General features: G+C 44.8%; 1 protein-coding gene and 1 pseudogene across 8 annotated transcripts; one reads left to right on the plus strand and one right to left on the minus strand.

Annotated features, from left to right (window-relative positions):
• Positions 1-52,844: 52,844 nt before the first annotated feature.
• HTR1E (5-hydroxytryptamine receptor 1E) lies at positions 52,845-201,061 on the plus strand. Of its 8 annotated transcripts, XM_033935660.1 has the most exons (3): positions 79,515-79,990; positions 80,550-80,566; positions 199,501-201,061. In XM_033935660.1, the coding sequence occupies exon 3, from the start codon at positions 199,701-199,703 to the stop codon at positions 200,796-200,798; it is 1,098 nt and encodes a 365-aa protein (XP_033791551.1). In that variant the 5' UTR covers positions 79,515-79,990; positions 80,550-80,566; positions 199,501-199,700; the 3' UTR covers positions 200,799-201,061. The 8 variants fall into 8 exon arrangements, with proteins under 8 accessions (XP_033791552.1, XP_033791556.1, XP_033791551.1 ...); XM_033935661.1 differs by lacking the exons at positions 79,515-79,990; positions 80,550-80,566 and adding an exon at positions 52,845-53,034; XM_033935665.1 differs by lacking the exons at positions 79,515-79,990; positions 80,550-80,566 and adding an exon at positions 78,616-78,664.
• On the minus strand, positions 183,528-196,113 carry LOC117356732 (annotated as a pseudogene).
• Positions 201,062-274,182: the final 73,121 nt, after the last annotated feature.

Here is a 274,182-nt window from a genome sequence, read left to right on the forward strand (position 1 = left end):
GAACGGGTTACAAGCCAACATTCACAGTATGTTACACTGGACAGTACGTTTGGTTAATACAGTACAATACCATACAGTACAATACCACCGAAAGGGTGGTTGATCATTGGAACGAGCTTCCACTGCAGGTGATTGAGGCCAACAGCGTGCCAGACTTTAAGAATAAATGGGATGCCTATGTGGGATCCCTATGGTGGTCGAGTTAGGGAATTGAGTCATTAGGTAGGGTCTCTGGGAGAATAGACTTAGGGAGGTGGGTCAGTAGAGTAGGATCCCTACGAAGATCAAGTTAGGGAATTGGGTCATTAGGTGGGGTCTCTAGGAGAATAGACTTAGGGGGGGGTCAGTAGAGTAGGATCCTACGAAGATCAAGTTAGGGAATTGGGTCATTAGGTGGGGTCTCTAGGAGAATAGACTTAGGGGGGGTCAGTAGAGTAGGATCCCTACGAAGATCAAGTTAGGGAATTGGGTCATTAGGTGGGGTCTCTAGGAGAATAGACTTGGGGGGGTCAGTAGAGTAGGATCCCTACGAAGATCAAGTTAGGGAATTGGGTCATTAGGTGGGGTCTCTAAGAGAATAGACTTGGGGGGGGTCAGTAGAGTAGGATCCCTACGAAGATCAAGTTAGGGAATTGGGTCATTAGGTGGGGTCTCTAGGAGAATAGACTTAGGGGGGGTCAGTAGAGTAGGATCCCTACGAAGATCAAGTTAGGGAATTGGGTCATTAGGTGGGGTCTCTAGGAGAATAGACTTAGGGGGGTGGGTCAGTAGAGTAGGATCCCTACGAAGATCAAGTTAGGGAATTGGGTCATTAGGTGGGGCCTCTAGGAGAATAGACTTGGGGGGGTGGGTTAGTAGAGTAGGATCCCTACAAAGGTCAAGTTAAGGAATTGGGTCATTAGGTGGGGCCTCTAGGAGAATAGACTTGGGGGGGGTCAGTAGAGTAGGATCCCTACAAAGGTCAAGTTAAGGAATTGGGTCATTAGGTGGGGTCTCTAGGAGAGTAGACTTAGGGGGGGTGGGTCAGTAGAGTAGGATCCCTACGAAGATCAAGTTAAGGAATTGGGTCATTAGGTGGGGTCTCTAGGACAGTAGACTTAGGGGGTGGGTCAGTAGAGTACATCCCTACGAAGATCAAGTTAGGGAATAGGGTCATTAGGTGGGGCCTCTAGGAGAATAGACTTAGGGGGGGTGGGTCAGTAGAGTAGGATCCCTACGAAGATCAAGTTAAGGAATTGGGTCATTAGGTGGGGTCTCTAGGAGAGTAGACTTAGGGGGGTGGGTCAGTAGAGTGGGAAGACTTGATGGGCTATAGCCCTTTTCTGCCGTCATTTTTCTATGTTTCTAATAGCATAATGACAAGGCTGGACAGTTTGGGAGGGGGGCATTCATAGGATATTCCTGGGGAGGTAATACAATAGATTGGACCAGAGGGTCACCAACTAGTGGTTGTTGGTGGGAGAGAGTTGAGGGGATTGTTTGCGGTAGGACCTTTAGATTATTGTAATGCCATCTATCTTGGCGTCACAAAGAACTGCCTTCTGAGACGACAATTGATTCAGAATACCGCTGCGAAGCTTTTGTTCCTCTTCTATGGAATGTTTATAGATTTTCACCTGCAAGAGGCTACTCATCGGTTTAAACTTTCTCTCCCTTCTAAGAAAGGAATTCAAGGAGTTAAGAAGTTTAGCAATTCTCTGGCGTTCAAATTTCCCCAATTATGGAATGAATTTTGAAGTGTTCCCAGCTCCTTCCAATCTTTCTGTAAATCTCTAAAAACTTTTTTATTTGCTAAACATTTTGAAAACTAATTCTTTTGTTCTTTAGCTTATTTTTTAACTTAATGTTGAAGACCTGGTATACAAAGTTAAGTTTTAGTTTAGTTTAGTTGAAGAGAAAGATCTTCACAGCTCTTTAGATGGTCAATAATGAGTTCTGTGATCTAATTTGTGTGTGTGGGGGGGGGGGAGCATTAAGGCCCAAATTCTGCAACCCTCACCGTTGTCTGCAGCCACCTGGTCGCGTGTCAATCAGACGAAGGCGCCGGGTACAGAATCGTGCCTCTGGTAAAGGTAGGCACCGGCAACACTTTCAGTGTGTCACCAGCATTTCAGATTTCCTCAGCACGTCACTTATTGGACCCCTGATGAAGATTATACGAAACACGGACCGTGTTGGGTCCCTTGCCTGGTAAAAGGTTTTTAATCTAATGTTTTATTTGTTATAAATAAAGTCTGCCTGCATCGTGTACAAAGTCTGCAGTTTTTTGTTTTGCTTGCTCTGAATTTTGTCACCGTGTCATTCTCTAATCCAGATTTCCGGTGCCTACCTTTACCAGAGGCACGATTCTGTACCCGGCGCCTTCGTCTGATTGACACGCGACCAGGTGGCTGCAGACAACGGTGAGGGATGGGAACGGTGACAAAATTCATCATCGTTCCCATCCCTGCGGATAACCGCAGGAAATAATCCCATGTCATTTTCTAGTGTCTATTTCAACCTCAGTCCTTCTACACCAGCATTCTTCAGAGCAAAGCTTGAGGGTCAGTGGTTGTGGCCATTCATACTCTGATTCTTATGTGAGCCAAGGATAATGAAGCCATTGTGACATCACTGATGTGATTGGCTCTTAGGCACTGGTGGAATGAGGCATTATGACATCACAATATCTGCTCTGGATACCAGAGACTGTCATTCTGTAGTGTCTGTTTCAACCTCAGTCCTTCTACACCAGCATTCTTCAACGCAAAGCTTGAGGGTCAGTGGTTGTGGCCATTTATACTCTGATTCTTCCCTCTCTCTTTAAAGAATGACATGAAGATGGTTTCCCGCGGTGAACGGTGATGAATTTTGTCACCGTGTCATTCTCTAATGTGGATCGCATCTCCTTAGGTGCTTTAGGCTGCTTAATGCCACTTCTGGCATTCGCCATGCCCACAGTGGCATTAAGCGATCTAAGGCACCTACGGAGGCGTGATTCCAGCGCCGAAATTATAGGTGCCGGTAGGTACCTTGAAATTCAGTTTAAAACATTGTTTAAAAGACTTTTTTTTTTTTAAACCGAGCATGGGCGCCTACTGTTGCCCAAAAAAAAATTGGCACCAGGTAGAGAATCCAGGCCTCCATCCTTAGGCGCACTGCCGTTTAAGCCAGGGTTTTCATTCCGCTCCCAAACTCCACCCTGAATCCACCCCTAACTAGGGCTATCAGATGTCTGGATTTACCCGGACATGTCCAGGTGTCGGGACAGCTTTTCAAAACTTGTGCACTTTGTCTGGGTTTCGAAAAGCTTCCAGCTCGGGACCGCGTCGGAAGGACACGAGCGGATGCAACGCAGGGATGTCGCAGGCATGTGTGCGGCATCGTCGCGTCATGCCTGTGCATGCCCAGACGTCCTCCCGATGCGGCTCCGAGCACAAGAACTGGTTGAGGGGGTGGGGGCGAGGCTGGGGTCGAACTGGGCGGGCCTAACCAAGCCCAATTGTTCTCGATGCTTACCGATCTAGGCTCCTACTGGCAAATTAATTTTTAAAATGGTTTTAGATCGGTTCTTGAGGGTGCTTTCAATTATCAGTGCTGATTAAACCAATTAAAAAATTAAGTTAGGTGCCTAGATCAGCTAGGCGCATTGATGGAGGCGCCTAACTTGAGAAGCCATTTATAGAATCGGGACCTGAGTGTCCACAGCTGGGCAAAAGGCTAATCTTGGCCTATCTGATGGGGGTGGGGTGGGGAATAGCGTTCCTTGTCAGGTCAAAAGCGCGCCGGGACAAAGGCGCGCCCAGACAATTGAGCGCAGCGCGCGCCGCCGCACCGCTCTAATTTACTGTTTTTAGGGCTCCGACGGGGGGGGCGTGGGGGGGAACCCCCCACTTTACTTAATAGACATCGCGCCGTGTTGTGGGGGCTTTGTGGGGGGGTGGGGGGGGTTGTAACCCCCCATATTTACTGAAAACTTCACTTTTTCCCTGTTTTTAGGGAAAAAGTTAAGTTTACAGTAAAATGTGGAGGGTTACAACCCCCTAAACCCCCCATAACGCCGGCGCGATGTCTATTAAGTAAACTGGGGGGGGGTTCCTCAACAAAACCCTCCGTCGGAGCCCCTAAAACTGTAATTTAGAGTGGTGCGGCGGCGTGCGCTGCGCTCAATTGTCGGCGCGCGCTTTTGTCTTTCGCGCCATTGTCTATGAACCTAAGCAAAGAAGTGCCGTCAAATGCAGTTCTTCTCATTATGTTAAACCTACAGTAATGCAGATAAAATGTACTGGAAATAGCTTTTCCCCAGATGTACTTATCAAAATGTAGTCTAGAGATACAAGAGAAAACTGAAAACCATAAGGACATTTAAACTGGGTCAGCTACAAACATTTGTAAAGTTCAAATAGTTCCACTAAGGGCTATAAATCTAAATTGCAGTGAAAGTTTCTGGTTTTATCTGGAGCCTCACACCGAACCTAGACAAATTCGGTAGCACGGGCCAGAAAACTCTGACACCTTGGATAACTGAGTTATACATTAATGTATTGCAAAGGAGCTTATGCAATAAAGGTTCCAATGCGCATACGTTTGCTGGCCCTAAAAATAGCATTACAATGCAGCAAGACCGTAATTGGCAAGTTAAGACAGCTCCACATCACAGTAATAAGACAGGTAATAAGGGCACATTATTTGGATTTAATCACTTGCCATTCAAAAGCTTATGGTGAGTTATATCTTGAGTATAATAGGCATTTCCCTTACTTAGGGGATCTGATCGAGACTTTCAAAATACTGAAAGGTTTCGACAAAATGGAGCAGGGGAAGCAGTTATTTACAATGTCCAATGTGACACGGACAAGAGGACATAGACTGAAGCTGAAGGGGGACAGGTCCAGGACGAATATCAGGAAGTTCTGTTTCACGCAGCGAGTGGTGGACACCTGGAATGCTCTCCCAGAGGAAGTAATTGTAGAATCCACCGTTCTAGGATTTAAGGGTAAACTAGATGCACATCTCCTTAAGAGTGGCATAGTGTGATACGGGTAAGAGTAAATTAGATGCACATCTCCCTAAGAGTGGCATAGAGTGATACGGGTAAGGGTAAATTAGATGCACATCTCCCTAAGAGTGGCATAGAGTGATACGGGTAAGGGTAAATTAGATGCACATCTCCCTAAGAGTGGCATAGCGTGATACAGGTAAGGGTAAATTAGATGCACATCTCCCTAAGAGTGGCATAGCGTGATACGGGTAAGAATAAATTAGATGCACATCTCCCTAAGAGTGGCATAGAGTGATACGGGTAAGGGTAAATTAGATGCCCATCTCCCTAGGAGTGGCATAGAGTGATACGGGTAAGGGTAAATTAGATGCCCATCTCCCTAGGAGTGGCATAGAGTGATACGGGTAAGGGTAAACTAGATGCACATCTCCCTAAGAGTGGCATAGCGTGATACGGGAAGGGTAAATTAGATGCACATCTCCCTTGAGAAGCATACAGTGATATGGGGACTAAAACTAGGCCAGGGTACACCTGGCGGGGCCTCCACATGTGCGGATCACCGCACTTGATGGACCCAGGGTCTGATCCGGAGATGGCAATTCTTATGTTCTTAAATTTACTCACCGAGAGGGTTACCAGATTTTCCCAAAGGAAAATTCTGACACATGGCCACGCCCCCAGGACCGCCCAGTTCCACACACACCCCCGCCCGCCGCCAGCATCTGCGCATGCGCAGACGCGACACCATGATGTCACCGCGTTGCGTCCGTGCATGCGTGGATGCCCTTCTCGATGCGATTTTGTCAGGAAGCTTTTCAAAACCCGGACAAAATGCCGGGTTTTGAAAAGCCATTCCGGACCCTCCTGGACATGTCCTCAAAAGGAAGACATGTCCGGTGAAATCTGGACGTCTGGCAACCCTACTCACAGAGGTTGCAAAATTGCACACTAACCTTTGCTCACTAACTCCTCTCCTTTACAAAGCCACGCTAGTGTTGTTAGCGCCGTCCGCTGCGGTAACAGCTCGGACGCTCATAGAATTCCTATGAGCATCCAAGCTGTTACCGCCGTGGCCAGCGTTACCTTCTTTTATTGCAATAAAAACAGGTCTGCATATGAGGAAAGACTATAGAGCAGGGGTAGGGCACTCCGGTCCTCGAGAGCCGTATTCCAGTCGGGTTTTCAGGATTTCCCCAATGAACATGCATTGAAAGCAGTGCATGCAAATAGATCTCATGCGCATTCATTGGGGAAATCCTGAAAACCCGACTGGAATACGGCTCTCGAGGACCGGAGTTCCCTACCCCTGTTATAGCGGTTAGGCTTTTCAGCTTAGAGAGGATATGGTTGACGAGGGTGTGTGACTGAGGTCTACAAAATCCTGAGTGGGTGGATGTGAACTGATTGTTTACTCTTTCAAAAAGTACACAGATGAGGGGACACTCCTTGAAGTTACATGGTAATACTTTTGAAATGAATGGGAGAAAATAGTTTCTTACTTAGTGCCCCTTTAATCATGCTGCATTAGTAGTGCAAGCTGGTGTGGTAAATGCTCCAAAGCTCATAGAATTCCTAAGAGCGTCGGAGCCCTTACCTCGTCGGCCCACACTAAAAACCTCTAGCGCAGCTTGATAAAAGCGGGGTGGAGGGGGTTCATGAATAGTTAAGCTCTGGAGCCTGCTGCTGGAGGATGCGGTAACAGCAGTTAGCATATCTGGGTTTTGGGGGGTTTTTTTTAAGGGTTTGGACAAGTTCCTGGAGGAAAAGTCCATAAACTCTATTAAGGACTATCTGGACTACTGCAACTCTCTTTATAATGGAATTACCCAAAAAGAATTGCGACGTCTTCAGCTAATTCAGAACACGGCAATAAAACTTATATACAAATTAGGGAAATACGATCATGTCACACCCATTGGCTTCCCATCTCACATCGCATTTCCTACAAAACCATCTTGTTGGTTTTTAAAATTAAACTTTCCCATCAACCTTCTTTTCTCGATAAGTTCCCTTGCGTCCCTCACGAACTCTCAGATCAGCTGACCAGAACTTACTCTTCATTCCTTCTATAAAGGAATTTTTCTATACTAGGAAAACAAACTTTTCAGTGGTAGCCCCAACCCTATGGAATGCTTTACCATCTCATCTCCGTCATGAAAAATCTATTGATAAATTTAAGACTAATCTAAAAACATTTTTATTTCAAGACGCATTCAATCGTTCTTGAATTTTTCTTCTTAAATCCACCAACCGCTTTCAAGAAGCGATCCCACCCCTAATGTTTTATCCCTTCTCTTTCCATTTCCTTTCTACCCCCTTTTTTTTTTTTTACCCCTTCTTATCTTTATTAATGTAACTTTATCCCACTCCTCCCTTCCAATCATCACTCTCACGTCCGTCTTGTTGATGTCTTCAATGTCCACCTCCCTTTCTCTCTATAAACATCACTTTTAAGTACTACTTTTATCTCTATTTTAGTATTTTATTGTAAACCGGCCAGAAACTTGTTCGATAGTCGGTATATTAAAAATCAATAAACTTGAAACTTGAAGGAGGACATGGGGAATGTCAATAGAATCTGCTACAGTTTGAGATTCTACCAGGCACTTGTGATCTGGATTGACCGCAACTGGAAGCAGGATCCTGGGCTAGATGGACCATCAACTTGACCTGCTTTTGTTCTTATTTTTCAGCAAATTGTTTGCAAAATACCATGCAATTTGTGAACATCCTGGTTTGGATGTCCCTTTTTCGTCTTGAAAAAACTGGGGGTGGCATTTGGATAAAATATCAACTTATCCAGCTAGAAGTCTACTAACTGGCTAAGTTAGGACAGCAGTGGCTAGTGAACCAAGCACCAATCTGAATAATGGACGGTGCCCAGTTAACTTCTGGGTTGGCAGACATAGCCAGTATTGAATATCTGGGATTAGTCACCGACTGCTTGCTGCAACAGGCTGAATACTGTAAATTAATCAAAGATGGGTAATGAACGTCAAATTGGAGGGAATGTAATCTCTATGAAGATAAGAACATAAGAATTGCCATATTGGTCCATCAAGCCCAGTATCCTGTTTACAACAGTGGCCAACCCAGGTCCCAAGTACCTGGCAGAAACCCAAAGAGCAGCAACATTCCAGAGCTGAGATTGTGATGTCATAAAGCCTCATTCCATCAATGCCTAAGAGCCAAACTCATCCGTGATGTCACAATGGCTTGATTATCCTATACTTGGCTCACATAAGAACATAGGACCATAAGTGTTTCCATACTAGGACTGATAGAAGGTCCATCAAGCCCAGTATCCTGTTTCCAATAGTGGCCAACAAAGGTCCCAAGTACCTGGCAGAAACCCAAAGAGCAGCAACATTCCAGAGCTGAGATTGTGATGTCATAATGCCTCATTCCACAAATGCCTAAGAGCCAACCTCATCAGTGATGTCACAATGGTTTGATTGTCTTATACTTGGCTCACATAACAATATAAGACCATGTGTTGCCATACTGAAATAGACTGAAGGTCCATCAAGCCCAGTATCCTGCTTCCAACAGTGGTCCTAGGAATAAGCAATGGATTTTCCCAAGACATCTTAATAATGGTCTATGAACTTCTCTTTTAGGAAATTATCTGAGTCTTTTTTAAACCCCGCTAAGGTAATTGATTTCACCACATTCTCTGGCAACGAATTCCAGAGTTTAATTACACATTATGCGGAAAAAATATTTTCTCCGGTCTGTTTTAAATCTACTACTTAGTAGCGTCATCGCCGTGCCCCCTTGTCCTAGTATTTTTGGAAAGAAACATAGAGGAAGATAATAACAGAACATTAAGAAATGCAGAGATTTGAAAACATTTTATTGGATCACATTAATGATCATTGTAATATAAGGGGGATGGGAGTTGATATACTGCCCTTTCTGTGGTTACAATCAAAGTGGTTTACCTATTTTATACAAGTGTTTATTTTGTACCTGGGACAATGGAGGGTTACGGTAAGTAAACACCAAAAAGTCCAACAGGACAGAGAACCCACAGCTATAAAACAGCACAAAAGGAAGTGGGAACGGACAATGAACACTCCACTGAGGATCACTGATGTAAAACCAATTTGTTTATTTCAGAAAAGGACACAAGCAGAAGCTGTGGACCCGACACAGCACTGTGTTTCGGTGTCTGAGGAACGCCTGCATCAGGGGTCACTGTGGTGTATATTACATTACATTAGTGACTTCTATTCCGCCTGTACCTTGCAGTTCTAAGCGGATTACAGTAGAAGATAGCTGGACATTTCCAGGAAGTTACAATTTAGGGGTCGGTTACATAGTAGAGGCAATGGTGAGAGATAGAAGGAAGGGTGGAGAATTGAGGTTTACTTGTAGGGAAGATGCAGTTTAGGGTAGGTTAATTGATAGAGTCATTGAGGAGATATTAGTAGAGGGGTAGGAGGTCAGCTGGAAATTTGCAAGTAGGAGGGAGGATGCGAGGGAGGATGTGAAGGGGGGGGTAAGAAGGCTGTATAGATTTTTTGAATAGCAGAGTTTTGATTTCTTTTCGAAATGATTTAAAGTCACTTGTAGTTGTCTGCAGGTTAGAGATGGAGGGGTCCAGCTTCGCTGCTTGCGTCGCTAGGAGGCCGTCGTACATCTTCTTGCGCTGTGTTCCCTTGAGTGGTGGGTAGGAGAAAGGGGTCTGGGTTCTTCTTAGTCTGGATGTGCGGTTATGGTTTAGACGGTTGTTTAGGTAGGTGGATGCAGTTCTGTTCATTGCTTTGAATAGTAGACAGTAAAATATTCACAGATGACAGGTCTGGGATAAAACAAAGCAGCTTTTCAGTGATTTTGCTTACTCTGGCATGTTAGTAGGACCGAGCTTTGTTTTATCCCAGACCCCAGTGACCCCTGATGCAGGCATTCCTCAGACGCCGAAACACAGTGCTGTGTCGGGTCCACAGCTTCTGCTTGTGTCCTTTTCTGAAATAAACAAGTTGGGTTTACATCAGTGATCTTCAGTGGAGTGTTCATTGTCCGTTCCTACTTCCTTTTGTACTGGGTTACAGCGGGAATTGAACCCAGTTTCCATGCCACTGAACTAACCATTAGGCTTCTGGATCTACCACTTGAATTGTATGTGCATACAAAGAAACTCTTCTCATTATTTCTACTGAAGGGAATCACAATATTAGTTCTCCAATGGTATTAGTTATGATGCTGGGCCTTTCTCACATTCATTTATTTTAAGTCTAAGAAAATCAGTGGGTCTGGAAAGAGATTTAACAAAGCAGGTGCTGAATCTACATGCCAAAATGTAGGATCTTTTTTTTTTTTTTTTTTTTTTTGTAGCAAAGCCATCTATGCCAATGTCTGTTCCTGGGATATCTTTCCTGCCATCCCTTCTGGCAGCTTTCAAGTTTCCTGTGGTATTGTGTAATATTTTAGAATTCATGATAACCAGGACTTCTTAAAGGGGAGAAGTTTTTTTTTTTTTTTTTTTTTAAGTAACACAATATCACCTAATGAGCAACTATAATTTAAGCAATTACAGCTCTGAAAATAGAAGAAAAATGCTCTCTATTATTAATTTCCCAGAATTACAGTATCTATTTAAGCAGAAATACAGCAGTCACATAGGAGTAAGTTTTAAAAGCCGTTTGTGTGCATGTAACAGGCTTCTGGATGGAAGTGGTTTGTAAAAAACATTGCTGAGAATTTATATATTTACACATATTACGAATTTACAGGTACAAAGTCACCCATTCTTTTCTTGTAATTTCAGAGAGAGCCAGGCCAGCATGAGCAGTGTGAGCCTGAGTAATTGCTCGTGTTGGCGAAGATTTAAAGAGATGTGGGAGTGAGTGAACATGGCGTGGGGGCGGGAGAAGTACTGGCACCCTCACCAAGACGGCCCCCATTGGTGCTTCTTAATAGTGATGTGATGACATCACTAGGGTGGGGGTCTGTTGGATATACCAAATGGTTGGATTAGTGCAGGTCGAATAATCGATTGGGAGGGGCTTTAGGTATCTGGTTAATCAGAGTCTTAGGCCCCTCCCAGTGCATCCCAGAATGCACTGGGAAGGAGGCCTAAGACCCCTGTTGGCTCAGGTGCCTAAGGACTCTCCTGAGGGAGGGGCCTTAGGCATCTGAGCCAATCAGGGCCTTAAGTTGCTCCCCGGTGCACTCCAGAATGCACTGGGAAAGGGAAGACTTGCCATTTTCCAGTGGTGGGCCTGCCACCCAGAGGGTGTATGTCTCTCTCCAGCCGGACCTTCTGTTTACAAGGTACCGTGGGGGGGGGGGAGGGGAGTTGGGAGTGGTTGCCTCCCCTTTAGGGTGATCACCGGGTGGGTGGGGGGTCAGTGGGTAGAGGGGTAGTCGCCAGATGGGTGAGGGGGGTTAGAGCGGGAGGTGTTCTGGCAGGAGGGAGTTGGCATCCCTTCTGCCTATCGCGGTTGGGTGGGGGAGGGTGCTTGGGGGGAGGTTTCAGCAGGAAGAATTTGGAACTCCTCCTGCCGGCGGATACTTCGGGGGAGGGGGGAACTTCACGGGGTGTGGAGGTCGGGGTTCCCTGCCACTGTGGTTGCCACTGAGCTGATCACGGTAGGGAGATTCCGTTATGACAGACATGATTCTATAAAGGACAGACACAATTCTATACAGGACGCCCATGTGCAATTCTCAAAAGCCACTTAGGCAGCTGCTGAGACCGGGTGTCCTATACTGAATTCAGCCCTGAGAGTTCATTCAATTCGCTATTTAATAAAATTGACGCTTGTTCTCAGGCTTCCTTTTATTTGGGATGACCATCCAGCTGGCCCTACTCTCTTTGACTGACTGCTTATTGGATAATGGGTCATATTGCACAACCATTTTATGGGACAAGCCAATTCCCACTCTGGCAAGTTTTAAATATTTGGGGGTGATTATTGACTCATATCTAACTTCTGATGAACAGACCTGCTGTTAATAAATAAGCAAATAAAATTGATGGCTCAGAAATACCAAAGACAAAAAGGACAATTTAATTTCATTATGAATTTATGGTGCATGTAACTGATGCGAAAAACAAAAGAAAGCTGCAGACTGATATGTACAAGATGCAGGCTATGTTTATTGTACCAAAAATATAATGCAGTTAATAATACCAGCTTATTACAAACCAAGAGACCCGACACGGAGAGAGAGAGACTCAGAGACAGGCGGGAGCCAGAAGGCCTTGAGCATGCGCAGATGCTCAAGGCCTAGTCGGAGGAGAGGCACAATCTTCGGGCACTGGCACCGGCACCTCCTGTGACTTGGTGCTGCGTGCCGGTGCCACATTGGGGGGTAAGCTTGCAGTTTGGGCAGGCGGGGGATGCTAGTTCACGCGGGGAGGGGGGCGGGTGTTTGCGAGGGGGGACGATGCCGGTTCGTGGTGGGGAGGAAGCGTTTGCGGGTGGGGGGGGTGCGATGCCAGTTAGCAGGCGGGGGGACTTGTAAATCGAGTCAAAGCTTGCTTTGCGAGTCACGATTTGCAAAACACTCGCAAACCGGTGCACTCGTAAACCGAGGTTTGACTGTATAGTCATGACAAATATGGACAAGACGTATTTCGAAGCTAGTAGTACAAAGATCGAGTTATGGTGAATAGAGAATACCTGAGATATACTAGGTAACTATACATGCTATAGTAAAAATAAACATCCGAGATTCACTAAGGGGCTCGTAATCAAAACGGAAATACGTCTAAAAACCGGCCTAAATCGGCACTTGGATGATCTGTAAGACAAGTCGTCCAAGTGTCGATAATCGAACTGGGTTTTAGACGTATCTCAAAACGACTTACGCCCTTTCAGTGCTGCTGTACGCCCAGAGCTAAAAGGGGCGTTTTAAGAGGAGTGGTGAGGGCGGGATCTGGGCGGGACGTGGGCCGGCCTAGACTTAGTCGTACTGAAATTATAACCGAAAGTGTAACAACACTGCCTAGTCGGAATTGTGCGTTCTGACTTAGGCCATGTAAAACCAGGTCTAAGTGCCCAGAAGGTCTCCAAAGTGAGCAGATAACCACTGTAGACACAAAGTTCAGACCCCCACACACTCCCTCAGTGATCACTGACCCCCCCCCCACCTTCATATAAAATGGAATAAAAAAATTTTTATATCTGCCTCCAGAACATCAGCAGCTGGCATAGGAAAGCCTAGTAGAGCAGCACAGAGGTAGCTTAAGTAGACTGGGGGGGTGGGCTAGTGACCCATAGAGAGGAGGACCCAGGCCCATAACCTACTCTAATCACTGCATTCATGGTGAAACATGTGCACCCCCCAAAACCCCCAAACCCTACTGTACTGCCATATAGATGCCACCTGCAGCCATAACTCCATTGGTTGCCGATAGAGTCGAGAATTCTGTTCAAATTTTCTTGTATTAGTTATAAATCATTTTCGGGTTTGTTACCATGTTATCTTGGGTCTCATTTTTCTTTGAGTCACGCCAAAAAGACCACACGTAGAGTGCACTTGTTTTCATATCCCTCTATAAAATCCTGTCATTATACAAAAGTAAAGTTATTATTATTATTATTATAAGAAGTTCCTTGAGAGAACCCTCTCATTTCAAGCCGCTAAATTGAATGTAAGGCTTGGAAAAATGATGTTAGAGGTCTCTTCCTATCTTGATTTTAGAAAATTGTTAAAGATTCAACTCTTTGATAGGCTGGTATCTTAATGCATTCTGCTTCATTTTTTTCAATCAAGTTCCTTATATTCAACTTGATGTATTTGATCTGTTCTATGTATTACTTATTTCCCTGCCATGCCGGTATTTTCGGCATTATATTGTAAATGTTTTCTGTCTTTATCTGTTTTTAAGTCCATTATTCTAATTTGTATTTTATCTGTATCCCATGTATTAGCTCACCTTGTTGTGAATGGCCTAGAACTTTTTCGGCATGGCGATCTATAAGAGTAAAATTATTATTATTATTATAAGGGCTATTGGGGTTGTAGGCAGGTGGATCTAGTAGGTTTTGGGATTATTTGGGGGACTCACCATGACCTATAAGGGAGTTGTGATGAGATGCTTATATGGCACCCTTTTTGTGAAGTTCACGGCAGTGCCCTGTAAGGTGCCCCACTACTGTGTTGGCATGTCTGGGTGTCCAGTCCATCACTTTGCTGACCCCTCCCACGTCCAAAAGGTCTTGTTCTAGGTGTTTTTGACTTGGACGATTTTTTGGACGAGAATGGGGTATAAAGATAGATGACTTAGCGGTCTGGCCAATGAAATGGCTGGACGTATAATTAGACAATTTTCAAAAAAACCAAAATATTTTGGACATATTTTTCGAGAATGGACTTTAGACACTGCCGATTTAGGGCTAGCGACTTAGGTCCAGAACGGACTTAGACAAATCTTTTGATTATGCCCCTCCACATGTCTTAGATACAATTCATTTTTTAATTTTTTATTATGAGCTTGCTAAAACTCATAATCAACGCCAATCTACACTTCCCCCCTCCCCATTCACGGTTCCTGCACTCGCGGTTTCGTATAATCGCAATTTTTTCTGGGGAGGAGGAAAATTTTTAAAAAAACAGTCTTCAAGTACAAAAAATCCATCTTTTTTTCCTCCCTGCCACCTTCCCGGCCTTACCTGGTGGTCTATAGGGCTTTCGGGGCAGGAGCGATCTTCCTACGCTCCTGCCCCGTGCAGATCGCCATGAAGAAATGGCTGCTGGGAGTTCCCGGAGTCTCTCGAGACTACGTTGGGAACTCCCTACAACCATTTCCTGATGGCGATCTGCACGGGGCAGGAGTGTAGGAAGATCGCTCCTGCCCCGAAAGCCCTCTAGACCACCAGGTAAGGCCGGGAAGGTAGCAGGGAAGTGGGGGTGGATTAGAGCCGGATAATCGCGGTGTTTCGGCATTCACAGTCCGGCTCTGCCCATATCCCCCGCGAATGACGAGGGAGAAGTGTACTAATTAAGTTAGGTACATAGTAGCATAGTAAATGATGGCAGATAAAGACCCAAATGGTCCATCCAGTCTGCCCAACTGTACACGCTCCATAATAATTTAATTTAAAATGTCCTTTTTCTTAGATATTTCTGGGCCAGAAACCCAGAGCTGTGCTTAGGTTCTATCTACTGGAGTCTCCATCAGATCTCACTCTAGCTCATCTAAACCATCTCAGCCTATCCTCAACCGAATGGCCACATACGGGACACAGACCGTGCAAGTCTGCCCAGTACTGGCCTTAGTTTTTCAATATTTACTATTATTTGCTGATTCTTGATCAGCTGAGTTCATCCCATGCTTTTTTGAACTCTGCCACCGTTTTCCTCTCCACCACCTCTCTCGGGAGCGCATTCCAGGCATTCACCACCCTCTCCGTAAAGAAGAATTTCCTTACATGCTCTTGAGTCTCCCACCCCTCAGCCTCAAATTATGCCATCTGGTTTTACCATTTTCCTTTTGCTGGAAAAGATTTTGTTCTACGTTAATACCTTTCAAGTATTTGAATGGGTGAATCATATCTCCCCTGTCCCTCCTTTCCTCTAGGGCAGGAGTGTCAAAGTCACTCCTCGAGGGCTGCAATCCAGTCGGTTTTTCAGGATTTCCCCAATGAATATGCATGAGATCTATTAGCATACAATGAAAGCAGTGCATGCAAATAGATCTCATGCGTGTTCATTGGGGAAATTCTGAAAACCCAACTGGATTGCGGCCCTCGAGGAGGGACTTTGACACCCCTGCTCTAGGGTATATATCAGGGGTGGGCAACTCCGGTCTTCGAGAGCCGGAATCCAGTCGGGTTTTCAGGATTTCCCCAATGAATATGCATGAGATCTATTTGCATGCACTGCTTTCAATGCATATTCATTGGGGAAATCCTGAAAACCCGACTGGATTCCGGTTCTCGAGGACAGGAGTTGCCCACCCCTGGTATACATAGTCAGGGCTTCCAGTCTCTCCTCATATGTCTTTATAAATGCCTATTTATTCAGGTGCCTATCGTTAGGCACCCCAAAGAATTTTCCCCTAATTGTCTTATGCGATTTAATTTAATAATTTCTACCCTTTTGCCCAACGCTGATGTCTGGTTTGGTGGTCTGCAGCATCTCAGACCATCCCTGGAACCCTTTTAAAAAATTTGCATTATGTCAGATACCCTCCAAACTCTACACCAGGGGTCCCCAAAGTCCCTCCTTGAAGGCCGAATCCAGTCGGGTTTTCAGGATTTCCCCAATGCATATGCATTGAAAGCAGTATAAATGTATAGATGCAGCCTTGTTATCGTCACTATTAACACCGTGTATAGCCTCGAATATTATTCTTTATGAACTTAATATCATTATGTGGGCTGGATTTTAGATACATTTTTAGGCAAGTTTTAATATGGTCTAATCTGCTAGTTTGCCTGTCTCATTACAACTCAGACATTTTTAGATGTTTTTATAATTATTTATTTATTTTTCATCAGATATTTTTATGGACCTTTTAAAAGTTATGGAAATAAAATATCATATCTTTATATATTTAGGAATATGGTGCTTATACGTTTTATTATGAATTTTTTTCAAGATTAATTCTCAGACAGGTATAAACATTTGTAACACAAATTGTTAATTCTTTATGTATTATGTTTTATGTTTTGTCATTTGTTGTTAATGTGGCCTTATATTTCTTTTAATAATAATAATAATAACAGTTTATATACTGCAATACCGTGAAGTTCTATGCGGTTTACAAAAGATTAGAGAAGATACAGAATAATTGGACTTGAGAGCGGAAAGAGTGAGTGAGTAAGGGGGAGAACAGGTCAGTTGTTTAGGTATTTCAGGAACAGGTATGTTTTTAGACGCTTCCTAAATTCTTCGTAAGTAGTGGGCGAGAGCAATTGCTCTAAGTCTTTACCCCATAGGGCCGCCCGGTGTGAGAGAAGGTGCTCGTGGTGTTTTTTCAGTTTGCAACCTCTAACTGGAGGGGAAACGAAGTTTGAATGTGTGCTTCTCTTGCGTTTGTTGGTAGAGAAGCAGAAAGGAAATTTGATCACGTTACTCCACTCTTCAAAGATGCACATTGGCTTCCTATTTGCCAGCGTATACAGTTTAAAGTTCTACTACTTATTTTTAAAAACTTGATTTTCAACGAACCTCAGTGCATTTCTAAAATGCTAATTCCCTATAGTTCCGCACGCGCACTTAGATCATCTTCCCAAAACTTATTAGTTATTCCATCTTTAAAAATTATAGGCACTCGTAGATTAGATATGTTTTCGGTCGTGGGCCCCCAATGGTGGAATTCATTGCCCCAATACATAAAAATTGAAAAAGACATTCCCTCTTTTAAGAAATCTCTGAAAACATTTCTTTTTAAACAGATTTTTAATACATAAATTTTTTAAATATAATAATTTTTCGTTTCAAGAATTTACTTCCTCCTCAATGTTTTACCCTTAAATGTGTTTCTTATTATAAGATATGTAACTTTAACCTCTCTTCCCTTCCAATTGTTGTTGGTCTTGTCTAATATCTAGCGTTTATATATTTATTGTATGTTTTTTATCTTAACTAATTGTATTTTTATGTACATCGCTTTGTATAAAGATATAGCGATTCATCAAATATTTAATAAACCTTGAAACCTTGAAAGGTCTGATATGTATTTGGGGGCTAGTCCATATAGTACTTTGAAACAGAGGCAGGCGAATTTAAACTTTACGCTGCTTCCATTGGCAGCCAGTGTAACTGCCGGTAGTAGGGTGTTACATGATCGAATTTCATTAGCCCAAAGATAAGTCTGACCGCTGCATTTTGCATTATTTGAAGACGTTGCATGTTCTTTTGGGAGATTGCTAAGTAGGCGATGTTGCAGTAGTCAAGCGGGATTGCACTAGGATTCTGAATACTGACGTATCGAAATATGATTTGACGGATCTAAGTTTCCAGAGAGTGAAGAAACCCTTTTTGATTAAGGAGTCTACTTGGTCTTTCATGGTCAGGCATCGATCTAGAGTTACCTAGAGTTTGATACCTTTTTATTGCAGTTTGTTTCAATACCTTATCCACCATGGTAGGTCTCTTTTGGTTAATATTTCCCCCCCCCCTTTTTTATCTATATGTCATCATTTCACTTATACAGCTGCAGTCCTAAATAAGACATTAGTAAACTGCACATTTATTTTCTTGGTCACCTTAATGATGTTTTCATCTCTAATTTTCACTCTTTTATATGATGTTTTGCATGTTCTTACTTCGCCCTCACAGGTTTGTAAAACTAACATCACCGGACATTGTACTTCATATATTTTACCCATATAGTTTTGTAGAACCAATATCACCGTATAGTTTTACTAAAGTACAGGGATAATGGTCATCATATTTATCTTGTAACACATTATCACTTGATCACCATGTCACATGATTACGTTCTTGTATGACACGAACACACTATTAAATTATCATCAGGCTACACCATTTCGATCTGTCATGTAGCAGTTTTAAGCATCAATTATATTATCTTAGGATTAATATTTATATTTATCAGGACCCCTGAGGAAGGCGTGTTATCCGAAACACGGACCGTGTCGGGTCCCTTGGTTGGTAATAAGGTTGTATAATTACTGCATTCCATTATCGGTATAATAAACAATGCATCCAGTGCATATTATCCAGACCAGGTGATTTGCTAGTTTGTCCTATTATGGTTCATCTTCCAGATTCAATTTATTTCAGTTCCTTTGAATCATCGCTATTAAATACCAGTTCAGGCATGGGCCTTACACCTTGAAGTCTGAAGCAGAGAATTAATTTAATTTCTCTGCTATGGTCTTGTCCTCCCTAAGTGTTTCTTTTACCCGTCATTCATCTTACGATCCAGCTAATTCCCTCACAGGCTTCTTACGTCAAATATAAAGATTTTATGATTAGTTTTGGCTCCTGTGGCAAGCTTCTTTTAAAATTATCTCTTTGCCCGACATATCAATATTTCTTCATTTGGATACATTTTACATATTTTGGGGAAAAAAATTTCTTCTGGTTATAGTAGTCTCTCACACATCATCAACAGTCATCTGGCCTTCCTTCTGTCTTTCTTAATGCGTGGTCTGGACTTTCAAGATGGAATGTCAAAACAGCATCCATATTTCCTGTAAAATTTTATTCATCGCAGCTGTATCTTTTTGATTTTTTTTATAACAATTTTTTATATTTTCTCAAAGTTTTCTTTTTTGAAAGTTAAATGCAATTACAGTAGATTTACTTCATGTCCCCATCATCATTATGTCTTGCACCGAATTCTACAGTCCACTAAGGACTACAGTATTTCCCAAAAATCTCAGGAGCCGGGCCGTTCATAGGATGCTACCTATGTGGTGTTACCCAATTGGTCCTTCTGAATATATCTTGGGTTGATTAGGCCCTGTGGAAGACAGAACCTGAAACCCCCAATGTACTCTTTACTTACCTAGGTTTCTCATAAGAGTTCTGAGTGCCTTATTCTCTGCTGACTTCTGCTTCTTGACTTCTGTTTGTTCCTTGATGCCTTCTTTGCCTGCCATTTGGATATGGCTCTGTACTAGGTTCTTCTGCCTCCTTTACTGTCTGGGTCATAGACTGTAAAGTCCACCTGGTATTGTCCTAGGTTCCAACTGATGAAGTTGCCATCTAAGCTCACGCCAGCCTATTCATCCATCCTGTTTGCAGAATATCTACCACAAAGTCTGGCCAGTAACATCCTCGTGTTCTATATTAGTGGAGTTCCCATCGATGCCCTCCCCAGCCCAATCCTACACCAAATCGCCACGCATGGGACACAGACTGTGCAGTCCAGTACCGGCCTTAACTCTCTAATTTACATTCTTTGTTTTCTAATTAGAGATCCTTTAGGTTTATCCCACACTTTTTTGAATTCCATCACCGTTTTCCTCTCTGCCACCTCCCTCAGGAGGGCATTTGAGGCATCTACCACATCCATGTTTCAAGTCTTGGTATCTTTAAACTACTGGAGGGCTTGTTTTGAAGGAAGAGGAGGCTGTTACAGGTGAAGGTGGATTTCCTAAGGCTCAAGAGTTTCCTTGTAGAGTGGACCTGGCCTTGACATCCTCTTCTTGTTTCTTAAACCAGGATACTCCATAATTGCATCTAGAAACTTTATGCCCCTTGCAAGTCTTGCTGTGACATTTCCCCAGTCATTATTTGGTAACTAAAATACTGATTATTATCCTTTTGCTAAATTTGTTAGCTTCCCTGATTTCTGTTAGCATTTCATCATCTCATTTTTCAGTCTGACCAAGCATGTAATCTGTTAAGATACAACTTGACAAATATTCTATTCTGTGCATGACGACTGCAGAAGAAATTATCTGATATGAACTCAGAATTATATGAACTTGAATAAATTAACCAATGGCACAGCCCCTATACAATTAACCTGTAGATGGCCAGTAATATTGTTTATCAGAAGAGTTTCTACCATTTTGCCCAGCGTTGGCATCACACTCTCTGGTTTATAATTTTCTGAATCATCCATTGAACCCCTTTTTAAAAAATGGACATTATGTTGGCCATGCCCTAGTCAACAAGCACTATAGTTTATTTCAATGAGAGCTTAGGGGTCATTTTGTTGTTGTTGTTGTTGTTGTTAGGTACCATCGACTCGTTCTCGAGTCCTAGCGACTTGATGAATTGCGGATCTAAAAAGAAATCGGTTTTGAACTAGTTCAGTAAGATCCTCCAGTGTCATCCCCTTGGTTGCGTTCAACGTGTCCAACCATCTGATTGCAGGCCGCCCTCTTCGCCTGGTTCCTGAGATCTTTCCAAACATGATGTCCTTCTCCAGTGATCTCTCTCTTCTGATGGTGTGACCAAAATAAGACAGCCGTAACTTCATCATTTGGGTTTAGAGTGACGTAGCCGGTTTGATCTCTTCCGGAATCGATTTGTTAGTTCTTCTGGCTCGCCTAAAATCCTTCTCCAGCACCAAAGCTGGGTCATTTTACTAAACTCAGTTGTTGAGTGCTAATATGTAGCCAGTACAGCTAAGATGGCCTAATGTCAATGTTTATCTGGCATTTTGTTATGGGGAGGGGTGTCAGGGGCAGAGAATGGGCTTTCCTTTACTAATTGGTTAAGAATTAGATAATGCAGCAGCACTTAGGGCCAGGTGCTATAAACAGCGCCTAAAGTTAGGTATCTCTTAGGCACCTAATTTACCCCTACTTTTACGAAGCCGCGTTAGTCTTTTTTATCGCCAGCCACGGCGGTATTAACTCTAACGCTTATAGAATTCCTATGAGTGTTGGAGCTAATACCACCATGGTCGGCAATAAAAAGCCTAAGGTGGCTTTGTAAAAAGCAGGGAGGGGGGGGTTAATTGGCAAAATACCCTTAATAGCCTCAATAATTGAAAAAAAAAAAAAAAAAATGTTTCATGGTGCTTAGTGGTGCCCAATGCCTAAGTGGGCATTTTTATGGGCAAAGCGTGATTTAGGCATCGCTAAGCGCAATTCTCCAAAAAACTTTAAAGGAGTCTGAAACAGTAGGCCTTTAGAAACCCTCGCCTACATTTTCGGCACCTACGTTTTTACGTGGGCACCACTAAGTGTGACTCTGCAAACAGCGCCGAAGCATGATTGACACGCGGTAGCACCATTTTTCTAGGCACGATTTAGGCGCTGTGCACAGAATCCGGGCATTATCACCTACAATATAGATCAAGTTTCAAGTTTATTAAAAAGCTTTTTAAACCGCTTACTCAAATTTCTAAGCGGTGTACAGTGTAAAAATACATAAAGACGTATTAAAACATAAAAACATATATAAACAGGGGAAAAACTGGATAAAATCCATGGAACATATTAAAACAACTTTGAATAGACAACGGTAGGTAAGTGGGGAGAAACTACAATCAATAAAAAGAAAAGTGCAACATAAAAGGAAAGTACAGTAGGGAAAAACAACATTTGATTGATTATAATTCTTAACATCGGATAATAACTGTAAATGAAGGGAGGCCTACTGCTGGACAGGGGGAGCAGGAAGAGGTGCTGATGGACAGGGGGAGAAATGAAGGGAGGCCTACTGCTGGCAGGGGGAGCAGGAAGAGGTGCTGATGGACGGGGGGGGGGGAAATGAAGGGAGGCCTACTGCTGGACAGAGGGAGCAGGAAGAGGTGATGATGGACGGGGGGAAAAGGAATGGAGGCCTATTGATGGACATGGGGAGCAGGAAGAGGTGATGATAGACAAGGGGGAAAAATGAAGGGAGGCTTACTGCTGGACAGGGGGAGCAGGAAGAGGTGCTGATGGACAGGGGGGAGGTAAAACAAAGGGAGAAGGGCTTCTGCTGGATAAGGGGAGCAGTGAAGGGGTGGTGGTGGACACAGGGGAGGTAAAAATAAGGGAGAAGGGCTGCTGCTGGATAAGGGGAGCAGTGAAGGGGTGGTGGTGGACACAGGGGAGGTAAAAATAAGGGAGAATGGACAGGAAAAAGCGACTAAGGAGACAGAGAGAGAAAGAAATAAAGACAGACACACATATATTCTAGCACCCGTTAATGTAACGGGCTATAAAGCTAGTTATAAAATATTGTCCTTAACAGGACAGTTATTATCCGACTGCATCCTGGAACAGAAATGTTTTTAATTTTACTTTAAACTGTTTTAAATCAAGTTCACTGCGGATATAATTCGGCAGTGAGTTCCAGAGAGTAGGAGCAGTAACTGCAAAGTTGTTTGGAGCGCAAAGTGTTAATCAGTTTTAGAGAGGGTGTACCGAGGAGATTTTGAGATGCTGAACGGAGGCTTTTTACTGTGTTGTAAGGAATTAGGAGTCTATTTATGAAGTCTGGTTGATTATTTAGTTTTGTAGTGAATGTTAAAAGAAGAATTTTGTAACTGATTCTGTGTTCAACTGGTAACCAGTGTGCATTAATCAGAAGCGGTGAAACATGATCAGATTTCCGTGCACCACAAATGATCTTTATAGCTGTGTTTTGAACGGTAAGTGCTCCTGTGATCATTTTAAAAAAATAGCCAAGTGCTGACGGCAGCCTTAGCACACAGCCACTAATGAAACAGAGAGAAAATCAGGTACAAATGGCCTTAGTGCCCAGGAATGACCCACGTCAGAGTGCACTAAGGCCATTTGGTATCGCAGTTTAGTAAAAGGACCCCTTAGAGATTGCAGTTTCATTTTTTTTAAATTCTTTCAGCAGTGGCGTAGTAAGGGGAGGGAGGGGGGGGGGGGGCGGTCCCGGGCACCATCTTTCCCAGGGTGCCAGCACCCCTCTTTCCTCTCCACCTCCCCACTCCTCCCCCCCTGCGGTGCACGCGCTCCTTCCGTTCCCCCGTACCTTTTTAACTTCAGTGCGAGCTGCCACCCACTTGCTGCCCGCGTTGGCTATGGCGCTCTCTCCGACGTCACTTCCAGGACCCGCGCCTAGGAGGTGGTGTCCGAGAGAATGCCAAAGCCGACGTGGGCAGTCAGTGGGTGGCTGCTCGTGCCAAAGTTAAAAAGGTCCGGGGAAGGGGGGGGCGTGGTAGGGGGGAGGGGAGGGGCGCCACCAAACCTGGACGCCGCTCACCCTCGTTACGCCACTGTCTTTCAGAACTCTGGGGTAAACCCTTGAGCTTTCTCTATTCCATTTTCCTAGTTCACAGAGATTTTCTTCGGTTCCTCTGAATCAATGCCCCTCGGAGAACATTTCTGACATAAGTGCATCTCAGATATTTTCCAAGGTAAAGACTGAAGCAAAGAATTTAATTAATTTTCCTCTTACGGCTTCTGTCTTCTCTCAATACTCTTTTTGTGTCTGAAAGTCATCTAATATTATATTTACTTTGATTTGTAATATATTGAATGCCACACACCTATGAATGACCAGTTTGGTGATGAGTCAAAAGCGAGCTGGACAATTGCGCGCCGACAAAGCCGCTCAGACAGATGCACGCAGGACGTCAGCGTGCCAGATTAAAACTTAACTTTAAAGCACTCTGAGGGTGTGTGTGGGGGGAACCCCCCACTTTACTTAGAAGTGTTGCTCCTGCTGTTGGGGGGGGGGACACCTCCCCCACTTAGAGAGGAAACTGTAATTTTTCCCTAAAAAAGAGGGGAAAATTGCACTTTCCTCTTTAATGGAGGGGTTCCCCCCAACCCCCCCTCAACGGCAGCGGCAACACTTCTAAGTAAAGTGGGGGGGGTCCCCCCAACCCCCCCTTGGAGTGCTTTAAAGTTAAGTTTTAATCTGGGTGCCCTGAGGTCCTGCGCGGCTTTGTCGTCGTGCGGTTGTCCCGCACGCTTTGGTCAATATACCGACCAGCTCAGTGAAAGCTAGGACTGGGATCTAATACCATGAACCAGTGGCGGACCTTGCATATGTGACACCCGGGGCCCATCATTTTTAACATTCCCCTCCTCTATTTGAAAAACATGATTTTTTTTTTAGTAATAATTCACACATCCTATTAAAATTAATCCAATAAAAGGATCGCCATACTTTCCATGTTCTATTTATAAACGTTTATCAGCACCGTTACAGCACAGTCTGGATTTGGATGGTTTGAACTTGGATGTTTCTGTGGTTGAATTGCGAGCAAAGTTAGGTGTCCTGAGACGTCTAAGTAGATGATTTTTGGGGGGGAAAAAAAATTGATATCTACAGTTTTGAAAACGACTGTTTCTCTGCTTTTGAGTTTAGACTTCTTGCAAGAAACGTCCAAAGTCAAACAAGACGTTCTATCGGAAATGCCTCTCATAGTCAGGGCCAGATTTTCCTATAGGCTAACTAGGCTTCAGCCTCAAGATCAAGAGGGGCCTACATTCAAATTGTTAGCAAAATTAAAATTATACTATTCTAAAAACAGTGAACACTAAAACACTGAACTGAAAATAAGGAGAAATTCTACGCTTCGGGATCGGAAATGGCTCCGGCCGCAACGGGGCGCCGACTCGGCTTCTCGCCCTGGGAGGAGGATTGGGGAGGGAAAGACGTCAGTCCAGAAACAGCTGGGCAAAGTCCAGCCCCGCAGGGAGAGAGGCAAAACATGGATCCGTCAGGACAGGACGGCCCAGACTGGCATCGGGGTGGGAGGTGGGGTGGGGGGGTTTCAGTGGAAGGGGGATGGGAGGCAGGCAGGCTGGCATCGGAGGGGTGGTGGGGGGGTTTAATGGAAGGCAGGCAGGCAGAATGGCATGGGGGTGTTCAATGGGGGATGGGAGGCAGGCGGGCATCGGAGAGGGGGGTGAGGTGAGGAAGGACGCATTGGGAGCACTATGGACATAGGAAGGGGCAATGTTCTGTGTTATGTTTGATTAGTTATTGTTACAAGTACTATATATGGTGCTGAGAATAAATGTCCAAATAAGTGTTCCCGACTTTTTTTTATTTATTATCCGTGTCACATTTTTTATAAAGGTTAGTACCAGTAACAACATGTTTCATTTAACATATTGATATATATCACAGTAATGATGTATTTTATTATCTCTCATGTAATTTACAAACTTAAAAATGGGAGGTGAAAGGGCCTCAGAAGTGGAATAGCCTAGGGCCTCTTTTCATCTAAATCTGGCCCTACTCATAGTTGATAGAATGCCATAAAGTATGTTACACGGGTTGCTTGATGCACCTAGCTGTGCAACATGCATCTGCCATTGACATGGCATAAGAGGGCACGCCAATGCCAACTTATACTACTATTCTATAAAAAGAATCTTGATGCCAATATGCTGTTCTAGAATTGGCACTAACTCTCAAATATGATAAAGTGTACCTAAAGTTATGTGCCTCGATCAGTACACCTAGCTGAATAGGTACCATCTCTGTGGGTGCCTGAGCACCCCTAATATTTTTCGTACTTCACATGACCGTAGATACACTACTACTACTACTATAGCAGTGTACCAAGAGGGTGAGGTGTACCAAGGAGGGGGATGCACCAAGTGGGGGGGCGGTCTGCCCCAGGTGCAGCTCATCAGGGCTGCTCCAGTTCAGAGTCTGGTCTCTCCATGCTGCAGATGGCAAGCTTTGGGCTGCCAGCGGTGTTAATGAGCTGAGCACGCTGCCTCTGCTTCTGCGAGGACAGGAAAATGAAGCAGAAGGAAAGCTTCTGGGTCAGTCGGAGGCAGCGGGTTCAGCTCATTAATGCTGCCTGAAGCTTACAAATTAAAGCATAACACTCAATGGCTAATAGTCCTTCAATGTTTTTTTATCCAGCCTCAATATTCACGAGTCAAAATTAAAGTAGAACAGGACCTGGATATATTTCACATTCATCGTTGTTTTTAACTGTTTTCAAAGGACGCCTCAGCCCCACCACTCCACCGCTGTATTTATCTCACAACTGCGGGAAGAATTATGTGGTGCCTCATCATTGGCTGTCCATTCGAGTGCTTATTAGTGCCTTTCCTTAATTCAATAAATATTTAAATATTATGAAACAAATATTGTAAAGTGAATAAATATAAAGTGCAAAAGTACTTAGCGCAATTCCAGCCAAAACCTGGGAGTATGACCCGACATGTTTCGCACAAAAAAGTGCTTTATCAAGGGTCTCCCGAGGTCGCTGCCATCATCCGACTCCACTAAAGATTTGTGAGAAAGCTTACAAATGGCAGAGAGAGAGGTACAAGAAATGTTCCACCTGGTTTGAGGGAGGGAGGGAGAAAGGAGAAAGCCGCCAAATTGGGAGGAAGGAAGGAAGAAAGACAGACCACCAGGGAAGGGAAGAGAGAGGAGAAAGAGATGCCAGACCATGGGGAAGGGAGGGAAGGGAAGGGAAACAGAGAAGAAGAGAGAGATGGAAGGGAAGGAGATAAGATGACATACCATGAGGTGGGAGCTGAAACAGCAAAGGGAAGGGTGAGGAGAAAGAGATGCCAGATCACGGGAGGGAGGGAAGGAATGTAGAGGAGAGATATGCCAGAGCATGGAGAAGGGAGGAAGAAGGGAGGGAGTGCTGGAAGGAGACAGGGATGACAGACCACGGGGTAGCGGCAGAGAAGAAAAGGGTGAGAGATATATGCTAGACCATGAGGAGAGGGGAGGAATGGAGAGGAAATAGATGCTAGTGCATGGGGGTAGGAGGAGACATGGAAGGGAAAAAGATAGACAGATGCAACCATGGGGGAAGGGGAGGGAAAGAGATGTAAATGCCAGACCATAATTTGGGGTGAGAGAGAGAAAGAGAGATGGGGAAGACTGAGATACCAGACCTGGGGAGGAGGAAAGGAGAGGGGAGAGATGCCAGACCTTTTTTTTTTGGGGGGGGGGAAAGAAGAAGGGACAAAGATGCCAGACCAAGGGGTAGGGTGGGTTGGGGTGAGGAAAAAAAGGAGAGGGGAGGAGAGACCTGAGAGGAATGGGGGAAGACAGAGAAAGGAGAGAGAAAAATGGACTGGGGTGAAGCTGGAATGAATCATGTAAAAAGGAGAGAGGGGGCATAGGCTGTATGGAAGGGGGAGAGGGTAGACAGTTTATGAAAGGGACAAAGAAAGAGGGCAAATGTCATATGGAAGGAGGGAAAAGGGCAGGCAGTGGATGAAAGGGGCAATGAAAAAGGGTTGATGCTGAATGGAAGGAAAAAAGTGAAGAGAAAATGAGGAAAGCAGAAACCAGAGACAACAAAGGTAGAATTTTTTTCCTTTTATGCGAGCCCAAGACCTAGTGTCGAAGGGCATAATGTAATACGGGGCTGGTGAGCCTCCGTGTTAGGGATCGGTGGGGCGGTCGGGGGGCGGTCGAGTCGGCGTCGTGGCTGATTGGCCTGCAAAAGGCTAAAAAGCCGAATTTGAATTTCATTGGTGGGCTGGGGCGTGCACGGGGGAGCCGAGGGGATAAAAGGGGAGGGCTTGGAGGACCTTAACTGTTCGGGTCCTCCAACGCGGTTTTTCTCCAAGGCGGTTTCTGGTGCGCTGTGGGGCTTCCGTGCCTGTTGTCGGCGGCGGCATGGCGGCGAGGGCTGGTTCGGACGTGGCGGAGATTTCTTTCCGTGCGGGGGATTCCTTGCTGGAGGACTCTGAAGACCAGGTGGGTGCTGGGAGCGCAGCGGGGCGGGGCAGGCCGCCCCGCAGATCGAAGCGGGATGCTCTATCGGCCATGGCCATCGCTGCCTCTGTGGGCCGCGTGGCGGGGCGGAGTCTTGAGCCGGGGGTGTCCTCGGACGGGGTTGTGCCGCGGAAGGCTGCAGGCAAGTCCAAACACGGAGGGCGGGGCAAGTCGGGCGGGAGGCAGTCTGTCCGGCCAGAAAGCAGCAGCTCTGGGGCGTCTGGTCTGCTGCCGGGGGTGGGGAGTGTGGAGCCTGTTGTACTGCCGGCTTCCAGTGACCTGACTGAGCCGGTAGTGCTTCCGCTTCCCATTTCTGGTGGTGATGGTGCGGTGGGGCGGGTGTTTCCACCTTTTGGGGAGGGGTTTGCTCGTGCTGAGGAGAGAGTATCTCGTGAGTCTCCCCAGCCTTCCACCGGCTGGGGTGCCGGCTCCTGGGGTACCGGTCCTGGGGGGCCTTCTGGTGTGCATTATGGGGCTTTCCCGTGGGGGCCTGGGCAGCAAGGGTGGTGGTCTGGGCAACAGGGTTGGGGTCCCGGCATGTTTCCCCCTTACTGGGGAGGGGGTTTTGTTCCTGGGTGGTCGGGCGGGCCCCTGCCGAGTGGGGCCGGGGGTGCTGGTTGGGGGGCGCCTGGGGGTGGTTTCCCGGGCTCTGTTCCTGGCTGTGGTTTTTCTTCGCAGAGTCCATTGGTCGTTCCGGAGACTCGGTGGAGTGCCGCTGGCGGTGTTCCTGGTCCAGTGTCCGTCAGCGTTGGGACGGCATCTGATCGACGGCGCAGCGAGGGAGCTCCGGTTACTTCGGCGGCGGTGACGGTGGCTGTTGGCGGTGGCGCTGCTGGTCCCTCGGAGGATGTGGTGGTTGCTGACCGTGGCGGCACTGTGGTGGAGCGCCCATCGGGGTCCTCGGCGGAGGTTGTTTCCAGCGGCATCTCCGTTCCTGTGACAGATTCTTCTACAGCGGGTAAGGTGGCGCCTGCTTTGGTTGCTGGGGGTAAATCTGGTGGTAAAAGGGGTAGAGGGAAACGGCGGCGCAGGCGAGATTCGTCTTCCTCTAGTCAGTCCTCCTCTTCGTCCTCCTCTTCGTCCTCGGCCTCCTCCTCTTCGGCTCTCGGGCCTGGGGGGGTGGCTGTTCCTGCAGAGGGTGGCTCCGTTGCTCCGCAGGGTGACGGTCGGGGTGTGCCCGCTTTGGTGGCCCTGACTGAACTTTGGGAGCGGGTGCCGCGGACTTTGAGGCGTAAGATTCGGCGGCGTTCCTGTATCGATGTTTTTCGTCTTATGGAGGGTAGGGTGCATCGGCGGAACCGTAAGAAGTCGAAGCGGGAGGCGGGTTCCTCCAAGCCTTTTCCAGTCGGGAGGTCCATCCTTAATTGGATCCGTTCTTTTATGCGGCTGGCTAGCGTTTGGGGGCGTGCGCATCCTAGTGATTATGGACTGTTACTCGCTTATGCCGATTCTGTGCTTGACGCGTATCAGCGTTTTGGGGGCTGGACGTGGTTGAACTACGATGAGGCGTTTAGAGATAAAATGGAGGAGAATTCTCATATGTCCTGGGGAACGCAAGATGTTAACCTATGGCTGACTCATATGTCCTCCAAGTCTGGAGCGGTCCCTGGGAGCGGGGGACGCGTTCCAGTGGGTGTTTCAGGTGGCGGGCGGCCCTTTCGGTCCGGGACGGGGGTGGGGTCTGGAGGGGGAGCGGGCAGTGACGTTTGTTGGAAGTTCAACAGATCGAGTTGCTCATTCACGGATTGTAGATTTCGGCACGCCTGCTCCCAGTGCGGGCAGCCTCACCCCTTGCTTAAATGCCCCAAGAAACCGACTTCGGGGCCTGGGAGCGTTGGCAAGTAGCAGTGCCGTTCCCACGCCGGTTTCGGTTCATGCGATGAGTCCCTGGCTGCGTCTTTACTGGCCGGAGCGCGTTGGTACCTTATTGGAGCGTGGGTTCTCAGTTGGCTTTGAGATCCCTTTTCGGGGCATAGTGTCGGAGGCGCGGTCGCGCAATGCATCGTCGGTTACTCAGTTGCGTTCGGTAGTGCGTCGTAAATTGGGGGAGGAATTGCGTTTAGGGCGGATTGCTGGTCCTTTCCGTGAGCGGCCGTTTCCGGTCATGATGGTTTCTCCGCTGGCGGTTGTTCCTAAGAAGGACCAGGGCAAGTTCCGCCTTATTCACAATTTATCTCGTCCTGCTGGGTGTTCTGTTAATGATGGTATTCCGCGTGACCTGTGCTCGGTTCGGTATTCTTCTGTGGATTGTGCCGTTCGTCTTATCCTTAGGGCTGGCCGTGGGTCCCTGTTGGCGAAGGTGGATATTCAATCCGCTTTCCGGTTATTGCCCGTTAATCCTCAGTCTTACCATTTGTTGGGGTTTCGTTTCGAGGGTGCATACTTTTATGATCGTTGTCTGCCCATGGGGTGTTCTATCTCGTGTGCCTACTTCGAGATGTTCAGCACGTTTCTTCATTGGGTGGTGGTGCAGCGTGCCGGGTTGGATGCTGTGGTGCACTATCTCGATGATTTTTTGTTTATCGGCCCTCGGGATACGGACGAATGCGGGCGACTAAAGAGGGTTTTCGAGGCTATGGCCGCTGAATTTGGGATACCTTTGGCGATTGACAAGTCTGAGGGTCCAGCTACGTCCCTGGTCTTTCTGGGGATCGAGTTGGATTCTGAGGCTATGGTGACTCGTTTGCCGGTGGGTAAGGTGCGGCAGTTGCTCGATCTCATTGAGAGCGTCTTATCTGCCCGTAAGTCTACTTTGCATGTGGTGCAGTCGCTTATTGGATCCCTTAACTTTGCTTGTCGGGTGTTGCCAATGGGTCGCGTTTTTTCCCGTCGGCTGTCTGCGTCCACTGCTGGAGTACGGGATAAGCGGCATTTTTTGCGGCTGTCGGCTGGGGTCCGGGCGGACCTCCGCATGTGGGCTTGTTTTTTACGGGACTTTAATGGCTGCTTGCCTATGCAGGCTCCGGAGGTGGCTAACGGGGATTTGGAGTTGTTTTCTGACGCGGCGGGTGGGGTCGGTTTTGGCCTTTACTGTCAGGGTGCTTGGTGTGCTGAGCGGTGGCCTCAGGATTGGGTAGATAGGGGTATTACGCGTAACATCACACTTTTGGAATTGTTTCCCTTCATTGTGGCATGCGAACTGTGGCCTGACAAACTAAGGGATAGGCGTGTTCTCTTTTGGTGTGATAACCTCGGGGTTGTGGAGGTTGTTAACAGGCAGACGGCTCATTGCCTGTCAGTTGCTGTGCTGGTCCGGGCTTTGGTTCTGCGCTGTTTGCGTCTTAATGTCTTTATTAGGGCTCGGCATGTGCCCGGCTTGCAGAATGGCATTGCTGACGCTCTTTCCCGTTTCCATTTTTCACAGTTTCGTCGACTCGCGCCGGAGGCTCACGTGGATGGCTTGGCGATGCCGGAGCATTTGTGGAGCCTGGTCGAGAAGGAGTGTGGGAAATGCTCCGTCTGTCGGTAGCACCTGCGACTTGGTCGCATTACTCATCTGGCTTTCGCGTGGTCTCTACCTTTTTGTTCAGTCGGGGCTGGGTCCCAGGGCATGTGGCCGAGTCCTTTCTTGAGGATTTCGTGCTGGATTCAGGAAGAGCTGGTGTCTCCCAAAGGGTAGTACGGGGGCGGTTGGCGGGGTTTGCCTTTTTCTGTCGGGCGTTGGGTTGGAAGTGTCCTTCCTCGGGTTTCGTGGTTCAGCGTTTGCTTCGTGCACTGGGTAGGGTTGTTCTTCCCAGGCCTGATTCGCGCTTGCCGATTCAGCATGGCTTACTCGTCCGGCTTTTGTTGGTCTTACCTGATCTGGCCCATTCGTCGTACGAGACGTCCCTTTTTCGGGCGGCCTTTTCGGTGGCCTTTTTTGGGGCGTTGCGTGTGGGGGAGTTGTTGGTGAGTGCAGCTGATAGGGCTAGGGGGCGTGGGCTGTTGGTGCACCATGTGCGGCTGGGTGTGGGCGAGGTGCATATCTGTGTGGCTAGTTCCAAGACGGATCAGGCCGGCCGTGGGCGGTGGTTGGTTCTTCATCGGGTGGTGGGTTGTGTCTCTTGTCCGGTGCGTTGCCTGAGCGATTTTTTGTCGGCGCGTGTTGCGGTTTCCCCTGTATTGTTTGTTCATGCGAATGGGTCCCCTCTTTCCAGATACCAGTTCCTGGCAGTGCTTCGTTTGGCCTTGGTGCGCTGTGGTGAGGAGCCCAGTCGATATGGCACTCATTCGTTTCGGATCGGTGCTGCCACCAGTGCTCGTGCCGCTGGTATGTCGGAAGAGGGCATCCGTCGGTTGGGTAGATGGGTGTCCGGGGCCTTCCGCTGTTACATTAGACCGTCGGACGCGGTTTCGGGACATGGGGGGAGTTCGGGGGGTCGGTAGTGGTATTGCGGGGTATGTGGGGGGTTTTTCGTTTCTGTCTGTGGCACTTATGTTTTTTCAGGTGCTGGTCGGTGCAAGTCGGTGTGGATAATCGGCCATTCTTTTGTGCATTGGGCTGGAGAGCGGTCTCGGTTGCGTCCTGGAGGTCGTCACCTGGGACTTGGCCATCTGGGTGTTCGAGTATCCTGGTGGGGTCAGCGCGGCATGAGATGGTATCAGCTCTTGCCGTTCTTGGCTTCTTTGCGGGATTCCCCTCGTCGTCCGGACGTGCTCATCATTCATCTGGGGGGCAATGATGTCGATTCTTTGTCGGCTCGGCAGTTAGTTAACGTTATTAAGGACGACTTGCGGGTTCTTTTTGCTTGGTTTCCGGGCACGCGTGTGCTGTGGTCTGACGTTATTCCGAGGCTGCGGTGTCTTTCGTCTCGCTGGTGGACTAGGGGGTTGGCTAAGTTTAACCGCCAGGTTGGGAAGTGGGTGGAGTCACAGGGTGGTACGCAGTTGTTGCATGGGTGGGTTGATGTTGGTTGTGGTGGGCTTTACCACACGGATAGGGTCCATTTGTCTGACATTGGGTGTGATTTGCTCTTGGACGATTTTGCTGTGGGTTGTGAGCGCGTTTTGGGCTTGGGTTAGCCGCCGCTCTGTTGTTGGGGGGGGGGGCCTGTGGGATCTCAGGCCTGTGGCGGATCCCCGAGCTACTCGGTCATTGGGGCTCATCGGGTGATGAGCGGTGGGCCGGCGGGGTGCCGTGCCTGGTGGGTCAGGTGACCCGAGAAAAAGGGGCATGAGGGACATGCCACCCCTCAGACCCTTGTTGAAGTGGCAGGGTCGAGGACACTGAACACTTTGTTTTGGGTAGCTCGGGGGGAGCTCTTGGATTTATATTAATTGTAGTGGTAAAATATGTAAACAAGTTGTTTTGTATCAATAAACTGAGCTGCGGCTAATTACCCAAAAAATAGAGTTGTTGTGTCTTATTGAATAGTTTGGATGGGTACCTTTAGTAGGTTGTGCTATGGGAAAAGGAACTAAGGAGCTCATCCAGATCCAGTTATTAATGCGAGCCCAAGACCTAGTGTCGAAGGGCATAATGTAATACGGGGCTGGTGAGCCTCCGTGTTAGGGATCGGTGGGGCGGTCGGGGGGCGGTCGAGTCGGCGTCGTGGCTGATTGGCCTGCAAAAGGCTAAAAAGCCGAATTTGAATTTCATTGGTGGGCTGGGGCGTGCACGGGGGAGCCGAGGGGATAAAAGGGGAGGGCTTGGAGGACCTTAACTGTTCGGGTCCTCCAACGCGGTTTTTTCCCTCCCACCCTCCCTTTGTTTTGCTTGGTTTTAGGGAGAAGCTCGGGGCGGATCCCCGAGCTACTCGGTCATTGGGGCTCATCGGGTGATGAGCGGTGGGCCGGCGGGGTGCCGTGCCTGGTGGGTCAGGTGACCCGAGAAAAAGGGGCATGAGGGACATGCCACCCCTCAGACCCTTGTTGAAGTGGCAGGGTCGAGGGCACTGAACACTTTGTTTTGGGTAGCTCGGGGGGAGCTCTTGGATTTATATTAATTGTAGTGGTAAAATATGTAAACAAGTTGTTTTGTATCAATAAACTGAGCTGCGGCTAATTACCCAAAAAATAGAGTTGTTGTGTCTTATTGAATAGTTTGGATGGGTACCTTTAGTAGGTTGTGCTATGGGAAAAGGAACTAAGGAGCTCATCCAGATCCAGTTATTACTTTTGTTGCTTTAGGATAAAGTAGTATTGTAGCTGTGTTGATAAACATTTATAAGTGATCACTAAATTTTTTAAATAAATGAATAAGTAGAAAATAGAAATAAAGTAGCCTTTTTATTAGTCTAATTTTAATATATTTTTGACTAGCTTTCAGAAACCAAAACCCCCTTCTATAGGTCAAGACAGGTTACCATAACTGCAGTATACTGTACTGACCTGAAGAAGGTGGTTTTGGCATCTGAAACCTAATTGAAAAATGTACTAGTCCAATAAAGCAGTGATTATTTGTCTTTTTTGCAAATTTACATCTGCTATCTTTACATTTAACCATTATTAGGGGGCATGCATCACTGTTTCTGTGGTATTGGTGGTTCAGTTTAAATTTTGTCTATATATTTCTGTGTTCTGCGTGAATGAAAAAGACATGGGGCTCCTTTTATCAAGGCGCGCTACGGGGGTTAGCGCGTTGGACATTTCATCACGCGCTAACCCCTGCGGCAAGCCAAAAAACTAACGCCTCGTCAATGGAAGCGTTAGCGACTAGCGTGGCAGGCGGTTTAATGCACGGTATTCCGCTCATTAAACCCCTACCGCACCTTGATAAAAGGACCCCATGGTTTTCTGTTAGCATTGACTGTGCAGGATCAATATGTACTAAGCTGACTTGTTTAGTTTTACAATGGGTGGATTGATGTTATATTGCTCACTGCAGTGTTTAAGATGCTGCTTTTTCCTAGTTACACCCTTGTGTAACTCATGGATTATTGCTAAAAATAATTTTTTCATTTAAAGGAAGGGGTTGTTAAAAAAATGATTGGCCCCAAGTGTCAAATATGCTAGGTACGCCACTGATAGTCTTATTGAATTTGAAAAAAGAAATGCATAGTTAATGTTCAGACAAGAAGAATAGATACAAATCCTCTTATTTTGATTTTTCTGGATTATAATTGGAATTTGAAACCTTTGAGAATATGTATCTCTTCTCATATTTTACACAGTACAGAGGAAATGCATTTCTGTTTTCTATTTTTCAAGTGTTCTGCATAGAAAGTTTGTCTTTACGGGGTTCAAGTTTTGTCTGCATATTTGTATTTTTAATTTTTAGTTACTTATTCTGTATTTGTTGAGAATCTGTTTTGGTAGCATGGCAGCTTATACTATTTTTCCCATAGGAGGTAATGGTATATTGATATTCTAGATCTCAGTATAATAATTATTGAAATGCTTCCTCTTCATAGACAGGGCTGCTGTTTGAGCTCCTTCAGTTCTTAAATAGCATGACAAGCTTGATTTAAAGGTTCCAAGTGTGGTTTTGCAGGGTAATGTGGCCATTAGCATAAGACTTTGCTGCTTCTCAGTGCACTGGATTTTTGGGGTATCATCCCACTTTGCGATGAGCTTTCCACACCTTCAAGTTCGGTTCATAGACATAATCGCGGAAGACAAAGGCGCGCGCCGACAACTGAGCGCAAGACGGAGGCGCGCGCTGAAGAAAATGACTGTTTTTAGGGGCTCCGACGGGGGGGTTTTGTTGGGGAGCCCCCCCACTTTACTTAATACAGATCGCAGCGGCGTTGTGGGGGATTTGGGGGGTTGTAACCCCCCACATTTTACTGGAAACTTAACTTTTTCCCTAAAAACAGGGAAAAAGTGAAGTTTTCAGTAAAATGTGGGGGGTTACAACTCCCCAAACCCCCCACAAAGCGGCGCTCTGTATTAAGTAAAGTGGGGGGGTTCCCTCCCACGTCCCTCCCGTCGGAGCCCCTAAAAACAGTAATTTTCTTCGGTGCGCGCCTCCACGCTGCGCTCAATTGTCTGCGCGCACCTTTGTCCCGGTGCACTTTTGACCTGACACCTCAAGTTCAACAAAATGTAAGACTATTTCTTTTATGGTGGTGGCTGGGGGAGGGAGGATATTGGGCACCCCCCATAAAATTGAAAAGTTGACTCCTAGCCGATATAGGTTAAATCAGCAGGCACGCAACACCTCTTAATTGGCACTAAACGGAGCTAATTGAAAGTTAGATGTCTAAGGCCAGGATTCACTAACCTGCCCAATCGGGCCCGATTTGGGCCCGATCCGGGCAGGTCCGACAAATTCAGGAAACTCCAACATTGCAGATGAGGGCGATCGGAGGAACGCCTCCATCTGCAGGCACGGATCAGGCTATAGCAATCCCCGCGCATGCGCAGACCAACTATAGATGGTCTGAGCATTCGCGGGACCTCCGGGCCGTCGGAGTTCTTTTTTTTTTTTCTTCTTCTATTTTTTTACAAGTGCTGGACCTCGATCGAGGAACTTTTGGGAGCCCTTGGTTTTAACCCGCTTAAGCCCGCGGGTTAAAACCACGGGCTTGCCGTGAGGGGAAGGGTGGGAGAGTTGGGGCAGGCAGACAGGGTGTTCGGTATAGGGCGGCCACATAGGTTGCGGGGTAAGGATCGAGCTGTGGCTTCCCCATGCCCGGCAGAAGGATATAGGCAAGCGGGGGCTGCAGCCAGGGGCCTGGCCAGCCCATACAGTTACAGGGGATCATGTAGCCTGGATTGCCTGGAGACTGGTGCGAATGGGTATTCCCGTGGCTCCCGGCAGCCGCGGCCGTGTTCAGGGCAGGCAGGCAGGCACGTTCGGGGGCTGCAGGAGGCATTCGGGGCAGCAGGAGATCGGGGCTGACAGGGCAGAGAGCAGGGCTGCAGAAGGCAGGGCAGTCGCAGAGGTCCTCAGAAGTTGCTTTTTTTTGATCGGCCAGCCCAGTCAGTTTTGCATGGTTTTGTTTAGTGAATCGCGTCCCTGCCTACTTTGCATGTCGTTGCCCTCATTTGCATGTGCGGACCGGAAGATGGTCGGAAGACGGGTAAGTGAATTGGGCCGGGGTCGCAAACCGATCGGTACACGATCAGTTTGCTTTGTGAATCTAGGCCTAACTCGGTAGGCATAATTCTATAGCAGGTGCCTTTTTTTGCGTTAGGAACTGCTGGACATTTGACTTAGTTGCACTCATTTACGCCATGAAAACCCTAGCATAGTAAGGGTACCATGTTGTTGGAAGCACCAGCCCCCCTCCTCCTCTCCCCCCCACTTCTTCCCGTTCCTCCCCTCCACGCGCGCTCCCCCTTCCCTTACCCCACACCCCTAGTTGAAGTTGGTGTTCGTGGCGGTCGACAACATTCTCTTCACGACCCCCGTCAGCTCTCCCACTGATGTCACTTCTGGGGGAGCTGGCAGGGTTGCGAGGAGCATGTTGACCGCCGTGAACAACTTCAATTAGAGGTACGGTGGAAGGGAAGGGGGGATGCACACAGCAAGTGGTATCGAGGAAGGAGCGGGGGGGGAGGGCATGCGCAGCAGGTGGGATTGGGGATGGAGTGGGGGGAGGCAGAGGTGGCAAAAGAGGAAGCGTGGCCCCATCCCATTACTCCTTTTCTAGTGTCCCCATTTAGCGATGGTTGAGACTCTGCTCCGCCCCTCCCCACGCCCTAAGAGCTACCAATGCCGCCTCCATAGAATCCAAGCCCTAGTCAAAGTGATGAATGAAAGGCCTGGCCAAGGAACTGATCTTTCCACTCCTCTTGTCTCTCTTTCGTTTTGTTCCATCCTATTGGTTGGGTCCTTTCTTTCTCAATTTAGTATGTTTTCCACGACTGTTCCATTTGAGATTTTGTTTATTTTCATCCAATCCGTTTTTTTTGAAACTCTACGTACCATCCATCAAGGACCCCTGAGGAAGAAGTGTTTTTCGAAACACGGGCCATGTCGAGTCCAATACACTTGAGAACAAGGACCAGTTTTTGGATACAATTGGTTTATTTATGTTATATATGTTTATGACTTTGATTGAATAAATTCCCGCACCTTGTACATTTTTCTGCAGTTTGGTTTTGGTTTTTTTTTTCTCTTATATCATATGACTAATACACAAACATCTTTACTCTGGAATTCATGACCCTCAGAACCCTGATGATTTTTTATTTGTTTTAGAGACATCAAAATGTTTTACTATAACATATATTTATTTTTGAAAAAAGGCACACTTGAAAGCTATGATTGCAGTGGAAAATAACTTGGAACAGATGGACTGAATAATAATCAAAGATTTTAATGCCAATGAAATTTGTAAGAGCTAATAATTTTTGGCAGAAGAAAAAACACTTTCTAGCTATGAAAACAAATTACAGTGAGTTTAACAAATTTAATGATATGCACGGTTAGTCACAGAATAGTAAGATATCCCTGAACTATGGAGATCTAAAGCAAAGGATTGCCTATCATACACTTATAATTTTTTATAGATTTAGATCATCAAACCAAGATAAGTGTTAGGTTCGGCCATCTTCAATGCCTTTGGAAGTGATGCTGTAAAGGGGGCTAAGAGAGAAAATGTGCCTGTTTAGGCACGCCAGAGGAAAAGAGATGCAACGAAAGGGGATTTTACAAAATACAGTAAAGCTTTGGTTTGCGAGTATAATTCGTTCCGGAAGCCCTCGTATATCAACGCGAATTTCCCCGTAGGAAATAATGGAAACTCAAGACGATTCGTTCCACAACCCCAAACTTGAATATAAACTACTGTATGTAATGTATGCTGTGAGCGCTTGAGCGATGGGTGAATTGGGCGTGACGCTTCTATTACGTTCGGCCGTGCTCGGCATAAAATGCGCGTATGTATTGTGTGCTTGAACGGTGGGTGAATTGGGTGTGACGCTTCTATGACGTCCAGTTTTTATTATACTCGGCTGCGCTTGGCGAAAGATGTGTGCGCTTTAACTGTGGGTTCCGAAGACGTGGCACGCGTGTACGTGCTCGTACTGCAAGACAACACTCGTTTGTCAAGTTAAAATTGAATAAAGTGTTTTGCTCATCTTGCAAAACACTCGCAAACCAAGTCACTCGTTATCCAAGGTTTGACTGTAAGGTTTTGGGGTTTTTAAAATAAAAAAAAATTTTAATTCATTTTTAAACTTTCAACAAGTGATTTATAATACAATCATATATGCTCTATTATTACTTTTTAATCACACATGTCCTACACTTGGCTCACATAAGAACATAAGACTTGCCATACTGGGACAGACCGAAGGTCCATCAAGCCCAGTATCCCGTTTCCAACAGTGGCCAACCCAGGTCCCAAGGACCTGGCAGAAACCCAAAGAGTAGCAACATCCCAGAGCTGAGATTGTGATGTCATAAAGCCTCATTCCACCAATGCCTAAGAGGCAAACTCATCAGTGATGTCACAATGGCTTGATTTTCCTATACTTGGCTTGCACAAGGACATAAGAATTGCCATATTGGTCCATCAAGCCCAGTATCCTGTTTGCAACTGTGGTCAATTCAGATCCCAAGTATCTAGCTAGATCCCATGATTCTCTTGAGCAAACAACTAACAAAATAATTGCTGTATAGTTGTTTTCACAATGAGCTTTTCAGGATAAAATCATAGCCCAGACAGAGCAACACTGATAGAATAATGTTAGGGTAATAGTGGTTTGAAACTGTGGCACTTCATAAAAAGGGACAGAATGAAAGTACTGTACAAAGAATGTATGCTCTGAGGAGCAATACACAAGTGGTTATTTCGGCTTGAAAGCTTTTTCGAAATGAGATACCATTAGTGTATCATACAGAATGACTAATTTTTAAGTTTATTGCAGCAAACCTGTCAAGCCATTATGCGCAGCTGAATGGCAGTGTTCAAAGGAACGCTCAATTCATTGTGCTTACGGAAAATAACTGCTGTACGCCCTCAGCAGAAGAGTTCGGTGCTAGTTGTATGAATAAGCAGAGAATTCACAAGTGTCAAAAAAAGAAAAGGTGCTCATACTTTTAGAGACTGCGGCGTACAGGGATTTTAGGGAAGCATTTGGGGGCGTGGCCGTGGGAGCCGACTTTTCGGAATTAGTGGGTGTGCTGAAGTTGGTCCTGGGCTACCCCCTTGCAGTCAGGTTTTCAGGATATCCTAATCCAGCTGAATCCACAAACAGACTATTGATTCCAGATTCTCCTTAAAGAAGTCTTTGGCCAGTCTTTCAGAATTTGCTTTCTATTAAGAACATAAGAATAGACTTACTGGGTTAGAACAATGGTCCATCAAGTCCAGTAGCCCGTTCTCACGGTGGCCAAAATCCAAAGGGTAGCAACATTCCAGCATCTCAAAGAATAGCAAGATTCCGGAACCCCAATGAGAGCAACGTTCCAGAGCTAAGATTGTGATGTCATAATGCCTCAGAGCCAACCTCATCAGTGATGTCACAATGGCTTAATTGTCCTATACTTGGCTCACGTAAGAACATAAGAATAGCCATACTGGGTCATACCAGTGGTCCATCAAGCCCAGTAGCCCGGTCTCACGGTGGCCAATCCAGGTCCCTGGTACCTGGCCAAAACCCAAGGACTAGCAATATTCCATGCTACCAGTACAGGGCAAGCAGTGGCTTCCCTCGTGTCTTTCTCAATAACAGACTATGGACTTTTCCTCCAGGAACTTGTCCAAACCTTTCTTAAAACCAGCTACGTTATTCGCTCTTACCACATCCTCGGGCAACGCGTTCAAGAGCTCACCTGTTCTCTGAGTGAAAAAGCATTCTTGTTTAAAGATGCCTTTGAGCTCTAACTGTCCTTGTAAGAACGATCCTCTTTTTATTTTTCATTCAATACTAAATTTTTATTATTTTTCTTTTCGAAATAATTTACGTCTCCCCTCCCTATTATGATTCTCCTTCCCTGTTCTTTCCTATCAGTTATGTAGTTCTACCTTATTTCCTTTTTGTTCCAGTTTTGTTTTGTAATTCTGTTTGTTTTGTTACTAATTTGCTGGTTTTACTCTGTTTTTAGCCTTGTTATTACCATTTTATGTTCTACCCTTTTAATATATTATACATCGCCAAGAAGTTTGATTTGGCAGTATAACAAATTTTTAATAAACTTGGAAAATTGGATGAATGAGATTTGCATATAATGGAGGCAGTATATGCAAATTTAGAATTAAGTTATATAGGTTTCAGTGGTGTACCATGTGTGACCAGTGCCCATTGCTCATTCCCTAGCATGCAACACAAAGGCCTCAAACTTCTGTTTCTTGATTTTCCAGCTTCTATTCCCACCATGGAGTCATGGCCACCTCTCAACCCTCCCCCCCTGCACACCTTGGCATAAATACGAGTCACTACAATTTGGGAATAGAGCTTTTTAAAAATGTTATACATATACCCTGTAGCACCATGGCTCTTTCAGCAGCACTAGTTAAACTCTGAAATTCAGTTAGCTTAGCAGGGTTTAAAAAAAAAAAGATTGTCTAACTTCCTAAAAGAAAAGTCCTTCAGCCATTATTAAGATGGACTTGGGGAAATCCACTGCTTATTCCTAAGACAAGCAGCATAAAATCAGTTTTATTCTTTGGGGTCTTGTCAGGTACTTGTGACCTGGGTTGGCAACAGTTGGAGACAGGATATTGGGCTTGATGGACCGCGGTCTGTCCCAGTATGGCAGCTCTTATGTTCTTAGGTTATGTAAATCAATTTAATGCATTTTCATTATTGATATCCTGAAAAGCTGACTGGCAAAGGGAAACCCAATGGCTCTTCTCTCTCCCCAGACATATTCATTCAATATTGGGGGTGCTGAAGAACCCACAGTACCCCCAGAGCTTATCCCTCGTTCTGCTGCATCATTAACAACACTTAGGGGCAGGGCAGGATTAATTTGTCGAGGGCCCCTAGGCACACAAGTACACTGGACCCCCTGCCCCGCCCCATCCCACCATGCGCCCAGGCGGAAACAGGAAGCTGCGTCACAGGGAAGCTTTGGGCAAGCAGCACCGCTTGCACAATTACAGTTCCCGATGCCTTTCTTACCCGTGTTGCTTGCTTGTCTTACTTTCCGTCGATGGGGGGGAGGGAGCGCATTGCCGATCGATGCTGGAGGGGCCCATCGCCGTTTGGAAAAAACAATGTTGATGCCCACCTTCATCGAGCCCCCCTGACCATTTCGGGCACTAGGCACGTGCCTACTTGGCCTATTGGTTAATCCTGCCCTGCTCAGGGCTCCTTTTACTAAGGCGCACTAATCGATTTAGCGGGCAGGAAAGGTTAGCGCATGCTAAATGCTAACACACCCATTATATTCTATGGGCGTATTAGCATTGAGCGTACAAAATCAGTTAGCACGCCTTAGTAAAAGGAAACCTTAATTTGGATGCCCAATTCCACGGTTCCTTGAAAACTGGATTGCCAGTCTACTTTGGGGGATGTTTCTGCAGGAATATATTCCCTTTTGTTGATCCTCCTTCGATCAAGAGATCAGCAAATGACTGTATTCCCCATGAGTTTTGTCCCTGTCGCTGTTCCTGCCCAATTCCTGTAAGCTCTGCCTTAACCGCTCAAGTCTTGAACATTTATGATTTTAAAGGGTTTGAGACTTGTGCAGATGAGGACGGAGCTTAGGCATTGGTGGAATGAGGCATTATGACATCACAATCTGAGCTCGAGAATGTTGCTACATTATCTCTCCCTTCCTCTCCTCCACCTCAATTCTTCCTCTTTCCTTTCTCTCCCCCACATGTGCAGCATCTTTCCTTCCCTCACACCCATCCCCTTGTGTAGTATCTTTGTATCCCTCCCCCCTCCCATCCCCCTGCGCAACAGAACCCTTGCAGCTATATCCCTCCCATCCCTTCTGCAGCAGAACCATTGCAGCTTCTATCCCTCCCTCCTTCCCATCTCTTGTGCGGCAGAACCAATGCAACCTCTGTCTCTCCCTCTCCTTGTGCAGCAGAACCCTTGCAGCCTATATCCCTCCCCTTGTGCAGCAGAACCCTTGCAGCTTCTATCCCTCCCTCCTTCCCATCCCTTGTGCAGCAGAACTGAGTGCCGTGTATAGGAAGTGATGTCAGAGGGAGAGCCGCCAGGATCACGAGGAGCACATTGAAGTTGTTACTTGCGGTGGTTAACAACTAGAGGTATGGGGGAAAGGAAGGGAAAGAGTGTGTGGGGGTGGAGATGATAGCGGAAGAGGGGCGCCTCCATCCCTGGCGCCTCTTACCCTTGCTATGCCACTGCCAGCACCTCCATCTTGAAGACCCAGGAGCACAATGCCAGGAGTCCTTAGAGGAATATGACATGAGGAAGTTAAGAAAAAGAGAGGTTTGGGGGGGAGGCTGAATAAAACCATAGAGGAACAGGACCGTAAGGAGGCTTCTTTTTCAAACAGCTTGAGAAGGATTAGGGTTGCCAGATGATCCAATTGGAAAATCCAGACCCCCTAGACCTGCCCCCAGGCCCACCCAGTTCCACTCATCCCTGCCCTGTAACACCCTAATCCCGCCCCCAGTCCAGTGGCGTACCTAGGGTATGTGGCACCCGGGGCCCATCATTTTTTGACACCCCCCCCATGTAAAAAAATATTTTTTGTAATAACCATGAAACGGAATAAATGGTCATAATAGAAACAGGCAATGAAAATTTTCTTTTATTGAACCTCATATGTAACCATTATTCCAAACATACCATAAAATAACATAAATTATGTCTGAATTGTCATGACATCAGAAGTACATATGGAGTAGTTGCAGGTGATGCTTGGGACAGTTCTGATTGTGTTAGTTCAGTTTTATGTGTTTTTTGAATAGAAGGGTTTTTATTTCTTTTTTGAAGGTTTTGTAGTCTGTGGTCGAGGTCAATAGGTTGCAGAGTTGGGGGTCGAGTGTTGCCGCTCGAATGACGTTTTTGGTTGGAGGGTGTTTGAATGGTGCTTGAGTTCTCCTATGTCTCGTTGATGTAGATTGAATTATTTAGCTGAAAAAATTAGTTACTTTCCCCCCCCCCATTCCACACACATTAATTCTCTTCCATTTTTGTTCCCATTATAAAAAAACACTGATAAGTTCCCAGAAAAAAATACATTAAAATAAGAAGTGAAAACAAAGGTCCCTACAGATGAGAACATAACATAAGAATAGCCTAACTGGGTCAGACCAATGTTCCATCATGCCCAGTAGCCCATTCTCACAATGGCCAATCCAGGTCACTAGTACCTGGCCAAAACCCAAAGAGTAGCAACATTCCATGCTACCGATCCAGGGCAAGCAGACACTTCCCCCATATCTTAATAACAGACTTTTCCTCCAGGAATTTGTCCAAACCTTTCTTAAAACCAGCAACGCTATCTGCTTTTACCATAACTTCTGGCCACTTCATTTTTAAGCTTTGATCTTTCCTTCCAAACAGAGAGCTTACTGGATGTCAAATACAGAAAGAACAAGGTAACTTCACACGGACTTAGCTGTGCAGGAAATGTGAATCTCCTCATACACCCACCATATGGTGCAAAAATGTGCAAAGGTCTGGGTTTTTCTTTCGATCACTACATAGCCTAATGCCACACAAGCAGTGCTGTTACAAACATATTCTGAAGGTCAATGCTAAGGTTAACAAAGTTTCCTTCCTTCAACCACAAGGAGATACTGACAAACCACTGGAAGCGATCCCAAAACAACTACCCAGGCACAACATCCAAAGACCCACTCAGTGTGTGAACCAGTTGAGTGGAGTGGACTAACTGGGGGGTGGAAATGGACCCAGAGTTTGTTCAGCAGAATTTCCCAGACCATCTCTTCCTCTCAACACATTGACACGCTGCCACCACCACTAGGAACACCTCACCGGGTAGGCCAGCAATGCTTATAAACTTTATAAAACACATTATTATATTTTCTTATAAAGCACATATTTTAACTGAACTCTGACATCCTCAGTCTTGCCATTCACAAAAATGGGAAGAAAAGTTCCCATTACCCCCGGCCTATACAATATTTTTCTTCTGCAGATCCTTCAAAAGTCTGACCAAATCCTCGTTTCACTTGCATTATGAAGTACTGAGGATGCCATCTCTCCCCAATTCCAGGTCCTAAAGTCTAAGGCAGTAGCGCAAACTAGTGCTGCCCGATTCAGGAAAAAAAAATTTTGATTCGATTCAGCCTATTGAATAGGTTTTTAAATTCGATTCGATTTTCCTGCCCAATTGGGTGTTTTTTTCAAACATCCTGGTGGGTTTATTTTATAGCTTTTTCACCCCCTTTGGCTTCTCCTAACCACACTAGCGCTATGGTGTAAACCAGTGGTTCCCAACCCTGTCCTGGAGGACCACCAGGCCAATCAGGTTTTCAGGATAGCCCTAATGAATATGCATGGAGCAGATTTGCATGCCTCTTACTTCCATTATATGCAAATCTCTCTCATGCATATTCATTAGGGCTAGCCTGAAAACCCGATTGGCCTGGTGGTCCTCCAGGACAAGGTTGGGAACCAGTGGTGTAAACAAAATAAAGAAACAAAAAGGACTTTTCCTTTCTCTGTTAAATCCTAGCTCACGTTTGCGGTCTAACACCAGCTCTGGCAGGATACACTTTTCAAATCTGACATATTGTAATCACAAAACAGAAAATAAAATTATTTTTTCTACCTTTTGTTGTCTGGTCAATATTCAAATCTTGTTGGTCCCAGGCTCTGGTTGTCTTGCTTGCCATGGTCTCCTTCTTTCTCCATGCTAACCATCAATTTGCCATCTCTGTCCTCCACTTCTGTTTACCTTCCCTCCCCCGGAGGTCTGGCATCTTTCCTTTTTTTCATCTCCATCCACAGATTCACCTTTTCTCAACTACCCTTTCATCCAAGATCTCTCCCTCCTTCCCCACTACCCCAGGGTCTACCATTTCTCCCTTTCTCTTCCCAGCTATCCTCCTATCCAGTATCTCTATCCCCCTTCCACACCATCCCTTGTGTCCAACTTCTCTCCCTTTCTGTTCCTTTCCTCCCTAAATCCCATTACCCACTCCTCTGTTTTTAGACCCATTATTTCTTCCCACAAAGTCCAGCATAAGCACATATCTTTGAACCCCCTTCCCTCCGTGTACTTCTACACCAGGACCCCGTCCCCGGAGGTCTGTCCCCCCCCCAAAGAACTGCACCTCCCCCCCGAAGGTCTGTCCCCCCTGAAGGCCTCCACCCACCTGAAGGCCTGCACCCCCCCGAAGGACTGTCCCCCCCCTGAAGGCCTGCACTCACCCTGAAGGCCTTCACCCCACCCCTGAAGGCCTACACCCCACCCCTGAAGGCCTGCATCCCCCTGAAGGTCTGTCCCCCCTGAAGGCCTGTCCACCCCTGAACCCCTGAAGGCCTGCACCCCCCCGAAGGCCTGTACCTCCCCCCTACACCCGAAGGACTGTCCCCCCTCCCCCTCCCCTTCCCCTCGGGAAGGCCTGCGTGTTCCCCTCTGGCCTCCCTTTACCGATCCTCTTCAAAGCAACCTGAAGAAAGGATCGCGGGTACTTCAGCGATCCTTGCAGGTTGCCATAGGCCTCCCGAGTTGTCCCTCTGACGTCAGAGGAGGGGCGGGACCGCGGTCAGAGGGAGAACTCGGGAGGCCTATGGCAACCTGTAAGGATCGCTGAAGTACCCGCGATCCTTTCTGCAGGTTGCTTTGAAGAGGAATCGCAAAGGGAGGCGAAAGCCTTGGGGTCGGGCCATGAGAAGGGAAGTTCCCGTGCCATGACTCCAAGGCCCAGAGCACCCCCTCATGGCTTGCACCCGGGGCAAATCTCCCCCCCCACCCGCCCCCCCTTGGTACGCCACTGCAGAGAAGAGCAATAAAAATGGTTAAAGGACTGGGGGAGTTGCCGTACGAGAAGCTAGAGAAATGGGCCTCTTCTCCCTTGAAAAGAGAAGACCGAGAGGGGACATGATCGAAGCATTCAAGATATTGAAGGGAATTGATGTAGTAGAGAAAGAGAGATTGTTCACCCTCTCCAAGGTGAAGAGAACGAGAGGGCACTCGCTAAAGTTGAAAGGGAAAAGATTCCGTACAAATGTAAGGAAGTTCTTATTCAACCAGAGAGTGGTGGAAAACTGGAACGCTCTTCTGGAGGCTGTTATAGGGGAAAACACCCTAAGTTCCTACTGGAAGAGAACATATACAAGTAAGGCTAGATTCAAATAGGGCCCAGCGTGAGCGGACTGCTGGGCATGATGGACCACTGGTCTGACCCAGCAGCGGCAAATCTTATGTTTTTATGACCATAGTAGAAAGAAGACCTATAAAATGAAAACAGCAAATATAAAAAGACTTCATCAAAATACCTGTTTATATATATATATATGATTTCTCCCATTGCTTATTTATAAGAAAAATGCTTTGTACACAGGGTTCCAGATGAGAAGATACATCGATCCTATCCTAGTACTTTACTTAACACAGGGTGCTCTATCACAGACCTGGTCCAGTTGCTCCTTGAGAAGGACCCTTAGCTCTGAGAATCTTTTTAAAGTCCTTAAGTTTCTGGTCATATTCTAATCTAATCTTCCATTTGTGAGTTGCACATACCTATCCAGGCTCAAGGTAACAGATCAAAGAGGAAGGGGAGAGTAGTAGGGGAAGGGGGCATGGAGAAACAAGAGAGGGGACATAGAAGAAGGGGGTGCTATACAGGAATTGAGACAGTTAGTTGTCAAAGAGGTGAGTCTTCAGGTTTTTCCTGAATATAGTGTAGTTTGTCTCTTTCCTGATAACTTCAGGTAGGTCATTCCAGGTTTTTACACCCAGATAAGTTAGCATAGAGTGGAAAATTGGCTTGTAGTGGAGGTATTTTATAGATGGCAGGTTCAGTTGGATTCTATTAAGGATTCATTTTGATGTCGACCAAACATTAGAGAATAATTGGATGGGGGGTGGGGGGGCTGCTGAGCTTCCGTATAGAATCTGGTGTAGGATACATGACAATTTGAAAATTATTCGGGATGATATTGGGAGCCAGTGAAGCTGCCTGATGAAGGCTGTGATTGAGTCAAATTCCTTTACATTGTAGATTAGTCTAACGGATGTGTTCTGAATGAGTGGTGTTGTACATTAGTTATACTACTTGAGAACCCGCCAGGAAAATATTCATCTTTTTTGTTGTTATATCTGTCAGCAGATGGAAACAGATGGTTCTCCTTAGGTAGCATGAACCTGGCCAAGAACCAGGATGCCAGCCAGAAGGAAGGTAGGTTTTGTTGCCCAAGGGAGCTTTAAGGCTGCATCTGTTGCACTTCACAAAAGAACCAGAGATTGTACAGGGGGAAAGCAGGCACATACATTTTGGTTGGAGTAACAGACAAGGATTCAAGCCAGTTGTGTGCAACGTCGGTCCTTGAGGGCCGCAATCCGGTCGGGTTTTCAGGATTTCCCCAATGAATTTGCAGATTTATTTGCATTCGCTGCTTTATATTGTGGTACGCTGCCTATGCCTGCTAGGGGTGTTTCTAGTCAAGAGCCCTGATGTTACCATTTCCTCTGGTTATGAATCCCCTGATGCCATTTCTCCTTTGCCCTCTAGAGGGAGTCAGAGAGCGCCTGTGCAGAATGCCCATCCCCCTCTCAGGCCCAAGCTTGCTGATAAGAAATTCTTTCCACCTGAGGGTTGGGGGCGGGGCTGCAAACTGGCTATCCAGAGAGGAAAGCTCCTGGGGAATCAGTTAAAAGGTGGGGAGGCACAGGACAGAGAGGGGAGGTCAGGGCTGAGAGATTCTGATAGCGGTTCTCCACTTGAATGCATGGAACTGACGGAGGCGGGTGAAGTATCTTCTCTGAGGGAAAATGAAGAACCACAGGCCATGGAAATAGACCTGGATTCACCTGCTGCTCCAGTTAGTGGGAACCAACCGATGGAAGTTGGCTTCTGTGAAGATAAGCTACTGGTTGGTGAATTGTGAGTAACTGGGAACCTTTTGTTTGAATGAAAGAATTCCATAAGTATATTATGCCCTGTAGGAGCTTCAGAAACCAAAAAGCTCCAGAAGATTTGAAAGACTCTTTTTTGTTTGCTGAGTTGTTTTTTTTTGTTGTTGTTTCTCTGATATGAGAAAGGACTATTTCCAGCCTAGGTAGTGGGGTTCGCCTCACGTATTATTGTGGTGGGATAGTGGGCCTATTTGGCAGTATAATATCACGTGAAGCGCACTACCTCCCCAGCTTTGCAGCAGCTGGGTAAGTCACAGCGGTGCTCTGACTAGTGCTGTGGGAGTCAATTTAAGACTGTTTGTATTTTGTTTTTGGGACTAAAAGATAAGCATGGACTAAAGCCAGTTGCCTGAATTGATAAGGACTGAAACCGCTGAACATTTATACTTTGGGACTGTTTGCTGTTTTGGTGGTTTTCTTTTTGGTTGCTTATTGCTTTGGGAGCTCATTGCTAATCCTAGCAAGATCCTGACCAGGTTTTTGTTTTCTCCCAATGAAAAATAAATTCTGTTTTTATTTAAATCTCTACCCTGGACTGGTGTGACAGTGTTTTTCTTCCAACATTATTTCCCTTGTGTAGCCCATCGCGGCTCATAAGAGCACAACTTTCATGTCCCAGCCGCTCAGGGCCCATTGTCCTGAGCCGGTTGGTGACATATTTGGTATCAGTTTTGGGATTTTTATTTTACTGCCTTTGTGTTGGAGACTAAATGGAAGAAGAAACTTAGCCAGGCTTTGGAACTGTGAAATACAGAATTGGACTAATAAGTTGATTTTTGCTTGTGATTTTTTTTTTTTGTGAATGAAAATTGTTACAACCGGAACTGAGAGTGGTGCAGCAGGAGTAAAGACCTGGGAAGAAGCTGTATCGGGGTTCGTGTTTGCCATAAGCTGGGGAAGCAGAAATCGGAAGCAGAACCAGAGGGAGCCCAGCAGTGTTCCGGAAAGCCATCCCAAGTTATTAATCCCAAAGGCTCAGACTCATCAGTTTGTCCGGTAAGGGTACCCTAGGGACAGCTGGTTGAGGATACTGGGATTAATAGCCTTGCTGGGGAGGCGGGAGCTGGGGGGCTAGCGCTCTGGGGAGTGGGAACTAAGAGAAAAAAAAAAAAAAAGGTTCCGCACTTGGGTTCTGTTTTCTGTGCTTACTTTTCAGGGGCAACATGGATCTGCAGCAGTTATTCACGCTCTTGGCTTCTGAACGTCAGAAACAGACGGAAGACTTAAAGGTCGTTTTGCAGGCCAACCAGGACCTCTGGCGAGCGAGCCAAGTGGAGACCGGTCGGCGGCATGAGGAGTTGGTGCATGCCATGGGAGAGCAGAGCAGGACATTTGCCCAGTTACTCCAAGGCACAACTGCTGGTGGACAGAGGACTGTGTCGCCCGCGGGAACAGGAGACCCGGTAGGAGTGAACTCTTTTGCTAACATGCAGTTGTGTAAGATGGGGCCTACAGATGCACCTGATGACTTCTTGTTGGCGTTTGAAAGGATGGCAGTGGCTGCAGGCTGGCCAGAACAGCAATGGGCCACGAGGCTGATACCATGCCTGGCTGGTACAGCGTTGGCCGCCTATCAGACTCTCAGCCCTGAACTAGCTAGCAATTACCGTGCCATAAAAAACCATATCCTTGATTATTTAGGTTATACACGAGAACATTATAGACAGGAATTTAGGAGTACCCAACTAAAGGATAAGGAAAGGCCTAAAGCACTCCTACATAGATTGAGGAAGTTGGCTGAGCGGTGGTTACAACCCTGTCTGACGGATCCTCAGGCTATGTTGGCTGAGATTTTACAAGAGCAATTTTTAGAAGCTCTACCAAAAAACCTCAGAGCCTGGATTCAAAGGCAGGGGAGTCGGCCGCTGGGCCAAGTCATGGAGCTAGCAGAGGCTTATATAGATTCCTCCACTTCCCTTGGGTCTGAAGGGGGTACACATGGTAATACCTTTATCAGGAAGGGAACGTTTACTACAACTGGTGCCCACAGTAAGGCCCAGGAAGAGTACCAGAAGCCTGGGAGGAAAGCGCAGGACACTGGAACTCCCAACAAGATGAATATAACCTGTTTCAGGTGTGGGAAAACGGGTCATATCCAAAAACAATGTAGGGTCAAATTGACACTTACGACCTCACGGGGCGGAGCAGAAGTACAGTCAAGGCCCTATGAGGTACAGGTCCAAATAAATGGGCAGAAAGTTAAGGCGCTACTGGATACAGGGGCAGAACAGTCCATCATGTCCCGTTCCTGCTGGGAAAAGGTTAGGAAAAGGGGTCCCTTCAGGAAAATCTCAGAAAAGGTAGCAGTAATCTGTGTCCATGGAGAGAAACACACTTATCCCAGCTATCTCATCCCGGTTGGGTATAAGGAAGAGGTGAAGACCCTGAGGGTGGCGGTTATTCCAGGTGCCCCTGTCGCTCTCATCCTAGGAAGAGATTGGACAGGCCTTGGGGAAGGTATCCAGGAAAGGAGCTCTTTGGCATCTCCAAGGGAAAGCGGGGAAGATAGGTGTACCCTGATGACCCAGGACAGTTCTAATGAACGGCCCAAGAGGGATAGGTCCTATAGATATTATCCTCAACAAGGAGGGAGGGCTCGTTTCCGATGGTACCCCACGATTAGGTGGGCTCCCTTATCGGAGCATGCCCAAGCACCCACACAGGCATATGATAAGGCGGCTGGGTGTGATATCTATGCAGCTCAGGATGTGGTAGTGGAGGCCAAAGATAGAGCACTAGTCCCTACAGATATCCAGGTATCCCCGCCACCGGGATCTTACCTAAGAGTGGCCGCTCGATCAGGACTATCTTTACGGCATTCTTTGGACGTAGGGGCAGGGGTTATTGACCCTGATTTCCGGGGTAATGTGTCTGTGTTGTTAATAAACCATGGGGGGGCAGATTACCCGGTTAAAAGGGGTGACCGCATCGCGCAGCTAATTTGTGAGCGAATCTGGCACCCTAAAGTGGAAAAGTGGAGGTACTTACGCCCTACCCGCAGGGGAATGAAGGGTTTCGGTTCCTCTAATACTCCCTTAAGCGGAGAGGTGGTTGGGTTAAATCCGGCCATGACCCAGGAGGATCAGGATTCCCTGACAGTGATTGAAAGAGCTGTAGAACAGCAATTTATTAAACTGCAGCGGGAATTTACTCAAGGACAGGAAGACCAGAGACAACATTGGGAACAAACAGTTCAGCATATGGAGGGGAATCTAGGCAATAAATTGCAGGAAACTCTGGCACAAAAAGATCAGTTGCTTAGGACAACCCTAGAGGAGAATCTTCAGCAGTGCCAAAAAGATTTGCAAGCCCTAAAGACTAACACCCAAGATATTAGGGATCAAATGCAACATGTGGAGAAACATCGAGACCTTACTGTCCTTGTTCAGGATATTGCTTGTGCTGTTAGTCAAGTGAAGGATGAAATTAAAAAGGTGCAGACCCAAGTAGAACAGATAGGAAGTAGGGACCTTAAGAAAATGGGTGAGCTTATTTCCAGTTTTGGACCTAGGGTAGATTCATTAGAGGAGAGCTTCCTTCTGCTCACCGATCCGGAGGAAATAGCCCGGGCCTATGAGGTTCAGCAGAGGGAAGGTTGCTATACCCATGATCCAAGTCCTTCTGGTTGGAAGAAGGGTAACAAGAACAGAAAGAGCTAATGCCACCCCTAGCAGTCATTTAAGGGGGGAGGGTATGTGGTACGCTGCCTATGCCTGCTAGGGGTGTTTCTAGTCAAGAGCCCTGATGTTACCATTTCCTCTGGTTATGAATCCCCTGATGCCATTTCTCCTTTGCCCTCTAGAGGGAGTCAGAGAGCGCCTGTGCAGAATGCCCATCCCCCTCTCAGGCCCAAGCTTGCTGATAAGAAATTCTTTCCACCTGAGGGTTGGGGGCGGGGCTGCAAACTGGCTATCCAGAGAGGAAAGCTCCTGGGGAATCAGTTAAAAGGTGGGGAGGCACAGGACAGAGAGGGGAGGTCAGGGCTGAGAGATTCTGATAGCGGTTCTCCACTTGAATGCATGGAACTGACGGAGGCGGGTGAAGTATCTTCTCTGAGGGAAAATGAAGAACCACAGGCCATGGAAATAGACCTGGATTCACCTGCTGCTCCAGTTAGTGGGAACCAACCGATGGAAGTTGGCTTCTGTGAAGATAAGCTACTGGTTGGTGAATTGTGAGTAACTGGGAACCTTTTGTTTGAATGAAAGAATTCCATAAGTATATTATGCCCTGTAGGAGCTTCAGAAACCAAAAAGCTCCAGAAGATTTGAAAGACTCTTTTTTGTTTGCTGAGTTTTTTTTTTTTGTTGTTGTTTCTCTGATATGAGAAAGGACTATTTCCAGCCTAGGTAGTGGGGTTCGCCTCACGTATTATTGTGGTGGGATAGTGGGCCTATTTGGCAGTATAATATCACGTGAAGCGCACTACCTCCCCAGCTTTGCAGCAGCTGGGTAAGTCACAGCGGTGCTCTGACTAGTGCTGTGGGAGTCAATTTAAGACTGTTTGTATTTTGTTTTTGGGACTAAAAGATAAGCATGGACTAAAGCCAGTTGCCTGAATTGATAAGGACTGAAACCGCTGAACATTTATACTTTGGGACTGTTTGCTGTTTTGGTGGTTTTCTTTTTGGTTGCTTATTGCTTTGGGAGCTCATTGCTAATCCTAGCAAGATCCTGACCAGGTTTTTGTTTTCTCCCAATGAAAAATAAATTCTGTTTTTATTTAAATCTCTACCCTGGACTGGTGTGACAGTGTTTTTCTTCCAACATTATTTCCCTTGTGTAGCCCATCGCGGCTCACAAGAGCACAACTTTCATGTCCCAGCCGCTCAGGGCCCATTGTCCTGAGCCGGTTGGTGACAATATTCATTGGGGAAATCCTGAAAACCCAATCTGGCATGTCCCTGATTTAATTGATCTAGCATGCATGTAGATTAGGAGAGGGAAATATATATACCGTGTTTCCCCCAAAATAAGACTGTCATATTAATTTGGGGTCTTATTTTCGAGGATGTCTTATTTTTTTCATGTACAATGATCATCTCTCCTTTCCTCTCCTCCACCCCAATTCTTCCTCTTTCCTTTCTCTCCCCACATGGGCAGCATCTTTCCTCCCCTCCCACCCATCCTCTTGTGCCTTCCCTTTGCAGCATCTTTCTATCCCTCTCTCCCTCCCTCCCATCCCTCGTGCAACAGAACCCTTGCCCAGCTTCTATCCCTCCCTTCCGTGCAGCTGCACAGCCAAACTCCCGCTGACCATCTCATCCTTCCATCTCTCCCTCCCATCCAAACCCCGCGAGACCTGCATACCTCCATCGAATAAATAAATAATTAAACTCTTCCAATTTGCGATTTTTGAGACCTATATTCTAGACGGATATCTATGCTGTTCATCTGCAGTTGATATAAATCTCATGGGGATGTGTTAGACGCGTGATGTGGACAGCATTAGGGCAGGTGGTTAAAGCTACAGCCTCAGCACCCTGAGGTTGTGGGTTCAAACCCACGCTGTTCCTTATGACCCTGGGCAAGTCACTTAATCCCCCTCAAGTTCCCAGGTACATTAGATAGGGAAAAATGCTTCAATACCTGAATAAATTCATATAAACCGTTCTGAGCTCCCCTGAGAGAACAGTATAGAAAAATGAATAAGTATTTGTTAAAAAATCATACCTGTAGTATGGAACATATCTTTCACAAAGTGTAATACTGGGAATACAATCTGAACATCATCTTAATAAATATGAAATTTATGACCTAATGGTTTTAAAACCAGGCCCAATGAACTATTCAACAGAATAGATGAGAGCGGGGAGCACGCAGTCGGGTTTCCCAGCACCAGAAATGTTATTTCAGTTCATTGCGGCATAGCTGTGATTTTTCAGAAAGCCAAGACAGTATGCTACCCGTAATCCCTATCAATTCTAATTTATAAGTAGGTCAAGATCAGCTAAATCAGGGGTGTCCAACCTTTTGGCTTCCCTGGGCCGCATTGGCCGAAAAATTTTTATCTGGGGGCCACGCAAACGCTGCCGCAAAACAGGAGGGGGCCGGCAAGACTGTAAACACCAGGGGGCAGCAGAGGAAAAAACACTGCATCGCCCTCGACCAGGGCCGCACAAAATACTTCACGGGCTGCAGGTTGGATACCCCTGAGCTAAATCACAAGCAGCCAATCAATCTAGCTGCATTAATTCAGAGAATGTCTTTGACGAGCGATAGTTTACGATATGATACAAGTGCTAGTAAGTAGGTTTCCATACGGAACATTTTACGAAAGCTTCATTGCAGGTGCTCTATCGAGTCGAATCTGTCCAGATAACTTTGAAGTTCAGATGTTACAAACGCTTCAGAGGCTTGAGCCAAGAAAGGAATGGTAGCTAGCTAGCTGTAATTTGAACAGATTTCTGCTAATTTTGCTTTGATCCTTTAAAATGGGAGCCAGTAAAATAGTACTGAATCCTTATGGAAAATAACCTGGTGGAAAGTACGAAACGGAAAAGTTCTAAAAACCAAGGGACTGTTTTATTGTCCACTGATACTCAAATTTTGGAGGTCAATTTGGAATCAAATAAATAAATTATTGGATAATCCAGTAGCTTTAAGATATGACACGGTTTTATTTGGGACAATGATGAGAGCTAAAAGTCAAATTTCAGCTCATAATAATAAACTTTTACTTATAATGACAGGGGTTGCTATACAATTGATTTTAAGGAATTGGAAAACCTGGGATAGACTAAATTATAACTTTTAGTGGGAGTCTTTATGCTATATTTTTTAAATGGAGCAAATGTTGGCTGTACAGCAGGGAAATTATAGGAAATTTTCAAAGGTTTGGAATCCATTGATAACTTATTGTAAAGATTGATCTTATTTTGTTCATTTTATTATACACATCCAGGGTGGGTGGATGGGGTGGGGATATACAAGGTTATTTTAAATGAGTTAAATTATTGATATTCCTAAAGTATTAATGTTTATGGATTATTAATTATAGGGGTGGGAGGGTTAAAATGTTTTGTTAGAAATATTTGTTAGTGGAAAGTGCTTTTATTGTATTATTATATGTGTGTTTATTTGCTAATGCACTATGATTGTTTTTAAAATTAATAAAGTTTATATAAAAAAAATAAATAAAAACCAAGGCTATGAGCATGGTGATAAAAATTTTCACATATTTTGCCTGCATTTTGCATTCTTTCTTCAAGTTAGAAAAACACTACTACAAGGGGCTGCTGAAAAGTTCTCAGCTCAGCCAACAAAGGGCTAGATTCATTAACCCATTTTTCCTAGGCGATCCGTGGCCGATCCTAGCAGGCCCGACGATTTCACAAAAGGGAAAAATTCAAATGAGGGCGATCGGAGGAACTTTTTAAAATCTTTTTTGTAGCCCAGTGAGCCCGTGGTTTTAACCTGCTTTAAACCTGCGGGTTAAAACCACGGACTCGCAGTGCGGGGAAGGGCAGGAGAGATTCGGGGCGGGCAGGCAGGCAGGAGAAATCGGGGCAGAGCAGGATGACGATTTGGGGCAGAGCAGGCAGGAGAGATGAGGAAGGGTAGGGCGGTGATTCGGGGCAGAGCAGGCAGAGAAATTGGGGCAGAACAGGACGGCGATTTGGGGCAGAGCAGGCAGGAGAGATGGGGAAGGGTAGGGCGGTGATTTGGGGCAGAGCAAGCAGGAGAAATCGGGGCAGAGCAGGAAGGCGATTTGGGGCAGAGCAGGCAGGAGAGATGGGGAAGGATAGGGCGGTGATTCAGGGCAGAGCAGGCAGGAGAAATTGGGGCAGAGCAGGACGGCGATTTGGGGCAGAGCAGGCAGGAGAGATGGGGAAGGGTAGGGCGGTGATTCGGGGCAGAACAGGCAGGAGAAATCGGGGCAGAGCAGGACGGTGATTTGGAGCAGAGCAGGCAGGAGAGATGGGGAAGGGTGGGGCGGTGATTCGGGGCAGAGCAGGCAGGAGAAATCGGGGCAGAGCAGGAAGGCGATTTAGGGCAGAGCAGGCAGGAGAGATGGAGAAGGATAGGGCGGTGATTTGGGGCAGAGCAGGCAGGAGAAATTGGGGCAGAGCAGGACGGTGATTTGGGGCAGAGCAGGCAGGAGTGATGGGGAAGGATAGGGCGGTGATTCAGGGCAGAGCAGGCAGGAGAGATCCGGGGAAGAGCATTGGGGCGGCAGGCAGGAGAGATTTGGAGCAGCAGAGAGCAGGGCTTCAATGGAGCTGGAGAGTCACTTCTTGGGTTGATCATCCAGCCCAGTTGGTTTCAAAAATTTGGTTGGTGAATCGGGTCCCTGTCCACTTTGCATGCGTTTCCCCTCATTTGCATGCACGGATTGGAAGCGGATCGCAGGAGAGGTTAGTGAATGGGGCCGGAGGGAAATCTGGCCGCAAAGGGGTCTAGCCCCAAAGTTGGGGCAGTCTGCATGTTCCATATTTTTCCACCGGAATGAAAAAAAGTGGAAAATCACTGGGCTAAGGGGTCCTTTTACTAAAGCGCACTAATCGATTTAGCACACGCTAAATGCTATGGAGCCCATAGAATATAACGCTAACCTTTAGCACACGCTAAATCGGTTAGCGCGCTTTAAGGCCCTCTTCTATCAAACTGCGCTAGCTGTTTTTAGCGCAGAGAGCCGCGCTGAATGGCCCGCCCTACTCCCGACACTCACAGGAACTCTGTGAGCGTCGGGAATAGCGTGGCTCCCTGCGCTAAAAACTGCTAGCGCAGTTTGATAGAAGAGGGCCTTGGTAAAAGGGCCCCTAAATGTATTGCCCCACATTTGTGGGTTGGGCTGAGAACTTTTCAGCGGCCCCTCGTATATCACGAGCGAAATAAGCATGGGAAAATCCGAAAGGAAAGCACAGCTACATCATCCCAATTTTGAGCTAGTACCTAGTTTTGTTTTATGCAAATTTAAAAGTATGCACATACCTTTACAATTAGATGCCCTAATAGAATTTTTCTCTAAGCTGTGTACTTGCTAAGATGATTTATGAATTACATCCCAGTGCCATAAGCTATCTAGCAAAGCAGATGGCAGGGTATAATTATTTTGTTTGTTCTAATTATTGACTGGATTAAGTTATTTAAATGTAGGAAAAAAAGCAAAAGAAGCCAGCACTGCTGTGTATATAAGAACATAAGAGCTGCCATACTGGTTCATCAAGCCCAGTGTCCTATTTTCAATAGTGACCAACCCAGGTCACAAGTACTTGGCAAGACCCCAAATAGTAAAGCACATATTAGGCTGCTTATCCTAATTCCCCCAATCCATATTAATAATGGCTTTCTCTTTTTAGCAAGTTTTCCAAATCTTTTTAAACCCTGCTCAGCTAACTGCTTTCACCACATTCTCTGGCAACAATTTCCAGAGTTTACTTACACGCTGCGAGAAGAAATATTTCTCCTGTTTGTTTAAAATCTACTACTTAATAGCTTCATTACATGTTCCCTAGTCCGGGTATTTTTTTTTTGTGTGTGGGGGGGGGGGGGGGCAGGGGGAAGAGTAAATACAGCAATTCCCCTCTACCCGCGCCACTCCACTCTGTATTTCATAAACCTCTACCGTATCCCTTCTGAGCCGTCTTCAGGCTGAAGAGCCCTAGTCGCTCTTAGACAGAAAGATGAAATCCACATCCTCCAGGGTAGCATTTTTGAAAATGTGTCCCATTCCATGCGCAGGATCTAAAAGGCAGCCAGAGCTCTGAAGTAGAGAATGACACGGTGACAAAATTCATCATCGTTCCCGTCCCCGCGGGAAATAATCCCTTGTCATTTTCTAGTGTCTATTTCAACCTCAGTCCTTCTACACCAGCATTCTTCAAAGCAAAGCTTGAGGGTAAGTGGCTGGGCCCATTCATACTCTGATTCTTATGTGAGCCAAGGATAATGAAGCCATTGTGACATCGCTGATGTGATTGGCTCTTAGGCACTGGTGGAATGAGGCATTATGACATCACAATATCTGCTCTGGATACCAGAGACTGTCATTCTGTAGTGTCTGTTTCAACCTCAGTCCTTCTACACCAGCATTCTTCAAAGCAAAGCTTGCGGGTCAGTGGTTGTGGCCATTCATTCTCTGATTCTTATGGGAGCCAAGGATAATGAAGCCATTGTGACATCACTGATGTGATTGGCTCTTACGCACTGGTGGAATGAGGCATTATGACACCACAATATCTGCTCTGGATACCAGAGACTGTCATTATGTAGTGTCTGTTTCAACCTCAGTCCTTCTACACCAGCATTCTTCAAAGCAAAGCTTGTGGGTCAGTGGTTGTGGCCATTCATACTCTGATTCTTCCCTCTCTCCTTAAAGAATGACATGAAGATGGTTTCCCGCGGTTATCAACGAGGATGGGAACGGTGATGAATTTTGTCACCGTGTCATTCTCTACTCTGAAGTCTCGATGCATGGTTGAGACGATGGTGCAGGAATGAGGGATATACAATGGCATAGTAAGGGGGGGAGGGGAGGCACGGTGTTGCTCAGGGTGCCAGAACCCTTCCTCCCCCAACCACGCACACACCCCTTCCCTTCCTCTGCACCTTTTTAACTTCAGCGTGAGCAGCCACCAACTTACTGCCCGCGTCAGCTTCGGCGCTCTTCTCTGATGTCACTTCTGCTTGCGTCAAGGTTAAAAAGGTACGGGGGAAGGGGGCGTGTGTGCAGGCAGGTAGGGGCAGGGAGAGGGCACTGCTCTTCCTAGCTATGCCACTGGGGATCCCGTGGCCTGACAAAGGCACACAGGACAACTGCGCCCCGTCAATCGCGCGGAGCATCCTGATCACTAATTATGCACACAACTAACGCTGTTCTATAAACCGCGCGTGCAAATTTTCACACCAAACAAATATTTGATCACGCAGGTTTATAGAGTTAGGGGTATCTGGATAGTGTCTCCGAATATCCTTACCTCTGCAGAATGGGGATAATAATTGACTTGAGATAATACCAACCTGAAATCCACAAATTAAATAAGGCAGTAATAATTATCTCATATTTTTGCCAGGGCTTTTGAGGTTTTGGCTAATCAGCTCATTATTCTCAATCTGGCTGTACATTAGCACATTCCTATAGTGAAGAGTGATAATATATCATGCCAAGGTACCCAATTAGCTCAGCTTAAGACAGTGTTTTCCCAATCGAATCCTAAAAACGCACCTACCTGGTCTAGATTTCAGCTACAATTAACATGCATGAGATATATTTTCCTCCATTTGAAACTTAGGGGGGAATTCTGTATAGGACCTGCCTAAGAAACGGCTGAGAATCACACACCGGCATCTTATATAGAATCGCGTCTGCCCTGAGGGACAGAGACCTAACCCCGCTTAACCACCCCGATTCTCTAACTGGCGTCCATGTCTCAGGCGTCGGGTAGAGAATCGCATTGCTGCTGAGCTGATCGCGGCAAGGGAATCTCTGCGATCAGCTAAGCGACAGCGACCCCCCCCCCCCCGACATTGTCCATGTCAGGAGAGATGCAAAATTCCTCCTGCCACCCCCCCAACCCCTACCTGACACTGTACATGGCAGGAGGGGTGTCCAATTCCTCCTACCGCCACTCCCAAAACCCCCAAGAAGTCCCCTAGCAGGAAGGATGCCTACTCCCTCCTGCTGGAACCACCGAAACAACCCCTCCAACCATGATAGGCATGATAGGCCCCCCCCGAACCCATGACCTCCCCAATCTATAACCCCCCCAGTACCCCAACCATCCCCCAACCCCCCCAATACCTTTTGTAGTACGGCGGGCCGGAGGGATGCCTACTCCCTCCGGACGCCAAGCCTGCCTCTTCACAGTGATGGGCCTTCCCCTTCCTGGTTTGCACCAGGAAGGGGCCTAAGACCTGGGCCAACCGGAGTCTTAGGCCTCCTTTGCAGTGCATTCTGGGTTGCACTGGGAGTGGCCTAAGACTCCGATTGGCCAGACACCAAAGGGGCATCCCTCCAGCCTATTGCAGTTGGAGGGGGGGGGTTGTTTTTTTGGATTCCAGCAGGAGGAATTGGGCATCCCTCCTGACGTGGACATTGTCAAGGAGGGGGGGGGGGGGTTCGGGCGGCATCCCTTCTGCTGGCCGACTTGCGGTAGTTTGGGGGATCCGTACTGTGGTTGCTCAGCTGATCGTGGGAGCAATCAGCTCAGCGGTCATGTCTATTTGAAATGTAGACCAGTATTTTAATGGCCTACATTTCCGATGTCTGTCGTGGCTCTAGGGAGACACCTAATGCTGCTTAAGCTCGCTCAGTGCTACTTCCAGGCGAAACCACGCCCAGTCCCAGCCTTGGGTGATCTTAGGTGTTCCTACACCTCTCCCTGGATCCGCGAGAACACCTAAAGTGTAGGCCACCTGCCTCAGGTAGGTTTTTTCCTACAAACGTTCATTCTGATTGGCTGGTTAGACAGCAGTAGGACACCTATCACTGCCTAAAATCGGGACACCATTTATAGAATTTGGCCCTTAGTGTATGCAAATCTGTCTCAACACACATTCAGTGTGGCAGTTCCAAAAACCATCTGCAGGTGCTCTTTTGACTATCAGCCTAGATATGCATCGTATATGAACTATGAAAAGTGTACGAAATATACGGAAGCCTTCACACAAAATATGAGCAATTGTAGGATCAGTAATTATGCTCCTTGAGTTTCTTCTGGGCTAACTAGCCTTTTGAATTGTTAGCCCCAAGTGAATACTGAAACTTCCCCCCCTCCCCTTCCCCCCATATAAGAATATAAGAACTGCCATCTCCAGATCAGACCTTCGGTCCATCGAGTCCGGCGATCCGCACACGCGGAGGCCCAGCCAGGTGTACACCTGGCGTAATTTTAGGCACCCATATCTCTCTATGCCTCTCGTAAGGAGATGTGCATCTCGTTTGCTTTTAAATCCTAGAACGGTGGATTCCGCAATAACCACCTCCATACCATTCTGGTTTCATGCCTCGGCCAACTGCAGCCCCATACAAGAAGCTAGACTCCTTTGGAAGAAACATAGAAACATAGAAAGATGAGGGCAGAAAAGGGCCAAGGCCCATCAAGTCTGCCCACTATAGACCCTCCCCTTAAGATTAGCTAGTGTTTTGCCCTGACCCTCTTAGGGATCCCACATGGGCGTCCCATTTATTCTTAAAATCTGGCACGCTGCTGGCCTCGATCACCTGCACTGGAAGCCCGTTCCACCGATCAATCACTCGCTCCGTGAAGAAATACTTCCTGGTGTCGCCGTGAAATTTTCCGCCCCTGAGTTTGAGCGGGTGCCCTCTTGTGGTTGAGGGGCCTCTAAGAAGGAAGATGTCATCTTCCACTTCTATACGCCCCAATAATCTTCCATCCCTCGTATCCGCATCAGAACATGATTTCCTATTGACCAACTGTTCCACCCCGTCCCTAGACATCCATAAATGATGATACTAATCCCAAGAATGGCACTCAGCCCAAGAAAACCCTCAAAAGAAGACTCTGCCTCGGATTAACCTCTCAGGATCAGTAAGAAAAGGAAGTTTTTTTTACCCTCCCCCCCCTACTGCTTTCACATCTGGACAAATTGGGCTGCACTAAAATCAGGTCTACCTTGGCAGCTTTAACTTAGCCGGACAGCACTTAAAATCGACATAGCCAGCTAAGTTTGAGCCAGCCAAAGACAGTCATCGGAAAGGGCTCGGCATTAAATATCAACGTTCAGCACTGACCACAGGAGTTAGTGGTCTCAAAATTGGCCCCCGTGTTAATATCCTGAAAAGCTGACTGCTTGGGTGTGTCCCGAGGCAGGTGCTGAGAACCCCTGGTCAAAGGTATGGTCAACCTTTCAATATTTTTTAGTAGATCAGAAAGGGTGCTGGCACCTCAGCCCAACTGGTAAAACACGGCGCTCCTTTTACAAAACTGCGATAGCGTTTTTAGAGCACGCAGAATTTTAGCCCGCACTAAACCCACGCTACGCAGCTAGAACTGACATAAGGACATAAGAACTGCCTTCTCCGGATCAGACCCATGGTCCATCGAGTCCGGCGATCCGCACACGCGGAGGCCCAGTCAGGTATACACCTGATGTAGTTTTAGTCACCCATATCCCTCTATGCCTCTCGTAAGGAGATGTGCATCTAATTTGCCTTTGAATCCCAGCACAGTGGATTCCTTAATAACCTCCTTTGGGAGAGCATTCCAGGCGTCTACCACTCGCTGCGTGAAGCAGAACTTCCGGACATTTGTCCTAGACTTGTCCCCCCTTAGCTTCAAACCATGTCCTCTTGTCCGTGTCGCGTTGGACAATGTAAATAATTTATTTTCCTGCTCTATTTTATCGATGCCTTTCAGCATTTTGAACGTCTCGATCATGTCCCCTCGTAGCCTCCTCTTCTCAAGGGAGAACAGTCCCAGTTTCTTGAGTCGTTCCTCATATTCCAAGTTCTCCATACCTCTTATTAGCTTCGTTGCTCGTCTCTGCACCCTCTCCAGCAGTTTTATATCCTTCTTTAGGTTGGGAGACCAATGTTGGACACAGTATTCCAAGTGTGGTCTGACCATTGCTCTATAAAGCGGCATTATGACTTTCTCCGATCTACTCATGATTCCTTTCTTTATCATGCCTAACATTCTGTTTGCTTTCTTTGCCGCTGCCGCGCATTGTGCCGACAGCTTCAGGGTCCTATCTATCAGTACACCCAGGTCCTTTTCTTGTTCGCTCTTACCCAGAGTTGCACCTGACATTCTATACTAGTGTTCCTTATTCTTACTACCTAAACGCATTACTTTGCATTTCTCCACGTTGAACTTCATCTGCCATTGCTCTGCCCATTTCTCTAACTGATACAAGTCGCTCTGGAGTTCCTCGCTATCCTCCTGCGATCTGGTTGCCCGGCATAGCTTTGTGTCGTCTGCAAACTTAATGATCTCACTGGATATTCCGTCTTCCAGGTCATTGATGTAAATATTAAATAGGATCGGCCCAAGCACTGAGCCCTGGGGCACACCACTAGTCACTTTCTCCCAGTCTGAGAACTTCCCATTTATGCCCACTCTCTGCTTTCTGCTTTCCAACCATTTGCCTATCCACCTTTGTATATCTCCCTCTATTCCATGGCTTTGTAGTTTCCTGAGAAGTCTTTCATGTGGAACCTTGTCGAATGCTTTCTGGAAGTCCAAATATATTATGTCCACCGGCATTCCACTATCAATTTGCTTGTTCACGGTCTCAAAAAATTGAAGTAAATTCGTTAAACATGATTTCCCTTTCCTGAACCCATGTTGACTGGGTTTCATCAAGTCGTGTGTATCTAGGTGCCGGACTATGCTATCCTTGATCAGTGCTTCAACCATCTTTCCAGGGACAGACGTAAGGCTCACAGGCTGGCGTCAGCGTCTGGCGCGCGGGGCAATATAGCGGGCGCTAAAACCGCTAGCGCTAAACGCAGCTTTAAAAACACGCCAGAAATCACAGTCTTAATCTGAGCCCCAATAATCTTGGAGCCTTGTCAAAGGAGCCCATGGTCTATTGTAACTTTATATAAATATACAGTAGCTGCCCAGCGGAATGCTTTTCCATCCTGCACAGCTGCTACTGCTGGGCATTCCACAAACTGATGCCCATGTCTCTAACTTTTGTGTCGCATGTTTAGTTATAGACCAGGCTGAACATATATTATGCTGCGCTCCTAGAATTAAGCAGAGACAGTACAAAACCTGAAACGGATTTACAGTAGATACGCTACAGCAGGGGGTCTCCAAAGTCCCTCCTTGAGGGCCGAATCCACTGGGGTTTTCAGGATTTCCCCAATGAATATGCATGAGATCTATGTGCATACACTTATTTCAATGCATATTCATTGGGGAAATCCTGAAAACCCGACTGGATTCGGCCCTCAAGGAGGGATTTTGGAGACCCCTGTGCTACAGCCTTTTGCATACTTGCAGATTCTAAATCCCCCCCCCCCAAAAAAAAAAGAATTTAACAAATTGCAGGGGAAAAAACCCCACATTTCCTTCAACACTCCCATATACCCCCAAGAAATTCAGGGTGCCCACAAAAACACTCCTTGATTTTAAATGGTTACAAAATCAAAACTTACTGGAATATGTTTATCAATAAGATGACAGCAAATACACGTCCCAAAAAGCACGCTTAGCAAGATCTTAAGCAATCGCTTGCACCTTTCACCCTTATAAGCTGCAATTGGTGCAGAAGTTACAACCTTCAGACATTGCAACGCGACAAAATGTATTTATTTAAAATGATTTATAACCCGCCGATCCACAAATCTAGGTGAGAAATAAAGTAAGGTACAGAATAGGCTACAAACGGACACTAATCAGCAAGCCAAGCACAATATAAAAACAGAGGAAATCAAGCATTCTCAGGGCTCGAACCGAAAAATACAAACGCATGTTAGTTTGGCGCAAAGATAAAATAAGGGTATTCCAAAGCATCGGGCCCTGGACAGAAAGCATCGACTTGCGGTTCCTTGTAAGTCGCACCACAGCTAATGACGGAAATTGATTTTTTGGGAAACATAAATTTGATCACGTGACGCATTAAACATGACCCTAATGCATTAAACAAATAGGTCATCAAATTAAAAAAAAAAAAAAAAAAATTTAAGCATTCCCTAAAATCTCTTTTTTTTTTTTTAAATCTTTATTCATTTTATTTCTTTCAACAAGTGTACAATATTATTACAAATGATTCACATAACTCACTTGACATTCTTAAACAACGTTATTATACATATTTTAATTCCCCCCCACCCACCTCCCATCCCTCCCCATATCCACAAAATAATCTATCCAAACATATACATTCCTAGACATCTCTCTTCTACATTACAATTAATCTTACATTAACCTATCCCTTGACCTCTTTATAGAAAAGAGATTTTAACTAGATTAAAATCTCTTTTCTATAAAGAGGTCAATATCACATAGTCTGTTCAATAAAACTAAATCTATACAAACTATAAAAATATCTTCATCTTATTCATTTTATACCTTCCTCAAGTGATCCCATCCTTTGTGTTCTTACCTCAAATGTTCCCCTTTTTTATAAATTGTAGTCCCTCCCATCATCCATTTGTACCAGTTTGTATCAGTTTGTAATAGAACAAAAATGATATGGATGTATTGTCTTATTTTATTTTGTCCACCCTGTTTTCTTTTATATAATGGATACATGTTATACGCATTGAATTATATGACATTATCAAACACTATTAAACTTGAAACTTTTAGAGTTCAATTGAAGTGGGCCTGTGTTGTTTTTTAAAAATTTTACATGGTATTTTTACTCCTCTCCTTCCTCGATCCTGGAATGCTTATAGATTTTCTTTTGCAAGATCAACAATTCAAATGATCTCTTCCTTCCAAAAAAGGGATTAAGGGACTTAAGTTTGTCAGTCCCTCTTTGATTTTTAAGCTCTCTCAACTGTGGAATGACCTTCCACTTCTTTTAAGGAGTTCCGGCTCTCTTCGACCTTTTCGCAAATCCTTAAAAACGAATTTGTTTGCTAAACACTTTGAAAATAAACTTTACCGAACTTAGTCTTATTCTTTTCTGGGTTTTTATTCGATAATTTAACTATTGTAAACCGAGTCGAGCTTTCCTTGATGACTCAGTATATAAAGTCAAGCATTAGATTAGAACTTCTAAACAAATTTTGTCGGAAGACTGTAACTCACGCGAAGGACGGCGCCACCGCAACAGAGATCGAACGCTTGACGGACAGTTGAACTGAAGCACTTTAAATATCAAAGAACTTTAAACTCGACCTGCATGACAATTGGCAGCCCAAGGAGCTCACAAAGGGCTCCTTTTAATAAGCTGCATTAGCGTTTTTAGAGCATGCATTTTAACACGTGCTAAACCCACGCTACGCGGATAGAACTAACGCCAGCTCAATGCTGGCGTTAGCGTCTAGCGTGCAGGGCAATTTAGCGCATGCTATTCCGCGAGTTAATGCCCCACCTGGAATACTGTGTGCAATTCTGGAGGCCGCATTATCGCAAGGATGTGCTGAGACTGGAGTCGGTTCAGAGAATGGCCACCCGGATGGTCTCGGGACTGAAGGATCTCCCGTACGAAGAACGGTTAGACAAATTACAGCTATACTCGCTCGAGGAGCGCAGAGAGAGGGGGGACATGATCGAGACGTTCAAGTATCTCACGGGCCGCATCGAGGCGGAGGAAGATATCTTCTTTTTCAAGGGTCCCACGACAACAAGAGGGCATCCGTGGAAAATCAGGGGTGGGAAACTACGAGGTGACACCAGGAAATTATTTTTCACTGAAAGGGTGGTTGATCGCTGGAATAGTCTTCCACTGGAGGTGACTGAAGCCAGCAGCGTGCCTGATTTTAAGGCCAAATGGGATCGACACATGGGGTCTATTCACAAGGCAAAGGTAGGGGAGGGTCATTAGGGTGGGCAGACTGGATGGGCCGTGGCCCTTATCTGCCGTCTATTTCTATGTTTCTATGTTTCTAATGCAGCTTAGTAAAAGGAGCCCAGAGTATTGGTGTGATGTGATCGAATTTGGGAGCATGAACAATAAGACGTTTTGTGCTCGTTGCAATGCCCGCAAAACACACTTGGGCAAGCCCAAATAAATGGAGTTACAATAATCAAGCATAGGGATTATCAACAACGCGATGACCGAGCAAAACCTATTCCCAGAGAGATACTCACGCAGCCTCCGTACTAAACGCAGCTTTAAAAACACGCCAGAAATCACAGTCTTAATCTGAGCCTTAAAAGACAAAGTGGAATCTAACACAACTCCCAGATACCTAAACTGCCCTTGTACCGGTCCGGGACAACCTCGCCTGCAAGAGAGATCTCAACTGGACAAGATACCAATTTCTTACCACGACCGATATATAACACCTCAGTCTTAGAGACGTTCAGTTTGAATTGATTTTGAGCCACCTGACGTTTTCCTTTGGGGGTACGTGAAAGACAGAGTGTACGCACCTCCACTACCCGCAACTATGGATGATCTGCAGGAACGCATCAATGAAGCTATAAATGCGATCACACCCGAGATGCTTTGGAGAGTCTGGTCTGAGCTCGATGATCATATCGATGTTTGCCGAGTAACAGGTAGGGGCGCACATCGAGTGTATGATACCATATGAAACTTTATGAGTTGATGAAACTGTAGCCTCAAAGGTGAAAGAATATTCCAATAAATTTTGGTTTTGGAACCATTTAAACTCAAGGAGTGTTTTGTGGGCACCCTGTATAGTAATAGCACTGATCATCACAAATCCTTTTTTATGAAACTGGAAAGAAGCACAGAACAATATTCTGTAATTATAGGTATCTAGTCACTGGTGTCTCCAAGTCATTAGAAATATAATGTTGGAAATCTAAAGGTCAATTCAATATTTGGCACGTAACTGTGGTTTCTAATGAACGGAATATCAATGTGCTGGAAATAAATAGCAAAAAGAATCTTCTCATTTTGGCTGGTTTTGGGGAAGAATATTTTGGCTTATTTTAGATTTCTCTTGCAGATCTGCCAGAGTGTAATTGCCTCCGAAGAGCTAAAAACCTGAGAGTATTTAAATAACAGCTTGCGAGTAAGGGCACAATTCTTCCCTTAAATCCTGGCTCTAAAAAAGAAGAACAAAGGGCTTCTGGGAGGTGTAGTCCCAGGAGTCAGGAAGTCAGATGGGGTCAATTAGGGGCTAATGTGTTAGGCGCTAATGTGCACCCAATGCAACAAATATCGGTCTAACGTGGGACACACCAAACCAGAAACATCGTTAGACCGCTTCCAATCTAACTTAAAAACTTTCTTATTTAGAGACGCGTTCGACCGATAATCTCTCCACTTCTGCAACAACGATCATCACACAACAGAATTCTCTCTACCTAATGGACTTACCCTCATCGTCTCGCTTTCCTATCCAATATTGTATTTCTCCCCACTAACCTATGGTCTGACAATGTATGTCTGTCTTTGAAATGTAAATGTAAAGCCCAGATTTTATATTATTTACCTACTAGTCTTTAAGCCCATTACAATAACGGGTGCTAGAATAGATGTGTCTGTCTGTCTGTCTTTCTTTCTGTCTCTCTCTCTCTTCTTGGCTGCTGTCTTTCTTTCTGTCTCTCTCTCTCTCTCTCTGTCTCCTTGGTCGCTGACTGTCTGTCTTTTTGTCTCTCTCTCCTTGGCCACTGTCTATGTGTCTGTCTGTCTGTCTTTCTGTCTCTTTCTCTCCTTGGCCACTGTCTGTGTGTCTTTCTGTCTCTTTCTCTCTCTCTCTCCTTGGCCGCTGTCTGTCTTTCTGTCTCTTTCTCTCTCTTTGGCCGCTGTCTTTCTGTCTCTTTCTCTCCTTGGCCGCTGTCTGTGTGTCTTTCTGTCTCTTTCTCTCTCTCTCTCCTTGGCCGCTGTCTGTCTTTCTGTCTCTTTCTCTCTCTTTGGCCGCTGTCTGTCTTTCTGTCTCTTTCTCTCCTTGGCCGCTGTCTGTGTGTCTTTCTGTCTCTTTCTCTCTCTCTCGGCTGCTGTCTCTCTGTCTTTCTCTCTCCCCCCTTGGCCACTGTCTGTGTGTCTTTCTGTCTCTTTCTTTCTCTCCTTGGCCGCTATCTGTGTCTGTCTGTCTTTCTGTCTTTTTCCCTCCCCCCTTGTGGCAGCGCCACCAGTCTCCAGCACAAATAAACAAATGCTCATCCTTGACCCGCCCAACGAACAAATTCAAAGGTAAGGGGTGTTGGTTCACTGCCGGGCGGGCAGAGAGCGCGGGTCCTGCGAGCTGCAACGGTGCTCTGACCCAGAGGGGAGAGTGGAGGCAGAGGAGAAGGCCGTGTGACCAAGGAGCAGCAGTGGTTGTGGCCTTTCCTCCCCTAGCTCCATAGCTTGATCGCTGCCGCCTCCTTCTCTCCACGAGGTCAGCCCCGAACTTGCGCATGCGCTGCATCCTTTAACATTCTGCCGGCATGGAGCTACAGACGCACGGAGCCATGAAAATTGAAGTGCGCATGCGCACTAAGGGATTATAGCGGATGTCCGCCGCTTAGAAATATGATACGTGGGTTAACAAATTTTAATAAACTTGATTTATTTTTTTTTGTGGGGGTGCATTTTAGGGGTAGATGATGGGCATGGACATTATCACAATGGCAACTGGTCAGGGGGGACAGGCAGGCCTTCAGGGGTGGGATAGGCCTTCAAGGGGGGAGGACAGGCAGGCCTTTAGGAGGGACAGGCGGGCCTTCAAAGGTGGGATGCAGACCTTTAAGGGGGGGACAAGCATTCAAGGGGGAAACAGGCCTTCAGGGATGGTGGCACAGGCCTTTAGGGGTGGGGTGCAGGCCTTCAGGGGGGACAGACCTTCAAGGGGGGACAGACCTTCAGGGGAAGGGGGCCCTGGTATAGAAGTACATGGAGGGAGAGAAGGGGGGTTCAAAGAGATGTGCATATACTGGACTTTGGGGAGGAAGAATGGGTCTGAAAATAGAGGAGAGGGAGAGAGATGATGGACAATGGGATTTAGGTAGGGAAGGAACAAAAAGGGAGAGAAGTTGGACGCAAGGGATGTTGTGGAGGGAGGGATAGAGATACTGGATAGGAGGGTAGTTGAGAAAAGAAAGGGAAAGATGGTAGACCCTGGGGTGGTGGGGAAGGAAGGAGAGATGCTGGATGAAAGGATAGTTAAGAAAAGGTGGATCTGTGAAGGGAGACGAAAAAAAGGAAAGATGCCAGACCTCCTGGGGAGGGAAGAGAAGGAAGGGGATGACAGAGATGGAAGATGGATGGTTAGCAGGGAGAAAGAAGAAAGAAGGAGACCCTGGCAAGCAAGTTATCAGAAGTCAACCAGAGCCTGAGACCAACAAAATTTGAATAATGACCAGACAACAAAAGGTAGAAAAACTAATTTTATTTTCTGTTTTGTGATTACAATATGTCAGATTTGAAACGTGTATCCTGCCAGAGCTGGTGTTAGACCGCAAACGTGAGCTAGGATTTCACAGAGAGAGGAAAAGTCTTTTTTATTCGTTTGTTTTGTTTACACCACAGCGCCAATGTGGTTAGGAGAAGGCAAAGGGGGTGAAGAGGCTGTAAAATAAACCCACCAGTATGTTTGAAAAAAAACTCCACCCAATTGGGCAGGAAAATCGAATCGAATCAAAAAACCAATTCAATAGGCTGAATCGAATTGAATCAAAATTTTTTTTCCTGAATCGGGCACCACTAATGAGCACAGAGGATCTAGAATTGAAGAACTAAGGCCAGTACTGGGCAGATTACATCTAAGTGTTCATTTGTCTTCCTTTAGTGACACCTAGGGCTTCTTTTATCAAGCTGAGTTAGCAGGGTTAACGGGCGTGACTTTTCATCACGCGTTATCCCCCACGCTGGCCTAAAAACTACCGCCTGCTCAAGAGGAGGCGGTAGCAGCTAGCGCAGCCAGCGGTTTAGCGTGCGGTATTACGCACGTTAAACCGCCAACGAGCCTTTGTAAAAGGAGCCCTTAGTCCTTCTTGACCATAATGTGTTTTATGAATCAACGTCCCAATAGTACAAGTGAAGCAACGAAATCAATATATAACTCCAATATAAAAATCAAATCTTCTATTGAGGTCATCCGATGTGCTTTCCACTTTTTTTGAAATTCAGTTTTAGTCCACGGAAATACGTGCCCAGCTTAGGTAACGATTTGAAGTTTTAAGTCGCGACTTAGCATTCGTCATTGACCCAGTTTTAAATATTTTATTATACTTCATTATTTTCATATCGCTTAACTTCTCATAACTTTTTTCAAATCAGTTCACTGAAAACAGGCACTTATCTGTGTGCTCGGTTTTTCTCTACGTCGGCTGGGGACGATCCTCACCCGAAAGGCATGAACGTGCCACTCCTTTTGTCTTCTAAATCCATCAAACTACAACCTAATAACACACAAATATCCAGCTCTGTAGGAAACAAGCTCTTAATTATTATTTTAGTGTACTTGACCTGCTTAATGATAGTTCACTGACATGTTCTTAATGTTGATGACCTAACTATTAACAAAGTAAGGCCTTGCAGCAGATAAATAGCTCCCGTTAACGTTTTGGTGGAATGTTTACAGCCATTATCAACGCTCTCATATGTTCTAGAAGCACACATAGACACGCCCTCACGAATAATTATTACATTGCATGTACCTGTGATGTACACTCCTCCCTCCGTATTCGCGGTGGTTAGGGGCGGAGCTTGACCGCGAATACGGAAAAACCGCGAATGACTTTTTATATGTTATTCGCGGGGTTTTTTTTTGTTACAGCCATCCTTTAATATACACTTCCTCCTCCCTATTCGCGGTTTCGATGTTCGCAGTTTCGATTATCCGTGGTTTTGCTTTTTTTTTTTAATTTAAATTTTTATTTCAAATTTTCATAATATACAACAGACATTGAACATCAACCTTCAGTCACATCAATAGTATAAGCAACAACTTCTAAAAATGTTCAAAAAAGAAATGCACATATACCATACAATTTTCACCCCAGGACCCCCCCCCCAATCCCCCCTCATCTCATATATCCCCAACTCCATACCCCCAGCAAACCCCCCCCCCCCAAAAAAAAAAAAAAACCCTCTCACCATCCAATGAGCCAACCAGACGAATAATCTAAGGAACCCCTACAGAGTGTCCAATAAATCTCTTATTTTGATCCAGGTCACAGATCAGGTCAGGAACTTATGACGAGGAGTAGCCACTGCCATCTCCATCCTCCCAAGGGACAAAAGTCGAGTGGTCCAGTCAGGGATAGAGGGAGCCACTTTAGTTTTCCAGTGATTAGCTATGAGACATTTAGCAGCTGCTAGACCCCCAACAAAGTAGTTTAGTCTGCCAAAGATGTTCCCTTTCATTATAGAGACCCAAAAGGCACGACTGAGGAGTCACGCCCACCGGATCTCCAAGCAAGGTGGACAAGGTACATGCCACTGCCCTCCAAAAGGGACCAATAACCACACAGCCCCACCAAATGTGTAAAAAGGATCCCACGTGCTCCCCACATCGCCAACATTGATCAGGCACGCCTGGAAACATTTTGAGCAACCGTTCAGGGGTATCGTACCACCTAGTAAGTACTTTGTAAGCATTCTCCTGAACCCAAGCACTATCCGCGTTTTTTCCCCCAGGCCCCTCCCCTGAGAATTGCTCGTTGGCATCGAAAAAAACCCGGCCCCGGGACTTGGAGGGAGGCGATCAGAGGCGGCGGGGGGGGGGGGGGGGCGATCGGGGGAGCGATTGGAGGTGGTGTGGAGGTGATTGGAGCACGGACCTTACCTGGTGGTCTAGCGGTGACATGGGGCAGGAGCGATCTTCCTACACTCCTGCCCTGTGCAGAGCCGTGCTGAGTTCCTGTAGTATCTCGTGAGACCACGGGAACTCACAACATGGCTCTGCATGGGGCAGGAGTATTGGAAGCAGTGGTGTACCAAGGGGGGGGGGGGGCGATCCACCCCGGGTGCAGCCTTAGAGGGGGTGCACAGCCGGACAGGTCCGGAAAATTCCTGGGCTGCGACGGCACTCAGCAGCATCGGCGCCCCCCCCCTCCACGACGGCACTGAGCAGCATCGGCACCCCCACCTGCCCCACGACAGCACTCAAGTTCGGCCTCCTTCTCCCGGCATCAGCAGAACTTCAGATCAGCAACAGGTGCTCAGTCAAAAGCTTCCCCTGACTCAGCTTCCTGTTTCCGCCCAGGCAGTTCAGTCAGGGGAACCTTTTGACTGAGCACCTGTTGCCGATCTGAAGTTCTGCTGATGCCAGGAGAAGGAGGCCGAACTTGAATCCTGTAGTGGGACAGGGGGGGCGCCGATGCCGCTGGGTGCTGTCACGGAAGGGGGGGCGCCGATGCCGCTGAGTGTCATCACAGAGAGGGGGGCGCAGATGCCATTGAGTGCCGTCGCAGCCCAGGAATTTTCCAGACCTGTCTGGCTGTGCACCCCCCCTAAGGCTGCACCCAGGGTGGACCGCCTCCCCCTTGGTACGCCACTGGTAGGAAGATCGCTCCTACCCCCGTGTCACTGCTAGACCACCAGGTAAGATCTGGGGTGGGTCAGAGCTGGCTAAAAGTTATTCGTGATTTTTCCCTATTCACGGGCCGGCTCTGCCCCTAACCTCCGCGAATAAGGAGGGAGAAGTGTATTAAAATCGCAAATAATAGCAGCGATTATGAAAGCTGGGAAGCAGCGATTTTCAGGGTGAAAGCTTGTAAGCGCCAAACTTTTTATCGGCACAGTACTTTACTCATGATGTAATTTGGGGGGGGGGAATCAGCATGCGAAAAATTGGGAATAAGCGAAACCGCGAGTGCTGAAACCGCGAATATGGAGGGAGAAGTGTAATGCTTTCCTTGCTGGAGAGCAGGAGGAGTTGTATCCTGAAGGTATTGATTTGGGGGGGGGGGGGAAAGCCTGGAATTCACCACTTATTTTCAGACTTTAGCACAGCAGGGGCATTCTGCTCGATCCTCCTGCCCTCCAAGCAGCCTGTACGGAAGAGGAAGGGAGGTGGAAAGCCTGGAACAGAGCAAAGTACAGCCACTGCTCCCTTATCCAGCTTCTCTTCTCCTGATGACACTAAACTGTTCAAAGTTGTTTAAAACGCATGAGGATTGGGAAAAACTGCAGGAAGACCTTAGGAAATTAGAAGACTGGGCGTCCAAATGGCGAATGAAATTTTATGTGGACAAATGCAAAGTGATTCACATTGGGAAGAATAATCCAAATCATTGTTACCGGACACTAAGGTTCACCCTGGGGGGGTCAGCGCTCAAGAAAAAGATCTAGGTGTCATCGTAGATCAGGGATCTCAAAGTCCCTCCTTGAGGGCCACAATCCAGTCGGGTTTTCAGGATTTCCCCAATGAATATGCATTGAAAGCAGTGCATGCACATTGATCTCATGCATATTCATTGGGGAAATCCTGAAAACCTGACTGGATTGCGGCCCTCGAGGAGGGACTTTGAGACCCCTGTCGTAGATAGTATGCTGAAACCTTCCGCTCAATGTGCAGTGGCGGCCAAAAAAGCAAACAAGATGCTAGGAATTATTAGAAAAAGGATAGTTAACAAGACTAAGAATATTATAATGCCTCTGTATCGCTCAATGGTGCGGCCTCACCTGGAGTATTGCATTCAATTCTGGTCTCCTTATCTCAAGAAAGATATAGTGGCACTAGGAAAGGTTCAAAGAAGAACGACCAAGATGATAAAGGGGCTGGAACTCCTCCCGTATGAGGGAAGGCTAAAAACATTAGGGCTCTTCAGCTTGGAAAAGAGACGGCTGAGGGGAGATAGGATTGAAGTCTACAAAATCCTAAGTGGTGTAGAATGGGTACGAGTGGATCGATTTTTTTTTTACTGCATCAAGATTTACAAAGACTAGGGGACACTCAATGAAGTTACAGAGGAAATATTTTTTCACTCGGAGAATAGTTAAGCTCTGGAAAGTATCTGGCAAAAACCCCAAATAGTAGCAGCATTCAATGCCACCGATCCAGGGCAATCAGTGGCTTCCTCTATGTCTTTCTCAATAACCGACTATGGACTTTTCCTCCAGGAAATTGTCCAAACCTTTCTTAAACCAGCTACACTATCCGCTCTTACCACAACGTCAGGCAATGCCTCCATGTTGGAAAATTATCTACATGACAGAGCGAAAGATTTTTTTTTTTTTAAACCGACCTACCATCTCAGTCGATTACCATTTAAGCAAAAAATTTTCTCTTTGAGAAAGGTTTACAAAACGTGATCCGCATTGGGACCCTCAATACCCTAAGAGCTAAGTAAAATCGCCTTTGTTTATATTACACAATCTAAATATATGAATTTTCACTTTTTTTGAGTAATTTATTAGTAGTATTTCATACGCAATGACCGGAAGGTGGGTCTGGATATAGGGACCTTGGTCCTTGGCATGATTACACACTCCTGAGTGTATGAAAACTTCATTAATGATAACTTGATATATTGAATTTGAATATAATACCATATTAGATCCACATTTAGAGATCTTTATTTTTTTATATTCTTAAGTTCTTATGTGAGCCAAGTATATATAGGACATGTAACATCGCTGATGAGGTTGGCTCTGAGGCACTGTGGAATGAGGCATTATGACATCACAATCTCAGCTCTGGAATGTTGCTCTCATTGGGGTTCTGGAATCTTGCTATTCTTTGAGATGCTGGAATGTTGCTACTCTTTGGGTTTTGGCCAGGTACTAGAGACCTGAATTGGCCACCGTGAGAATGGGCTACTGGGCTTGATGGACCACTGGTTTGACCCAGTAAGGCTATTTTTATGTTCTTATGTGAGCCAAGTATAGGACAATTAAGCCATTGTGACATCGCTGATGAGGTTGGCTCTGAGGCACTGTGGAATGAGGCATTATGACATCACAATCTCAGCTCTGGAATGTTGCTCTCACTGGGGTTCCGGAATCTTCTTGTTCTTTGAGATGCTGGAATGTTGCTACTCTTTGGGTTTTGGCCAGGTACTAGAGACCTGGATTGGCCACCGTGAGAACGGGCTACTGGGCTTGATGGACCTTTGGTCTGACCCAAGAAGGCTATTCTTATGTAAATGATAAGGAGCGCCTAGAATATAATGGATGCTAGAGCGCGCTAAATCGGTTAGCGCACCTTAATAAAACGACCCCTCAATGTGCTTATTCTTTCCTCATGCCAGCACTTCTGAAATAGAGTTGAACTGCCAAAACCCACAGCTTACACGACACCTGCGCACAAGAAAGGTCAGAAGCGACGGAGGCTGGTACCAGCAGCCAGGACCGGCCCTGCTTTTCAGCGCTGCTTTCTCTCCCTTACCGACTTATGCAAACGAGGCTCCTGCCCGAGGCCCTTCCTCCCTCCCTATGCCAGGCGTTGGGGTCTGGGATGAGTGAAGGGCACTCGAGAGAGCTGGTGTTTTGCAAAAATAGATGTACTTTCCTGAAACGCAGCTGCAGCTGTTACGGTCAGCTCTGCCATACCAGGCTATAATCAGATTAGGTTAGGTTAATGAGACTGAGAAAGCCAGTTATCCCTTTAAAAAAAAAAAAAGTGAACGTAAACTGTCAGGAAAGAGCTGAACGCTTTACCAAGATTTGTGTCTCTGATTTGCATTCGACTGAACCACCCCAGGATCTAATTTGATAAGCCAGGATGAGTTATACCGCATAGAACTTAACGGTACTGCGGTATATAAACTGTTATTATTATTATTATTTGTGTTTCACAGAAAATGACTTCCTGCATATCTGCCATTCAATGCAACTCTTGCTTTGGATACTATCAGCTTGATTTCCTATATAGCTGTCAATTTTAATCTTTTTTTTTTTTTTTTTGTTAAATTCTTTATTCAATTTTGATATCAAATACAAAGTGCAAACACATGAACAATCAACTAACGTACCATATTGCACTCTATTCCAACTATAAATATAAAACTGTTTTATCCCGCCTTCCCACCCTAACCCATCCCCCATCCCAAAATATTGTAATATCATTATTATTACTACTATTATTTCCCTTTGTTTCATGAACGTCAATTTTAATAATATCGATAGACATGCATCGCCCGAAAGATATTTCCATGCTCTCATTATAAAATTGGTAGCGGCAACAAGAAGATCTCTTTTGTCTTAAAGGACCCACGTCAACAAGAGGGCATCCGTTGAAAATCAGGGGTGGCGACATCGGAAAATATTTCTTCACCGAAAGGGTGGTTGATTGCTGGAATAATCTTCCGCAACAGGTAATTGAGGCCAGCAGCGTGCCAGATTTTAAGAAAAGATGGGATTGGCATGTGGGATCTCTTCATGGAGGTAGATAGGGGGTGGGTCTTTGGTGTGGGCAGACTGGATGGGCCGTGGCCCTTTTCTGCCGTCATTTTCTATGTTTCTACATTTTTTTAAGGGTTTCTTTTGCCAAGCTGCGGTAACGATAACATGCGGCAAATGCACCGAAGCCCATTTAATTCCTATGGCATTTGCCGTAGGAGAATTGCTGCTACGTTTTTGAAAATGGGACCCCGAGTTTCCTTCTAAGAGTTTTGTTAATTTCTCAGGTACTATTGTTTTCTTTGAAACAGATCAGCTGGTGCTATTAATCATTTCTATAGCGCTACCAGACGCACGCAGTGCTGCACAGAGTCAGAAAGAGTAAGAAAACAGTCCCTGCTCAGAAGAGCTTACAATCTGTTATTAGATAGGGAAGTAAAGCGATGTTATTAATAGACTGGGAAATCTGTTGGGGGTTGGTTGTTTGTTTTTTTTTTTGGTGTTTGAAACAATTTACATTATTTCACACAAACCATAAGAAATCTAAAGAATGTGTTCTAAGAAAATTATATATTATCAATTGAAGAAATAAAATCTAAAATTAGACCACATCAAACTAAAACATATTATTAGATTAGGAACATAACTAAGATCTAATCTTAGATAACTTGAGACTGAATGACCCTTTTCGAACCTAAAATCCCCACAATTTTAATACAGTATTCCACTATTTACTATGCTCTTTTAAGAAATTATCCAGATGGAAAGAATATAAAAAGAGATATATTTTGATCCCTAATACAGAGAAACCATAGGAAAAAAAATTGCCCCTAAATCAAGCACTTGATTCTTTAAGGCCAAAAAAGCCTTTCTTAATAATTGAGTGTTCCTAGACACATCTGCTTTGAATTTGATTGCAAAGACCACTAGGCCTAAGGCCTGATTGGCCGGGAAGGGATGGGCCCTCCTCATTTCGATGAGGCGGCCGGATGGCAGCAAGACCCATCTGTCTGGCCAACAATTTATTGGTTAGTTGGGGGGAGGTTAGAGGTGTTAGCGCGGGGGGGGGGGGGAGTTGGGCGCCCCTCCTGCCAGCGATTGGGTGGGTGGCCTTCCAGCAGGAGGGATTGAGCACCCTTCTGCCGACGATTTGAGGGGGGGGGGGAGACAGGCAGCTGCAGCCGCTATATTTATCACGGCAGGGAGATCCCTTTCCGCGATAAGTATAGTGGCCATGTCTACTTATAAAAGTGTCTCTTCCTCTACTAGGGAGACGCCTAGGGCTGCCTAGGTTCGCCTAAGGCCCTTAGGCGAGCTTAGGCAGTCTTCCCTAGGCTCTCAGAGGCGCCTTCAATATTGGCGGCCTGCCTGGGGAGCATTAAAAAAAAAAAAAAAAATCCAAAACAAACAAAAAACAGCTTGCCTCCTGATTGGCTGATAGGACGCCTACAGCTGCCTAAAATCGGGACGCACTTCTCTCTCTCATTAATTGTAATGCTTGATGTATCTTTATAAAATTCTGCTTTTCTGTAATATTAAGCTTATTTCTACTTTATATTCTTTGTGTAATCATTGGATCTAGCAAGTGGTTTTTGGGTCCTGTCTAACATCATCCGATATCTCAGCCGCTGACCTCACTATGCCCGAGAGCAAGCCCAATTCTGAAGTCACTGGCCTCTCTTCACTCTTTGGGGCTCCTGCTCAGATTGTGGGGAAACAAGCAACCCCCACCCACCCGGCATACGATGCTGCTAGACCTGGGATCGGGATACCTGTCGCTCGCAATAGGCCACTGCCTAAGGAACACCCCCCCCCCCAAAAAAAAAAAAAAGTAAACACATTTCCAACGTGATAGAAACTTGCACTCTATACGCAGGCAAAATGGAGACCTCCTTCTCTGTAATCACATTCGTGGGGGGGAAGCGTCAGCTCTGCCACCTAGTGGCCGCGACGAGCCTTCGCATCGATCCTCGCAGTTGGACAAGAAAACGCAGAGCGGCGCGTACTGCCCGCGTAGATCTCGCCGATCCAGTAGCGCGTCCACTTCTTTGGCTTTTCCGTTCAGTTTCGGCGGCGATTAAAAATCGGGCGAAAAGACGGATTTGGTCCCGTGTGGTTTGACAACTGGACGACTTTCGAGCTGCTGGAATACGGCACCTGCAGAGCCGGTAAACGTGAATGTGGCTAAGCTTTAACCCCCCCCCCCCTTGGTTTGTGAACGCAGCTTCCAAGGAGGTGAAGCCCGGCCCAGGATCTGGAGGAAATCCTCTAATGGGGACTTACGGGGGGGGGGGGGGGGATGCTTGGCGCAGCTCAGGAGGACCGAAGCGTTAACGCCACCCGGAGTTTGACAGGTAAGGGGGGCAGGGCTGGGCTTTGGAAACCGACCGAAAGGGGCTCGATGAGACCCGACCCCCCCCCCCCCCCCCCCCCGGAATTTTGATAAGTAGTTTCGACCCCTTAGGGCTCCATGGCTGAAATGTGGCTTGCAAATTGGATTTTGCTCTAGCATTGCTGGCTTTGCTTATGAGATAGCTGTGAAACTAGTCATTCTTTGGCTAAAAAGTTAATTCTTGGACTCAGCCTATGGGTTTGTTTGAAAACTAGGTTTTTACTGTTATAAACCCTCCTTTATTGATCTCTCTTAGTATTGATATTCCATTTATGGTCTAAGTGGTTTACATTCAGGTACTCAAGTCTATTTCCTAATGGGGGGGATTAAGGGACTTGCCCAGGGTCACAAGGAGCAGTGGTGGGATTTGAACCCACATCCTCAGGGTGCTGAGGCTGTAGTTCTAACCACCATGCCACACGCTCCCTTTCTTGTAGCTTTATCGTTTTCTTTTCAGACAAGCTGGATCTGACATTGGTTTCCTGGCTTTTTTTTTTTTCTTCTTCTTTCTTTTTCGCTAGTGTAATCATCGACTCAGGTGAGATCACTGAAAGACACAAAGCGCATATTTAGAGGTGTTTTTTGCCTATGTGAGAATTTCTTTGCAGGGTGTGGCTGACCGTCGAACCTCAGTTCTAAGAATAAGGTAAGATGAGAAATAGGTTTGCGAAATCTAGCAGGGAGCGCGCCAGACCTAACAAACCACGTGTGCTCTGGAACTGCAATCTTAATATTATACACCGTGGCCAAGTGATTGGTTATTGCCATTAATATATTGTTGCATTATCTTAAAGGTAGCATATTTCTCTGCATCCGTCATAAGACTGACATTGCATAAAAGTGTCTGGGATTTGGGGTTTTTTTTTTAAATCATGGAAGCTTTTTAAATTTTATTTTTTTTTTTTTAAATAAAACCCTCTGTGTTCATCCTATACTGGTCCTCACAGGGCAACGTAGGTCAGCGACCAGGGGCACTAAAAACTCTTCACAAGCACACACTACAGACAAATCCTAAGAGCGCTTTCTGATCAGCGCAAAGATTTTTCCAACGCATAATGAAGCAGGTGGCAATGAAAGAAAGTGACATTGCTCTTGTGTGAAAAGCACTTATTAATATAAGTCCAGGAGGCACCGGTAAACTGTTCAAGTGCCTTCTTGAAAAACAGCCTCTGTATTGAAGCGTGATATTCATTTTGACTTGGACTAAGCATAAATATGCATGCTAAGAAGAAAGAGCAGAAAAAAATAGATTTAGCCGATGTTTATCGGAGACAGATGCCAGAGCATCTTTTGTTTGGTCGATGCCTCAAGTCACGGTCACTGAAAATAGTCCCTTTCTAACATAGCTATCCGTAATGAATGAGTCTGGCGTGCATTTGTTGTTGAGAGACTGGTTCTTAAATCCAATATACGAGGGTCATTTCATAAATAATGCACATTTATTTTTATTTTTAATTTACATGTTTTCTTTTCAAGTATTTCTTTACAATCCTTCAATAGAGTCTCCCTGCTTTGCAATGACCGAGTCCCAACGTCCGGGAAACCTCATTATTCCGTCCAAGACACCGTTTAAGTTCAGTTGCCGAATGGCTCGGGTACCGGCGGAAGAAAGCTCTTCCAGAGATGCAAAACGATGTCCACGCATAAGTTGTTTCAACTTGGGAAAAAGGTCAAAGTCTGGTGGTCTCATGTCTGGACTGTAGGGAGCAGGAGGTAACACCTGCCAGCCGTATTGGCGTAGTTTTTCAGTGACGAGTGGAGAGCTCTTATCTTCTCCACGGCCAAAAACATTTCGACAAGCTCAATCAAAAGTCAAACAAATGATGATTTTTGCTTATGATCATGAAGGCATCATCATCACAGACAAAGTTCCATGTGGAAGAAGTGTCGCAGCAGTGTATTATCGTGATTTTTTTGCAAAAAAATGCACAACACCCGACCTCAGTTGCTCTTGGCTTCATGACAACGCTCGCCCGCACATGGAGAATGTCGTCATTGAAAAACTATGCGAATACGGCTGGGAGGTGTTACGTCATGCTCCCTACCGTCCAGACGTGAGTCCACCAGACTTTGACCTTTTTCCCAAGTTGAAACAACCTTTGCGTGGACATCTGGAAGAGCTTTCTTCCGCTGGTCCCCGAGCCATTCGGCAACTGAACTAAAACGGTGTCTTGGATGGAATAATGAAGCCTCCCGGACGTTGGGACTCGGTCATTGCAAAGCAGGAAGACTATATTGAAGGATTGTAAAGAAATACTTGAAAAAAAATATAAAACATGTAAATTAAAAAAAAAAAAAAAAAAGGTGTGCATTATTATGAAATGACCCATGTATGATGTTGCAGGGGAAGAGTGGACACTTAGCCCTGCACTCGATAAATGTTACTCAAATTTTGCCACCTAACTTTCGGTGTGATCCCGAGTTGTGTGCGCCACTAAATCGGTTCATGAGCCACGAACACTCGAATAATTGTCTGCGAGTTAATTAGCACTTAACTCGGAGTTGCATGCACAGCTTCCTATGCGTGATTCTATAAAGAACCACTCCTGCGTTTGCACACGACCCAAAAAGGACATGGCCATGGGAAAGGGCATGTGTGGATCACAGGCGTTCGCAAAAGTTATGCGCGTTGATACAGAATTGGTGGGATGTGTGCCCAACTTGGCATGCTAAGATTTACACCGGCTTTAAGGCCTGGCGCATAATTTTATGGTGCTTGATATTCCGCATTGTCCAACATATGGATCACAGTGGTTTATATTTCTCTTTTTTCAGGTACTCTAGGTATTTTCCCTATCTGTCCCAAAGGGCTCAGTCCAATTTTAGTCACGGGAATCAACACTATGTGCTGTTTTTTCTCTTTTTAAAAAAAAGTATTTACCCCTGTTTTACAAAGCCAAGGTACCGGCTACTGCATGGCAAACACACCGATGCCCATTAAATCTCTATGGGCGTTGGAGCGATTAACGAAGCAGTAACCACGACCGCAGCTTTGTAAAAAGAGCTCTTAATTTATCAACTGATTTGGTCTTATCAAGTTAAGCGCTATATTAAATATTTGAAAAACTTAAACATTCTTTCCTTATCAACAGAAGATGAATCCAGAGACCAGTGGGATTACATCCATCAATCAGCAGGTGGAGATAGAGAGCACTTGATTTATCCTCGAGTATATCTTGGATGCACAGACTCCTGCCAACCAGTATACTCTATCTCCAGCAGGTTGATGGCCTGTTTCCTTGTTAATTTTCCTCCCTACGTTTGGACTGCTTTGGTACATCCCACTGGTCTCTGGATTCATCTGCTGTTGATGACAAGGAAGGGAAAATTATGTCCTTACCTAATAATTTTCTTTCCTTTAGTCATAGCAGATGAATCCAGAGCACCACCCTGTTGCAGGGGTTTGTCACTCTCAGGCACTGTTTCAGCATGCTTTCGGCTGAAATTGCACTCTTGATTTTGTAGCATCAATGGTGCAGGTAGTACATGTGAGGGAATGAAGTTGCATATGCATCGTATGTTTCATATGTCTCATTCCATTTATGTGCTTTACTTTGTGTTTTAATTCAACTGCTTTCATCCAAGATATACCCGAGGATAAATCAAGTGCTCTCTATCTCCACCTGCTGGTTGATGATGTAATCCCATTGGTCTCTGGATTCATCTGCTGTGACTAAAGGAAAGAAAATTATCAGGTAAGGACATAATTTTCCCATAAAAGACGTTCATGCAAGATTGTTCTTTATAGGATTATCCTGGCACCCAAGTTCAGGCACCATTTTCTTAATCTAGACCTTAGTGCCGTGTATCTGACTGTGTCCTCTAAGTAGTCTGTGCAAGCCCTGAGATGCCTCTCTTCACTCATTCTGCTGTGGAATAGTAGCCTAATGTATAACAGTGGGCTGAGAATCGAGGAAGCCGTGTGGCTATTTGTGATTTTAACAAAGACATTTAATCTTCCAAGGGTCGTGGTTAATGGAAGTCACTCGAAGGAAGGAAAGGTGAGTAGTGGAGTCCCTCAGGGATCAGTGCTGGGGCCAATCCTATTCAATATGTTTGTGAGTGACATTGCTGAAGGGTTAGAAGGAAAAGTGTGCCTTTTTGCAGATGATACCAAGATTTGTAACAGAGTAGACACCGAAGAGGGAGTGGAAAATATGAAAAAGGATCTGCAAAAGTTAGAGGAATGGTCTAATGCCTGGCAACTAAAATTCAATGCAAAGAAATGCAGAGTAATGCATTTGGGGATTAATAATCGGAAGGAACCGTATATGCTGGGAGGAGAGAAGCTGATATGCACGGACGGGGAGAGGGACCTTGGGGTGATAGTGTCCGAAGATCTAAAGGCGAAAAAACAGTGTGACAAGGCAGTGGCTGCTGCCAGAAGGATGCTGGGCTGTATAAAGAGAGGCGTAGCCAGTAGAAGGAAGAAGGTGTTGATGCCCCTGTACAGGTCATTGGTGAGGCCCCACTTGGAGTATTGTGTTCAGTTTTGGAGACCGTATCTGGCGAAAAACGTAAGAAGACTTGAGGCGGTCCAGAGGAGGGCGACGAAAATGATAGGAGGCTTGCGCCAGAAGACGTATGAGGAGAGACTGGAAGCCCTGAATAGGTATACCCTAGAGGAAAGGAGAGACAGGGGAGATATGATTCAGACGTTCAAATACTTAAAGGGTATTAACGTAGAACAAAATCTTTTCCAGAGAAAGGAAAATGGTAAAACCAGAGGACATCATTTGAGGTTGAGGGGTGGTAGATTCAGGGGCAATGTTAGGAAATTCTATTTTACGGAGAGGGTGGTGGATGCCTGGAATGCGCTCCCGAGAGAGGTGGTGGAGAGTAAAACTGTGATTGAGTTCAAAGAAGCGTGGGATGAACACAGAGGATTTAGAATCAGAAAATAATATTAAATATTGAACTAGGCCAGTTACTGGGCAGACTTGCACGGTCTGTGTCTGTATATGGCCATTTGGTGGAGGATGGGCAGGGGAGGGCTTCAATGGCTGGGAGGGTGTAGATGGGCTGGAGTAAGTCTTAACAGAGATTTCGGCAGTTGGAACCCAAGCACGGTACCGGGTAAAGCTTTGGATTCTTGCCCAGAAATAGCTAAGAAGAAAAAATTTAAAAAATTTAAATTGATTCAGGTTGGGCAGACTGGATGGACCATTCGGGTCTTTATCTGCCGTCATCTACTATGTTACTATGTTACAATGTCTCAGGTACAAACTTAGGGGCCTTTTTTTTATTGAAGCTGAGTGTGTGTTCCATGCTACACAATCTATTTTAAATTTATGGGCCATGTGGCATTTAGTGAAGGCTAATGCCCATTAACGCATTAAGCTTTAGGAAAGCGACTCTTATAGATTGTAAACGCCCTGAGAACAGGAAAATATCATGTCTCAATGGAACCTGCCTTGAGCTAAATCCCCAAACAATACAAATAGCATTCTGTGCAAGGCAAAAAAACACAATCTTCCTTCACTGCTGTGTTCTCTGCAGGGATGAGTTCAGATTTTACCAGCCAGTAAAAAAAAAAAAATAAAAGCAGCCTGGGGTGGTAAAAATAAGTTAATGGTAGGGAGGGGGAGAAAGACAACAAATTGACCAATGGCAAAAGTCGTTCCACAGAACATCCTAGATTAGTGGCTCCAAAACTTATCAGGTTTTCAGGGTATCCACTCTATCTCTCCTTATCAAATCTATCTCATGAACGTTCATCAAAGATTTCCTGCACAACCTATTTGGGGATCCCCCTTTGGAAACCAGTATCCTAGATATTGAAAGAGGGGAGACAGTGGTTTCGTTGATCCTTGCTCTGTATTATTTGTGTTTATAAAATGACAATTGTACAGACTAAGTTTCTTTTTATACTTTAATGAAATAAGTTCAATATAAAATCCTAACTATTCGAGGCTTGTGCGGATGGGATCAGACAGTTTGCGGTGACGGGGTAGAGATGGGGCTGGCTGAGCTCGCAGGGACAGGGCGGTGACGAGGACCAATGTTTTCCCCGCGTCGTTCTCTAATCAGAGTCCCGCTCTCCCCTTCATCTAATGCAGGGGTGTCAAAGTCCCTCCTCGAGGGCCGCAATCCAGCCGGGTTTTCAGGATTTCCCCAATGAATATGCATGAGATCTATTAGCATACCATGAAAGCCGTGCACGCGAGTAGATCTCGTGCATGTTCATTGGGGAAATCCTGAAAACCCGACTGGATTGCGGCCCTCGAGGAGGGACTTTGTGATCCCTGCTCTATATGGATGCAAATCCCTAGCATTGTAGCTGCATCTCACACCCTCCTACGTGCAGAAGCAAGTGCAACATTTTTATTCACTCTACTTTTGTTAATGGAAATTGTGCTGTGCTTAAATCCCACATAAAGGCCGTTTTCGGCCGCACGGCACTCGTGGCATTAGGCAAACTCTGGAACAGTGGTTCCCAACCCTGTCCTGGAGGACCACCAGGCCAGTCGAGTTTTCAGGAGATCTAATGAATATGCATGGAGCTGATTTGCATGCCTGGCATCTCCATTATATGCAGATCTCTCTCATGCATATTCATTAGGGCTATCCTGAAAACCCGACTGGCCTGGTGGTCTTCCAGGAGAGGGTTGGGAACCACTGCTCTAGAAGGCTTCTTGAATGCCATCACCTGTTTTATAAAGACGTCCAGAAGTCTCCCCAGGAATGCCAACTCCTCATGCACAATTTTACGTCTGCCTGATTATAGCGTGTGTCTGGAACGGATTCAGAATGCGGCAACGGGACCGCCTTAGCGGCACATCGAGCCAGGGTCTTCAAACGCTGCATTTGCTAGGCTGCCCCGTTATGTCGTCGCATCCAATTTTGGATTCTTTTGCCGGTTCGTCAGTCACTTCGTTCAGATATTCCATCGCCCCGGCTCAGATCACGTGACCCTGCCTTCCGCCTTTACCGAAGGTGATCCTGGTTTTCTTGACTGGGTCCTCGTTATTGGACTCTTCTTCCGCCCGAGGTGTATGGTGAATTCAGTCAGGCTGTATTTAAAACCAGACTGAAGGGTGTCGGGTCAAAAGCGCGCCGGGACAAAGGCGCAAACGCGGAGCCGCGCACCAAAGAAAATGACTGCTTTAAAGGGCTCCGACGGGGGGGGTGTAGGGGGAACCCCCCTACTTTACTTTATATAGATCGTGCCGCGTTGGGGGGCATTGTGGGGGGTTTGGGGGGTTGTAACCTCCACATTTTACTGAAAACTTCACTTTTTCCCTAAAAAACAGGGAAACAGTTAAGTTTCCAGTATAATGAGGGGGGGTTACAACCCCCCAAACCTCCCACAACGCCGCCGCGATCTGTATTAAGTAAAGTGGGGGGGGGGGTTCCCCAACAAAAAACCCCGTCGGAGCCCCTAAAAACACTCTTTTTCTTCGGCGTGTGCTTCCCATCCTGCGCTCAGTTGTCGGTGCGCACCTTTGTCTTCGGCTGTTTTGTCTATGAACCGACTGAAGACGTAACTCCTTCACCTTATCGTAGAGAGCTCTGTTGCTGGTAGGGGACTCTTTTCTCACCATCCCTTTCCCCTGCTTCCTCACTCTATCAGGTTTGCTGCTTGATTATTCTGTTTCGTTTCTTTCTTTTTCGGGCTCTGTTGGGCTACTGAGTTTGAGGAAATAAAATGAAAACTAAAATCTAAGGGGGCCAGTTCTACAAAGTGACACCTAAATTAGGGGCGTAGCCAGACACCCAATTGTGGGCGGGCATGGGCCCAGGTTGGGTGGGCGGATAAACCCAACCCCATAGATGATCCACTTCCTTCCTCTCTCACCTGCCTGCAGGTGATCCGATCTCTCAACCCCTCCCACTTCCCCCACTATACCTTTTAAACAGTAGATCTTCGCCGGCAGCAAGCACTGCTTGTGCCAGCCCCACTGCCTTCTCTCTGGTTCAACTTCCTGTTTCTGTATAGGCTGTGGGGCCGGCGCAAGCAGTGTGAATCAGTCACTGCTCGCTGTCGGCTGTTTAAATGGTACGCGGGAGGGAGACGTGTTGGGAGTTTTCTGCGGGTGGGGCTTGGGGATTCCCGCCAGCCATATCAAAGGTGTGCTACTACAAGGTGGGCCTAAGCTCAAAGTGGGTGGGCCTGGGCCTACATAGGCCCACCTGTGGCTATATCAGTGACCTAAATGTAGACATAACAAAGGTGATTAAAAAACAATTAATTGCATGATAGGTGCTAGAGAGTGACACGGGCACAAATTTGTCTCCGTCCCTGCAGGAATTCAATTTACCCATCCCGTCCCCGCGAGTTTTATCATTGTCCCTGTCCGTGCCTCATTCCTGTAAGCTCTGCCTTAACTGCACAAGCCTGAACACTTATGATTTTAAAGTGTTTGAGGCTTGTGCAGATGAGGACGGAGCTTAGGCATTGGTGGAATGAGGCATTATGACATCACAACCTGAGCTCTAGAATGTTGCTACTTAGGATTTTAAAGGGTTTGAGGCTTGTGCAGATGAGGACGGAGCTCAGGCATTGGTGGAATGAGGTCTTATGACATCACAATCTGAGCTCTAGAATGTTGCTACTTAGGATTTTAAAGGGTTTGAGGCTTGTGCAGATGACGGAGCTTAGGCATTGGTGGAATGAGGCATTATGACATCACAATCTGAGCTCTGGAATGTTGCTACTCATGAGTGTTTGAGGGTTGCGCAGATGAGGACGGAGCTTAGGCATTGGTGGAATGATGCATTATGACATCACAATCTGAGCTCTAGAATGTTGCTACTTATGATTTTAAAGGGTTTGAGGCTCGTGCAGATGAGGGCGGAGCTTGCAGGAATGGGGCAGGGAAAGAACTCACCGGGACGCGATGGGAAAATGAGTTCCCGCGGGGACAGGGAAAAATTTGTCCCCGTGTCATTCTCTAGTAGGTGCCTAATTTGGTTGGCACCTAAAACTTCCAGGTAGCTGCCTAGATCGAGGCACCGACCAGAAAGTAGGCACAGTTAGGGGTGGATAGTGGCAATTCTTGGGTTTTTTGGTTTTTTTTTCACGGCGGAACCTACATTGGATTTAGGCGCCGGTATTTAGGACAAGAAAACCCTGGCATAAATAGGGGATGCCTACCGGTGCTTAAGTCTGATTTCGGTGCCGCTAGGCGCGAATCTCAAGGTTGCCGGCCGCTATGCGCTGTGTTGCTCGGCACCTATGTTTTAAGTGCCATTTATAAAATCGGGGACCAAATGTCCAAACCTACTTGTTGCCTCTGTTTCAGGTTAAGACTGCTTTATTTTTTTTTTTTTAAACCACAACCAGCCCAGCGGAAATCCAAATAAATGCAGGGGAAATTAGAAACAACTTCACTGAACATAGCAACCTCACATAGATCCTGAATCACAATTGTTTGAAAGGCATAGATCTTATATCAGGTTATAATTACATTACATTAGTGATTTCTATTCCGCCATTACCTTGTGGTTCAAGGCGGATTACATAAGAATTGTCACGAAATTAGGTAATACATAATAGGAAATTTGAAAATTTTAGATTTGATAAGGAGTAGATAGTGTAGTAGGTGAAGCTTGGGATCTGGTCGTGTTAAATAGGTTTTATGTATTGTTTGAAGAGTAGGGGTTTTGTTTCTTTTTTTGAAGGTTTTGTAGTCTGTGCTCGAAGACAGCAGATTGGTGAGTTGTCTGTCTAGTTTTGCTGCTCTGGTGGCCATTAGGTTGTCATATAGTTTTTTTTGTTTGACATTTTTGGTTGGCAGGTGTGCGAATAGTGAGTGGGTTCTCCTGTTTCTGGTTGAGGTGGATGGAGTTAGTCGGTTGTTCCAGTAGGTTGGGTTGTCTCCTTTTGTAGCTTTAAATAGTAGGCAATAGAATTTGAAGTATACTCTTGCTTGTATTGGGAGCAGTGTGAGTCGTGGTATGCCTCTGTGATGTGGTCATATTTTTTTCAGCAAATAGATGAGTCTTTGTATTGTTTGTAGTTGTTTTATCATGGTCGCTGGGCAGGGGAGATATAGTATGTTGCAGTAGTCTATTAGTCCAAGGATTAGAGATTGTACCAAAAGTTGGAATTGTTTCCTGTCGAAGAATTTTCGGATTTGTCTTAGGTTTCTCATAATTACTTCATGTGCTCATAGAATGCTAGTTTACAAGGCGCCAAGCGGTATAAAGAAAAACTCTTCTACCAGTGGTGCAAAATAGTGGTCTAATCATGGCTCATACTATTGCCAAAAAGGTGCTTTGAAATACAGTTACCATTGGCGTGCCTCAAAGTTCCGTTCTTGGGCCTGTTCTTTTTAACATTTTTGTAAACGATATTGCTGCAGGGCTGTCAGGTAAGATTTGCCTCTTTGCGGATGATACCAAAATCTGCAATAGAGTAGACATGCCGGATGGTGTGAATAACACGAAGAAAGACCTGGGGAAACTTGAAGAATGGTCAAAAATTTGGCAGCTAAAATTTAATGCTAAGAAATGCAAGGTCATGCATTTGGGCTGCAAAAACCCGAGGGAATGGTACAGTTTAGGGGGTGAAGATATGATAGAGATGTTTAAATACCTACATGGTGTAAATGTGCATGAGGCTAGTCTCTTTCATTTGAAAGGAAGCTCTGGAATGAGAGGGCATAGGATGAAGTTAAGAGGTTATAAGCTCAAGAGTAATCTAAGGAAATACTTTTTTACAGAAAAGGTGGTAGATGCGTGGAACAGTCTCCCGGTAGAGGTGGTGGAGACAGAGACTGTGTCTGATTTCAAGAAAGCCTGGGATAGTCACGCGGGATCTCTTAGAGAGAAGAAGAGAAAATGGTTACTGCAGGTGGGCAGACTGGATGGGTCGTTTGGCCTTTATCTGCCATCATTTACTATGAATCTATAACCATAAAGCTCTATGACATCATAATGCAGGAATAAAGAGTCTTAGCCTATAGGAAGAGGAGATACAAATGTTAAGATCCTTAGCCAATAGGGAGAGGAGGAGATAGTGGATGCTGCGGATGGGCCATTTGGCCTTTATCTGCCATCAGGTTTCTATAACCATAAAGCTCTATGACCTCACAATGCAGGTGTAAAGAGCCTTAGCCTATAGGAAGTGGAGATGCAAATGTTAAGAGCCTTAGCCAATAGGGAGAGGAGGAGATAGTGGATGCTGCGGATGGGCCATTTGGTCTTTATCTGCCATCAGGTTTCTATAACCATAAAGCTCTATGACCTCACAATGCAGGTGTAAAGAGCCTTAGCCTATAGGAAGAGGAGATGCAAATGTTAAGAGCCTTAGCCAATAGGGAGAGGAGGTGATAGTGGATGCAGCGGATGGGCCATTTGGCCTTTATCTGCCATCAGGTTTCTATAACCATAAAGCTCTATGACCTCACAATGCAGGTGTAAAAAGCCTTAGCCTATAGGAAGTGGAGATGCAAATGTTAAGAGCCTTAGCCAATAGGGAGAGGAGGAGATAGTGGATGCTGCGGATGGGCCATTTGGCCTTTATCTGCCATCAGGTTTCTATAACCATAAAGCTCTATGACCTCACAATGCAGGTTTAAAGAGCCTTAGCCTATAGGAAGAGGAGATGCAAATGTTAAGAGCCTTAGCCAATAGGGAGAGGAGGTGATAGTGGATGCAGCGGATGGGCCATTTGGCCTTTATCTGCCATCATGTTTCTATGTAACATGTAACCAAAAGCAAAAGGCACTTAGCTTGGTGAAGTAACCCCAGCTTTGACACGAAACGTGTTTCGCTGACGCTACCTCAGAAAGCCGAGAAGCACCTTAAATTCACAGGCACCTTAGCACTCTTTAGCGTCCAGCATTAAGGAAAAAAATCTGCTCAGTGGCCTGTTGCTTGTGCTGGCATTGGCTTTCCCTCTGATGTCACTTCCTGGCCCCGCGTCCCGGAAGTGATTTTAGAGAGAGGCTGACCAGCACAAGCAGCAGGCTAGGGTGGTTGCAGTGGTGAAGATTTTAAAGAGGTACGGGGGGGGTGGGGAAGGTAGGGTGCAAATGTGGTGTGGGGGCGGAGAGGTGCCGATGCCCCCAGCAAGATGGCGCCTAGGATGGTCTGCCACCCAGTCCCTCCTTACTATACCACTGATTTCACTCAAACTACATGAGGGGTTTGGAAGCTGCCTCTTCGATAAATACATACACTTCCCCCTCCATATTCGCGGTGGTTCGGAGCAGATCCGGCCCGCGAATATTAAAAAAACCACGAATAATATTCGGGACGGTTCTGCCCCTAACCCCCGCTTCCCCCGGCTATTTTAAGCCCTGAAAGCTCCCCCCCTTAAGCCTTACCTGGTGGTCTAACAGGTTTTCGGGGCAAGAGCGATCTTCCCATGCTCCTGCCACGTGCAGATCGCTCACAGAAAATGGCTGCCTTGAGCTCCCGTAGTCTCTCGAGCCATTTCCCGTGAGCGATCTGCACGGGGCAGGAGCGTGGGAAGATCGCTCCTGCCCTGAAAACCCGCTAGACCACCAGGTAAGGCTTAAGGGGGGGCTTACAGGGCTTAAAAGAGCCTGAAAAATGAAAATGCATTTTTTGGTTAAAAACCGCGAATAAGCGAATCCGTAGATAGGGAATTTGCGAATAAGGAGGGGGAAGTGTATTATGAATCCCTCAAATTTCCTGCAGTGCTCTTAATATTTGCAGTATGCCCAAGGGAGCATTCATCCGGAGCTTTGGGTGTTCCTGTTGGCAAGAAGAAAGTGTAAATACGTGGTGAATTGGTGAATGGAGCAAGTGTGGATTTAAACGCCTTGCGAGAGGCATCTCAAGACGTTATTTCTAAAAGAGGAAAAGCAGGAAAACAACAAAGCAAACGCACAAAGAGGCAAGTGAGATGTCTTAAACCAGTCCAAAAAAGAAGATCCCTTCTTCTGTTATGGTCTCAACTAGGATCCCAGTTTTGGCAAGTGGCTTCCTCAAGGGACTAGTAAAGTACACTTCTCCCTCCGTATGCGCTGTGATAGGGCTGGGAACCCTCCACCCTTGTCTTAATGGTCTAAGATTCCCCTGCCCGAAGTTCCCACTATCAGGGATGTGAAATGTCAGGTCACTGAATCCACTCCGGGCTTTATTTCTCCCTTTAAGGTTAGTTGGCATTACCCATCCCCCACTCGCTATGCTTTGCTTGCGTACAGGGATTCTGGTTTAATTTACATTACATTACATTAGTGACTTCTATTCCGCCTATACCTTGCAGTTCAAGGCGGATTACAAAAGAGCTGACTGGACATTTCCAATGAAGATACAATATTATTTTGGTGGTTTTTTTTTTTTGGTTACATAAGAGGTGAGAGAGCTAGATAAATTCCGAAAGAATTTTCAATTGGATAGTAAGATGACTGTACATTTCTAGGTAATATAACAAATAGGTTATAATTAGGTTACAAATAAGATTACATTACATTTCAGGGATCTGTTTTCTTGGTTGGTGTTTTGAGGAGGAAGAGATTACCTAAGTGGAGGCTTTGGGAAGGGAATTTACCTGGGAAGGGGGGGGGGGGGGTTAAGATATCTGGATAAATTTTTTGAAGAGCAGGGTTTTGCTGAGAGTAGAGTCGGTGCAACGGATGGCCACCAGCATGGTCTCGGGGCTCAAGGATCTATTGTACGAGGAAAGGCTGAAACATTTGCGGCTGAACTCACTCGAGGAACGTAGGGAGAGAGGAGACATGATCGAGACGTTTAAGTGTATTACCGGCCGTATCGAGATAGAAGAAGAGATTCTCTTTCTCAAAGGACCCTCAGCCACAAGAGGGTATCCGCTCAAACTCAGGGGCGGGAAATTTCATGGCGACACCAGGAAATATTTCTTCACCGAGAGAGTGGTTGATCCTTGGAACGAGCTCCCGGTGCAGGTGATCGAGGCAAACAGCGTGCAAGAATTTAAGAGCAAATGGGACGCCCATGTGGGATCCCTTAGAGGGTTAAGCCAAGGGAACCTGTCACCAGGAGTGGGATCCCTAGGATAGTAGACTTGGGGGTGGGTCAGTAGAGTGGGCAGACCTGATGGGCTATGGCCCTTATCTGCCGTCATCTTCTATGTTTCCTAGACTCTCACTGGCTACCAATACAAGCACGAATTCAATTCAAATTCTACTGTCTATTATTCAAAGCATTAAACGGCTCTGCCCCCTCCTACCTAAGCAACCGCTTAAATCAGACCCTCCTCGCCACAAGACAAAGAAGAACCCGGACCCCTTTTGCCTTCCCTCCGCTCAAGGGCACTCAACGCAAGATGTTTGACAACCTTCTCGCGAAGCAAGCAGCAAAACGTAACCACTCCATTTCCCTGTAACTTCGAGTGTCCCCTAGTCTTTGTAATTTTTGACGGAGTGAAAAATAAGCATGCAGTGTTTTTGTGGTCAAAAGGTCAATGTTCTCTCTGAAGTTTCCAGGGCTACCCAGGCATGTAGGAGTCAGTTTTTCTGAAGCCTAAGTACTGAGCTAGGAGCTTTTTTCTTAGGTTTCCTTGCAAAAGTGTAATTACTTGTCAGGGGAATAAGTTTATCTTTTTTTTTTTTTTGACCTGTTACTGTTGGTCTTTTTTTTACCAGGAAAATGACACTGTCTTGAGTATGGGTTAATAAGTTTTGTTATCTTTTGCTAATGGAGGTAATTTTGATTGGGCTAATTACGGAATTGCTTTTCCCTAGTTTGGTATTATTATTGAGTGATTTTTTTTTTTTCTTTGATGTGGAATACATATACTGTATATGGTATTCTATTGTACATATTCTTCTGAATTTCTTGTTTTCTTTAAATTGAATTTTTACAATTATTGAATAAAATGATAAAAAATAGAAAATGAATAGTTATTTAAAAATGTATCCACCGCCTAAACCTAAGCGGTTTACAAAAAAAAATCCATAATAAAAACATCACATTAGGAAAAAAACAACACAAATCATTGCGCAACCTTCAGAATCCAGTTACTAATCCAGCCCAATTAATTATGCAACAATAAGTTGCAAAAAGCTGAGGGGTCCTTTTACGAAATGCTAACGTGTCCATAGACTATAGTGTTTAGTGCGCATTAAAACGACAAGCACGCCTTAGTAAAAGGACACCTGAGTTTTAAGCATTCTTTTAAAAGCCCATCTACTTGTACATAAACGCAAGAGGCCAGTCAATTCATTCTACAATCTTACTCCTGGGAGAACGGTATAGAAAATTGAATAAGTAGTGTGAAAAGTTTCAGCCTCTGATAACCAGAGCTGGTATTGTGACATCATAATGCCTCCTTCCACCAATAAGAGCCAACCTCATCAGCGATGTCACAATGGCTTGATTGCCCTTTACATTTTGATCTCTAGAATGGTGCAGAATAGAGAAAGACACAGGGACAGATTTTTCCCCGTCCTTGCAGCAACTCAATTTCCCCGTCCCGTTCCCGCGAGTTTTGTCGCCGTCTCTGTCCCTGCCCCATTCCTTTAAGCTCTGCCTTAGCCGCACAAGCCTCATGATTTATAGTGTTTGAGGAGGTTTATGCAGATGAGGACGGAGCTTAGGCATTGGTGGAATGAGGCTTTATGACATCACAGTCTGAGCTCTAGAATGTTGCTACTTATGATTTGAAAGGGTTTGAGGCTTGTGCAGATGACGGAGCTTGCAGGAATGGGGCAGGAACAGGAAAAGAACTCGCCGGGACGCAACGGGAAAATGAGTATGTCTTTGATGGTAATCAACCATATATTTATATATAGTAACCACTTCATTTTGAATTGGCCTAGATCAGTGTCTCAAACTGTGTGCCAAAGCACAGTGGTGTGCCCTGAGAGATTCATGAAGTTTATTTTATTTTTTAAAATTCCCTTCTCGTACACTAGAATAGATGACATGTATGTCACATTTGTAAGAGTTTATCAATATTATGAGCATCTGTGTGCATAAGGATATAACTGCCCGAACAAGCATCATTCTCTGACTTGATTGGTCCTTGAAAAATAACGGCAAGTAATTTTCCATAGTAACATAATAAATGACGGCAGATAAAGACTCAAGTGGTCCATCCAGTCCGCCCAATCATACATGCTCCATAAATGAATTTTGTTTAAATGGTCCTTTTTCTTAGATATTTCTGGGCCAAAAACCCAGAGCCCTGCCCAGTACTGTGCTTAAATTCCATGTACTGGAGTCCCCATCAAAGCTCACTCCAGCCCATCCTCAACTGAATGTCCATATACGGGACACAGGCCATGCAAGCCTGCCCAGTACTGGCCTTAGTTTCTTCAATGTATACTGTGACAGGGAAGCTCTTGTCACGGGTTCAAAATCTACTTTAAACCTTGCCACTAAAGCAAATGTGCCTATTTTTAGGCCAAGGAAGCTGCCCATTAACTCTGTTCGCAGTACTAAGATCAGACAGGCCGGGCAGAACAGAGAAGGGATGGCAGAGAAGAACAGACTACTTATTCCAAGCCACTATAATCCCTTTTATAAACCATCTGTTAATTCTCCAGTAAAACCCCTGGTTAGGCAATCTGACACAGTAAGGGTTAAGGAAAGGGGTGGAGCTGACAGGCAGAACATAGCTAGAGCACCAGTGAAAGTTACACAGCAGAATAAATCAAGGCCAGCTGAAAAGAGCGGGAGGCAATCGGGAACCTGGAGGGAAGGACGTTCCTCACAGAACAAGGAACTGAAGCCTAGGAGCTCTGTCTTACTGCCTTCTGCTAAGAAACCCCCTGTCCCCCTGCTCTATATATACACTGAGAATTTTTATTTGTTAATTTGTAAAGTGATTTGGTGTTTCTCGTGTTTCAAACTTTGCTTTCCAACCAGAGGCTAACTGGAAGGGAAAAGCTCCATGAGCAGGGCGGGCCAAATGCTGTTCCAGAGGATAGCTTGAACCCAGCTTCAGAGAGTGAGGAGTCCCTCACGGAAGTAGAAGGATATGTCTCTGAGGGGGATAAAATGGACTACAGCCCGGAAGCCTTCGACTATGGGCTCCTTTTACTAAGGTGCGCTTGCGTTTTTAGTGCACGCACAAGATTAGCGCGTGCTATAGCGTGCGCTAGCTGAAAAACTACCGCCTGCTTAAAAGGAGGCGGTAGCGGCTAGCGCACCTTTGTAAAAGGAGCCCTATATGTCTGAATGCATCATGAGTCAGTAAGGTACTGTGTGGGGGAAGGGAATGAAAGTTTGTTCTGTAACAATGGTCTAAACCAGTGTTCTTCAACCACTGGTCCATGGACCATTGCCGGTCCACAGGGCCAGCACGTGCATTAGGCCAAAACAGTGTTCTTCAATCGCCGGTCCACGGTGCGATCGATGCGGCGTTATCTTCGAGCACAACTCCCTCTTCCTAACTGATTCAGTGCACAAAGCCACGGGCAGTGGTTCCTACGGGCATCCTGTGCCAGAGGGAAGGCTTCCAGATGAGGCACGGGACGTGCAAAGTGCAATTAGTACTATTATGGAGGCGGTGTCTGGGGTGGAGATTGGGTAGAGATGGGCGGGGTCTGGCCCACAACTTAGCCCAGTGTTCTTCAACCACTGGTCCACAGAATAATTTTTATTTCTGCCGTTCCAAAGGTGTAAAAAGGTTGAAAAACACTGGTCTAAAGTACTTAAAGAAACATTTCTGTCCTTATATGGGACTGTATAATTAATGAGAGTTTGATATGTGAATGGGAGGATTGCCTAATAACAGAAATTAAACCAGAATCCCTGTACACAAGCAAAGCATAGCGAGTGGGGGATGGGTAATGCTAACTAACCTTAAAGGGAGAAATAAAGCCCGGAGTGGATTCAGTGACCTGACATTTCACATCCCTGATAGTGGGAACTTTTGGGAGAGGGGAATCTTAAACCTTTAAAACAAGGGTAGATGGTTCCCAGCCCACTGCCCAGAAATAAGAAGAGTCAGTGGGGGTATTTATAATTCAGGTAGTCAGGTGGGGAGAACTTCCTGAAGAAACACAGTGGGCTCAGTACAGTAATTGTGCCAAGCCTAGGAGGCGTGGAGCTAAAGCCCAGGGCCGGCTGGTCCACAGGGGCTCTTGTATATAAGTTCTTGAAACCAGTACGCTGCCCAAAACTGTGCAAAGCAAGGCAGCTGAATTGTGAGAAAGAAACTCTGGTTTAAAGGAAAATGTTTTTTGGGGGGGTTTCTTTCCTGATTGAAGCAAGGACTTGCTGTAAAAGGAGAACTTTGTTTGTAATAAACCTTTTCCAGGCATCATCAGCCGGTGCAAACTGAACTGGGTAATAAAACTTGGAACTGGCAATTGTTGGTGGAAGGTTTTTTTTTTTTTTCCTCTGCTGTTCTTATTCCAGAGTGGTCCTCCAAAGAATGCTAATACATGCGCCTGGGGCGGTAGCCGAGTTGCCAGCGCTAGGCTTACCCCTGGCCCCGTCACAATACCCATTATTTTCTGATTTTAGATCCTCTGTGTTCATCCCATGCTTGTTTGAACTCTTGTCACCGTTTTCTTCTCCACCACCTCCCTTGGGAGTGCATGCCACGCATCAACCACCCTCTCCGTAAAGAAGAATTTCCTAACATTACTCTTGAGCAGGGGTCTCCAAAGTCCCTCCTCGAGGGCCGAATCCAGCCGGGTTTTTGAGATTTCCAGTCTCTCCTCGTACATCTTGAGGGGAGACATGATCGAGACGTTCAAATATGTCACGGGCCGTATCGAGGTGGAAGAAGATCTCTTTTTTCTTAAAGGACCCACGGCGACAAGAGGGCATCCGTGGAAAATCAGGGGTGGGAAATTTCATGGCGATACCAGAAAATATTTCTTCACCGAAAGGGTGGTTGATCGCTGGAATAATCTTCCACAACAGGTAATTGAGGCCAGCAGCGTGCCAGATTTTAAGAAAAGATGGGATTGACATGTGGGATCTCTTCATGGAGGTAGATAGGGGGTGGGTCTTTGGTGTGGGCAGACTGGATGGGCCGTGGCCCTTTTCTGCCGTCATTTTCTATGTTTCTGTCTTCTGGCACAAACCTCCTACCATTTTCGTCGCCTTCTTCTGGACCGCTTCAAGTGTTCTTATGTCCTTTGCCAGATACGGTCTCCAAAATTGAACACAATACTCCAAGTGGGGCCTCACCAATGACCTATACAGGGGCATCAACATCTTCTTCCTTCTACTGGCTACGCCTCTCTTTATACAGCCCAGCATCCTTCTAGCAGCAGCCACCGCCTTGTCACACATTTTCTTTGCCTTTAGATCTTCAGTAGTTATCCTAACTTGGGGCTGGATTCACTAAGCAAACCGATCGTGTACCGATCAGTTTGCGACCCCCTTTGCGACCCGATTTTACTCCGGCTCGATTCACTTATCTCTCCTCCAATCCGATTCCGATCCGTGCATGCAAATGAGGGGAACGGCATGCAAAGTAGGCAAGGACGCGATTCACTACAGAAATATTGCAAACCGACTGGGCTGGCCGATCAACACAAGAAGCGACTGATGGGGACCGGTTGCAAACGTCCTTTCCGACTGTCCTCGGCCTGAAATCTCAGCCCCGCAGCCCATCTCTGCCGCTCTGCTCTCTGCCCCTTCCAGCCAAGCCCTGCTCTTGCCGCCCCAACTCTCCTGATCTCTGCCGCCCTTCCCCGCAGTGCCAGCCCGTGGTTTTAAAGCGGGGCTGCACTGCGGGGAAAGGCGGCAGAGAGCAGGAGAGTCAATTGCCTGCTTTTAATTTATAACATTTTTATTGAAGAAATCAGAAAATATACAATATTATAATACATAAAATAGTCATTAAATTAAAATTCATCATATTAATTTCCATCAAATATCTTTCATTTCTTCAAAATATATTTCCAAAATAATCATTACATCTCTCAATACCCTCTCCCTAATTCCTACCCCCCTTCCCTTTTCCTATTGACCTCTCCCCCCTATCCTCCCCCCAAATTTAGTTTATAACTTTTTTTTGTTGAAAGAATCATACTAAACCCCCCCCCAAACCCAATGAAAGTTGACAAAAATAAAGAATAATAAAAGTAAAGAACTGGAATTTTAGATAAACAATCATAGCTTCAGTGTAAATCATTAAGAATTAAACTTCTTGCCTTAGTTGAAAGATTCTAAATATACGGATCCCAAATTTCCATAAACATACGAATTTTCCTAGCCGAACGCCAAACTTCCCAAGTCGCAAATAACAATAGACGATGAAACTGATTCCTCCAATGCCAAAAACTAGGTGCTTCTTTTGATAACCAAAATTGCATAATACATTTATGTCCTATTATACACGCCTTTTGAAATACGAGACACTTCTTTGTACCAAAAACCCCACAAGCCGCAGCTTTTCCCAAAATTCAGTTCAGACCCTATCCCTCAGATACAAAAAGACGTTTAAAGCAGGCAATTGATTCATCAAGGGGAGCTTTAAAGCCTGCTTTAAACATCTTTTTGTAACTGAGGGATAGGGTCTGAACTGAATTTCTGATCAAAAAATATTGTCTTCCAGTTGTCTTTTTATTTCTGCCTCATAACATCTCTTTCTTTATGAGCAGCCTGCCGCCGGGGATTGCCCTTCCAGAGCAGGAGAGTCGGGGCCAGTTTAAACCCCCCCCCCCACCAGCTACAACGAACCCAAACGCATGCGCAGACCATTTACAGGGAAAGCAGATGGTCTGTGCATGGGTCAGGATCGCACACTAGCGATCCGTGCGGTCAGAGGGGGGTGTTCCTCCGATCGCCCTTATTTTAATTTTTTTGTTTGGTGAATTGGTCGGGCCTGCACGGATCGGCCACGGAGAGTCAGGTTATCCTAACTTGAGCAACAAAGCAATCGAGTCTTTGTTACCGTTTGAAACTTCTCTAATCTTTGCGAACTTGGGATTTTCAGCTCTGACAGAAATTAAATTTTAAAAAATAGAACGATTGCAGATGGTGAATGATGAAATCCGCGTTTGCATGTTGACTATCGAGCCGCATTGTAAGTTAATTTGCACTCAAAAACAACAAGCACATCCACCGCATTGATTAGCAATTGTCTTCTATCTACTAAAGTTTCACCGTTGTTACAATCACCCATACATAGCGTAAAGAACTTTTAAATAAATAACTATCGCATATAGGGCTCCTTTTACAAAAGCGCGTTAGCGGTTAAACGCGCGTAATACCATGCGCTAAACCGCCGGCTGCGCTAGCCGCTACTGCCTCCTCTTGAGCAGGCAGTAGTTTTTCGGCTGGCGCGGGGGTTAGCGCGTGATGAAAAGTCGCACACTAAAACCGCTAACACGTCTTCGTAAAAAGAGCCCTTTTTTGGTTGGTTTTTGCAATTTTATAATTTCAATTGTGACGTGCTGCGAAAAACATTTGCTCTGTTTAGTGCGCCGGAGCTAGAAAAGTTTGCGACACTGGCTTAGGTGGTGAATTCTGTGGTGGGTTGGTGGGATCCCGGGTATTTCTGTGAATTTTTAAAGAATTTATTTATGTTTTGACAGCCGTACCAAATGGCGCCTATGAGTTAGGTTACCATTTATATAACCAGGCCCAACGTACGTATTTAAGTGGTTATTCTGGAATCCGTGAAGGAAAGCAGGCACTTGTATTCCTTTATAGAACAGACTCCAACCAGGCGTCCTCTGGTGACTAATATTAGATGCACATTTAGGGGTCCTTTTACTAAGGCGTGCTAGCCGATTTAGCACGCGCTAAACACTAACGCGTCCAGCCGGGGCTATTAGGCTTCCACCTCTCACTTTTGCCGGTCTGGTCTGGCTTGCTTGCCTTGCCGTATTTTTTTTTTTTTTAGTTGAAACACGCGGCGGTGGCTCCTGTTAAGATCCCCACCTGTGTCGGAAGTCTGACGCAGGCATGGATCGTGAGAGCAGCCACCGTTGCGTCTTTCAACTAAAAAATGCAATACGGCAGGGAGCAGGCCAGACCGTAAGCCGCGCATGCGCACTTCCTATGGGTCGCTACAGCTCACGGAAAACCGGCGCACGCATAGGAAGTGCGCATGGCGGCTTACCGTTTTATTATATTAGATGGTTCATAGACAGTGGAGTGCAAGACGTCAACGCGCTGACAATCCAGTGCCGACAATTCGGCGCAAGACAGAAGCGCGCGGGGGGAAAATAATTTTTAAAGAGCTCCGACGGGGGGTTTGGGGTGGCAACCCCCCCCCCCCCACTTTATTGGTTAGTGTTCGCGCTGCTGTTGGAGAGGGGTTCGGGGGGTTGGACACCTCCATTATAGCGAAAACAGAACTTTTTCTGATTTTTTTCGGGGAAAGTTCCATTTTCTCTATAATGTGGGGGGGTTTCACCCCCACACCCCCCCCCCCCCGCAACGGCAGCGTGAACACTAACCAATAAAGTGGGGAGTGGTTGCCACCCCAAACCCCCAGTCGGAGCTCTTTAAAAATTATTTTTTCCCCCGTGTGCTTCTGTCTTTCGCCGAATTGTCGGCACGCTGGCATCTGGCGCGCGATTATCCCATCACCATAGTCTATAGGCACTTTAGTGTTTAACGCGCACTAAATTGGCAAGCACGCCTTAGCAAAAGGACCCCTTAAAGCAGGGGTAGGGAACTCCGGTCCTCGAGAGCCATATTCCAGTCGGGTTTTCAGGATTTCCCCAATGAATATGCATGAGATCTATTTGCATGCACTGCTTTCAATGCATATTCATTGAGGAAATCCTGAAAACCCGACTGGATTGCGGCCCTCAAGGAGGGACTTTGAGATCCCTGGTTTAGATCGTGTACTCATAGTAAAAAAAAAAATCTCCTCCTGAAAAACTGAACCTTCTTGGCAGCCCTGTGGGAGAGGGTTGTAGGAAGAAAAGTGGCATCAGGAGCCCATGTAGAAAGAGCAACAATTTGAGAAAGCTGCACCCATGTCTACATTGGGAGGGTATATTTTCTTTATGCCCACATACAGTTTTCTAAAATCATGGCTCCCTCCTGGATGTGGAAGGGCTGGAATGTGTGGCCCTGCTCCTATTTCACAAGAGACTCTGCATTTGTCAGAGCATCTTGTAAAATAATTTGGGGATTCTGCACGCCCTGGCTTGAACATGTGAATTCCTTTCTCCATGTTCTATCTAAAACAGGGGTGGGCAACAAAGCATATTCATTGGGGAAATCCTGAAAACCCGACTGGATTCCGGCCCTCGGGGACTGGAGTTGCCCACCCCTGATCTAAAATCTGTCTCTAATGTTTCTGTGCATTAAAAAGGAAAGTAAAGATTATTAATACGTATTTGCACCACCGATTGCCATAATGTCCTTTTCTGTAAGCGCCCCTCGCCTGTGTCGTCTCTTGTTTTGATAATTCTCTCCTTATATTGTAACTTTTCCTGTAATTTCCCAACGTATGTATGGCACCTTTTATAATGGTAAACCACCCCGAACCTTTACAGGCATAGAGCGATCCACAAATACAATATTAGATTAGATTAGATAGATTTTATTACCGATTGGAGATTGTAGCAATTCTGGATGGAGCCACAGGTTAAGGTTTGTGAGGCTTCAGTGTAAACCTAGCACACAAAAAAAGCACAAAACTTGACTGATTCTAGACTAGGATAGAAGTATTACATGGTAACATAGTAGATGACGGCAGAAAAAGACCCAAATGGTCCATCCAGTCTGCCCAACCTGATTCAATTTAAATTTTTTAATTTTTTCTTCTTAGCTATTTCTGGGCAAGAATCCAAAGCTTTACCCGGTACTGTGCTTGGGTTCCAACTGCCGAAATCTCTGTTAAGACTTACTCCAGCCCATTTACACCCTCCCAGCCATTGAAGCCCTCCCCAGCCCATCCTCCACCAAACGGCCATACACAGACACAGACCGTGCAAGTCTGCCCAGTACTGGCCTTAGTTCAATATTTAATCTTATTTTCTGATTCTAAATCCTCTGTGTTCATCCCACGCTTCTTTGAACTCAGTCACAGTTTTACTCTCCACCACCTCTCTTGGGAGCGCATTCCAGGCATCCACTACCCTCTCTGTAAAGTAGAATTTCCTAACATTGCCCCTGAATCTACCACCCCTCAACCTCAAATGATGTCCTCTGGTTTTACCATTTTCCTTTCTCTGGAAAAGATTTTGTTCTACGTTAATACCCTTTAAGTATTTGAACGTCTGAATCATATCTCCCCTGTCTCTCCTTTCCTCTAGGGTATACATATTCAGGGCTTCCAGCCTCTCCTCATACGTCTTCTGGCGCAAGCCTCCTATCATTTTCGTCGCCCTCCTCTGGACCGCCTCAAGTCTTCTTACGTCCTTCGCCAGATACGGTCTCCAAAATTGAACAGTATTGTATATTATCTGTGCAAAAAAGGTTAAAAATTACTGTTTCTGCTCCTTTGTTTTGGCCTGGTTGAAGGGTCTCGTGTTTATTAATTTTTAAAAATGATTCTTAATAAATTATTTCCTTTACTGTTTCTACAGTATGTCAGTCCTTGCTTGTGGCATTATAGTCATTGCCATGGAAACAATTATATCACGAGTGCAACAATTAAGGATCAATCTGTTCGCCTATAAGAGAAAGGGACAGAAGGATCCTGGTTCTTGTTCAAATGTCTTGAACAAAAGTAGAGACAAACTGGTGCTGATTAAAGAACATAAGAATAGCCTTTACTGGGTCAGACCAATGGGCCATCAAGCCCAATAGCCCATTCTCACAATGGCCAATCCAGATCCCTAGTACCTGGCCAAAACCCAAGGTGTAGCAATATTCCATGCTACCAGTACAGGGCAAGCAGTGGCTTCCCCCATGTCTTTCTCAATAACAGACTGTGGACTTTTCCTCCAGGAACTTGTCCAAATCTTTCTTAAAACCAGATACGCTATCCGCTCTTATCAGAACCTCTGGCAACACATTCCAGAGCTTAACTATTCTGAGTGAAAAAAAATTTCCTCCTATTGGTTTTAAAAGTATTTCCCTGTAACTTCATCGAGTGTCCCCTAGTCTTTATAATTTTTGACGGAGTGAAAAATCAATCCACGTGTACCCGTTCTACTCCCCTCAGGATTTTTGAAGGTTTATTTTCCATTGCTGTTTCTTTTTTAAGGTAATGTACTGTATTTTCCAGTATAAAACTCTTGGGACTTTACAGTTCACTCCCATAATAAGCCCAGCAAAGCAGTTGCATAGGGATGACCTCTTCAGAAGTTTACTGAATACTACTCAACTTTAGTGTAAGCACACCAGCTGAGGGTCAGAATTTTGCTCCTTACTCTACTAAGCAAAAAACAATCTGTACTTATTTACTTTTCCAAAAATAGAAGTATTCGGGGGGGGGGGGGGGGCAAACAATGAAGCTATTAAATAGTGCATTTAAAACAAATCAGAGAAAATATTTCTTCACTCAATGTGTAATTAGATTTTGGAATTCATTTCCAGATGATGTGGTAAAAGCAGTTAGCTTAGCAGGGTGTAAAAAAGATTAGACAAGTTCCTAAAAGGTTAGTTCATGTGCCATTATTAAGTTAGATTTGAGAAAATAGATTGCTTATTTCTGTGATATGCAGCATAAAATTTGCATTACTCTTTTGGTACTGGACTTGATGGACCATCAGTCTGTCCAAGTATAGAGAGTCTTGTGTTCTTTCCTTTGAGACAGTGTATCCAGGTGGGCTTGCACACATGAACCTCACCCCTTAACCAGGGTATGTTGAGAACAATCTCAGTTTCTTAATAATAATAATAATAACAGTTTATATACCGCAGGACCGTGAAGTTCTATGCGGTTTACAATGCTTAGAAATGTTACAGACTGAGTGAATAAACAGAGTTACAGATTGAATGAACAAAGTACAGATTTAGCGACAGGTGGTTCTTGCGCTCGGTTGTTAAGGACTAAGATTGAATAGGTTGGTTTCCTAAGTATTTCAGGAATAGATGTGTTTTCAGGCGTTTCCTGAATTCTCCATAGGTAGTAGGCACAAGCAATTGTTCAAGGTCTTTACCCCATAATGCTGCTTGATGTGCGAAAACATGTTGGTGATGACTTTTAAATTTACAACTTCTAACCCAGGGGTAGGGATCTCCGGTCCTCGAGAGCCGTATTCCAGTCGATTTTTCAGGATTTTCCCAGTGAATATGCATGAGTTCTATTTGCATGCACTGCTTTCAATGCATATTCATTGGGGAAATCCTGAAAACCCGACTGGACTATGGCTTTCAAGGACCGGAGTTCCCTACCCCTGCTCTAACCGGTGGAGAAACGAAGTTCAGGTGTGAGCTTCGCTTGTGTCTGTTGGTTGTGAAAGAGAAAAGGTCTGTTATGTATTTAGGGGCTAAGCCATAAAGTACCTTGAAGCAAAAACAACCAAACTTGAATTTCACACGTGCCTCCATTGGTAGCCAGTGTAAAAGTCGATAGGAAGGTGTCACGTGATCAAACTTCTTCAATCTTTCTTAAGTTTACGATTGGTGCTTTTCCTAGTACAGTTATAATTAAATCATTTATATTCCACTTTTACCAACAATTAATTCATAGTGGATAACATACAAAAAAGCTACAGTAGATTAATTGATCTAGGACAGGGGTAGGGAACTCCGGTCCTCGAGAGCCGTATTCCAGTCGGGTTTTCAGGATTTCCCCAATGAATATGCATTGAAAGCAGTGCATGAAAACAGATCTCATGCATATTCATTGGGGAAATCCTGAAAACCCGACTGGAATACGGCTCTCGAGGGCCGGAGTTCCCTACCCCTGATCTAGGATATACACAGATTGAATCAATTTAGGCAAGGAAATACATTATCCCATTATTAATTACTTTTTTTGTTTCAGAAATTCAAGCGCTCTTTTAAAGACATTAAAAATGATTATAGATCGTATTTGAATTGGCAAAGTACTTGTATTAGAGATCTTCCTTCTTATGTTCATAGAATTGATAACCTCCTCTTAAGAACATAAGAATTGCCGCTGCTGGGTCAGACCGGTGGTCCATCGTGCTCAGCAGTCCGCTCACGTGGTGGCCCTTAGGTCAAAGACCAGTGCCCTAACTGAGACTAGCCCTACCTGCGTATGTTCCGGTTCAGCAGGAACTTGTCTAGCTTTGTCTTGAATCCCTGGAGGGTATTTTCCCCTACAACAGCCTCCGGAAGAGCGTTCCAGTTTTCCACCACTCTCTGGGTGAAAAAGAACTTCCTTACGTTTGTATGGAATCTATCCCCTTTCAACTTTAGAGAGTGCCCTCTCGTCCTCTCTACCTTGGAGAGGGTGAACAACCTGTCCTTATCTACTAAGTCTATTCCCTTCAGTACCTTGAATGTTTCGATCATGTCCCCTCTCAAGCTCCTCTGTTTGAGGGAGAAGAGGCCCAGTTTCTCTAATCTTTCGCTGTACGGCAACTCCTCCAGCCCCTTAACCATCTTAGTCGCTCTTCTCTGGACCCTTTCGAGTAGTACCGTGCCCTTCTTCATGTATGGCAACCAGTGCTGGACATGGTATTCCAGGTGTGGGCGCACCATGGCCCGGTACAGCGGTACACTCTTGAAGCAGGCATATCCCAGTGGAGGTTATGGCATGAGGCTTCCAAGGCTGTGGCAGTTACAATATACACTTCTGCAACATTGGGAACAAGATTTTTTGGTTGGGAGCAGAACACATTTGGAAGCCTTGGCTTTAAGGGATCACTCACTATTTATACAGTTAACCTGGCAGGTTAAGTTTTGAATGTCAGCATGTAACCAGCCAAATGGTAGCTCCATCCCTGAAATGTGCCCAAAAGAGTCGATCTGGAAGGTATTTTGGCCTAGAAATGTATTTTAATGTACAGTGTTCCCCCGGTTGTTCGCAGTCAGCGGTTTGCGGTCCTGGTCATTCGCGGTATTTTCCAACTGCGAACCGCCCTCAAGGAGAGGGCAGCCGGAGAGGCAGGAGAGAGCAGCCGGAGCGCCGGCAAGTGCAGGAAATCACTCGCTTTTATGCTCCGACCGCCTCTTCCTGCACTAAGTCGAGCCTTATCCAATCAGGAGCTGCTTTGACACGCAGCTCCTGATCGGTAAGGCCCGACTTAGTGCAGGAAGAGGCAGTCGGAGCATACAGCGAGTGATTTCCTGCACTCGCCGGCGCTCCGGCTGCTCTCTCCTGCCTCTCCCGCTGCCCTCTCCAGTCTCCCCCCATTAAAAACCGTATTCTCGGTTTTTCAAGATTCGTGGGGGTTCCTGGAACGGAACCCCTGCGAATATCGTGGCAGTACTGTAATGTAATGGTTTTGAGTTCTATGCTAATCAGGTTAGCCTTAAATTGATGATTTAACCAACCAGGAGTTGTTTCTGGCTGATTCATCATATTGAATATCAACCCCCTATAATTTTAAGAGATTTCCCCTTTGAACGTTATTAGTCAGAGTGACTACCGTGGTAGCCATGAACTGATCCAGAGTAGAGAATGACACGGTGAGAAAATTCATCACCGTTCCCGTCCCTGCGGATAACCGTGGGAAAGCATTCCGTGCCGTTCTTTAGTATCCATCTCAAACTCAGTCCTTCTACACCAGCGTTCTTCAATGCAAGGCTTGAGGGCCAGTGGCTGGGCCCATTCATACTCTGATCCTTCCCTCTCTCCTTAAAGAATGACATGGAGATGGTTCCCCGCGGTTATCCGCGGGGACGGGAACGGTGATGAATTTTCTCATTCTCTAATCCAGAGAGTTTCAGAGAGTCAACAGTAATACCTCCTGCTGGTCCATTCAAAGTATTCCCTTTACTAGGTAAATAATAAAGACAAACAACACTTGGAAAAAAGTTATCCAATAACAATAGAACTTCTCTTAGATAACTTTCAAATGTACAATGGGATGCTGAAAAGTTCTTAGCCCAGCCAAGAAGAGAATGATGTGGATATGGTTCAATCAGTCATCTGAAACAATGTCAAAACACAGAATTTAGTTTCTGCAAATTGGCACTTAATGAAATCATATAACGCTCTTTTTTTTAGTTACAGTGGCAAAATAGCGCTCAGAATTTAAGAAGTCAGTTGGTTGGGCTGAGAACTATTCGGCACCCCCTGCTATGTAATAAAAATGAGCCAAGTATAGGACAATCAAGCTATTGTGACATCACTGATGAGGTTGGCTCTTATTGGTGGAATGAGGCATTATGACATCACAATCTCAGCTCTGGTTACCAGAAACTCTTCAAGTGCTCTTCACAATTACTAATGTTCTCAGCCCCGCCAAGAAGAGAATGACACGGGTACGGTTCGATCAATGATCTGAAACAATGTCAAAACGGAGAATTCCGTTTCTGCAAATTGGCACTTAGCGAAATAAGATAACCCTGTTTTCAGCTACAGTGGCAAAATAATGCTCAGTATTTAGAAAGTTGGTCGGGTTGAAAACTTTTCAGCACCCTCTTGTACATTTTCAGAAGACATTAATTTCTTTTGGAAAGTTTAATAACCTTACATTAGCACTTCTTATCATATTGCCCATATTTTCCATCTTATATTGGATTGCAGAAACATCATTCACCAAAGTAGTTTGTATAATTTGTATGTGGGACACTAACTAAGATACTGAGTATTTTCCAAAGATCTTCTTGATCTTAAATTTTATCCTCAAACACATTAATTTGTGCTTTAATGACAAGCAGCAAAATTTTACACTGATTAGCAATGGCTAACAACATTGATTCTAAAGATGTATCCATTGGGTGTCCATAAAAAATTCCCAGTAAGATTAGATATTGTATAATCATAATTATAGTTCAGACCTACATCTTGGGCTCTTTCTCTAGCTTCCAGGCTAGCAAATTTCAGCATTTTCTCTGTCAATGATCTTCTAGGCACCAGTACACATTGTGACCTTCTGGTTTCCTCACCAAGAGCTGGGTAATTTCCCCTGCTCAAGCATCAGGGTCTACAGGGGTCCTGTCTCTCTCAAAGGCCCTGATTCTCAGTGCATGGTGAACTAGAGAGTCCTGGCTATAGCAGTTGGGGACTTGGGTCCAGGCTCAAGGAAACATCAAGCTCAATCAGTCAATCTGGTCCGCTTCCTTCTAGGCCCAACCACTGCAGGCTTTGCATTGGATCCACTCGATTCTGCTTTTTGCTGTGAGACAAGAAATCAACTATGGGATCCGCCTGAGGTGTAGCAGGAGCTCCAGAGAGTTTTGCTCTCTGCCCACCTTTCCATTTCCCCATTCTAAGTTAATCCAGCTACAAAGACCGGCAAAAAGGTAAAGGTTCCACAGCATCCTTTATGCGTCAGCCATCTTGGAATCTCTGAGACTAAAGACCTTTTCTTTTGATGTTTATGGGACTGTGACTTCCTGAGTTGGATTTTTGGATTTCTGGCCTGTGTAACTTGTATCCTAGTACTCATTTTGCACTGGATATCTATCAGGATCAAGAACAATACTGTACTAAGAACATAAGAAGTTGCCACCACTGGGTCAGACCATTGGTCCATCGCGCCCAGCGGTCCGCTCCCGCGGCGGCCCGTCAGGTCCATGACCTGTAATATGGTTCCTGTCCATTTCTGTAGCCTACCTCTTCTTTTATCTGTAACCCTCAATCCCCCTATCTTTTAGGAACTTATCTAAACCTTCCTTGAAACCCTGCAATGTGCTCTGGGCTATCACAACCTCCGGAAGCGCGTTCCATGTGTCCACCACCCTCTGGGTAAAAAAGAACCTCCTGTCCCCTCTCAATTTCTCCGAGTGACCCCTTGTGTTAGTGGTTCCCCACAGTCTGAAAAATCTGTCCCTGTCCACTTTCTCTATGCCCCTCAGGATTTTGAAGGTTTCTATCATGTCTCCTCTAAGTCTCCGCTTTTCCAGGGAGAAGAGCCCCAGCATCTTCAACCTGTCAGCATACGAAAAGTTTTCCATACCTTTTATCATTTTAGTTGCTCTCCTCTGGACCCCCTCAAGTACTGCCATGTCCTTCTTGAGGTACGGCGACCAGTACTGGACACAGTACTCCAGATGTGGGCGCACCATTGCACGATACAGCGGCATGATTACTTCCTTCGTCCTGGTCGTGATACCCTTTTTAATGATACCCAACATTCTGTTCGCTTTCTTTGAGGCCGTCGCGCACTGTGTTGATGCTTTCAATGTTGTGTCCACCAACACCCCCAGGTCTCTTTCAAGGTTGCTCACCCCTAGCAGTGATCCCCCCATTTTGTAGCTGAACATCGGGTTCCTTTTCCCTACATGCATGACCTTACATTTCTCTATATTAAAACTCATTTGCCACTTTTTTGCCCACTCTTCCAGTCTTGTTAGGTCTCTTTGCAGGACCTCACAGTCTTCCGTGTTTCTAACCCTGCTGCAAAGCTTGGTGTCGTCAGCAAATTTGATGACCTCACATGTCGTCCCCGTCTCCAGGTCGTTGATAAATATATTGAATAGGAGCGGTCCCAGCACCGACCCCTGTGGAACTCCACTCGTGACCCATTGCCAGTCTGAGTAATGGCCCTTTACTCCAACCCTCTGCTTCCTGCCTGCTAGCCAGTGTTTGATCCATCGATGGATATCCCCCTGCACCCCGTGGCTCCACAGCTTCTTAAGTAGTCTTTCGTGAGGTACCTTATCGAAGGCTTTCTGGAAGTCGAGGTAAATGATGTCTATGGGTACCCCTTTATCCACCTGGCTGTTTATTCCCTCAAAGAAATACAGTAAGTTTGTGAGGCACAACCTTCTCTTGCAGAAACTGTGCTGGCTCGCCTTCAGTTGTCCATTGCCTTCTATGTATTCGCAGATTGCGTCCTTGACTAGTGCTTCCGTCATCTTTCCCTGAACCGAGGTCAAGCTCACCGGCCTGTAGTTTCCCGGGTCACCGGGAATTTTTCCCATTTGCAACCAGTTCCCCAACAAAGATTTTTCTGTTGGGTGCACAAAAACTGCTATGTTGTGCATTTCTTCTACTGGACTGGGCCATTTGCTGGTAATCTGAGAAAAGTTTTGGTCTCTCTGCTTATGAGGTACCCTAGGACAGTGGGTCCCAGCCCTGTCCTGGAGGACCCCCAGGCCAGTCGGGTTTTCAGGATAGCCCTAATGAATATGCATGGAGCAGATTTGCATGCTTGGCACCTCCTTTATATGCAGATCTCTCTCATGCATATTCATTAGGGCTATCCTGAAAACCTGACTGGCCTGGGGGGTGGGGGGGTCTTCCAGGACAGGGTTGGGAACCACTGCTCCAGTGTAGATTTTCCTTTTCTTTATTCCTCCATAGCTGAGGCAAGAAGGTCTCATGTGGTAGTTGATTCTTCTTCTTCCCTTTAGAATTGCTGAACCAACTTCTCATCTTTCATGTTCTAAATCTCCAAAGAACTGCAAAGATAGTCTGTCTAGAAATAGACACTCTTTAAACCAGGGCTGCCCAAGTCCGGTCCTCGAGATCTACTGGCAGGCCAGGTTTTCAGGATATCCACAATGAACATGCATGAGAGATATTTGCCTGCACTGCCTTCTTGGTATGCAAATCTCTCTCATGCATATCCATTGTGGATATCCTGAAAACCTGGCCTGCCAGTAGATCTCGAGGACTGGACTAGGGCAGCCCTGCAAGTTTAAACTCTTCATCAAAGATACATGGGAATCCAACTGTAAATTCTCTCTTTCAGTCTCTCTGAACAGACTCTGAAAATTTTCTTTCTGTTCTTATGCCATCCTGGCCCTCAAGACCTCCTGAAAGTCTAGACCAGAGGTGGGCACTCCGGTCCTCGATGGCTGGAATCCATTTGGGTTTTCAGGATTTCCCCAATGAATATGCATTGAAAGCAGTGCATGCAAATAGATCTCATGCATATTCATTGAGGAAATCCTGAAAACCCGACTGGATTGCGGCTCTCAAGGAGGAACTCTGAGATCCCTGTTTTAGAGGAACTCGGCTATAGTCTGGGGAAAACGTGAAAGGGGGTGAAAAGTATGGGTACTTTGAGTAGAACTTAGTGTGTTAAAGAGACAGCAAGGGTTAGAGCTAGGAGACCTAGTTAGATTGGCATACTGTAGTATTCTTGTTTGGCACGTGCGAGGGCAGATTGGAGGGATGTCAGCAGGAATTTGACGTGTATGAAGTCAGCATGTGTACAAGATTTAAGCTAAAGACGTTCAGCAGATCGGGCACAGGAGTGCAGGTAGCGGATGTTGGGGGTCAGCCAGGGCTGGGGTTTGGCGAGTTTACAAGACGTGAAATGGGAGGAGTGCGGAGCAGAGAAGAGAATGGAAAAATCCATAGTCTACTATTAAGAAAGTCACGGGGGAAGCCACTGCTTGCCCTGGGATCGGTAGCATGGAATGTTGCTACTACAGTGCTCCCACGGTCATTTGCGGTCCCGGTCATTCGCGGTATTCTCCAACTGTGAATGACCGGGCAGGAGAGGGCAGCCGGAGCACCGCGAGTGAAGAAAATCACTCGCGGTATGCTCCGACCGCCTCTTCCTGTACTAAAGTCAGGCCTCACCAATCAGGAGCTGCTTTGACACCAGGGCAGGATTAATTTGTCGAGGGCCCCTAGGCACACAAGTACACGGGGCCCCCCTGCCCCGCCCCACCATGCGCCCAGGAAGCTGCGTCAGAGGGAAGCTTTGGGCAAGCAGCACCGCGTGCACAATTACAGTTCCCGTTGCCTTTCTTACCCACGTTGCTTGCTTGTCTTACTTTCCGTCAATGGGGGGGGGGGCCGCATTGCCGATCGGGGGGGGGGGGGCGATCGATGCTGGAGGGGTCCATCGCTGTTAAGAAAAAACAATGTTGATGCCCTCCTTCATCGGGTCCCCCCTGACCATTTCAGGCCCTAGGCACGTGCCTACTTGGCCTATTGGTTAATCCTGCCCTGTTTGACACGCAGCTCCTGATTGGTGAGGCCCAACTTTAGTACAGGAAGAGGCGGTCGGAGCATACCGCGAGTGATTTCCTTCACTCGCCGGCGCTCTGGCTGCCCTCTCCTGTCTTCCCCTGCTAAAAACCGTATTCACGGTTTTTCAACATTCACGGGGGTTCCTGGAACGGAACCCCCGCGAATATCGGGAGAGTACTGCCAGTTACTTGTGACCTGGATTGGCCACTGTTGGAAAAGGGATTCTGGGCTAGATGGACCATTGCTCTGACCCAGTATGGCTATTCTTATGTTCTTATCGTATGTTTGCTAACAGGAATAATGGTGCTTCTGAAGCCACAATAGGTGAATAAGAATTAGTAGAGACTTTTTTAGTCTTCCTACACCTATTTACCCATTCTACCCCAGTCATGACATTATTAGACTCTATCATATTGTAAGGTCATGAAATAGTTAACTGTTGTTTAAAATATTGCTCTGGCCTACATAGCTGAAAGCAGTGTACAATCTATTGACCTCATCTGCCTAAAATGTATGTCCCTGCCTTACCACATTGTAAGCTAAATAGATAAGAGTTTGAGCCATGATGTACCCTGCCCTTCTGTACATTTAACTGTAAGAGTTAGATAAGTGACCTGCTAGTGTGAAAAGCTTTTTCTAGAATTCAGTTGTATAGCCAGAAAAATGAATAAATATCTCTGTAACTTCCTGGTTTCGGCACTTCTGAGCCAGCTTGGAGCTCAGGGGTCCAGCATGCATTCTGTAATAAATCTCTTGTACTTTCTTCACGCCTCTGACTTTGTGTGTCCAAGTGACCTTTCAATATCTCCTCACTCTTGTTTCTTTTCCAAGCTGAGCTCTAACCTGTGTAGACTTTTTTCATAAAGAAGTTGTTCTATTTCCTTGATAGTTTCATAGTTTATTTAAATTTTGATTAAACGCTTAGCCAAAAGGACAAAGCGTTGTACATAGTAATTTAAAATAGCTGGGAGACAAACATTTTAGATAATTAAACTTAAACCAACAAAACAAACATACTTATGACATGAAAACATTGGGGGGGGGTAAAGGGAAGAACTACAATTTCTTAGAAAGAATACAGTACTCCCCCGATATTCGCAGGGGTTCCGTTCCAGGAACCCCCGCGAATCTTGAAAAACCGCGAATACAGTTTTTCATGGGGGGAGACTGGAGAGGGCAGCAGGAGAGAGCAGCCGGAGCGCCGGCGAGTGCAGGAAATCACTCGCTGTACACTCCGACCACCTCTTCCTGCGTGTCAAAGCAGCTCCTGATTGGTAAGGCCCGACTTAGTGCAGGAAGAGGCGGTCGGAGCATACAGCGAGTGATTTCCTGCACTCGCCGGCGCTCCAGCTGCTCTCTCCTGCCTCTCCGTCTGTCCCCTCCTTGTTGGCGGTTCGCGGTCGGAAAATACCACGAATGACCGGGACCGCCAACGGCGAACGACCGGGGGAACACTGTACATAAAAGGAAAATATAATAGGGAAGTGAAACAAATTAAATAGTGCGGAAGTAAGTATGTACGTAGAAAATCAGTTATAGGCATCTTTAAAAGCAGGCATTTTAGGGTGCTTTTGAATTTTTGCAGGTTTTGTTCAGCTCTGAGGTATAGAGGGAGAGAGTTCCAAATTAAAGGGGCAGTGACTGAGAAAATGAGAGTATGACGAGTACTGATTATCTTAGGGGATGTTGTGAGCAGGGCCGGATTTAGATGAAAAGAGGCCCTAGGCTATTCCACTTATAAGGCTATTCCACTTAAGTTTGCAAATTACATGAGAGATAATAAAATACATCATTACTGTGATATATATCAATATGTTAAATGAAACATGAAACCTTTATAAAAAATGTGACACGAATAATAAATAAAAAAAAGTCGAGAACACTTATTTGGACATTTATTCTCAGCACCATATATAGTACTTGTAACAATAACTAATCAAACATAACACACAACATTGCCCCTTCCTATGTCCATAGTGCCCCCAGTGCGTCCTTCCCCACCTCACCCCCCCTCCAATGCCCGCCTGCCTCCCATCCCCCTTCCATTGAACACCCCCCCCCCATGCCATCCTGCCTGCCTGCCTTCCATTAAACCCCCCCACCCCCCTCCGATGCCAGTCTGGGCCGCCCTGCCTGACGGATCCACGTTTTGCCTCTCTCCTCGCGGGGCTGGGCTTTGCCCAGCTGTTTCCGGACTGACGTCTTTCCCTCCCCGATCCTCCTCCCAGGGCGAGAAAAAGAAAGGGAGAAGCCGAGTCGGCGCCCCGTTGCGGCCGGAGCCGGTTCCGATCCCGAAGCGTAGAATTTCTCCTTATTTTCGGTTTAGTGTTTTAGTGTTCACTGTTTTTAGAATAGTGTAATTTTAATTTTGCTAACAATTTGAATGTAGGCCCCTCTTGATCTTGAGGCTCTAGGCTGAAGCCTAGTTAGCCTATAGGAAAATCCGGCCCTGGTTGTGAGGCTGATTTTAAAGTTCTGGGAGGGTCGTAAGGAATCAGTAATCTATCTATGAATGCAGGGGTATTAGTATGTATAGTTTTAAAAGTCAAGAGGGCAATTTTATAGATGATCATTTCTATAGCCTTTCTCTGTATCGTTTCTAGTTTGGTCGTATCATATAGACATGGATTCTACATGCACCCAGACCCACTTAACAACACCAGCACTCAAAAACCACTAAAGTACAAAAGGGAACGATCAAAAACAGTTTTCATCAGTAAACATGCCCTCCGACGAACACAGTGAACGAGAAGAATCCTTTCGCACAGCGATTTCCAGCCCTGTCTCGGAGGACCACCAGCCAGTCGGGATTTCAGAATAGCCTTAACGGATATGCATGGGGCAGATTTGCATGCCTGTCGTCTCCATTATATGCAAATCTTTCTCATGCATAATTCATTGGGGCTCTCTCGAAAACCCGACTGGCTGGTGGTCCTCCAGGACAGGGTTGGGGAGCCACTGCTTTACCACGCATGAGAAAAGAAGCAACAGAATTTGCAAATCGGAAGACAATACTCTTTAAAAAGTGTTGAGTTGTGTACAAGTTTTTTGTTCAAAATGTGTGTCTGATGATAGATCATAAATTCTATAAAAGTAAATTAAAAATAATACCTCTCGGTAATAATAAAGTACAGTAAAACCTTGGTTTACGAGCATAATTCGTTCTGAAAATATGCTTGTAATCCAAAACATTCGTACGTATATCAAAGCAAATTTTCCCATAAGAAATAATGGAAACTCAAACGATTTGTTCCATAATCCAAAAACTATAATACAAAATACTATATGCACTTGTATTTCAAGACCTCGCTTATTTAGAACAGTCACTGCACTCCTGCAGCGTCAGAGAGAGAACAACCATCGGCTCAGTTGTGACGATGTGACGCGTGTATACTGTATGTACTTGTATTGCAAGACCTTGCTTGTATATCAAGTTAAAATTTTAATAAAATGTTTTGCTTCTCTTGCAAAACACTTGCAATCCAAGGTTTTACTGTACTGTGAGAGGGCCTAAGTTATTAAAAAAAAAAAAATAAAATAAACTCTCACAGTGCGACTACCCAGGTTATTTTTTTAAATGCACTCACAACTGGGTGCAACTTCATAACTATCTCTCCAAATCATAAAAAGAAACTTAAGAGCATTCTCAATCAAACTTTTCACTATTGTCTCCTGCCAGGCCATGTGCCTATAGCAGCGATGTCTCCTTTTAGATCAGCATCTCTCTTTCTTTTGTATTGCTTTTGCTTGAAATGGAAATACCGAAGAAAATTAAATTCTAAACGTTGCTTCATTAAACTGAGCTGTATCTATTATTAATGTCATTAAATTCAGCGAGCACTCTATTAATTATAATCCCTCATCTTCTGCATATATTTTGGCTCTTTTAGCTTGCACAATGCTCATAGGATCTTTCGGGGAGAGCAAAACCCTCTAAACTTATCTGGTGCACTTTGATGCAAAGGGCTCTTATTAAGTCGTACAATTTGTATCTAATTGTGGGTGTAGAACACTTTCTATATAAGATTTAAACCTGGAACACGTGGAGGGGCATAAGTCCGTTTTGGGCCTACGTCGGCAGTGTCTAAAGCCCATTCTCGAAAAATACATCCAAAATATTTTGGTTTTTTCAAGAATCGTCTAACTGGTGCAACTCTGGGAAAAAGTGAACAAGAAAGGGATCTGGGTGTACTGATAGATAGGACCCTGAAGCCGTCGGCACAATGCACGGCAGCGGCAAATAAGGCAAATAGAATGTTGGGCATGATAAAGAAAGGAATCTCGAGTAGATCGGAGAAAGTTATAATGCCGCTTTATAGGGCAATGGTCAGACCCCACTTGGAATACTGCGTCCAACATTGGTCTCTCTACCTAAAGAAGGATATAAAACTGCTGGAGAGGGTGCAGAGACGAGCAACTAAACTAGTGAAGGGTATGGAGAAACTGGAATATGAGGATCGACTTAAAACACTAGGATTGTTCTCCCTTGAGAAGAGGAGACTGCGTGGGGATATGATCGAGACCTTCAAAATACTGAAAGGAATCGACAAAATAGAGCAGAGAAGATTATTTACATTGTCCAATTTGACACGGACAAGAGGACATGAAATGAAGCTAAGGGGGGACAAGTTCAGGACTAATGTCAGGAAGTTCTGCTTCACACAGAGAGTGGTGGACATCTGGAATACTCTCCCAGGGGAGATTATTGCGGAATCGACAGTCCTAGGCTTCAAAAGCAAACTAGATGCATATCTCCTTGAGAGAGGCATATAGAGATATGGTTGGCTATAGGGTAAGCCAGGTGTATACCTGGCAGGGCCTCCGCGTGTGCGGATCGCCGGACTTGATGGACCGAAGGTCTGATCTGGAGATGGCGCTTCTTATGTTCTAACTGTACGTCCAGCTGTTTGATCACCCAGACCGCTAAGTCGTCTATCTTTATATCCCATTTTCGTCCAAAAATTCGTCCCAAGTCGAAAATACCTAGAACAAGACTTTATGGATGTGGGAGAGGCCAGCAAAGTGATGGTCTGGCCACCCAGACATGGTAACAGAGTAGTGGGGCACCTTACAGGGCAATGCTGCGAACTTCACAAAAAGGGTGCCACGTAAACATTTTATTTATTTATTTATTCCATTTTCTATACTGTTCTCCCCGGGGAGCTCAGAACGGTTTACATGCATTTATTCAGGTACTCAGGCAGTTTTCCCTCTCTGTCCCGGTGGGCTCACAATCTATCTAACGTACCTGGGGCAATGGGGGGGGATTAAGTGACTTGCTCAGGGTCACAAGGAGCAGCGTGGGATTTGATCCCACAACCTTAGGGTGCTGAGGCTGTAGCTTTAACCACTGCGCCACACTCTCACCATATCTCCCGTATGGGCCATGGTGAGACCCCCAAAACCTACTAGACCCACCTGTCTACCACCCCAGTAACCCTTATGGCTGCAGGTTGCATCTCTATGGCATTACAGTAGGGTTTGGGGGGTGCACATTTTTCACCATGAATGCAGTGGTTAGAGTGGCTTATGGGCCTGGGTCCTCCTCTCTATTGTTACTAGCCCACCCCCCAGACTACATAAGCCACCTCTGTGCTGCTCTACGAGGCTTTCCTATGCTAGGTGTTGATGTTCTGCAGGCAGGTATGTATGTTTTTATTACGATTTTTATGGTATGGGGGGGGGTCAGTGATCACTGGGGCAATGTGGTGGGCTCTGAATCTGCACTTTGTGTCTGCAGTGTTTATCTGGTCACTTTAGATGGTTCATAGACAACCCCGCAAAAGACAAAGGCGCGCGCCGACAACTGAGCGCAAGATGGAGGCGCGCGCCGAAGAAAATTACAGTTTTTAGGGGCTCCGACGGGGGGTTTTGTTGGGGAGCCCCCCAGTTTACTTAATAGAGATCGCGCCGGCGTTATGGGGGGCTTGGGGGGTTGTAACCGTCCACATTTTACTGTAAACTTAACTTTTTCCCTAAAAACAGGGAAAAAGTGAAGTTTTCAGTAAAATGTGGGGGGTTACAACCCCCCAAACCCCCCACAACGTGGCGCGATCTCTATTAAGTGGGGGGTTCCCCCCCACGCTCCCCCGTCGGAGCCCTAAAAACAGTAATTTTCTGCGGCGCGCACCTCCGCACTGCCCTCAATTGTCTGCGCACGCCTTTGTCCCGGCGCGCTTTTGACCTGACACCACTTTAGATACCTTCTGGGCACTTAGACCTGTTTCCAGATCGCCTAGGTTACAACGTACAAGTTCCGTCTAGGCCAGGGGTGTCCAATGTCGGTCCTCGAGGGCTGCAATCCAGTCGGGTTTTCAGGATTTCCCCAATGAATATGCATGAGATCTATTTGCATGCACTGCTTTCAATTCATATTCATTGGGGAAATCCTGAAAACCCGACTGGATTGCGGCCCTCGAGGACCGACATTGGACACCCCTGGTCTAGGCAGTCTCATTAAACTTTCGGTTATACTTGCAGTACGACTAAGTCTAGGTCAGGCCACGTCCCGCCCAAATCCCGCCCTCACCACTCCTCCTAAAACGCCCCTTTCAGCTGTGGGCGTACAGCAGCACTGAAAAAGCCTAAGCTGTTTTTAGATACATCTAAAACCCGTTTCAATTATTGGCCCTTGGATGACTTGTCTTTTGATCGTCCAAGTGCCGGTTTCAGCAGGATTTTAGACATATTTCCATTTCGATTGTGAGCCCCTTAAGCTGTACGAAGAGAGACTGAACAAATTGCAGCTCTACACTCTCGAGGAACGTAGGGAGAGGGGAGACATGATCGAAACATTTAAGTACCTCACGGGACGTGTCGAAGTGGAAGATGATATTTTCTTTCTCAAGGGACCCTCGGCCACAAGAGGGCACCCGCTCAAACTCAGGGGCGGAAAATTTCATGGCGACACCAGAAAGTATTTCTTCACAGAGAGAGTGGTTGATCATTGGAACAAGCTTCCAGTGCAGGTGATCGAGGCAGACAGCGTGCCAGACTTTAAGAATAAAAGGGACCCACATGGGGATCCCTACGAGGGTCAAGATAAGGAAATTGGGTCATTAGGGCATAGACAGGGGGTGGGTAAGCAGAGTGGGCAGACCTGATGGGCTGTAGCCCTTTTCTGCCGTCATCTTCTATGTTTCTTCGATTTATTTATTTTATTTTTATAATTTATGTTCCATATATCCTACAATTCTATGTGGATTACAAATTATTCAGGTACTCGAGCATTTTTCCCTAACTGTCCCGGTGGGCTCCCACTCTCTGATGTACCTGGAGCAATGGGGATTAAGTGAATTGGCTAGTGTCACAAAGAGCAGTGCGGGATTCAAACCCACAACCTCAGTGTGCCGAGGCTGTAGCTCTAACCACTGCACCACACACTCCCAATGGTATGGAGGAGTGGCCTGGTGACAATACCAAGCTAAGAACTATTCTTACTTCTCCCACTGATGCTGTTTGTGACCTTTAGCAAGGTATTCCCCACCAAATCTTCTCAAGTGAAAGCCTAAAGCTAGATTTGCTAACACGCATTAATATGTTAATTCTGTTTAATGCATAAGAATAGCCTTACTGGCTCAGACCAATGGTCCATCAAACCCAGTAGGCCATTCTCATGGTGGCCAATCCAAGTCACTAGTACCTGGCCAAAACCCAAGGAGTAGCAACATTCCATGCTACTGATACAGGGCAAGAAGTGGCTTCCCATATGTCTTTCTCAAAAACAGACTATGGACTTTTCCTCCAGGAACTTGTCCAAACCTTCCTTAAAACCAGCTATGCTATCCGCTCTTACCACATCCTCTGGCAACGCGTTCCAGAGCTTAACTATTCTCTGAGTGAAAAAAAATTTTCTCCTATTGGTTTTAAAAGTATTTCCCTGTAACTTCATTGAGCGTCCCCTAGTCTTTGTAATTTTTGATTGAGTGAAAAATCGATCCATTTGTACCCGTTCTACTCCACTCAGGATTTTGTGGACTTCAATCATATCTCCCCTCAGCCGTCTCTTTTCCAAGCTGAAGAGCCCTAACCGTTTTAGTCTTTCTTCATATGAGAGGAGTTCATCCGCTTTACCATCTTGGTCGCTCTTCTTTGAACCTTTTCTAGCACCACTATATCTTTCTTGAGATAAGGAGATCAGAATTGAACGCAATACTCTAGATGAGGTCGCACCATGGAGCAATACAGGGGCATTATAACATTCTTAGTCTTGTTAACCATCCCTTTTTAAATAATTCCTAGCATCCTATTTGCTTTTTTGGCTGCCGCCGCACATTGGATGAAAGGTTTCATTGTATTGTCTACGATGATACCCATATCCTTTTCTTGGGTGCTATTATTGTCAGTGAGGCCTAGCGCATTAGAAAATCTAGGCCTTAGATTGTAAGCCCCCCTTTGGATAGGGAGATATCTGGATTATAACTCGCCCTAAGCTCGGGTTTGGGAAAGCAAGTATTTAAATGAAACAAATGTCAATATAGAACTGAATTTTTTTATAGTTGGGAAGAGTGATGAATTGTAGCAAAGTTCAGTAGGCCTCTTCCAGGAAAATGGATGAGCAAGCCATAAAAATTAGGTAAAAGTCTGCAGGCATTTTCTTTTTTCTGTCTTATTATATTACATTTATAAGTCATCTACAAAATAAAAATATTCTAGGTAGCATGTAATAATGTAAATCCTAAATCCAATAATCAAAAACTTCAATATATACGAGTATAATTAAATTCCCTGAATCCGCTAAATTACTTTACCTATGACAGGAATCTGAGAAGAGTTGTATACAGAACAAAAGACACCACAGATCAGAATATAGTCAACATAAACCTGAGATCTACTGCTAAACATTTAACAGTATCTCTTCTTGATGAGCGATATTAAACGGTAAGCCATAAAGCCACAGTTTGGAGAGATTCCTAAACATATTGGAGCCAATTTTATAACTGTGCACTCATAATCAGGCATCCAGAGAAAACTTGATAAGAATTTATTCTATAAATGAACAAAGGTGCTGTAACAGCCGTAGCCCGGTTACCCAAACAAGAGTCTCACAAACGTTAACAAGCGGTCTGGGGAGGTAGGAGAATAAGCTTTTATTTACACTGGCTGTTTTCCTTACAGATCTCCCCTCACAGAAACCAGCTCCTTTCCCAAAAAAACACTGCCCCTCTCAGCTTATCACACGGGCTCTTGCCTCCCAAAGGCTTGGGCTCTTTTAAACCCCTCTGCAGTTCCAAGTTTCAAGTTTATTAGGATTTTATATACCGCCTATCGAGGTTATCTAAGCGGTTTTTACAATCAGGTACTCAAACATTTTCCCTATCTGTCCCGGTGGGCTCACAATCTAGCTATGGCTATGGAGGACTGAGTGACTTGCCCAGGGTCACAAGGAGCAGTGCTGAGGCTGTAGATCCAACCACTGCGCCACACACTCCTCCCATCCAGGGTTCATTAGTTAGGCTCGGTTCTGCAGGTTCTTGGCTCCCTGGCTTAGGTGCCAAGTCTATGGCAGTTTCCAGGGTTCCTGAGCACTGTTCCTACACCGCTGGTATTTGCTCTCACTTTCTTCCCCAAAGAGGTTTGGGTTATTTCATAGAAAGAACTCAGGATTCTCGTCCTGGTGACTAGATTGTCTGGCAATCCCTTGTTCCCAAGCAAGCTTCAAGTGGGGAAAGTCTTTCCCAACACCACGGGATAGGGTATCCATGGCAGGATGGTGGCTTCTACTTGGGCTGACGAGAGCCATGAGGTATTGTTGGACCTCTCTATGCACACAAGTTAGTCCAACTGGTTTGGTATAATTTATATGGGACCAGTCCAGTAGATCTCTTCTGATTAGGGTCTTCACACTCCCTGAATCGAGGAGAGTTGGGTAGGCCTTTCCCCTCAGGTGGACCTTGATTATCCTGGTGGAACTCGGTAGCAGGGCCTTTCCACTATATTACATGCATGCCCAGTGAAGTTCACATCCATCTCTTCCCCTTCCACCTGCAACTACCCCTTTCCCACTCTCTCCCCGCTCCTATTGCTCCCCCCTCCCCCTACTTGGTCTCCCCCTATTTGTTTTCTCTTACCTCCATCCCTACCTTTGTTGCTGCTTGTACTTTTGATAAAACTCTGTTAAAGCGCTCCCACGCTTCCCTTCTTTGTTGCTGTAACTTTGTCAAAATTTTGTAAATCCATGTGTCAGCACGGATCTTAATTAATGGATGTGAACCGCCTTGAACTTCTTGGGTGTGGCGGTATACAAGAATAAATTGTTATTATTATTCTTGGGCAGTTTCTGGACAATAAAAGGTGCAGAAGATGAAAAAGTGAGGACAAATGAAACAACCACAGCGACTGAAATCCTCACTGCTCGGATTCAACATCAGGATGGCAATAGGGCTTTCAAAGTCATTGATGTCAAGGCATCCATCATTTCATTGCTTCCTTATGTGGTGTAGCTTGTCTATTTACTTCTGTATTATTGATCCAGAAATAAAAACTAGTTGACAGCAGAAATTTTTTTAACTTATCGTTTTAATGCAGTGTCTCTAGCATGCCCCGATGGGACCTGTTTCGCCCAAAAGGATTTCTCAAGGGTTCGTGGAGGAGCTCAAATACGGCATCCTTCCTCATTTGGGGCTAGAGCAAAACTGCCCTTAAACACCTTAAAATAGATTCTGAGCTATACTGGCAACCACTGAAGCTTGATCAGAAGAGAAGTCACTGGGGGGGAGGGGGTGTTAAACCAGTGATCTTTATGGAACCCCCAAAAAGTTTGTAGATCTACAATTATATGCTTGAAGTAAAGAGAATAAACTAGCATGCCCCCTCCCAATAGAATAAAATCTAGTCAACAGTGGCAGTGATGTGCCAAAACATGAAGAAATAATAATACGAGGGGGTATAGAAAAGGTCTCAGCCCAACCAAGAAGAGAATGACGTGGATACGGTTCAATCAATGATCTGAAACAATGCCAAAACAGAGAATTTCGTGTCTGCAAATTGCCACTTAACGAAATAAGATAACACTCTTTTCAGCTACAGTGGCAAAATAGCGCTCAGAATTTAAGAAGTCGGTTGATTGGGTGAGAACTTTTCAGCCCCCCTCATATGTAATAAAAGTGATCCAAGTATAGGCCAATCATGCCATTGTGACATCACTGATGAGGTTGGCTCTTATTGGTGGAATGAGGCATTGTGACATCACAATCTCAGCTCTGGTTGCCAGAGATTGAAACTCTTTACACTACCAGGAGGTGCTGAAAAGTTCTCAGCCCAACCAAGCAAAGAATGACGTGGATACGGTTCAATCAATGATCAGAAACAATGCCAAAACAGAGAATTTTGTTTCTGCAAATTGGCTCAATGAAATAAAATAACACTCTTTTCAGCTACAGTGGCAAAATAACGCTCAGAATTTTATAATAACTTTTTATTCAAGAGACAAAATACACGCAAGAAGCAGAAATAACATTTTCCAATACAGAACAAGTACTAAACAACCAACAAAGAGAACCATGAGTACTGGTAGAGTCCGGGCCTGTGTTCTTATAGCCCGGACCCAGCCATTTCTCACCCGAAAAGGAACCCCGCCCACCTTCCCCCAACCCTGGCACCCCCCTACCCCCCCACCCCCAAAAACCCCACCCTCAACCCACTGGCAATAAAGGAACCACTGGCTTCCGCATGCTTTTTATCATAGGGGGTAAAGTATCCAAATAGGAGGCCCATAACACTTAGAATTTAAGAAGTGGGTTGGTTGAGTGAGAACTTTTCAGCACCCCCCTCGTAATAAATATTACATACACTTCAGTCAAAATAGAATATTTCATGGAACAAAGTTAGGACTTGTGTTTAGGAATAGGCAAGGCTAGGCAGATGCCTAGTGCAGCAGCTTTTGTGGGGGCGGTGGTGAAGCAAAAAGCAACTCAACCAAAGCACAGCAATAGATCCTAACAGCCCCATGTGCTGAAGAATCTAACATACACACAAAATAAAGTTTCATATTTAAAATTATGAGGCCCAGTTATACTGTATATCTTTGCAGGATTGCACCGTTAACAGTTGTTGAGTTCAGTGATCAAAGTCTTGGTTGGAAAGAGGAGTCTAGTGGCCAGAAAGTTGGACCTTGGGGTGATAGTGTCCGAAGATCTAAAGGCGAATAAACAGTGTGATAAGGCGGTGGCTGCTGCCAGAAGGATGCTGGACTGTATAAAGAGAGTAGAAAGAAGATGTTGATGCCCCTGTACAGGTCATTGGTGAGGCCCCACTTGGAGTATTGTGTTCAGTTTTGGAGACCGTATCTGGTGAAGGACATAAGAAGACTTGAGGCGGTCCAGAGGAGGGCGATGAAAATGATAGGAGGCTTGCGCCATAAGACGTATGAGGAGAGACTGGAAGCCCTGAATATGTATACCCTAGAGGAAAGGAGAGACAGGGGAGATATGATTCAGACGTTCAAATACTTGGAGGGTATTAACGTAGAACAAAATCTTTTCCAGAGAAAGGAAAATGGTAAAAACCAGAGGACATAATTTGAGGTTGAGGGGTGGTAGATTCAAGAGCAATGTTAGGAAATTCTACTTTACGGAGAGGGTGGTGGACGCCTGGAATGCGCTCCCGAGAGAGGTGGTGGAGAGGAAAACTGTGACTGAGTTCAAAGAAGCGTGGGATGAACACAGAGGATCTAGAATCAGAAAATAATAGTAAATATTGAACTAAGGCCAGTACTGGGCAAACTTGCACAGTTTGTATATGGCCGTTTGGGGGAGGATGGGCTGGAGAGGACTTCAATAGCTGGGAGGGTTTAGATGGGCTGGAGTAGGTTTTGACGGAGATTTCAGCAGTTGGAACCCAAGCACAGTACCGGGTAAAGCTTTGGATTCTTGCCCAGAAATAGCTAAGAAGAAAATATTTAAATTAAATCAGGTTGGGCAGACTGGATGGACCATTCGGGTCTTTATCTGCCGTCATCTACTATGTTACTGTTTAAAGAGGGTGAAATGCTGAGGGGTACCCAAAACCCTTGTTGCGGCCCAGAATAAAAGCAATTTAAATGACAAGGGAATCACGCCATAAACTTGAAGGGAAAGAGACTCCGAGGAAATGTATAGAAAGCATTATTTGTTGAGAGGATATCAGATGCCCGAGACAGGCTATCATTAGAGATGACAGTGACTAAATGGTCATACTCTGCGGGAGCTAATAAGCACTTTAGGGATTTATTACTTAACAGCTATATAATCAGGTGGCAAACTATTTTTAAATAAGCTGGTTGGAAATGATTGGTAAGGGGGGGAAAAAGAGTGCTTCAGAAATAATACCAGAAAAACCCATCCAACTTTAAAACCGTACAGTATTCAGATTTGCCCAAATGGGGTCCATTTTCAAAGGTTTAGTTGGGATCTACACACCAACTGTTATAAATATGCAAAGTGAGGTGACAAAAAATATCTTCAAATACTATGTGAACCACACTAAAACACCTAATATTGACACGCTTTGTTTAAGAGTTACTTGGATAACTGTGGTAATTCTAGAGCTAATCGTACTATGCAAGGGAATATATATAATCCAAGGTGATAACAATATCCAACACTTTCATTAATCACCTTATGTTATCACTAAACTAAATCACATTCAATAAAATTTTATTGTCATCTGGTGCTAAATAGTGAACAGGAGCAAACAAACCAAAACTGCAGATGTGTACAACGATATAGGCAAACTTTATTGTGACAACCAAAATATAATTAAAAACCTTTTTACCAAACAGGGGACCCAACACGGTCCGTGTTTCGGACAGCCTTCATCAGGGGTCCATGGTAGAAAATGGGAAAAAACATATGTCACAAAAAATGCAGTGAAGCATACAGTAGAAACAAACAGATAAGATGTAATGCAGAAGTTCACTAGATATCGTGATAGCGAGATTTTACGATATCTAGTGACCTTCTGCATTACATCTTATCTGTTTGTTTCTACTGTATGCTTCACTGCATTTTTTGTGACATATGTTTTTTTCCCTTTTCTACCATGGACCCCTGATGAAGGTTGTCCGAAACACGGACCGTGTTGGGTCCCCTGTTTGGTAAAAAGGCCTATATCGTTGTACACATCTGCAGTTTTGGTTTGTTTGCTCCTGGTTGGTTTTTTTTACTGCAGACGATGTTGGACCCCCCCCCCCTTTTTGCCTTTTGGTTTTGTTGCTAAATAGTGAACACTCAGACCCACAACTTTCATCCCAGTGAAAAAATTTTCACGGAGTAGCTGTGAAAGAGACCATCATCGTTGTTCACAGTCTCACCCACCAAAGTATAACATAATATAACATAGTATAACAAATATGTATAAACAGAGTTGACTTAGCTTGAATTATGGTGGGTAAAATTTCACTCGGCTGCTCCGGGCACCTCCTTAATTAGTACAACTGCCGAGCAGCCGAGTGAAATTTTACCCACCATAATTCAAGCTAAGTCAACTCTGTTTATACATATTTGTTATACTATGTTATATTATGTTATACTTTGGTAGGTGAGACTGTGAACAACGATGATGGTCTCTTTCACAGCTACTCCGTGAAAATTTTTTCACTGGGATGAAAGTTGTGGGTCTGAGTGTTCACTATTTGGCACCAGATGACAATAAAGTTTATTGAATGTGATTTAGTTTAGTGATAACATAAGATGATTAATGGAAATTCTAGAGCTAATACATGCCGACGAACGCTGACCTCCCGGGTGCGTGCATTTATCAGACCAAAACCAATCTGGGCTCGCCCGGCCGCTTGATTGAGTTGGCTGGGTAGAGAATCTTCACCCAAGCTAAGTATCGCTTCAATTGAATATCAATGGACGATGAATAATAAATCTGAATAGGGCAACAGTTAAAATTGCTGACTATAACAGTCCCCCTGAGGTAAATACGATCAATGATAGTCTGAGGTTATTCCTTATGACTAGCTCTGAGGTCTGACTGCAGACCCTGGAGATCGGTTGTCTTTGCGAAGGGAATTTTGACTGTTACCACTCTTAAAACAAAGTGTGTCAATATAGTGACGAAAAATATACCACTGTATGCTTCAACTCCAAAATAGGAGAAATCACCTACCAAAATCCAATACAGTAAATCCTTGGATTGCAAGAGAAGCAAAACATTTTCTTACATTTTAACTTGATAAACAAGCAAAGTCTTGCAATACGTACAGTATACACGCGTCGCATCATCACAACTGAGCCGATAGTTCTTCTCTCTCTGCAAGAATGTAGTGACTTTACAGTCTACAGCCCAGAAATATCAAGAAGAAACAAGTTAATCTAATGTATTTTTTTAATGAGTATAACTTGTAGGCAGACTGGTCTTTATCTGCTGTCATTTACTGTGTTACTATGACTGTTCTAAACAAGTAAAGTCTTGCAATACGAGTACGTACAGTATACACGCGTCACATCATCACAACTGAGCCGATGGCTCTTCTCTCTCTGACGCAAGTTTAGTGACTGTTCTAAACGAACGAGGTCTTGCAATACAAGTACGTATAGTATTTTGTATTAAAGTTTTTGGGTTGTGGAACGAATCGTCTTGAGTTTCCATTATTTCCAATAAGGAAATTCGTTTTGATATACGAATGCTTTGAATTACAAGCAAGCTTCTGGAACGAATTATGCTCGCAAACCAAGGTTTTACTGTATACCTTTTATTTTATTTTTTTTAACCAAAATACAAATCCAACCTATAAACTATGTGTGTGTGTGTGTGTATAATTAGAATAAAACTTGCATCTGGCAAAAATCCAAATAGTAGCAAGATTCCAGAGCTGGCATTGTGACATCATAATGTCTCATTCCACCAATGCCTAAGAGCCAACCTGATCAGTGATGTAACAATGGCTTGATTGTCCTATATTTGGCTCGCTTTCACTATATTTTGATTTCTAGAGTGGTGCAGTGGTTAAAGCTACATCCTCAGCACCCTGAGGTTGTGGGTTCAAACCCATGCTGCTCCCTGTGACCCTGGGCAAGTCACTTAATGCCCTCATTGCCCCGGGACAGACAGGGAAAAATGCTTGAGTACCTGAATAAATTCATGTAAACCATTCTGAGCTCCCCTGGGAGAATGGCCTAGAAAATTGAATAAATAAATAGCATGACAAGCTTCAGCCTCTGATAACCAGAGCTGGTATTGTGACATCATAATGCCTCATTCCACCAATGCCTAAGAGCCAACCTCCTCAGTGATGTCACAATGGCTTGATTGTCCTATACTTGGCTCACCTTTAATACACTTCAATTTCTAGAGTGGTGCAGTGGTTAAAGCTACAGCCTCAGCTACAGCCTGGGGTTGTGGGTTCAAACCCACGCTGCTCCTTGTGACCCTGGGCAAGTCACTTAATCCCCCCTTTGCCCCAGGTACATTAGATCGGTTGTGAGCCCACTGGGACAGAGAGGGAAAATTGAACACAAAAATAAATGTAGTGCCCTGTTATAGAATTCCCTTCACTTGCTCATTTCTCTTCAGAAAAATCTGTATTTATTGTTGGTTTTAAAAAAAATATATATATTTAGAAATGCATCCCTGGAACACAGTCTATTTCCGTGTTCTCTTTGTCTCCTACCAACTGTGACATGAAGATTGTGCTCCTATCTAATACAATCAAAATGCAATCGTTAGAACGGACATCAAAGGTTTCATAGGCTCCTTTGAAGCCATATTTTACGTGACTCAGACAAGAATAAGCCTTATGTACATATTTGATTTGCATGCACAATCACACATACTGAGCCTGCACTCCAGTCTGCTCACCGCCTACTTCAATCTGATATTTTTCCGGTAGATGTCAAAAGAATGGGCTTTTCCTATTACAAAGGGAGCAGAACAATCAGTTCTGTTTCGGGATTGTCAGGAGCAGACTGGAGTTTCTTGTACTTCTGTATTCTGCCAGTCCGTTCCAAACAAGCTTTACTTATTGCCAACATTCTCTGGTTTCTTCTTCAGGGCTGGATTTAATTAATCCCTTTCCAAAACCTGTGCTCAAAGTGAGTTACAATTCAAGCACAGGGAGTACAGTAGATGGTCAGCACTCGAGGACCACAATGCAGTCAGGTTTTCAGGATTTCTGCGGTGAATGTACACGAGGTCGGCTTGCGTGCAGTGTAGCCAGTGCTTGTAAAAACTCCAGTGGTGAGAAGATTCACCCCACCCCCTAAAGGCCCTGAGGGCACTGCTCTGAATTGGATTGGTTGAGCAGGCAACAGGCAGATGTTGCTCAGCCAATCAAATTCAGATCAGTACTGTCAGGGCCTTCAGGGGGTTGGGAGGGTCCAAGAGCCCGGGTTTTATTTATTTTTTAATTTTTGGTTTACTTTTTTACTTGATGCAGTTTCACTGATTGAGCAGGGCTGCCTACTCAACAAATCAAACTGCATGAAGCAAAAAAATAAGCAAGAAAAAAAAAAATTAAAAAGCAGGCCTTATACAGCTGGGGATTCATTGAAATCCCTCATCACATGACACTGAAATATTAGCTCTTCTTGGTTGGGCTGAGAACTTTTCAGCACCCCCTCACAGGACCGGATTAAAGGATAGGCAGTTGCCTAGAGCCCAACCATTGGCAGGGGAACCCGATGGACGGCAGCGACGTGTCCCCTCCCCCCGGCATTAACATCAAGATCAGAACTTCAGATTTTGTTGTTGATGTGGGGGGGCGTTGCCGATTTTACTTCTGATCTTGCTATAAGTAAAATCGCCCCCCTCCCGCATCAACAGCAAGATTGGTGCTCAGCCCAAAGCTTCCCTGGCTCTCAGGCAGCTTCCTGTTTCCGCCTGGGCGGTTCGCCTCAGAGCAGAGCGAAGCTTTGGCCGAGCAGCAGCACTACTTACTGCAGGACTCAGGAGTGTCAATCCACTGCTCCCAGGTACTCCTACCCTAAGAGCCCATGAAGTACCTGATGCACTTCTTTTATCCCTGCTTGGAGGTCAATTGGCGGGGGAGGTCCCTCTACTCTTGTTTTCATCTAATGGGGTTGGAACATGCTGGGTTTGGAAAGTCTGGAAATTGCTCGTCCTACCTGCATGCTTCAGAGAACTAGATTTGTCCTTGAGTCTCCTATGTCAAAGGGGTTGTTTTATGAGGCATTTAGGCCTGACTTTCACCTCCATAAATGCATGAGCCTAAATGTTAGTTGTATGGACCGGCGTTACGAGTGATTCTCTAAATTGTGCCTGACTCTGGAGGCAGTTTATAGAATCTAAGTACCAACTTTGTCAGTGCTGAATTTTTTTTAGGTCATATATAGCACAGGCCAAACTGCGTACCAGAGACAGGCTCTATATATACACTGAGAATTTTTATTTGTTAATTTGAAAAGTGATTTGGTGTTTCTCTTGTTTCAAATGTATATCTGCTGTCTTCGTATTTTGTACAGTATTGGGGGATAAGCACCACTGTTTCTGTGGTATTGCATTGTATGCAGACTCTGGCTTCTTTACGGTTCAGTTTTTGTAGACATATTTCTATTCTCCCCCTCCCATTTTTTATAAAAGAGCGGAAGAAACATAGAAGCATGATGGCAGATATAGGCCAAATGGCCCATCCAGTCTGCCCATCTGCAGTAACCATTATCTCTTCCTTTCTCTAAGTGATCCCATGTCCTTATCATAAGCTTTCTTGATTTCAGTCTCTTGTCTGCACCACCTCCTCTGGGAGACCATTCCACACATCCACCACCCTTGCTGTAAAAAAAGTATTTCCTTAGATTACTCCTAGCCTATCACCTCTCAACTTCAACCTAAGCCCTGTCATTCCAGAGCTTCCTTTCAAATGAAAGAGACTAGCCTCATGCACATTTACACCATGTAGGTATTTAAGTGTCTCTAACTTATCTCCCCTCTCCTATCTTTCCTCCAAAGTATACATATTGAGATCTTTAAGTCTGTCCCCATATGTCTTATGACGAAGACCACGCACCATTTTAGAAGCCTTCCTCTAGACCGACTCCATCCTTTTTATATCTTTTTGAAGGTGCCATCCTCAACTATACACTAAGGGGCTTGTAATTAAAACAAAAAAACGTCTAAAAAGTGGCCTAAAAGGGTATTTGGACGATCAAAAAGCCTGATCGTTCAAGTACCCATAACCAAAGCTGGTTTTAGACGTATCTAAAACCAGCTTAGGCCTTTCCCCTGCCTCTAAACGCATAGAGCGAAAAGAGGTGTTTTTAGAGGAGGGGAAAGGGCGGGAGGTGGGCTGACCTACACTTAGTCGTACAGCAGGTATAACCAAAAATTTAGGCAGGTTGCCTAGTCGGCACTTATACGTTTTGACTTAGACCAAGCCAAAACAGGTATAAGTTTCGAAAAAGGGACCGCTGAGCTATTTTCGCTGCCCTGATGAGCTCAGCGGCCCTGGCAACCTGCCTACCACCACCACCAATGATCGCGGCAGGAGAGCCCAAGCCCTCCTACCCTGGTGACTACCTAAACCCCCACCCCGACAACGATCGGAGCAGGAGGGAGACCAAGCCCTATTGCCCCGGTGAAACCCCCTACCCCACACCCCCACTACGGGCAGGAGGGATCCCAGGCCCCCCTGCCCTCGGCAACCCTCCCCGACCGCCCCCCGGAACCCCCGATTTCTTTCTTGTTTTTGATTCTTGTTGGATTGTACATATTTATTTATTTTATTTCTTCGATTTGGAGGCGAGCCACAAAGCTAGTAAAAGGTATGGGAAATTTGAGCTATAAAGAACGCCTCGGAAAACTAAGCTTGTTCACCCTTGAGAAGAGAAGACTGAGAGGGGACATGATAGAGACTTTTAAAATACTAAAAGGTTTGACAAAATAAGAGCAAGAAGCATCATTATTGACATTGTCAAGTGTGACTTGGACGAGAGGTCATAGACTGAAATTGAGGGGTGACAGGCCCAGGACAAATGTCAGAAAGCTCTGTTTTACACAGCGAGTGGTGGACGCTTGGAATGCTCTCCCGGAGGAGGTAGTGACGGAAACCTCCATTATGGGATTCAAGTGCAAGTTGGATGCACACCTCCTTGCAAATCACATTGAGGGATACGGGAAAATAAGGTCTTCATCAGGGAACACCTAGGTCTTAAACAGGGAACACCTGGATTGGCCTCCGCGTGTGCGGGTCACCGGACTAGATGGACCAAAGGTCTGATTCGGTGAAGGCATTTCTTATGTTCTTATGTTCACATACCTATAAAGAGGGTAGGGAGGGCAGGAAGGAGTCTCGATCTCTATTTTATCCTATCTGAATATGTTCTATGCAGTTCCTTTACATATTGAACTGTTACATTGTAAACCGCTTAGGCAAGTAAAATGCGGGAGTGGTATATCAAATGTTTTTTTTAGTTCAAGAAAATTTTATTGGTTTTAGAAAGCATAACAAAACAATATACAAAAAGAAGAGCTTCCAAGAAGCACAGGTTATAAACTGGGTGAAGGCACCCATCAAGTATATCTAATTACATAAAGAAAGGTGGTTGTAGCAGAAAATATATGAGCAGAAATATATGAGCAATAAAACAAATAACAATCATCAATGTATGCAAATCAAAAATAAGTAAGGGAACAAGACATACAAACAGCATAAAGGAACGAGGAAGGTGTGTCGAGAATGAAGGGTAATATACATTCAATGCTAAGAAACAGCATTGGTAGGTACGTTATATTGTTAGCAGACACTAATATGACAACATGATATGATAGATAAGATAAAATAAACGCACGTATGAAGAAAGATTAAAAAAATTGTGGCTGTACTCACTTGAGGAAAGAAGAGAACGGGGAGATATGATTGAAACATATAAGTACATCACGGGATGCATCGAGTCAGAAGATGATATCTTCTGGCTCATGGGACCCTCAACCACCAGAGGGCATCCGCTGAAAATCAGGGGAGGGAAGTTTCATGGCGACTCCAGGAAGTACTTCTTCACCGAAAGAGTAGTGGATCATTGGACAGACTCCCACTCCAGGTGATAAAGGCCAGCAGCGTGACGGATTTTAAGAGAAAATGGGATACTCACGTGGGATCTTTAAGGGAGTAAATTCAGGGGAGGGGATACTTGGAATGGGCAGACTTGGTGGGCTGTAGCCCTTTTCTATGTTTCTATGTTTCATATGAACCCAATAACTATAATTAAATGATCCGGATGGTGTTGGTCAAGGGTCTAAGTGCTAAAAGTTGCCAAAATCGACCAAGTTTTGTCAAACGTCGTTATTGAGTTATGGCGTTCAGCCATATGTCGTTCATATTTACTGTGAAGACAAACGGAGTTCCACCAGTGATTAAAATCCAGTTTTGTAAAATCTTTCCAATTCTGTAAAATGAGTTGAATGGCAAGAATTAATAAAAGTGTCAAAAGGCGGTCATGATACACAGATAGATGAGCAGTGAGTGCAGAGGATCCCAGAATTAAAATATCAAACGAGAGGGGATCAGTGAGAGAGAATATCAAATGTTTAATAACCATAAACGTACTGACCTAATTGGCATCCATGTAAATACAATTTCAGTACAAGTTGCAGCCATCTGAATGTTATACCAAAAACAAAATCACTCCGTAATCGTAAAAAGTCATATTTAAACATTATATCAACTTATAGTGAAAAATGTGCTCGGAGGTGAAAACAAGGGGCGAACCCCTAAACTGTCATCTCACCACCCAATCATCGCATCTTCAATATGTTGCCAGTTGATGTTTAAAGGTCCCCACAGTTCAAGGTTTTAGCATATACTGTGCATTGAAAAATACTTCAGAAAACAAAGACTTATCTTGAATATCGGGTTCCGATGTGGCCCGTTTCGATCCTGCGTCGGGGAACCGAACAGTTGTACTCCCGATAATACTTTAACCCTTTCAGGACCAAGGGACATATTTGTCCCATAACTTTAAAATCCTATAAATTTTGATTGGGATAGTCTACAGTTCTAAATTTGATATGTACGGATTCCATATGATACTGCCTTTATGTAAACAAACTGGTTCCGACATTCATTCATTAGCGTCGTTGCCAGATTGACAAGAAGATTCACTTGCCACACTGTCCATAAGCCAGAAGTGTGATTTTTTAAATAAAAATAATGATATTTCACAAAAAAAATCAATTTTTTGGCATCTGCAAGCCCTTTTTACCATAAAAATGTCGTCAAAACCACAAAAATTGGCCTACGATCCTTATGGTCCTGAAAGGGTTAAGGGTGGAACATGTCTCAAAAAAGCTAAAGTCATTTTAAGCTGAAACCGATTCAACGTTTCCTCCACCGATTCTAACGGTTCACAGTCATAAGCGCGCGCGCTGAAATTTCAGAGTGGACAATTGAGCGCGAGACTTCAGCGCGCCGCCTAAAAGCTTATTTTAAAGGGCTCCGTTTACTTAATAGTGTTGGCGCTGCCGTTGGGGGTGGTTTTGGGGGGTTGTAACCCCCCCATTATAGAGGAAACTTAACTTTCTCCCTATTTTTTAGGGGAAAAGTTAAGTTTTCTGTATAATGTTGGGGGTATACCCCCCCCCCCCCAACACAGCAGCGCGAACACTATTAAGTAAAGTTCCCCCCCCACACACCCCCGTCGGAGCGCTTTAACATAAGCTTTCAGGGCGGCGCGATGAAGTCTTGCGCTCAGTTGTCCGCTCTGAAATGTCGGCACGCGTTTGTTTGTCCTGTCACCGATTCTAACGGCTCATATATCACAGCATCTTTAATCACCCACCATACAGCAACTATTGAGCATGTGGGTCCCTTTATTCATTGACTGACTGCGCCATCTGAATGTGAGCGCCAAACCCGGCGTTAATTGAATGTTAACGCTGGCGGTAGTTTTGAGAATTGGCCCCTAAGAAACTATAAATCTGTCACTGGGGCAGAGGTGGGGCAGCTGGACAAAGCAATTTCCTCATGAGCTGTCATATCCCCTGCACCTCTTCTATCCTGGCTTGCAGCCGTTTTCCCCACAACCTGTTCCTTGTCTCTGTGCTTTAATAAGCCTTGCTTAAAAGTGTTTATAAAGTATATTTGAGAGCTGGCAGATGGAACGGCAGTTTTATTTGCTTCCTGCCCATTTGGTAAAGGATCAGCTTGGAACAGATAGTGTTCTATTTTTTCCTTTTGTATATATTGTTGTGTTCTTGGCCCTTTAACAGATTTAGCACCTTTTATGTAGGCTTTATACCAAGAATGACTGAAGTAAAAATCATCAGAATGGCTATTGTCCTCAAACGATTTCCATCTAGAATACAACAACTTGGAGTGAGCACGGCAGGCTTGATTTCGCGCCAAGGGAGCCAGTCAGCTGTCCCCGTAGCGTAGAAGGAAGTTTCTGTGAAGTGTATTCCGAATGACTGGGGTTGCTTCACTTCAGAGAAATGCTCCGCTGAAACCGCTCTAATCAGATTTGCACTTGGAAAGATCGATCTGACCCAGATCCCTTTCCAGCTGAGTTCTTTCGGCATCCTGAGAATGAGCTTTCTATTTACCACCCCATAGCAGACTTAGGGCCAGAGGCACTAATGTCAGCGATCGTCTAATGAGTGTCGCTAAACCAGTTTTGACTGGCTTAACAACCATCTCCTTTACCGACCCGATGCAGAAAACGGCTCTCCGCTTGGTTTTCTGCTCGTTCTCTGATCCGACCGTGCAAATAAGCTCATTAATATTGATAATGCCATGTAAACTAACAGAGCGACTGATGCTCTAACGTGGCTTCCCGATGCACAAAAAAAAAGTGATTGCTTTGTAGCGATCCAAAAAAAAGCAACTGGTCAAGACTGGTCGCTGACCTGTCCCACTGATACAAAAATATTTATAACATGCCAAACCTTTTTTTTTTTTTTTTTTAAATGGGCACAGATGCTGTGTGTGTGTTACACATGCACAGTATCTGCCCCATTAAAAAAAGAAGAAAGCCCCCCCCACTGCTGATGACAGCCCTCCCTGACATTCCCCGATGAACCTGTATTGGGAACCAATCCCCCTCCCCAATGTGGCATCAAAAATGGCAGGAGGGATGCCCACTCACTCCTGCCATACTGACCCCCCCCCCAGAGAGAGAAAATTGGCAGGAAGGATGCACACTCCCTCTGGCCATGCCAAAACCCCTTCTGAGAAAAAATTGGTGCCGGATGCTCCTCTGAACCTCCCCCTAACCACCCCAGTACCTTTGTGTGAATATAGCAGGAGGGAGGCTTGGTCCCTCCCAGCTCTGAAGCCCGCCGATCCAAACTGATGGGGCCTTCCCCTCTTTGGTGCATCATATGTTGCACGGCTCAGATTGGCTCAGACACCTATGGCCCCTCCCCTTGCGAGGAGCCTAAGGCCCTGAATGGGGAGGTCGTCATGGCTGGAGGGCGTGGGCATCCCCCCTGCCATTTTTGATACCACAGGGGGAGGGTTGGTCCCCGGTGCCGGTTAATCAGGGTACGTCGGGGAGGGCCGTCATCAGCAGGTGGGGTGAGGGACTTTTTTTTTATGGGGCAGATACTGTACGTATGTAACACATACACAGTATCTAAGTCCCTTAAAAAAAAAAAAAAAAAAAAAGGTTTCCTGCCCCGAACACCTGAGTGGGAGAAGGCTGCTTTGGGGTTTCCCCTGCCTCTCAGCTGTTCGGGCTTCCCTTCCAGCTCTGCACATGTATGAGAGCCTCTCTCACAGTGATCAATCAGATGGGAGACGCAGGGATTATGACGAACCTCCGCACAAATCATTAGCATAGAAAATTTTTAGTGCATCAATAGCTCTTTTAGAATCGGTCAAAAATCGGATTGGATCCTGTTTAGTGCATCTGGGCCTTAAAACTAGTGCACTAAAAATGCACTTTTAGGAGCTTACAGGTCTTCAGGAAGAACGCTAAGTTGTGTCCCAATGAGAAGTCTTTAATGACATGTCTCCAGGTTCCAGCACTTATCCTCCATTGCTAATGCAACATTTGAAATAAAGGATCCAGACATCCTCATTTCTGACATGAAGTTTCTTCTAGATTATTATCTTTGTGTTTCAAGATTGGCCTGAGGGCTTGAGATAGTCTACTGGTATACAGTAATGTTGATTATAAAGTGTATGATACGAGGGTCATTTATAAATAATGCACACAATTTTTTAAAATTTACATGTTTTATTTTTTTTTCAAGTATTTCTTTACAATCCTTCAATATAGTCTCCCTGCTTTGCAATGACCAAGTCCCAACGTCCGGGAGGCTTCATTATTCCATCCAAAACACCGTTTTTCTTCAGTTGTCAAATGGCTCGGGTACCGGCGGAAGAAAACTCTTCCAGAGATGCAAAACGATGTCCACGCCTAGATTGTTTCAACTTTGGTAAAAGGCCGAAATCTGGTGGACTCGTGTCTGGACTGTAGGGAGCATGAGGTAACACCTCCCAGCCGCATTTGCGTAGTTTTTCAATGATGAGTGGACAACTTCATCTTCCCCACCACCCAAAAAATTTTGACAAGCTCAATCAAAAGTAAAAAAATAAGGAGTTTTGCTTATGATCATGAAGGTATCATCATCACAGACAAAGTTCCATGTGGAAGAAGTGTCACAGCAGTATATTATTGTGATTTTTTTTTGCAAAAAATGCACAAAACCCGACCTCGGTTGCCCTTGGCTTCACGATAACGCTCGCCCGCACATAAGGAATGTCGTTGTTGAAAAACTACACAATTATGGCTGGGAGGTGTTACCTCATGCTCCCTACAGTCCAGAAGGATTGTAAAGAAATACTTGAAAAAAAAAATAATAATAATAAAACATGTAAATTAAAAAAAAGTGTGTATTATTTATGAAATGACCCTCGTATAAAAAGGAAGCCTGATTCACAAAGCTTTCCCCCCCCCCCCCCCCAGTGTCCATGGGGAAAAAGACTAATAAACAAAGTCAATGCTAAAATGGTAGATGATAAAAATCACAGGCTGCAAATACAAATCCTTTCTGGACAGGACTTTTCAAGTTCCAAGCAGGCAGACAGCAGTCCTGGCTGGACAACTACATAAACAGAGCCAGTTTGATCTACGACGCATTCCGAAAATCAATCAAAACCATTCTGTTTGACAAATTCATCTCCTAAACAGAAGCCTCCAAATGATATATTCTCCCTCTCTCTACCTCGATGTAATTTTGCAGTCTTTGCTGTTCCTTTACCTATTTCTTATGTAACCCTCTCTTCTTACATCCTGTATTTCGCTGATTGTCCAGCCTTCTTCGATTGTGAACCGCCTAGAAGTCTTTTGACTATGGCGGTATAGAAGAATAAAGTTATTATTATTATTATTATATCAAGAAAAGATCAGAATGCCTAGCGCTTTTAGCAACATATGGGCAAGGAATGACATACGTACACCCCCAGTATGCATATATGTGCTGCTAAAAGCACTAGGCATTCTGAAAAACTCGTACATATAGAGCCAAAGTGTTTTTGGGTATATTTGTTGTGATTTCACCCTGTGGCACTGTACATCAGGGGTGCCCAAATGGTTGATCGCGAAGTAGATCGCAAAGGCAACCAACCATAGGATTTAATCATAATTCACTGCTTTAAAGTACCACAGTAGTGTAATTATTGAAACTGCCCGGCTCTATTTAGAAAACAGTTCTTCCGTTACCACGCTGTATGTACAATAAGAGAAATCCATTAGTGTGCACAAGCCGAAAAATCACTTCACCAAGGCATGTTTGTTTCCATCCTGTTTTTCTTGCAATTCTGGAATTTGCATTGGAAATGACTTTGAATGACATCTTCCAGCTTTATAATTAAGCTACGAGTGATAAGTCAACGCACGCTGAGCACAAGTCAAAAGAAAAGGATGTAATTGCTCACCTACTGAGTTATGAATTGCAAATCCTAAAACAGAAAATAAAAAAAAAAAGAAAAAGTTGTTACGTTTCCCACGAAACATTATGCCATCTCTTTATGTGGTAGCTTGGAGTGGATGCCAACCACAGAAATACTGTGTTTCCCCGAAAATAAGACCTATCCCAAAAATAAGCCCTGGCATGATTTCCGGGGTAGATCTTTTATTTTATTTTTTTTATTTTATTTGTTTATTCAATTTTATCAATACAAACAAGCAATACATTACTTGTATTTCAGATTAACATAAATTATTAAAAAGAAAACTTATAAACCAATTCCACTTAAATCAGTGTTTTGGTTATTCATTTATACTTCCAATATATTTAGTCCACAATTTTTTATAAGAGATTCTTAGCAAAGAAAATTAACAATAGAAACAAAGAAAATTAACAATAGAAACAAGGTAGATCTTAATATAAGCCCTACCCCCCAATATAAGCCCTAGTCGCCGGCAGCTGCGCTTCCCCCCCTGCCGTGCAGCCGAACTGCCGAACCCCTGCTGACCCTCCATCCTTCCCTCCCAACCGATCCCCGCCGACCGCGACCATAAATACCTTGCTGCAGAGGAGCGTCGGGCCAGCAGCACTCAGAGGCTGCTTCGCGGCCTTCTCGCGGGGGGCCGTCTGTGTACGGATGACGTCCCCGCGAGAAGGCCACGAAGCAGTATGGTAACTCCTCATGTTCTTATTGGATAGGATAGAGAAGTATGAAGATTTAGAGAGCATTCCATGTTCTCCACGCAGGACGGCTGGTCCGTCTGTTCCTTTTGTGGAGTAGGAATGGATAAGGGTTTGTGAGAAAGTTCAGAGATCGAAGGCATCTTTGAAGAGGAATGGTTTGTGGTTGCTTTTAGATTTATCTAAGGTTGATTTATGTCAAAGGTAGGGAGGAAGAGCATTCCATGAAGCGGGGTCAATGACTGAGAAGATATTTTATTTAATTATTCAATTTTCTATGCTATTCTCCCAGGGGAGCTTAGAATGATTTATATGAATCTATTCAGGTACTCAAGCGTTTTTCCCGATCTGTCTTAGCGGGCTCACACTGTCTAATGTGCCTGGACACATGGAACGCGCTACCGGAGGATGTGATAAGCAGGAGCACGCTACAGGGCTTCAAAGAAGGTTTGGATAGGTACCTAGAGGACAAAGGGATTGAGGGGTACAGATAGGAGTGGAGGTAGGTTTAGAGGCAGTTAAAAAATTAGTCAGGGGCACTGTTCAGGGAATTAGGCCTGATGGGCCGCCGCGGGTGCGGACCGCTGGGCAGGATGGACCTCTGGCCTGCCTCAGCGGAGGCCGCTTCTTATGTTCTTATGTTAATTTGCCCAGGGTCTCAAGGAGCAGTGCAGGATTTGAACCCACAACCCCAGGGTGCTGGGGCTGTAGCTCTCACCACCGCACCACACACTCCCCGTGATTGGATTTCAGTCGGTGGCCGCCACTTCTAAACAAAGAGGACTGAACGATTGTCTCTTAATTCAGAGCTATCTCTGCCTGGCAGCATTTAATGTCATATTCGCTAAATGGGAGCTTTATCCTGCCCAATTAAACAATAGAATTTTTGATTACGTCCAACACACAATTGCCATCGACTCGTTGCCACATCTGGACACTTGCAGGCTTGTTCACCTTCTACGTGCTTCTGGAATCTCTTTCATTAGCCGAGCCTGAGTGACATTTTGCAGCCGTTGAAGTCTTTCAGCTCTTTCGATGGCTAAGACCATCAAGCTGACCTTTGTTATTGAAGGGACATTGGGTAAATGAGCCGGGGTAGTCTATGATTATAGCCAACATCCTCTTCTGTTGCATCAGAAATGGCGCTGAAAGAACAAGCATTTTGATTTGCGGGCAGTGCACGTAAATTGTGAGCTCGTTACCTTTAACAAAAGACAAGGTCATTTTATTTCCATATTTTCTCTTTATGAAGACGTCCATGTACTCCTTCTGAGTGCAAGTCCATATCTCTGTACGATAGTATCATTTATTTTCTTCCTCTGTAGACAAAATGCACTCAAGCCCGGTTGATAGAATTTTATTTCTCAGTGATTATGGGTGAATGGGGCATGCTTTCAACCTCAGGTTGCGTAAGATGTTGTGTAGTGATCCTTTAACTGAGAACATTTCATTTTTAATTTGTATTATTGAAAAAAAAAAAAAAAAGGCTTAAAGAAAAATACTTTTGTTGCTTTTAATCTCTATTTTATGTGACTAGATAGACAGGTATAACTAGGGTTACCATATGGCTTCAGAAAAAGGAGGACAGATTGAGACATCCGGGTTTTACTTCCATTGCTTTAATGAAAAGTAAAAACCCAGATGTCATACCGTATTTCCCCAGCTATAGGCCGCGGCTTATAGATGGATTTTACAAACATGAGTACTGGTTGTGGCTTGCTTATGTGGGGGGCCTATCTAATACATCCCCTCAATAAATCAAACCCCTTGTAAATCATCCCCCCCTCTCCAGTACCTTTTTAAATCCCCCTTAAATACCTCCCTCGCTGGACAGCTGCGGGCTGCCTCCTCTAATCTTGTGGCCAGTGGTGCAGGGCAGGAGCGATCTTTTCGGTATCCAGCCTGGCCCCGCGCCACTTCCAGAATGGCTGCCGTCTATGTCGGATGCTGATAACACTATGTCAGATGCTGACAATGAGTGATGCGAAATCACATGCAAATAAAAAGCAAAACTTTTTATTTGCTTGCGCTTTCCCGTCGCTCATTGTCAGCATCCGACATAGTGTTTCTCAAGATAATTTTTTTGCTATAATTGAACATATCGATCGATACACATTTTCTATTATGATTTAACAGCAAGACTCCTGAGGCAGGCCTTTTAGGGCCGAAACACGATTGTGTCGAGTCTGTTAAAATAAAAAGGAGTGAGCACCATCTGGTCTCCTTTGTTGTCGTTTTCTGCTACTCATTGGTGTGAAGGCTGTTTCTCCTGTTTGTTTTCTCTACATTTCAAATAGACATGGCCACTGAGCTGATCGCAGCAAGGAAATCTCCCTGCTGTGATCAGCTGAGCACCTGCAACCATGACAGGAAACCCCCCCCCCCCTGTGAAGTTGGCTAGTAGGAGGAATTTCCACTCCCACCCGCTGGAACCCCCGAACCCCTGGATAGGAGGGATGCTCAATTCTTCCTACTGCCACCAACAAACCCCCACCTGACACTGCAGCAGGAGAAATGCCTAATTCCTCCTGTCTCCACTCCCGAAGCCCCCTGGTAGGAGGGATGCCCACTCCCTCCTGCCGGGTCTCCCGTATCTTTTGAAGTTTGGCGGGTCAGAGGGATGCCACCAGGTCCGTCTCTTCACACTGGCAGGTCTTTCCCTTCTCAGTGCATCATGGGATGTACCAGGGAGGGGCCTAAGGTCCTGATTGGCTCAGATGTGTAAGGCCCCTCCCATAAGAGGGGCCTTGGGCACCTGGACCAACCGGAGTCTTAGGCCTCCTTCCGAGTGCATTCTATCCCTTCTATCCTGTCCCTTATTGTAGTTCTTTTCTGTTTTTGATTTGCCCTGAAAGATCTCCTGGGCGGTATATCGGGTCTAAATAAAACTTGAAACTTGAGTATAGTATCACATTTATAAAATCACACATAATTACCATATAAAATCCAAATATCACAAAAAAATACCAGCTGCCACCAAATTAACCATTTGAATATTCATTCAATAAAAGCCTGCTTTAAAAAAGTGTACCTTCAAATGTTTTCTAAAAATGATGACATCTTGAGAAAATCTCCAAGCAGATGGCAACTTATCCTAGACACGTGGAGCCTGCAATCAAAAAAGTCACAGTCCTTGTGTCTGCATAGTGTATCTTTCCCAAAGAGGGCACAGTAAGCATTTCATCTGACTTCAATGTCTCAGTGAAATGACAAATATATAGGGTTGCAATGGAACTCTAGGCACCCAAATCACCACTTTTTGAAAGAAGAGTATTCCCATATAACATGCTCAAAAACAGTAAGAAGTAATCCTACTGCTGTACAGCACTTCTTTCAGCGTAATTTCACTGTTATTTTCAAGGTCCTCAGCGGGCCACCACACACTCAAATCCTTTCATAGTGTGGGGCTTTATGCTCCCATTCGTCATTGGACCATTAACTATGATTATAATTTTATGTTGAAAAAGTTATTTATTATTATAAATGCTAAAATTACTTAGCTTTATGGTTTTGACATTAGTCGGGAGGGTTCAAAAACATCAGCCACCAACATGTTTCGCCCGTGTGTCTCTAGGGCTTTATCAAGGCTCCCTCTCCCTGTTCAGAAATAGAAGACATACTTAAGTATGACTAAAAACCATAAGGCATCAAATAAGCACATATTAAATTCAGACTCATACCGTTTGTAGTCAGTTTACTCCCGCCGTCACGCCATATACGAAATGGCGGTCGGGTTCATTCGCGATCAATTTATACGTGACCCAGACGTAGACGTCCCAAAAGTTCAGGGACGTCAGAGTCTGACGTCAAAACTTACGCTATCCATTTCAACACCCTTTCGTTTACATTGTTTCACTTGGAATAATGTGATATACAGAAACCCCAGGATCTAAACTCATATTAGGGAAGCCCACTCTAATTCATTATTTAGTCCATAAGGGACCACCGTGTTCAGGCGATAAATCCAGCGCTGCTCAATGTAATTAAGACGGCTCTCCCAATCACCCTCAACTTCTTTCTCGGATATTTGATCTATAACCCTCCATTTAATATGTTCAATCCCATGAGCCTTATCCAGCCAGTGTTGGACAATAGGGGCTTGTACCGCCTTAGTATTAATACGGGATTTGTGTTCGTTGAGGCGCACATTAATAGCTCTTTTGGTGCGCCCCACGTACACCAGATTGCAGGGGCATACAATTATATATATAACTCTCTTAGTTTTACAGGTTGTGTCAGCCCTCGATCTCACCAGGTAACCTCTTTGAGGGTCGGTCCATTGAAGCCCTTCTAGCGTGGATTCACACCATTGGCAATGATGACATTTAGTATGACCCCCACCAGTATTACTGTCATATTGATTAACCGGTTTTTTAAGAGCCTGACCAATGGTTTTACCCCTACGATAAGCAAATAGGGGAAGGTCAGTAAAACACCAATGCTGTTTTATATATATAATTGTATGCCCCTGCAATCTGGTGTACGTGGGGCGCACCAAAAGAGCTATTAATGTGCGCCTCAACGAACACAAATCCCGTATTAATACTAAGGCGGTACAAGCCCCTATTGTCCAACACTGGCTGGATAAGGCTCATGGGATTGAACATATTAAATGGAGGGTTATAGATCAAATATCCGAGAAAGAAGTTGAGGGTGATTGGGAGAGCCGTCTTAATTACATTGAGCAGCGCTGGATTTATCGCCTGAACACGGTGGTCCCTTATGGACTAAATAATGAATTAGAGTGGGCTTCCCTAATATGAGTTTAGATCCTGGGGTTTCTGTATATCACATTATTCCAAGTGAAACAATGTAAACGAAAGGGTGTTGAAATGGATAGCGTAAGTTTTGACGTCAGACTCTGACGTCCCTGAACTTTTGGGACGTCTACGTCTGGGTCACGTATAAATTGATCGCGAATGAACCCGACCGCCATTTCGTATATGGCGTGACGGCGGGAGTAAACTGACTACAAACGGTATGAGTCTGAATTTAATATGTGCTTATTTGATGCCTTATGGTTTTTAGTCATACTTAAGTATGTCTTCTATTTCTGAACAGGGAGAGGGAGCCTTGATAAAGCCCTAGAGACACACGGGCGAAACATGTTGGTGGCTGATGTTTTTGAACCCTCCCGACTAACGTCAAAACCATAAAGCTAAGTAATTTTAGCATTTATAATAATAAATAACTTTTTCAACATAAAATTATAATCATAGTTAATGGTCCAATGACGAATGGGAGCATAAAGCCCCACACTATGAAAGGATTTGAGTGTGTGGTGGCCCGCTGAGGACCTTGAAAATAACAGTGAAATTACGCTGAAAGAAGTGCTGTACAGCAGTAGGATTACTTCTTACTGTTTTTGAGCAAAATATATAGGGTTGTCTTAAATTTTTTTAAAAAAGCAATTTCCCTTTAGAAAACTCTATGGGGCTAATATTCAGATCACGCAATTTAGCTGGGCTGACTCCTGCAGTTGTGGAGTGGTGGAGTTTTTTTTGCCAGAGATAGTACATAAGCAGCTTGGACTTTAAACAGTATTGAAGTTGTTTACTGCTGCATTGAAATTTTTGAGGCTTTTTCTCCACTGGTTTGTGAAATGGTTATTGGGGGAGTCTAACCCATCTCTGGTGAGTAGTATTTTGTAGTTAAACTTTGGGATTTAAACATCTCTATCATATCTCCCCTCTCCTGCCTTTCCTCCAAAGTATAGAGATTTTACGCACAATTTTACGAGCACGCACCGGTCACTTTAAAGCACAAACAGCAAAGGAAAATTTCCTGCCGGGCCGCCATTTGGTCATGCTGAAGGCACAAGATCAGTTACTCCTAACATAAGATAAGCGCTACCTTTTCCCATTCCCATAAGTAGCCGTTGTAGTAACGTGTTTGTACTGGGACGGAAGAGTGTTACGATGGTCCCAAACTTGGTCTCTTAGCGGCACCGACGGTGCAGGACACAAAGAGCACTGAGTACTTTTCACATTATATTTAAAAAAAAAAAAAATAAATTGAATTCTATATTTATGGACAATATTGAATGTGAGAAGAGCATATTTATTAAAATTATTATATTTATTATATTATACTAGCTGAAGGTCCGGCGTTGCACGGGTATTTAATTATAACACGTGTGCAGGTGGGCCGCGAGACCCCCAGAACATATCAGCCCAGGTAGTGAAGGATCTGCATACAAAGTTTCGTTCAAATCGGTCAAGCCGTTTTTGAATTACAGTGAGAATGGCAGCTTTTTACAATTTTTCCATTGACATGAATGGGTGAAATCTGATTTTCTGTTTGTAGCTCCGCCCACGTGTGCAGGTGGGCCGCAAGACCCCCCAGAACATATCACCCCATGTAGTGAGGGATCTGCATACCAAGCTTCGTTCAAATCGGTCAAGCCGTTTTTGAATTACTGTGAGAATGGCAGCTTTTTACATTTTTTCCATTGACATGAATGGGTGAAATATGATTTTATGTTTGTAGCTCCGCCCACGTGTGCAGGTGGGGCGCGAGACCCCCAGAACATATCATCCCAGGTAGTGAGGGATCTGCATACCAAGTTTCGTTCAAATCGGTCAAGCCGTTTTTGCGTGATCGCGGCACATACACACACACATACATACACACATACATACCTCCGATTTTATATATATAGATTATATTATTTATTATATTATATTATATTATTTATTATATTATAATATTATATTATATTATAATATTATATTATATTATAATTATAATATTATAATATAATATAATATATTATAATATTATATTATATTAATTATATATTATTATATTATATATTAATTATATTATATATTAATCCTATACTCTTTTTATAGCTTGGTATTATAACAAAATTATCTGGCCATGAAAACGAACCGAGGAGGATAAAGATGAATCTGACAGCCTCCCTATAATCGTAGGGCTCCTTTTACGAAGATGCGCTAGCGTTTTTAGCGCGGGCTACACGCTAACGCCTCCATGGAGTTTGCATTAGTATTTTTTGTGTACTGTGGGGGTTAGCGCACGCTAAAAACGCTAGTGCGCCTTCGTAAAAGGAGCCCATAGTTTCTGTTTTTTTCCGACAGGTTCAAAGCCAGTCTATGTACAGACATCCAATCGGGTATCTTTTCCAAACAATAATTTAACCTGCCCAAAATGTGGTTAAAACCAGCATCTAAAGGAGGAAAAAACTGAATATCATTAACGTAACACCTATAAGACACGGTGTCAGGTCAAAAGCGCGCCGGGACAAAGGCGCGAGCAGACAATTGAGCGCAGCGCGGAGGCGCATGCCGAAGAAAATTACTGTTTATAGGGCTCCAATGGGGGGGTGTGGGGGGGAACCCCCCCACTTTACTTAATACAGATCGCGCCGCGTTGTGGGGGCGTTGTGGGGGGTTTGGGGAGTTGTAACCCCTCACATTTTACTGAAAACTTCACTTTTTCCTTGTTTTTAGGGCAAAAGTTAAGTTTGCAGTAAAATGTGGGGGATTACAACCCCCCCAAACCTCCCACAACGCCGGCGCGATTTGTATTAAGTAAACTGAGGGTGCTCCCCAACAAAAACCCCCATCGGAGCCCCTAAAAACAGTAATTTTCTTTGGCGTATGCCTCTGTCTTGCGCTCAGTTGTCGGCGCGCGCCTTTGTCTTCCGCGTTGTTGTCTATGAACCATAAGACACATTCAATGTCCATATTATATGGCACAATGGAGTTAAATAAAGATTTTTTAAAAAACACAAACAAACCACCAAGAAAGCTGATCTCAGAGGCTCTCCTATAAACATCTGACCTCATCAACATAGAAGTGAACCTCTCAAAGGCAGTATCTTTAGCCCCCTGCCCATAAAGCCACCGGAGCAAGAGAGGGGCTACAACCAGCCTTACTTGCACAGCAAGCTTTTGAGCATTAGGGCCTAAATATCAGCCCAGCGCGTCACAGAATAATCCGTTCGTGCCAGGGCTGTTCAGGGGTGGAGTCAGGGCGGAGATAGGATTTACCCAATTAGCAGTGATATTCAGTTCACTAACTGGGTGAGTTAGGACAGCAAAAAGGTTGTCCTAACTTTAGCCAGAGAGTTACCTGGGCATTGGTCTGAATATTGGCCAACACCTAGTAATGGCCAGTGGACCCCAAAGACTTGCATGGTCAATGCTGGTGCCCAGATAAGGCCCAGCATTGAATATCCAGGTCAGATTCAGCCTGTGGCAGTCGGGACCTTTAAATTCACTGACTGCTGTGGACTGAATGTTGGGGGGGATAAATTATTCATATAATAATTAAAAATGTTTGATCATGGCATCAAGGTACCCCCTTCTTCAAACCCAGCATGCACCCAAAAAGATGAAGAAAAAGCCTCAGACTAATGTAGCAGTCTAGAACCAAAAGGTATAAATCAAAACTGCTTTTTATACTTTCACAGGCAAAAACGCCCTCACAGAACAGCTCAGGTATAGAAAAGGGCAAAGACACCCGGAGGCACGTTCAAGGACTTAGCTGACAAAAGACGACTTGAGCTCCAACGTTGTCATGTCTTCTCCAATCTTCCCAACAAGCGACCTTGTTTCACCAATATTTGGTTCATCAGGGGAACAAACAATACAGCGTTAGAGGTCAAGTGGGAAGCGGCGCAGGATCAGGCAGGCAACCTGGTGTGTCGCTATGCGAGAGAACGGAAGAGGAGGCAGCCGTCAGTTCTCAGAGGAAACGGCGGAAACCAGGCAGCCAGCCTGGTGTGCCACTCTCAGCGAGGCACTGCGTCTAGAAGTTAAAAAGAAAAGGTACGTGCGGGAGGCATCAGAGAGGAGGAAGAGGGCTAGGGCTTGCCTGTCGCCTGCCTGGGGGGTGAAGAGGAAGAGGCCGGGGCCTGCCTGCTGCCTGCCTGGGGGGTAGGGAGGGAGGAGGAAGAGACTGGGACCTGCCTGCCTGCACTGCCAAATTAAAAATAGGGAGCAGGGAGAAGCTGGGCCTGCCTGCCTGCCTGCGGGGAGGCCTGCTTGCCTGGGGGAGCTGCCAGGGAGGGGGAGGCTTGCCTGCCTGGAAGGGGCTGCCTGGGAGGGGGGATGCCTGCTTGCTTGTCTGGGGGGCTGCCTGGGAGGGGAGTGGCCTGCTTGCTTAGGGGGGCTGCCTTGGAGGGGGAGGCCTGGTTGCTTAGGGAGGGGCTGCTTGGGAGGGGGAGGCCTGCCTGCCTTGGGGTGCTGCCTTGGAGGGGGGAGTACTGCCTGCATGCCTGGGGGGATGCCTGGGGGGGAGTACTGCCTACCTGCCTCGGGGAGATGCCTGGGAGGGGGGACTACTGCCTGCCTGCCTGGGGGGATGCCTGGGAGGGGGAGGCCTGCCTACCTGCCCTGTCCCTACCTGCCTGCCAGCCAATAGGCCGTCCTGCCCTGTCCCTGTCTGCCCTGTTCCGGCCTACCACTAGACCACGAGAGGGGGGACAGGGTGCAGAGCTTGGCAAGGAGTGTGGGGTTGGGTGCAGAGCCTGGCAGGGAGAATTTAGTTCAGAATGGCTTTTTTTCTTGTTTTCCTCCTCTAAATCTGGGGTGCGTCTTATGATGAGGTGCGTCTTATGGAGTGAAACATATGGTAATAAGGCAAATTGTCTTTCACAGTCCAGTTCAATGAAAGAACTTTGTGTTTATCTATCATATCATGCACTGCTATTAGTTAGTTTAGGTACCCTCAACTCGTGTTCGAATCCTAGTGACTTGATGAATTACAGATCTAAAAAGAGATCGGTTTTGTGCTAGTCCGGAAAGGTCCTCCAGCGTCACCCCCATGGTTGTTTTCAACGTGTCCAGCTATCGTGATGTCCTTCTCCAGTGATCTCTCTCTTCTGACGGCGTGACCAAAATAAGACAGTCGTAACTTCATCATTTGGGCTTCGAGTGACATAGCCGATTTGATCTCTTCCGGAATCAATTTGTTAGTTCTTCTGGCAGTCCACGGCATGCCTAAAAACCCTCTCCAGCAGCAAAGCTCAAAACGTGTCGGTTTTCTTTCTGTCTGTCAATGCGTAGATTAGTTTCTGCTCAATAAAGATTATTATACAAAAAAAGAGAGAGCTTTATTCTGTTGGTGGAAACGCACAGTAGTACAAAGACTATAGTAGCAGCATTGATGACAAGATAGCAGAATACTGAAGATATTGGCAATAGCCCCGTGGATTCAGGCAACTTACCACTGCTGAATTCATCATGCTGGCGTACCCCTTTCTCTTCCAGCTGGTATTACAGATGTGGTTAGACCCTACACATCATGCAACATTTTTCTTTGTAGTACCCACCTTGTGGAATTCCTTACCTCAATCCTTATATGCTAAACCAGTGGTCTCAAACATGTGGCCCGGGGGCCACATGCGGCCCACCAGGTACTATTTTGAGGCCCTCGGTATGTTTATCATAATCACAAAAGTAAAATAAAACAGTTTCTTTGATCATAAGTCTCTTTAGCTATAAATGACAATATTATTATTAAGACAGCTAAAAGGAAAGATTGATAAACTATAAAGAGCTTTACCTCATGCAAAATTGTCATTTCTTTAATAAGATATTAACTATTTTTTTCTGAGGCCCTCCAAGTACCTACAAATCCAAAATGTGGCCCTGCAAAGGGTTTGAGTTTGAGACCATCTCGAACTAAGTTTAAAGCTGCCTTCAGAACCCACTTGAGAAATGTCTTCAGCTTGGGAAAAAGACGGCTGAGGGGAGATAGGATTGAAGTCTACAGAATCCCGAGTGGAGTAGAATGGGTACAAGTGGATCGATCTTTCGCTCTGTCAAAAATTACAAAGACTAGGGGGCGCTCGATGCCCCTTCCCGACGCGATTATGTCGGGAAGCTTTTCAAAACCTGGACAAAGTGTCGCGGCAGTTCGGGTAGAAGAGTGATGGCATCGCGGTAGGGGAAATGAGGCATCTCTCCTGCCGCGATGGTTAGGTTGCCGGGCCGCTGAACTGATGGCGCCAGCGGCCCCTTTTTCGGCACTTAAACCTGGTTTTATTTCGTCTAAGTGAAAAAGGTCTAAGTGCCGACTAGGCAACCTGTAAATGTTTTGGTTATACCTTTTGTACGCCTAGGTGTAGGTCGGCCCACCTCCCGCCCACTGCCCGCCCTCTCCCCTCCTCTAAACACACCTCTTTTCTCTCTGTGCATCTAGAGGCAGGGGAAAGGCCTAAGCTGGTTTTAGATACGTCTAAAAACCAGCTTTGGTTATAGGTACTTGGACGATCAGGCTTTTTGATCGTCCAAGTAGCCATTTAGGACACTTTTTAGACGTTTTTTTTTTTTTTTTTATTATTATTACCCCCATAGTGTGCAGGAAAACGAAGAAATCATTGGATTATTTAATTGTAGCACACTATGAACTTAAATGCATTTAAAAGAATTTGAATATATGAAGCAAAGCAATGTTTTTTGGTTTGACTTTTTGAATCATTGAAGAAGCATAAGATAAAAAAAATTTTTCTGCCAAGTCTCAGAGAGTGATTGGCTACATATGCGGTCGCGATGACTGGAAGGTGAACTCTTTTTCCCGTTAAGGAGGCTTTTAGCCTTCTTTTAGGAGTTTCATATCTCTGAATGCATTATATATTAACCAATCACTCTCACGAGTCTGTTTTTTCATTGAAGTCAGGCTTTTTTGATATATATTTAAAGATTCTTCTCTGACTTCCATCTTTATATCCCTGGTTCTCTAAGGAGCTCCAGAGCGGGAAACTGCACGGGGACACCAGGAAATTCTTTTTCACTGAAAGGGTGGTTGATCGCTGGAATAGTCTTCCACTTCAGGTGATTGAGGCCAGCAGCGTGCCTGATTTTAAGGCCAAATGGGATAGACACGTGGGATCTATTCACAGAGAAAGGTAGGGGAGGGTCATTGGGGTGGGCAGACTAGATGGGCCGTGGCCCTTATCTGCCGTCTATTTCTATGTTTCTATGTTTCATTACTTGACAGGAAAGCAATGAATAAGTCCTTATTGTTGACAACCGTGGATGATATCAGGAAAGAGACTGATAAAGAAAAAATATTCTGCATGGTCTCCCTTGATATAGCCTCTGCGTATGATACAGTAGACACTGAGAACCAAATTCTATAAACGGCATCCCAATTGTAGGCGGCGGTGGGCATCCTACCGCTGTCTAACCAGCCAAACGGGATGCACCAGAAGAGGTGAGCTTGGGGAGCAGGGCCACAGGTCCCGATTTTCTGTCTGGAAAATCTGGTAACCCTATCTACATTGCCTCTGACCTGCCCATTTTGTTAATGGTCTGTCAGAGCTAATATTCAGCAGCATTGCCTAGTTAAATAGAGCTGCATATCGGCAGTTGAGCTGCCAGGAGAGATTTAAGTGGGCAGGACAGACGATTAGACTGAAGAAGAAGCGATTCTGAAATAAGTTTTTGCTTCAAATGGCAGACCTTAAAAAAAATGATCAAATAGTTTGGTATAGAGAGTTTGAGGGTGGGGTTGTTTGGATATTGATATCATATACTTCCTTGTGGGGGTTTTTTTAAGGCTGGAAGGGGGGGGGATTGGGACTTACCGCATTTTTCGGTCTTTAAGACACACCTGACCATAAGACGCACCTATGTGTAGAGGAGGAAAAACCAAGAAAAAAAATTTGGTTCAAAATTTTTTTCTTGGTTTTTCCTCCTCTACATGTAGGTGCGTCCGGTGGTAAGCAGCCCCCAGCCCCCCATACCTTTTTTTAAAATGGCAGTGGTCCAGCGCAGTCTCGCCGTGAGCCTTCTGCGCGCCTGCTGGACGGCTGCCTCCTTTGTTGCTGCAGAGCGGCGAATAAAGCAGGAGCACACGCTTTACGCTTCCTGCCTGGTCCTGCGCCGCTCCGCGAACGGCTGCCGTCAGTTCTCACTCTGGAGGATTAAGTGACTTGCTCAGGGTCACAAGGAGCAGTGCGGGGTTTTGAACCCTCAGTCTCAGGGTGTCGAGACTGTAGCTCTAACCACTATACCACGCTCTCCTCAGATCTTCCAGGACTGTTTTGCTGCTTATTTATGAACCAACCGATAGCCCAAAGAATCTGTCAAGCATTTCTGCTTCAAAAAAATGCTATGGAGTTACTATACCTGTTTCCTCATTCACAGCCAAAGCCTTTCTAACACAACAGAATAAGTCACAATAAGCTTTGTCTCTGCCCATCTGTCTGACACTCCAGTGTCTGATGCTCCGGTCTTACCTCCAATAAGTGGCGATTTATTCTGCTAGATGGGAACTGGGTTCTCTAACTTAATGCATTTGTCGGTGGAACTGTCAGTCAGTGTTTTGAACTGCACTACAGCCTCTTAAAAGTTGCTAACCTCTTGTCAAGACTGATCACTCCAAATTATATATGTTAAATGTAATGTAATGTAATGTAATTTATTTCTTATATACCGCTAAACTCCGTTAGGATTCTAAGCGGTTTACAGAATGAAACATCAAGTTTCATTATGATTGCGCTCGGAAGCTTGAAGCGGCGAGATCTTTCAGCACCGTTCACATTTTCTCCCAGTAACAAGGGAGCGTAATGAGTTTGAGGAGAGAGAAATCTAATTCACAAAAATCGTACAGATGGTCAGTTGAAAGATTAAATCAATTTTAAGCTGGAAATTAGGTCCTCCTTCCACTTGCTTTTAAAAGGAGAACAGGGTGGAAGGCACGGAAATTTCAGAAAAATACACTTTAAAAAAAAAACCAACTAAACAAGGTTTATTTTGTGTATAAATCTGTCATAGCTTGACTAATTTTAATAAAATTTGGGATATACGAGGGTCAATTGAAACGTTTCCTGCATGACCAAGAAATTTTTCCCCGTCCCTGCAGGAACTCATTTTCCTATCCTGTCCCAATGAGTTTTTTGCCTGTCCCTGCCCCATTTCTGCAAGCTCTGTTCTCATCTGCGCAAGCCTCAAACACTTTAAAATCATGAGTAAACATAGAAACATAGAAACATAGAAATTGACGGCAGAAAAGGGCCATAGCCCATCGAGTCTGCCCATACCAATGACCCACTCCCTGATTCTTACTCTCCTAGAGATCCCACATGAATATCCCATTTTCTCTTGAAATCTAACACGCTGCTGGCCTCAATCACCCGCTGAGGCAGCTCGTTCTAATGATCTAACACCCTTTCAGTGAAGAAGTACTTCCTAGCATCACCCTGAAATTTCCCTCCCCTGATTTTCAGCAAGTGTCCTCTGGTTACCGAGGGCCCTGTAAGACTGAAGATATCATCTTCAGTGTAGAGAATGACACGGTGACAAAATTCATCACCGTCCCCGTCCCCGCGGATAACCGCGGGAAATAATCCCATGTCATTTTCTAGTGTCTATTTCAACCTCGGTCCTTCTACACCAGCATTCTTCAAAGCAAAGCTTGCGGGTCAGTGGTTCTGCTCAATTATACTCTGATTCTTTCCTCTCTCCTTAAAGAATGACACGAAGATGGTTTCCCGCGGTTTTCCGCGGGGACGGGAACGGTGATGAATTTTGTCGCCGTGTCATTCTCTAATCATGAGTGTTCAAGGCTTGTGTAGTTAAAGCACATCTTACAGGAATGGATCAGGGACAGCGACAAAACTCGCGGGGACGGGGAAATTGAGTTCCTGCAGGGACGGGTACAAATTTGTCCCCATTTCATTCTCAATTAGCGTCATAATTCTATAGCTGTCCGGCAGATAGCATTGACAAAGATCTCTGGCTAGATGTTCAAGTCAGTCGATTTTGTCATGTCAGCCTTTTAAAGTGAACAACTGCTCCACTTTATTTAAAAAAAATGGACGAAATTGGATATCCCGCCATGATAAAATTCCTTCATTTGAAGGGAAAGTCACCTCCATAATTGAATCTAAGTTAAACACAGTGTATGGTGACGCGTGTCCTTCATTTTCAACGGTGAAAGCAGTGGCTGCTGGTTTAAATGTGGTAGAACAAGCTTTGTTGTGAAGAATGATTCCAGATATCCAAAAACAGCAACAGCCGACGAAATGGTTGATGAAGTTCACCGAATCATGATGGAAGATTGCTGATTGACCCTAAACGAGAGAGCAGAGGTTGCTAGCATTCCATCAGAACATGTACACGCCATCTTAACGTGAATTTAGGCATGAGGAAGTTGAGTGGACGATGGATGTCGCGTTTGCTAACCGTCGACTACAAACGAGTTTGACTGGACATTGTGAAAATGTGTCTTGAGCATTTTAAGCACAATGAGAACAACTTTTTTGGCGGCATTTTGTGACTGAGGTTAAGACTGGGATTTATCGCTATACTCCTGAGACAGACCAGCAATCCAAACAATGCACTACAAGAGATCAACTGACTCGGAAGAAAGCGAAAATGGCTCGGTCGGCTGGGAAGGTGATGGCGACTGTCTTTTGGGATTTCCACAGGATAATTTTTATTGACTATCTGGAAAAGGGAAAAACCATAAATGGTAAATATTGTGCTGGCTTATAACAGCATCTAAGCACTGAAATCACGGTGAAATTGTCTTATCAATATCTATCTTATCATTTCCTGTGATTCCCTCACCTGAACATTGGGTATAGATGCACCTTTTTGTCCAGTTTGTCTGTCTTGACTAGATTGTAAGCTCTTTTGAGCAGGGACTGTCTCTCTATGTCTAGATTAAAGCTCTCTCTTTTTTTGTATAATAATCTTTATTGAGCAGAAACTAATCTACGCATTGACAGACAGAAAGAAAACCGACACGTTTTGAGCTTTGCTGCTGGAGAGGGTTTTTAGGCATGCCGTGGACTGCCAGAAGAACTAACAAATTGATTCCGGAAGAGATCAAATCGGCTATGTCACTCGAAGCCCAAATGATCAAGTTACGACTGTCTTATTTTGGTCACGCCGTCAGAAGAGAGAGATCACTGGAGAAGGACATCACGATGGCTGGACACGTTGAAAACAACCATGGGGGTGACGCTGGAGGACCTTTCCGGACTAGCACAAAACCGATCTCTTTTTAGATCTGTAATTCATCAAGTCACTAGGATTCGAACACGAGTACAGCCCTGTGTATGTGTAATACTGCTATAAAAATGATAAATAATAATAACATAGTAGATGACGGCAGATAAAGACCCGAATGGTCCATCCAGTCTGCCCAACCTGATTCAATTTAAATTTTTTAATTTTTTTTCTATCCTCATTTGCCACGAAGAAAGTTTTCTTCCACCGGAACAACGCACTGGCTCACACATCAACAATCGCAATGGTGAAATTGTAGGAATTGTGGCTCAAATTAATCCCTTATCTATCATACGGATTTGGCCCCATGCAACTTCTTTCTATATCGCAACCTTAAAAGATGGCTGTCTGGGAAGAAGTTTTCTTCAGATTCGGCAGTCATATATGTCGTAAATGGCTATTTTTCTAGTTTGGCTGCTTCATATTTTACTAAAGACATGAAAGGTCTGGAAAAATGTTGGAGCAAAAGTATTGAGTTAAAAGGAGACTACACTTCTCCCTTGGTATTCGCTGGGGTTAGGTGAAGAGCCGGACCGCGAAGTGTGAAAAATCGCAAATAACTTCTCGGCCAGCTCTGACCTACCCCCGCCTCCCTCCTGCGTCCCCGGAACCTTACCTGGTGGTCTAGTGGTGAAGCGGGGCAGGAGCGATCTTCCTATGCTTTTGCCCCGTGCAAAGCTGTCATCAGAATGGTTGCCATGCGTGCCCGTTGTAGTCTTGAGACTTCACCGCTAGACCACCAGGTATGGTTCCGGGGAGGCTTGGACGACTTAAAAATAGCCAAAAAATGAAAATATTTTTTTTGCAAAAAAAAAATCGTGAATAACTGAATCTGCGGATACTGAAACCGCAAATTCGGAGGGAGAAGTGTAGGTTGAAGATAAATGTCATTTCCTTCTCCAAAACTGTTGTTTCCTTGAATAGACCAGAAACTTTTCAATTGCCCCTTGTATCATCCAGAATAAATTTGCAATAAGCTTATATTTACACTGGCCACTTCGCCTAAATGGCATTGTCACAAGACAAAAAGAATGTAACCCTATGGACACAACAGTTGCCAATACATCCAATATACAAAACAATCTATAATTGGCTAAACTGGATAAATCCTCAGGGGGATCTGTTTGGCCTTGAAAGAATAGAAATATAAGCCTATTGGAAATGTTAACGGACATCAATGTGAGCTCTCGGAATATAAACGAGGGATTTCTGAGCTCAGGCAGCAACTCATGGGTGACCAGCACCAGACAAAAGTCTAGATAAGCACCGTCTCTGGTCCTGAATGTGCAAACCACGCAAATGAGTAAAGTTCTAGAAAAATCAGGGTCAAACAGTCACACCTAGGAAAATTTAACTTAAGACTATGTAGGCTCCCAAGAATCTGCCTTGTGAATGTAATAAAGTGCAAAATACAATAAAGTGCAAAGTGCTATAGATAATCCAAACTGGAAAAGTTGATAAGAAATACACTCTAAAATGAAAGAACCCCTCGAAATATCTTAATGTATTAATGAATAAGTTGATAATATCATATAAACCAGGGGTGTCCAATGTCGGTCCTCGAGGGCCGCAGTCCAATCGGATTTTCAGGATTTCCCCAATGAATATACATGAGGTCTATTTGCATGCACTGCTTTCATTGTATGCTAATAGATCTCATGCATATTCATTGGGGAAATCCTGAAAACCCGACTGGATTGCGGCCCTCGAGGACCGACATTGGACACCCCTGATATAAACAAACTATAAATCTTAATAAATAAGTTGATAATATCACACAAACAAACTATAAGTGCCTAAAATTCTTTGCAAGAATTCATGAAAATCGTGAAAAGGTCAAGAAACAGAAATGTAAAAAAAAAAAAATCCTATGAAACATTTGTACGTGTTATAATAGTTCATAAATTGCTCATGAGAGTTCATCTATCTGCAAGCAATTCATAATGTCACTTCCTTCGTAAAACATTCTAGTCAAGAATCATAATACACTGTCTTATTTCAGAACTGCTGCCACTTGAGGAGTACTTAGCTAATCCTGTTTGGAAAAAAGGTACCGCTACTCGACAGTTTTCGTCGTCTTCGTCAGGAGCGGGAAGTACAGTACTTAAATTGCATTCGACAGAAAATTATTCAAAACTGTCGACTGAATTCTGAAGCGTGAAAAAATTAAAGCAATCGCTGAGGATTTATCCATTTTAGTTTTGTATATTGTCACAAGACCCCTTAATCCACAAAACTATTTTCAACTGTCTATTTTCTTTTGTATTCACTAAGTGGAGGAATAGCCTCAGACATAGAGCGTCTACATCACACAGATATTACTATGGTCAGACAAATCCGGTAAGCCGGAGGATGGGCAACTCTCGGGTTTTACTCACTCCACTCGAACTTCTCACTCTCCTTCCTGATGAAACGACAGCTTAGTCCGAGGAACTTTTTTTAAGTTAAATTACAGAACACCCTCCAAACTGTTTACAACGCACTTGGCATGAACAGCAGACACTTTGGTTCCATCAACAGATTTCCCCCTGTCACTTCCAGGTCACTCTGGATTGAATATTTACAGTTTCTTCAGCATGAACGGCAGACACTTTGGTTTCATCAACAGATTTCCCCCTGTCACTTCCAGGTCACTCTGGATTGAATATTTACAGTTTCTTCAGCATGAACGGCAGACACTTTGGTTTCATCAACAGATTTCCCCCTGTCACTTCCAGGTCACTCTGGATTGAATATTTACAGTTTCTTCAGCATGAACGGCAGACACTTTGGTTTCATCAACAGATTTCCCCCTGTCACTTCCAGGTCACTCTGGATTGAATATTTACAGTTTCTTCAGCATGAACGGCAGACACTTTGGTTCCATCAACAGATTTCCCCCTGTCACTTCCAGGTCACTCTGGATTGAATATTTACAGTTTCTTCAGCATGAACGGCAGACACTTTGGTTTCATCAACAGATTTCCCCCTGTCACTTCCAGGTCACTCTGGATTGAATATTTACAGTTTCTTCAGCATGAACGGCAGACAATTTGGTTTCATCAACAGATTTCCCCCTGTCACTTCCAGGTCACTCTGGATTGAATATTTACAGTTTCTTCAGCATGAACGGCAGACACTTTGGTTCCATCAACAGATTTCCCCCTGTCACTTCCAGGTCACTCTGGATTGAATATTTACAGTTTCTTCAGCATGAACGGCAGACACTGGTTTCATCAACAGATTTCCCCCTGTCACTTCCAGGTCACTCTGGATTGAATATTTACAGTTTCTTCAGCATGAACGGCAGACAATTTGGTTTCATCAACAGATTTCCCCCTGTCACTTCCAGGTCACTCTGGATTGAATATTTACAGTTTCTTCAGCATGAACGGCAGACACTGGTTTCATCAACAGATTTCCCCCTGTCACTTCCAGGTCACTCTGGATTGAATATTTACAGTTTCTTCAGCATGAACGGCAGACAATTTGGTTTCATCAACAGATTTCCCCCTGTCACTTCCAGGTCACTCTGGATTGAATATTTACAGTTTCTTCAGCATGAACGGCAGACACTTTGGTTCCATCAACAGATTTCCCCCTGTCACTTCCAGGTCACTCTGGATTGAATATTTACAGTTTCTTCAGCATGAACGGCAGACACTTTGGTTCCATCAACAGATTTCCCCCTGTCACTTCCAGGTCACTCTGGATTGAATATTTACAGTTTCTTCAGCATGAACGGCAGACACTTTGGTTCCATCAACAGATTTCCCCCTGTCACTTCCAGGTCACTCTGGATTGAATATTTACAGTTTCTTCAGCATGAACGGCAGACACTTTGGTTCCATCAACAGATTTCCCCCTGTCACTTCCAGGTCACTCTGGATTGAATATTTACAGTTTCTTCAGCATGAACGGCAGACACTTTGGTTTCATCAACAGATTTCCCCCTGTCACTTCCAGGTCACTCTGGGTTGAATATTTACAGTTTCTTCAGCATGAACGGCAGACACTTTGGTTTCATCAACAGATTTCCCCCTGTCACTTCCAGTTCACTCTGGATTAAACTAGTTACAATTTTCTTGTCAGTTTTCTCCCAAATCTCCCTGGGAGTCTCCCTCAATCTTGAGCTTTGGCGGGAGAGAGAAACAACCAAAAAGCCTAGTATACACTCCCTCCTTCCCTTTTATAACCTCTCCCCTCCCTCCTGGGAAAAGGGATTTCCAGCTCCCCCCACAAAGCTTCTCTAGCCTCAATCAAGATTCAGTGGCTTCCTGAAAAATCCACCACTACTGCTTTTACAACAGAGGTATTTTTAAGGGGGGGGTGTCACATTTAATAATGAGTAATTTATCTTTAAAACCCAGTGGAGTACCAGAAGATTGGAAGGTGGCCAGTGTAATGCCAATTTTTTAAAGCTGTTGGAAAATGTAGGTTATAAATTGTTAACCCCCCTCCCCCACTTTACAAAGCCAAGTTAGACATTTTTTTATTGCTGGCCGCAGTGGTATTAGCTCCGAAGCTCACAGAAATTTTATGAGTGTCAAAGCTAGTACTGCCACGGCCCGCGTTAAAAAAAAGCCTAACATGGCTTTGTAAAAGGAGCCCTAAATAAAATAAATTTAAATTAAAAAGGTTCCACAGGTGACCCGGGAAATTATCCAGCTTTCTGGTCGCTCTTGTTTGCAATCGTTGGCTTCCAATCCATTGTGACTGAATTTCTACAGCGTTGATGGTCATCACCTAGCGATTGTCGTCATGATAAGCACAAACACCATTTTGATTTAAACATTAACTGCTGCTGAATATTAGATCGTAAAGCCCCTAGTAGGGTTTCCATGCTGAAGCCCTTCCAAAATGCCAATTGAGTAATAGTCAGAATATGATGATTGTCTAGATATAGAGACAATTGATCTACCACAATGCTCTCGATGATCTTAACAAAACCAGGAATTTCTGCTATCGGTCTATAGTTTGTTGGATCATCGGCTTTTTGGGAGGCTTTCTTTGGAATCAGCGTTAATTTGATCGCACCGACAGAACTCAGGAAATATTTCTTCACCGAGAGAGTGGTTGATCCTTGGAATGAGTTCCCGGTGCAGGTGATCGAGGCAAACAGCGTGCGAGAATTTAAGAACAAATGGGATGCCCATGTGGGATCCCTTAGAGGGTTAAGCCAAGGGAACCTGTCACCAGGAGTGGGATCCCTAGGATAGTAGACTTGGGGGTGGGTCAGTAGAGTGGGCAGACCTGATGGCCCTTATCTGCCGTCATCTTCTATGTTTCTAACTCAGAAATCAGCTTTGTCGAAAAAGAATCTGATATCTTAAAGAAAAGCCAATTCACAAATTCAGCAGGCAAATAAGACGGGCATAAATCAAGGTAGCCAAGAACTTTGGATTGTGCGGTATATAAGTGTAAATTCAATAAAGAAACACACTTCCTACAGAATTCTCTGTTCAGCCTCTGCAGGTTCAGATCCAGAATAACACATTGAGTTCTTCCTTCGATAAGCTGCCCTAATGCACAAGTTCCCACTTCAAGAGAATACAACAGATCCAGAATACAGTAATTAGACTATGATTTGGATTTAGGAAATTCGACCAAGTTTCCCCTTTTTAATTTTAAACATACTAGCCTTCCTATCCATACAGGATACCCTATAAGATTCTGATTAACTTCCTCCAAATGCTGGCCTCAGGTTCCCCATCTATTTTAGCTAATCTTTTTATTCCGTATACATCTGAGAGAATGCTTAGGTTATCATCCCAAAATCTCTTGACGATGCCTACCTTCCAGCATTCCTGCTTTGACATTGCACTTCTCCCTCCGTATTCGCTGTGAAAGGGGATAAACAGAACCGCAAATACAGAAAAACCGTGAATAGCTTTTTCATATGTTATTCGCTGTTTTCTATTAAAAAAACCATCGTGAATAGGGTGAAACCACGAATAACATGGCGGGAGACCTGGCCTGTTCCTGAAGGAGAGGCAAAACACGGTGAATAAAGCGCCGGGAGTTGGCGATTTTCTCTGTAAACGCTTGGAATCGTCGATTTCTCTATACAAGCTGATGTCATTTAGGGGGAGGAGCCAGCAAGCTAAAAAACGTGAATAATCGAAACCGCGAATACGGAGAACATAAGAACATAAGAAGTTGCCTCCACTGGGTCAGACCAGAGGTCCATCCTGCCCAGCGCATTCCTGATTTAGTTTGCCTAGTTTGAAGTTTATTAGGTTTTTATATACCGCCTATCAAGATTAAGCGATTTTACAATCAGGTACTCAAGAATGTTTCCCTACCTGTCCCGGTGGGCTCACAATCTACCTAACATACCTGAAGCTATGGAGGACTGAGTGACTTGCCCAGGGTCACAAGGAGCAGCACGGGGTTTGAACCCACAACCCCAGGGTGCCGAGACTGTAGTTCCAACCACTGCGCCACACACTCCTCCACCACTTCATCTCAATCTTATTTTTGGTAAGTTTGTCATTACTTAAAATTCACTTTTTTTTTCCTGGCCTTCCATGAAGGCTAGAAAAACCTTGTGCTGTCCAGAACTGTCAAGTGACTTCCAGTTTCATGGGTCATTTCCCATACTCCTACTTTGGAATGAAGATCTCCCACTCAGCAGCCTCCCAACTGGTCAGTTTGGAGTTAGAAATGTGCTGGACCTTGGGGGGGGGGGGTAGAAAAATGGAGGTGTGCTTGACTTGGGGGAGGGTTGGAAGATAGAGGTGGTCTGGACCTGGAGGGAATGGCTAGGGAGATAGAGAGATGCTAGATTGGGGGGAGAGGGGCGGGTTGGAAAGATGAAGATGTTCTTGGCATGGGGGAGATGAAGATGGAGATATGTTATACCAGCTAGGAAGGGGGAGGGCAAGAGGAGAGAGAGCGTGATACTGGAGGAAGGAAAGAGAGGGGGAGAGATGTTGGATCCAGGGAGGGGGTACAGGAGGAAAGGGCTAGAGCCTGATTTGGCAGGGGGGGAGGGAGGTTGGAACAGAGAAGAGACACATTGAGGGAAAATAAGGTGATATGCTGGACTGTGAAATGGGGACAGGAGAGAGAGAAGGAAAGAAATGCTGGACCCATGCTGGGGGGCGCTGGAGGAAAGGAAGTGAAAAGCGAGGGCAGTACAGAGAGAAGAGAGGCTGGGGATGGAGTAAGCATAGGGACAGGGATATAGAGGAGCAATGATGGAAAAGGGGTGAGATAGGGACCAAGAGAGCTGGTACTGAATATAGGAGTGGAGAAGTGGCCTAATGGTTAGGGCTGCAGATTCAGGTTGCAGGTTCAAACCCAGCGCTGCTCATTGTGACCCTGGGCAAGTCACTTAACGATCCAATGCCCTTGGGTGACCAGATGTCCGGATTTCCCCGGACATGTCCTTCTTTTGAGGACATGTCCAGGGGTCTGGAAGGCTTTTCAAAAGCCGGCACTTTGTCCGGATTTTGAAAAGCCTCATCAAATCGTGTTGGGCAGGGAGGAAGTCTGCGCATACGCGGATGCCACGCGATGACATCATGCGCGGCATCCGCACATGTGCAGACTTGCTCCCTGCCCGATAAGAGCAGGCAGTGGGAGGCGGGACTGGGAGCAGTATTTGGGCATTACAGGGCGGGGCTGGGCAGATCTGGGAGGGCCTGGGGATGGGTCCAGATTTTCCAATTGGAAAATCTAGGAACCCTACATTGCCCCAGGTATATTAGTCAGATTATGAGCCCAGATAGGGAGAAATACTTGACCCAGCAGTGGCAATGCTTATGTTCTTATGTACCATGACAAATTAACATAAGAACATAAGAATAGCTTTACTGGGTCAGACCAATGGTCCATCAAGCCCAGTAGCCCGTTCTCACGGTGGCCAATCCAGGTCACTAGTACCTGGCCAGAACCCAAAGAGCAGCAACATTCCGCCATCTCAAAGAATAGCAAGATTCCGGAACCCCAATGAGAGCAATATTCCAGAGCTGAGATTGTGATGTCATAATGCCTCATTCCACAGTGCCTCAGAGCCAACCTCAGCAGTCATATCACAATGGCTTGATTGTCCTATACTTGGTTGACATAAGAACATAAGAATAGCCTTACTGGGTCCATCAAGCCCAGTAGCCCTTTCTCACGGTGGCCACTAGTATCTGGCCAAAACCCAAGGTGTAGTAATATTCCATGCTACCAATATAGGGCAAGCAGTGGCTTCCCCAGTGTCTTTCCCAATAACAAACTATGGACTTTTCCTCCAGGAACTTGTCTAAACCTTTCCACTCTTATCACATCCTCTGGCAACACGTTCCAGAGCTTAACTATTTTCTGATTGAAAAAATATTTCCTCCTATTGGTTTTAAAAGTATTTCCCTGTAACTTAATCGAGTGTCTCTTAGTTTTTGTAATCTTTGACGGAGTGAAAAATCGATCCACATGTACCCGTTCTACTCCACTCAGGATTTTGTAGACTTCCCCTCAGCCGTCTCTTTTCCAACCTGAAGAGCCCTAACCGTTTTAGTCTTTCCTCATACGAGAGGAGTTCCATCCCTTTTATCATCTTGGTCGCTCTTCTCTGAACCTTTTCTAGTGCTGCTATATCTTTCTATGTACACTACAGATATTGGTATTAGATCCCTAGAATGTGTCAAGTTAGGCTAAAACTTGTACCAAAAAAAAATACAAAAAAAACTTGTATTGTAAATGTAACCTGTTAAAGAATATTACGCATGTTAACCTATAACCCATCCTGAGCTCTTTGGGGAGGACAGGATAGAGTAAATAAATAGTATCTGAATGTAAACCGCTTAGGTTATAAGCAGTGTATAAATACTACATAGTAATAAGTTGAGGATAGGGATACTAATAGGCGGTGAATATGAAGGGAGGATAGAAATAAGAACACATGAGAGACCCTGGAAAGGCAGGAAGAACAGTGAAAAGCAGGAGAGACATTTGGACTAAATTGAATGGAAAAATAAAATGCTCATACTACAGGGGTAGGAAAAAAAAGTGTTTTATTATAAATATAATAGTTGGAACATGTCAACTTTGGGGGAAATCCACTGCTTATTCCTAGGAGAAGCAGCATAAAATCTGTTTTACTACTTGGGATCTAGCTAGGGACTTGGGACCTGGGTTGGCCACTGTTGGAAACAGGATACTGGGCTTGACGGACCATCAGTCTGACCCAGTAATGCAATTCTAATGTTCTTATGTGAGCCAAGTATGAGTTTGGCTCTTAGGCATTGGTGGAATGAGGCATTATGACATCACAATCTCAGCTCTGGAATGTCGCTACTTTTTGGGTTTCTGCCAGGTACGTGGGACCTGGGTTGGCCACTGTTGGAAACAGGATACTGGGCTTGATGGACCAATATGGCAATTCTTATGTTCTTGTGCAAGTCAAGTATAGGAAAATCAAGCCATTGTGACATCACTGATGAGTTTGGCTCTTAGGCATTGGTGGAATGAGGCTTTATGACATCACAATCTCAGCTCTGGAATGTTGCTGCTCTTTGGGTTTCTGCCAGGTACTTGGGACCTGGGTTGGCCACTGTTGGAAACAGGATGCCGGGATTGATGGACCTTCGGTCTGTCTCATTATGGCAATTATGTTCTTAATGAGCATCCCTGATATCTTGCGTTTCAGTTTCTAATTCTCTAGTATATGCAAGTCTGCTTTCTTGGAGTGTAAAGTTTTTTTCCATTCCTACCTCTAGTGCTGATCTGTGGTCATTTGTTTCATATTTGCTGAGGCACTATCTATGTTTTGTATGTGTGACCAAGATGTATTCTTCTAGCACAGTGGTCTCAAACTCGCGGCCCGGGGGCCACATGTGGCCCGCCAGGTACTATTTTGAGGCCCTTGGTGTGTTTATCATAATCACAAAAGTAAAAAAAAGTGTTTCTTGATATGTCTCTTTAGCTATAAATTACAATATTATTATTAAGACTTAGCCAAAAGGAAAGATTTATAAACTACTAGCTGATGCCCCGGCGTTGCACAGGTATTTAATTATAGCAATAACACTGTAAATGGATTCAAATAAAGATACTTTATAGTGGTGAAAGAAATTATTTTTTTACAGCTTTATAAAAAGTACAATATTCAAATAATAATGTGAAATATTTGACAAAATAAATACAATACAACTAACACAAAACTTGATTATAAACAACATTTTTAGTTTCACCTCCAGGAGCAAGAACACATACATTCTTGGGTGAACCCACCCTTGATCAAGCAACATAGAGTTGTCCATGGGAAAAACAGGGGGATCTTAAATCCACTCCACAGTATGTAATAGTCTGTCCTTGTGATTTGTTGATTGTGATAGAGAAAGCAAGTCTCACTGGAATTTGCTATCTCTTAAACTGAAAAGGAAGATCTGTTGGAATAAGTGGTATCCGCGGGATAAATACGGTTTCACCTTGTCCCTTTCCGGTTAAGATAGTCGCTTCAATTACATTGGACAGTAACCTCTTTACACAAAGCCTTGTGCCATTGCAAAGTTTTGGTGGGTCAAGGTTGCTAAGTAAAATAACTGGAGATCCCACAGCTTTTTACATTTTTTCCATTGACATGAATGGGTGAAATCTGATTTTCTGTTTGTAGCTCCGCCCACGTGTGCAGGTGGGCCGCGAGACCCCCAGAACATATCACCCCAGGTAGTGAGGGATCTGCATATCAAGTTTCGTTCAAATCGGTCCCACAGCTTTTTACATTTTTCCCATTGACTTGAATGGGTGAAATCAGATTTTCTGTTTGTAGCTCCGCCCATGTGTGCAGGTGGGCCGCGAGACCCCCAGAACATATCACCCCAGGTAGTGAGGGATCTGCATACCAAGTTTCGTTCAAATCGGTCCCACAGCTTTTTACATTTTTTCCATTGACTTGAATGGGTGAAATCAGATTTTCTGTTTGTAGCTCCGTCCACGTGTGCAGGTGGGCCGCGAGACCCCCAGAACATATCACCCCAGGTAGTGAGGGATCTGCATACCAAGTTTCGTTCAAATCGGTCCCACAGCCTTTTACATTTTTTCCATTGACTTGAATGGGTGAAATCTGATTTTCTGTTTGTAGCTCCGCCCACGTGTGCAGGTGGGCAGCGAGACCCCCAGAACATATCATCCCAGGTAGTGAGGGATCTGCATACCAAGTTTCGTTCAAATCGGTCAAGCCGTTTTTGAATTACTGTGAGAATGGCAGCTTTTTCCATTTTTTCCATTGACATGAATGGGTGAAATCTGATTTTCTGTTTGTAGCTCCGCCCACGTGTGCAGGTGGGCCGCGAGACCCCCAGAACATATCATCCCAGGTAGTGAGGGATCTGCATACCAAGTTTCGTTCAAATCGGTCAAGCCGTGAGAATGGCAGCTTTTTACATTTTTTCCATTGACATGAATGGGTGAAATTTGATTTTCTGTTTGTAGCTCCGCCCACGTGTGCAGGTGGGTCGCGAGACCCCCAGAACATATCACCCCAGGTAGTGAGGGATCTGCATACCAAGTTTAGTTCAAATCGGTCAAGCCGTTTTTGAATTACTGTGAGAATGGCAGCTTTTTACATTTTTTCCATTGACATGAATGGGTGAAATTTGATTTTCTGTTTGTAGCTCCGCCCACGTGTGCAGGTGGGCCGCGAGACCCCCAGAACATATCACCCCAGGTAGTGAGGGATCTGCATACCAAGTTTAGTTCAAATCGGTCAAGCCGTTTTTGAATTACTGTAAGAATGGCAGCTTTTTCCATTTTTTCCATTGACATGAATTGGTGAAATCTGATTTTCTGTTTGTAGCTCCGCCCACGTGTGCAGGTGGTCCGCGAGACCCCCAGAACATATCATCCCAGGTAGTGAGGGATCTGCATACCAAGTTTCGTTCAAATCGGTCAAGCCGTTTTTGAATTACTGTAAGAATGGCAGCTTTTTCCATTTTTTCCATTGACATGAATGGGTGAAATCTGATTTTCTGTTTGTAGCTCCGCCCACGTGTGCAGGTGGGCCGCGAGACCCCCAGAACATATCATCCCAGGTAGTGAGGGATCTGCATACCAAGTTTCGTTCAAATCGGTCAAGCCGTGAGAATGGCAGCTTTTTACATTTTTTCCATTGACATGAATGGGTGAAATTTGATTTTCTGTTTGTAGCTCCGCCCACGTGTGCAGGTGGGCCGCGAGACCCCCAGAACATATCACCCCAGGTAGTGAGGGATCTGCATACCAAGTTTAGTTCAAATCGGTCAAGCCGTTTTTGAATTACTGTGAGAATGGCAGCTTTTTACATTTTTTCCATTGACATGAATGGGTGAAATTTGATTTTCTGTTTGTAGCTCCGCCCACGTGTGCAGGTGGGCCGCGAGACCCCCAGAACATATCACCCCAGGTAGTGAGGGATCTGCATACCAAGTTTAGTTCAAATCGGTCAAGCCGTTTTTGAATTACTGTAAGAATGGCAGCTTTTTCCATTTTTTCCATTGACATGAATTGGTGAAATCTGATTTTCTGTTTGTAGCTCCGCCCACGTGTGCAGGTGGTCCGCGAGACCCCCAGAACATATCATCCCAGGTAGTGAGGGATCTGCATACCAAGTTTCGTTCAAATCGGTCAAGCCGTTTTTGAATTACTGTAAGAATGGCAGCTTTTTCCATTTTTTCCATTGACATGAATGGGTGAAATCTGATTTTCTGTTTGTAGCTCCGCCCACGTGTGCAGGTGGGCCGCGAGACCCCCAGAACATATCATCCCAGGTAGTGAGGGATCTGCATACCAAGTTTCGTTCAAATCGGTCAAGCCGTTTTTGAATTACTGTGAGAATGGCAGCTTTTTACATTTTTTCCATTGACATGAATGGGTGAAATTTGATTTTCTGTTTGTAGCTCCGCCCACGTGTGCAGGTGGGCCGCGAGACCCCCAGAACATATCACCCCAGGTAGTGAGGGATCTGCATACCAAGTTTAGTTCAAATCGGTCAAGCCGTTTTTGAATTACTGTAAGAATGGCAGCTTTTTCCATTTTTTCCATTGACATGAATGGGTGAAATCTGATTTTCTGTTTGTAGCTCCGCCCACGTGTGCAGGTGGGCCGCGAGACCCCCAGAACATATCATCCCAGGTAGTGAGGGATCTGCATACCAAGTTTCGTTCAAATCGGTCAAGCCGTTTTTGAATTACTGTGAGAATGGCTGCTTTTTACATTTTTTCCATTGACATGAATGGGTGAAATCTGATTTTCTGTTTGTAGCTCCGCCCACGTGTGCAGGTGGGCCGCGAGACCCCCAGAACATATCACCCCAGGTAGTGAGGGATCTGCATACCAAGTTGCGTTCAAATCGGTCAAGCCGTTTTTGAATTACTGTGAGAATGGCAGCTTTTTACATTTTTTCCATTGACATGAATGGGTGAAATCTGATGTTCTGTTTGTAACTCCGCCCACGTATGCAGGTGGGCCGCGAGACCCCCAGAACATATCACCCCAGGTAGTGAGGGATCTGCATACCAAGTTGCGTTCAAATCGGTCAAGCCGTTTTTGAATTACTGTGAGAATGGCAGCTTTTTACATTTTTTCCATTGACATGAATGGGTGAAATCTGATGTTCTGTTTGTAGCTCCGCCCACGTGTGCAGGTGGGCCGCGAGACCCCCAGAACATATCACCCCAGGTAGTGAGGGATCTGCATACCAAGTTTCGTTCAAAGCGGTCAAGCCGTTTTTGAATTACTGTGAGAATGGCAGCTTTTTACATTTTTTCCATTGACATGAATGGGTGAAATCTGATTTTCTGTTTGTAGCTCCGCCCACGTGTGCAGGTGGGCTGCGAGACCCCCAGAACATATCACCCCAGGTAGTGAGGGATCTGCATACCAAGTTTAGTTCAAATCGGTCAAGCCGTTTTTGAATTACTGTGAGAATGGCAGCTTTTTACATTTTTTCCATTGACATGAATGGGTGAAATGTGATTTTCTGTTTATAGCTCCGCCCACGTGTGCAGGTGGGCCGCGAGACCCCCAGAACATATCACCCCAGGTAGTGAGGGATCTGCATACCAAGTTTCGTTCAAATTGGTCAAGCCGTTTTTGAATTACTGTGAGAATGGCAGCTTTTTCCATTTTTTCCATTGACATGAATGGGTGAAATCTGATTTTCTGTTTGTAGCTCCGCCCACGTGTTCAGGTGGGCCGCGAGACCCCCAGAACATATCATCCCAGGTAGTGAGGGATCTGCATACCAAGTTTCGTTCAAATCGGTCAAGCCGTTTTTGCGTGATCGCGGCAGATACACACACACATACATACACACATACATACCTCCGATTTTATATATATATATAGATAAAGAGTTTTACCTCATGCACAATTGTCATTTCTTTAATAAGACATTAACTATTTTTTCTGAGGCCCTCCAAGTACCGACAAATCCAAAATGTGGCCCTGCAAAGGGTTTGAGTTGGAGACCACTGAGCTAGCACGTAAAGTCCATGTAGAGATTTTGTTGCAGTCCTGTTTGTTTTGTTTTCTCACCAGGTCGTGTGTTGGTGTTTTAGGGTCTGGTGTAATATTTGATTGTGCTTCCTTCTCGTGGATAAGGTACTCGGCCATTTGAGACCTAGGAATTAGTGCTATTAAAGTGGCACAGTGAGGTTCTATGCGTGTTTTTGCGTGTTTGTGCAGTGTTTTTCAGTGGAAGCTGTGGCATAGTGAGGGTGAGAGGTGGCCGGGGAATGGTAGCGCCCCTCCCCCACCCATTTCTCCACCTCCCTGCTCCTTCCCCGCCCCCACCTTCCCTTTGCTTGTAACCTCTGTAACTTCCCCAGCGCCAACAGCATCACCAACTTGCTGCCTGCGCTGGCGTTGGCTGTCTCTCTGACGTCATTTCCTAGGCGCAGAACTAACATCGGAGGGAGAGCCGGCGCTAGCGTGAGCAAAAGGTTGGAGTTGCCGCTCGCATTGGCGATGAGCTAGAGGTACGGTGTGTGGGGGGGGGAGAGAAGTGAAGGCAGGGGGTGGTGAAGAGGAGAGGTGTCAGCACCCCCACCGAGACGGAGCTAGGGGCGGACTGCCCCATCCCCCCTAACTCCACCACTGAGTGGAAGGACTGAGTGTTGGTCTTACTGAGGGGACATGAAGATTTCTTTATAACGTCAGACGGTGTGTGTGAAAAAAATCCTGAAACACTGGGCCGTTTTTTTTCTGCTGAGATGGCAACCCTGGCGCTGACTCTTGGTTGTAGAGCAGGGTCTTGGTCTCTCAAACTGTGTGCCCCGGCGCAGTGGTGCGCCCCAAAGAGATTCTAGAATTTTTCTTTATTTTTGAAAATCCCCTTCATAAGCATACACTAGAATAGATGACATGTGCATCATAGAAACATGATGGCAGGTAAAGGCCTAGTGGCCCATCTAGTCTGCCCACCCGCAGTAACCATTACCACAAAAGTCTGTCAGTGTTATGAGCATCGGGGTGTCTAAGGATATAACTGCCCAGACAAGTGCATTCAAAACTAAGCACATCCGTTGCGTACCCAAACATAGCTAAAAGAACTTTAAATAAATAACTCTCAAATTTAATTTTTTTGGGTGGTTTTGCAATTTTATAATTTCAATGATAATGTGCCACAAAGAAACGTTTGCTCTGTTGAGTGTGCCAGAGCTAAAGAAGTTTGAGAGACACTGTTGTAGAGGGATGGGGCGGCGGAAGGATGCAACGGTAGAGGTGGAAAGAGACGCGGAAAAGGGCAGGCGTCGGGTTTTTTTCCTCTGTCGAAAAGTTGGCAACCACATCCATTGACAGCGGGAGATGCACCAATAGGACGACACGTCCGACTGCCGTGGGGACGAGCCTTGTGATCGGAGCTGCAAAACCTCACAGGTCTTATTGCGGGATTGGTCCTTCAGCATTGGCTCATCCTCTGATGTCACTTCCTGGGCCCAGGCCTATGTTGGGGTTGCTCGCACCGCGAACGTTAACAGAGGTACGGGGGGAAGGGAAGGGGCACGTGATGCAAGAGGGGCGGGTAAGGAGCGGATGGGGGTGGAGGGGTAGAGAATAAGGCGGGGGGAGAGGGTGCCACCCCCCCTCCGGTGCCTCTCACCCTAACTTACGCCACTGTATGTAAACCCAGGCAGTCATTCTGAATTGCCTTAGTTTGCGTTAACCTCGAAGCGCTTTGCCTCACCGTTAAAGTCATGACTTAGGCCCTCTTTTACAAAGGTGCACTAGGTGTTTTAGCGCTTGTAAAAGCAGGGGTTAGTGCTTGGGAGAACCAAAGCGAGTAGCCTGCACCGAGAGTGAATGCTTTTGTTTCATGTTCACCCACCGTTCTTGCCATTAGTGACTTCATTTTATATGCAAATAATGCTCTCAGCACTGAATATTTTTCAGCATGGAGCACAACTGCTTAATTAGCTAAACCCGTCATGCAGAACCAAAAAAAAAAGTTGGGTTTTATGAGGATAAATCCATTTTTGATGGGGGCGGGGCGGTTTTTGTTCACACACAGTAGACTTTTCATTATTTAAGCTTGTCGGTTCCTTATGTCATCCTTCTGGCATCTTTACAATAATATGGGGCCGGGCTGAAAAAAAAGATCTCTCCTATAGGACAGATGTCTCCTTTCTTTCTTTTTTTTTTTTAAGATAGACGTTGTGTCTTTTCATTAATTTTCTCTCCGCACTGATGCAAGGAAGGAATCGACTGGAGGGAAATTTGCATCACGGTGAAAGGTAGCTGAAAAGGAGAGGGTGGTGGTGGATGCCTGGAATGTCCTCCCGAGGGAGGTGGTGGGGAGGAAAACGGTGACGGAATTAAAGAAAAAGCCTGGAATGAACACAGAGGATCTCTAATTGGAATGTGGATGGGCAAACTTTCACGGTCTGAATCCCGCAAAAGAGATGGTTAAGATAAGCTGGCGCGAGATTCAAATTTCCACCGCAGCTCCAGTAGTTGGAACCTAAGGGACGGTACCAGGTAGACTTAAGGTTTCTGGCCCAGAAGAAACAAAGAAATAAAAAAGGCAATTTAGTCATAAAATTGTAATGAATGTAGTTACAGGGCAGACTGGATGGACCATTCAGGTCTTTATCTGCTGTCATTCATTATATGTTACTATGTCGGAGTAAATATAGTATTTTAAGACCTGACATTCAGCTGGTGGCAATCAATATTTTGCTGACCGCCAGCAGTGGCTTTATAACCAGAAATTCAATGACGGACCATGTCTGGGCCTGGCTTAGGAAACTATAGCTGGCAAAGTGCAATGTTCGGCACTTATCTGGTTATGAAGAAGGATGACCATTGACGTTTTCATATACAGTCCTCCCCCGATATTCGCAGGGGTTCCGTTCCAGGAAATATGGTTTGTTCCGTTCCCCGCAAATATGGGAGACAGGAGAAGGCCGCCGGAGCGCCGGCAAGTGAAGGAAATCACTCGCGGCATGCTCCGACCACCTCTTCCTGTACTAAAGTCGGGCCTCACCAATCGGAAGCTGCGGGTCAAAGCTGCTCCTGATTGGTGAGGCCCAACTTTAGGAAGAGGCGGGCGGAGCGGGTGAAGGAGTGATTTCCTTCACTCACCGGCGCTCCGGCTGCCCTCTCCTGCCCGGTCATTCGCGGATGGAAAATACCGCGAATGACCGGGACCGTGAATCGCGGACCGCGAATTCGCGGGGGAGCACTGTATATATATTTTTTTTACACTCACATAGGGGTCCTTTTACTAAGGTGCGCTAAACGATTAGCGCGCGCTAAACGCTAATGCGTCCAGAGACGAACATGAACGCATTAGCATTTAGCGCGCGCTAATTCGATTAGCGCACCTTAGTAAAAGAGGGCCTTAGTGTGCACTAATCGATTTAGCGCGCGCTAAAAGCTAAGGTGCCCATTAAATTCTAGGTGACGGGACAAAAGCGCGCGAGACTTCAGCGCAGCGACATTGGAGCGCAGGCAATTCAGCGCAAGACCCCAGCGCGCCGCCGACAAACTTACTTTTAAAGAGCTCCGACGGGGGGTGTGGGAGGGAACCCCCCACTTTACTTCATAGTCTTCGCGCTGCCGTTAGGGGGGGTGCAACACCCCCCCCCCATTATAGAGAAAACTTAACTTTTTCCAAAAAAATCGGGAAAAAGTTAAGTTTACTCTATAATGGAGGATTCCAACCTCCCCCCCCCCCATTGGCAGTGCAAAGAGTATGAAGTAAACTCGGGGGTTCCCCACTCACACCCCGCAACAGAGCTCTTTAAAAGTAAGCTTTTCAGCGGCGCGCTGGGGTCTCGCGCTGAATTGTCTGCGCTCCAATGTCGGCACGCTGAAGTCTCGCACGCGAATGACTATGAACCAAATTAGCATTTAGCACCTTAGCAAAAGGGCCTCATAGTCTTTCATTCATTATTCTTTCTCCTTGCTTCTCACTCATTCGCATAGCTAGCCACTTCATCCATTTTCATTTTTTATTCACTTCTGGTATCAGTCACTGTTCGCTGCACGATATCTCTCTCTTTCAATAAGTCGCCGCTTTCTGATTATGCCACTTCTGTTATTATCTACATAATTTTATTTATTTTATTTTTTTTTTATCTTTTAATATCTCTTCATACCTTCCTTTTTTCACATAATCATCTAAGGGAAGATAGGATTGACATCTACAAAATCCTGAGTGGAGTAGAACGGGTAGAAGCGGATCGATTTTTCACTCCGTCAAAAATTACGAAGACTAGAGGACACTCGATGAAGTTACAGGGAAATACTCGTAAAACCAATAGGAGGAAATTTTTTTTTTCACTCAGAGAATAAGCTCTGGAGCTCTGGAACTTGTTGCCAGAGGATGTGGTAAGAGTAGATAACGTAGCTGGTTTTAAGAAAGGTTTGGACAAGTTCCTGGAGGAAAAGTCCATAGTCTGTTATTGAGAAAGACACAGGGGAAGCCACTGCTTACCCTGTATCTGTAGCATGGAATATTGCTACTCCTTGGGTTTTGGCCATGTACTAGTGACCTGGATTGGCCACCGTGAGAAAGGGCTACTGGGCTAGATGGACCATTGATCTGACTGGCTGTTCTTATGCTCTTATGTGTGCCAAGTATAGGACAATCAAGCCATTGCGACATCACTGATGAGGTTGGCTCTGAGGCACTGTGGAATGAGGCATTATGACATCACAATCTCAGCTCTGGAATGTTGCTTTCATTGGGGTTCCGGAATCTTGCTATTCTTTGAGATGCTGGAATGTTGCTACTCTTTGGGTTTTGGCCAGGTAATAGGGACCTGGATTGACCACCGTGAGAACGGGCTACTGGACTTGATGGACCATTGGTCTGACCCAGGAAGGCTATTCTTATGTTCTTAATTTGTATTATTTGTCTTATTTACTGGTCACGATACATCTGTTTGCTTTCTCATTCGGTTACTCATTCCTGGTTGCGACGTTTCCTCTATTTAGTTCGCCTGTAGTTGACGCATATTTGTTTGCCTACCCTGGTTTCTCTGCGGTGGCTTCTTGTGGAGTTACATTTTTTTTCTTTTTGTGGTCAGTGTTTGCTTTTATCTTTTCCTCCTATTTTTAAGCAACAATTGTTTTCTGTGTACGTATAGGTTTTACATTTTTTGTCTTGGGACATAAATGACGTTTTCTATCCAGTTTAAGGTGCATGTCCAATTGGTTATACTGTGTTGCTCTAGAGCAGGGGTCTCGAGTACGGCCCGGGGGCCACATTCGACCCACGATATGATTTTATCTGGCCCGCAGAAGAATTGTGCAGAAATGCACCAATTGGACTAATTTTCCAATGAGAATCCACCCAAAAAAGCCCCACGTGGTGTCGATAGATTTCAAATGCATTAATTAAAATGCTGTTCCAAATATATTGATATTCCATATTATGTTAATATTAATATTATTCACCACTTTATTTAATACTGAATCGTAATTGTATACTTCGCGGTATTTCTTCGTACTTGTTCAGTCTCGATCGACAATGTCAGTTTGCGACGTTGTATGTAGCTCTGGCGCTGTGACTAATCTTTAAATTGAAGGGCAGAGAGAGAGAGTAGAGAGGGACAGATTCTTCAAACTTTCGAAAAATAAAAGAACAAGAGGGCATTCGGAAAATTTGAAAGGGGACAGATTCAAAACGAATGCTAGGAAGTTCTTCTTTACCCAACGTGTGGTGGACACCTGGAATGCGCTTCCAGAGAGCGTAATAGGGCAGAGTACGGTACTGGGGTTCAAGAAAGGATTGGACAATTTCCTGCTGGAAAAGGGGATAGAGGGGTATAGATAGAGGATTACTGCACAGGTCCTGGACCTGTTGGGCCGCCGCGTGAGCGGACTGCTGGGCACGATGGACCTCAGGTCTGACCCAGCAGAGGCATTGCTTATGTTCTTATGGAAGTTCGTTACTAGTCGTTGTGGTTAATTGTCCATAAGAATAAGAATAAGAAATAGAAAGTTGCAGTGGTGCAGTGCAATATTCAATTTGTAATTGCATAAATTTATATTTAAAGGTCCGTATTCACTTATTCACAAAGAGGTCCTTTTACTAAGGCGCGCTAATGGATGTAGCACACGCTAACCGATTTAGAATATAATGGGCGCCTTAGTAGTGCGTGCTAAATTGGTTATCGCATCTTAGTAAAAGGACCCCATATTTGCTTTATGGAGTACTCGTGATTTTAATCATTTCGTAATTATTTATTAATTTATTCGCTTTTACACTTTTAACCTGGATGGGAAAAAGAAAGACACACTACCGCCTCCTCTTGAGCAGGCGATAGTTTTTGGCCAGCGCGGGGGTTAAGCGCGCGATGAAAAGTCACGTGCGTGAACCCCGCTAGCGCGGCTTGATAAAAGGAGCCCTTAATCTCACATACTCTGTAATTCGTTTATAAAATTTTCTCCTTTCAATAAAACTCATATTTCTAGAGTTTTTTTTTGTTTGTTTTTTTTTAACCTGCTGAAAAGTGCTGAAGTACCCAATGTGGCCATCATACACTAACCGGCAATTTTAAGTGCCGACCAACCATGTTTAGCGGCTAAATCAGGCCGCGCAAAAAGCAGATCTATCTGTGGCCGCTATAACGTAACTGGCCAAAGCATAAAATCAACATATCCAGCTAAGCTTCAGCCTTCCATAAATAAACTGGATATTCAGTGCCGGCCCAGCACTGAATAAAGGCTGTCGACGCTGACTATAGGAGTTAGCTGGCCTGCCTCCCACGCTCTGAATATCAGCCCTTTACTGTTTAATGCACTTTGGCTCAAAGTTACTTGGATAACTCTAACCAGGTAAACAGTTTTCCTAAAGTAATCCAAACCACTGTGTCCAGATGACTTTCAAAGATGTTTAGTAAGCACAGCTTCAGGATAGCTGTTCATAAAGTTGCTCACGAGAAGCTCCTGAGAAAATTAAAGTGTCAAAGTTCAGTTGTGGATTAAGAATTGGTTTATCGGATAGAAAACAGAGGGTAGGGTTAAATGGTCATTTTTCTCAATGGAGGAGAGTAAATAGTGGAGTGCCTCAGGGGTCTGTACTATTTAAATTATTTATAAATGATCTGGCGATTGGAACGACGAGTGAGGTGATTAAATTTGCAGATGACGCTAAACTGTTCAAAGTTGTTAAAACGATTGTGAAAAATTGCAGGCGGACCTTAGGAAACTGGAAGACTGGGCATCCAAAAGACAGATACAGTTTAATGTGGACAAATGCAAAGTGATGCACATTGGGAAGAATAACCTGAATCACAGTTACCGGATGCTAGGGTCCACCTTGGGGATTAGCGCCCAAAAAAGGATCTGGGTATCATTGTAGACAATACTATGAAACCTTCTGCCCAATGTGCTGTGGCGGCCAAAAAAACAAACAGGATGCTGGGAATTTTTTAAAAAGGGATGGTTAACAAGACTAAGAATATTATAATGCCCCTCTATCACTTCATGGTGAGACTTCATCTGGAGTATTGCGTTCAGTTCTGGTCTCCTTATCTCAAGGAGACAGATACACCCCACAGAAACTACCAGTTCTTCTCAACTTCTCTTGAATTCACCAATGATCTTCTACTGTAACCCACCTTTTATATCTCTTTTGTAATCCGCCTTGAACCGCAAGGTAATGGCGGAATAGAAATCTCTAATGTAATGTAATAGTAGCGCTAGAAAAGGTTCAAAGAAGAGCGACCAAGATGGTAAAGGGGATGGAACTCCTCTCATATGAGGAAAGACTAAAACAATTAGGGCTCTTCAGCTTGGAAAAGAGACGGCTGAGGAGAGATATGACTGAAGTCTACAAAATCCTGAGTGGAGTAGAACGGATACAAGTGGATCGATTTTTCACTCCGTCAAAAAATTACAAAGACTAGGGGACACTCAATGAAATTACAAGGAAATACTTTTAAAATCAATAGGAGGAAATTTTTTTCACTCAGAGAATTGTTAAACTCTGGATTTGGAACGCGTTGCCAGAGGATATGGTAAGAGCAGATAGCGTAGCTGGTTTTAAGAAAGGTTTGGACTAGTTCCTGGAGGAAAAGTCCATAGTCTGTTATTGAGAAAGACATGGGGAAGCCACTGCTTGCCCTGTATTGGTAGCATGGAATGTTGCTATTCCTTGGGTTTTGGCCAGGTACTAGGGACCTGGATTGGTCACCGTGAGAACGGGCTACTGGGCTTGATGGACCCAGTAAGGCTATTCTTATATTCTTAACTGTGCCCAGAGTTCAACGATGGACCATTCGGGTCTTTATCTGCTGTCATCTACTATGTTACTATCTCATCTTTTGGCACTATCTCTCATCAAAATTAGAGAATGACATGGGAACAAATTTTTCCCCATCCCTGTGGGAACTCATTTTCCCATCTCCTCCCAGTGAGTTCTTTTTCTGTCCCTGCCCCATTTCTGTAAGCTCTCTCCTCATCTGCACAAGCCTCAAACACTTTAAAATCATAAGTGTTCAAGGTTTGTGTAGTTAAGGCAGAGCTTACAGGAATGGGGCAAGAACGGGGACAGTGACAAAACTTGTGGGGATAGGGGAAATTGAGTTCCTGCTGGAAGGGGAATAATTTGCCTCCGTGTCAGTCTCGGATTAAAAGCAGTAAATTGGCAGGATAAAGCTGAAGACAATCTAATTTAGCATGGAAACACAAAAAAAACAAATAAGCCAAAAATTGTAAATGGACAGTTGTGTAGGAAGAGCAGACAGAGGAATAAAATTTTGGATGCCAGAAAATATTGGTGAAGAATAAAAAAGGCTGAAATAAATGAGAAAAAAAAGCAGTAAAGGACACAAGGAATAATATGAGTGTTTTTAATTAGAAGAAAGCATTCAGTTAACTCAGCTGGAGCAGTGGAAAGGAAACAGATCCAATCAAAGAGATAACGGATTAATTATTCAGGAATGGACTGCATTTTTTTTTTTTTTTTTTTTAAATCAGGGCTCATTAAGCAATAGATGGTCCATAAGCAGACCACCACCCATATCTAAAGGGCACAGTGCAAGGTGACCTCCATACCACATGGAGTTCTAGCTGCATAGCTGTTGTCTAAACTCAAGCGATTTAATTTCATAATGACATTGTTGATGAAGGCAAAGTATAATGGGCTCAAAGGAAGTAAGGAAGCAGAACGGATATACAGGGTGCCCACAAAAACACTCCTTGATTTGAAATGGTTCCAAAACCAAAATTTATTGGAATATTATTTCACCTTTGAGGCTACAGTTTCATCAACTCATAAAGATTCAGATGGTTATCTGTTGATTACAAACACTCGATGGGTGCCCCACCTGTTACTTGGCAAACATCGATGCGATGATCGAGCTCGGACCAGACTCTCCGAAGCATATCCGGCGTGATCGTGTTTGTAGCGTCAGTGATGCGTTCCTGCAGATCATCCATAGTTACGGGCAATGGAGGTACGTACCCCCAAAAGGAAAAAGTCACAAACAATAATGTCCGGTGATCTTGGGGGGCCAGTTGAGGAACACCTGGTCACTTTTCATTGTCTGAAGGTTGTAACTTCTGCACCAGTAGCAGCTTGTAAGGGTGAAAGTGCAAGCAATTGTGTAAGTTCTTGCTAACCGTGCTTTTTTTTTTTACAAACATAGTTCGATAAGTTTTGCCTTTTGAGGCCAGGGTTTGATTTAAATTTGGGACGCTCTGTTATAAAGTCGTTTGTGGTCAGGTACCTGGTTATTTACTAGAACAAGTTACATTTTTAAAGGCGGTTCGTCCACTAAGCATAACTCCATTGTTTGTGTTCCCTCCAGTGCGAGGATGTCTTTACAAGAAGTTTTTGTATCGAACAATTGCATATCAGGCTGCCAGCTGGGATTCGGAACTGCGTATTTTGTTTGCTGCTTCGATTTCATATATAAGAACATAAGAAGTTGCCCCCGCTGAGTCAGACCAGAGGTCCATCCTGCCCAGTGGTCCGCTCCCGCGGCGGTCCATCAGGCCTAGTGCCTGAACAGTGATCCCTGATTAATTTACCTCTAATCCCATCCCTATAATCTACCTCTACTCTTATCTGTACTCCCTCAATCCCTTTGTCTTCCAAGTACCTATCCAAAGCTTCTTTGAACCCCTGTAGCGTGCTCCTGTTTATCACATCCTCTGGTAGCACGTTCCATGTATCCACCACCCTCTGTGTGAAAAAGAACTTCCTGGCGTTTGTTCTAAACCTCTCCCCTTTCAGTTTCTCTGAATGTCCCCTTGTACTTGTTGATCCCCTTAATTTGAAAAATCTGTCCCTGTCTATTTTTTCTATGCCCTTCATGATCTTGAAGGTTTCTATCATGTCTCCTCTAAGTCTTCGCTTTTCCAGGGAGAACAGCCCTAGCCTTTTCAGTCTGTCAGTATATGAGAGGTCCTCCATACCCTTTATTAGCTTAGTTGCTCTTCTTTGCACTTCTGAAAACTATTAAAGACATCACTTTTTGTAAAATTCTTAGGGAAGTAAGGAAGATGATGCTTCTCTTGTATTTCACTGTGACGTACAGCCTCTTGATGACGTAAACCGCATCGATCTGGAAGGTATTGCGGTCTGGAAATGTGTTTTCATATAACGCAGTGTGTCGCAAACTTCACGGCCAGCGGCACATTAAATGGTAGTACCCCGGCCGGAAGGCACCCGGAAGCGCGTGGTCGTTGACGCGCTGATGTCAGGCACATGCGTGACGTCCTTGCGTCGAAATCCGCTCATGCATGGAGGCCCTTCTGGCCGCTTCAGTGGAGGGATCCGGGAGGAGGGGAGGTACGGAGAAAGGAGGAGAGACGCCGGCGAGGAGGAGAGTCATCCGTGCTGGCTGACTGCGTACAGGATGTGCCTCTGGCTGTGAGAGGCATATCCTGAGCAGTCAGCCGGCGCGGATGACTCTCCTCCTCGCCAGTTTGTTGCGCACACCTGAAATCTCAGTTTGCAATACACTGATGTCATGCAATATAATGAGCACCCTTTATTCTCTGCTTTCTGAAGTTCACCCCTTTCTATTTCAATACAGCATTCAGCTTTTATTGTGTTGCATACTGTGAGCCCTCCAAATCCGCGGTTTCAGTATCCGCGGATTCGGTTATTCGCACTTTATTATTTTTTTAAAATAAAGCTGCATTCCAGACCTTCCCCACCTCCCTCCCGGCATCCCAGGCCTTACCTGGTTGTCTAGTGGGCTTTCGGGGCAGGAGCGATCTTCCTACGCTCCTGCCCCATGCAGATCACTCACAGCAAATGGCTGCGGGGAGTTCCCGTTGCAGTCTCGAGAGACTACGGGAACTCATGGCAGCGTCGGAAGATCGCTCCTGCCCCGAAAGCCCGCTAGACAACCAGGTAAGGCCTGGGATGCCGGGAGGGAGGGAGGCGGGGGAGGGGCAGAGCCGGCCTGAAAAAAAGTCAAAACATAGCATTACGATTCTGCAACTTGGCACTTTGCAAAATAAAAACCCTCTTTTCAGCTAGAGCGGCAAAATAACACTCAGAATTTTACGAAGCTGGTTAGGTTGAGAACTTTTCAGCACCCCCTCGTAGCAATTTTAAGAAATCAAAGTTCCAAGGATGTCAGTTTCACTCTTTCAGTTTAAGCGATCTTCTGCTAAAAGTTGAAAGTACACCTCAGACAGTAATTATTGTAGATGTATGTAAGAGGAATATATATTAGATCAGATTAATTTTAGAATACTTTATGCAGATTGTAACGTGAAATAGCATACATGGTCCTTTGACAACCACCCCCAAAAAACATTACCTGCAAAGCCAATGCTAATCTTTTTTTTTTTTTTTTTTTTTTTTTTTGTTGTTTATTTCTGAACTAGGTATTGTCTGGACAGGATTTGACATTAGACAGGTTCTTGTACTGGAGGTTCATATCCATCAGCACGTTCCACCTTAGCACCAGTCTCCTCTCCAGTGGGTTTTCCGGTACCTCCACCTTCTCCATGCAATTCCGTCAGTTTGCCCAAGTCAAACTTGGGGCTTCTTCAACATCTTCACCTTGCGCACAAACACACCGTGAAGCGGATATAGGGACTGGCAGGCCTTCTCAATATCTTTGCCAATGCTGTCTGGAATCAGCTTATTCACCACTTCTTTCAAGTCATTTGTCTGTACTTCCCGTGTCATGATTTCCATCATTTTCTTGCGTATCTGACGGACCTGCTGGTGCTGAGCATGAGAGGTCTTGCGGATCTGGTTGTTGCGCTTCTTGGTGAACCCAACACAGAAGAGACGGAGCAAGTAACCATCGGTAGTCTTCACATCCACATGAGCTTCAATTATGGTCTGCCATTTTGTCTCGGGTGAGATCCATTCCATGGAAGTTTGTCAGACCGTTCTAATGCTAATCTAATTTACGATGCCTCGCTGGTTCAGTTTAGATCCTGCTCTTATACCTAATGGAATGATTTTAAAGTCGTTTCACTTCATTTATTCAGCTTGTCAACTGCTTTTCCCAAAACTGAAGGCAGAAGAATACAGTGGAAATGTCAATTACAATTTTATCCCCCCCCCCCTTTCACAAAGCCTTCAATCATCCCCCCTGTCTAGCCTTCAAATCTCTCCACGGCATCCTTCCTCCCCTCTTTCCACTATCTTGGCTCTCCTCGAGTCCTGACTCCTCCAGATCCTCTCAAAATTTCAAACTATCCTTCCCCTCTTTAAAAGGCATATCCCAAACAGGAAAATTTGGAACATCCCTCCTCTTCAGGATCACCGAGCTGTGGAACAGCTTTACTGCCCATCTTCGGTGTTCGTCCTCCCTCCAACACTTCAGAAAACATCTGAAAACTTGGCTTTTTTCCAAAATGTAACTCCCTCCCTCTCCATTATTCTAAGTCTCCCATTTCCTTTCTGTTTACCAATTCTCTTCCTCTTTCCATTGTAGTTCCCTTCTTGTTTTAATTCCTGTAAACCGTGTCGAGCTCCACTCCTGTGGAGATGACGCGGTATATAAACTTAAGGTTTAGTTTAGTATTAGGCTTTTTTTTATCGCCAGCCGCAACGGTATTAGCTCCAAAGCTCAAAGAAAGTCTATGAGCATCGGAGCTAATACTGTTGCGGCCGGCGATAGAAAAGCCTAGCTCGGTTTCATAAAAGGAGAGGGGGGGGGGTTAAATAATACAAAATATACTGTATGTTAGGCCATTGTGGGATACTTATTAAGGAGTGTATGGCCCCTTATTGCATTTTATATGGGAGTGTGTGGTGGTTACAGGTACAGCCTCAGCATCTTCTGAGGTTGTGACCCTGGGTAAGTCACTTAATCCCCATTGCTTCAGGTACATTAGATAGAGTGGGAGCCCGCCGGGACAGTTAGGGAATAATGCTTGAGTACCTGAATAAATTCAGGTAAACCATTTTGAGCTTCCCAGAGAGAACAGTATAGGAAATTGAGTAAATAAATAGTGTGAAAAGTTTAAGGCTTTGATAACCAGAGCTGGTATTGTGACATCATAAGGCCTCATTCCACCAATGCCTAAGGGCCAACCTCATCAGTGATGTCACAATGGCTTGATTGTTCTATACTTGGCTCACCTTTAATACACTTCAATTTCTAGAGTGGTGCAGTGGTTAAAGCTACAGCCTCAGCACCCTGGGGTTGTGGGTTCAAACCCACGCTGCTCCTTGTGACCCTGGGCAAGTCACTTAATCCCCCCATTGCCCCAGGTACATTAGATAGATTGTAAGACAGATAGGGGAAAATGCTTGAGTACCTGAATAAATTCATGTAAACCGTTCTGAGCTCCCCTGGGAAAATGGCATAGAAAATTGAATAAATAGTGTGACAAGTTTCAGCCTCTGATAACCAGAGCTGGGATTGTGACATCATAATGCCTCATTTCACCAATGCCTAAGGGCCAACCTCATCAGTGATGTCACAATGGCTTGATTGTTCTATACTTGGCTCACCTTTAATACACTTCAATTTCTAGAGTGGTGCAGTGGTTAAAGCTACAGCCTCAGCACCCTGGGGTTGTGGGTTCAAACTCACGATGCTCCTTGTGACCCTGGGCAAGTCACTTAATCCCCCCATTGCCCCAGGTACATTAGATAGATTGTAAGACAGATAGGGGAAAATGCTTGAGTACCTGAATAAATTCATGTAAACCGTTCTGAGCTCCCCTGGGAAAATGGCATAGAAAATTGAATAAATAGTGTGACAAGTTTCAGCCTCTGATAACCAGAGCTGGGATTGTGACATCATAATGCCTCATTTCACCAATGCCTAAGGGCCAAACTCATCAGTGATGTCACAATGGCTTGATTGTCCTATTCTTGGTTCAGGTACATTAGATTGTGAGCCCATCAGGACAGACAGGGAAAAGTGCTTCAGTACCTGAATAATTTGTAATCCGCATAGAATTCTAAGATATGCAGAATTTTTTAAAAATAATGTGTGTTATAGTACCATTACAAATGTTAATTTACATTACTGCAGGCCAATAGGAGGGGAATTCTATAAATTATGCACACAAATGAGTGCTGGAAAAGATTGGCGCTTAGCACCCGTTCCCACGCCCAACTCTGGGCACCAGACTTTACGCCCGCTGAAACCTGGTGTAAATCCTGCCACCTGTTAGGCATGGAAACCTAATATTCTGTAATACTGCATGCAACGTTTGGGAATGCTCATGACCTGCTCATGTCCTTGCCATGGCCACGCCCCTTTGGGGGACATGTCCGGGGGTCCAGACGGCTTTTCAAAACCCGGCACTTTGTCCAGGTTTTGAAAAGCCTCTTCAAATCGCGGATTTCCTGCCAGCCAGACAAGAGCAGGGGACGGGTTTAGGGCGGGCCTGGGGGCAGGTCTAGGGGGTCCAGATTTTTTTCCAATTGGAAAATCCGGCAACCCTAGACAAGGATGACTAACGACGCCTACCCATTCCTAGGTGCTGCTAAGGGTGACGGGACTAAATCGCGTGAGACAACGGCGTGCCGACAACTGAACGCAAGGTTGACGGTACACCGAAGAAAAGCACTATTTTAAAGGGCTCCGACGGGGGTGTGTGTGGGGGAACCCCCCCACTTTACTTAACAGACATTGTGCTGGTGTTGTGGGGGGTTTGGGGGGTTGTAACCCCCCACATTATACTTAAAACTGAACTTTTTCCCTAAAAAACAGGCAAAAGTTTGGTTTCAAGTATAATGAGGGGGGTTACAACACCCCAAACCCCCCACAACGCCTGTGCGATGTCTGTTAAGTAAAATAGGGGGGTTCCCCACCAACACCCCCCATCGGAACCCTTTAAAATAGTGCTTTTCTTCGGCGCGCCGTTAACCTTGCGCTCAGTTGTCTGCGCGCCGTTGTCTCGCGTGATTTTGTCTATGAACCGCTGCTAAGTATGATTCTATAAGCGGTGCCTGACGGTTGATTGACCACTGCGCTGACTGGCATTTAGGCACTGTTTATAGCAGTGGTCTCAAAGTCCCTCCTTGAGGGCCGCAATCCAGTCGGGTTTTCAGGATTTCCTCAATGAATATGCATGAGATCTATGTGCATGCACTGCTTTCAATGCATATTCATTGGGGAAATCCTGAAAACCCGACTGGATTGCGGCCCTCAAGGAGGGACTTTGAGATCCCTGATTTATAGAATCAGGCCCTTAATGACATAATCATTAGTGTCACGTGAAGCGCTTTTCAGGACAAACCGACCCAGATTCCAGACAAAGAACAGAGAAACCAACATAGGAATACAGGAGTTAATAGTTCCCCTTCATGTTCCCATTGCCTGAAGAGTTTCAGGGAAGAAAGAAATGAAACTTTTACCCATAAGATTAAGTGAAAATGTTATCTGATATGACTGCCCCAGCATAATAAATTAAGGTTCGTGGCATAAGAAGCCAACGCTCCTGGAGAGATCTCTCGGTCTGGTGAGACTCCTATCGGCTGCCCTGCAGAGGCTGGTTGTACGCGGCAACATGCAGGGACTCCGGGAGATATTTCTCTACCGGGCTGAGTGCAGGCGGGGGGATTAGCTGAGCCAGGGCATCCATGAGGCTCCTTGCCGCTGTAGCTTGTGGATCCCCCGCTGCTGCATTCCGATGAGGATGGCTGCTGGAGGAAGATTCTCGGGCCTCACTTCTCTTCATGAAGTCTCTCAGTGCCCTCTTCCTTAGCTTGCGTGCACGTGGTGACATGTGCGCACAATGCAGGCAACACGGAAACCTCGAGCGCCGGATCCAATCAGTGGGCGCACAATTCATGAGGATCCAGTGTGTTCATCCTTCTCCTGCATCCCAGTCGTTTCTTTAGATGATTCAGGCATCTTCAAGGTGATGAGTAGAAAAGTTGTAATGGAGAGCTGTAGAAAATCCGACCGATGGGAACGGGCGGAAACTAAAGACTGGGGATTAGGGGGAAGCAGGGGGAAATGGGTAGGGCTCGGTCATGCCCAGTGGGGCCCGGGCACTGCACTTGCTCAGAGAAAAAAAAAAAAAAAAAAATCTCTCTGAGCTATTGGAGAGCTTATCCACAAATTGGGAGCTGTTGGGACAACACCCCATATGTGGCTGACTCATCCTGCTTGTCCTAGGAGAATGAAACTTTTACCCATAAGATTAAGTGAAAATGTTATCTGATATGAGTGCCCCAGCATAATAAATTAAGGCTCGTGGCATAAGAAGCCAACGCTTATATGGCTGGGATAGGTGTCTCTCCTGGAGAGAGAGTATAACCTTATTTTCCCAAACTCTTATGTTATAAGCTTTAACACTAGATGTCCAAAACATGTAAGACAGGAACAGCATAGACCTAACTCGATCCAAAAAATGAAGGAAAAAGTCTTAGAAAGGGCCCTCCCACCTCACCAAAACGGCTCAAAGAGGCGGTCGAGCGTTCACCTCACTGGCAAAAAAACCTTCACTATATGATAAAGTCTTATGCTGTGTTGTAATGTGCCAACGAAAATTTAAATAATAGAGGAAATATTCCACTTATCTTCACTGATCGGTACACTGACGGTGGCCAGCGTTTCACAAATTCATGCTGCCTCAGGGTGTCTCCCGACTGATCAGGTTTCTTTCAGAACAGGGCGCCAAACCGCCTCTTGCTTCCGAGATGGCTCCCACATGGTGACGCTCGATTTGAATGGTGAGACGTAAGCACAGGAAGCATATAGTGAAAGATTTTTGCCAGTGAGGTGAACGCTTGACCGCCTCTTTGAGCCGTTTTGGTGAGGTGGGAGGGCCCTTTCTGAGGTTTTTTTCCCTTCATTTTTTGGATTGAGTTAGGTCTATGCTGTTCCTGTCTTACATTTTTTGGACATCTTCATATTCAGTGTTGAAAGTGTTTACAGGTCTGAGGGGTGACACCAATTAAATGACATAGCATAGAACCCTGATGGCAGTGTGTGATAGAGAGTGGGGTGATCCAGAGAGGATGCACGGATAGGACCATTGTGTGTGGACAGGGCTATGGGAGCAGGCGTGTTGGCTGCTTGAAGCCCACCAGGGGAGCTTGTGCTACTGCCTGTTGATCCAACTGTGGAGGCCCCCCCCCCCCAAAGATGGCACATTGTGGTTCGAGGGTAGGGGATGTGACCATTGGGTACCTGTCGGTGTATGGGAGTCATGCTAACTGTTGTCCAGATGAGTAGTGTTTGGGTTGGCAACGTTGCCCCTTGCTGAGAAAAAATATTTGGGGGGTGCATGGGGAGGGGAGGAACATATATGGATATAGGTGTGGTTCTGTGGGGTAGGGGGAGGGAGGGAGAGAGAGAGTGGTTTTAGGGGAGGCCCTGTGCTGAGAATATTTACTGGGCTGCCGGTTTTAGACTTTCGGGGTATGCCTGTGGAGCTGACTGTGGTGTATGTAATGAGTGTGGTTTGGGGGGGGGTCTGTGAGGGGTTATCGGTTTGAGGGGTCGGGGATATGGTGAGTGCCCTCTGTCGTTGTACTGTCCTTCATCCCTTTCTCTTCTTTTAGCTGATTGTATGGTGGTTTGGGCTGAGGTGTTGCAGTGTCAAGGTTTGGGGGTTCAATACCCACTGTTGGTGTTTGTGGGTGACTGTGTTTATTCCCCCCCCCCACCCCAGCTGCAGCAATGAACTATATATGAGTGTGTGGGAGAATGTATCCTTTTGGAGCTGATGGGTACTGGTGGATCTATGTCTTCCCTACTCCTCCAATCTAGGGTTACTAGATGTCCAGATTTTCCCGGACCTGTCCTTCTTTTCGAGAACCTGTCCGGGGGTCCGGACGGTTTTTCAAAACCCGGCATTTTATCCGGGTTTTGAAAAGCTTCCTGCCAAAATTGCGTCGGGAAGGGGCATGTGTGGATGCAACACAGTGACATCATCGCATCTGCGCAGGAGCGGATGCCGCCTGGGGGGGGGCGGGCCTGGGGGCGTGGCCATTGGTCCGTATTTTCCTTCGGGGAAAATCCGGTGACCCTACCCCAGCCCTTCCCATGTCATCTTATCGGTTGAGGTCCTGGGGGTTGCAGGTGCAGAGAAGAAATAGATGCATCACATCTAGGACGTGATGGGGGGGACCAGGGAGGTTCTGGGGTTACTGTGCGGGAGGTACTTACGTTGAGCTCTGAGGCGCAATCTCAGATGCCAGAGGAGGCCTGGGTTCTCCCTCCGCACCCGCCGATACCGGCGCCTCAATGACTCTAGATCCCCGTGGATCCCGAAGCACCTGCAAGACACAAGTTTGGGGTCAAAGGGGGACAGGCGATGGGCCTTCTCGTTTCACACCCATGATTATTACGTGTGACATACTGGGCATGCTCCACACATGCCCTGACACAAGTCAAATGCGCGCAAGACAAAAGCACGCGGACAATTGAGCTAAGACGACTGAGCGCAAGACGATTCAGCGTTATGACAGTCGCGCGCAAGGCGCGTTGCGCTCAATGGTCTCGTGCTCAGTTGTCTTGCGCACAATTGTCGTCGCACTCAGTTGTCTTAGCGTAATTGTCCGCGCGCTTTTGTCTTGCGCGCATTTGACTATGAACGCAGTAAATCATACTGATCGCTACTTTTTTTTTTTCCGCCACATATCAAAATATCCAAATTTTTGTATGCAGAATCCTCAGCAGCCTCTCAATCCTCTTGTGTGTAGACTCGTATAAGGACAGCACAAGCCACTTTCTTCACCAGATCCTTTTTTTCATAGAAATTATTTTTTCTATTTCTATTTTCTATTTTCTATTTTTTCTATTTCTATTTTCTATTTTTTCTATTTCTATTTTCTATTTCTATTTTCTATTTTTTCTATTTCTATTTTCTATTTCTATTTTCTATTTCTATTTTCTATTTTTTCTATTTCTATTTTCTATTTCTATTTTCTATTTTTTCTATTTTCTATTTTTTCTATTTCTATTTTCTATTTCTATTTTCTATTTTTTCTATTTTCTATTTTTTCTATTTCTATTTTCTATTTCTATTTTTTCTATTTCTATTTTCTATTTCTATTTCTATTTTCTATTTTTTCTATTTTCTATTTTTTCTATTTTCTATTTTTTCTATTTCTATTTTCTATTTCTATTTTCTATTTTTTCTATTTCTATTTTCTATTTCTATTTTCTATTTTTTCTATTTTCTATTTTTTCTATTTCTATTTTCTATTTCTATTTTCTATTTTTTCTATTTCTATTTTCTATTTCTATTTTCTATTAAAAATCTATTTCATAGATAAATATTTTTTAGTATTTAGCAAAAAATGACTTATCTTATATCAAGTCAATAGGAGCATCTTCACTAACAGTTTACTTAGACAAATAGTGACAGGCTGCTTGCAGAAAAGGTTGGGGGGGGGCTAATGGGGGCTGACATCATTGAGGCCATCGGTGTTATGTGGACCCCCCCTGACAGCTCCTGAGGCCCTAAGGAGCACAGGCTGCCTGTGTCTAGGGCTTAAATAGTAGAGGCCACTGGCTGACACCTCTGGAGGGCGCTCGTGATTAGAGAATAACACGGGGACAAATTTGTCCCCGTCCCTGCAGGAACTCAATTTCCCTGTCCTGTCCCCGCGAGTTTTGCCACTGTCCCTGCCCCATTCCTGTAAGCTCTACCTTAACCGCTCAAGCCTCGAACACTTCTGATTTTAAAGTGTTTGAGGCTTGTGCAGATGAGGACGGAGCTTAGGCATTGGTGGAATGAGGCAGTATGACATCACAATCTGAGCTCTAGATTGTTGCTACTTATGATTTTAAAGGGTTTGAGGCTTGTGCAGATGAGGACGGAGCTTAGGCATTGGTGGAATGAGGCCTTATGACATCACAACCTGAGCTCTAGAATGTTGCTACTTATGATTTTAAGGTGTTTGAGGCTTGTGCAGATGAGGACGGAGCTTAGGCATTGGTGGAATGAGGCATTATGACATCACAATCTGAGCTCTAGAATGTTGCTACTTATGATTTTAAAGGGTTTGAGGCTTGTGCAGATGAGGACGGAGCTTAGGCATTGGTGGAATGAGGCATTATGACATCACAACCTGAGCTCTAGAATGTTGCTACTTATGATTTTAAAGGGTTTGAGGCTTGTGCAGATGAGGACGGAGCTTAGGCATTGGTGGAATGAGGCCTTATGACATCACAATCTGAGCTCTAGAATGTTGCTACTTGTGATTTTAAAGGGTTTGAGGCTTGTGCAGATGAGGAAAGAGCTTGCAGGAATGGGAAGGAAGTTCCTCTCATTATATTCAAAGAGGTGCCTCCTGTAACGGAGACACAGCTCCACCAGAACCTCCATCTCCCTTCTTTTCCTATCACACCCTCTCGTTCACACACTCTGGGAGTCATTTTCTCTATCACACCCATTCTCACCCTCTGTCTCTCCCTCTCACTATCTTTCTCACACTCTCTCTGTCTCTCTCTCACACACTTAACACACTGACTCATGCTCTAAATAGCCGGTACATTTGCTTGCATATTATTTCTGATAATGTGGTACCAACCTCTTCAAGCAAATTAGCAATTACGTTGTAGGATTTTCCATTTCCAAATTTGGTTTTTACTTACACAGGTCAGCTGTTACAGTAACGTTGCCAATATCACGGTCTCAACTAAGATGTGGGGTTTGCACTTCATGTGTGGTTTTTATCTACAGTGGAATCTTGGTTTGCGAGTACAATTCGTTTCAGAAGTATGCTCGTAAACCAAAGTGCTCGTATATCAAAGCGAGTTTCCCCATAGAAAGTAAGGGAAACTCGGATGATTCATTCCACATCCCAAAAAGACCCCCCCCTCCCCGAAGCCACTGGCGTGCCTCCACCCCACCCCCGTGAACCGGTAATGCCCCCCCACGAATCGGCATCGCCTCCCGGGCACGCAGCACCAACCCACAGGACGTGCCGGTGCCCAAAGAGCCTGCCGTTGCTTCTGCTGGGCCTTGAGCATCTACGCACGCTCAAGGCCTTCTGGCTCCCGCTCTCTCCGAGATTCTAATGAGATTCTCGGTGTCTCAGCAGAAGCAAGCGGCAGGCTCTTTGGGCACCGGCACACAGCACCAACCCACAAGACGTGCCGGTGCCCCATCGCGGTAAGGGTTTGGGCGCGGGGGGGGGGGGGGGTGATGCCGGTTCATGGGGGAGTCAACTCTCGGTTTGCGAGGCAAGATTTGGTAGAGTGTTTTTGCTCGTCTTTTGCAAAACACTCGCAAACCGAGGTTTGACTGTACACTTCTCCCTCCGTATTCGCTATGATAAGCTCCCAGTTGCACACCGTATTTTATTTAAACTATGCTTGCTTACTTTCAAATCATTATTATTTAAAACCCCTGCTTTTATTTTTAGTCTTAATTCCTTATTTTACCTCAAGACAGTTGAGATCACAAGACCAACACTTATTGGCCATTCCTTCATTAAAAGTTATCAATACGAGGCGTCACACTATTTTCTCAATAACCGCTCCCCAGTCTTGGAATGACCTCCCATTATTTATTAGAGAGGGAAAAAATTTGGACAAATTCAAGACCAAACTTAAGAGTTTCCTTTTTAAAGATGCTTTTAGTGAATAAATTTAAAGATTTTGTCTCTTTTTATCTCATATTTTATTACAAATTATATTTGTTTCCCCTCCTACTGTTTTTTCCTTAAATATATTTAAATTAAATATTGATTGTAATCCATTAATAATTTTCCCTTTTGTTTTGATATTATATGTATAGGTTAAACTTTGTATAGGAATGTTTGTATTTGTTATTTTAATTTGACATGACTTTTGTTTGTTTGATTTGTTACCCGTACTTGATTATTTAAGAAATTGTACATCGCCTAGAAATTGGAATAGGCGACTAATCAAATCATATAATAAACTTGGAAACTTGGATTAACAGACCCGCAAATAACTTTTTCATATGTTATTTGCTGTTTTCCATTAAAAAACCATCATGAATATGATGAAACCGCAAATAACATGGTGGGAGACCTGACCTGTTCCTGAAGGAGAGGCAAAACACGGTAAATAGAGTGCTGGGAATCAGCGATTTTCTCTGTGAACGCTTGGAATCAGCGATTTCTCTATGCAAGCTGACATCATTTGGGGGAGGAGCCAGCAAGCTAAAAACAGCAAATTATAGAAACCGCAATTGCTGAAACCATGAATACGGAGGGAGAAGTGGATTTATAATATTGACATTGCATTGTACTGTATATTTCCATTATGGTCAATGTTTGTTCATTGAATCCTATTGATTGCAAAACTGATACGATGAATTCTTGATGACAAATGTCATTCTTTTACATGTCATAAACCGCCTACAGCCACCGTGCCATGGACATTAAGTTGCTTCATGGCTCATTTGCTACTTTACTTGTGTTCTACATTATTGCAAGTGATCGCTTGGACTGTGCTATAAAGTGACTTTTCCTCCAAAAACTTTCAAGTCATTGGATGTTGGACTTCCATGAATATTCTCTACAGCTCTACACTCTTGAAGAGCGTAGGGAGAGGGGAGACATGATTGAGACATTTAAGTACATCACGAGACGGGTCGAAGTGGAAGAGGATATCTTTCTTCTCAGGGGACCCTCGACCACAAGAGGACATCCGCTCAAACTCAGGGGAGGGAAGTTTCGTGGAGACGCAAGGAAGTACTTCTTCACGGAGAGAGTGATCGAGCATTGGAACAAGCTTCCAGTGCAGGTGGTCGAGGCACGCAGCATCCCAGACTTCAAGAACAAATGGGATACCCATGTGGGATCCCTACGGGGTCAGGCCAAGGGATAGGGTCACTAGGACTTGAATAAGCCGGTCAGTAGAGTGACAGTATAATTACAATTATACTTAAGGGGTCAGAAGACTCAAGAGGGTGGGTAAATAGTGTGGGCAGACTTGATGGGCTATATGGCCCTTATCTGCCGTCATATTTCTATTCATGGTGCGCCTTCTTTGTCACTTGATTGCACCCCCATTGACGTCACCTAAAGAAAGTCACATTACTTGATCATATGCTGATTCGAATCTAGTCTTCAGTTTATATACTGGGTCATCTCTCGTCGGAGCTCGACCCGGTTTACAAGAAGTCAAGAGACTAGAATATAGATAAAAGAAGGAGAAATAAAAGATAATAAAAATTAGTTTAGTCTATCATAGAAGGAAATCTTGCAATGTTAACAATTAGTAGGTTCTGCAGGTAAGCTAATTAGATATGGTAAGAACAGTAGGGTTTTTAAGGTTTTCCGAAATAATTACAATTATTCATTTACTGTTTGTCTTAAGCTGCCTATATTACTGTTAATTGTTTTGTTGCTTGACATTTTTGTGGTTAGCATGTGCGTATTGTGTTAAGACTTTCTTATTTATTTATTTCAATTTTCTATACCTTTCTCCCCAGGGAGCTCAGAACGGTTTACATGAATTTATTCAGGTCCTCAAGCATTTTCCCCTCTCTGTCCCGGCGGGCTCACAGTCCGTCTAATGTACCTGGGGCAATGGGGGGGGATTAAGTGACTTGCCCAGGATCACAAGGAGTAGCGTGGGTTTGAACCCACAACCCTAGGGTGCGGAGGCTGTAGCTTTAACCACTGCGCCACACACTCCCTCTTCTTTTCCATGTACACTTCTCCCTCCGTATTCGCGGTTTCAGCATTCGCAGTTTCGATTATTCACGGTTTTTAGCTTGCTGGCTCCTCCCCCCCAAATTACGTCAGCTTGCATAGAGAAATCGCCGATTCCAAGCGTTTACAGAGAAAAATCGCCGATTCCCGGCACTTTCTTCACCGTGTTTTGCTTCTCCTTCAGGAACAGGCCGGGTCTCCCGCCATGTTATTCGTGGTTTTCACCCTATTCACGATGGTTTTTAATAGAAACCAGCGAGTAACACATGAAAAAGTTATTTGCGGTTTTTCTGTATTCGCGGGTCTGTTAATCCCCTATCACAGCGAATACGGAGGGAGAAGTGTATTGCTCAGTGACTTACCTTATTGCTTTGCATGTGAACACACAAACCTTATTTTTAATTAAAAGTTGTAACCGCACTTCGGTTTATCAACAGCGTGGTGTACAAAATATATTTTTTAAAACGCGAAATCAAAAAACCTAATGCCTGGTCAATGGAGGCGTTAGCGACCAGCGCAGCAGGCCGGTTTAACGCGCGGTATTCCGCGCATTAACCCCCCCCCTACCGCGCCTTGATAAAAGGACCCCTAAGTCATCTAAATAATCTAAAAGGCAAATAGGTGGCTATTTCATAATGCTTATGATACACAGATCACAGGATCTTTTATAACATATATGTTATTTCAGCTCCCCATCCTGGGACCGTAGCTTTAATCATATATACACCACCCTCCCTTCCTCAAAGCAAACCACAAGTGCTGTAGTAAATATTCATTACTGCTCACGTTAATTGAAACGGCAGCACTAAAGCCAATGTTCGCAACACTTAGAGGGGGGACATGATCGAGACGTTCAAGTATCTTACGGGCCGCATCGAAGCGGAGGAAGATATAGTAACATAGTAGATGACGGCAGATAAAGACCTGAATGGTCCATCCAGTCTGCCCAACCTGATTCAATTTAAATTTTATTTTTTTTTTAAATTTTTTCTTCTTAGCTATTTCTGGGCAAGAATCCAAAGCTTTACCCGGTACTATGCTTGGGTTCCAACTGCCGAAATCTCTGTTAAGACTTACTCCAGCCCATCTACACCCTCCCAGCCATTGAAGCCCTCCCCTTCCCATCCTCCACCAAACGGCCATACACAGACACAGACCGTGCAAGTCTGCCCAGTAACTGGCCTTAGTTCAATATTTAATATTATTTTCTGATTCTGAATCTTCTGTGTTCATCCCACGCTTCTTTGAACTCACTCACAGTTTTACTCTCCACCACCATATCTTCTTTTTCAAGGGCCCCACGACAACAAGAGGGCATCCATGGAAAATCAGGGGCGGGAAACTACGAGGTGACACCAGGAAATTCTTTTTCACTGAAAGGGTGGTTGATCGCTGGAATAGTCTTCCACTGCAGGTGATTGAAGCCAGCAGCGTGCCTGATTTTAATGCCAAATGGGATCGGCACATGGGATCTATTCACAGGGCAAAGGTAGGGGAGGGACATTAGGGTGGGCAGACTGGATGGGCCGTGGCCCTTATCTGCCGTCTATTTCTATGTTTCTATGTTTATCTTCTTTTCGATGGTTACAACCAAACCCAGCGCCGGCAAGACTCAAAAGACTCACTTCCTGAGGTATTTTGAGTTAGTTCTCATGTTTTTATGCCGAGTAAATGAAAATACACATTGGAGGGGGGAGGTTAAACAAATTTGAATTGAAATTTTTCAAAATACAAAGAATGTGTAAATGAAACAATCCAATAAGCTGCAAATACTCAAGTCATAAACATAATGACGTTCGTTGGGGTTGACATTCGAGTCCTTGCAAAATTCATCGAGAGAGGCCCAGATTTTGGTAAACCTAGCAATTATTCTTTTGTTTGAATGCAATTATTTCCTCATATTTCTTGATGACACAGAGGCGATTCCACCACTCGTGGAAATGAAGCCTAGAATTTTCCTTCCAATTGCAGGCGATATGATGGCTAGCTGAAGCGATCATAAAGTCGTAAATTTTTTTTTTGTATAATAATGGTATTGAGACATCTGGCTTAGAGGAAATTGATCTACCCTTTTGTTTCTGCTGTGCTCCTTTGGATGTTGGGCATGTTCACAATTAGGGAACCCCTTTTCAATGCCAATCATCCACTCGGCACCATTTATAGAATCGCACCTAGCGCCTTAGGCCAGGGTTTTCTTGGTCTTAATGAGTGTTCCTAAGTCAAACCACGCTCAATATCGGCCACAAATCCAGCCCTAGCCATGCCAACTTACCGGTAGGCATCTCAAAGTAGATGCCTGCCTTGAACTGGTAGGCACCTACCGCGTTAGGCGCATACCAGCTAATTAATTTTTAAAAAATATTTTTAATTGTTTTTTTTAAAGGCGCTGATTAAGCCAATTAGGAAAATTAAGTTGGGCACCTAGATCGGCTAGCCACGCCGATTTAGGCACCTAAACGTAAGCGTCATGTGTAGAATTGGGTCACAGTGCCCGCATGGTTTGCAGTAATGCTGGCTATTTGAAAATGAGTCCCTTGATGGCGAATAGCAATAAAGAGGAGAACAGAAGAAATGAGTTGACGTTCAAAGCAAATTAAACTAAACGGTGTCAGGTCAAAAGCGCGCCGGGACAAAGGCGCGCCCAGACAATTGAGCGCAGCGCGCGCCGCCGCGCCACTCTAAATTACAGTTTTTAGGGGCTCCGACAGGGGGTTTTGTTGGGGAACCCCCCCCCACTTTACTTAATAGACATCGCGCCGCGTTGTGGGGGGTGTGGAGGGTTGTAACCCCCCACATTTTACTGAAAACTTCACTTTTTCCCTGTTTTTAGGGAAAAAGTTCAGTTTACAGTAAAATGTGGAGGGTTACAACCCCCCAAACCCCCCATAACGCCGGCGCGATATCTATTAAGTAAACTGGGGGGGTTCCCCAACAAAACCCCCCGTCGGAGCCCCAAAAAATGTAATTTAGAGCGGCGCAGCGGCACGCACTGCGCTCAATTGTCGGCATGCGGTTTTGTCTTTCGCGCCGTTGTCTACGAACCAAACTAAACTAAACCTTAGGCTTAAAAAACGCATCTTCTCTATAACAGTAGAGCTCGGCACGGTTTACAAAAATTAGAAAAGGGAACAAATACAATGTGGATTAACGTTCAGGACAGGCTTCTGCCTGATTAAGTTCCCTCTCCAGCATTATCCAGGGATATTTAGCGGCACCTAATCAGTTTGTGTCACTGAATACCCTCGAACTGCCTAAGCTGAAACTGGGTATGTTGTGGGCACTCATGCACTCAACCTGATACGGTAACTGGACAAATCAGACTACGTTAAGAAAAAAAAACAGTTGGGCCTGATATTGAGACCGCGGGATGCAGCCTGGCTACCTCCCGTGGTCTGTGGCGATCCCAGATATTCAATGCCGGGGCCATAACCGGCCACCTGCATTAAATATCTGGGTGAAAGTTCACTGTCACAGACTTAGCTGGATCTATCTAGCAGTTGGCCTTAACCAGCCAGCCGATGAATATGGACAGATATCTGGCTGACTATCGGGGGGAGTCCTATCTATGTCTAGTTTCACTTATCTGCTTTAGAGCTGAATATTAGCCCTTAACCATATCTGGACATTAAGTTGTTAGTGGCTACAAAATGGCTCACCATCGCCAGTTAAATACGTTCCCTTGTATTCCACCATTTCACAATTGTTTCAGGTTTCATTTTGAATAGAGTTTTGAGGTCGTTAACCAATTCAATTTTGTCTTCCAGGTAAGCCATGTACAGAAGACGACCAGCCATCCTGTGCATATCCAGTTGATCTGGAACTTCAGAAATTGTACACCTGAAGGATGTCTTCATCGAGGACATTGGACTCTGGATGACTAATATCTAGCTATAGCGACTTTTTCATTGAACACCTTCTTTGGATAGGGCGGGATATCAAATTTTAAGAAACCTTGAAAGGGAAAATGAATTTCACTAATTGCACCGTAGGACCCAGTGTGGCAGACAAAACTAAAACCGTCACAGAGAAGATGGTCATTTCCGTCACGTTATCTGTAATAACGATTCTGACTACATTGCTGAATTCGGCTGTAATCGCTGCAATCTGTATAACCAGGAAATTGCATCTGCCTGCCAACTACTTAATATGCTCTTTAGCTGTGACAGATCTCCTAGTTGCCATTTTGGTTATGCCTTTGAGTATTGCATATATAGCTATGGACACATGGGCTCTTGGCTATGTCATCTGTGAGATATGGCTTAGTGTCGACATGACATGTTGCACCTGTTCAATTCTACACCTTTGTGTCATTGCGCTGGATAGATACTGGGCAATCACAGATGCAATTGAATATGCCCAAAAAAGAACGGCAAAGAGGGCTGGATTTATGATCCTCATAGTATGGGGTATATCCATTTTCATTTCCATGCCGCCACTGTTTTGGAGACGCCATCACATCAACAGTATTCCCAGTCAATGTATAATTCAACATGACCATGTTGTCTACACTATCTATTCAACTTTTGGGGCGTTTTACATACCCTTGACATTAATCCTGATTTTGTATTATAGAATTTACCATGCTGCAAAGAACCTGTACCAAAAACGAGGTTCTAGTAGACATCTGAGCAACAGGAGTAACGACAGCCAAAACTCGTTTGCTCATTGTAAGCTCACCCAGACATTCTGTGTGTCAGACTTCTCCACTTCAGACCCGATGATGGAATTTGATAAAAAACACGCATCGGTGAGAATGCCACCTTATGACAATGACCTAGACCCAGCTGGGGACCGTCAGCAGCAGATTTCCAGCTCAAGAGAACGAAAGGCAGCTCGAATTCTTGGACTGATCTTGGGTGCTTTCATTCTCAGCTGGCTGCCATTTTTCATTAAGGAGCTTGTTGTAGGCCTCAGCCCTTATACTGTGTCGGCAGAGGTTGCAGACTTCTTAACTTGGTTGGGCTACGTCAACTCTCTTATCAATCCATTGCTTTACACCAGTTTTAACGACGATTTCAAGTTAGCTTTCAAAAAGCTCATCCGATGCAAAGAGCATTCGTAGAGGATGTAGAAATCTCAGTGAACTATATGACTATCATACTAGCCTTAAGAATGATAAAATAAATTGAATTATGGATTACTTTTTTTGTTTGCATTCAGATTTTCCAGCCTAAGATTTTTATTGGTCTTGTCTTATTTTTGTTAAGATGGGGTGGGGGTTGCCTGCTATTTCTTTCTGGCCTGTAACTTGTTATGCTGTTTTCTACCTCTGGTGTTACTCCTAATATAATGTTGAAAATACTGAAAATAAATTCTTATACTAAATTGTCACAGTTCCGGTACAAATAATGGTTACACATTCGTGTTTAGTAGTTGCTGTGAATCTGGTCACTAATCACAGTTCTACCTTTTTTTTTCTTATTTCATTACTTATGTCTCGACAAAAGAGTAGAACAAGGCTTAACCAGTCCTGTTGTTACATGACATTTGAGGTAATATGTATCTGTATGCAACTTGAAATGGAGGTTTCTGTACATAGAGGTAAAATAACAAGGAACTGGTATTGGTAAAGGACTAGAGAGGAAGATGACTAGGCAGACTGGATGAAATAATTGGGAGGGAGGTGGTAATTTTATAATTTAGGGCCAAATTCTACACACCAGTTACGCACTTAGGGGCTGGATCCGTGGGCAATCCATTTCAGGCCGACTGATTCACTACCAGTCCTTATGCAAATGAACGCGATCAGAGACACACCCCGCACCGACCCCCACGAATGCTGCAGATCGATCCCGACGCATGCGCAGGTCAAAACAAGGGGGTGGGGGGGGGTGGCGAACAGAACACGCTTTAGCCAGAGCCCCGCTGCAGCCAGGAACAGAACATGCTTTTAACCCGTGGGTTAAAACTGCGGGTTAAAACCATGGGCTCGAAGGGCGGCAGAGAGCAAGGTTTTTGCACAAGGGAGATGTTATTTCAGTCGGAAAGGACGTGAGCGACAGGTCTTCAGCAGTCGCTTCTTTTTTGATCGGCCAGCCCAGTCGGTGTTCCTGAAATTGTTTAGTGAATCGCTGTCTTCCTACATTTGCATGCCATTTCCCCTCATTTGCATACGTGGGTCGGATCGGGAGGAAGGTTAGTGAATCGGGTCGGGGGTCGCAAATTGGTCAGGACATGATCGGTAAGGTTAGTGAATCTAGGCCTTAAATGTTCAAAATATTAGCATACAGCATATGCGCATATGCGCTATTAATATTCTACCATAGTAGAACATTACATTACATTAGTATTTATGAGATTGCTAATGTCAAACCACCTAGTGGTGATGTGATGCAATTACATTACAATTTAATTATTACAATAAATATGAGATTTTATAATCTAATATAATAAAACCCTAAGCGCACTCCCACCTGTGTGCATCCATTTTCTGTGAGATGTAGGGCACCGCAGGTAGGAGTGCGCATGCGCGCTTAGGGTTCTGTTTTTCCTCCTGTTTTTCGGTCTGGCCTGCTCCCTGCTCGCCTTGCGGTATTGTATTTTTTAGTTGAAAGACGCGGCGGTGGCTCCTCTCACGATCCCCGCCTGCGTCGGACTTCTGACGCAGGTGGGGATCATGAGAGGAGCCGCCGCCGCATCTTTCAACTAAAAAATACAATACGGCAAGGCGAGCAGGGAGCAGGCCAGACCGAAGCTCCGAATTTAACTGCCAGTTGGCCGACTCCCTTGCCGGAGTTATTTTTCAGTTTACAGGTGCCGCCGCGGATCCTGTCACGAGCCGCACCTGCTTCACAGAAGACTTCCGATGCAGGCGGGGATCGTTAGAGGAGCCGCCTCGGCACCTTTAAACTGAAAAGTAACTCCGGCAAGGGAGTCGGCCAGACCATTCCTACCCTGAGTACTGAGCTGTGCTTTTGTTTAAGAATGCAACAATCAGATCTGCTTATAAATGAACTTATTCTATGAAAGAATCGGCAACTTGCGTAAACTAAGTGAGGCCCAAATGTAGGATTTCTAGACTAAGCTTTTAGCCTGGGTGAGAAGAAGAGCTTTGAATCTTCTGCCCCCTTGATTTATGAGGTGAAGAGTGTGCTCAGCTGAGTTGCCCCAGAGCTGCTAATTGAAGGAGCTGAATGGATAAATAAGTCACGGTTTGTTGTCAGCTCCTGGAAATGGTTTACACTATTTATCTCACTCATCTTGGAACTGTAGCTACTTTTAGCTTAATTTTTAATGTTTGAAGCATTAAACTTAAGGTAAGAGTAGCCCAATAGAGCAAACAGGCTGAGAACCAGAACACGGGAAGGAGGCACTAGGGGCACTAATTACATAGAAAGGAGACACTGGGGGCACTAAGGACACAGTACGGAGGCACTGGGGCACTGTGGGCTTTATGGACACAGGAAGGAGGTACTGGGGGCACTAAGGACGTAGGAAGGAGTACTAAGGACATGGGAAGGAGGCACTAGGAGCACTAAGGACATAGGAAGGGGCACTAAGGACATAGGAAGGAGGCACTGAGGGCACTAAGGACGTAGGAAGGGGTACTAAGGACATGGGAAGGAGGCACTAGGGGCACTAAGGACATTGGAAGGAGGCACTAAGGACATGGGAAGGAGGCACTAAGGACGTAGGAAGGGGCACTAAGGACATTGGAAGGAGGCACTAGGGGCACTAAGGACATAGGAAGGAGGCACTGAGGGCACTAAGGACGTAGGAAGGGGTACTAAGGACATGGGAAGGAGGCACTAGGAGCACTAAGGACATAGGAAGGGGCACTAAGGACATAGGAAGGAGGCACTGAGGGCACTAAGGACGTAGGAAGGGGTACTAAGGACATGGGAAGGAGGCACTAGGAGCACTAAGGACATAGGAAGGAGGCACTGAGGGCACTAAGGACGTAGGAAGGGGTACTAAGGACATGGGAAGGAGGCACTAGGAGCACTAAGGACATAGGAAGGGGCACTAAGGACGTAGGAAGGATTACTAAGGACATGGGAAGGAGGCACTAGGAGCACTAAGGACATAGGAAGGGGCACTAAGGACATGGGAAGGAGGCACTAGGGGCACTAAGGACATTGGAAGGAGGCACTGAGGGCACTAAGGACGTAGGAAGGAGTACTAAGGACATGGGAAGGAGGCACTAGGAGCACTAAGGACATAGGAAGGGGCACTAAGGACATGGGAAGGAGGCACTAGGGGCACTAAGGACATTGGAAGGAGGCACTAAGGACATGGGAAGGAGGCACTAAGGACGTAGGAAGGGGTATTAAGGACATGGGAAGGAGGCACTAGGGGCACTAAGGACATTGGAAGGAGGCACTGAGGGCACTAAGGACATAGGGAGAGACACAGACAGAAAAAAATGACAGACAGACAGGCAGCGTCCAAGGACAAAGAAAAAAAAAACCAGACAGACAGACATTTACTCTAGCACCCGTTAATGTAACGGGCTTAAAGACTAGTTGTGCAATATTACCATTTAATTGTTACAAAAATATATGAGATTTTATAATCACGGTCAGATGTTTCAACAGGTTTCCCCTTCAAGTCATACCAGCACAGAGGTTAAACATTTTAATATTTGTATTTATTTGTTGCAACTTAAAAAACAAAACAAGTGATGGTGAAAGAAAACGAACGGCCTCTTTTACAAAACCGCACTAGCGGCTGCACTGCGCTAATGGCCCCGAAGTTCATAGAGATTTAAAAGGCTTCGGGGCTGTTGCCATGCGCCGGCCACTAGCGCAGCTTTGTAAAAGAGGCCGTAAATATGGATGTCCAACATTTGTTGTTATCTGATGTTGTTTACACAAGGTAACTTAAATTTAAATCTAAATGAATATGAACGCTAATTTACCATTCACGTGTTAGAGTTAGTGATAATATTTAAACCTCAAACAAACATGTCATGCCTTTCAACTTAATACCAACTTTGTTCCAGGATTTCTAGAACCACAGGTAAGTATTTTACTAGGTGAATGTTCTAAAACCAGAGTGTTTCTTAGTCCCAAAATTCAATAAAATACAAAACATGCACACAAAAAAAAAGTAACATAGTACATGACGGCAGATAAAGACTTGAACGGTCCGTCCAGTCTGCCCATTCGTTATACCCATTAAAAATACATGATCAAATTAATTGTCTGTTCTTTGATATTTCTGGATCATAGACTGCAAAGTCCACCTGCTATTGTCCTAGGTTTCAATTGCTGAAGTTGCCATCTAATCAAGCCATTGTGACATCACTGCTGAGGCTGGCTCTTAGGCATTGGTGGAATGAGGCATTATGACATCACAATCTAAGCTCTGGAATGTTGCTACTCTTTGGGTATTTGCCAGGTAACATAGTAAATGACGGCAGATAAAGGCCTGAATGGTCCATCTAGTCTGCCCATTAGTTACACCCATTAAAAATACATGATTAAATTAACTTGTCTCTTCTTTGATATTTCTAGGTCATAGACTGTAAAGTCCACCTGGTATTGTCCTAGGTGCCAAATGCTGAAGTTGCCATCCAAGCTCATGCAGCCTAGCCAACCATCCTGTTGTTTACAGGATATGTACCTTAAAGTCTGGCCAGTAACATCCTCATGTTCCAAGTTAGTGGAGTTCACATTGATGCCCTCCCCAGCCCATCCTACACGAAATCACCACATATGGAACACAGACCGTGCAGGTCTGTCCAATATCATCCTTAGCTCTTTAATTTACATCCTTCATTTTCTAATTAGAGATCCTCTATGTTTATCTCATGCTTTTTTTGAATTCCATCACCGGTTTCCTCTCCACCACTTTCCTCGGGAGGGCATTCCAGGCATCTACAACCTTCTCCATGAAGAAGAATTTCCTAACATTGCTCCTAAGTCTTCCTCCCCGTAACCTCAAATTATGCTCTCTGGTTTTACCATTTTTCTTCTCTGGAAGAGATTTGGTTCAGAGCCTTTGCAGTGCTTGTGCAACAACATTCTATCTCCAAATCCAATTGGAGATCCCTTGCCGCGATAAGTCTAGCGGCCACGTCTACAATAACCCGGTTCTGTAATATGGACGTCGGGTTTATTTTGGGCAGGCATAGGTCCGATTTTGTATAGGACGCCACAGAATCCAGGCCTGAGTGTTTGTGGTCATTGCTTTCCAGCTATCTTTTAGTGTTAAACTCATTTTATGTATACAGTAGTTGTTTTTGTTTAGTTTCACTTCCTGTTGCTGTTTCACTTCCTGTCCTGTTGCTAAGAAGTGAGTTGCTAATATTGTATAAGTTGCTGTCTTTACTACCATCACATCTTGTCTTTTGCTGGGGTGGCCTCCATAATTGTCCTTCATACATACATAGAGCTACAACTTGATCCACTCTACACACATTTGCAAAGTTTTACAGGGTGGACGTTGCAGCAAGAGAGGACTCTGCCTTTGGTTACTCCGTGTTGTGGGCCTAGTTTTCTGGAACTGCTTTTCAATGTCCTGCATAAAATACCTTTTGCACTAGAAAAAGAGATTATGTCCGTACCTTGATAATATCTTTTCCAGTAGATAAGAGTGTCATTCTGGACCCCCTCCCTTTCCCCAAAAACATGATTCTTCTCCATACAATGTGGTACAAGAGGGGCAGATTTCACAGCGGTCTGAATCCTGCTCTTGTTTTTGGGGACCTTTCTTGGTTCGTCCTCGAACAGATCCCTAAAGATTTCCGGGGTGACAAAATGGCTTACATCAATTTGAGAGAACAGTTTTAGATTTTCCATCTTCAGAGTGTCTCCCCTCAGGGATTAAACGACAGTATCGAATGGAACACTATAGTATAATATAGTTTAGTTTCCTCCTTTAGTTTGTGACATAATCTTTGTTGGACTTGCTCCTCCCCTGGCTTGTGATTGGCCGCTGACGTCATTTTTGATGGCTTTTAAGGCCTTTTTGCTCTGCCCCCCATTAGCTCCTCTCTTTCTCTCCAGCCTGCCTTGAAGTCCATTTGGATACTTGATTCATGGGTTCCTGAGGAAGGGATTTTGTTCCCGAAACCAGGCTTGGTTGAACCTGGTTTTGCAGTGTTTCATCTACGTTGTTCCCGCACCCCTGGACGTTGAATGAAGACTCTCTTCAAGCTAAGTTGCTTTTTTGATTTTTTTGCTGGGAGTTGGCTGGGGGGTTCCCTGAGTGATTGCAGTTTGTGAATCCATTTTTTTAGTTGTGTTCATTGTGCACTTGTTTGGGATTGTGCTATTTAATTTCAAAACACACTATAGGTACCCCATGATGGTGTGTAAGTGGGGGCTTTCTAGCCTCTACCTCTTCGCTTGAAGCGTTGGAGTTTTTCTTCCGTCGCTTATCCTGCGCACTGAGGGTACCTTACATTGTCACACTCTTATTATTATTTTAGTACACATATTCCTTTGTATGTTGGTGGTTTTGCTGTTCTGCAATCACTCACGGAACCTTTTGACCATTTTTTGCCTCATTGTTGGATTCATTCATATTTATGCCACATAGGTATTTAAACATCACTCAACATACAGTGGTGCCTCGCATAACGGACGCCTCGCACAGCGAACGCTGCGCACAACGAACTTCAGGTCTTGCTTCCCACAACGAACTTCGTTTCACACAACGAAGTCGCCCGAGCTGCATCCTTCCGCGCAGGCACTGCGCTTAACTGCCCTCTCTCCGCCTGGCTCCCATATTTTAAACCCCCCTGCCGCCGCTGCTGCATATTTTTAAGCCTCTGCCGCCACCGCATATTTTTAAACCTCCCCCCGCCACCGCATATTTTTAAACCTCCCCCCGCCACCGCATATTTTTAAACCTCCCCCCGCCGCCACATATTTTTTTTAAAAAAGCCACCACTGCTGCAACTTTAATCTCACCCGCTCACTCGTAACTGGTGGTCTAGCAAATTTCCCAGCCAGAAGCGCAGAGATCAAGAGCAAGCCTTCTGTGCTACTGCCTGGGCCTGCGCTGATCTCTGAATGGCTGCAGTCAGCTCTCGCGGGACTCACAAGAACTAACAGCAGCCATTCGGAGATCGGCATGGGCCCACACAGGCGTGCAGAGGAATTGCTCCTGATCTCTGCGCTTCTGGCCTGTACGCCACTGGCTGGGAAAGATGGGAGGAATTAAAAAAGGTACCGAGGTGGGATGATTAAAAAGGTACTGGGGAGTATGTGGGGGGTGATTATAATACACAGCAAGGATCAACAAAACCCCTGTCTCCCCTCCCCTTCACATATATCCCCTCTACTATCAAGAAAATTGAATAAGCCAAATTATTATAGAATGCTACACAGAAATATCATGCTAACAGAATACCACAGTCACACATAGCAGGAATAAATTTATCTTTTTTAATGTCATCTTAGCATATTTTATGCTACAGAACGAATTATTTTTTTTAACATGTATTATTATGGGAAAACGCGTTTCACATAACGAACTTTTCGCATAACAAACTTGCTCCTGGAACCAATTAAGTTCGTTGTGTGAGGCACCACTGTACATTTCACACTGCTATTGGTTGAGGCTGTGGGGATTTTTCCAGTACAGAGTGAAAAACAGTGTGACAATCCCACAGACTCTATATCGGTGGTTCTCAACCCTGACCTGGGGACCCCCCCTAGCCAGTCAGGTTTTCAAGATATCCCTAATGAATATGCATAAGAGAGATTTGCATACCTGTCACTTCCATTATATGCAAATCTATCTCATGTATATTCATTAGGGATATCTTGAAAACCCAACTGTCTTGTTTTTGAGTGCAAACGTGGCTCGATAGTCGACAAGCAAATATGCGTTTCATCATCCACCATCTGCGGTCGTTCTCCTTTTTTGTATTAATTTCTGCAAACATATGAAGATCCAAACAGTAACAGAGCCTTGATTGCTTTGTTGCTCAAGTTAGGATAACTACTGCATAAAAAATAAAATTTAAATTACTTCTCTAGTCTGGTGTTTTGCTTTGTTCCTGGTTCTTTGTATTCGGATTGTGGTTTACTTTTTTGTATACTTCTTTTCTTAATAAAAATAAAATTTGAATTAAAAAAAATAAAATTAAAATTACTTGCCATTAGTTTTCAAGGACCAATCCTGTCAAAGAATGATGCTTGTTTGGGCGGTTTTATCCTTCCATATACATGCGCTCATAACATTGACAGACTCTTGCTTAAGCAACGTACATGTCATCTATTCTAGTGTATACTTATGAAGGGAATATTCAAAAATAAAGTACTGTATAATTCTGGAATCTCTTTGGGGTACACAGTTTACCTACCTTTCTTCCTGTGAGGTCAGATAGAAGTTTTCATTCTATTGGAGGATTACATCAGCAACACAGAGGATTATAGTAAAACCATTGAGGACTATGGCAACAGCACGGAGGATTCAAGCATCCTCATCACTGCTGAATTCCTTAGGCTGTTTACATGTATAATTTAAAACGCATCCTAATCTTATTTTGTTGCAATATGTTTTTAAATACAGTTGGATTTGTCAGACCCAAATGATCCCAGACCAACATATTCCTGACAAATGACTTAAAGTTTTTAACAGATGTCTGTTTTATGTATTGGTTTTATTTATGTCAATGTGTTGCCTTTCAATTAAGAACATAAGAACATAAGCCGTGCCTCTGCTGGGTCAGACCTGAGGTCCATCATGCCCAGCAGTCCGCTCACGCGGCAGCCCATCAGGTCCAGGACCTGTATACTAGCCCTCTATCTATACCCTTCTATCCCCTTTTCCTTCAGAAAATTGTCCAATCCCTTCTTGAACTCCAATACCGTACCCTGTCCTATCACTCCCTCTGGAAGCGCGTTCCAGGTGTCCACCACCTGTTGGGTGAAGAAGAACTTCCTAGCTTTGGTTCTGAATCTGTCCCCTTTTAATTAGTCTAGCTTTGAAAGATCATTTCTGAAAGTAATGTTTGTAGGTCATCCTGAAGGGGTAAAAAAAAGGGAATGGATCTGATGTAGAAATTGCATCTATCGAAAAACAGAGCAGTCTGTATGATTGATCTGAGACTTTCCATTTCAAGCGGAGTTTAACCATACTCTTAGACTGAGGACAGTTGTGAGAAGAGGAATATACTTTCCATCACACAGAAATTTTGAAGTGAGCAGTAGAAACTGGTTTTCTCCTATCCATAGTAGAGAAGTCTTATCTGAATTTAGTTTAGTATCAATGTGGTTTACAACAAAGCCACAATGACATTCTAGAAAAAAAAGAAAGAACCTCCTTTGCAAAACATCATGCAGGCACAAACTATGACTTTCAGCCAAGAAATGCAGATATAATATAATCGTAATTACGAGGTGCTGTAATATAGTTGATATATAATCACATAGTAAATCTCAACATAACATAAAGAGCCTTGTGTGGTAGGTGTGAAATCTCTCTGTTGCTACAAAAATGATGTGAGGGGGAAAAAAAAAAATCAATAATGCAGTTATGGAAAAATGCAGCATACCAATTATTCATTGTCCTATACTTGGCTCATGTAAGAACATAAGAATAGCCGTACTGGGTCAAACCAAAGGTCCATCAAGCCCAGTAGCCCGTTCTCACAGTGGCCAATCCAGGTCACTAGAACCTGGCCAAAACTCAAGGCGTAGCAACATTCCAGCATCTTAAAGAATAGCAAGATTCCGGAAGCCCAATGAGAGCAACATTCCAGAGCTGAGATTGTGATGTCATAATGCCGCATTCCACAGGGCCTCAGAGCCAACCTCAGCAGTGATGTTACAATGGCTTCATTGTCCTATACTTGGCTCATGTAAGAACATAAGAGTAACCTTACTGGGTCAGACCAAAGGTCCATCAAGTCCAGTAGCCGTTCTGACAGTGGCTAACCCAGGTCACTAGTACCTGGCCAAAACCCAAGGAGTAGTAATATTCCATGCTACCGATCCAGGGCAAGCAGTGGCTTCCCCCTTGTCTTTCTCAATAACAGACTATGGACTTTTCATCCAAGAACTAGTCCAACCTTTCTTAAAACCAGCTAGGCAATCCGCTCTTACCACATCCTCAGGTAATGCGTTCCAGACCTTAACTGTATTGTAGAAAAAAACATTAGCAAAAGGCAAGAGAGATGTTCTTTACAACCAAAGGATAAACTTTATTGCAATAAAAAGTCCCAACAAGGATCCAGGTTTCAGTATCTATGATGCCTTCATCGGGGGACACTCAAGTGTAGATAGTTTGCAAACCAGATGAGCGTCGGAAAAACAAGGAAACTGGTTTGCTAACTATTTATGCTTAAGAGTCCCACGACGAAGGCATCATAGATGCCGAAACCTGGATCCTTGTTGGGACTTTTTATTGCAATAAAGTTTATCCTTTGGTTGTAAAGAACATCTTTCTTGCCTTTTCCTTGTTTTTGGTCTTGTCTATCTCTCACAAGGCAGGTACTCTCGGTTTTGTTTAGAAAAACATTCGCACCATACCTACATTACCTGAATGTTCTAATGCAGTGTTTTTCAACCTTTTTACACCTATGGACCGGCAGAAATAAAAGAATTATTCTGTGGACCGGCATCGGTCCGTGGACCGGCGGTTGAAGAACACTGGGCTAAGACGTGGGCTAGACCCTGACCATCTCTACCCAATCTCCACCCCAGATCCCGCCCCCATAAAAGTACTAATTACACCTTGCACGTCCCGTGCCTCATCTGGAAGCCTTCCCTCTGACATTGCAACGTCAGAGAGAAGGCTTCCGGTTCAGGCGCAGGATGCCCGTAGGAACCACTGCCTGTGGCTTTGTGCACTGAATCCGGAAGAAGTAAGTTACGTCGAAGGGGGTTTACCCAGTAGACGCAGGGAGTTGCGGCAAGGTAATGCGATGACTGTGTCTGCCGGGTCCACCCCGTCTGACATAACTTACTTCTTCCAGAGCAAAGCCGGCAGATGAGTCATCAGGGGACCTTCCTGCAACTCAGTGCAGCTGCCGACTCTGCTCTAGAGCAAGTAAGTCAGAGGGGGTTTACCGGCAGCCAGGCTGAGGTGCAGTTCTGTTGCACAGTAGGGCAGGACAACCCGGACGGCTGTGCACCCCCCTAAGGCATGCACCTGGGGCGGACCTCCCCCCTCTTGGTACGCTACTGGGTCTAATGCAGTGGTTCCCAAACCTGTCCTGGGGGACCCCCAGCCGGTCAGGTTTTCAGGATATCCCTAATAAATATGCATGAGAGAGATTTGCATACCTGTCACTTCCATTATATGCAAATCTCTCTCATGCATATTCATTAGGGATATCTTGAAAACCTGACTGGCTGGGGGTTCCCCAGGACAGGTTTGGGAACCACTGGTCTAATGTCAATATGCCTAATATACAGTTTACTGGTTACAATTTGCCGTAGTTATTCTTACAGTGCAAGGTTTTCAGTACAAGTTTTATCCTAATTTTACAGGTTAGATGTATTGTAAAATCTTGCACTGTAACTGTGGCACAAGTGTTCCTTACATGACACATGCTGGTTCCAGTACCAAAATACAGTGCTCCCCCATGAATTGGCGATTGGTGGTCCCGGTCATTCGCGGTATTTTCTGACCACGAATGACCGGGCAGGAGAGGGCAGCCAGAGCGCCGGTGAGTGAAGGAAATCACTCACTATATGCTCCGACCACCTCTTCCTGTACTAAAGTCGGGCCTTACCAATCAGGAGCTGCATGCCCGACTTTAGGACAGCAAGAGGCGGTCGGGGCATACAGCGAGTAATTTCCTTCACTCGCCGGCGTTCTGGCTGCCCTCTCTTGTCTCCCCTGCCTAAAAACCATACTCGTGGGTTTTTGAAATTCGCAGGGGTTCCTGCAATGGAACCCCCGCGAATTTCAGGGGAGTACTGTACATTTCTTTGTGGTCCATCGGTCAAGGGCAGGGGTTTAGGACAAGAAGTATGTTTTGATTGCTTTTCCAAAGCTGAGGAGTCCTTCAAAGCAGGGGGCAGTCAATTCCGGTGGCTCAGTATGAAGTTGGGAGGACCACCGTCGTTTGGCGGTTTGCAGCTGCAGGGCACCACCAGGGGGCGTTTTGAGGCGTATGCCGGTATTATATTATATCACTGCCATTTGAATTTAGTCCTGTTAGATGTGTATATTTTTTATACCGTTTCATGTCGGTCGTATTATTAGGTTTCAATTTACTGTTTCCAAGTTTACCTCATTGATTTGATTATTCTGTATTTCTGTTTCAATTTGGTCATTCTTACTGCTGTTATGCTGCTAACAAAACTGTAAGTTTTAGGTTAAACTTGGGTGAATCTCTTCATAAAGGCAGTTAATAAATCCGTTCATTGACCAGGAGTGCCCCTTGTTTGTCCCCGACATGTTCTCCGACCCCCCCAAAAAAGTTTTTTATCATGTGGTTTCTGTACATATCCCAACACTAAAGCAGAATGCAATAGCGCATCCTGAATTAGGTTTGGCTGGCTATGTTTGGTGCCCATTAGTGTTTAGTGGCCCCAGTAAAAAGACCTTTTCAAGCGCAGCACACAGACTAAATTATTTCTGAGCCAAAAAAATGAAATCGCCAGTAACTCAAGCGCAGCGCACAAACTAAGGGCCTCTTATATGAAGCCAATTAGCGTGGGCCGCTGCGGTCACTGCCCCGAAGCCCATAGGGATTTAAAGGGCTTTTGCTGCACGGCAGCCACTAGAATGGCTTTGTAAAAAAAAAAAAAAAAGGGGGGGGGTTAATTATTTCTGAGCACTAAAAAAAAGATAGCCAGTACCTCTCACCCAGGCTTTTGTTCCCTTCTGCTATTTCAAGAACCCTTCAGCCCCTTCCTTTTATGAGAAACAGGTTTTCATTTAAGTTAACGTATTGATTTACAGACTGCATTTTTTTTTTCAAGTACAGAAAGCTACACAAAGCAGTGCACAATAAAGCGATCTTAAAAAAAAAAAAAGAGCCTATGTGAGACTCTGAATCATGTAGACAGATTGCCGTTCGGTGCTTCAACCAATTCTGCATTTCTACAGATCCTTCTGAATTGCTGGGTCCCCTGTGGCTAAACTCGGCTCTTTCCACCTGAAGTATGTATTGTTTCTGTCTCCAAGCTGCCTAGAAATTGTTCCTCAGTGTGACTCTGAGATTACCTCTTTTGTGACAAAGAAAGACACAATTAAGTATCTGTAATTAGCAGGAGGGCACGCACAAGCAAATTTTATTACCGCTGTTAATTCCCATTTATGACGAGCGTTAACTGTAAGCTCAAGTCACCCAAATTCATTTGGGCCTCAAACAGAGCAGCTACGTGACATTCACCAACAGAAGGAAAAATATTAACGATCTACTAAAATGATAGACATTGCAAGTCACCAGAGCTTTCCAGTTACCCAGTACCAGGAGGGAGATTTTAGACCAGTCCTGGATTTCCTACCTCATCTCGACGCGTAAATGGGACCTACAAAACTGATTTCAATGGGTAGAATCAGGAACTACAAATCCCAAACTGCCTTGGGTATAAATTGAAAACCAGGATATGGCCTTGAACTGGGGAACTTGGCAACTCAGGACCACACGGTGTCCATCCTCTATGGCAAGTTAGTGTTTTTTTGCTGAGTAATCTGCAAACCAGCTGAGACCAAAGTGCAATTGATAAACTGAAGCTTTACTTGAACCTTCATTGAAGGTTTAATTCACAACTATTTTGCATTTCACTTCCTCTCAGTACTGACACCGGTTTCAAAACCGTTTAAGATACAGTCGATTCCAGTACACTTTCTTTATGTTCCCCAATCTCTTCTTTCAACTCCTTATGTACATTCTACATAAGAACATAAGAATTGCCGCTGCTGGGTCAGACCAGTGGTCCACTCATGCGGCGGTCCTCTGGTCAAAGACCAGCACCCTAACTGAGACTAGCCCTACCTGCGTACGTTCTGGTTCAGCAGGAACTTGACTCACTATGACAGACTCCGGAAGAGCGTTTCAGTTTTCTACCACTCTCTGGGTGAAGAAGAACTTCCTTATGTTCGTACGGAATCTATCCCCTTTCAATTTTAGAGAGTGCCCTCTCGTTCTCCCTACCTTAGTGTTTTTTTTCTATTCCACCTTTACCTAGCCAGTTCAAGGACGGGTAACAAAACTAAAGAAAACCAGACCAATTGTTCCGGGAATTACAAAATTAAAACATAAACTTATTTTATGATCATTGAAACCCAGTTAGAATCAATCTTGAAAACGAAAAACGAATTTAAAAAAGTTTCCTAAACCAAAAATAATGCCCACCGACGCGCAATCCCCGTGGGAGTTAGTTCCAAAAACTAACCAACTGATATAGACAATGAAAATTGTCTAATGGATTTTCACTTTCATTACCAAAGTGAATTTCAGTTGGAAAGAATTTCTTGTTTGATTTTTTTTGAAAGTGGATTATGCAATACAGTCACAAAATTAGTCAAATACCGAGGAACATTACCTGCTAGAATCTTGAAAACTGTGACTCCTAATTTAACCCCCTCCGCTTTCACTAAACCGCGATAGCATTTTTTTAGCGCAGGGAGATGCGCTGAACACTGCAGACCGCTCCCGCCACAGAGTTCCTATGAGCATCGGGAGCAGCACGTAGCATTCAGCAGGGCTCCCTGCACTAGAAATCACTGTCGCGGTAAAGTAATAGGGGGGGGGGGTTACATTTTAATCTTGGAGGGTTTCTTCAAAAAGTTTCCGCACTTTCATATTTTCACGCGCTCAACCAAAAACATTCTTTTCTAATGGCATTAAGAAGTTAGTAAGACACTAGGCAAAAATGTATCGCAAAACAGGGCGATTATGTGGAAAATGATGTAAAATTTTGCTTTTGAGATATTTAATAGTGTTTAAAAAAATGTTTAAGTACAAAAACTATTTTTAAAATCCCTTGGCAGCCAATGAACTTTACTGTAATAAGGTTGAAGATGTTCAAATTTTCACAGGCCAAATATTAATCTAACAGCTAACCCCCTCTTTTTTACGAAACAGCGATAGCAGTTTCTAGCGCAGAGAGCCGCGCTGAATGGCCCGCGCTGCTCCCGACGCTCATAGGAACTCTATGAGAGTCGGCAGCAGCGCGGGCCATTCGGCGCGGCTCCCGCGCTAAGAACTGCTATCACAGTTTCGTAAAAGGAGGCCTAAGTTTTGAACCAACTGTAGTTGATTAATAAGAGATTTGGAACAGATAACCGAAACTAACTTACAGGAGTCTATTTTAGACAGAATCAAGGATTGCACTAAAAAAGGTTATCACTTAGATTATTTTTATTTTATCTTTAAAGAGCGGACTAACATGGCTGCCGCTCCATTACATTCTATCTAAAATGGAACTGTCTGGCTACTAACATGCAAAAGTTTCCACGGCTAAATGCACTGGCTTCTTTTTCTGCACGTGACCCTTTTTAATTCTGCTAGGGAAGGGGATTTCATACGAGCAGAAGTAATGAAAGCTTCTTTTAAATAGAGAAGTTATAAAGACGATGGACAGAAAGGGTGGTAGATGCATGGAAGAGGTGGTAGAGACAGAGACTGTGTCTGATTTCAAGAAAGCCTAGGATAGGCACGTGGGAGCTCTTAGAGCGAGGAAGAGATAATGGTTACTGCAGATGGGCAGGTTGGATGGGCCATTTGACCTTTATCTGCCATCATGTTTCTATAACCATAAAGTTCTATGACATCACAATGCAGGTGTAAAGAGCTTTATCCTATTGGAAGAGGAGATGCAAATGTTAAGAGCCTTAGCCAATAGGGAGAGGAGGAGATAGTGGATGATAGGGATGGCAGACTGGATGGGCCATTTGGCCTTTACCTGCCGTCATGTTTCTATGACTGCCAGAACAAAAAAATGTTCCTAAATAATTTGAAAGGGACATGGTATATAGGGCAATGAAATGACTTATAAACATTTTAGCAGTTCTGAGGATTGAGTCAGCACAGAAAACTGTGATAAGGGAAAACAATAAAAGAATGTGCAATTTTATGACTGAACCCAGGGCACTTTTTCTACACTGCAAGAAGGCTAATATTTCTGGACAATCCAGATTTGGGGATTGTATTCACTTTGTATCCTATTAACAACTTAAGGAAAAAATGTTTTGACAGTTCCAGCTATTAATTGCTCAGATGTATTCTCTTCTTGCAATTAGTCCTCCAGCAATGTTGTGATAGCATGACATCTTTATGATTCTCTGTTTCCCAAAATCGAAATTTCAGCACAAGATGCCTTGCAGGCTGATTCATCAGAGAAAGCTGCTGTAATTAACCAGCTAAATCGGAACTTCACTACAGTTTACAGAGCTCCGAAGATGATCTCATTTTCTCTTTGAATTTAGGGCTAGATTCACTAAGCAAACTGATCGTGTATCAATCGTTTTGTGAGCACTACAACCCATGCATGCAAATGAGGGGAACTGCATGCAAAGTAGGCAGGGACGCGATTCGCTAAACAAAGTGTGTGATTCGACTGGGCTTTCCGCTCATCCTGAAAAGCGACTGCTGGGGACCAGTTAAAAATGTCTTTCTGACTCTCCAGCTCTGCTCTGCCCCCTTGTCTCCTGCCTGCTTGCCCCCATCTTGCAGCCCTGCTCTGTCCCGTGTCTCCTGCCTGCTCGCCCCGATCTTGCAGCCCTGCTCTCCTCCCCGATAATGAGACCTGCGGCAACTGTCCCTGCTCTCTGCCCCGATCTTTTAGCCTTGCTTTCTGCCCCGAGCTCCTACTCTCTGCCGCCTTCCCTGCAGTGTGAGCCCGCGAGTTTAAAACGGGACTGCACGTCGCAGTGCAGCGCCGCTTTAAACATAGAAACATAGAAGATGACGGCAGATAAGGGCCATAGCCCATCAGGTCTGCCCACTCTACTGTCCCACCCCCAAGTCTACTATCCTAGGGATCCAACTCCTGGTGACAGGTTCCCTTGGCTTAACCCTCTAAGGGATCCCAAATGGGCATCCCATTTGCTCTTAAATTCTTGCACGCTGTTTGCCTCGATCACCTGCACCGGGAGTTCGTACTGCAGGGAAGGCGGCAGAGAGCAGGAGAGTCTGGGCAGCAAGAGCAGGGCTTGGAAGGGGAGAGCAGGAGGGTGCGAGCAGAAAAGTTTAAAAAAAAAAAAAAAAATGGCCCCGGCTCGGACGGGCATGCGCAGACTATCTCCAGATAATCTGCGCATGAGAGCGGATCATGCATCAGCGATCCAGGCAGGCAGATAGGGGCGTTCCTCTGATCGCCCCATCTACATATTTGTTTTTTGTGAATTCGTCAGACCTGCCCACATCGGGCCCGATCGGAAAGGTTAGTGAATCCGGCCCTTAGAGAGTTGCATGGGGATGGTAATTTTACCTATCCCTGCCCATTCCCACTATTTCCTCCATCCACACCTATACCTTCAGGAGTTAACTCTCTTATTTACTTACTTACAGCTCTCTCTTTCCCCCCAACCTCAACAGCCTCCCATACGTTTTTTAGAGGTATTCACTATTCAACCATTGAAACTTCCAAGGCTTATTCTAGTTCGGCTGTTGGAAAAATGATGGAAGTGTTGCTGAAGGAATGAATAGTGAATTTCCTGGCATTCAATGGGTTACAAGATCCGAGGCAACATGGCTTTACTAAAGGTAAATCATGCCAAACAAACCTGACTGAATTCTTTGACTGGGCAAGCAGAGAATTGGGCGCTAGATGTAATTTACTTAGATTTCAGCAAAGCTTTTGACACAGTTCCTCATAGGAGGCTCTTGAATAAACTGGACGGGCAGAATTTTGGACCCAAAGTGGTGAAACTGGATTAGAAACTAGTTGTTAATGGGATTTGCTTGGAGGAAGGAAAAGTGAGTAATGGAAAGCCACAAGGATCGGTGCTGGGTCCGATTCTGTTCAAGATATATGTGAGCGACATTGCAGAAGGGTTAGAACAGTGGTCTCATACTCCAACCTTTTGCAGGGCCATTATGGATTTGTAGGTACTTGGAGGGCCTCAGAAAAAAATAGTTAAGGTCTTATTAAAGAAATGACAATTTTGCATGATGTAAAACTCTTTATAGTTTATAAACCTTCCCCCCCCCGAAGGCATGCATGTTCCCCCCCTTCTTTGCAGCGTCCTCCAGCTTCCCCCCTGGCCTCCCGGTCTTAGTTTCAGTTAATTACCACAGCATGCAGAGAGGATCGCTGGTGCTGTAGCATTCCTTGCAGGCTGCCTTCGGCCTCCGCCGCACGTTACCTCTGCCGCGGTCCCGCCCCTCCTCTGACATCAGGGGCAGGATCGCGGCAGAGGGAACATGCTGCTGAGGACTACGGCAGCCTGCAAAGATCACTACAGCACCGGCGATCCTCTCTGCAGGCTGCGGTAATTATCCGAAGGTAAGAGCGGGAGGCCGGGAGGAAGCTGGAGGAGCCTGCAAAGAGTGGGCAGAACTAGTACAGACAGCACTAGTACAGGCCACGGGCCGCAAAATAGTACCTGGCGGGCAGCGAGTTTGAGACCACTGGGTTAGAAGGTACGGTTTGCCTTTTTGTGATGATACCAAGATTTGTAACAGAGTGGACACCCCGAAGGGAGTGGAAAACATGAAAAAAGATCCGCAAAAGTTAGAAGAGAGGCCTAATGTTTGGCAACTAAAATTCAATCCAAAGAAGTGACACACTTGGGGAGTAGAAATCCAAAGAAACATATGTGAGAGGTGAGAGGATGGGGAGAGTGATCTTTGGGTGATAGTGTCTGAGGATCTGAAGGCAATGAAATAATGCGACAAAGCAATGGCTGTAGCCAGAAGGATACTGGGCTGTATAGAAAGAGGCATAACCAGCAGAAGAAAGGAGGTGTTGATGCCCCTGTACAAGTCATTGGTGAGGTCCTATCTTGAATACTGTGCTCAGTTTTGGAAGCCATATCTGGATAAGGATGTAAAACAACTTGAAGCGATCCAGAGAAAAGTAACAAAAATGGTATGGGGCTTACGGCAAACGACGTACAAGAGACTCGAAGACCTAAATATGTATACTCTAGAGGAGAGGAGGGACAGGGGATATATGAAATAGACATTTAAATATTTGAAAGGAGGAATGCCAAAGGTAGAATTGTAAAACTGAAAGGTGCTGAGAAGCAATGTGTGGAGGGTGATAATGGAAAGACAGAAATGCTGAATAACTTAACATAACTTTATTCTTCTGTAACGCCATAACCAAACAATTTCTAGGCGGTTGACACAGAAGAAGGCTGGACAATCGGTGAAATACAAATAGTTAAAAATACAACAGTTACTTAGATATACTCAGAGTTTTGCTAACAATAGTACCCACGTTTAAGAAATAAATTTGTCAAAGAGCGCTGACTTAATTTCTTTATGAAATGCACCATAAGACAACATAGCTTCACCAATGTATTTTACCCAGCCAAAATTGTTGTTTACCTCTTTGGAATGCGATTGTCTTATCCAAAATTTGTCTTATCCAAAAAAGTCTTGTATCTGCAACCAGTAGTTTTTGGATAAGCAAATAAATTAATATTTCTGTTCATAAACACAAGAAAGACATGTTGAGTCAGAGCAATGACTAGTGAGCCCACATCCTCTCCCTGACAGTGGCCAGATTGGGTCAGACCAAAAAGTCCATCTAGCCCAGTATCCAAGAGTGACCAATTGAGATCACAGGTACCTAGCCCATGTTTTTGTGAACAATATTGGAGTACAGTTAGAAGAAAACGTGTGCCTTTTTCAGGATCACTCAAGGAAGAAAGAAAAGTGATCTAACAAAGAAAAAATTCTGTGAAATCATCAAACGCTTAGCAGTTAAGCTCCCCTCTGTCTCTTGTTTCCCTGGGTAATTTTTTTGCAGAGCCTAAAGCTCAAATTCTACATCTACGCGGATGATATTATTATAGTCATTCTGCTAATTTGTTTTTCATCTGAGTTCATAAATTCTCTATCAATCATTTTAAATCAGGTCAAACTTTGGATGTCTGCCTTCAAATTAAAATTTAAAACAGAAAAAATTAAATTTTTCCTAGCAGCTCCTAATGATAAAACCAAGGAAACTATGATACATGTGAATGGGATCGATTATATTGAACAATCCTTAAAAATACTAGGAGTAACTCTGGATAAACATCTTACATTGGAAAAACATTCTGATTTAGTGTTAAAGAAAAGTATCTCGGTGCTCTGGAAACTCTGCACCATTAAGAAGTGCTTTGACGAAGCTTCCTTCCATCTGTTAGTTCAATCTTCCATTCTGAGTATTCTTGATTATTGTAAACATCAAATATCTGGGCACTTTCAAGAAAATCCTCAGAAAATTAAGGGTGGTTCAGAATATGGCTGTCCGCCTTATTTTCGGCCTAAAAAAATGGGAACATGTTACCCCCTTTTATCAAAAGCTCCATTGACTGCCATTGGAATCCAGAGTTTTGTTTAAATTCTCATGCATTTGCTATAAAACAGTATTTGGCATGCTACCAGGTTATCTTATCCCTCATTTTACATTGAATTACACTAACAAGAGCTCTCGAAAAATACACTTGTTAGCATATCCCTCAATAAAACTATGTCATTATAAAAGGTTCCTTGAAAGAAACTTTTCTTTTCAGGCGGCCAAACTGAATTTATGGCTTGCCAATACTGTGTTAGAAGCCTCTTCTTATCTAAATTTTAGAAAACAGATAAAAACTCAAATTATTCAATAGATTGGGTTCTTAACACTTCTTATTTTAACATTTCTATTCTATTTTTAAATTACCTGTATCCTTTTATTTTGTTTGTATTTCTCCCTATTGTATACATATAACTCATCGAATCTTAAATGAAACGCATTGTTTGTACTATTGGGTATGGCGGTATATAAAAATAAGATTATTATTATTGAAAAGAAATGCAGAATGATGCATTAGGGATAGAGAAATCCAAAGGAGATGTATGTAATAGGTAACTCTGATATGCACAGACCATGAGAAAGACCTTGGGGTAATAGTGTCTACTCATGGCAGTAAATCAATGTGATTTGGAAGTGGCTAGAGCTAGACAAATGCTGGGCTGCAGAGAGGCATAGCCAATTGAAAAGATCCAAAGAAGAGCGGCCAAGATGGTAAAGGGGATGGAACGTCTCCTGTATGAGGAAAGGCTAAAACGGTTAGGGCTCTTCAACTTGGAAAAGAGACGGCTGAGGGGAGATAGGACTGAAGTCTACAAAATCCGGAGTGGAGTAGAACGGGGACAAGTGGATCGATTTTCCACTCTGTCAAAAATTACAAAGTCTAGGGCAGTGTTTCTCAACTCGGTCATGGAGTACCCCCTTGCCAGTTAGGTTTTCAGGATATCCACATTGAAATTTCATAAACTTGATTTGTACACACTGCCTCCGTTATATGCAAATGTATATGCAAGGAAGTTTTTTTTCACCCAAAGGGTCGTGGACACTTGGAATGCGCTACCGGAGGAAGTGATCAGGCAGAGTACGGTACAGGGATTCAAACAGGGATTGGACGGATTCCTGAGGGATAAAGGGATCGTGGGATACTGAGAGAGGTGCTGGGATGTAACACAAGTATAGAAAACTAACCAGGTAATAAGTATGGAAACCCAACCAAGTCGTGAATGTGCAAGACTGGAGGATTAGGACTTCGATGGGAAGATAGGACTTCAATGGGAAACCAAGGTGGCAAGGGGGCCCCTTCTGGTTATTCAGACAGGTCGTGACCTGTTTGGGCCGCCACGGGAGCGGACTGCTGGGCAGGATGGACCTATGGTCTGACCCGGTGGAGGCACTGCTTATGTTCTTATGTTCTTATGTTCTTATTTCATGCATATTCATTGTGAATATCTTGAAAACCTGACTGGCAAGGGGGTACTCCAGGACCAAGTTGCGAAACACTGGACTAGGGGATACTCAAAGTTACAGGGACATTATTTTAAAAACAATAGGAGGAAATTTTTTCACTCAGAGAATAGTTAAGCTCTGGAATGCATTGCCAGAGGTTGTGGTAAGAGTGGATAGCTTAGCTGGTTTTAAGAAAAGTTTGGACAATTTCCTGGAGGAAAAGTCCATAGTCTGTTATTGAGAAAGACATGGGGGAAGCCACTGCTTGCCCTGGATCGGTAGCATGGAATGTTGCTACTCTTTGGGTTTTGGCCAGGTACTAGGGACCTGGATTGGCCACTGTGGGAACGGGCTATTGGGTTTAATAGATCATTGGTCTGACCCAGTAAGGCTATTCCTATGTTATATACTTTCAACTTTTATGTTTCGTGGCTAGTGCAGCAGCCTGCACACATTAGGCAGTTAGCCATATCACATTCAATTCAGCAACCTCAACTTTTGGTCAATTTCCTCCAGTTCTTTGAAGTTTAAAGCACCATAACTCTGGTTCCTACTTCACTTGTTAAATAGTCCAAACAGAAGAATATTTAGGAGAAAGAAACCCCTTTTCTCCAACAACAGTCTCACCTTGCTTCAGCTCAGCTTCCACACCCCAAACACAGACAATCACCTTTAAACCAGCGGGTTCAGTTTACAGAGGTCTTATATTAGAAGCTCACCTCTCTAGTGTTTTCTTGGCTGAGTTCTCAGTTAGCTTTCTCACTCTAGTCCTCCCCAGGGCTTGAATGCAGCCACGGCTAGGGAAGGTTTCTTTTCTTCGGGATCCTTCCCCTTGGGGATCTCCCTGACTGAATCCCAGACTGGGCATATGAAGCTCTTCCTGCTAGGTCCCACCCCATGACATCAGCAGGGTAGCCTATTCATGCAGTTCAGCACCACCTGCTGGATGAGGGTTGAGCTCTGAGCTATAGAGCTCAATGCATCTTGGACCCTGCAATTTATCCACCAATGAACCAGCACTGGGAAGGGGTAAAACGCAGACCTGACGGGCCTCGCGGATCTAAAACCGCATGTCCTTAAAAATCTGAGGACCTTGCTACTTGTAGTTTCTGTCTCTTACAGACCTCGATGACAATTTAGCGCTGACGGATCCGTCTCAGCATAGGGAGGGAAAAGTATTAGAATCCGTCAGCGCTAAAATGTCATTGAGGTCCGCGTTTTACCCCTTCCCGCCAGCACCCTCTGCTGTCCATTGACATAACAACATTACTGAGGGAGAATCCCTGACTCTTTAACAGAGGGCTAAAAGATCTTTTGGGACAAGTCTTCTTGTTATGATGCGCCACTTTCACATAAATATATTTTGGATACGCATGTCGATTTGATGTAGGAATGGCATTTGATTGTGACTTTATATAACTCAAACAAGCAGCATAATGAGAGCCGCCAAAGAAAACCTGCCTGCTGGCAGCGTTTTATTATCTGTCCTTGCATAATGCAATGGGAGAATATTGGGGCGATGTTCTCCGACTGGAAATACTACCGCTGGTAAATGCTTTTCAACTTGTGCCGTTGCTAGGAATTGCAATCTGTGCTATAAATCTATGAGCACCACTTGGTATTTGCATAAAGCACAGAATGGTGCTTTACACCCCCCCCCTTTGCCCCCACCCACATCAAATCATTTCATCTCTCATGCACTGCCATTCTGAGGCTCCTAGAAACAATATGTGTGTTTCCAGCAGATCTTCTGTTTGCTCTCCCCGACGAGGTTATTGCGGAATCGACCGTCCTAGGATTTAAAAGCAAACTAGATGCACATCTCCTTATGAGAGGCATAGAAGGATATGGGTGACTACAAATTATGCCAGGCGTACACCGGGAGGGCCTCCGCGTGTGCGGATCGTCAGACTTGATGGACCGAAGGTCTGATCCGGAGATGGCGCTTCTTATGTTCTCCTAAAGTTTTCTTTCAAAACAGAGCCAGGGGATGGTGTCTAAAAGATGAATAGAATTTCTGACTGCCGATGCACAAAGCAAGTCAATTCTCTTGGGCTGAGACTGGAAAGGCAAGCCTTGACAAATAGCTCCTGAACATTTGAAATGCTGTTCTGCTCAGATTTCATGCCACCGGCCTGCAGTTTTGCTACGGGAGCCTGTGGCATCTGTCTTGCATAATATTTGCATTACTGTAACTACTGTTCAGAAGTCTGGACCCTAAGTCTTGGGTTTGCCTCGGACGGAGATTGTTGCTATTTGGAAGAAGTTATTCACACAGCGGGCTGGGTTTTTTAAATCCACTGAACAAAAGGGAAAGTGTCCCTATCCAGTAAGCAGACTTCATCTGTATATCCCATCTGCCTCGACCACTGTCAAAAAAATCCCCCAGGAACCACGGATGGGATTGGAACCCCATCACCAGTTTCCAGTTACACCATGTTACTTTCCTTTTCTGTATTCTGTTTTGACAAATAAAAACTTCTCTCTTTTGAGGTCAAAGAAAACCTTGCACTTTTAAACTGACGATGGCCTTATAAAGATACCTGCAGCACATAACCATTGTGCTGGTTTGCTTTTAACTAATTTAGGCGATCATTTTAAAAGCTGGCGTGGTTTCTATAAGCGTAAATTGTGGCACTTAATGTAGACAATCTAAAAAACTGCTAGATCCACAGGGCACACGGTTTCAAAGGGAGGGTGATTTTTATTGTTTTCCTTGTTTGCACACACATCCAGGGAGGGTAGGAGGGAGGGAGGGAGGGGGGAATACATTGGGTTTTCTTGTTGATTGGCTATAATGAAAAGGGGGGGAATATGTTTTGTATTGATATTGATTGAATATAAGTGCTGTCCATGATAATTTGTTGTGTATAATTTAATGCACTTACGAATGTGATGTGAAAATTAATATAGATTAAAAAAAGGAGTGTGTTTTGGCAATGGATAAGGCAAGAAAGAATTGTCTAAGGCACAGGTGTCAAAGTCGGTCCTCGAGGGCCAGAATCCAGTCGGGTTTTCAGGATTTCCCCAATGAATCTGCATGAGATCTATTTGCATGCACTGCTTTCAATGCATATTCATTGGGGAAATCCAGAAAACCCGAATGGATTCCGGCCCTCGTGGAGGGACTTTGACACCCCTGGTCTAAGGTATAACAGAAATACATTCATACTTTAATTTATCTTTATTCATTTTATAAGCCCAAAATAAGTGCAACATATATACAATCCTTTTACACTATAACAGCACTTAAATGCAATCAAAATTATCCAGTGTTCCCGCTAAGCTGCGCTGGCGTGCGCTGGCGCACAAAATATTACATCGCAGCGCACAAGTTTCTCGTCACAGCGCACACACGTGCTTGCAGGCAGGCGAGCTGGCAGTCCATGTAACGCGTCGCAAAGGTAAGGGGAGGCTGGGGGAGGAATCGGACGTCGGGGTGGGGGTGTTTTAATGTATTTATACTTATTTAATTTAGCGTGTAGGCCTAAAATTCCTTTGAATACCTCGTCCTCATGTATCAGCAACTTTGACAACATATTTATTTGGCTCATAACTTGCTGGCGCCCGATATTTTTAGCTCACAGTGAAAAAAGTTTGCTCACAACACCCGCCCGCTTAGAGGGAATACTGTCCATGACATACATATATATATCACCCCATCTACATTACATTACATTACATTACATTACATTAGTGATTTTTATTCCGCTTGTACCTTGCGGTTCAAAGCGGATTACATAAGAAGAGAACTGGACATTTCCAGGATGGTACATGACAATAGAGAATACAGTTTGAGGATAGAGACTTAATGACAGAATGATAGTAAAGACTTAGTAACATCGGAAGATGTTTTGGACGGCAGTGTTTTGGTTTCTTGGGGGATGGGGTGAGGGAGGTTAGGTAGATTGTATATGCTTTTTGAACAGCAGTGTTTTGATTTCTTTACGGAATGTCTTGAGGTCTGATGTTGTGGTTAACAATCTGGTGATGGAGGGTTCGAGTTTTGCAGCATGTGTTGCCAGGAGGCTATCGTAAAGCTTTTTGCGGTGTGTACCCTTGAGTGGTGGGTATGTGAATGATGTCAGTGTTCTTCTTGTTCTGGTTGGAAGGTTACGGTTTAAGCGGTCATCTAGGTAGGTGGGTGCAGTACCGTTAATTACTTTGAAGAGTAGACAGTATAGTTTGAATTGAATTCTGGCTCGAATCGGTAGCCAGTGTGAGTCTAGGTAGGCATTGGTGATGTGGTCAAATTTTCCGAGTGAGTAAATTAGTCTAAGGGCTGTGTTCTGAACAGTTTGAAGTTTTTTGATCATGTTTGTGGGGCATGGTAGATAAAGGATATTGCAATAGTCCACGAGACCTAGTACCAGGGATTGTACAATTATCCTGTAGTGTTCTTTGTCAAAGAATTTCCTTATTTTTCTTAAGTTGCGCATTGTGAAGAATGCTTTTTGGGTAGTTTTGTTGATTTGGGTCTGCATAGTGCAGCATCTGTCTATCAGCACTCCCAAGATTCTGAGTGAGGTCTGGATTGGGTATTTGGTTGCTTTAATTTCTAGGTCTGTTATGGATGGGTTTTTGTCCGTTTCAAGCATTAGGAATTTGGTTTTGTCCGAGTTTAGTTTCAGTTTGTGGTTTGTCATCCATTTTTCTACTTCGTCCAGAATTATTTCCAGGTGTCCTGTTGAGGTGTGGTCTTTGGTTTCAAAGGGGAGGAGAATAGTTATGTCATCTGCGTAGCTGAATGATGTTACACCTAGGTCGTCTAAAGTGGTGCCGAGGGAGGAGATGAAGAGATTGAATAGAATGGACGACAGTGGTGACCCCTGCGGGACTCCGCATGGATTTGACCATGGGTTAGATTTCGTGTTGTTTGTCTTAACTCTGTACGTTCTTGTTTTAAGGAATCCTTGGAACCAATTGTAAACCACCCCTGAGATCCCGATTGCATCAAGTATCTGGAGTAATATGGTGTGATCGACTAGATCGAAGGCGGCGGAAAGATCTAGTTGGATGATTAGAATCCTGTGTCCTTTACTGAGGTGTTGTCGGGCTATGTCTAGTAGTGTTGCTAGTAGTGTTTCCGTGCTGTGGTGGGATCTGAATCCTGATTGAGAGGAGTGAAGTATATTATGGTCAAATAGGTAGTTGGTGAGGTATTGAGTCACTAGTCCTTCAATCAGTTTGACATATAATGGGATCGAAGCGATAGGTCTGTAGTTGGTGGGAGCGTCTATAGGACCTTTTTGATCTTTCAGTAGGGGTGTGATTATGATCTCTCCAAGATCTTGTGGGAATTGACCTTCTGTGAGAGTGCTTTGAATCCATTGCATGAGGTTGGTTTTGAATTTAAGGGAGGCATTTGTAAGCAAATACGATGGGCAGTAGTTCATGTCGCATGAGGTGTGGCTGTATTTTTTGTATAGTCGGTTCAAATCAGACCATTGTAGGGTTGGGAATGTGGTCCATGTTCTGTCTGCAGGTATGGCTTCTTCCGTTGTGGGGGTTGTTATCTCGTAGAGTTTGGTGGTTGAGTTGTTGAAGGTATTTCTGATTGTAGTGATCTTGTGTTTGAAGTGGTCTGCTAGTTGAGAAGCTGTTGGTGGTTTATTGCCTTGGGTGGCAAGGAATGGGTTTGTGTCCGTAAGTTTTTTTACTAAGTTGAAGAGTGTTTTTGTATCAGAGGTGTTTGTGCCAATTAGTTTAGAATAGTATGTTTTGCGTTTTTCTTTAAGTTTGATGTTGTATAGTTTGATTTGGGTTCTCCAAGCGGATTTGGTTTGATCGTTTTTCTTTTTTCTCCAAGATCTTTCAAGTTGTCTGCAAAGCCTTTTTTGTAGGAGGAGTTCGGAGTCGAACCACTTGTCTGAGGATCTGCAGGTTCTATGTTTGGTTTTTTCAGGGGCTAGCTCGTTCAAGGTTGTTTCACTTAGGATGCGCCAGTGATTTACGAAGTCAGTTGGGTCGATGGGGGCGATTATAGGGTCCACTTTATCCCAGAATGTGGCAGGCTCAATTTTCTGTCTGGATTTGAAGGTTGTTTTTTGTGGTTTGGGTTTTGTGTTATTTTGAGGCCAGTTGATGGTGAAAGTGTATTTGTAGTGGTCTGACCAAAGAGAGGGATGCCAGGTACCATTGTTGATATGAATTTTTGGGGTGTGGATGTTATGAGACGTGAATGCTGCTATATCAAGTTGGTGGCCTTTTTCGTGCGTGGGTTCAGGATTGAGGATCTGGTAGGATAGGGCGTCGAGGTATGAAAGTATATCGTCTACTTGTTTGGATGTGTGGTCCTCGAGGTGGAGATTGATGTCTCCTAGGAGCAGATTGTATGTGGAGGTTAGGGAGTTCTGGAATATGAATTCTTCGAGTTCAAGTTTTGAAGTGTTCCATTTTCCTGGAGTGATGTAGCATAATAGACAGTTCAAGGTGTCTGTGAGTGTATTGTCGGAGAGTTGGCATGCAAGAAGGTCTAAGTGAGGTCTACGTATCCAAAAATTGCACCCAAATTTAAAAAATATCTTACCCTCCCCCCCACCCTGGACATGTATTATCAAAGGGCAAGATCAACAATCACTCCTTACAGAATTTTGTCAACGGCTCCCAAATATCCATAATCTTCCTATAATGTCCCTGTTGTATGGCCTTCATACGTTCCATTTTAAAAGTGTGACATAGAGATTCCCACCAAAAAGTATAATTGAACCAATCCCAGTTTTTCCAGTTCCTCAAAATAAGTTGTATGGCAACCCCTGTCATTATAAAGAGAAGGTTGTTGTTCCGAGCAGATATTTGGCTTTTAGCCCTCATTAACGTACCAAATAGGATGGTATCGTAAGTCAATGCCACTGGATTTTCCAATATTTTGTTCACTTGATTCCAAATGGATCTCCAAAATTTAAGTATCAAAGGACAATAGATGATCCAAAGTCCCAACTTCGAGATGACAGTGCCAACATCTATTAGACTTGGAACTATCTAATTTCTGTAATCAAATAGGGCCTGCAAAATGCTCTATGTAACAAGAAAAACCATCTCATAGATGCAGACACTGTACATCTCATTCTCCAAGTCCAGATTTGTGGGCCATTGAGACGCAATAATCTGATGCTTTATCTCAATGCTCCAAATGTCACGAAGACCAGTCTTTGGTTTCTTAACCAAAAAATTCAGATATTCATTTGTACCACTGAGCGGCCTGGTGTCCCAGGAAACCTGTCTGGAAGCATAGGACTGGCAAACTATACTGATTTTTAAGATTTTGCCAATCAGAGAGCTCCTGAATGGCTTGCTTCAACTGCAACCATTTATAATTTTGAGATTTAGCAATACCAAATGTTTGTTGCAGTTGTGAAAAGTCAAGCAGCTTTCCATCTGATACTACATCATTCAGAGTACGTATGCCCGCCTTCATCCAATGCTTCCAGATGACCTTAAACCTGCCAATTTGACTGACACATGGATTCATGAATCTGAATAGGTGTTAAATTATTAACGAATTTATACAACCTGGGCAACTTGATACTCAAAACATGACCCATTCTCAATGGAGACAGGAGTTGCCATTCCAACCATAACCAGTCTGGAAGATTTTCCATGAGCTCGGGGAGGATCCAATAGCTTAGAGGGAACACTGAGTCCCTGACGCATTATATAGGCTTGATGGTACCTATAAAAATTGTGAAAATTTACCCCACCCGCCGCAATTGGTTTTTGTAAAGATACTAAAACAATTCTCGCAGCTTTCCCCAGCCAAATAAATTTAGTAAGAATACTATTTAATTTCTTGTAAAAGGACCCCTGAAAAAACACTGGTAACATACCCATTTGGTAGCAAACCACAGGCAAAATCATCATTTTAACCGTTTAAACTCTCCCCCACCAAGACAGATATAAGGGGTTCCATTGCTCACACATTTCTGTAACCTTCAGCAATAAAGATTTTTCATTTACTTTCATCGTTTCTTCCAGCGTGTTATAAATTCAAATTCCTAAATATTTTATACCCTCTTCCTTCCAAAGAAAGGGGAATGAATTAAATAATCTTTCTGGACAATGTACATTAAGCAGAAGAACCTCTGATTTACTCCAATTTATTTTGTACCCTGAAAATTTCCCAAATATATCAAACAAATCTAGTAAATGTGGAATGGTAGTTTCAGGATTCCTCAAATGAAGCAAAATATCATTTGCATATGCAGAGACTTTATATTCCCGGCCTGCATAAGGAATACCCTGAATCTCCTTTGCCTGCTGTATAGCCAATAAAAGGGTTCCAAAACAATATCAAACAGTAAAGGAGATAATGGACACCCTTGCCTAACTCCCCTCTCCAGACAAAAACATTCCAATAAAGTATAATTAATATATAATCTGGCAGAAGGGAAACTATACAAGGTTTGAATCATATGTACGAATCCGGAACCAATACCAAACCAATCCATTGCTTGATACATAAAGGTCCATACCACACAATCAAAGACCTTCTCTGTATCCAAGAATACAGAGAAGGCAGGATCTTCCATGTCTTTTGTCAAATTTAACATGTGGAAAGCCAGCCTGATGTTATTTGAAGAATGTCTTTGAGTAACGAACCCCGTTTGGTGCATACCAATAATGTAAGGGAGAGCCTTGGCCAAGCGTAAAGCCAATAACTTAGCCAGGAGTTTTCCATCTACATTAATCAAAGAAATAAGCCTGTAATTTGAAATCAACGTAGGATCTTTATTTGGCTTCGGCAAACCTATAGTTAAGGACTCTGCCATAGTACCTGTAACACAACCTTTAGTCAGTTGAGCCTGATATAAAATTAATAGATGAGGTAATAGAGTAATTTGAAATGATTTGTAAAACTTTACAGTGAACCCATCACCACCTGGAGCAGATCCAACTCTAAGGGACTTCAATGCTGCTTGGAATTCTTTCAATGATATAGGTGCATCAAGAGTTCCTTTTATATGCTCGGGAATTTTAGGCCCCTTAATTAACTCCAAGAACTTCAAACCCTCAATTTCTTTATTTGAATAAAGCTCGGAAGAATACAAAGCTTTGTAATATTTCAAAAATTGTTTTAAAATATTTCCAATTTGAGAATGAGTTTCTCCCATCTCATCTGTAACAGCCACAATTTTTACTTTTCTTTTTTTAGCTTTAAGAAAATTAGCTAATAATCTTTCCACTTTATTCAAGTTTTCATAATACAGAGCCTGCTGAGAAAACAACTCGTTCCTAGCCATCTGTGATGAAATCTCATTGTATTTATACTTAGCTTTTAAGAGGGCCTGCAAAATATTTTGTTCCCAATTCAAGGCCAATTGTGACTCCAATAATTTAACATTTTGCTCCAAATTAGAAAATTCCTTTTTGAGTTGTTTACTCATGTGTGCCGAATATGAGATTATTTGCCCTCTCATGGTAGCTTTGAAAGCATCCCATAATGTTTCTAAAGAGATTTCATCTGAGGCAATGAGTTGAAAATATTCAGTAATTTTTAATTGAAATTTCTCAATACAGTTGGAATCTGCAAGCAATGTATTACTGAATCTCCAAAGATACAGAGAAGGCAGGATCTTCCATGTCTTTTGTCAAATTTAACATGTGGAAAGATGTTATTTGAAGAATGTCTTTGAGTAACGAACCCTGTTTGGTGCATACCAATAATGTAAGGGAGAGCCTTGGCCAAGCGTAAAGCCAATAATTTAGCCAGGAATTTTCAATCTACATTAATCAAAGAAATAGGCCTGTAATTTGAAACCAACGTACAATGGAGGCACATTACAGTCAGATAGTGTAACTGCAGCTTCTGTGACTTAACGCCCTCAAAATTGTATCCTGCTATGTTTACTTATTGGAGGAGTTGCCGCTGTGGCGTACCTAGCATATGTGGCACCTGGGACCCATCATTTTTTGGCACCCCCCCATCTGTATGAAAAACATGATTTTTAGTAACAAGCCACATGTCACACATGAGTACCTAGGAAAAGGCAGCATCTTACATACTGCAGTGAGCAGTACAACATCAATACACCCATTGTAAAACTAAACAAGCCAGACTAGTACAGATCAATTCTACACCGTCAATCCTAACAGAAAACCATGTCTTTCGAACACACAGAACACAGAAAACACCTTTGCCTAGTATGGAATATGTCATCACAAACTAACCCCTCCCCCTTTTACAAAACTGTAGTGTAGATTTTAGCCATGGTGGTAACAGCTCTGACGCTCACAGAATTCTGAGCATCAGAGCTGCTACCACCACGGCTGGCGCTAAAAAATGCTCCACAGTTTTGTAAAAGGGGGGAAAAAATAGAAATACATAGACAAAGGTTAAATTGAACCAGCAAGAAGCTGGACTCTGCATACAATGCAACACCACAGAAACAGTGACACATGTCTCCTAAAGCAATAAATAAATAGAAAATTTTTGTTCTACCTTTGTCTTCTCTGGTTTCTGCTTTCCTCATCTTCTTGTTAATCTCTTCCTTCCATCCACTGTCTCTCTTCTCTCTGCATCTTCCATTTGCTCTGTTACTGTGCCTCTCCCTTTCTCCCTCCTTCCAAATTGATCTGGCACCCATCTTCTTTCCTCCGCTCCTCCCATAGTCTGGCATCTCTGTCTTCTTCCCTGCCAGGGTCTTCTCCCAACTCTCTTTTCCCCATTTCCCTTCAGCGTCTTCTCCCCACTCTCTCTTCCCCATTTTCCTGCAGCACCTTCTCCCCACTCTCTGTTCCTCATTTCCCTTCAGCATCTTCTCCCCACTCTCTGTTCCCCATTTCCATTCAGCATCTTCTTCCCACTCTGTCTTCCCCATGTGCTTTCAGCATCCTTCTCTCCCCTCTGTTTTACCCTGTTTTCCTCTCCACCCCACCCTTTCTCACTCCCTGCCCCTTACCTTCGTGGCGCTTTCTCCCCCCCCCTGGCCCGGACAACAGGCCCGGTCCGACAAATCTCTCTGCCCTGTGGCCAGCGATGTCTAAACTGCCTTCTTACAGCAGCCGGAGCGTTGTAGCTGCATATGGCTGCCGTAAAAGTCATCTCTGATGCAACTTCCAGTTGCATCAGAGATGACCTTTACGGCAGAAACACGCAGCTTCAACGCTCTAGCTCAGGGGTGCCCACACTTTTTGGGCTTGCGAGCTACTTTTAAAATGAGCAAGTCAAAATGATCTATCAACAATAAAATTAAAAAAAAACCACAAAGCACACTGTACGCTGAGAAAATGTTAATTATCATTCCTATTCTGGGTTTTTCAAAAATGACTCTATGCACTGTCACCTCAGTAACAACCATACAAAAATAGACAAATACCCCCCTCCCTTTTTACTAAAGCACAATAGCAGTTTTTAGCACAGGTAGCTGCGCTGAATGCCAAGGGCTGCTCTCGATACTCATAGGCTCCCTACACTAAAAACCGCTTTTGTGGTTTAGTAAAAGGGGGGCCTTAGTGCAAAATATAGACAGCAGATATAAATTCAGACACATTTTGATCACTAAATTTAAAATAAAATCATTTTTTCTACCTAGTTGTCTGGTGATTTCATGAGTCTTTGGTTGCACTTTCTTCTTCTGACTGTGCATCCAATCTTTCTTCCCTGCTTTCAGCCTGTATGCTTCCTCTCCTCCAGGCCTCATTCCCTCCCCCAACTTTTTCTTCCTCTCTCCCTGCCCTTTCTTTCTCCCTGCCTCCCTTTCTTTTTTTATCTCTTCATGCCCCCTTTCTTTGTCTCTGTTTCCCTTCTTTCCTTCTGTCTCCCTGCCTGCCCCCTTTCTTTCTTTCTCCCTGCCCTCCCCCAAGCCATTGCCGCCACCATCGGGTAACATGCCCCAAAGCCGCTGCCGCCCCAAGCTCTCCTTCCCTGCGTCAGGCAGACCAGCATTCCTCTCCCTGACGTCAATTCTGCCGTCGGAGAGGAAGTTCCACCCAGCTAGGCAGTGATTGGCTGGCCCGAACTTCCTCTCCGACGGCAGAATTGACGTCAGGGAGAGGCAGGCTGATCGGCCTGGTAGAATTTTCCAGACCTGGTCAGCTGTGCACCCCCCCTAAGGCTGCACCTGGGGCAGACCTCCCCCCCGCTCCCCTCTCCCTTGGTACGCCACTGAGTTGCCGTACAGTGAGAGATTAGAGATACTGGGCCTTTTCTCCCTTGAAAAGAGGATACAGAGAGGACATGATTGAAACATTTAAGATACTGAAGGGAATAGACTTAGTAGATAAAGACAGGTTGTTCACCCTCCCTGCGTGCTTGTATGTGGTATGCGTGTTGTCGGGGCGGCAGCCAGCTTCACTCGGAAGTTAAGAGGTCCTGCGCATGCTTCTGCAGGATGGCGGCTGGCTTGAAACTGAAGCCGGGAGGTGTTGGTGGACGGCAGTGGCATCGACCGAAGCAGGAGTGCAGCCGCATGGGGACCCCGAGGGAAGGAAGCCACCCAAAATTCACACACATAATCAACCGCATCCTCACACACATAGTCTGGGGCCCCAAACACGCCACACTCATATCTATCACATATTCAATAATTACTAATAAGGTACATATATTGTATTTAAAAAATGTGAAACCCTATATCTTCCCAAGCCAGACTGCGAAGTCTGGCATGAATTAGCTTTCCCTAGTCTACACAACCAACAGCGCGGGAAACCCGAACTGTGTTTTAAACAAAGAAAAATGGAGATGGAAAATGTATACATAAGTTAAATATCTCTACAAATATATGATATATTTGGTTACCCTAAGTCCAGTTTAACCAGCAAATTGCATAAAGAGTACCCATGGTATGCTTGATTTCTCAGGTGAGAAAGAAAGCAAATCCCATCCACTGTGCTAGATAAAATCCTTCTCCAAGTAATTTATGTGAATTTGCTGGCCATGTAAAACCATACAGGAAATTTACCTTACTCGTGCCTAAAGATGGCAGGTGTACCAACAGTGTCTGTTCTACCTTCAAGGCACAATAGTCAAAGGTCAAGCACCAGAAGAGCAGAACAGAGACTAAACTTGCTGTACTTTTTAATCTGTAGAGGTATTGGGGAAACACTGGCATTCTTGAGGTATAAAGGTCAGGAAAATGCAAAGAAATACAGTGTAGCTAATAGAAAAGATTAAAATTTAGATATTTAAGGCATATCAAAATCCCTAGATGTCCCTAAAATAAGAGAACCTCAATATTACTAAACTTAGAATATTTTCCTATACCCAGAAGTATCGGGCTTAGTAACCTAGAATTGAATATCACTAAGATGTAAAATAAATGCAAAGTGTAAACCCTAAGAAACCCAAATATATGCATAAAGGTGATGTGAGCAATGAATGCATGCAAGACATGTTCTTTCTTCTCTGAGTACGGTGCAAGAACCAAGTTCTCAAAATAAAATAAAATTGTTAAAAGAACTTGTGATGTGTAAAAATGCAAAGCACTGCCACATGTGTGACAGGCCGATAACCTACTAAAGGTGTCACAGTACATAAAAATACAGGATAAAAAAATAGTTCTTTTCAGAGAACAATGCATGAGACAATGATAAAGAAAATACAACAGCTAACAAGATTTCATAATGGGCCTATTAGATTACGTAATAAAGCATAATTAAAGTTCAGAAGTATAATTCAAAGAGGGTAAATTAAGATATAAGGCAATAAATGTAGAGGATCCTTTGAAGATCTGCAGTGCTACTATAATTAGCTTGCATGGTGTAGGTGTATTTTTTGGTAGAATATTAATCATAAATCAAGTGTTTCTAAACCATAATACAGGTTTGTTAAATTATAAAAAAAAAAAAAAAAAAAAAAAAAAAAAGGAAAAGCACAACAGTTGCACAATTAAGAGAAAAATATGAAAATCCAGATAAATTACAAAACTAACATTAACACCTAAACAAAGTAAAATCTCTTAACAATAATGCATCATAAAACATATGAAAACAACTGACAATATAAAACCAATGAAAATGTAAAGGAAGGTGTGGACTGGCTGGTAACTTGTGCAAACTCTTCTGACAGTAGATTCACAACAGTCTCTCTGCTCCTCAAATCATCAACCATAGGAGTGAGCATGATCAAAATCAGGAGTTAGCCACAGTTATTATCTTGATGTCTTGTGAAGCTTTAAAGGTATGTATGTGTCCTTTTGATTGGAGTCATAAAAGGTCAGAGAAATATGACTGTCCATAGATTTCATGTATGCAGTCTGGATAGGTCCTGTCTGCCTTATGCAATCTGAAGTCCTCAGCTTCTACCATCTACATTATAATCAGAGGCAAAACCACATTAATACAATTTCCAAATGACCAATCTTCCAGAGGTAATTTAAAATGGAGTCATAGTAATTCTAGGTAATACAGCTGGCACATATTGCTGTCTGATGCTCAGACTCCAATGGCATAAGGTTTATACTAAGCCAGTATTTTTATACAGGTTTTAATTTGTGCCTAATCAGTGAGGAATCTATTAATTCCTGTAGTAACATGATTCAGAAATAGCTTACCTTATCTATAGTTATCTCTGAAGGCATTCCATATCTGGGGACAGTTCATTCAGTGACATTGTAATCACTTACCCACTTGTTTCTGTAATAATTGTTCATTCACAAATAAAAGACGTGAAATACCACAACTATTAAATTGCAAATTCATTAATATCTAAAGGAGAAAATTAAACTTTCCATTAACATGAATGAACTACTGTCACTGTAGAAGGTTCCTATCCCAAAGAGCTTACCTGTCAAAAGATAAGTTTAACCTAACACTCTGCTCAGTGTCATCCCTGCCATACAGTTGATAATTGCCAGCATGTTCTGTTGGCTTAACCTATGGAAGATTACATCCATTATATCTAATCTTGGACATACCTAGATTACATCTAAGTTATCAGTATTTAAGAGTAACAAACAAAGGACCTCGGCAGAAGCCTAAGGGCCAATAGACATGATAAAATGAAGCCTAACGGTCAACAGACATGATAAGATGTGCTAAGGTCAGTTAGTTATGGAAGAAAATGATCCCAGCTACATTGTCAGAGTGAATCTAGAAATTTAACAGTAACTCCAATTTATGAGGGACAATTCATACCCCACATCTTATTTACCAGTATTTCAACCAATTTACAGAAAGATATGGGTACATAACATCTATTGTTATTTTCTACACCATGTCTCAAATTTATAAACATAAGAGTTTAAAATCCTTATCCTCTCTCTAGAGCTTTTGACTATCTCCTTCGCTAAATTCTCTTCAGACCCATCCATCAGTCACACTCAAGAAAAACACACATCCATGCAGGTAGACAGTCCTTTCTTTCTCACACACAGAAGCAGTCTCTAAATCCACTCTGTATTCATAAAACTCAGCATATTTTTGATGTATTTTTCTTATAAGTATTATTTCTCTGTTCTATTAAGCTAATTCCTGCACAATATATTCATTAGACAATCACTGTGGACTATCAGGCCCTGATTCTACAAAGTGCGTCCCGATTTTAGGCAGCTGTAGGCGTCCTACAGCTGTATAATCAGCCAATCGGGATGCACGTTTTTTAAAAAAATGCTCCCCAGGCAGGCCGCCTATATTGAAGGCGCCTCCGGGAGCCTAGGGAGGCCCGCAAGACGCCTAAGCTCACCTAAGGGCCTTAGGCGAACCTAGGCGGCCCTACGCGTCTCCCTAGTAGAGGAAGAAACGCTTACAATGTAGGCCAACAAAATGCTGGTCTACATTGTAAGTAGACGCGGCCGCTATACTTATTGCGGCAAGGGATCTCTCTGCCGCTATAAGTATAGCAGGCCGCGGCCGCCTGTCTGATCGCTGGCAGGAGGGTGTCCAAACCCTCCTGCCAGAAGATGCCCCCCCCCCCAACACTACCGATCGCTGGCAGGAGGGTGCCAAAACCCTCCTGCCAGAAGATGCCCCCCCCCCGACAATATCGATCGCTGGCAGGAGGGTGCCCAATCCCTCCTGCCCGAAGACGCACCCTCCCCCCCGCGCTAACAGCCCCCAAACCTCCACCCCATCAAACTAACCTTTTCTTTTGGCCAGACGGGTTTTGCCCGTCCAGCCGGCAGGCCCGCCTCGTCGAAATGAGGCGGGCCCGCCCTTTCCCGGCCCATCCCGCCGAAGCCTAAGGCCTGATTGGCCCAGGCTCTAGAAGCCTGGACCAATCAGGCCTTAGGCATAGCGGGTCCGCCCATCCCGCCGAAGCCTAAGGCCTGATTGGCCCAGGCTCTAGAAGCCTGGACCAGTCAGGCCTTAGGCATAGCGGGTCCGCCCATCCCCACTAAGTCTAAGGCCTGATTGGCCCAGGCGCCTAGAGCCTGGGCCAATCAGGCCATAAATTAAGTGGGGATGGGCGGACCCACTATGCCTAAGGCCTGATTGGTCCAGGCTTCTAGAGCCTGGGCCAATAAGGCCTTAGGCTTCGGCGGGATGGGCCGGGAAGGGGCGGGCCTGCCTCATTTCAACGAGGCGGGCTTGCCGACTGGACGGGCAAGACCCGTCTGGCCAAAAGAAAAGGTTAGTTTGGTGGGGTGGAGGTTTGGGGGCTGTTAGCGCGGGGGGGTGCGTCTTCGGGCAAGAGGGATTGGGCACCCTCCTGCCAGCGATCAATATTGTCGGGGGGGGGCATCTTCTGGCAGGAGGGTTTGGGCACTCTCCTGCCAGATCGGTAATGTCGGGGGGGGGGGGGGCTGTCGGTAGTGTCGGGGGGGAGCATCTTTCGGCATGAGGTTTTGGGCACCCTCCTGCCTGCAATCAGACAGGGGGCCGCGGCCCGCTATACTTATAGCGGCAGAGAGATCCCTTGCCGCGATAAGTGTAGCGGGCCGTGTCTAATCTAACCCGATTCTCTAACCAGCGTCTGTAACATGTACGCCGGATACAGAATCGGGGTTTAGTGTAGGCCCGATTCTGAATAGGACACCTCTCCCGGGCGTCCTATACAAAATCAGGGCCTCAGTGTCTTAAAAGTCTCACGTCCTACTGAACCTTTTGAGAGTACTACCCAGTCTCCTCTAGCAAATTTTAAGCTACTACCTTACGTATGGGGCTTGTCAGCTGCATTTCTCCTACAAACCTTAACCTCATCTCCTGCCCGATTCCCACTGAAATATCCCTTTTACTCAGGCCATAATTCATAATTCAAACTTTCTGTTTTTTAAACACTTAACACGACTCCTGCTTTCACATACGTGTACATTTTCCCACGTCCTGCTCCGAACAGCCAGAAGCACATCTTCTCATATCTTTCCTTCTTCGTATGCTTCTGCACAATCTCAATCTTACAGTTTAGAGCTCCTGTAGGGTGAACATGTCTAGCTGTTCAAATCTTTCTTTAACTTTACAGGGTATAATCCCTCATTCTGTAAATGTAAAAATCAACCTCACTTAACATCAACCTCTGTTTCCTATACAGCCATACAGATTTTGTTCTTATATCTCACCTATCATATTAGGACCTTAATTTCTCAGTATTCAATCTATTGCCTCTTTCTCTCTCCTTAAACTACATGCTGTATTCGGTTCATTGGCAACCCCGCGAAAGACAAAGGCGCGCGCCGACAACTGAGCGCAAGACGGAGGCGCGCGCCGAAGAACATTACAGTTTTTAGGGGCTCCGACGGGGGGTTTTGTTGGGGAGCCCCCCCCAGTTTACTTAATAGAGATCGCGCCGGCGTTGTGGGGGGTTTGGGGGGTTGTAACCCTCCACATTTTACTGTAAACTTAACTTTTTATCTCTATTAAGTAAAGTGGGGGGGTTCCCCCCCCAACGCCCCCCCCCCCGTCGGAGCCGTAAAAACAATAATTTTTTGCGGCGTGCGCCTCCACGCTGCGCTCAATTGTCTGCGCGCGCCTTTGTCCCGGCGCGCTTTTGACCTGACACCCTGTATTCTTTTCTGCAACTTGCTTGCGTTCTCTCATTATCAAATTCACATCATGCACAAATCAACTTCCCTTTCCTTTCTGTGCAATTTTTTTTTATAATTCTCCATTCTGTTCCCCTTTTCCACTTCTGCTAATCCACAGAAGTAAAATAAAACTATATCATATAACACTTTTATTTAATTCTTTTTCCAATGCCCTCTATTATTTATCAGTACAACATTTTTTTTTTCTGTTAGGGGTTTGTTTGTTTTTTCCTTCTCACTGACAGCAAGATAAAGCCACTGATTCACAGTGTAACTTTAAATCTATAAAGAGCATAATTTAAAATACCATGTCATTTATAGACGTGGAATATTCTATCATAGTTATAATCACCTATTTCAAAATATTCAGTACAACCTCTTTGATTTTATGATGTGTTTGGTACTTATTAATAATAATAATAACAGTTTATATACCGCAATACCGTGAAGTTCTATGCGGTTTACAAAAGATTAAGAGAAGGTACAAAATGATTGAACATAGGAGAGGTGAGCGAGAGAGGATAAAAGGTCTAGAAAACCGATATTGAGGAGAGGGAGAAGTACGGGTCAGTTGTCTAGATACAACAGGAACAGGTATGTCTTTAGGCGCTTCCTGAATTCCATGTAAGTAGTGGGAGAGAGCAATTGTTCTAGGTCTTTACCCCAAAATGCTGCTTGGTGTGAGAAGAGATGTTCATGTTCATGCTCATTAAGTAAATGCAAAAATCAGAAACAAATTAAAATTAGTAATGGCATCTCCTTTTCTAAAAACCTATGACTCTAAAACAAAATGTTAACATCTACCTGTGTTATCATAAGAACATAAGAACATAAGCAGTGCCTCTGCCGGGTCAGACCACAGGTCCATCCTGCCCAGCAGTCCGCTCCCGCGGCGGCCCAAACAGGTCAAGACCTGTCTGAATCATCAGAAGGGGCTCCCTTGCCACCTTGGTTTCCCATTTAAGTCCTGCCTTCCTATCGAAGTCCTAGCCCTCCGGCCTTGCACATGCACGACCTGGTTGGTTTATACTCATTACCTGGTTAACTTCCTATACTTGTGTTACATCCCAGCTCCTCCCTCAGTATCCCACGATCCCTTTATCCCTCAGGAATCCATCCAATCCCTGTTTGAATCCTTGTACCGTACTCTGCCTGATCACTTCCTCCGGTAGCGCATTCCAAGTGTCCACGACCCTTTGGGTGAAAAAAAACTTCCTTGCATTTGTTTTGAACCTGTCTCCCTTCAGTTTCTCAGAATGCCCCCTCGTATTTGCTGTCCCCTTCTGTCTGAAGAATCTGTCCCTATCCACCCTCTCTATGCCCCTCATGATCTTGAAGGTCTCTATCATATCTCCCCTGAGCCTCCTTTTCTCCAGAGAGAAGAGCCCCAGCCTATCCAGCCTCTCGGCGTATGAGCAGTGTTCCAGCCCTCTTACCTTTTTCGTTGCTCTCCTTTGGACTCTCTCAAGTACCGCCATGTCCTTCTTGAGGTGCGGCGACCAATACTGAACGCAGTATTCTAGATGTGGACGCACCATCGCTCGATACAATGGCATGATGACTTCCCGTGTTCTGGTTGCTATGCCCTTCTTTATGATTCCCAGCATCCTGTTGGCTTTTTTCGAGGCTGCTGCGCACTGTGCAGATGGCTTCAGTGATGCATCCACCAGCACACCCAAGTCTCTCTCGAGTCTGCTGTCTCCCAACAATACCCCCCCCCCCAATTTGTAGCTGAACAACGGGTTCTTTTTCCCTATATGCATGACCTTGCATTTGTCCACGTTGAAGCGCATTTGCCATTTGTTTGCCCAGTCTTCCAGCTTGTCCAGGTCCCTTTGCATGTCCTCACACTCCTCCCTGGTCCTAACTCTGCCGCACAGTTTGGTATCGTCTGTGAATTTTATAACCTCACATTTTGCCTCCTTTTCCAGGTCATTGAAGAATATATTAAAGAGTAAAGGCCACAGCACCAATCCCTGTGGCACACCGCTCGTGACTCCCCGCCAGTCAGAATATTGACCCTTTACTCCAACCCTCTGCAGTCTACCCGACAACCAGTGCTTGATCCATCTGTGCACATCCCCTCCCACCCCGTGGTTCCACAGCTTCTTAAGTAGCCTTTCATGTGGCACCTTGTCGAAAGCCTTTTGAAAGTCGAGGTAAATGATGTCTATGGGCTCCCCATTGTCCACCCGACTGCTTATTCCCTCAAAGAAGTACAAAAGGTTCGTTAGGCACGACCTTCCCTTACAGAATCCGTGCTGGCTTGTTCTCAGTAGGCCATTCCTCTCGATGTGCTCGCAAATGTCGTCCTTGATCATAGCTTCCACCATCTTCCCTATAATTGAAGTCAGGCTCACCGGCCTGTAGTTCCCGGGGTCACCCCTCGATCCCTTCTTGAAGATGGGTGTGACATTTGCCAATTTCCAGTCCTCTGGTACCTCACCAGTTTTCAAAGATAGGTTGCAAACATGTTGGATTGTGCCCGCTATTTCCTGTCTTAGTTCCTTCAGAACCCTTGGGTGGATCCCGTCCGGGCCTGGTGATTTGCCGCATTTTAACCTGTCTATCTGTTTGAGGACATCCTCCCTACTTACCTCTATCTGCTCTAATTTTTCAGCCTGTTCCCCACTCATGAGCTCCTCTGAGTCTGGTATATTAGATGTGTCTTCGCTCGTGAAAACCGACGAGAAGAACGTGTTCAACCTCTCAGCTACCTCTTTTTCCTCCTTAATCACTCCCTTCCTGTCCCCATCGTCCAACGGCCCTACCTCCTCTCTCGCTGGTCGCTTCCCCTTAACGTAACTGAAGAATGCCTTGAAGTTTTTCGCCTCCCTGGCCAGCCCCTCTTCGTACTTCCCCTTTGCTTTTCTAACCTCCCGGTGGCATTCCTTTTGGCATTTCCTGTGCGCCTGGTGATTTTCCTCTGTTGGGTCCTTTTTCCATCTCCGGAAAGATACTTTTTTGTCCTTTATCGCCCTCTTTACTTCTATTGACATCCAAACCGGGTCCTTTGATTGCTTGTTCTTGCAGCCTTTCCTGAAATTGGGGACGTACATTCTCTGTGCTTCCTGCAGGGTGTCCCTGAATAGGGTCCAGGCGCTTCCCACAGTCTCCATCCTAAAGATTTTTCTGAGCTTCCTCCCCACCATTTCCCTCATAGCAACATAGTTCCCTTTCTTGAAGTTCAGCGCAGTTGTTGCGGTCCTCCTAACTATGGGTGTCCCTCTTTCTAATGTGAATCTGATCGTGTTGTGGTCACTGTTGCCTAGTGGTCCTCCCACTTCTACCCCTCTTGCAGGCCCCCCTAATCCGTTTAGGATGAGGTCAAGAGTAGTACCCCCTCGCGTCGGTTCTTTGACTAGTTGCTCCATGAAGCAGTCCTTCACAGCTTCTACAAATCCTGTCTCCCTAGTGCAGTTGGAGTGACCCGTACTCCAGTCAATCCCTGGGTAGTTGAAGTCCCCCATCACTGTTACACTTCCAGTCCTGCACTCCTGTCTCAATTCTGCTTCCAAGTCGTGTCCGACTCCCTCTGGCGTACCAGGTGATCGATAGTACAGCCCCAGTTTTATGCCCGCACCCTTGTTTCCCTGTAATTTGACCCACAGCGATTCCTGCCCCTCTGCCTTCTAATTAGGATAACATATAACAAACAACAGTTCTGTTTAACATTACAGATGTTAATTAGAAAAGGATCTTTGTAACCAAGTCATTCAGCTTGTTTCAAGAGTAAATACATGAATTATTATAATTAACAGCCTGTACAGCATTTATAGTAAATGCAGAACATTAACAAATAAGCTGATTCTAAAGTCATATCCTGGAAGCATATAAATTAAATACTAAGGAATGAGTGAACTTTATTTTTCTCTCCCCCATCTCTCTCTCACATTCTGTCTGTTTAAGTGTGAAGCAAGATAAGACTCCGAAGGATTTGCACATCCCCCTCCTTATTCACGGGGGTTAGGGGCAGAGCCAGCCCGCGAATATGGAAAAACCGCAAATAATATTTGGTCCGGTTCTGCCCTTATCCCCCGCTTCCCCTGGCTATTTTTAGCCCTGCGAGTCCCCCCTTAAGCCTTACCTGGTGGTCTAGTGGGTTTTCAGGCAGAAGCGATCTTCCAACGCTCCTGCGCCATACAGATCGCTCACAGGAAATGGCTGCCTTGAGCTCCCGTAGTCTCTCGAGCCATTTCCTGTAAGTGATCTACACGGGGCAGAAGTGTGGAAAAATCGCTCCTGCCCCCCAAATCCGCTAGACCACGAAATAAGTAGTGCTGCCCGAGTCACGATTCGAATCGGTTCACCGATTCACTTCGGGTGAATCGATTCAAAACAAAAAAAAAAAATCGGCTTCCCAATTCGGCTGACCCTCCCCCCTTGCCCCCTAAAGCCGCTGCCACACCTGCTTTAGAAGGCGAGGGGGGAGCCTCAGCCAGTAAGTGCTTCTGTCCGGTTCCCGTCCCCCTGGCGTCCAGCTTCCCCCCCTACATCTCGCTTCCCCCCACCCACCCCCCAGCAATCTTGCTTCCCCCCCTGGCCTCCCTGCACCAGCGTTTACCTTAACGAAGCAGCCTGCAGTAAGATCGCGATGCCCATGATCTTTGCACTGCTTCGGAGCTGTTTCCTCCACAGCAGTCCCGCCCCTCCTCTGACATCAGAGGAGGGGCGGAACCACAGCGGAGGAAACAGCTCCAAAGCAGTGCAAAGATTGCGGGCATCAAGATCTTGCTGCAGGCTGCTTCGTTAAGGTAAATGCCGGTGTGGGGAGGCCAGGGGGCTTTGGTTAGGCTGGGCCAATCCGGCCCCATTCGTCGGAGGACTGCCTGCCGGACGGACGGGTTTGGCACCCGTTTGTCCGGCCAACTTACCTAAAGGTACGGGGAAGGGGGGTGGGGGGGGGTCGTGGGGTCAGCCGGGGGTCACGGGTCAGCTTGGAGGGGGCCGATCGAGGGTTCTGGGGGGGCGGACGTTGGGGGGAGGGGGGTTCGTCGAGGGCAGGAGGGCCTGGGATCCCTCCTGCCCGTAATGTAGTGGGGGGTGGGGGTAGAGGATCGGCTGGACCAGGAGGGCTTGGGCTCCCTCTTGCCCCGATGGAGTCGGGGAGTCGGGGGGGCAAGAGGGCTTGGGCTCCCTCATGCCCCGATATGTTGGGGGTGCCACGGTTGGCTGGGGCAAGAGGGCTTGAGCTCCCTCTTGCCCCGAAGGAGTCGGGGCATCGGGGGGGCAAGAGGGCTTGGGCTCCCTCTTGCTCTGATATGTCGAGGGTGCCGTGGTTGGCTGGGGCAAGAGGGCTTGAGCTCCCTCTTGCCCCGATGTTGTCTGGAGGGGGGGGTCGCGGTTTAACATGGCAGGAGGGCTTGGGCACCCTCCTGCCTGGATGTTGTGGGGGGGGGGATTCTGTAACCGGTGTTGTTTTTGACAGACGCCGGTTACAAAATCCAGCTTTTAGGCGAAGGACTGGCTCCTCCTTCGCCTAAAAGCCCTTCTGTTGGACGTTTGTGGCCTAGGCGTGTTTTTGTTTCATTATGGCTAAAAAGTGTAGACGTGCTGTGGGGGTACTTTTAGACGTAGTGGAGATTGGGCATTTAGGCAGAGGAAGGCCATAATCAAAACATGGACGTTTGTTTTGGTTATGGATATTTTCCCTGCTTCTGGGTTGAACGTTTAGGGACTTAGGCCAAAAGGGGACTTAGACGCTTTTTTTGATTTTGCCCCTCTAAGTTAATAATTTATTATGAAAAAATAAGATTTAAGCTTTTTTGAAAAAAAACGGGTTTTTGCTGGACGATGACTGGAGCAAGGAGCGTGACAACTACGCTGATCAATTTGATCAATTCAGCCAATGACTGTGTGTAGGCTCCATATCTGAGGCCTTTTCCCGTTGTAATTTAAATTAAAAGTTAAAAAATGAGTGCACTTCTCTGAATAAGTAATAGTGGAATTTTTTCTAACATATTATTGGACTATAAAATAAACCCAATTGGGCAGGAAAATCGAATCAAATCGAAAAATTGATTCAGTAGGCTGAATCGAATCGAATCAAAATTTTTTTCCCTGAATCGGGCAGCACTACAGGTAAGGCTTAATGGGGGGCTTTCAGGGCTTAAAATAGCCTGAAAAATGAAAGTAATTTTTTTCATTTAAAACCGCGAATAAGCGAATCCGTAGAGGGGGGGAGTGGTATGACATAGGCAAGTAAATAGAACTTGCACATACAGTCACACACACATTCACACAAAAAAACCCTATTAAAATCTTGTTTCTGATTACTTTGAGCTCTGTTTCACTCATTAAAGTATTGAATTGCAAAGATCTCTACACCTTTAGTTTAAACAAGCTATTTCTAAGTAACACATCTAGAATTTGACTCATGCAAACTCTCAGAACCTTGAAATGTGTTGAATGCCTGAAAGGATGAGGTAAATCTATTAGTACATCCCTTTAACAGGCAACTTAGTGAAAAATACACCTGAAATAAAACAATTTTTTCCCTGGTTCCTGTTGCTCTCCATACGTGTTCTTTTTCTTTTTCAAAAGTGTACAAACTACTTTAACCTTTTAGTACAAGAACTCTATTTGTCTGATAATGGAATAATATCCTAAATTATTTATTGAACTATTGTATCATCCTAATTCTGGAGAGCCAGTGCTGAGCCAGTCCCGCATCTATTACAAATTCTTTCTATCCAGCTAAATTAGCACACTCACATAGGGCAAAAAGTGTTCTTGCTGAGCTACAGAAGATTTAAGTAAGACCATCTAATATGTAAATAAACCTACATTCTGTTCCAGATCTGCTGGAATGTTCAAAGAATACCAGCCCTTATGGTTTCCTAATTCGGGGCTGGGCTGTGTACTCCACACCCCTCTAGAACCTATAATGATCTGTAAATTAACTCCCTGTACTCTTCAGTATCTTAATTTAATCGTAATTTCTCCATCTGCCTTTATAGATTATATTTTAAAATTCCTCAACCGGCTAATGTAGTTGGAAAAATCTCACATCAGCTGGGAGTGAACTTCCTGCACTGTCCTTACTTTAATTCTAAGATCTATACCCAGCAAAAAAGTAATCTATCCCTTTGCCCAAATCTAATTTTTTCTTTGATATTAACATACATATACACAATGGCACGTGCACTAATGCTGTACCTTTATAACTCTTGCTAAGCACATATATACAGACCTCATACAAAAACAGATTATACTATCTAATCTAATATAATAAAATGGTAAGCCGCGCATGCGCACTTCCTATGCGTGCACCGGTTTTCCGTGAGCTGTAGCGACCCGCAGGTAGGACTGCGCATGCACGGCTTACGGTTCAGTTTTTCGGTCTGCCCTGCTCCCTGCTGCTCCTTGCCGTATTGTATTTTTTAGTTGAAAGACGCAACGGTGGCTCCTCTCACCATCCCCGCCTGCGTCGGACTTCCGACGCAGGTGGGGATCATGAGATGGGGGATGGGAGGCAATGGAGGGGGTAGGGGGTTTTCAATGGAAGGCAGGCTGGCATCGGAGGGGGAGGAGGAACGAGGCACTGGGGGCACTATGGACATAGGAAGGGGCACTAAGGACATAGGAAGGAGGCACAGGGACATTCACAGACAGAAAAAATGACAGACAGGCAGCATGCAAGGAGAGAGAGACAAATAAAAAAATACCCAGACAGACATGAAGGGAAGGGGGGGCCGACAAAGAAGAGGACTCGAACCGCAAGGAAGATGCTGGGCCTTCCTGCCTGTGGGGAACGCTATAAGGGAAGGGGGGGCCATGGAGCAGGCTAGACCATGGGAAGGGAAGGGAGAGGAGCCGAACGGAGCAGCCAGATCGCAGCAGGACACAATGCGGGGGAGGGGCCAAACGGAGCAGGCCAGATCGCAGTAAGAGAAGGGAAGGGGTGGGGGAAATACTGCAACTGCTGCACAGGGACCTGGAGGGGAAGGCAAATACCGCTGCTGCTGCACAGGGAAGTCAGGGGGGGGGGAGGGAAATGCTGTTGCTGTTGCTGCTCCACAGGGAAGTGGGATGGAAATACTGCTGCACAGGGAAATGGAGGCAAAGAATGACTGACAGACAGCAGGAGGGAGGGAGACAGACAGAAAGGAAGAAAGACACAGGGACAGGGAGAGGGATAGAAAGACAGACAGAAAAAGGGAGCCAAGGAGAGAGAGAGAGAGAGAGACAGCGGGAGAGAGAGAGAGAGACAGAAAGAAAGAAAGACAGACAGACATATATTCTAGCACCCGTTAATGTAACGGGCTTAAAGACTAGTCATTAGATAATATTATTCCTTGTTTAGTTTTACAGGTAGCAAATGAATATCATTTAATAAAATAAAGCATGCTTATTTAAAGAATTTATACTTGCAGTTGGCTTGCCATGCCTCCCGTAAAATATACTTTCACCGTATAAGACAACCCCTAAGCTACAATTTTCGCCTCCCTGCCCCCGGGATCACAATTCTTAACACAAATATGCACATAAGACAATAACCATTTTTCCTAACATCCCCAAACAATATACAATCACAAACCAATACCCTAGTACTTTTCTTGCATTTTGTAATCAGGGTTTTTTCTCTCTACCGTTTGCTGTATAAAATTATATTTACAATAGCTATTCATTCGTACAAATTCAGCAATTCAGCCTTCCATGGGATACACGTCGTCTAGATTGACTGACAAAAAAGCCTTAAGATTCGACATCCAAATTCTCTCTCCACCAGGATTTACATGAAATATAGGAGACTGCCCTCTAGTGACAGTCCCTGTGTGGGTGCCAAATGAACATCAAATATTGTTTATTAAAAATTAACAGGAATCTTGTTTCAAAAGGCATTTGTACCATGGAGGCACAGTACAGTCAGATAGCATAATTGCAGCTTCTCTGACTTAATGCCCTCAAAATTCTATCCTGCTATGTTTACTTGTATATACCTAATATATGACGACATTTTACTGCCTGCATATAATTGGTCAAGAATACTTGATACCATATAAGGTGCTTGCATGCATATTGGGGGAGTGTCTTTTCCCCTCACACAAGGATTTCTAACAGTTACATTCTAATATTAGCTTCGGGAGCTGACTTGCCTTTCTCAGAGGACGCCGAGGATTGTGTTGCTGCCCCGATCAGCCCTCTGCAGCAGTGGCGTCTCGAATTGTTTCGGACAGGCAGCCTAGTGGACGGACCCCTGACATCACTGGGTCCGTCTTCAGGTGCCTCTACTTTTCATTATAAATTGCTGTGCGCTGCCGTGGAGGCAGCCGCAGGGTGTGGCCAAAGGGGCATGCCCTAAGGGGCAGGTCACGCCCCTTGGGAGCCCCTTGGTGCACCGAGGAGTACCGGGGAGTATTGTGGAGCTGAACAGCAGGATATCAGGTCGAATAAGTTTATTCAATATGGGGAAAAGGAAGGCTAAATCTAAAAGTTTGACACCTGTTGTTTTAGGTCCTATGGATAGACATTTGACTTTTTCCCTAGACTCTCCAGCACAAAATGTTTCTGATTTGAATTCTCCCATATCCGGAGCATCGATGAGTCCTCTACTAAGGACACCCCCCCTTCATCCAGTATCCGGTGTAAGTGGGAATATAACTCCCACTACTTCCACAGGTCCTGTGGTATCATCCACTTCAACAAGTAAATTGACTTTCACTGATATACCTAAACCACTTGAGTTTACTACTGTAGTGGATGAACAACCACTAGCAGTGGAAAAACAGGATATCACTTTAAATGATTTATGGTTAGGTATTTCTAGAGTTGAGGGGTTTCTCAGAGAATCAATGAAACAACATCTGATTTCTCACAGTCTGTGGTTCAAAAGTTTGAGAATGTGGACGCCAATTTAAATTGTTTGGAAACTAGATTAGGTGTGATTAAACTCAGAGTAACACATTGCAAGCTGTTTCACTATCCGCTGTAAAAGATTCTACATCATTGCATTTAAAAATGGAAATGTTAGAAAATATGCATCGGGGAAAGAATCTTCGCTTGGTTAATTTCCCAGTGACTCATTTGTTACTACCAGAAATACTATTAAGAAAATATTTTAAGGAAATACTGGGATTACCCAATGCGGATAGTTTTCCAATAAATAATTGTTATCATATTCCCCAGAAAAAAAAGGAAACTGTACAGGATGTGGACCATCTGGTAACAGATGATGTTAATCTGACAGAGTTCTTAGAAGATTCTCAAGATGTTATTCAGACTCGGTCCACAATGATTCTAACATGTATCAGTGAGACAGATAAAATGCTGTTAATGAAACTTTACTTTAAAAACAGACTGACCAAGTTCTGTGGCGATTTGGTTAGTATGTTTCCCGATGTCTCAAGAGCTACTCAGTTTAGAAGAAAATAATTTTTGAAATTGAGAACTAGAGTAATGGCACTTGAGGCATCATTTTATTTGAAGTTCCCTTGTAAGTGTTTGGTTAAGATACAAGATACTGAGTTTGTCTTTTGGGATCCCATTCAATTGCAACAATTTCTGGTAGCTCGTGAACAGAAGTGAGTTTTCTCTTCCTTTCTTTTCTTTCTTTTTCTCTTTCATTTATTGACGAGAATTAGGGTAGGAATGTCCAATGTCCTAATTTAGTTGGGAATGATTTTGGTTCATTGGAACTCAACCTATTTCCTTGTTTTCCCTTAAAAACTTAGTTGATATAAGCAATATGTTTCCCCTTTTAGTGGGCTTGTAAAGGATTGTTTTTTGTATTATTTGTTGTACTGTAAACTTGTATGGAAAACCTTTTTTTCCTTGATATCTTTATGATATTGTAAATGTATTAAATCCAAAAAAAAAATTAAAATTAAAAATTAAATCATTTATAAAAATACAGAAGAAATAAAGAAAAAGTATTGCAATATACTTACAAAGGACCAACCCAGCCCATGTGCCTAAGGCCTCACCCACAGGAGGGGCCTAAGGCAACTGGGCCAATTCCGGTTGGCCAAGGTGCCTAAGGCTCCTCCTGTGGGTGGGGCTTGAGGAGCCTGGGCCAATAAGGCCCTAAGGCCCACCATTCTGTGGATGGCGAGCCTGCCGGGCAGATGGGCTTGGGACCCAACTTCTTTCAGGTAAAGGGGGGATGTCACGGGTGGGGGTGGGTGTCACAGAGTCATCAGGTGAGGGGATTCGGGGGGCCAATCGGGGATTCGGGAGAAGGCGGATGTTCTGCTCTTTTCTCAGGTTGTTACTCTGGGTTTGTCTAGAGGGGGAAATTTGTTACTGCAAAAAGCCTCCTTACTGGCCTGGGAATATATTCTTTTGTTTTGGCGTCAAGCTGAGACACCCACCTTTACTATGTGGAGAAATGAAATGTTCACTATGTTAAAATTTGAATATCTGGATGTCCAAAGGGGTGGTCCTGGTCCGTGAAGGAAATTTAGGAGAATCTGGGCTCCTGTTTGGGAGGGTCTGTCCCATAGAGCCAGAAGTTCGCTTTTGAACTTTTGACACTGGAGTGCTGGGGTGGGGTCGGGTGGGGGGAGGGGGGGTCTTTTGGTGAAGGGTTTGGATCCTTTAGGTCTTCATGAAGGATTTGCTATATTTTTGCTGTTGTGTTGTATGTACTTACAGAAAAATTAAATAAAAAAATTATAAACAATAAAATAGCAAGAAACAACAAAAAAATCTTTAGATTATAAAAGACAGATCGCAGAATAAATGCACAAATAAAAAGAACAACCCAACATCAAAGAACGGCAGGAGGGATTCCCACTCCTCCTGCTGTTGAAGTCAAGCAACCCCGCCCCCCACTATGGCAGTGGGAGAGATGCCCACTCCCTTCCGCTGCAGAAGTCAACCAACCCCCTCCCCATGGCAGCGGGAGAGATGCCCACTGCCTCCCATCAACCGAAGTCAAGCAACCCCCCCCACACACATACACAGCAGGGGAAGAGATGGCCACTCCTTCCTACCACCAAGCAATGCCTCCTGACACCCCCCCAGCAACGGGAGAGATGCCCACTTCCTCCTGCCACTGACGTCAAGTAACCCCCACGACGGCGGGAGAGATGTCCACTCCCTCCTGCTGCCAAGCAACTTCCCCCCATCCTCCACCCCTTCCCCTTACCTTGTTTAAGATGGCTAGCCAGAGGGATGCCTACTCACTTGAGCCAGCAGGCCCGCCTCTTCAAAATGACAGACCTTCCCCTCCCTGGTGCATCCTGGGATGTGCTGAGGAGGGGCCTAAGGCTCTAATTGGCCTAGGTTGTTTAAGGCCCCTCCTATGGGACCTTAAATGAACCCCTGACAAGAGTCCACCCACAATAAGCTCTGGACAAAAAGGACTTCTTTTTAGCAACAGAAGTCACAAAAATCCAGTTTAAATTCTGAACACACTTTAAAAGTTCTTATCAATTTTCCTCTGAAATATAACTCCACACTTTCCCCCCCCCCCCCTTTTACCAAGCCACAGTAGAGGTTTCTACTGTGACCTGGGGCACTAAATGCTCCAACGCTGATCTGACGCTCATAGAATTCTATGATCATTGGAGCATTTTATGACCCCAGCCACGGTAGAAATCTCTACCACAACTTAGTTAAAGAGGGCCTTTATTTAAAAATTTCAATAAATCATGAGAACCAGCAGGTATCAGATAGGTTCTTAACCTACAACTCACATAAACTCAGTCGTTTACAACTCACATAAACTCAGTCGTTTACTCCTTCACAGCTTTCTCATTATACATCTCAGCGCGACCATTTAATTTGCAGCATTTTTAATGAAATCAAACATTTACAGGAAATATTTCAAAAATATTTACTCCATTCACACACACAAACTCCAGAACGGAAATACAAATTTTCACAGCAGCCACACACCATTTCCTTACTAATTCCTTGTACTGCCTTTGCTCTCCTGTAGCTCACAATAACTATCTTGGGGCTCTTAATGAGACAACTGCCATTAAGTGCCTCTTCACCCAAGCTTCCTGACTCTCTGTCACTATCATCTCCCTGCAGCTCCCAGGCTCTGTGTATGGTCCTACCCTCTGAGCAGTTCTCAGCATTTTCTTCCTGCATCTTCCCTGTAAGTACTTTAAATTTATTATTATTTTTTCTTCCTGTTACACTAGAGACTAAAGCGCTAAATGCTGCAGGAATTTATATAGTATGGAAGGAATAAGAAAACACAGCAGATTAAAATATTGACTTCATTTTTTAAAAGAAAGCATGCTGAACTGGAAAACATATGAGGGCTTTGAATAAAAGAATGCTGGCTGTACCAAACTGTAAAGCTGTGATTTGAGCACCACAATATACCTTATGCCTCTTAGCGACACTTATTTGCACTCGACGTGCTTTTCTCAGTTTGTCACTCCTGTTAATTACCTGTATTTTGTGGGTTATATTTATCTGGCAGTTTCTCTGGGTTTTCTTGCTTTGAAATGACTTGCACAGAGCCGCACACAACAGAGGTTTCTGAGCTAGAACATTACAGTAAAATCCAGATCTCATTCTACATAGAAAACCATCAAGCTCCGTAGAATAATCACTGTTGCCAAGCCAACTATTATACAAATACAAGGAGCAGAGCGGAACCAGAACAACTCACTATAGTGAAGGACACTGTCATATTTAAAAGGAGAAGATTCATCATAGAGAAAGATTTATTCTTAGAGGAGCCAATGCAGCTAACCAGGGAGGCAAACGAAAGCAATATCCAGCTCTTGTCAACAGCTAGAGTACATAAAAATATTTTAATGATGCTGTAAAATTCTGCTGCATGCCTCCCCACTGGCTTGTGACAAGGTTACGATTAGAGAAAAATCAGACATAAGACTAGAAGGAATCCAGCACTTCTTGATATAAAATATATACATAAAACAGTTTCATATTTTCATGCACCTTTTCTAACCCCGCGTGCAAATTTTTCTATAAGTAAGCTGCATTTCTTTTCCGTCTCTATTCATTTTAAAAGGTGAGGGGGAGGGGGGCATCGGAATGGGGTGGGGAGAAGGGAAGGACATCCCAGCCCATGGGTTCCCCCTGGATCAGCAGATTACTTAGATTTAATTAGTTTTTTTAAATTTTATTTCATTTCTGTTCTTTATTGTTGTGGATTTTTTTTTTTGTTTTTTTTAAAAAGCTTTCCTATTTTTTTTTTTTATGGCGTTCGTTTCGTTTTCTGTTTTTATATATTTTCTACACTGGCAAACTGAAGTGCAGTTAAAACTTTTAACCAACATAAACGTTATTTAAATAAAGAGAGGGACGCTGGATGGGAGAGCATGTGGGGGGGGGGAGGGAAGGAGGAGGATGGGAGGGATGCTGAATGGCTGGGGGTTTGGTCATTGGGGAAATCGAGGGAGAGGAATTGGGGACGTCCTCTGTAATTTCAGCCCTGGGCCCCAGCAGGTATAATACTGGTCCTGGCTCAGAAATGTGCATCGATGATTACATTGCATTAGTGATTTCTATTCCGCCATTACCTTGCGGTTCAAGACGGATTACATATGAAATGTCAGTACATTAGAAGTACATAAGGAGTAGTTTGTATCTTTTTTAAGTTGCTAAGGATTAGAGAGTGTAGCAGGTGATGCTTGGGACACTTCTCAAGTTTCAAGTTCAAGTTTATTAGGATTTTATATACCGCCTATCAAGGTTATGTAAGCGGTTTTTACAATCAGGTACTCAGGCATTTTCCTTCCGACTGTGTTAGATTGATTTTATGTGTTTTTTTAATAGAAGGGTTTTTATTTCTTTTTTGAAGGTTTTGTATTCTGTGGTCATGGTCAATAGATTGTAGAGCTGTTAAAGGCCATTTCTTCTGAAAGTAAAGCAGCATTTTATTTTGCCTTTATGGTTTTGTCCTGGAGTGTGCTTGCTGCAAGAGCTATTGAGACATGCTCTGCTTTGGAAGTCAAGGTGCTGTATTTCTTGTCTATGTGCAACGAGGCTTTGATATTATTTGAAAATGATATACAAAGCATAAAATAAAAGAATGTATATCCACTTACTAAGGAAGAAAATGTGCTTATATTGTGTGGTACAAAGCTCATTTGAAATACTAAAGATGACAAGCAACTGTGAGACTTTAGTGGGCTAAAATGACTCATATACTGAGAGGCGTTAAAAATGTTATCTCCTGCTAACCCCAGAAGATCAAGGAGATAGATCCTATATCACTGGTTCTCAAAAGTAGTAGCTGAGAAGGTAAGGAATAAGAGGTTAGCTTTCATAAATTACAAAAAAAAAAATCACAGACAGGCTAAAATATCTGGAAAAGTTAAGAGAGGCTGGTCATGTAGTCAGGAAAGCAAAGATGCAAATGGAAGAAAAAAATAGCCGTCACGGAAAAACGGGGAGACAAGACAATTTTTAGATATATTAGTGATAGGAAGAAGTGCAAAAGTGGCATTGTGAGACTCAAAGGTGAAGGGGCGGAATATGTAGAAGCTGATAAAGAAAAGACCGAATTGGTTAACAAATATTTCTGTTCTGTGTTCACAGCTGAAGCGCCTGGAGCGGGAACGCAGAAGACAAACATAAATGGGGATCGATTTTCAGAGGGTTGTGTTCATGAGGAGCCAGCTAAAATAAAGGTAGACAAAGTGATAGAGTCGGATGGTGTACATCCGAGGTTGCTGAAAGAATTTAGGGAAAAATTAAAGAGACTCGACTCATGCGCATTTCCATTACGTAAGTATTTAAATGTCTCTATCATATCTCCCCTCTCCTCCATATCATATCTGGTAGTTCTGGTAGCTCCACTGACTAACCTTTTCAATGAGTCTCTAGAGTCGGGAGTGGTACCTGAGGACTGGAGAAGGGCGGGTGTGGTCCCTCTCCACAAAAGTGGAAGTAAGGAAGAAGTAGGGAATTACAGGCCGATAAGTCTGACTTCTGTGGCAAGAGAAAGAGATAATGGTTACTGCAGATGGGCAGACTAGATGGGCCATTTGACCTTTGTCTGCCTTCGTGTTTCTATGTTTCAAATTAATGGAAACTCTTTTAAAAGAGAGAATGGTGATGTTTATGGAATCCGGTGGATTTTAGGACCAGAGGCAACATGGATTCACTTATAGGTAGGACTTGTAAGGCAAATCTGATCAATTTCTTTGACTGGGTGACCAGAGAATTGGATATAGCATTAGATGTGATGTACTTAGATTTTAGCAAAGCCTTTGACAGTGTTCAGAAGAAAGCTACTAAAATGGTACGTTGTCTTTATCATAAGGCATATGGGGACAGACTTAAAGATCTCAATCTGTATACTTTGGAGGAAAGGCAGGAGAGGGGAGCAGTGTTCTCCCTAGCGCTTTTTAGCCGGGTGCTCCGCCTGGCTAATTTAGGTGAGCACCCGGCTGTCATCGTGGTCACGAATCCTGCTGCTGCCGCCGCTGCAACTCAAACATTTTTTTTAAAACCCTCTCACCGGTTTGAGGATTCTCCGGCCTGACTCGGCACAGCCTGAAGAGCCACTGGAAGTTCTGTGTTTGACTCTGGCCTCAGCCTGACTCTTTTTTTTGTTTGTTTGTTTGTTTGTTGAATTTAAAAATAAAGAAAGTTAAAAACAAAATGAAAAACCAGGCGATTTTTCAAACCCTCCTGCAATTTGTATTTTGTGTGTGTATGCGATGGGTGGCTCCAGTTCTCAATCAGGAAGACGGGCCTGGGGAAGTAGAAAATTGCTTTGGGGAAACGCAACGCTGGCATGCTTTCTGCCTTCCTGCTGCCGCTGTCATTTTCTATTCTCTGTACCCTGGACTGGCAGCAGCACCGCTCTCTCCTTATTGTAATTTGCCTGTCAGCTGCAGTAGTGTTATCGAAGCAATTTGCTTCTGTGGCCTCGGGGATTTTGCTAGGCCGCCCCCACCTCTGATGATGCAACTTCCTTCTTCCTCGGAGGCGGGACGGCCTAGCAGAGGCCCCAAGGCTGTTGGAGGGAATTGACTCGTTAAAGCTACGGCAGAAGTCAGGCAAATTACAATAAGGAGGGAGTGATGCTGCTGCTAGTCCAGGGTACAGAGAATAGAAAATGACAGTGGCAGCAGGAAGGCAGGAAGCATGCCGGCGCTGCGTTTCCCCAAAGCAATTTTTTACTGCCCCAGGTGGGAGTGGTGCCAATGGACCTGGGAGATAAGAGGGAGGGGTGCTGCTGCTAGTCCGGGGAGAGGGGGAGGTGCTCTGAAATGAGGCGAGGAGAAGAGGGAGTTGTGCTGCTAGACCTGGGAGGTGTGGGTAAGGTACTGCTTCTAGTCAGAGGGGAGGGAAAGGGAAGGGAGAGGAGCCCTGCTAGTCGGAGAGGAGAGGTGCTGCAGCTAGTCGGTGGGGGAAACGGAAGTCGAGAGGAGGGGAGGGAGAGGTGCTGTTGGAGCTGAGTGGTGGAAGGAGGTGAGAGGGATAGGTGCTGCTGGATTGGGAACAGAGGAGAGAGCTGCTGGACTTAAAATTGAAGAGGGAAAGCTGCAGCAGGACTGAGGGGAGAGCAGTGGAGGAGGAGAGTGGATGGGAAAGGGGGAAAAGCAGTGGAGGAGGAGAGAGGATGGGGATTGGGGAAGGGGGAAGAGAAATGCTGCTGCTGCACCCAATTGGGGAGAGAGAGGGAAGGAGGGAGAAGGAAGACCAGGAAGGGAGAGGAGAGGAACGAGAGATGCCAAGACCATGGGAGGGAGGGAAAGGAAAGTTGATACTAGTGCATGGAGGGAGAGATGTCAGAGCATGGGGGGGTGGAAAGGAGACAGATGCCATACCAGGGGTAAGGAAGGAAGGAGGGAGGGAGAGAAAGGAAGGAGAGGAGATGCCCAGATAATGGAGGGGGAGAGGAGAGAGATGCCAGGGCAAAGGGGAGGGAAGGGAAACTAAGGAGACAAATGTCAGACCAGAGGGAAAGGAAGGAGAGGAGGTGCCAGAACAGAGAGGGAGAGATAGGAGAGGAGAGAGATGCCAGGGCATGGGGAGGAGGGAAGGGAAGGAGATAGAGATGCCAGACCATGGGGTGGAGTGGGAAAGAAGGAAGGAAGGAAAGGAGAAGAGAGATGCCAGAGCACAGGGGAGGGGGTGGAGACAGAAAAATGGAGAGGGGTGAAACTGAAATGAATCATGTACAAAGGAGAGAAAGGGCACAGGATATACAGTTTATTGAAGGACATAAAGAGGGAAGATGCCGTATGGAAGATAGAGAAGGCAGACACTGGTTGGAAAGGGCAGAGAGGGTGGACAGTGGATTGAAGGGGCAAAGAGAGGGTGGACAATGGATGGAAGGGGCAGAGAGAAAGCAGAGGCTGGGTGGAAAGGGCAAATATACAGAGGAGATGTTGCATGGAAGGGAGAGAGGACAAACGCTGTATAGAAAGAAAAGAGCGAAGAGAAGATGATTAAAGCAGAGACTACGAAAGGTAGAAATAAATTTTTTTGTTGCTTTACATAGAATCAAGTAGTATTGCAACTGTATTGAGAAAACTTTATAAATAGGAAATGGAAATAAGGCAATTTCTTTTGAACTAAACCCCTTTCCTCAGGTCAGGACAGGATACAATAACAGCGTATACTGTACTGTCTTGAAGAAAGATTTGGCTTCTGAATGCTAATTGAAAAATGGATTAGTCCAATAAAATGGTATTTTCTTATTTCTCATTATTTGTTTTATTTCTATTTGTTAATTTGTAAAGTGTTGATTGTTATGTAGCAGTTTTTTCAAATTTACATCTACGGCTTTATATTTTGCACAGTATTAGGGGACGTGTCACTGTTTCTGTGGTGTTGCATTGTATGCAGAGTCTGGTTTCTTGGCAGTTCAGTTTAACTTTTGTCTACATAGTTCTATTTTTAATTTGTGAATATTCCATATTGGGCGAGGGGTATCTGTGTTCTGTGTGTATGAAAAGGACATGGCATTCTGTTAGCAATGACTGTACAGGATCAATTGACTGTGCAGGATCTGACTTGTTTAGTTTTACAATGCGTGTGTTGGTGTTCTAGTGCTCACTGCAATGTTTAAGATGCTGCCTTTTCCTTGGTGCAACCTTGGACTCATGGATTATTACTAAAAATATATTTTTTTATATAGAGGAGGGGGTTGTTAAAAATGATCAGCACTGGCTGTCATATATACTAGGTACGCCACTGGATTTAATGACCCTATTCTAACCACCAAATTTCCCCATCCCACCCCACCCCCACCCGGCTACTTTTTCATGCCACCCGGCTGGAAAAAATTTCTGGAGAGATGATAGAGAGGTTTAAATACCTATGTAATGTAAAAGCGCATGAGTCGAGTCTCCTTCATTTGAAAGGAAACTCTGCAATGATAGGGCATACTGCTATTAATGATAAAGGGTGAAGTTAGCAAATTAACTATGGAACAAATTCACTGGAACACTGAGGGCTTTATCTGATATCCAGAAGTTTAAAAAAAACCAACTTAAAGCTACATTATTTCTAGAAGCATTTCAATAAGAGATGTTGTTTACTGCTAGTTTTAAGATAAATGGTACTGTGAGGATCTATGAAATCTGGGTTTTAAGATGTAAGTATTGCAGTTGTAATTCAAGATATTTGTATAAAACCTGTTTGTTTTATTCTAGGTATGTTACTTTTGTAATGCCGCTTAGGAATAAGCGGTTGATAAATTTTTTAAATAAATAAATTAAGAGGCTCCAGAGTAATCTAAGGAAATACTTTTTTACAGAAAGAGTGGTTGATGAATGGAACAGTCTCCCAGAAGAGGTGAGGAGACAGAGACTGTGTTAATTCAAGAAAGCGTGGGATAGGCACATGAGATCTCTTAGAGAGAGGAAGAGATAACAGTTAACTGCGGAAGGGCAGACTGGATGGGCCATTTGGCCTTTATCTGCCATCAAGTTTCTATGTTTGCCAAATTCTAGAGAGCGGTTATTGTGGCAAGACAGGACTCTGCTTTTGGGTCCTCGGTCTATAGGGTCGGTACATTCCGCTTTCTTGTTTACGATCTCTATTTTTATTCTGTTTAAATCTTTCTCATGCAGCAGGTGGATAGCTGAAAGACTAGTCACTGCTGCCATCTGGTGTTGAATCCACAGTAATTCAATGCAGGTTGTAGTGCAGTGTTCTTCAACCGCCGGTCTAGAAATTTTTTGCTGGTCCACAGGGCCCCAGACAGTGCTCTTCAGCTGCCGGTCCACAGTACGATCGATGCGGCGTTGTCTTCAGGCCGGCTCGCTCTTCCCCAGTGCTGCAGTGCACAAAGCCATGGGCAGAGACTCCTATGCACATCCTGTGCCTGAACAGGAAACCTTCTCTCTGACGTCGCAACGTCAGAGGGAAGGCTTCCAGATGAGGCGCGGGACGCTGTCCATGGCTTTATGCACTGCAGCACTGAGGAAGAGGGAGCCGGCCCAAAGATTACACCAGGGGGCAGGCCAGAAGGCAAGGCACAGCATGGAGGGAGGGAGACAACAATGGTAGGGGAATTATTTTATTTTTGAATTTAGTGATTGATTTACATCTGCTGTCTGTTCAGGAAGAAATGCATTTGTTTCTTTTCCTCTGGGGCTGTACTGCATACAGAGTCTTGCATCTTAGGGTTTGTTTGTATATATTAGTACTTTTAGATTTTGGTCTCGTATTTGCATAGGGGTTATCTGTGTTCTGGTAGGAATGAATGTTGAGAATCATACAGTGTGCTTTGTGTAGTTTAATTTTGTGGTTAACCATTATGTGTTGTTAATACGATTATATATGAAAAATGAATGGAAAAAATGGTGTTACAATTAGTACTGTTATGGGGGCGGGGGCGGAGATTGGGTGGAGATGGGCGGGGTCTGGCCCATGACTTAGCCCAGTGTTCTTCAACTGCCGGTCCGCGGACAGGTGCCGGTCCACAAAATAATTATTTTATTTCCGCCGGTTAATAGGTGTCAAAAAGTTGAAGAACACTGTTGTAGTGTATTTTGTTTCTTCAGTGTAGTACACTCTGATCTTACAGACAAGGACTCATTATTAGGGTAAGTTTTTATAAAGGTTTTCACATGTAAACGCTGTTGTAAATACATAAAAAGGCTTCTTATAATGTTACTCTATATCAGGGGTGTCCAACCTGCGGCCAGTAAAGTATTTTGTGCGGCCCCGGTCGAGGGCGATGTAGTGTTTTCCTCTGCTGCCCCCTGGTGTTTACTGTCTTGCCGGCTCCCTCCTCTGTCTTGCTGCAGTGTTTGCGCGGCCCCAGAAACATTTTTTTCGGCCAATGCGGCCCAGGGAAGCCAAAAGGTTGGACACCCCTGCTCTATATGTACAAGTACACACTAAAAGATTCTATTACTAAGCTGCAGTAAGAAATACTCAGTAAACGATGGCAGATAAAGACCCAACTGTCCATCCAGTCTGCCTAACAAGGTGGCAGGTGTTGCACTTGCCGCTCTGTGCTGGCCCAGTCATTCACGTTCAAACACTAGTTGCCATGTCTCCAGCATGCCAACCATACAGGCAGCCAATTATGATGATGTCTTGGTTATAGTGGTCCACATAACATAAGAACATAAGAATACCCTTACTGGGTCAGACCAATGGTTCATCTAGCCCAGTATCCCATCTTCGCAGAGGCCAATCCCAAATCACAAGTACCTGGCAAAAAACCAAATGGTAGCAGCATTCCATACTACCATCCCATATCTGTCTCAACAACAGACTATGGAGTTTTCCTCCAGGAATTTGTCCAAACCTTTTTTAAAACCAGCTACATTAATTGCTCTTACCACAACCTCTGGCAATGTATTCCAGAGCTTAACTATTCTCTGTGAGTGAAAAAAAATTTCCTCTATTGGTTTTAAAAGTATTTTCCTGTAACTTCATCGAGTGTCCCCTAGTCTTTGTAATTTTTGACAGAGCAAAAAAATCGATCCACTTGTACCCGTTCTACTCCACTCAGGATTTTGTAGACTTCAATCCTATTTCCCCTCAGCCCAGGGCAAGATTAACCAATAGGCCAAGTAGGCACGTGCCTAGGGCCTGAAATGGTCAGGGGGGCCTGATGAAGGAGGGCATCAACATTGTTTTTCCAAATGGCGATAGGCCCCTCCAGCATCGATCGGCATCGCGCCCCTCCCCCACCCCCCCATTGGCAACACGGGCCTCCCCTGGATCGGCAACGCGGCCTCTCCCCATCGATGGAAAGTAAGACAAGCAAGCAACGTGGGTAAGAAAGGCAACGGGAACTGTAATTTTGCAAGCGATGCTGCTTGCCCAAAGCATCCCTCTGACTCAGCTTCCTGTTTCCGCCTGGGCGTGTTAGAGGGAAACTTTGGGCAAGCAGTACCACTTGCAAAATTACAGTTCCCATTGCCTTTCTTACCTGTGTTGCTTGTTTGTCTTACTTTCCGTCGACGGGGGGCCACGTTGCCGATCGGTGCTGGGGGTCATCGCCGTTCAAAAAAGAAAAATCGGAGTGAAAGGTGAGTGGTGAGATAGGCCTGGGGTGGAGGGAGAGAGAGAAGAGGGCAAGGCAGAGCAGGGCAGATGATGGATGTGGGAAGAAAGGGGCAGGGCAGATGATGGAAGTGGGGTGAAGGGAGACAGAAGGGAGCAGGGCAGATGATGGAAGTGGGGAGAAGGGAGACAGAAAGGAGCAGGGCAGATGATGGACGTGGGGAGAACTTGTGCCCAGCCCTCACCTCCTCACCACTGCTACTGCTTTCCCACATGCTGGAAGGGGGGAAGAAGATAGTTAGTGAGATAGTGGAGGGGTGAAGGAAAGGGGTGGCAAGCTGTGAGTAGACACAGTGAAAAGAGGGAAACTGATGGCTGAATAGTAAGAAAGAATTTAATTTAGACAGAGGCAGAAAATAGAGAAGGAAGACCAGAGAAGAAAAGGAAAGGGAAGAGAGAGGAGAGAGATGCCAAAGAACAGGGAAGGACACAGAAATATCACATCCGAGTGAAGGAAATGAGAAGAGAGATGCTAAAAACTACAGGGGGGTGGGGAGGGAAGGAGAGAGATGCCAGACTATGAGGGGAGCAGAGGGAAGGTGATGGATGCCAGACTAAGGGGGGGAGGGGGCAGGAGCAGAGATGGCAGAGGGAGACAAACATTTTCTGGAAGGGGCAGACAGCGGATGGAAGGAAGAGAATGATGAGGAAAGCATAAACTAGACAACAAAGGTAGAAGAAAATTTCTATTTGTTTTATTTATTTATTTTTGCTTTAGGATAAGGTATTATTGTAGCTGTGTTGATAATCGTTTATTAATAGAAAATGGAAATAAGATGATACCGTTTATTGAACTAATTTTAATACATTTTTTTAATAATTCAGAGACCATAACTGCTTTCCTGAGGTCAGGACAGGGACACTAACAGCAGTATACTTTACTGATCTGAAGAAAGAGGTTTCAACCTCTGAAAGCTAAGTGAGAAATGTATAAGTCCAATAAAATGACAGGCACTAAATTTTCTTCCCACCATGCCCCATGCCTCCTTCCCAAATGCAAAATTTAAATGGGTGCCAGCTGAAGATCTCATCCTCTAGGAAGGAAGGGGGGGATTTGTCCAGAGATGTTTGGAGGTTGCATAGAAGAAAAACTGTCCACTGGCACTGGTATGGTAATCTGTTTTGAATTTTTAAAATAAAAGAAATAAAGTGGAAATAAAGAAGTAAATACATAGGGGCGGGGCATGGTGGGGTAGTGAGGGGCAGGGAGGCCCAGTGTACTTGTGTGCCTAGGGGCCCTCGACGAATTAATCCTGCCCTACCTCAGCCGTCTCTTTTCCAAGCTGAAGAGCCCTAACCGTTTTAGTCTTTCCTCATACGAGAGGCGTTCCATCCCCTTTACCATCTTGGTCGCTCTTCTTTGAACCTTTTCTAGCGCCACTATGTCTTTTTTAAGATAAGGAGACCAGAACTGAATGCAATACTCAAGGTGAGGTCGCACCATTGAGTGATAGAGGCATTATAACGTTCATAGTCTTGTTAACCATCCCTTTTCTAATAATTCCTAGCATCCTCTTTGCCTTCTTGGCTACTGCCGCACATTGGGTGGAAGGCTTCAGAGTATTGTCTACAATGACACCCAAATCTTTTTCTTGAGCACTGACACCGACATCCGGTAACTATGACTTGGATTATTCTTTCCAATGTGCATCATTTTGCATTTGTTCACATTTAATTTCACCTACCATTTGGACGCTTGGTCTTCCAATTTCCCAAGGTCTTCCTTCAGTTTTTCACAGAACAACTTTCAGATTATCTCTCGAGGCTAGAAGCTCTGCTTGGGAGAGTAGTCACCCTCCAGAAAGACTCTACTATGATAGAACAACTAATAAGAATAATTATGCACCTGAGGCTCAGTGAGAGGAAAACTAAACCTCCTGGGTTTTTACAGTTGCTAAAAGAGGTCAGGGAGGAAGAGGAGCAGGAGGAAAGGCTGAAAAATTTGCGGCTGAACTCACTCGAGGAACGTAGGGAGAGAGGAGACATGATCGAGACGTTTAAGTGTATTACCGGCCATATCAAGATAGAAGAAGAGATTCTCTTTCTCAAAGGACCCTCAGCCACAAGAGGGCATCCGCTCAAACTCAGGGGCCGGAAATTTCATGGCGACACCAGGAAATATTTCTTCACCGAGAGAGTGGTTGATCCTTGGAACGAGCTCCCGGTGCAGGTGATCGAGGCAAACAGCGTGCAAGAATTTAAGAGCAAATGGGATGCCCATGTGGGATCACTTAGAGGGTTAAGCCAAGGGAACCTGTCACCAGGAGTGGGATCCCTAGGATAGTAGACTTGGGGGTGGGTCAGTAGAGTGGGCAGACCTGATGGGCTATGGCCCTTATCTGCCGTCATCTTCTATGTTTCTATGAGGCAGTAAGTCTGGCTTTGGGAAAGGCAAAAAAGAAAAAATCCCTGCCAGGTCTTTTGTCTACATTAGGGTTGCCCAGTTCCACCAATTCCTGCCCCCCCCCCCTCCTCCCCGCGCTGCCTAATCACGTCAGGCAGGAGGAAATCCGTGCATGCGCGGATGCCACGCAATGATGTTACCCGCGTGTGCGTGCGACGTCATCACTTGGCATCCGCGCATGTGTGGATTTCCTCCTGCCCAAAGTGATTTGTAGGAGGCTTTTCAAAACATTTAACTATGGAGCCTTTTCCTTAGCTCCTCTCTGCACAGCTGGAGACTCATTAGCTACTGAAAAGCTACTGCAGGGAACGTCAGCCACAGTAGAGCTCCATCTGTATAAGTTCCTTAGCTGCAGTCAGCCAGTGCCAGAGTTCCCTAGCTTTAGCAGTTTACCTTTTGAGCTTATGAAAAGTTTATTCTCCAAGCTACAAGAACTGTGTGTGTATTTTGCTTTACTGCTCTTTCCCAGGAAAGAGAGCATTGGCTCCCTCTTTGGCCAAGTTGAAAATAGCGGTCAGGGAACATATGCTGCTTAAAGGCAGTTTTAAAAGGTATGGAAAACCTGACATATTCTGAGAGATTGGAGAAGCTGGGTCTCTTTTCCCTGGAGAAGAGGAGACTTAGAGGGGATATGATAGAGACTTACAAGATCATGAAGGGCATAGAGAGAGTAGAGAGGGACAGATTCTTCGAACTTTCGAAAAATAAGAGAACAAGAGGGCATTCGGAAAAGTTGAAAGGGGACAGATTCAAAACAAATGCTAGGAAGTTCTTCTTTACCCAACGTGTGGTGGACACCTGGAATGCGCTTCCAGAGGACGTTATAAGGCAGAGTACGGTACTGGGGTTCAAGAAAGGATTGGACAAATTCCTACTGGAAATGGGGATAGAGGGGTATAGATAGAAGATTACTGCACAGGTCCTGGACCTGTTGGGCCGCCGCGTGAGCGGACTGCTGGGCACGATGGACCTCGGGTCTGACCCAGCAGAGGCATTTCTTATGTTCTTATATTCTTTGCCTGAAATAGGCTCCTTTTGCAGAGCCGCTTCTCTCATTCTGCACAGAGCTGTCCTCTAAGGTTTCTGTACTGGGACAGGCAGCCTCATAGCTAGGGAAATTCCTCTGATGGAATTTACTACCACCTGAAATCTTGTTCTCCCTGCTTTTACCATGGGACAAGTTGGAAGCAGTGCCGGACTTGCCACGATCTCTGAAGTTTCCAACAACACCCAAAGCCAAACTTTGCTTCTCTTACGTCCTGCTGCCGCAACTTCTTTCCATGGGCCGCGTCCCGCCCTACCGGAAACAAGAAGTTGCAGCAGAGGAAGCGAAACGTAGACGCTAGAAAGCTTCGGGGCTGGTTCCTGACAACAGAAAGACACCAGATGGAGGGGGAGGGGTGTTCGGTTTGGGTTTGATGGGAAAGAGGGGAGATGCTGAGTCGGGAGAGGGTTGGAGATGAGGTTGGATTGGCTTGGGTTTTGGTGTGAGAGGTGGAAGATGCCAGATCAGGGAGTGAGAGCCATATCAGGCGCGGGCCGCGGGTTTTGGTTTGAGAGGTGGAAGATACCAGATCAGGGAGTGAGAGCCATATCAGGCGCGGGCCGCAGTGAGAACCGTTTTGAGCCACATGTTATGCAGGGCTGATTTAACCCTTAAAAAAAACAAACCCCCAATTGGGTTGCACGCAGATTTAAGTTAAACATTGCTAGGCATATTCATTTTCAGCATCCTGTGTCATCTAACTTAACATATATAACATAGTAAATGACAGCAGATAAAGACCCAGGTACACCTTATAGAATCTGGCCTTCTGTGTTAATCTAAAGAATCCTAGTGCTAGATTCACAAAGCAAACCGATCGTGTACCGATCGGTTTGCGACCCCTTTACGATCAAATTTCCCTCTGGGCCCCATTCACTAACCTCTCCAGCAATCCGCTTCGAATCCGTGCATGCAAATGAGGAGAAACGCATGCAAAGTAGGCAGGGACGCCATTCACAACACACATTTCCCGATCCGACTGGGCTGGCTGATCAACTCCAGAAGTGACTGCTGGGGACCAGTCGTAGACCTTTTTTTCCCACTCTCCAGCACCGCCCTGCTCTCTGCTTCCCCGATCTCGCTGCCTGTTTCAGGGGCTGCAGAAGCCCTGGGGCCAGGGACGCAACTAAAATTCCTCTCGCCACCCAGACTGATCTCTGCTGCCTTCCCTGCAGTGCGAGCCCGCGGCGTGCAGCCCTGCTTTAAACCCGCAGGCTCGCACTGCAGGGAAGGCGGCTTCGTTTCCCACTCTCCAGCGTCGCCCTGTTCTCTGCCGTGCTCTCTGCCGCCCCGATCTTACTGCCTGTTTCAGGGGCTGCAGAAGCCCTGGGGCAGGGTGGAGAGCAGTGCCTGTCGGCTCCCAGATTGATCTCTGCTGCACTGCACCTTCCACGCCACAGTGCAGCCCTGCTTTAAACCCGCAGGCTCGCACTGCAGGGAAGGCGGCTTCGTTTCCCACTCTCCAGCGTCGCCCTGTTCTCTGCCGTGCTCTCTGCTGCCCCGATCTTACTGCCTGTTTCAGGGGCTGCAGAAGCCCTGGGGCAGGGTGGAGAGCAGTGCCTGTCGGCTCCCAGATTGATCTCTGCTGCACTGCACCTTCCACGCCACAGTGCAGCCCTGCTTTAAACCCGCAGGCTCGCACTGCAGGGAAGGCGGCTTCGTTTCCCACTCTCCAGCGTCGCCCTGTTCTCTGCCGTGCTCTCTGCTGCCCCGATCTTACTGCCTGTTTCAGGGGCTGCAGAAGCCCTGGGGCAGGGTGGAAAGCAGTGCCTGTCGGCTCCCAGATTGATCTCTGCTGCACTGCACCTTCCACGCCACAGTGCAGCCCTGCTTTAAACCCGCGGGCTCGCACTGCAGGGAAGGAGGGAAGAGGCTGCCGCCACAGAAGATAGGATCAGGAGAGTCGGGCCCGGAAAAAAAAAAAACCCCAGTTTAAAAAAAAAAGCTCACAAAACGCATGCGCAGACCATCTGCAGGCATGCGCGGGGATCACACACCAGCGATCGGGCAGGCAGATGGGGGCGTTCCTCTGATCGACCCCATCTGCATATTTTTCTTTAGTGAATTCATCGGACTTGCCCGGATCGGGCCCGATTGGGCAGGTTAGTGAATCTGACCCATAGTGGTTTTCATTATTTTCATTCGAGAGCACATAAACTCATTTCACTATTGCTTTCTGATCTAAAAGATACATTTCAGATAGTGCTTCCTGAAAGACAATAAATTAAATAGATTCACAAGCAGACATAACAGTCTTCTTCTCACACACACAACATTGCCTGCTCCAATGTTACAGGCTTCAGCTGGTAATTAATATCTTCCAGTAGTATCTCTGTCACCAGCTGTTTTCTTTTAACAGTTTGCTCTGCACTTCATTACAATTAGGAACTCTTTGCAAACTTGAGATGACAGCTGGCTTTCTCAGGTGGTTTGCTGGAGTGTGTTCCTGAGATATAAGTGGCAAACTCAGAAAATATACATTGAGGCAAAACACAATAGAAATGGATGGGGCTGTTGAATGCGTAATGATTTTGGAGCAATGGGTGGAGAATGATACAGGGACAAATTTGTCCCCGCAGGAACTCATTTTCCCCGATCGGTGTCTGTATATGGCCGTTTGGTGGAGGATGGGAAGGGGAGGGCTTCAATGGCTGGGAGGGTGTAGATGGGCTGGAGTAAGTCTTAACGGAGATTTCGGCAGTTGGAACCCAAGCACAGTACCAGATAGAGCTTTGGATTCTTGCCCAGAAATAGCTAAGAAGAAAAAATTAAAAAATTTAAATTGAATCAGGTTGGGCAGACTGGATGGACCATTCGGGTCTTTATCTGCCGTCATCTACTATGTTACTATGTTTTGTTACTCTGTCCCGTCCCCATGAGTTTTGTCGCAGTCCCTGTCTCTGCCTCTGCCCCATTCCTGTAAGCTCTGCCTTAACCGCACAAGCCTTGAGTACGATTTGAAAGTGTTTGTGGCTTGTGCAGATGAGTACGGAGCTTGCAGGAATGGGGCAGGGACAGGAAAAGAACATGCAGGGATAGGACGGGAAAATGGGTTCCCGCAGGGACAGGGAAAGATGTGTCCCCATGTCATTCTCTACTTGGGAGAACAGTATAGAAAATTGAATAAATAAATAGTGTGAAACGTTTCAGCCTCTGATAACTAGACCAGAGCTGGTATTGCCTCATTCCACCAATGCCTAAGAGCCAATCTCATCAGTGATGTCACAGTGGCTTGATTGCCCTATACATGGCTCACTTTCACTACATTTTGATTTCTAGAGTGGTGCAGTGTAGAGAATGACACGGATACAAATTTTTCCCCGTCTCCGCAGGAGCTCAATTTCCCCATCTCCACAAATTTTGTCGCTGCCACTGTCCCTTCCCCATTTCAGTAAGCTCTGCCTTAACCCCACAAGCCTCAAACACTTATGATTTTAAAGTGTTTGAGGCTTGTGCAGATGAAGACGGAGCTTGCAGGAATGGGGCATGGACAGGAAAATGAGTTCCCACGGTGACAGGGAAAAATGTGTCCCCGAGTCATTCTTTAGCAATGGGCAATGGGAAATGATGTCGGCAGCTGTCCAGGCCTACCTCGGTAATGAGACCTCGAATGCTATATACTGGTTTCAATAAGTATATATTTATTTTAGCCAATCAATAACAGCTTAAAGGAATAAATCATTCAGCATATAGCGTAACAGAAGGTGATCTCCAGGCCTAGAGATCCTCTGATGTCTGTTCTGCCCTCTCCCTTCTAAAGGCCTGGTTTTTATACATTTCTTAGTGGCCAACACCACGTTGGCCTAGATCACATGATACCTCCTTATTGGCTATTTTCCTATGCACTACTGCCTAACTACATTCATTTATTGGCTGGTTCACCTGCGTCATGTTATATGTTCACTCTGTTTCCCGTAAGACCTAACCTATTCCCCGAAATGTCTCTCTATACCATATATGCATTTCCGAGCAATAAACCTCCTCCCAACTGCAAATATTTCTGACACTTTAGATGATATCTTCGGACCATGGTCTGTTTATCTCTTCATGGTATCTGGCTGGGTGGGCCTTGGTGCACCACAACAAACCCACAGCCTCAGGACCTGTTGCTTTTTCTCTAGTTTTACTGCTACAGTAGCTAATTGAACTTAAAAACAGCGCATTTCCCCATCTTTGCATGCTCTTTAGTCAATGATGTGAAATATCTTTTCACAGCTAATTTACTGTTTCCATCAGCTGCAGAGATAAGATACTAGTTGCAGGGGGAGAGAAAGGTTTTTGTAGAGAGAACAGTTTCTGTGAGCTTATGTTTTTTCCTTGTCCCACTTCACCTGGTTTAATAATGTCAGGACTTACAGGGATCCTTCAGAGGGATTCTTCCAGAGCTTCCATGCTTTACCTTCTTGCCATCTCCCTCCTTCTCTCAGAAAGGGAACCTAAGAACCACTAAAGAGCCAATAAGGAACTTTTGCATTTGTTGTAAGAACATAAGCAGTGCCTCTGCTGGGTCAGACCAGAGGTCCATCATGCCCAGCAGTCCACTCAAACGGCAGCCCATCAGGTCCAGGACCTGAATATTAATCCTCTATCTAAACCCCTCTATCCCCTTTTCCTTCAGGAAGTTATCCAATCCCTTCTTGAGCCCCAATACCGTACTCTGTCCTATCACACCCTCTGGAAGCGCATTCCAGGTGTCCACCACCCTCTGGGTGAAAAAGAACTTCCTAGCATTGGTTCTGAATCTGTCCCCTCTTAATTTTTCCGAATGCCCTCTCGTTCTTGTAGTTTTTGAAAGTTTGAAGAATCTGTCCCTCTCCACTTTCTCTATGCCCTTCATGATCTTGTAAGTCTCTATCATAATAATAATAATAACAGTTTATATACCGCAGGACCGTGAAGTTCTATGCGGTTTACCATGATTAGAAATGTTACAGATTGAGTGAATAAACGAAGTTACAGATTGAATGAACAAACAAAATGCAGATTTAGCGATAGGTGATTCTTGCGCTCGGTTGTTAAGGACTAAGATTGAATAGGTCGGTTTCCTAAGTATTTCAGGAATAGATGTGTTTTCAGGCGTTTCCTGAATTCTCCATAGGTAGTAGGCACAAGCAATTGTTCAAGGTCTTTACCCCATAATGCTGCTTGATGTGCGAGAAGATGTTGATGATGACTTTTAAATTTACAACCTCTAACCAGGGGAGAAACGAAGTTTAGGTGTGAGCTTCGCTTGTGTCTGTTGGTTGAGAAAGAGAAAAGGTCTGTTATGTATTCATGTCTCCTCTAAGTCTCTGCTTTTCCAGGGAAAAGAGCCCCAGTTTCTCTAATCTTTCAGCATATGAAAGGTTTTCCATACCTTATATCAATCGTGTCGCTCTTTTTTGAATCCTCTCAAGTATCGCCATATCCTTCTTAAGGTAAGGCGACCAATACTGGACGCAGTACTCCAGATGCGGGCGTACCATCGCCCAATGCAGCGGCAGGATAACTTCTTTTGTTGTGCTTGTAATACCTTTCTTGATTATACCTAGTATTCTATTTGCCTTCTTAGAGGCCACTGCGCACTGTGCCAACGGCTTCATTGTCTTGTCCACTATTACCCCCAGATCCTTTTCTAGGGTACTTTCACCCATTACCAGCCCTCCCATCGTATAGCTGTACTTCGGGTTTCTGTTTCCTACATGCAAGACTTTACATTTCTCTACATTAAACTTCATCTGCCATCTCGTCACCCACTCCCCTAGTTTGTTCAGGTCCCTTTGTAAATCTTCACAGTCCTCTTTAGTCCTAACTCCACTAAATAGTTTGGTGTCGTCTGCGAATTTTATTACTTCGCACTTCGTCCCTGTTTCTAGATCATTTATAAATATATTGAACAGCAGCGGTCCGAGTACCGACCCCTGTGGAACACCACTAGTGACCCTCCTTCAGTCAGAGTAGTGGCCCTTCACTCCTACTCTTTGCTTCCTACCCGCCAACCAATTTTTGATCCATCTATGTACTTAAGAACATAAGAACTGCCATCACCGGATCAGACTTATGGTCCATCAAGTCCGGCGATCCGCACAAGCGGAGACCCTGCCAGGTGTGCATCTGGCGTACATTAAGTCACCCATATCTCTCTATGCCTCTCGTAAGGAGATGTGCATCTAGTTTGCTTTTAAATCCTAGAACAGTGGATTCCGCAATAACCTCCTCTAAAAGGGCATTCCAGATGTCCACCACTCGCTGCGTGAAGCAGAACTTCCTGATATTTGTCCTGGACTTGTCCCCCCCTTAGCTTCAGTCCATGTCCTCTTGTCCGTGTCACATTGGACATTGTAAATAATTTTTTTTCCTGCTCTATTTTGTCAATTCCTTTTATTATTTTGAAGTCTCTATCATATCCCATCACAGTCTCCTCTTCTCAAGGGAGAACAATCCCAGTCTCTTAAGTCGTTCCTCGTATTCCAAGTTCTCCATATCTTTTACTAGCTTTGTTGCTCGTCTCTGCACCCTCTCCAGCAGTTTTATATCTGGTTCTTCAGTTTTCATAGTAGGCGTTCATGGGGTACCTTGTCAAAGGCTTTTTGGAAATCTAAGTATACGATGTCTATGGGGTCCCCTTTGTCCATTCGTTTGTTTATTCCTTCGAAGAAGTGCAATAAGTTCGTTAGGCACGATCTTCCCTTGCAGAAGCCATGTTGGCTTGTTTTCATTAGTTTATTCCTTTCTAGATGCTCATTGATGTTGTCTTTTATCAGCGCTTCCGCCATATTCCCCGGAACCAAAGTCAAACTTACCGGTCTGTAGTTGCCCAGGTCACCTCTCGATCCTTTTTTAAAGATGGGCATAACATTAGCTATTTTCCAATCCTCCGGGATCATGCCTATTTTCAGGGATAGATTACAAACCTGCTGTAGTAGTTCCACTATTTCCTCCTTTAGTTCTTGCAATACCCTAGAGTAGATTCCGTCCGGGCCCGGAGATTTGTCAGCTTTTAATCTATCTATCTGCTTGTGTACGTCTTCAAGGCTTACCTCCATGGATGTTAATTTTTCTGTTTGATCTCATTTGAAGATTTTTTTCAGGTTCCGGTAACATTGGATGTGTCCTCCTTTGTAAATACTGACGAAAAGAACATGTTTAGTCTAGCCGTCACTTCTTTTTCCTCCTTCACCACTCCTTTCCTATCTCTGTCATCCAGCGGTCCCACCTCTTCCCTTGCCGGCTGCTTCCCTTTAATATATCTGAAGAATGGTTTGAAATTTTGTGCTTCCCTGGCTAGCCTCTCTTCATATTCTCTTTTTGCTCTTCTAACCATGAGGTGACATTCTTTTTGATGCTTCCTGTGCTCTTTCCAGTTCTCCCCGGTTTTGTCCTTTTTCCATTTCCGGAATGAATTTTTCTTATCGCCTATCGCTTTCTTACTTCTTTAGTTATCCAAGCTGGGTCTTTTGTTCGGCTATTTTTGCTTCCTTTTCTAAATCTGGGGATATACAGATTTTGCACCTTGCTCACCGTGTCCTTGAATAAGGACCAGGCTTGCTCTACAGTTTGCAATTTCTTTGAGTTGTTCCTAAGTTTCTTCCTTACCATTACTCTCATCGCTTCGTAGTTTCCTTTCTTGAAGTTAAAGTTGTCGCTGTGGTTCTCTTTCCCTTCGTTATTCCTACTTCAGCTTTGAACTTGATCATATTGTGATCGCTGTTTCCCAACGGTCCCACTACTTCCACTTCATTTGCAGGTCCTCTTAGCCCATTAAGGATTAGATCCAGAGTGGCATTCCCTCTCGTCGGTTCTCTGTCAAGCTGCTCCATGAAGCAGTCTTGTATAGCCTCTAGGAATCCGGTCTCCCTAGCGCATTGTGAGATTCCAAGACTCCAGTCGATCCCAGGATAGTTGAAGTCTCCCATAACAATTGTGTTACCGCT

Source organism: Geotrypetes seraphini, chromosome 3 (assembly GCF_902459505.1).
Source record: "Geotrypetes seraphini chromosome 3, aGeoSer1.1, whole genome shotgun sequence".
NCBI lineage: Eukaryota > Metazoa > Chordata > Amphibia > Gymnophiona > Dermophiidae > Geotrypetes > Geotrypetes seraphini.

What these genes read in the sequence shown, in the direction of transcription:
- HTR1E (XM_033935661.1), top strand. Translation starts at nt 199,701, where the DNA reads ATGAATTTCACTAATTGCACCGTAGGACCCAGTGTGGCAGACAAAACT.